The sequence below is a fragment of the Bufo bufo genome, chromosome 2 (assembly GCF_905171765.1).
Source record: "Bufo bufo chromosome 2, aBufBuf1.1, whole genome shotgun sequence".
In the NCBI taxonomy this organism is placed as follows: Eukaryota; Metazoa; Chordata; class Amphibia; order Anura; family Bufonidae; genus Bufo; species Bufo bufo.
In genome coordinates, this window is record NC_053390.1 from 428,200,943 (window position 1) to 428,489,300 (window position 288,358).

The window sequence follows — 288,358 nt, forward strand, 5'->3', positions numbered from 1 at the left end:
TAGTACAGAACTTATGCCAGCTTCTACAGCAGTCAGTGTTGGTCATAAACAATATTGCTTTAAGTGTCTTACTGAGCAGCCACAAATGCAACACCCTAAACAGATACAGGATATATAGACAGAATCAAGTGAGCCAATGAAAACTAAATGAAAATCACCATTATAAAAACTAGTGTCTGCAGTGTTTTTTGTCTGGCAATTCAGTTGGCAAACTAAGTGCAACACAACCAAAGGGCCACTGCAGTTAATGTCAGCTACTTAAAACAATCACCAAGATTCATTCTTAGCACTGGGGATATGTCACATACAGGAATGACAGCAGACATTTTTCTGAATATTTCTGACTACATATATGAGAACTTGTTAACCCACCTGATCGCTTGTGGTTACTGGATGTCCATGTCCCTCAATTCCTAACCAGATATGGATGGACAAGGGTGCAGTTAGTTGTGCACTTCCATCCTGCCTGGAAATAAATGACTTACTTAGGGGACAAATAGAAAAAGGAATAAAATAAAGAAGGGGATTTAGAAAGTTATTAACAGGAAGCATGCATAATCATTTTGCTCCCTTCTTTGGGAAGTGCGGCAGAAAATGAAATTACACCAGCAAGGATCTTCTGGCGCACATATTGCTGGTTGTGTTTGGCAACGAAGGTCTGCCTGTGGCCTGCCTCATTTTTTTTGTGGAGATGGAGACAAACATTGGTGCAAAAATTTGAGACTTTTCTACACATGGAAATTTAGGTAGAACTTTCCTAAATTCCTCCTGAAGTTTTTCCTCATTCTTTCCTGTTCTATTTTAATGTAGTTTGTTCAATGTTTGCCCTAAAAATTAATCATCTATGTACATTGTGTGACATATGATGTTGATATACTTTAGTTGTACTTGGATCTTGCTCCCTTAGCTTTAGGGTGTTTTCATATGACCGCATGTATTTTGAGGTTCACAAAACACAATGACGTCTGTATTACATCCATTCTTTTTTGCGGATCCATTGTAATACAGTATGCTGTCCATTTTTTTTTTTTAGGAGGGGAGCGGACCCATAAGAAATTGCACAAGCAATGCCTGAGACATCATCACTGGAGTCACAGGGTTTGCTAGAAATTGCCCAAATGTGGAACAATGGCTTCTACATTCATAAACACAGCACTCCATAAAAGAGCTGCGTTCACAGTTTTTTTGTGCCAGGGAACTGATTATTTCCGGACCGTGCAGAGGCATCAAACTCATCATGTAAAGTAAAGGGCTGTAGGCACAAGGACCATTAATCAGATTTTTGATTAATTCGCCAGTTTTTTAAACTGCATGATCAAATCTATTTGTACTGAGCACTGTGCAAGGCGTGTAGTATGTTCAGTCCCTGCTGTCAGTCCCTGCTGTCAGTCCCATTAATCTGGGTGCAGGCAGAGGGGAGTTAGGAGACCTCAAACAGGTTGCGCTGATAAAGTGCTCCAGGATCACAACAGGAACCCAGCCCTGACTGTAAGGCTGGATTGGAGACATCTCCGATCCCAGCCATTTAAGTCCTTAGATGTCATGGTCAATAGGGACAGGGAAGGATTCCCTGTCAACATTGACCCCTTGTAAATACAATTGCATGGTGTTGGTGCATTGCCATGGCAACTGAGGGCCTAACAAATGCCTGCCATGACTGTATAACTGTTAGACAAGGCCACAGACACAGCTCAGTAGACTGCCTGTCACAATATAATTCTAATCCTCCTGAACTATAAAAAGCAAACTGTCAGGGAAAGAAAAAACACTAAATTTTACAAAAGGCCAATTTCCCCAGGTTGAATGCAGCATTTCATGGCATAGACTGGGAGCAGATACTATCACATAATAATACGGAGAAAAAAAATGGAAGAGCTTTAAATCCAGATTGAGTAATTACACTACAAAATGATTCCTGTAGGTAACAAGTATAAAATGCTAAAATTAAACCCATGTCTTACAGCTACTGTGAAAAGTGCAATAAATGACAAACAAGGGCATTTAAAAAATACAGATCTGAGGGGTCAGCTGTAGCCTTTGAAGTTTACAAAAGGCTTAATAAAATCTGTAAAAAGGAGATAAAATTTGTAAAACTGCAAAATGAACAGCAGGTGGCAAAAGAGAGCAAAACAAATCCCCAAAAATTATTTAAATATATAAATGCTAAAAAAAAGTTCTGAGCAGGTAGGTCTACTAGATGATGGTAAAGGGGGAAGAAGTAACTGAAAATAATGAAAAGGCAGAGTTACTAAATGTTTTTTTTTTAGCTCTGTATATACAAAAGAAGAGAAAGGAGCTGACATCTGTGGTGCCGGGACTGTTAGTACATCCAGTGATATACTCAATTGGCTAACTGTAGATATGGTCCAAGAGAAGTTAAAGGGGTTCTGCACTTTGTTTGAACTGATTATCTATCCTCTGGATAGATCATCAGCATCTGATCGGCGGGGGTCCGACACCCGGGACCCCCGCCGATCAGCTGTTTGAGAAGGCAGAGGCGCTCCAGGAGCGCTGCGGCCTTCTCACTGTTTACTGGCCCAGTGACGTCACGACTAGTATCAACTTGCCTGGGCGCGGCTAAGTTCTGTTCACTTGAGGAGCGCCGCTGCCTTCTCAAAACGCTGATCGGCGGGGGTCCTGGGTGTTGGACCCCCGCCGATCAGATGCTGATGATCTATCCAGAGGATAGATCATGAGTTTAAACAAAGTGCAGAACCCCTTTAAAGAAGGTAAATGTGAACAAGGCTCCGGGTCCAGATGGAATTACACCCAAGAGTTCTTAAAGAGCTCAGTTCAGACATTGCTGTGCCCCTGTTTATAATTTTTAAAGATTTTCTAGGTACTGGTACAATGGCAAGCGATTGGTGCAAGGCAAATGTAGTGCCCATATTCAAAAAAGGATCTAGGTCCTCCACAGGTAATTATAGACCGCTTAGTTTAACTTCTGTTGTGGGAAAAATGTTTGAAGGACTCTTAAGGGACTATATACAGGAGTATGTGACTGTAAATAATATTATAAGTGATAACAACATGGGTTTACCAAGGACAGAAGTTGTCAGACTAACCTGATTTGTTTTTATGAGTAAGTGAGTAGTAGCCTGGACAGAGGGTGTGGATGTAGTGTTTCTGGATTTTGCAAAGGCTTTTGATACTGTCCCTCACAGATGTTTAATAGGTAAAATAAGGTCTATAGGCTTGGAAAGTATACCGTATTTTTCGCCCCCCAAAGTGGGGGGAAAATGCCCCTGTGTCTTATGGAGCAAATACTAATGAGCGCTTCCATTATAGAAGCGCTCATTAGTACCGGAAAACTAGGAAGCGGTTAAGCCTCTGTACTCACCGCTTCCTGGTACTCGGCTGTGAACAGAGTGAGGGCGCTCTGTGACCTCACGCTGTGCGTGCCAGTGATCTGAGGCTGAATTATGGCTGGGGGCTGCTCACATATGGCTGGGGGATTTGGTGATCTGAAGCTGAATTATGGCTGGGGGCTGAGTACATATGGCTGGGGGCTGATAATATATGGCCGGGGGCTGATATGAGGCATGGGGTTCTCATCTGAGGTCTGATTGGGGGTCTTCTTTATATTGGGCTCTGATCTGAGGTCTTATTGGGGGTCATTCACATTGGGGTCTGAGCTGAGATCTTATTAACATTGGGGATCTGATTGGGGCTGTGAGCTGAGGTCTGATTAACATTGGGGGTCTGATTTCTGATCTGAGTTCTAATGAAATTTTTTTCTTTCTTATTGTCCTCCTGTAAAACATAGGTGCGTCTTATGGGCCGGTGTGTCTTATATGGTAGTTTGTAATTGCATTGAAAACTGGCTGAAGGACCGTGTCCAGAGAGTTGTGGTCAATAATTCCTATTCAGAATGGTCCTGGGTTATAAGTGGTGTACCCCAAGGTTCAGTGCTGGGTCCTATATTATTTAATTTATTTATTAATTAATGATATTGAGGATGGGATTAATAGCACCATTTCTATTTTTGCAGATGACACCAAGCGATGTAGTACTGTGCAGTCTATGGAAGATGTCCATAAAATACAAGCTGACTTGGACACTCAGTGATTCGGCATCAACTTGGCAAAGGAGGTTGAATGTGGATAAATGTAAAGTTATGCATCTTGGTAGTAATCTCTGTGCTTCATATGTCCTAGGGGGATGTTACACTGGGGGAGTCACTTAGAGAAGGATGTGGGTGTCCTTGTAGATCACAAATTGAATAACCGCAAACAATGTCAATCAGCTGCTTCTAAGGCTACCAGGATAATGTCTTGCATTAAACGAGGCATGACAATACATTACATTAAATTAATACCTATGGAAATGTGTAGAAATCTGGGTCATACTCCCTTTTCTAAAATTCACCTCCTCACCTTGGTTGAACTTGGTGGACTTAGGTAGTTAGACATAACTAAGAATTAGAGTAATAATATAGTTTGAGAGCACAGTAAATGTGGCTATATTGACAAAAAAAGTTACTGTCAGAAAAAAATAAATCAAGAAAAATTGATAATCGTTCTTGAAAAGAATCCAGGTTTCTTCCCCCCCCCCAAAAAAATTGCCCAGCTGTATATGGACCGATTCATCAGCCCTTTAATTTACATGATGTGGTCATGGAGGATGTTAAAGAAAGGTTTCTTGATTTACAATCAATATGTTAGAATATAATCACTTGCGATTTCACTATTATATAGATTGTACTTTGGGGCAGATTAATTTTTTATTTATATATCTCAGATTGGGTCTATAAGGAGGGATTTTTACATTTGTTAATTGGTGGCATGAACAGTCATGTTTGTGGTTGCTCAGCAGTGAAACTGAGGTCACATAACTGTGCTGGAATGAGGTTAGATCCACCTAATGCTAAACATTTTGATACAGAAATATTTCAGGAAGATCACGATGTAAAAAGGTCACAGTCATTCCAGATATGAGAAATATTTAATTCTAGCTGCAGTCCCTGCAAGTAGCTGTGGAAAACTCTGTGTGAATTATAACAATATAAAGATTAAGAAAAATTAAACAGTTATTGGTCTTTAAAGCAATATCAGTCTACAACTGTTCTGATCTGCAATTTGGTATGGAAAGGCACAATGGAATAATGAGAGTAGTCAAAATATAGTGTAAAATTAATACATGTTTTGTTTTAATTTTTCAGGCTTTTTAAAATTTTAAATGATAATTCGGCAGCCGAGAATATTAACTGTGACCTTAGGCTATGCCAACATTAAAAGATAAAACAAATAAAAAGGATTTTCTATCACTATAGTATAGTTTTTTTCTATAGAGTTTATCATACAACACAAAATTTAAATCACACTCACAATATCCTATATTCTCAGCACAACGTCTCTACCGCTTGCTTGTTTTTGCCGTAAAGATAATTTTATCCTAATCAGATATTACAATGATCACTTCAAATATTCCTCAAAAATAAAATCTCTAGATTTTGCAGGTAAAAAAATTGTAACATGTAATATTTTGAAATTCGTTAACACTTTGGTGGCAAAAGGTGAATTGCGTTATGGATTCCGTTACCACGGACCATAACGCAACTCCATGACGGAATGCATAACGGAATGCCTGTAGAGGCCTTCCGTCGTAATATAAGTCTATGGGCTGCATAACGGATCCGTCCTGTTTCCGTTATGCAGGGGAGTCCTCTCCTGCGAAACAGGACGGATCCGTTTTGCAGCCCATAGACTTCTATTATGACGGAATGAATAACAGAATGCCTCTAAAGGCATTCCGTTATGCATTCTGTCATGAAATTGCATTATGGTCTGTGGTAACGGATTCCATAACGCGATTCACCTTTTACCACCAAACGAAGCGTGAACGAATTTCATAAGTGAAATAATGTAATTGTAACCAATAAAGGATAAACAATCTCCTGGGGTAATTAAAAATAAAAAAATAACAGTTTCAATCTAAAAAAATATATAACCTCCTAGAACTTAAAGGGGTTGTCCAGGATTGGGGACATTGCTACAAGTGAACACCAAGCACATAAATATTACATACATTCCTGTCCTACCTGTGCCAGACTTTTCTAATGCCCCGTTTTCATGTCATAAATCCTCTGCCAGAAGTGCTGCTTTTCAAAGATTCAGTGACGTACCGGGTCCCTTACTGCAGAGCGAAGCCTCTGCTTCCGCTTCGCAGGGAGCCTGGTGACGTCACCGTCAGCCTCAGTGTGCTCAGTGATTAGCAGAGCGCACTGAGGGGCGGAAACTAGGTGGCAACACATGACTCTAAACCCCGCCCCTCTGGTCCTGTGACATCACCGGGCAGTGCGCTTTCTTCTCAATGAAGGAGGCAGAGCACTATGCTACTTAGCATAGTAAACACCTCCTATGTAAAATATATGCAAATTCTGCAGCAGGCAGGAGAAAGAATGATTCAGGGGGGCGGATGCACAGAGGAGGTGACGCTGTGCGGCAGGAAGTTAGCGCTAACATAAACATCGATGTCAACAATGAGTGGGGGACTGTGGGAGCCCTGAAGAAGAGGAGAAAATACAAGAAAACATATGTGGGGACCTTGAATCGGCTATTAAGAGTGTGTAAACGTATTTAAAAAAAAATGTTTTGATCCCGGACAACCCCTTTAACATGTTTTACTTTTTAACAGCACTGAATATACAGGGGAAGAGTGTATGGTATAGCGAAATAAAAAGATTCCTGTACCCCATAGCCTCAGCACTTAGACTTTGCACACCGCATATTCTGCTGCAGAATTCTACAAGACTTGGCTTAATAAATTTCCTAAGGGCACCTGACAGCCTTAAGTCCATCCTTCCCACACTTGCCCCCATTAACGTCAATGAGCAAAACTGGCATGGCAGTGACTGACAGGCAGCTGTATATATGTGCATACACCAGCAGCCTGTCAAGCATTGCCCGGAGGGACAAGAGAGCCCTCGCCTCATGAATACGCTGGACACAAACTGGGTGTCTGGTGTATTATTTCAGTGCTCCTAGTAGTGAAAGTCCTGGTGGCATAATTGTATGTGGCAGTTGAACACCAGCACAATCAGCTACACGCGGAGGCAAGGTTGTGTGAACAGGCAGCTGCTGACTGGCACTTTTGCTGCCAACAGTTCAGGCCCCTAGAAAAGGTTTGTACTTTGTGAGGAAAAAAACCCACAAACTTTTGTTACATCACGTACCTCTATCTTGTATTGTAACACATCAGTTACTGGTTACTGTGTAAATGTATACCAGGCACTGGCATCTCAGTTACCATCGGGTTACCTGGTTATCTTTGGTGAGAAGTATGTTATTTGGCAAACATAACCATATTTTTACTTTGGGATAATCTACTGAAGACTGGGCAGACAGATGCCCTTAATGTTGTATTAAAAGTATTACATACGACAAGTATAATCGTATTATATTTAGTACAAACCTTGCATCAAAGGCATTTCAAATGACTGTTAATGTCAATTAAAGGTTCTTAAAATGTACAACAAAAAACCTCAGATTGGTTATTCCACAGTGTAAATGGGATAGATATTTTCTCTCTTAAAAAAAAACAAATATTTTCCTAGACTTAGCAATATTAAATACTTACATTTCCCATATTTACATTAGAATTTCTCTGGCCACTTTGTAATAAAATTAGTTAACACGAGAGTTAGAACGAGAATTTTACACACATTGGTGGACATTCATATACATATTATTGTGGCGTATATAAGTCACAGATTTTCTCGCATGGCATTTTGCAGCAAAATCTGCAACATTTCCCTGCTCGCGGTACTTTTCCAAAGTGGCGTAAAAATGGGGCGTGCTGTGGACCAGTTTTTGGATTAGAAAATGGCTTAAATCTACACCAGTAAGGGAGCTGGTATAGATTTAAGTCTGTCGCACGGCCTGCACCTCTACATAACTATGGTGCATCTTCCAGCTGTGCAGAGGGACTCAAGACCAGATAACTACAGAAGTCCTGCATTGGTATTATTCATCTTAGCCTCTTAATATTTAGATACATTTGCTAGAACATTAGACTTCAGATAGGGATGGCCTGTGCTGATCAGTGGGGTGTGACAGCCCACCCGCTATCAATCAGCTGTTCTGCAGTAGCTCCAGTCATTGAAGTGAATGGGAGCAGCATTGCAGTAACCGGTCCACTGCACAACGGACAGAGCTGTGCAGTTCTCCTGCCAACTTCCAGAGCTACTGCTAAAAAGCTGTTCGGTGGTAAAGGAGTGGAAACCCCCTTTAAGCCGAATTTTATAAGCCATCATTCTGATTTAGTAATATGTTTTAATAACCCATACTTGGGCTATTTACTAAAGGTACATGAAAAGGAATTTGAAACACTTTTTAATAAGGCAGCCAACTGTGGCCGAAAATGTGGCACGAACAGTTTATAAAGTTATAGAGAAGTAATATATTAATGAATCCCACATATGAGCATGCCACAATAAATTGTCAGTTTATGATGTTTTCTGTCAGTTATGTTTGATGAGAATATACACAAAAAGAGATTTGTCATTGTGTCCGCTGTTAAGCAATGCCTGTTGGGATGAGAACACACATAATATCACTACTGCACCGCTACAGGCTTCAAATACTGGATTCATTTCACTGTGTTACACAGTTACAATATAGGACTATCCTTCGTCTTACTTGCCAATACACAGAAAGAAAAGTCAATTAACAAATTTTTAAAATGCTTTTGCCGAAGCAATGTTTCCGATTGCACAGTGCCGACTCCCGGTTTACGTAGGAACTTTGGCCCGATTCCCCTCCTGGTGGTAAAGGGGTAAAACTAAATGATGTTGCTGCAGCATTTTCTGTACAAAGTACTGTAGCAGCAAATGTCTACACAAATTGAAAACATCTTTCCATGCATTTTTACACATATATACACATATAGAAAACCATCTAAAACATCCATACTCTTCACCTCTGCAAATGTAGTAAACGCACAATAGCTAGTAAAATAATCACTGCCAAATTACCACAAACGAATAGAGAACTCCCACTTATTGGAGATTTAGTATGACAGCACTTGGATGTTAGTACACATGTTGAACACACTATGCATTAAATTGTTACCAGCACAATTACATGACACACGGACGGTCACAACAAACAGACCAACTGGGCTTAAATTACAAGGAATAGAAAATAATCTGTTAAGTATAATTTACTTAACGGTCCATGGTTGCAGAATGCTATAGAGCTGAACAGTTATCTGGTGCTCGCATACTAGGTGTAAATCACAAGGAATATTAATACTTCTGTCAATCTCATGCCACATAAATATCACGGGAACGTAAACCTCCGCCGCTTTCCTTTAAAGTATAGTCCTTGGCAATATATACTGTCATGTTTCCCTTGCATAGCGTAATTTCACCTAAATGAACACCTTTTTATGGGAAGGAATAAAACTGAAATCTCTCGAAAAATCTGCTCATTATATTAATATTACTACTGAATAAAAATACATCTTCTAAAAATAGTGCCTTAAATACAGTACAGAACACGTATGGGATTTTCCTGTTTGTCCGCAAGCCTTTTACTAAGGTGAGTTACTAGTACAATGGTCTGTTTAGAGGTCTTCCTAGTTAGTTCTTGCTTTAAGTGTTTGGACACTGAAATCACAGAGAACCTACAATAATTTATCCTTGATACAATCAGGCATAACCACAGTGGTAAATAATCACCCGGTGCACAGTGTCTAAGCCACAAATAATCACCCTGACAGCCATGTTGTAGCATGCAGAAGCTACTTGTTAAGTCATTATAAAAGGTGGAATAATATCTACAATAGGTATACAAGCCTACAACCCTGATTTACTAAAATGGTCACTGGGAGCTGCAGCGGCTGTATTACATGGTGGAACGTATACTATGGAAGTAGAATTCTGTGTCACGATCCCACAGAAGGCATTTACGGGACTTCAGTCCTCTTCTGCCTCAAGTGTGCACTACAGTGTTTTACTGAGAAGTTCCAGTGTGGACTCTTATTCTTAGCTGCCGTTGTCGTTAGAGACTGTTACAGGGTCTCCTTTAGATTCTTTGGAACTTGGTGAGGTTTTCTTTTGCTTCTGCTTTGATTTCTTTAGCATATGAACCTAAAACACAATAGACATACAAAAAGGTCATAAGCCAAACTCTTAGGTACCTTAATTCATATGACGTATCTACAAAGAGGAGTGGTCCAATATGTAAAAAGCAGTACCTGCCCGATTTGGCTCGGCTGCCTTGAAGATTGCAGTGCTTTTTATTTTTATATTTTTGTTGCAGACCTCCCCCATACCAGAGATATGGTACTCAATAATTCCAGCATGCATTATGTAAATGTGCCTGTCGTTAGCCAAGGGGGTGGCCACCAAGTAGGAGTCTTCTTCACTACTCTGATGTTGTCCAATCAGTGCAGATAGCGTCAGAGGCAAGTTCAATATGGCCTCACAAAATGTACCTTATCTCGCGAGACCATACTGTGTGTTCACTTCAGCCTGGAGTCACTGGCAGTGATCAGAGGGATGCATACTAGACAGTCCTACTTATTCAGAATAGGGTTAAGTAATGTCAAATTTTTGTTCACTTTTGATACGTCATGGGGTAAAATTGAAGGCGTTGGTGTAAACAGAGGTTTCTGAGACGAGTCCCAGTTATATATTGGTCATGAGAGATTTTAACCCCTTAAGGACCGGGCTCATTTTCACCTTCAGGACCAGGCCATTTTTTGCAAATCTGACCAGTGTCACTTTATGTGGTGATAACTTTAAAACGCTTTGACTTATCCAGGCCATTCTGAGATTGTTTTTTCGTCACATATTGTACTTCATGACACTGGTAAAATGGAGTTAAAAAAATTCATTTTTATTTATAAAAAAAATAACAAATTTGCCAAAAAATTTGAAAATTTCAATTTCTCTACTTCTAGAATACATATTTATACCTACAAAAATAGTTATTACTTTACATTTCCCATATGTCTTCTTCATGTTAGGATCATTTTGGGAATTACATTTTATTTTTGGGGGACGTTACAAAGCTTAGAAGTAAATCTTGAAATTTCTCATAAATTTTCAAAAACCAACTTTTTAAGGACCAGTTCAGGTCTGAAATCACTTTGTGAAGCTTACATGATAGAAACCACCCAAAAATGACCCCATTCTAGAAACTACACCCCTCAAGTAGTGTTGAGCGAACTTCTGTTTTAAGTTCGGCGTCTAAAGTTCGGCTTCCGGTTAGCGAAGAATCCCGATATGGATTCTGAATTCCGTTGTGGTCCGTGGTAGCGGAATCAATAATGGCCAATTATTGATTCCGCTACCACGGACCACAACGGAATTCGGAATCCATATCGGGATTCTCCGCTAACCGGAAGCCGAACTTTAGACGCCGAACTTAAAACAGAAGTTCGCTCAACACTACCCTCAAGGTATTCAAAACTGATTTTACAAACGTTGTTAACCCTTTAGGTGTTCCACAAGAATTAATGGAAAATAGAGATACAATTTCAAAATTTCACTTTTTGGCAGATTTTCCATTTAAATATTTTTTTTTCCAGTTACAAAGCAAGGGTTAACAGCCAAACAAAACTCAATATTTATGGCCCTGATTTTGTAGTTTACAGGAACAACCCATGTGGTCGTAAACTGCTGTACAGGCACACGGCAGGGCGCAGAAGGAAAGGAAAGCCATACGGTTTTTGGAAAGCAGATTTTGCTAGACTGTTTTTTTTTTTTACACCATGTCCCATTTGAAGCCCCCCTGATGCACCCCTAGAGAAGTTTTGTTGGTAGTAGTTTAGGGTACATATGATTTTTGGTTGCTCTATATTACACTTTTTGTGAGGCAAGGTAACAAGAAATAGCTTTTTTGGCACAGTTTATTTTTTTGTTATTTACAACATTCATCTGACAGGTTAGATCATGTGGTATTTTTATAGAGCAGGTTGTCACGGATGCGATACCTAATATGTATACCATTTTTTTATTTATGTAAGTTTTACACAATAATATCATTTTTGAAACAAAAAAAAAAAATCATGTTATAGTGTCTCCATAGTTCCGGTATGGAAAGGGTTAAACGGCTGACATCACAGCACAGATGTCAGCCGTTTATACCAGAGTGTCAGCAATGTGCTGACACTCTGGTATACCCACTGGACGCTAGGGCTGCACGATATATGGGAATTTTGTGCGATTGTGATTAGGGCCCTAAAAATTGCGATAACGATATGCGATACGATATTTTAAGGGAATTGTGCTAAAGGGTCTATTTGCTTGGATTTTCAAGGCAAAAGCACACACAAATTACTGATAATGCTGAAATGTAGTTATGCTTAACTCCAGAACTGAAATGCACAGTGTTTTTCAAAATAAAACATCTTTTACTAAATGAAAAAACATATTTGCATTACTGCAAAAGTACAAAATACAAAACTTGCCAGATAAACAGAATAAATAGAAGAACATTTGTTCATTAAAATAACGACTTGCCTCCAGCACCTCCTCCCTCCCCGTACTGTAACTCATGTATCGCCGGCCGCGCTGTGCAGCATAGCGGCCGGCGATACATCCGTGTCAGCCACGTAAAAAGTCAACCATCGCTTTTTGGGGGAAAAAGTTTGTCTTATAAAGCGAAAAATATGGTAATACAATTGCAGCATTTTTGGGTCGGCCAATTGGCGATTGTGATATGGCGATGGCAATATATTGTGCAGGCCTACTGGACGCCGGCATAAAATCATTCAGGGGTGGGTGAAAAAAATCTTTATTTTGGGCATTTTAAAGTTTCTGATTCCCGCGCTGCAACTGACCTGCGGTTTGCTGCGATTGCCGATACGCCGCCCCCCCGGCGTTGTGACAGGATGCCCGCTGAATGATTTCAGCGGGCATCCTGTTCCGATTAACCCCCGCCTCGCCGCAATCGCGTTTTAAACCCATGACGTACCGGTACGTCATGTGTCCTTAAGGACTCGGGAAACATGCCGTACCGGTACGTCATGTGTCCGTAAGGGGTTAAAAGCAAGTCTCTTCTGTTCCATAACTGATGTTTGCAGGAAGTCCGAATCAATTACAACATAGATAAAGGTCTTCAGCAATGGTAATACTTCTTACATAATGCATATGAGTAGTGATGAGCAAAGCGAGCTTTGGATGTTACATCCGAAGTCGCTTTGTTCAAAACTTCAGATTAATACTACAGCACTACTACAGATTAATATTACAGCATTAAAATGTATAGGCCCGGTTTAGCCGCAATTAGTTATTCGTGAAGTCACACATGACTTTGTTAAATAACTTCGGTAGTTGATTTTTAAAGTGGAAAACCACTTTAAAACTTGAAACCAAATTTGGCTTCAATTCCGACTGGTACCTCGGAACCAAAACTAGTTAGATTTTAAGTTGTAGAGTGGTAAATACCACCATTTAATATTGCATACAATGTGGTGAGAAGCGGGAAAAAAATTCAAAATAGGTTAAATTTGTAAAAAAAAAAAAAAAAGAAAAAATAATACAAATATTCCGCCACAGTTTTATGGGCTTTCATTATGCGGTAAAACAGACTTGTGCACTTCATTCTCCAGGTCAGAACTATTACGGCGATACCACATATGTATAGTTTTTCTTGCGTTTTAATACTGAAAAAAAAAAAAACGTTTAAAAAAAAATTATGACCCCCATAACTTTTTTTTATAGTTAAGTCTATGGAGATGTATGAGGGCTCATTTTTTGCGGGACAATCTGTAATTTTTGATAATACCATTTTGGGGTGTGTATGACTTTGATAACGGTGATGAAAAAACTGTGAATTAGCCGTTTTTTGTTTTTTTTTTCCATTGCGTCATTTACTGTATGGTCTACGTTTCTTTTTATACCGCCAATTGTGGAAATTAACAGTGGGTGTCTGCTGTATGAAACAGCAGGCACCCGGCGGCTATGGTGCTCAGATCCATCTTTAAAGACCAGACATCTGCCGTACATGTACGGCGGATGTAAGGAAGGAGTTAAGGAAGCAGTCAAGGACGTCTGGCACTGCTGGACCACCATGACTGCAGCCTACAAGCTGGAGGCACTTTTTAGCTAAATTTTTCTTGCTAAAAAGTTCATCTAATAGTCAAAAAAAATAAGGTATAGGAATATGATATCACTGGGATGATAAAGACCCACAGAATAAAAGTTAACATGTATATTTATACCACATGGTAAACAGAGTAAACACATCCCCAAAAACTATGGCAGACTTGCTTTTTTTTTTTTTTTAAAGGCAAATTTTTTTTTTATTGAGATGTCAATCTGACCTGAGTAATCCACAAATATAGATCCTGCAATCCTCCATGAGGCTTTTTTCAGGAGCAGTGACAAATAAATCAGTACTTCAGAGTGTGACTTGAAAGTAACCAACCCATTTTGGGGATGAACATTACACTGTTTTCGTTATAAATATGTCCCAGTATTTTATTGAAGCCCCTTCAATGAATATAACTGGACAATGTGATCTTTGGACAAAATAACGTGCCTCCCAGTTATAAAACAATTGGTTGACTGGAAAAGTACCACAACTAGGTGACTGATTTATTTTTATTTGTCTTACCTTTGGTCCAGCAGCAGAAATAATTATTTGTCCTGGTGGCTGGATCCAGGGCTCACCATCTACTTGGACTGGAATAGGTCTTAAAAGTGTCACTCGGAAGTAGGAGCCCTGAGCAATTCGAATACCTGAACGAAGTCCTCCTTGAACTTGGCCCTGGCCCACAAAGAAAAAAATATATTGCTAATATTATGTAAGTCACTTCCCTTTATAATGTAAAATATACTACTTCACAATGGCTGACACTCTCTGACACCTCCTCCCCTGCTGAACTCTCTTATAGCGGATTTAATTTCACTCACACGCACCATCCCGGCTGCTAACATGGTGGAGGAGTTGGTCTTCTCCCATCAGACACCTGCTCCTACAGCCAAACTCCACTGCCACCCTCCATTACGCTCACTTAATTTGAAGTACACTCTGTCCGCATCTACTCTCCCTCCAACCCTCCAAGTAACTGTCATTTACTGCCCCCCAGGCCCAGCCACCATCTTTCTTGACCACTTTAACACCTGGCTCCTACACTTTCTTTCTGCCGACATCCCCACTATCATCATGGGCGACTTCAACATCCCTACTGACAACTGTCACTCAGCCGCCTCTAAACTCCTATCACTCTCTTCCTCCTTCAGCCTCTCGCAATGGTCTTCCGCTCCCACCCACAGAGATGGTTACGCTCGATCTTCGCTTTACCCACCTCTGCTCCCTATCTAACCTTTCTAATTCGCCTCTCCCCCTATCCGACCACAACCTACTCACCTTCTCTTCTGCTGCTCCCCAAGTCCAAACACTAACACACCCCCGCAGGAACCTTAAACATCTCGACTTTCACTTGCTTTCTGACTCTCTTCACCCACTCTCTACCATTTGTTCCCTCCAAGACCCAGATACTGCCACCATCCTGTATAACACCACAATAAGTACAGCTCTGGACTCAGTTGCCCGTCTCACACACAATAAAATCCGAAAAATCAACAGACAACCCTGGCACACCAACCTGACCAAAAAACTCAGACAAGCTTTCAGGGCTGCAGAACGGCAATGGAATAAAATCCCATTCTAAGGATCACTTCACCGCATACAAGCAATCCCTTTTAATTTTCAAATCCTCACTCGCTGATGCAAAACAGGCCTACTTCTCATCTCTCATATCTTCCCTGTCCCACAGCCCTAAACAACTTTTTAACACTTAACTCCCTTCTCCGTCCCCCAGCGCCCCTACCCTCTCATCTCAGCTGAGGACTTTGCCACATACTTCAAACAAAGATAGACAACATTAGAGAAAGCTTCAGTGCACAGTCCACACAGACCCTCTACACAACTGCTCAGTCCTCTTCTCACAAAACCAGCTTCTCCACCATTACAGAAGAAAAACTCTCCACTCTACTCTCCAGATCACATCTCACCACCTGTACACTTGACCCAATCCCATCCCACCTCATCCCTAATCTCACCACAGTGTTTATCCCAGCCCTAATTCATCTCTTCAACCTATCACTAACTTCTGGTGTCTTCCCCTCTGGTTTTAAACATGCTACCATTATAACCATCCTCCAAAAGCCTTCACTTGACCCATCTGCTTTGTCCAGTTTTCGCCCCATATCACTTCTTCCATTTGCCTCAAAGCTACTTGAGCAACATGTCCATTCTGAACTGTCCTCTCACCTCTCCTGCCTCTTTGACTTCCTACAATCTGGCTTTCGACCCACCACTGAACGGAGACTAATAATGTACTGCTAGTCTGTAGAACCTAGTCTAGAATCCATGTACACAATGCAGTTGAAGACTGAGAAGCAGCCAAAAAGCAGATCTGTGGAAGAAACTCGCTATACTTCAGATATGTCATCAATACCAGATCGTTAGGGTCCAAGTGAATTGAACTGGAGCCGAACTGCAGCACTTAAGTCAGGACACTACATAGTGCAGGGTTCTGCAACCTTCGGCACTCCAGCTGTTGTAAAACTACTACATATTCATTTCTACGAGAGTTCTGAGTATGCATTCTGGGAGTTGTAGCTTTACAACAGCTGGAGTGCCGGATGTTGACCACCCCTGACATAATGGATGGAACCTTTTGCTTTTAGCTCCGACCACTTATGTCTCTAGCAAGGACGGATGCTACAAATAGCTTATCGGTGGAGGTGATGTGTCGGACCTATCCTGAGGATCTATAAAAAAAAAAGGTGAAAAATCCCTTTAATGAATCTACAGCAAGCTCATTATTGCTGCAGATTCTGTACAGAGAAGCTACAAATTAGTTATACTTTGTTACAGGTATTCTTTCGAAACGTATAGCCTTTTATACTGTGTATTCTGCTCATGGCCTTTTTAATACACTGAAAGGAAACTGGAATGTTTTCACAGGACTCCTGTGTAGCAATAGACTTCTTCCATAATTTCATAGTTTACTGGACTCCAGGTCTATCTGTGTGCTCTTGGATTGTCCACATAATGGCTTTCACTGTTGTTCGCTGGAGTCCTACAGCCTTAAAGGGGTTGGGTCACTTCAACAAACAGCATTTATCATGTAGAAAAAAACTAATACAAGCAATTTACTAATGTATTGTTATTATCAATATTACTTCCTTTGCTGGGTGGATTCATTTTTCCATTGCATTATAAATTGCTCATTTCCATGGATACGACCACCTTGAAAATCACCAGCAGTGGTTGTACTTGCACAGTATAGTAAAAAGCACCGGCATCTCAGGTGGCCCGAACCGTGGGAGCTCACATAGGCTGGTGCAACAACTGATGGATTACAGGGTGGTCATAACCATGGAAACAAGCAGTGTATAATGTGAGGTAAAAATTAATCCAGCCAGCAAAGGAAGCAATATGGATGTAGAGGGAAGGAGTAGTATGCAAATATATGTCCTTTAATATATACATATGTTGGCCCTGTTTGGCCAGTATATGTGGGGATATATTTGTATTATATAATATGCCCCAGGTTTATATTGGGTATATATATATATATATATATATATATATATATATATATATATATATATATGCCCCAAGCATCTATATAGATATATATATATTTATAATATAGCCAAATCATGACCCCAGTCATGGGTGCCCCTTCCCCAGCCTCATCCCCCTGCAGGCGCATACCAGTGCGCCTGCAGAAGGGCGATGCCGCCAAGATAGCTAGACAATTGTGGTGCGACTACTTCAAAAGACAGGGGATCAATAATGATTCCCTGCCTTTTGATAACATCTCCAGAGGTATGTACACGTACCTCTGGAGATGCGGTCACAGAAGATGCGCACGGCAGGGACGCGCGGGCTTGTGCGGTGATGTCATATTGCCACGCCAGCCCACGTGTCCTTGCCTGCAGGCTGCCCAGAAGCGAGCGCTGGCGGATTTAAATAGTCCGGCGGCACTGCGTTCGGGAGTTACCCCCATACAGCCCCAGTAGGAGAGCGCAGCCAGCGCTCAGAGGAGGAGAGCGGCCCACAGCCCCCAGGACAGTGCAGGCAGCGCTCAGAACAAAAGAAGGACCCGACCTGCCCAAAAGACATCCCCCCAATAAGCGCAGGCAGCGCTGCGGGGAAAAGAGTGGGAAACCCCACCTGAAGGAGAACGCAGGCAGCGCTCAGGAGAGAGATGCAGCTCCATGGAAGGAGCTTGACCCTGGAGATGGCTGAGTAACCCTTTACCCCTCTACACCAACCAATCAGTTACCCCTTCCCTGAACCCTCTCATCTCTGTACCTCTAGCCCTGCAATTACCCCCGCTGGGTTTCATCCCTGGTGATGCTCTGCCAGGCCTCTACTGCAACTGTCTTAAGTTCCTGCTTGTTCTTGGGGCATTTTCCCTTCAGTTTTGTCTTCAGCAAGTGAAATGCATGCTCAATCGGATTCAGGTCAGGTGATTGACTTAGCCATTGCATAATATTCCACTTCTTTCCCTTAAAAAACTCCTTGGTTGCTTTTGCAATATGCTTTGGGTCATTGTCCATCTGCACTGTGAAGCGCCGTCCAATGAGTTCTGAAGCATTTGGCTGAATATGAGCAGATAATATTGCCCGAAACCCTTCAGAATTCATCCTGCTGCTTTTGTCAGCAGTTACATCATCAATAAATACAGGAGAACCGGTTCCATTGGCAGCCATACATGCCCACGCCATGACACTACCACCACCATGCTTCACTGATGAGGTGGTATGCTTAAGATCATGAGCAGTTCCTTTCCTTCTCCATACTCTTCTCATCACTCTGGTACAAGTTTATATTGGTCTCGTCTGTCCATAGGATGTTGTTCCAGAACTGTGAAGGCTTTTTTAGATGTCGTTTGGCAAACTCTAATCTGGCCTTCCTGTTTTTGAGGCTCGCCAATGGTTTACATTTTGTGGTGAACCCTCTGTATTCACTTTGGTGAAGTCTTCTCTTGATTGTTGACTTTGAAACACATACACCTACCTCCTGGAGAGTGTTCTTGATCTGGCCAACTGTTGTGAAGGGTGTTGTGAAGAAAGAATTCTTCGGTCATCCACCACAGTTGTTTTCCGTGGTCTTCCGAGTCTTTTGGTGTTGCTAAGCTCACCGCTGCGTTCCTTCTTTTTAAGTTGTTTTGGCCACACCTAATGTTTTTGCTATCTCTCTGATAATTGTTCCATTACTTTTGTCCCCTTAACAAGTGGGAGGCACATATGCAAACTGTCTGCAGTTAAAGCGATGTCCCAATATTTATGGACCTGACTGTATATGTATGCGAGTATAAGGCCGAATGCACACAGCCGTGGAACACGGACGTGAGCGGTCTGTGGTATCCCGGCCTGGCATCCTGCTCACAGCAGGAGCGCACGGCGTCAATGGTTGCTATGACGCCGTGCGAATCATGCCGCCGCTGCACTACAGTAATACACTCGTATGATCTATACGAGTGTATTACTGTAGTGCAGCGGCGGCATGAAGCGCACGGGTTCATAGCAACCAATGACGCCGTGCGCTCCTGCTGTCAGCAGGATGCCAGGCCGGGATACCAAGGACCGCTCACGTCCGTGTTCCACATTCATGTGCATTTGGCCTAATGCTTAAGTAGATTTTGGGGTGAAATTGTGTAAGATATTGTACTGTGTGTAGTGTAGTGCTATTACTGTACTGTGGTGTGTGCGTCTATATGTATATATATATATATATATATATATATATATATATATATATATATATATACACACAGTACAGACCAAAAGTTTGGACACACCTTCTCATTCAAAGAGTTTTCATGACTATGAAAATTGTAGATTCACACTGAAGGCATCAAAACTATGAATTAACACATGTGGAATTATATACATAACAAACAAGTGTGAAACAACTGAAAATATGTCATATTCTAGGTTCTTCAAAGTAGCCACCTTTCGCTTTGATTACTGCTTTGCACACTCTTGGCATTCTCTTGATGAGCTTCAAGAGGTAGTCCCCTGAAATGGTTTTCACTTCACAGGTGTGCCCTGTCAGGTTTAATAAGTGGGATTTCTTGCCTTATAAATGGGGTTGGGACCATCAGTTGCGTTGAGGAGAAGTCAGGTGGATACACAGCTGATAGTCCTATTGAATAGACTGTTAGAATTTGTATTATGGCAAGAAAAAAGCAGCTAAGTAATGAAAAACGAGTGGCCATCATTACTTTAAGAAGTGAAGGTCAGTCAGTCAGCCGAAAAATTGGGAAAACTTTGAAAGTAAGGGCTATTTGACCATGAAGGAGAGTGATGGGGTGCTGTGCCAGATGACCTGGCCTCCACAGTCACCGGACCTGAACCCAATCGAGATGGTTTGGGGTGAGCTGGACCGCAGAGTGAAGGCAAAAAGGGCCAACAAGTGCTAAGCATCTTTGGGAACTCCTTCAAGACTGTTGAAAGACCATTTCAGGGGACTACCTCTTGAAGCTCATCAAGAGAATGCCAAGAGTGTGCAAAGCAGTAATCAAAGCAAAATGTGGCTACTTTGAAGAACCTAGAATATGACATATTTTCAGTTGTTTCACACTTGTTTGTTATGTATATAATTCCACATGTGTTAATTCATAGTTTTGATGCGTTCATAGTCATGAAAATAAAGAAAACTCTTTGAATGAGAAGGTGTGTCCAAACTTTTGGTCTGTACTGTATATATTAGGGGATCAGCTCTGTTTCGGGAGTCATTCTCACTTATATCTTCAGGACACCAAGTTTAAGATCCAAAAACGGTGCTTTATTGCGGCACATCCGCATAAACAAACAATAATACAAAATAATAAACACTCGCCCGTCCAGGCTCTAACTAAACATACTGTAATATTCCTGACTCACCTAAGTCCCTGTTCACACTCTGAACACATGCGGCTTTCTGAGCCAATGTCCCACAGCCTCCTGGCTGTACAGAGCACAGTACGCCCACTGTCTCCAGTCCAGTGTCTCAGCACACATGGGGAATAGTGGTCTCTCAGCCCTCCTGGCTTGGACCACACAGAGCCTCCAGGCCTCTGTCCACAGGTAACACACTCCCCCCTTGCTGACACCCTGGGAGGTGCTTTGTGCCAGCCTGATTACCTCCAGCTGGTCTCGCCTGTGGTGGAATAGGGGTGTGGACCAAACTATCCACCCCTTCCTTGCCTCTACTCTGCGTGAGACCTGTCACTGTCTCACTAATATATATATATATATATATATATCGTATTATTAGACTTTATACTTGCTATTGTGTTAATAAATATACTTTATTGTTCATAGTAAAGTGTATAGTCTTTAATGGTCGCTGCCGTAGTAGCAGTAGCAAAACGCACGTGGTTCAGTGTAGTGTAAACTGCCTAAATAAAGTACGTTAAAAACACTTTATTTCATTTTATTAAAAAGTAATCTCCACAAATATAGGCTGATAGGGTAAACTGGAACTGATTCAGACCAATAATTATACTGGTTCCTAAATTGACCCTACCACAAGAACTCCTTATTGTGTATAGGAGTATGGAAAACAAAGGAACACTCCTGTTGCAGTCCTAAGAGTATATCTGCACTAGTCCCTCAGGGCTGCAGTCCCTATAGACAGTGCGTACCCTATTTCTGTATAGGACCAATATGCAGGAGGAATGTGGGGAGTAAGTATTATGGTGACGAATGCTAGGGTTCTAACTAAACGGGGACATGGGGCCCATGAGATATCTCCAGATTTGGATGAAACTGATGTCTATAAATTGGGGGGGGGGGCGTGGCTAGCCAAGCATGTGAGCGGCCGCAGGTCCGGTGAGCTCCCGCATACCCTCGGCATATTATCCTGATAACCGCATCATATGCCATAATCTGATCCCTACAACTTACCTGACGGTGCCGATAGAGGGACATCCAAGATGGCGCCGGACCAGACACGCTGAGGCGCCGAGAGCGCGCTGGAAAGGTACAGCGGGAAGCGGCAGCTAAGCTGGGCAAGTATGCCTGTAATACAGCATCAACCCCAGCAAAGAACAGCAGTGGCAACAGACACAATCCTCCTACTGATTCGGAGGAAGAAGATACCGCTGCAGGCGCTGCACCCAGGCATGTCTCTGGCATAAGTGACTCCCTGCTAACTTATAAAGACAGAGCTGAGATGGATGCAGATATGGAGCCAGAAGAACCCACTCTTGAAGACGTCCTGCGAGCCATCACTAAGTGCAGTAAGTCCTTAACTGCTCTTACAATGCAAGTAGGTACTATTAAAGAGGACGTGTCTATAGTGCGCCATGATTTAAAACGGTTGGCGGAGCGTACCACTGCTTTAGAAGGCCGCATGGGGGATCTGGAGGACGCCATACCACCTCTGAGAAGGGAAACAAGTGAGCTTGCCCGCAAGCTAGCTGTTATTGCGGACAAACAGGACGATTTGGAAAACAGTCTACGCAGAAATAATGTGCGTATAGTGGGAGTACCGGAAAAAGTGGAAGGGCAGAACCCTACTGACTTCTTTGAAAATTGGATTAAAGAGCAATTTGGGCCTAAATCCCTTACTCCGCTTTTTGCAGTAGAAAGAGCGCATCGGGTTCCGACCCGACCATTACCACCGGGAGCCCCACCCAGACCAGTGCTCATGAAAATACTTCACTATAAAGATCGCGGCAATTAAGGCGAGAGACAAAAAGAAGGGAGAGGCGCTCATAGGGTGGTGGGTAACGATAATGCGGTTTAGAGAAATGGAAGGAGTGTGCTAACCTTTTGGTGTTGTGCTGGTTAAAGCACAACGTCCGTGAGGGCAGATACACAGAGAGAAGGGGGGGGGGGGTCGGTGCTGCCATAACCCGTTCGGTCTCTTTGGATGGAGTTGCCAAAAACTCCTAGGGACTGTGGAGGAAGTGGTGGCTGGAAGTGGTGCAAACCATCCATCACTATAAAGATCGGGACATTATCCTCAGAAAAGCTCGTGAAATGCCTGCAATGTCTATCAACGGCCAGAAGGTGTCACTCTTTCCCGACTATTCTCTGGATATCCAGAAAAGAAGGGCGAAATTCCTGGATATAAAGCGTTGCCTGTGAGGTCTCAACGTGGCCTATTCTATGCTTTATCCGGCAATATTGAGAGTAGTTGCCTTTGGGACTACCAAATTTTTTGAAGACCCAAGAGAAGCGGTGCGATGGCTGGATCGTCATGAGCGACAACTCCGCGCGGCGGAACCACAGGCAGACAGGGACTGAATTATCTCTTCTTCTGATTGCCATTGAATACTTGAGTATACTGCACTGAATGCATGCATGAGAACGTGCGCCTGAATGTCTGTGCTGCTATGTACTAGAGTTTCCATTTTTAGTTGCACTGTTTTTCCCTTTCTAACAAAAGATAACAGGGATCCATAGAAATTATATAATATAGATAGGTTTGAGATTACATTGAAATTGCATAGTCCGAGGGGTTGATCGTGGTGAGTCCATGGACTTTATAGGCCCCAATGATTGCAAATTCTATTTTTATTGTTCTGTGTTACATGGTTCAGAGTTCATTTTTGTATCTTACCACCAAACCCGGTAGTGCTGACGGGTTTTGGTTATTGATCCCGCGGTCCTCTCATGGGAGTTGTTGCGGGGACCTGTTGGCACAGCCGATGTCCGTCCTTTGGTTCTAACTATTTACATGGGGTAGGGATGGGGGGTTCCAAAGGTCGCGGTTGGGGAAACTCGAGTTCTTAAGAAGTACGCTCTAATTAGTCACTTGCTGATGTTTGATGACTATGGCTAGTTCCGTAAATCTTCTGAGCTGGAATGTGAGAGGGATCAAGGACGCCAACAAAAGAAAAGCAGTTTTAGACAATGTACGACAGCACCAGCCTTTAATATGTTGTTTGCAGGAAACTCACTTGCTCATCTCTGACACTCATTTGCTCACTCCTTTCTGGGCTGGACATAGCTTCCATGCTACGTATTCGTCATACGCCAGGGGAGTGAGCATTTTGGTTCATAAAAATATTCCATTTACCTGCATCACTAAAAAAATTGATGAGGAAGGGAGGTATATATATTTGCACTGCACTTTATTTAATGTTGAATGCGTTCTTATAGGGATTTTATATCCCCCCCACCCTACTCTCCGCTGCTAATAAGGAAGGTGATCTCCTTTATTGCGGACTTGCCACAGGTTCCCACTCTACTTTTTGGTGACTTTAATACTGTTCCCTGTCCAAAACTAGACAAGCTCAGCCAGACCTCTAGTGTGATTAATGAGGGTGTTACTCCCTTCACGCGCCTAATACAGGAGGCGGCGCTTTTTGACTTCTGGAGAATGAGAAACCCGGATGCGAAACAGTATTCTTGTCACTCTAGCTCGTATGGCTTTGTCTAGAATTGACTTGGTGCTAGGAAATGAGGCTATGGGCCGTTTTGTACGAGACATTCTTTACCTCCCTAGGAGGTTGTCTGATCATTCTCCGTTACTGACAATCATTGCCTTGCAGCCGCGCTTGCATCAGGGAGACAGGTGTTGGAAATTTAACCCGAATTGGCTGCATATACTAGTGGATGTAGCGGATGTTAAGCAGCAGTTGACAGAATTTTTCACTTTTAATTTAAACTACTGCCTCACGGAGGATTGTTTGTGATGCGCTGAAAGCCTTTTTACGGGGTCTTCTGATAGCGAGGATTAATGGGAGGAAAAAGGAGACTAGAGAAAAGGTGAGGAGACTGACGCAAGATGTAGCGGAAAGAGAAGCTGAGTTTATTTTAAATCCATCTGTGGATTCTGAGAATAAGTGGAAAGAGGCCCAAAAGTCGCTGAATGCTAGATTATTGGTGAATGCGCAGAACAGGAGATTTTTTCAAAAACAGCGGTATTATGAGGAGGGAGAAAAGACAGGGAGATTGTTGGCTCTCTTAACTAAGACCCAACATCAGTCCAGCTTTATACCAGCTCTGCGTAATTCAGAAGGGTCGATATGTACCTCCCCGAAGCAGGTGGTAGAGATCATGTACTCCTTTTACTCCAATTTATATTCCTCAAAAATTACTGCCACTGAGGCTCAAATGGAGGACTTTCTGGTCCCACTTGATCTCCCTGCTTTTACACAAGACCAGCAATCCCAGTTAGATGCCCCCATTTCCCTTATGGAATTGGAAATGGCGCTGCAAGACATGTCTAATAATAAGGCTCCTGGTGGGGATGGACTACCAGCTGAAATTTACAAAACTTATTCCTCAGTACTCCTGCCCCAGTTATTAGAAGTATTTAAAGAGGCTCAAACTAGTAAGGCCCTGCCAGCTTCTATGAAAGAGGCCATTATTGTGGTTATCCCAAAACCGGGAAAAGATGTCCTAGAGGCAGAATCTTACTGATCCATTTCCTTATTGCAGGTGGACATCAAACTGTTGGCGAAGGTATTGGCTAACCGTTTGAACCTGGTGATTAAATCTGTAATCCACTCTGATCAAGCCGGTTTCATACCCAACATGTCAACGGCAGTGAATATTAGACGACTGTACCTGAATATTCAGGTGGGCCAGACGCATGCGTCGGTCGCGTCTCTTGACGCGGCCAAAGCATTCGACAGTGTGGAATGGCGATACCTCATTACCTTACTAAAGGCCATGGGATTCGGGTCAGGGTTTATTAATTGGGTCCAGTTACTATATGCATGCCCTACTGCTGGACTACAGGTGAATGGCAATCTTTCTGACTCCTTTGAACTCCACAGGGGGACTAGACAGGGGTGTCCTCTTTCGCCGCTATTATTAACAATCGCGGTGGAACCTTTGGCAGAGGCTCTCCGAAAGGCAGAGGCGGTGAAGGGTATCACTTGTGGGTCAGTAACGGAAAAGGTTGCTCTCTATGCGGACGACCTTCTGTTATTTCTTGATGACTGGACTTCCTCTCTGCCGGCAGCTATGCAAATCATTAATGATTTTGGGCGTCTCTCTGGCCTGACTATTAATTTGGCAAATTCAATGCCAATGCCTTTGGGAAATACTACGCAGACAGATCATAGTTTTACTGCGGGTTTGCAGGTTGTACCCTCCTTTAAGTATCTGGGTATACAGGTATCGGCGGATCCTCAGGATTTTATCCGTTTGAATTTATTACCGCTATTAGATAAATTCAGACGGAAGGTGGGAAGTGTGGATTAGGTTGCGCAATAGTGGTAGCACCATGACTTCTGATCTTCAGTAAATTCTCCCCTATGCGTCTCCTAAATTCGCGATTCGTTTTCCCTACATATTGTAATCCACAAATGCAGGTCGCGTGAGCATTATGAGCTGATAATAACTTTGCTCAATTTTATTTTGCACCACAATGTTATCATGTTCGACCATTCCCTCTACCGCCAGCTCAGGGGGGTGGCGATCGGCAGCCCTTGTGCCCCAACCTTCGCCAACCTCTAGTGGGAGAGAGAGACGGTGTTTAGTGACGAGATGGAGGAATGGACCTTATCCATTTTATTATGGATGAGGTTCATTGACGATATATTCTTATTGTGGAGAGGTACAAAGAAAAAATTCTCTGACTATATCTAGGCTGAATGTAAATACTTTGGGCCTATATTTCACATCTGTGATTGATGAAAAACATCTGACTTTCTTGGATCTCTCGAATGAGATTGACCCCTCTGGATATCTGAGAACAAAAGTGTTCCGCAAACCCACGGCCACTAATGCACTCTTGAGGTGGGAAAGTGGACATTCACACCCACTTAAAAGGCATTCCTAAGGGGCAATACCTTAGAATGAGACGAAATTGCTCTCAGTGGTCTGATTTTAAGGCATCAGCGGATGACCTCCGGAAACGGTTTGTGGAGAGGGGTTACCCCAAAACTGTCTTGAAGGAGGCCTATCAGTGTGCGGCCGCATGCGATAGGGAGAATCTCCTGCATCCCAAAAATAGCGTATCTGAGGATGCTCAACTACGTATCATAGGGACCTATGACACAGCAAACAAAGAGATATGTGCTTTGTTGACTGAACACTGGGAGATTTTGAGAACGGACCCAGATATTGGGCATCTAGTAGGAGGATATCTATGATTACATATCGTCTGGGGGGGAATATAAAGGATAAGGTGGTCCATAGTGCATTCAATTCCCCTACCAATGAAACCTGGCTAGCGGCGAATATACCAAATGACACATATAAATGTGGTAACTGCATAGCCTGCAAAGTGATCTTGAAGGGTGCATATTTTACTAGCTCGACCACAAGACATAGATTTAACATCAAATCCTTTATTAATTGCAAGACAGTAGGGGTGGTGTACCTCGCAACCTGCATTTGTGGATTACAATATGTAGGGAAAACTAAGCGCGAATTTAGGAGACGCATAGGGGAGCATTTACTGAAGATCAGAAGTCATGGTGATACCCCTATTGCGCAACATGTGGCAGCCAATCACCCCATGACAACAGACTGTTTAAAATTTCAGGGGATAGAACATGTGCGACCACCACCTAGGGGAGGAGAAGTAGACACACTCCTCCTCAGAAAAGAAGCGCAGTGGATTTTCACGCTGAATACAGTGAAACCAAAGGGTCTTAATGATGCTATTTCATTCTCATGTTTTATTGAATGAATAGCGTTGCCCTTCACTATTCAGTGTATATTATACATCCTCTGCCTTCCCGTCTATCCTGTCTGTTTGTCCCCCCTACCTGTGATCGTCTTCTACCTGCCAGACATAGAGACAGGAGCCAACTGGTTCCATTACGTTTCTAGTGGGAGAGGTAGTGATTGACATTTTTGTCTAATGTGGGTCACTGTCCATGGCAGGTATGGTTTGACCTGTTCCAATTTATAGACATCAGTTTCATCCAAATCTGGAGATATCTCATGGGCCCCATGTCCCCGTTTAGTTAGAACCCTAGTATTCGCCACCATAATACTTACTCCCCACTGCCAAAGCGAAGGATGGCGACAGGAGGCTGCGTGGCCGGCGATAGCGGCCGTGCACAGATTGGCTGCCTGTCAGAAGCAAGTGATGACGGCAGGAGGAGGCGTAGCCGGCGGGAGCGGTCGGACGCCTATTGGATGCCTGTCAGAGGCTTGGCAGTGAAAGGGGAGGAGCCATCTCTATTTAACCAGCGCATACCTCGCGCGCGCTACGGCCACTACAGTGCCGGGAGGCTCGTTGTTTGCTGCATGCACGCCATCAGAGGTGTGCAGAGTCTATAATCAAGTCATAGTCAGCAAATAGATCAAGTGTACTGGCGTGATTGCTGCGTACCCACCATCAGGGTCGCAATGTATAGTCTCGGCCGGACACTTAGATCAATGCTCCTGATTAATTACCGACAGAAGTCGGAAGGGAAAAACGTCGAGCATTAGCACTGCAGGATATATTTGATACATGCAGGCTGACTCTCTTCCCGTTACTTGAGCCTTAATAGGGAAAATTCCTCCTGCATATTGGTCCTATACAGAAATGGGGTACGCACTGTCTATAGGGACTGCAGCCCTGAGGGACTAGTGCAGATATACTCTTAGGACTGCAACAGGAGTGTTCCTTTGTTTTCCATACTCCTATACACAATAAGTGTTCTTGTGGTAGGGTCAATTTAGGAACCAGCATAATTATTGGTCTGAATCAGTTCCAGTTTACCCTATCAGCCTATATTTGTGGAGATTGCTTTTTAATAAAATGAAATAGTGTTTTTAACGTACTTTATTTAGGCAGTAAACAGTATTTACCTAGTACGTCCATTTACTATCATACAAAAGTTAATCAGTGTAGTGTAAAGGCAACAGAGGTAGCTAGTTAGTTCGACAATTAGCCAATTAGAGAGTAAGTTTCATTTAAAGTATAAATAGGTGGAGTCATCACTAGACTCATGCCTATTTATGAATATTATTGAGATTAACACAAAATATTCATAATTAATATCCCCTTTTACAATGGACAATAACAATACATTAGTAAGTGGCTTATATTAACTTTCTCTACATGATAAATGATATTTGCTGAAGTGACAACTCCTTTAAGGGCCCCTTTACACTGCTCAATGGAGCAGACGATTGGCCCCAAAGAAGCGTTCCTTCCTGACAAAGGCCTGCTCATCAGTGGACACAGTATGGGGAGGAGTGATCATTAATGCCATCACTAGTCTCCATACAGAATCATTGTTTGCCTGCAGCACAATGCTGTTTAGACGGCACGATCTGCTGCCGGCAAACAATGACTTAGGTGACCGCACCAACGATCCTATTACCCATTTCGCTTGTTCATCGGGTAACTAACAATACCTGTATACCTGCAGATAATAGCTATCGAGCACTGTAAAGGAGCCTTTAGTAATGGCTTTATAATCCTTTCCAGACTGGTAGATTTCAATGACTGTGTTTTATATCTATATTTGAATTTCTATAGAACATGTTATCTTGTGCTGCTTTTTCACACCTTCTATCTTCTTCACATCACCATGAATTTAAAGGCTTTGTACACCTTCAGACAATTTTTTTTTTTATCATTTTGGGCTAAAAATCATTTTTTCGATTGGTCTTTATTAAAAATATTCAGCTCTTCTGTCACAAAGGGTTAACTGTCTAGCTGTGTGAATCATACGTTCACTTTCACTGTGTGCTGGTCATCTAATAACCCTCACCTCTAAATTACTAAAAGGTCATAAACACTTATTTAAGCCACATTCTTATGACCAAGATAAGAATTAAACCATAACGAGTGTTTATAAGGTCAGAGATCAGGGACAGTCAGCTGGGCTTCCTGACGGAACGAAGTAAAAATACAGAGCATGCTACTAGAGAATCTCAAGGCTGTACAGGAAAAGGGGCTCATCATTTTTAATAAAGACCAGTTGAAATTTTTTTTTTGTAAATTAGTACAATGCAATAATAAAAAAAAAAAGATTCCCCAAAGGTGTACATAGCCTTTAAGTGATGTATCACATGCATTCTGTACTCGTGTATTAAAGTGATGTTTAGATACCACAGGACTGGCAGTCAGCATGTCTGGTTGGGACTAGTAAAAATTGAACATCAATGTCAATTGAATTTGGGTAACTGGTTGATCTAGTAACTGCGGAGGACAAGTAGGGCTGAAAAGCTGTTTTTTTTTTATAAATGAAATCATTTAAATCAGCATTCACATTTACTTTTTATTGTCTGATATTAAATGTAGTTGGATGAAAAATTCACACGTGACAAATGAAAAACAGACATTGGAAATGGGCAAATACTTTGTCACCACACTGTTTTATAGAAAAAGTATAAATGTTGACAGACTTACCATGTGAACCACTCCAGTTACCCCAACAACTTCAAGCAGTCCATCATCAATTCTTGGCTTTCCATATCGATTATCATTATCAGAGCCCCACAAATCAGCTCCGGAACCCCAACTGACAAAAAAACGCAAGAACAAATTAACAGAATACATTCATATTTGACATTGCTTCTGTAAAACTGGTATTTAAACTTTTATTATTTTATGGCAAATTATCTACTCTGTTGCAGTAATCAAATTGCTAGAAATTAGATAGCTGCATTGGCGTTTGATATGAATCACTGTGTGTTACTATCACCACTTGCTGCACACTTGACTTAGATGTGGCTGTAAGGTTGATCTGCTTATCACACTCCTTTTATATGCACCTTTTGTATTAGGCTAAACTAATCTACGTATCACACATAGTGCTGCCTACATCTGTTTATGGCTGAAAAGATGCGGTATGCTACGCCGGACACTGCTCTCAGTGTAAGGCCTCTTTCACACGGGCGTGTGTGCCCCGTGGTCGTGCTGCGGCCTGCAAAATGCGGGCCGCAATGCACGAGCACAGTCCGTGGGGCAGCCACAGCGGATCGTGGACCCATTCACTTGAATGTGTCCGCGATCCGGCCGTTCCGCAAAAAGATAAAGACACATTCTATCTTTTTGCGGAACGGAAGAACGGGATGAAACCCCACAGAAGCACTCCGTAGTGCTTCCGCACTATTCCGCATGTCCGGATTTGCGGACCCATTCAAGTGAATAGGTCTGCATCAGTGATGCGGAATGTCCACGGAACGGCGCGCGTGTCTGCAATACGGCAACGGGGCGCACACGCCAGTGTGAAAGAGGCCTAAGACGGGTTAACTTGCACACTGGTAATCAAAGGGTTAAAACAATAAGCAATGCATTTCCTCTACAAGGTGGTGGGTGGTTAGGTCAGTGGAGACTAACTAATTAATAAAGATTTAATATACAATGGTGAAGTGCTTAAAAAAAAAGTTACAAAAATGCTGAAATAACAATGACACAGACATAAGGCAACAGTTATAGAAATGTAAAGGGATAACATAAAAAATAACAGACCTCTTACTTCTTAGATTAGCAAAAGACCCAGCTGCAGAGACACAACATGAAGTTGGTCAGAACTACAATCCTGGTTGAGTGTGTGCCCGTGTAATACCATGTGTGTCTCTTGGTATGAGATTTTATAGTGTCCCCCCCCCCAAATATTCCATTTTGTGGGTTCCTAAGGTTAAATATCCTACCACTTGAAACAAAAACAAAAAAAGGTGGGCTAACTTAAAACCTAGATTATGAGTGGGCTTTTTTTTAGTATTGCATTTTCCTCTGACTCATGGAGGAATTCAGCTATTTACAGAACATAGGTAGAGATGGGTATGAGGCACAGCAGCGGCATGCCATTCTTGCAAACACAGCTGCTGATGCCAAAGACTGCTGCAGCAATCATGTGACCAAAATGGGACCTCATCACTTCTGGTCCATAGCCGTGCTGGAATGGAGAGAGTATCAAAAGGTGAGAGGTTTGTTTTTTGTTAAAACACATCCGCCTGCTGCCACTCAAGCACACTGAGGTCTTAAAAATTTGGCTGATCATATAATGAAATAAGAAAATGGGTAACGCCTTCCTTGAACAGATATTTCTACTTAAAGTGGATTTCCAGGCTCCAGATACTGATGACCACCACTCAAGATAGGTCATCAGTATCAGCTCGGTGGTGGTCCCAACCGATCAGCTCTTTCCTGCAGCCTCTGGCACCAGAACTAGCACTAGAATCTGAGCTGTAAGCATAGTTCTGTTCAAAGTGTACCGGCCACGAAAGGTTATTGCAGTGAATGGGAGCCGAGATCCAGTAATCTAGCTCAGCCACTACCCTTTGAATGGAGCTGTGCTTCCGGTCCAGCGTCAGAGGCTGCAGGAAACTGCTGATAAATAGGGGTGCCAAAAAGTCACCAACCTGGGACTTGGAAAACGCTTGAGTCCCTTTTATCTAGTTAAATGTATTGAGTTATAAGGCAGTCTTAAAGAGGACCTGTCACCACAAAATGCTATGCAAACGGAAAGCAGCATGTTATAAGAGCAGGAAGAGCTGAGCAGATTAATATATGCCTTTCCATTTTCCACTTCCTGTGAACAGCTATTGGTACATGGAGGAGATGTTATCAGTGATTGATAGCATTGTGTGTATGAGTATGCACACAGAGATAGCCGTCAGTCACTGATAACCCCTCCTCCTGTACCGATAGCTCTTCACAGGAAGTGGAAAAAGCTAATGTATAAATTACAAGTTTTACTGAATCTTTTCCCACAAAAAACGATATAAATCGATTTGCTCATCTGCTTTTGGTCTATGACATGCTGCCTGCAGATTGCATTGCATTTTCTGGTGACAGGACCCATCCTCACTCCTGACATGACAGCCATTCTTTGCTCCATAGCACGTTTCCATGCCTTAATGTTTGATAGCCTGATGCCAGAAAATGTTTCGTCTGCTACTCATATTGCAGAAATGGTGATATTCATGTGCCACAGCACTTCTGTTACCGGCAGCAAGGGAGAGGTAGATGACGACCGGAGAGAAACACCAGATAATGGATTACATCTTTTCCACAATTATTACATAAAAGAAGTGGACATGAGACTTTTGTAACTACATTCAACCAACATTTTTTGTGAAGCGTTTAAAGCATAATTACATACTGTGCTTTTGAATATTTGTCAAAACTATGGCAAAAGTAAAACTGGAAGACCTGAGGACGCTGCGTACATCTTCCCAAAAGACAGACTGACTGCTATGGAAAGTTGTCACACTTTTATTTTCAACTACTTTGGTTATAACTGTTCCCGAATGTGCAGTCAAATATAAATATAGCGGTGAAGTGAGAAAAATACACAAGACACTACTGTTCATAGATATCTGGAAATGTGCTTTCATTTTGGCTTATCACATTATCTACCTGGGGATATTTAGAAAGATAAGTCCTTCGATATTTGGAAGCTCCACTTCTTGCTGGTCAACCTTAAGTTTTATATCTCTATGCAGATTACGATTATGACTTAATTTCTGCAATCCAGCTTTAACATACACGCCTTTGTTGTGGAACCTTGAAGAGAGATGCCATGTACATGTTAAAAGCCAGGCACAGAATCTTTCCTGATATTCAGCTACAAATCCACAGTAAAGAAATTACCTGCTACTGAATTTACCAGGTTCAATTTCACGGGCATGATGGAAATCTAAGCTTAATTCTGCATCAATCCCAATCCCACAATAGTTGTTCATCTGCACAATCTGCCAAAACAAGAATATTGGTAGCAGAAAAAACAACTTAAAGGCAAACTGAAATTAAGACATGTCCTTTTTTAAAACAAATTCAAGGCCGAGGTACTCTTAATAAGCAATGATTATCAATTCTGAAAGCAAATATTAGCCTGGTAGGGTCAATTACTCCATCAACACCTAAATCTGCATGTTCTCTACATCTCCCCAAAAACTATGATAAAGGCAGGATAGAGTTGAATATCCTGAAAGAAGGGAGGCTAGCAGGAATGAAATAGTTGATCCCATCAACAAAGTTAGAAGAGACTAGCCAAATTCTGGCCTAATGCACGTCATCCCAGAGAGGACATTAAATGCATTATAACTCGGCTAGCGTGATGGCTAGCACAACACATCTCCATTAAAAGAGGATTACCGTGGGAGTAGAATATTTTATCGTCAGGACAGGTCACCAATATCTCCTGGCACCCCGCTGATCAGCTGCTTGAAGAGGTTGCTGCGCTCCTGTGAGACCTGGGCTGCAATACCAAGCTTTACAACGCTGTACTTGGTAAGCTGTGAAGAGGTCGCAGGACTAACCAGAGCTGATCAATGGTTGTGCTGGGTGTCGGTGACCCACCAAAAAGATATTGATGACCTATCCCCAGGACAGGCCCTCAATATTTTACTCTTGGAAAACCCCTTTAATAGAAAAAACAATAATCATACCTTTGGTGGTTCAGGGTCGGATATACCATTTTCCAATGAATCAACAACCTCCTGTGCATCTAGAAGTATGGTCCAACGGTCCATTAGGACATTTTCAGCTTCATCCACAGATATGAGGACTGAATATGGATCCTCTCCACTATAGCCAGCCCCCCATCGAAGTACTCTCCCCAGATCATTTCCTGGGATAATAAAATTGCACCTTTAAAATTTTTCGACAAATACATAAAAAGGAGCTGTTCATACTGTTTCAATCCAATGCTTTGTTCTCATTTCCTCTATAGTTTCTTTTTATAATGGAAACCACAATGCAGAGCCGGATTTATTGCACAAGCATGAAAATATAATCGAAGAATTCAAACATGACTTATTTTACAAGCAGATCTTATCAAATCAATATCTGCATTGGAACTGGTGTGAAACCATGGTAAAAAAAAATAAAAAATGCTACAATTTCCCAACATAAGTCATGCTGGGGATTAAGGTTTTCAAGAACCCTACTTTACCATAAATTTGCAGTGTCTGAATACGTACAGTTAAATAAAACACGTAAAGTAAAACCCCCTAACTCAGAATACAAATAAAAATGATTTAATTTAATAATGGAGAGGAGGTAAAATGAATTTACACACATACATGAAGTAGACATGAAGTTTGATCATACTATGGGACAATATTAACAGTTATAATAAAGGCCAATTTACACGATACATAAAGTCTGGAAAAAACCTACCTGTTCCAAGAGGCAGGACAGCTATAGATGGTTCTGTACAAACCAACTTGTGTCGAATTTCCTCGAGGGCGCCAAGTACCCAACCCACTGTACCATCACCACCACATACAAGCACTCGGAAATAGGGAACTTGAGAGAATGCATGAAATCTACAAAGGAAGGCACAGGTATAGCATTAGTACATACAAAAGAATGATACTGTGTATTGAGATTAATCTGGAATATTTTATAGTTACACAAATGTGCAATGCCTTGAATCATAGTAGTGCTGTCCTATGGCATCACTTCTTTTCTACAAAGAGTATTGCAATGTGTCTGCACAATTCCCAATTGATGTAGCGTCCATTACATTCACCAACTATAGTAACTTTAAAGCTATCACCAACTTAAAGGGTTAATCCCATTACAGAACGTCATGTCATATCACATTCTGACTCGTGGTGATCTGGTCGGTGGGAGCCTGACTGCCAGGACCCTTACTGATCTGGGATTAAAGGACTGAAAGTGATGGCTATCCTACTGTTATGGCATTACTTTGCTGCCTGGAAATGCCCCAAATGCCTCTTAATACATTTTGTGCATTCTCTACCAACAGAATTTGTACTAGGACTGACATTTGTAACTCCAGTGTTAGTATACATGCACATCTGTGCCAAAGAGAAGGCGCAATTTACAGCAGAATTCTGGTACAAGGATCTTAGTAAGTGTGGATCAATTCATGAAAATCTGATACTAAATCCAAGGAATTCAAATTGTGCAATCTTTAAAACGGAAACGCAAGTCATAAAAGCCTGGGTAGCATTTCATCTGAAGAACAATAGGTGGCACTGTTGCTTACAGTTAGTGATATTTTATGTGTACAGCAGTAAGTGAAATCTGCTGAGCCCATCAAGCATATTCATATTCTAGAGTGGCAGTAATTCACATGGGAAGGATGTACCAGTATACCTTTTACAATAACGTCATGGAATAAAATACATTGTTAAGATTTATCCAAGCATTGTTTTTAGGACCCCGAGTATATGCTGTGCAAATATATTTTCTACACTTCTCACGACCGGGTCCAAAGACAGTTTTATGTCTCTACTGCAATCACGTTTCTTTTATTTATATGCATACAGGTCAGACCTATAGTAACCTAATGGCTTGTATCCACTAAAACAGTGTTATGCATGATCTGCCTACAGAGAACTGTTATATCACAGATTCTATCCCTGCAGTTTAAGATTAATACATTACAAATAGTTAAAAAATCACAGGGCTCATTATTTACAAGAAGGTTGAAAATATTAGTGGCTCCCTGTGAACCCAGCCTTAATCTCTTGCTCTAATCATTATTCTGATGTATTCCCACAAGTGGAAGTGCAGTTATATCACCGGAATGGTGTGGGCAAAGGCACTGTTCCCATGCCATCTGCAATTGAAGCCATCTATTACACACAGCCAGGCTCCCGCTCCAACTGCCCAGAGTTAATGCCTACCATGGCCATTTAAGCCCTTAGATCCTGCTGTCAATAGCAACCGTGGCATTTAAGTGTTACAGGAGGACAAAGTGGCCAGATAATAGCAATTCTGTCAGTATTATTTTGATTTTATTTTTATGGGGTTCACCATGTGGCGTAAATAACATAACCTGATTCTGCTGATTTATATACACTGCCTGTTCAAAAAAAAAAAAAGTTGCCAGCAAAAAAAAAAAAAAAGCCTTTAGCTTTGATTACGGCACACATTCGCTGTGGCATTGTTTCGATAAGCTTCTGCAATGTCACAAGATTTATTTCCATCCAGTGTAGCATTCATTTTTCACTAAGATCTTGCATTGATGATGGTAGAGTCTGACTGCTGCACAAAGCCTTCTCCAGCACATCCCAAAGATTCTCAATGGGGTTAAGGTCTGGACTCTGTGGTGGCCAATCCATGTATGAAAATGATGTCTCATGCTCCCTGAACCAATCTTTCACAATTTGAGCCCGATGAATCCTGGCATTGTCATCTTGGAATATGCCTGTGCCATTAGGGAAGATAAAATTCATTGATGGAATAACCTGGTCATTCAGTATGTTCAGGTAGTCAGCTGACCTCATTCTTGGAGCACATACTGTTGCTGAACCTAGACCTGACCAACTGCAGCAACCCCAGATCATAGCACTGCCCCCACAGGCAGCATCACTTCATCTGCCTCTCTTCTTACCCTGATGCGCCCATACCTCTGGAACAGGGTAAATCTTGACTCATCAGACCACATGACCTTCTTCCATTGCTCCAGAGTTCAATCTTTATGCTCCCTAGCAAATTGAAGCCTTTTTTTCTGGTTTGCCTCACTGATTAGTGTTTTTCTTACGGCTACACAGCTGTTCAGTCCCAATCCCTTGAGTTCCCTTCGCATTGTACGTGTGGAAATGCTCTTACTTTCACTATTAAACATAGCCCTGACTTCTACTGTTGTTTTTCTTCGATTTGATTTTACCAAACGTTTAAGTGATCGCTGATCACGATCATTCAGGATTTTTTCCCCGCCTCATTTCTTCCTCGAATACGATGGGTCCTCACTATCCTTTCAGTTTTTAAGAATGCGTTGGACAGTTCTTAACCCAATTTTAGTAGTTTATGCAATCTCCTTAGATGTTGTCTCTGCTTGATGCACGCCAATGATTTAACCCTTCTCAAACAGATTAACATCTTTTCCACGACCACGAGATGTGTCTTTCGACATGGTTGTTTAAGAAATGAGAAGCAACTCATTGCACCAGTTGGGGTTAAATAACTCATTGCCAGCTGAAGGATAATCGCCCATGCAGTAATTATCCAATAGGAGGCTCATAGCTATTTGCTTAATTAAATCCAGGTGGCAACTTTTTTTTTTTGGACAGGCAGTGTATATTACGACAATACCAAAGTTATATCTTTAAGTTTTATTACTTTTACACCATAAAATCACTTAATAAAAAAATAATGTGTATTGTGTTGCCATATATTTTTTAGGTTTCTGCTGACACTGGTAAACACTTTTGTATGGTAATGTATTTTCCCTATCAGTATTACACAGACAGTCCACCTATTATACCCTGGCCCTGGTCTAATCGACTTCCATACATGGCAACCCTGGAGGCCGTTGTTAGGCCTCTGGATGCCATCATTGAGACCCTGTGATCACATATTGCATTCTGTCTGTATTGATGGCAGCATCTACAAGGTTAAATTACCAGGATCTGAGCTAGCTCTGATCTCTGCTGTTGCAGTAGAAGCCCAATTAAAAGGGCTCATCTCCTCAGCCTGTGCCATACTCATGTGGTATACTTGCAGCGCTGTGTGCCAAGTACCAGCACCCAGCGACATACATGTATGTGAAATTGCATTAAAGGGGTTCTCCGGAAATTAAGAAAATGAAATTATGTAAATATTACTTTATTAAAAAATATATTCCCAAATACCTTTCATCATTTATAATGGCTCGTTTTGTCTAGGGAGCAATGATTAGGAGAAAAAAAATGGCCGCTGTCCTTTTAGTGCACACAAAACCTGTTCTAATCACACAGCAGGACAAGTGACTTCACAACACTGAGATAAAGAGCTGCCTCATCCTCCTCTCTGCTCTGCTTGTCAGGGATTGTGATCATGAATAATGTTTAATATGGTCATCAGCTGAATCTCTGTAGGAATGGAGTTCATGAGTAGACATGAAGTACAGAGAGGAGGGACAGGACAGACTGTGGTAATGGAGACAAGATACTGCTGATCATTAGCCACATCTGCTCATGAACTCCATTCCTACAGAGATTCAGCTGATGACCATATTGAACCTTCATGATCATAATCCCTGACAAGCAGAGCAGAGATGAGGCAGCACTTTAGCTCAGCTTTGTGAAGTAACTTGTCCTGCTGTGTGATTAGGACAGGTTTTGTGTGTACTAATAGGACAGCGGCCATTTTGTTTTTCCTAATGATTGCTCCACAGACTAAAGAGCCATTATAACTAATGTAAGGTATTTGGTAATATATTTATAATGAAGTAATATTGAAAGGGCTTCTGCCATGAGAAAAATCGTTATGTAGCTGACTAACATTAGCGATGTGCTAATGTCAGCAGTACGATTTATAACTCCCTACCTGCCGTTGTTCCCTCAAAATAAATACTTTTATAATATGCTAATGAGCCTCTAGGTGCTAGTGGGGCGTTGCCGCAGCACCTAGAGGCTCTGTCTTCTCACCCTTTGGCACGCCCATGTACAGTTGATTGACATCTGAGTTCTCCTCAGTGTGCCGTCAATCCTGCGCCGTCCCGTTTAGTTTTTCGGCGCAGGCGCAGTGAGGAAGACGGCAGCAGGAGTGTGTCCTTCACTCACTGCGCCTGCGCCGAATACTAAACGGGACAGCGCAGGATTTACGTGACACTGAGGAGAACTCGGACGTCAATTAACTGCACAGGGGCGCGCCAAAGGGTGAGAAGACTGAGCCTCTAGGTGCTGCAGCAACGACCCCAGTAGCACCTAGAGGCTCATTAGCATATTATAAAAGTCTTTATTTTGAGGGAACAGCGGCAGGCAGGGAGTTATAAATCATACTGTTATGTACTGCTGACATTAGCGATGTGCGTCAGCTACATAACCCTTTAAGCATTTTAATTTTCTTAATTCCCGGAGAACCCCTTTAAAGAGGTCTCCTGAGAATAAGCTGTTCACAAACTGTTCTACTGTGGAGAGCCAAAAGATCAGCAATAACCTGCAGAACTTGACAGCAATTGTTTAATTTCCGTGCAGCGCCTCCACAGGGGAACTTTAGTATTACATGTTGCCATTTGACATTAAGAGCCATCTATAATGCAAAAAAGTGACAGGTCCTTCAGAAGGATGCCAAATGTCCTAAATGGGTATCTGAACATGTTTTAAATGTTTTGGTTTTTTTTAAACCTTTTTTTTTTAAACCAAGAGTCCCTTTCACCAAGCTTAAAGGGTATTCAGTTTATTATCGGCTTCAGACCATTTATATTTTCCATTCTAACTAAGCCTTTTTCTCTTTTATAGCTACTTGATTATGTTAAAAGCCTTGGGGATCCATGTATATACAATCTGTATAAAATAATAAATTAATGTCTGTGCACTTGTGTGTAGCTTTTCTTCACACCCTTCATCCCATCTGAGACAAGTGGAAAATTAGAATCCTGTCCTAGACTAACAACTTGCCCATTCCCATAGTTACAAGAACACAAACACACATTGCGGTGTCTGTCATGTACGCTACCTGCATCATGTTCTTTCCACTATTCAAGTGTGAAACTCTGACCTGCTTTTGAGAAAACAGAAACTACAAATTCTTGACACTTGGAACAAAAGATTTTCTTGTAAAAAGTGTCGGGACTTACCGAAATATCTTTTCTAAACAAAATTTCAGTAGTGTCCAGGTCTCTGGACACTACTGCATGAAGTAGTGCAAAAACAACTCTAATAGAGGACCTTTCATGGTTTTGTATTAATGGAGATAAATACCTTTACTTAAAGGGTGCCGCCACCCTGCCTGATTTTTTCAAATATCGCTCCTGCGCCTCCCCCCCGCACTTTTCACGCTCAGTATGCTAATACTGAGCATCGGAACAGGGAGGAGACGCCAGGGTTTCTCAACGGGTGTCTCCTTCTCCGTGGCTGTGACGCTCTCCGCTGTGATTGGACGTACTGAGCACGAAAACTGGGGAAGGCGGGGGGGGCACAGCGGGGCGCATGAGCGATATTTAAAATAAAAAAAAATAAAAAATCAAGCAGGGTGGCAGCATCAGTAAAGTAAAAGGTATTTATCTCCATTAATGCAAAACCATGAAAGGTCCTCTTTAAACGTCTAGAAATAAAAATTAGCAACTCCACCTACTGTAGGTTACCCCAATTTACAGATCATCAGAAGTCGTAACATGATAAAATGGAACAACAACTTTTATATTGGGCCTAAACATACATTCATATAATATTTTAATAAAACAGAACATTTATTAATTCACTAAGCGTAAAAATCAACTGACCCCAACCAAAACAATGAACAGTATGTTTAAAATATTGAAATATTTGAGCCAATGCTAATAGTATTATCATGCTTATATAGCTAATCTAATGGGCTAGTAACTGTAGTCCCATAGCCAGACTGCAGTATATGCCATTATTTGAATGTTTTACACTGTATTCTATTCAAATGTCTGCGATATTGGTCAACACAGGCTATAGTACTGTACTTTAAAATTTAACAAAGCAAAGCCCCCCCCCCCAACTACATGTTTTATCGCTACATGACATCCTTATGGACAGGGCCACCAGAGGATTCTCCGGTCAGCTTAGGCTCTGACACCACAGAGGGCACGAACGTTCCTTTTAGCTGCCTTTTAAAAGTTGGACGCTAGGATAGGATATACTCCCAACGTCTGATAGGTGTGGGTCCCATTCTGGAACCCACACCTATACTTAGAAGAGAACCCGCAAATTCCCAGAGGGCGCATCATGCATGCGTGGCCACCGCACTTGCAGTGGCTTGGCTATTTCCGTCATAGAAGTGAATGGAGCGGTGGCCATGCATGCTCAGTGCACTTCCCATTCATTTTAATGGGACTTCAAAAAACAGCTGAGCGTGCCACTTGGCTATTTTCGGCGCTCCCATTGGAATAAATGGAGGGCGGCTGTGCGCCTCCTGTGACTTTCCATACTCCGTTCTAAGTATAGGTGCAGGTCCCATCGGTGGGACCTGCCCCTATCAGACATTAGGGGCATATCTTAGCAATATGCCCCCAATGGGACAACCCCTTTAAGAATTATTTCCTCTGGTGGACCCAAATAATCCCAGTCCAACAATGCTTAGGGGTACATGGGGCCATGTTAAAGGGGCTTTCCAAGATTTTAATACTTATGATCTACCCTCTGGATAGGTCATCAGTATCTGATGGGTGGGGGTCCTACTCCCGGGACCCCCATCGATCTGCTGTTTGAGAAGGCAATGGCACTCCTGTGAGCGCCTTGGCCTTCTTGCACAGCTTTTCCTAGGCCAGTGATGACATGTTCATCTGTCACGTGGTGTAGGCGCAGCTCAGCACCATAGGAGTAAATGGGGCTGAGCGTGGTACAATGCACAGTTCTGTGCTTGGTAAGCTGCGGGAAGGCAGTGTCGCACAAAGGAGTACCAGCGCCTTCTCAAACAGCTGATCGGGGGGGGGGGGGTCCCCCAGGTGTTGATCCTGAGGATAGGTCGTCCGTATTAGAATCTCGGAAAACCCTTTTAAGCTTTATTACTACATTTGTAGCAGGTGTGAAAATTAGATATTTGTTGCCCTAGGGCTATTAGAGTGTATGCACACTGACATTAATCCCATCACCCGCTAGGCATCTGATTACTGTATGCTGAAACATACATGTCATGCAGTGAGCTACAGAATGAACTTGGCAACAAGACTAGCTGGACATAACTGTATAATACATTTTGTGAAAAGCCATTTATTTCTAAGGTGTCTACGGAAGAAGGGGGACCCTCTTCAAAAGGCATCACACAAGTTCCTTTACCCATAAATAATCATTTTTTAACTCTTAAAGAACAATGGCCCGGTCAATCCTGTATTTTCTTTTGCTTACATCACCGCACGTGGGGATCCCAGTGGGAACACCAGGACGGGGGCAGCGTTCCATTCTGCATCTTTCCAAGATGACCACTACATGACCTGGGGTACCAACTGATAAGCAGCTTCTCATCTTCATTATAAGATCTTACATTACAGTCTTACACTATGGAGCGCCTTGTGGTTCTCTTTTTATTTATTTATTTGTACTATGCATTTGTTGTCATTTATACCTTGAATATAAAATCTAAAACCTCAACGTACCCAGGCAGGGGACCTCCATTTGTTAGCTCAAAAACTTGGTGCGGATTCAAGAGTTTCCGAAAACTGTACAGAAGATCACGGCCCTTGAGACCTCCACTCTTAGGATTGACAAATACCAGAAGAGGGCAAGTACTCTGAGGTAATTTTTCATGCTGGAAAAAAATTATTTAGAAAAAAAAAAAAGAAAAATACAAAAAGATAAGTTATCAAGATACAAGCTATCCGGGAAGACATGGGTTTAGTGATGGATTACAACCAAATGATCTTACCTTGTGCACAGTCCTGCTGTACAAGGCAATAAACCATTGAATGTCAGAAAAGAAAGATATATAAAGTTCATATGTGACACATAACTAGTTTACTAGCGTTCTACTACATCTAAACTACAGGGAAACTACATAGCCAGGTAAAGGGGTTGTTCGGCCATATATATAGATGATCTATCCTCAGGATAGGTCAGATTGGGGGTCAACACCCGGGACCCCCACGGTCAGCTGTTTGAAGAAATGGCTCTCCATGCGAGCACTGCTTCCTATTCATTACACTGCATTTCATCTCGGAAGTGCAGTGTTAGGCTACTTTCACACTAGCGTTCGGGGCTCCGCTTGTGAGCTCCATTTGAAGGCTCTCACAAGCGGCCCCGAACTGATCCGTCCAGCCCTAATGCATTCTGAGTGGACGCGGATCCGCTCAGAATGCATCAGTCTGCCAGCGTTCAGCCTCCGCTCCGCTCAGCAGGCGGACACCCGAACGCAGCTTGCAGCGTTCGGGTGTCCGCCTGGCCGTGCGGAGCCAAACGGATCCGTCCAGACTTACAATGTAAGTCAATGGGGACGGATCCGTTTGAAGTTGACACAATATGGCTCAATTTTCAAACGGATCCGTCCCTCATTGACTTTCAATGTAAAGTCTGGACGGATCCGTCTTAACAACATTCACACTTAGAATTTTTTCTAAACTATAATGCAGACAGATCCGTTCTGAACGGATCCAAACGTCTGCATTATAGGAGCGGGTCCGTCTGTGCTGACACCAGACGGACCCGCTCTGAACAGTAGTGTGAAAGTAGCCTACTACAAGTACTCACTACATTCACTTGAATAGAGCGAGTACTTGTAATTAAACTACGCCACCGCTACAGAGGAGACAACACGTAGTGTAACTACCAGGAAGAAGTGCTCGCATGCAGTGCCACCTCCTCTTCAAACAGCTGATCGGTGGGGGTGCCAGACCCCTGCCGATCAGATATTGATGACCTATCCTGATAGGTCATCAATATATATGGCCATACCAGGTAAGCAGGATTTCCTAAATTGCGTGATAAGGTTTGACAATGACTGTTTAACAATACTACAATTAATTAGGAACAAAATGGGCTTCACCATACTACCATACATACTGGGTAGGTTATTGTAAAATGAATAAAAAAAATATTACTGTATAAAACCTAATGATGATGTGAGTATGCGTATGTTATGGATGATAACTGATAAAAGATCTTAAATATTTCCTACTATTTTATAGCACTGTAACCACAACTGAAAGGAAATGAGTAAAAAGAGGAACTCTACAATAGTTAGTAGTGCTCAGAGCCATTCGTTGTGTCAGAATCTTAATGGTCACTAATTCTGTGTCCACTACGAGAAAAAAAAAAAAAATCAGAAGGCCTTCCAAACAGCACCCTCCTTCCCCGAAATAAGCAGCTACTAGAGAATGAGATGAGTATGGCAGCACACATCAGCTGTATGGTTTGGGCACCATTCTACAAACTACTAAACACTACAACAATACTCATGGCAGGGATCAAGATGTATTGCCATACTCAGACTACCCAATATGTAATGGTACCTGTATGGTTCAATTGGCTTTGGATCTACTATCAAGAAATCTTGTACCTTAGATTGAATGTAATAATTTTGGTCACCAGGTGAAGCCAAATCATATTCGATTAGAAGGTCCCAAACACTGGCTATGTTGTGGCTCATTCTAGAGTATATCACTGTAACGTGCTTTATGAAATAATACGCTGATGTTAAGATAAACTCCTTACAAGGTGCAGCAAGAGTTTGGTTCCATGGCTTGAGTCAATATTAGATTTATATGCACAAAAAAGGCATTCAGTTTTTTCAAATTAAAGAAATGAAAAGAGAGATTGAAAAAATAAAATGATGCATCAGTCACGTTGCCATTATATTCATTCTGCTACTGATAAAAATACAGAATTCTACTAGAAATAAACTTGAACAACTTGCTCACATAAATATACCTAATATAGGTGGACATTATTAAATAGCAGTGACTACATAAAGAGAACAATTACTCTTCTAAAATGCTTGTAATATTCCTTTAAGGGGTTCTGCACTTTGTTTAAACTGATGATCTATCCTCTGGATAGATCATCAGCATCTGATCGGCGGGGGTCCGACACCCGGGACCCCCACTGTTTACCGCAGGCCCAGTGACGTCATGACTAGTATCACTGGCCTGGGCGCGGCTAAGCTCAGTTCCCTTGAACAGAGCTTAGCCCCGCCCAGGCCAGTTGATACAAGTCCTGACGTCACTCGGCCAGCGGTAAACAGTGAGAAGGCTGCGGCGATGCTGGAGCGCCGCGGCCTTCTAAAACAGCTGATCGGCGGGGGTCCCGGGTGTCGGACCCCCGCCGATAAGAGGATAGATCATCAGTTTAAACAAACTGCAGAACCCCTTTAAATCCACCATCAAATTATAGGTCCCTTTACATGGGACGATGTACAAGAAGATTGTCAGGAAGGAAGAGTTTCCTCCCAATAATCTGCTGATTGATAGCAGATGAGATAGGAGTATTTACATGCAGCGATCTCCTCCAGAGTATGGGGATTTGTGATCGCTAATGCCATCGCTCTTCCCCATACTGTCTCATTGTTTCCTGGCAGCAGATTATGTGTACACAGCACAATCTACCACCGGAAAACAAGGATTTGTGTGCTGCACTAATGATTCAATTACCCGATGAACGAGCGCTTTGCTCTTTCATCGGGTAATTGGTGGTACATTTACACCGCCAGATCATTGCCGATGAGCGTTACTATGAAAGCACGTTAGAGATGATCATTTCAATTCTCGACCCGTGTAAAGGGCCTTCATGGTAGAAATCTGCCACCAAAAACAATCAGTATTTTAAGCTAGTATCTGCTACAGATTTTTCTGCATTGGATTTTGCTGTGTGAACTTAGACTAAGGTATAATCTGCTGCCAGGGGGTCTGGAACTGGCTTATTCCCCTCCCCACACCAAATATTCATGCCGAGCCAAGTGTCTTTTTTGTCACAGCGTGGGGAGCAATTCAAGTGTATGGTTAGATTTACACAATCATGTAAAGCCTACCATACACTTGTGTCATTCAGGGTCCCAGGAAAGCTGGGTAACAAATTATAAGGACATGTAATAGGGCCTGCTAAATACCTAAACAGATCCTTCTCCTCACTCCCAAATAGTGCCATAGCTAGGCTAAAAGAGACTGCAGAATGCTAAATCTACTACAACAAATCCCCCTCCCCACTCTAAATAGTGCCATAGCTAGGCAGGCTTGCTTTTCAGGGTCCTGAGAAAAATGGGTTACCATCATGTAGAGCTATAACAGACTGCAGAATACTAAATCTACAAAGAGAAATCCCCCTCCTCATTCCTAAACAGTGTCATAGCTAGGCAGATTTGCCTTTCAGGGTCCTGGGAAAGATGGGTTACTTGTAACCCAAGACATGTTTCCCACTATAATGTATGTCAGATTTGAAGACAGTGAGAAATCTCCTCCCTATATAGCCAAATTTGAAACTGAAGCACCTGAAGAAGCTGGGTAACACTTTCTGTAGTGCCAGTGTCTTGCTACTGTATAGTATAGATCCAAACACAAAGGATGAGGTTTTGTAAGAAGCTAAGATTTGTAGTTTCCCCCACTTTCATAGTGCTCTGGGCATACACTGTAGTGAATGGGCATTAAGCCCAGCTCCTTTCCCTGAACCCCTGGTTTTGACTGTGAGGTCATGCTGGTGCACAGAACCAGTCCCCAGCTGAAGATGGAGGGGCTGAAGGGAAGAAGCATTTCTTTGACTGCAAGAAATCTGCTAAAACTGATTTTTGTAGGAGCTCGTAGATGTCCATGCAGAAAAAGCTATAGACAATTATTAGCAGATTATGCTTCTTTTCTTGTTGTTCAGGATTAAGTGGCCCTTTAAGTATTTTTTTTTTTTTTACTTTACTGCTTACCCTTTGTGATAGCTTAAAGTAAAGTAACTAAGATATCATAAAACATCTTTGAAGGTCAAATGTAAAACAGCAAGGGAGTGGATTAGAAAAACACATATGTACACAAAGGGAAAGTGGTCATGTGAGACCCAGTACAGAAGCCCTTTGTAAACAACAAGAAATCCAATCTGAAATACAGTATATACAGTACACCCATGTTAGTAATTTACATTGAATGAGAAAGGAATTAAAAAGCTCATTCACAAGCAGAAAAAAACAAAAAAAAACAAACACATGGTAATAGCTGTAATTTTTTCTTTGGATTTCTTTTTTTTATTAAAGAGAACCCGTCAGCTGTACTACGCTGCCCTCACTGAGTGCCCGCTGATTTCAATGGTCTGTCACTGCTGTGTTAGCAGTCAGCACTGATGCTGCTCGCCTTCCCCTTTGGACGCTAATTGACAGGTTTCTTTCAGAAGCACAACAGGAAAAAAAAAAAAAAAAAGTTGTGAATTATCGTCTGGAGGAGGTGGGTTAACAAAGGTTTAAAAAAGAAAAAAAAAATACTCACCCTCACCGATCCTGCCATTCCAGTATGATGTGTCAGTGAGTTCCATTACAGAAGGTGAACATGTTTTCCTTTGTATTTTTTTATACAATTGTATTTTTATACTTTTTATTGATTCCCCAGAAAAGCCCTTTAAATTGAACCTTTATACTGTACATAAAATACATTAAAAAAACGCAGTACAGGAGCGGGCACGTTGATTATGAAACACTGACAGGCACACTTCATTACAGCGGAGGTCAGACAGGAACCCACAGCATTATAATGCAGTGACGACATTTTACAAGAGCAGCGTTCAGGCCGGACAGAGCGCGTTTCCTGGAATGAACACGCTCGTCTAAAACTAGCCTATGAAGTCAATAGTAGCTCACTCATCACAGCATGACTCCTTATCAAAGTAACTATGGCACCGACAATCATTGCCTCAACAATTTTCCTTTCTACTGCACTTCTTATCACAACATCACTGCATTACTGTAATTATTCTGCTGCCATCACCAGGAAGCAACATTTAACAAAAACATTATATTTACCGATCTACTGCATAGCAATTTTATAGTGGAAGACATATTTAGGGCTAGATCCAGGTTTACACAGTTTCATCATAAAAGTGATTTACGGTATATGAAATCCTAAATTATAAAGCACACTTAATAAAAGGTAAGCACAAGCTAGGTCTTCAGTCTACAGTAAGGTTACATTCAAAAGACTATGTATTTTGCAGCCACATAAAGCGGATCCGGAAAATTCGGATATTGTCGTCTTCCGTAGAACATGTTCCATTCTTGGACCTAGGACCCATTGAAGTCAATGGATCCACATTTTGCGGACTGCAAAATACATACGGTCGTGTGAATGCCCCCTTATATTGTTCACATTTTTGGAAATAACGCAACTTACAATAAACAACCTTTGGCTTCTCTAAAGTGGAGAAACTTACCAGGATATGGGGAATTATAGTAGCTGTAAGCTGCTTATCGTTAACAGTAGTGTCTTTTACTAGCATAAATATTCGCTCTGCTTCAGAAAAACAGGAAATCTGCAATACAACAGCACCTGGAAAAAAATATACCATAGGAGTCAACACTTCTGCAAACGCTGTACAGACCTCCAGAGTCCGACTTTTCGTTTTAGCCAACACCCCACATTTGTTAGCCTAAAATAAGAACATGTCAAAGCGTATTACACATTCCACCAAAAATATCTGCACAGAAGGAAATATTTTATAATGTAGAACTTACAGCTGGGAATTACCACATTAAAAACTAGATATTACCTTGGGGAGCATAAACTGGAATGACAGTAACCACATTTTCTGTAAAGAAGAGAAATTGCACTGTAAAATTGTAGACTTTAAATATTATTAATCAGGTCTTAAATGGTCTTCAAAATTTGAATATAATAAAAAAGTCAAATAAAAAAAAAATTACACTAGATTTCCTCATAAAACAAGTGCTCCTAATTGTACAGTCCAAGCAATTGTCTTATGTCAGCACTGCACAATCTCAGGTTACTTTAATGGGCCTTAGAAAGTACCATGTTAAAATATCCGATGACTTCATTTCACAAACTAAGCTCTTTAGAGACATCTTCCTTCGAGGGAGATCAATAATCTCTAAACCCAAACTGAAGACTAAGGAAGTGTAACGTTTCATTCAATAAGCAATTCTGCTCACCCTTTATTTCCAGGCTTTCCTTTAAGATATTGGTATATTCATCAGTAGAAAGTAACACTGGCAAGCCACTGAGCAAGAGTTCCACTTTAATATCCGGCTTTCTGCTGTCTTCTAAGTAAAATCTGGTTTGTTTCATTTGCCGGATAGAGGTCTAACATACAAAACAAAAGAAGTCACACAAACTGTCCAGACTGTTAGCAGCATAAATGTGTTGCTTCTGAATGTGATACCGTATTTTTTGTCCTATAAGACGCAAAAAAAAAAAAAATTATATATATATATATATATATATATATATATATATATATATATATATATATATATATATATATATATATATATATATATATATATGAGGGAAAAATGTCAGTGCGTCTCATGGGGCGGGTACTAATCAACGCTTTAATTATGGAAGTGCTCATTAGTACAGGAGGAGCGGGGAGCAGTGAATGCAGCGCTCCCCGTGCGGGCTCTGTACTGACCATTTCCTCATCTTCTCCTGCAGGGCTCCGCATGCTGTGCTGTAACCTGTGCATACTGCGAGGCCGTGGGCGCGCTCCGTAACAACGTCGGTCACAGCACAGCAGGAAGAGAGGTGTATCTCAGGTGCAATGGTGGTTTCCGGAGCCGGAGAGGTAAGTTGACTTTTTTCTTTGTCTGCTCTGAGGTCTGATTAACATGGGAGTCTGATCTGAGGTCCTCTGAATGGGGGTCTAATCTGAGGTCCCATTGGGGGTCTGAGCTGAGGTCTGAATGGGGTCTTATAAACATTGGTGGTCTGATTGCGCATTGGTGGTCTGATTGCGGTCTTATTAACACTGGAGGTCTGATCTCAGTTCTAATGGAGGGTCTTATTAACAATGGGGGTTTGAGGTGAGGTCTGATTGTGAGTCTTATTAATACTGGGGATCTGATTAACATTGGGGGTTTGATTTGGGCTCTAAGCTTAGGTCTGATTAACATTAGAGGGTCTGATCAAAAATATTTTTTTCTTACGGTCCTCTTCTAAAACCTAGGTTTAGCTTATGAGCAGGTGCATCTTATAGGGAAAAAAATATGGTAATTTACTACTAATGCATTATGTATTCCATCTCGGTGTATTCTAGCCACTGTCAGCATTATCAGAAAATGACAAGACAACTAACCTTCCGTACATCGTTAAGTCGGTCAAGAATCAACTCTTCACCTGGCAGAACCATTCTTTGCACTAAGGAAACAAAGTGATAAAATACTGTAAGGCTCCATTCACACGTCCGCAACGTGTTTTGCGGATCCACAAAACACGGACAGCGGCAATGTGCGTTCCACATTTTGCTGACCGCACATTGCCGGCACTAATAGAATATGCCTGTTCTTGTCCGGAAGTGCAGGTCCGCAAGTGAATGGGTAGAAGTGAATTGGTCCGCAATTCCGTTCCGCAAAATGCGGAACGAAATTGCGGACGTGTCAATGGACCCTTACTCTGCTAAAAAACAAAAACAAAACACAACAGACGGCTTGGTTTATTGGATTTACAGCGTTGCCAGAAGAAAGGCAGTCAGATTGGCTCCAGAACAGTGTTAACCCTTTAAGGACCCGGACAATTTTCATTTTTGTTTTTCCTCCTAGCATTCCCAGACCCATAAGGTTTATTCTTTTCCATTCACATAACCTTATGTGGGCTTATTTTTGGGGGACAGGTAGTATCTTTTAAAAGCATCATTGAATTCAGTATGCGTTTCACAAAAAAAAAAAAATTCTAAGGTTGACATGACAAGCTGAGGGTTGGTTCACATAACGCTTTATGTCTCCATTTGACATATACATTAAAATTAAAAAAAAGGACACAAAAATGCCGCACACCACGTTCTCCAATCCTGCAGAGTCCAGTGAAAAAAAATAAACAAACTTTTTTTTTTTACAATGGTAAAAAAAAAATCTTTTTTTCAAAGTTTTTTTTTTTCTTTTTAACTAGTCAAACATAATAAAAACCAGATAAATTTGGCATCGCCTTAATTCTACTGAACAACAAAATTAGGCTGGGTTGACATCACGTTTTTCCCATGCATTTAACATACACAAAAAATGTATATGTTAAATGGATGCATCAGACTGATGCCATACACTGGCATCCGTTCACCATAAAAAAAAACACCTTTTCTTTATATCACCATATTTTCAGACCATGCTAAAACCCTTGCTCTCCTATGCCCGAGACACTTGGCGAGCACATGATTGCCGGGTCTAGTAGAGGAAGTGTCGTAGCCGTTTCATCTAATCACTATGCACCTACGAAAGGACAAGTCAGAAGTAGCAATTAACCACTTCAGTCTTCTCCTCAGGGTCCATGGCTGAAACGGACACAACCCACCTCACTGGCTGAACAGAGTTACAAACTCGGCCGGTGACTGGCTGAGAGCTAAATGAGCATTTCTGTGCACTGATATTCAGTGATAAGCAGAGTCCAGCAGGAAACTTAAGGGGTTGTCTGAGTTATTTTTTTGTTCTAACTAACTAGGCAAATGAAAGGACTTTACAATTCACTTACTTTATCTCCAGTTGCTCCTTTCTCAGATTTCACTGAGGGTCACATGACCTGTGATGTCAGCTTCTCTCCCTGCTCTGATGATGTTTCTTACACAAGCCTGAGAGAGCATATACAGTCATGTGAAAAAATTAGGACACCCTTTGAAAGCATGTGGTTTTTTGTAACATTTTTAATAAATGGTTATTTCATCTCCGTTTCAACAATACAGAGAGATTAAAGTAATCCAACTAAACAAAGAAAACTGAAGAAAAGTCTTTTCAAGATCTTCTGTAAATGTCATTCTACAAAAATGCCTATTCTAACTGAGGAAAAAGATAGGACACCCTTGCCCCTAATAGCGAGTGTTACCTCCTTTGGCTGAAATAACTGCAGTGAGACGGTTCTTGTAGCCATCTACCAGTCTTCGACATCGGTCTGAGGAAATTTTACCCCACTCCTCAATGCAGAACTTTTTCAGCTGTGAGATGTTTGAGGGGTTTCTTGCACGTACAGCCCTTTTCAAGTCACCCCACAGCATCTCAATGGGATTCAAATCTGGACTTTGACTTGGCCATTCCAGGACTCTCCATTTCTTCTTTTTCAGCCAATCTTTGGTTGATTTACTAGTATGTTTTGGGTCATTGTCATGTTGCATGGTCCAGTTCCGCTTCAGCTTTAATTTTCTAACTGATGGTCTCACATGTTCTTCAAGCACCTTCTGATACACAGTAGAATTCATTGTGGATTCTATGATGGTGAGCTGACCAGGTCCTGCTGCAGCAAAGCAGCCCCAAACCATGACACTTCCACCTCCATGCTTCACAGTTGGTATGAGGTTCTTTTCTTGGAATGCTGTGTTTGGTTTACGCCAAACATGTCCTCTGCTGTTGTGTCCAAATAATTCAATTTTGGACTCATCTGTCCAAAGAACATTATTCCAGAAGTCCTGGTCTTTGTCAACTTTATCTCTGGCAAATGTCAGTCTGGCCTCGATGTTTCTCTTGGAAAGCAAAGGTTTCCTCCTTGCACACCTCCCATGCAAGTTAAACTTGTACAGTCTCTTTCTGATTGTAGAGGCATGTACTTCTACATCAACAGTAGCCAGAGCCTGCTGTAGTTCTCGAGATGACACTTTAGGGTTTTTGGAGACCTCTTTTAGCATCTTGCGGTCTGCTCTTGGGGTGAACTTGCTGGGGCGACCAGTCCTGGGCATGTTGGCAGTTGTTTTGAAAGCCCTCCACTTGTAGACTATCTTCCGGACAGTGGAATGGCTGATTTCAAAATCTTTTGAGATCTTTTTAAATCCCTTCCCAGACTCATAGGCTGCTACAATCTTTTTTCTGAAGTCCTCTGACAGCTCTTTTGCTCTCACCATGGTGCTCACTCTCACTTCAACAGTCAGGAGCACACCAAACTAAATGTCTGAGGTTTAAATAGGGCAAGCCTCATTCAACATGCAGAGTAACGATCTACTAATTATGTGCACCTGGTGTGAGATCTGAGCCAATTTAAGAGGGAATACATGTGAGGGTGTCCTATCTTTTTCCTCAGTTAGAATAGGCATTTTTGTAGAATGACATTTACAGAAGATCTTGAAAAGACTTTTCTTCAGTTTTCTTTGTTTAGTTGGATTACTTTAATCTCTCTGTATTGTTGAAACGGAGATGAAATAACCATTTATTAAAAATGTTACAAAAAACCACATGCTTTCAAAGGGTGTCCTAATTTTTTCACATGACTGTATGTGCCCGTACACCAGATGTCACTGTGCTGGCCACGGCCCCCTGCACTGCCGGCTGCTGCTTATTGCTCTCTCCCTGGATTCTTGAGGAAAAACATTAACCCCTTCAGCTGCACAGACTCAGGGCTGAAGGCTTTACTGAGTAGCTGCAGGCAACGAGGAGACCAATGCTGGGCACAGGAGCTGACAGAGGAGTTCTGCAGAGCATTGCACAAGAACAGGTAGGGGGAAGATCCTGTGTGTATCAGCAGTGTCATTGTACAGCTGGGACTTGTAGTCCTACAAATACAACATACTGCTGAGTCTCCCAGCAGGCAGACAAGTCACTCAGGGCAGCACTTGTACTCATTCCCTTTGCAGAGCAGGGGGAGGGGCAGAGATTGTTGGTATTGCAGGTAAACAAAGGGCTAGAAGAGAACCAGGGAAATGAGGAAATATAGATTTTTTTTTGCCTAAAACTTGCTTAGCTTAGTTATGTATTGCTGCCCATCAGATTCACAGACAAGAGGCTATATTTTATTTTTTTCATAACTCGGACAACCCCTTTAAGTGTTGAAACAGTAGTGGTAAGAGAGCGACAAAGGTGATCAGGGTTTATTTTGTTTTTATATGCCACTCTGAGCCAAAAGAGGATCTGCCACACCACCCCTCTAGAGTTTAGATTTTTACCTTGTTTGCTGCCCATAAGTACTTCCACTAATCTGAAATTCTCTAGATTTTCCTTCTGGAAAATAAGAAATGGCATCCATTAAGACATTTCTCCACGTACAGATTAAGTAAATATCTCTATGAAGTGATCTCCATGCAATACAACTATTAAACACAAAATACCAGAATGCATAACTATTAGTTAATATAACACATTTAAATTACCATTGGAATAGCTAATTGGTTTTAGAATGGGGCTACAGGCAGACATATCCACAGGATAAAGGCATAAATATTGGTTCAGTGGGTGTCTGACATCAGGAACTCACTACGATCCTGGAAACAGGGAATAAATGCCTCTTGTCTGTGCAAATGGAAAACATGACAACACTCAAGTTCTCAGGATCAGAGAGGGGTCCAGCTGTTGGTTACCCCAACAAACAACAATTTACGGCATATACCATTCATGTGGTCCTTAAAGGGGTTGTACCACGAAAAATGTCCTACATTTTTCAAACCAGCATCTGGATCTGAACACTTTTGTATTTGCATGTAATTAAAAAAATTATAGCTACTGCGTTATTTAAATGGGTTTTCCAGGATTTTAATATTGATGACCTATCCTCAAGATAGGTCATCAATATCAGATCAGGGGGTCCAACACCCGGCACCCCCGCCGATCAGCTGGTTGAAGAGAGGGCCATGCTACATGCCAGCATGGCCTTCTCTTGTTTGTTGTTGCGCTGTCGATGGCGAGCAGGTGTAATAACAAGCCGTCACATTCATTTCTATGGGATGGCTCGTTCCTATACACTTGAATAGGAAGGAGCCGTCCCACTGAAATGAATGGTACGGCTTGTAATTACACCTGCTTACCGCTGCGATGTCGAGCAGGTGAACAATGTTAGAAAGAGGTTGTCATGTAATAGACTATGTATGATTTTCATTTTGTACATTATTTATGGTATAAGCCCTTTAAAAAATGTTCACTGAGGCCACATCTAACCAAATATCATTTTTTTGGACTATAAGACTCACATTTTATATCCTATCTATACAGATTAGAGAGTAATTTCTATGACTGTAGATTGCTTTGTAGAGATTCTGATTTATTCGTTCTGGTAAGTTGACAAGTCGTTTTGGGTTTTAAAGCATGACAAAGCTGAAGGGATAAGGGAGAAACACTGTGGATGGGCACTGATAGAAAGAAGTAGATTACCAGATGACCAAGCTGTAGCAGAACTTCTTGAATGATGCTTTGCACTGTGTTCTCCCGATTCACCGGAATGGATATAAAAGCCACACCCACTCTAGGAATAAAAAATGTCACACATAAGAGAAGGCAGGCAAGCAAGCAATATGGAAGCATTTCATGGAGAATGCCATAAATAGCTTACACAAAGCCCTAGAAATGCACCACTATTTGTAGCAGTCAATGGGAGAAAAACTGATCACCGAGCGTGCATGCTGCAGTCTAGAATGCTTCCAAAAAGTGTAAAAAGGCCTTAGAATGAATCAGTGAAGAGGTCACTTGTACTAATTATACTGAACTGCATCGAGGAGCAGTATGGTTTAACAAATCCAATTCCTCCATTCAGGATCATCTATTGGCCAGAGCAGCAGGCAATTACAAAGAGTGTCTCTGGTTCTGGAAGAACATCTAGACCTTGCATTACACAGACAGCTCATGGATGTTCATGTGTATACAGTAATGTTTTATTTCCACTATGGTGGTGCTGCAGGGAAATGGTGGTGGTCCCAGCAGTGTGACACCCAACAATGAGCTTAGTCAACAGACGTCTTTTCTGGAGGATAGGTGGTCAAATCTAAGTCTCGGAATAGCCCGTTCAAGGTCACTTTTCTCATTATATTCCTACCTTTGAAGGTCAGCTTAGGGCTTATTCACAGACATACTCATAAGGTAGAGAGCTGCAGCAATATTTCCCCTCCACCAAAACCACTCCACGTACCATGGTTGTGGTTTCATAAAGAGGTTCAAGGAAATGTTCCAACACACACAGTGATGGGAAACTAAAATGGCAGAGTCCAATATTCAAATTTCCAGATGGTCAAAGGGACATAGCAATTTCTAGAAATGTGCAGTTCATGTGTCTCTGAATGTTTCATAAATGCCATTCCATAACATACTGCATAACATCTGTGGTGTCTTAGGAGAACAAAAAAAAGTCAATGTGTGAACTGGGACCTAGGATAATTAATAAACTACCAATTAACACCCACAAATAAAATTCCAAGCTTATTCTTTGCTACCTGGATTTGCTTTGGTTAGACCCATGAATAGATATGGAGTGCAAAGAGACTATTTATCACGAGGCACTGTGAGGCGAACATATCACAATCTGGCTTTCTGAAGTCAGTTTTGCTTTGACTTGAGTCGGTGAAAGGTGCACCAAATAAATTCGTACAATGTTTGTTAAATATGTCATCCTCGTAAACTGGGTACTGGTGTACAAACGTGACACATTCCCCCGAGGGTTTACCTTGTGATTTCTGTGTACTTAACCCCTTATACGTGTTCCTACGGCAGTCATTACTGGGCATCATTCTACAGCACCATGTTTGTACGACGGCCTAGAATAAGCGCTGCAGGGTCTCCTGTGCAGCAGACTGCAGGAGTCTGGCTATCGCATGATAGCTGAGCTCCTGCTCTCATGGCCCGAACTGGCAGAAGAACTGATCCAGGCTGTTTTACCCCTTAGATGCCACAGGCAATAGCGACTGCAGCATTTAAGTGGTTTGGAGGAAGGCGGCTCCCTCTGTCAGGCATCAAGACCCCAAAAATGAGAATGTGGGGTGCCAATGCCTTAGCATGGCAGCCTAGGGCCTAATGAAGACCCCCCCAGGTGTGCCCTCACCTCATGCCCCATCAAGCTGTGGCTCTCTGTTGTGGCTTGATAGTGCCAGTCAGTATAGTACTGACAGTATAATAACTAATAATAAATACTAATCTAACCTATAAAAGTATCACACCTGAACACAGTGAACTTTGCATTTGTTCACTTGAAGATAAAAACTTATGGGGCCTCTTAATAAATTTGGCACAGCTCCTGGCTCGCTAATTATGCCATAAATATGGCCTGTGCTATAATCGGTTTCTTTTTTATGCCACTATTGTGAGATAAAATTTTTTTATAAACCTCCGCCTATGTGTTTACTTGAAAGATATATATGGGACGGACAATGGCAAGAAAAACAATGGCCCAAACCATAATTCAGTGCCATAAGCTAGGTAACTGCAAAATAGAGCAGAGATATGAAGTACATTCAGTAATAATGCAGAGGAATAACAAGAGCATAAGAATTGACAACATAGTGCAGAAAGCACAAAAATACAGCTTTCCACAGTCACCACATCCTCCTTGAGATGGTCAATTTATGTGATGACAAATGTCATACTGCTTCCTGTTTTGAAGGGAAAAAAAACACCACGTTCAACCATACCTAATATCCCTACACATTAACATTAGAACGGTGAATGGCACAGGAAGAAGAAGCAGAAGGTCTGAAATAATGAAGTAATAGTTACTGCCGCAGAGAACAAACAGTTATGTAGCAGATCAATGTACTGTAAAACAGCCTTCAGTCTTAAAAAATACAAAGTCAAGGGCATAGCTATAGAGAGGATAAAGAATACAAGTGGATGAGGGCCATGGCTCCTTATTTCATAAGAGGACACATGAACTAGAAATAATGTACATATACATTTTAAATTATGGCCAAGTAGCTAACGGCTGGGTTTCCAAGTTTTCAATCTTTCTGATGTCGTTTTTGGAGCCAAAACCAGGAGTGGATTAAAAAGGTAGTTAGTACCTGTCTTTTATACTCACTCGCCACTTACAATCCCCTGGTTTTGGCTTCAAAAACCTGCATCAGAAAACCTGAACAGGGAAGACCAGCCTTAAAGGGGTTATCCGAGAGTATAAATTGACCCCCCCCCCCATATATGCCGGGCCCCTCACACTAAATATACTTACCTGGCTCCACGCACCGCCGCTGCAGCTTCTCCCCGTGTGCGGATGGGGGTGCAGCCAATGGCCGGCGGGGACAGGGACGAGCATCCCTAGCATCGCGGGTGACGCTAGGGAGGCTTATCCCTGTCTGCCATTGGCTGCCCCCCACCGACACCGGATGTTTTCATCCGCGGACGGGGAGAAGTTGCAGCGGATAAGGGGTTGATCCATCTTACACATTGGTGGCATATAGCTAGGTTATGCCACCAACATCTCTAGAATGGAGGCCACAGATTGAAGAACAGCGGACCACACATGCGCAGCCACCCTCTGTTCATTTCTATGGGAATGACAATGACAAAAACAGCTAAGCTGCACCCACGGCTATTTTTGTAAGTCCCATAAAAATGAATGGGAAGCAACCTGCGCAAATGTGGTCACCGCTCTATTTGCTTCTAAGGGACTGACAGAAATAGCCGGGCCCAAAGAAATTAATGGAGGGCATCTGCACATGTGCAGTCCTCTCTCCTTCCCTTTGCAAGCTCCGTTCTAGAGATAGGTGCAGGTCCCACCTACTAGCGATATGCCACCAATGTATGTTATTGGCCAACCTCTTAAAGCTACGGTACTAAGAAAAAAATAAAAATAAATCACATTTGGTATCTCAGGCACCATCTTACTCAGTTAAACCAAAGCTTTTTGCTGCTACTTTAGCTAAAACTTAGTCACTGCCAACACAAGAGTCAGTAACACAACCTACTTCATCCAGCCAAGATAAACTTTAATGACTTCTCGCTCCTTTGGCTTTGCCCTGATTATCCAAGCTTCAGGTGTGGCCTCTTTGAACACAGAACTCCCTTTGCCATCATCCATAGCTCCATTCCTGTTAATGATGTCATCAGAGTCCAATGTCTGCTGAGTCAATGTCTGAAGTTCATAATCCTGTGGATCATCAGGAATGTAATACGCCCTTAAGGAGGCCTCCTGTAACATGAGGACAAAAACATAAGCTTTGGATTCCATTAAAATCTTACAAGCTGTTTAATGAAAGGACGTAAAGGGCATCGGTCACAGTTTCGTAGCTGAGTTATAATAATGAATGCTCTATTACAACATACTGAGTGAGCAACCAAACCAGAGGCCTGTTTCTCTTGTGTGGCTTGTACAGGACAACAGACAGGAGATGCTGGAGGTTGTGCCTGTATTATGTTCAGGACCTTCTTCCACACCACACGTTCCATATTCTGGACAGTGGGTGAATTAATTGTACACATGATGTGTGCCTGCTAGCATAACTTTTGGGCTTCACAAACCCTCTCCTGGATGTCTACAACAATGACAGGTGACTGAACGTGGTTGTCCAAAATTTTAAAAAAAAATTTGCCATCAGGCACAAATACTTCCGCACACAACCATGCATATTGCTTTTTGCTGGAAAGGGAAGGTCCGGAAATTTACTAGAAAACATGTGTTTTTAGGAATGAGCCACAATTATGTGTTGAACCATATACAAGATGTTGGACTACACTACTGCCCTCTACAGAGATTTCCACTAGACTGGGCCTCAATCAATTCTTTCTGAGCTCTGACTGCTATGGGCACCAAAGCCAGTTTTACTATGACAGTTTTGATGAATAAGGCCAGATAAGCATTAGCCTATACAAACTACACAAGGAAAACCTGGTTCTGTTTTTTGTGGCCCACGATGTAGAAGAGAATGAGTGTAAGGAGATATTCTTCTATCTTTGAATGACTAAAGCCTGTATTGTATGAACGCTTGTTAGCGATCATCTTGCAGTGTCACCAACTGCCCGAAGAACGAGCTCGTTGATTGGGCAATCCAAATCTTTTGACATGTTAAAAAATTATCGTTTGCAGGCGGCAGATCGTGGTGTCTAATAACAATCTACCGCCAGCAAACCACTATACAGCATGGGGACGAGCAATGGCAAAGCGATCACTCCTCCCCATGCTGCGAAAGGAGATCGCTACGTGTAATATCAGCAGTGTCCTCCACTAGCGAGCAGGCTATTGCCAGGAGGGAATGCTTCCCTCCCGACAATGGTCTGAGACATCGGGCTGTGTAATACAGGCTTAAAGCCCCATATTCATTAGTGAATTGTTGGCCGAACACAGAGAATGGCAGGTCTGGCCAACAATACACCAATGTCTATGGGGAAAATTGACTCCCCATATTCAATTCACCTACTCAGATGAACAATTTTTTTAGTTCAATCCTTTTGTTCTACTAAGATAAGCCGCCACCACCAGAGCGTTCAGCTGGGATTATCATGTTGATGACCATATCCTTAGGATTCCCAGGACCCATGCTGATCAGCTGTTTGAGGAGGCCTCCTCTGAGTTTACCAAGCACAGCGCCATCCATTTATTAGTGGCTGTGCTTGGTATCACAGCTCAGCCGATTCACTTCAATGGGATAGAGCTGCACCTAGGCTATGTGACCAATAAATGTGATGTCACAAAGTGCTCAGAGCGCCGCAGCCTATTCATAAAACCAATCAGTGGGGTGTTAGGTGTCAGACCCTTGCCGAACTCATATTGATGACCTATCCTGAGGATGGGTCATCAATACGATAATCCTAGAAAACCCCTTTAAAGACTGGAGCTTCAGCAATGGCTTTGAATCAGACGTCACACGACACATTGGATTGAAAAAAAAAGCTACTAAATTGACATATTCTAAAAGGCCGAGCTCCCTTCCCCCCCCCCCCCCATATATTGCTATACTGAATAATGTACATAGATGAAATTCAGGATTATCACAATTTGAGTTATAGAATATTGCAGATTATTTTATCAAGCCAACATGTGCAAAAACAAAGGCTTGGTGACAGATATTCTTTAGCAATTGCAGGAGAAACGGCTAATAATGAAAATGACGTTTACCACCGCTTCTTCACTTTTTGCAATTCTTGGAACCGAGATTGTCCTGGGCTGACTCCGCTTTACTGCATCATGACCATCATAAATCTTCAAACACTGTTTGCCTAAAAGAAGAAGACATCAAAAGCCATGTAGCCATTCTGATACATAAAGCAGCTCATATGAGACAGTGAAATATAGGCAAAGCTACACACAGATAGCATTTTCTCCTATACCTCTATTATCCAGTATTTTTAAGGATGCATAAACTATATGGTGGGTTTCACACAAGTGTATTCAGTCCCTGACACACACTCCATGTCCCGCCTGAACACTGCTCCCGTCACACCGACGATTTATAAGGCTGTGAAATCTAGTCTGACCACCGCTGTACTAAATTGTATTGATGACATTATGAAACTGGCCTATAATAGAGAGGAAATTCTGTGGCATGTCTACAACGATAAGGGCTGTATTGGACAATATCGCATATCCTACAGGACTGCATTACAAACACACAGGGACTCCATGGGCCACGATATGGGGTCTGTGTACCTAGCTTTACTTATAGGTGAGAACACCATGACTCATGGAGGCACCATACAGCAGTAACCTACGCACTGTCTATAGGTTGATCATACAAATCCATAGATGTCTTTGCCCCTCGCACCAGGTCTGTCCTTTGTGCGTTATAAAGTTAAAGGGGTATTCCGGTTGGTAGAAGTTATCCCCCAGGAGAACAGTACAGCGCTTGGCTATCTCCGGAACTCCCATAGAAATGAATTGCGTGGCCGCACACATGTGCGACCAGACGCTCCAGTCATTTTAGGGGAGCAGCAAGGGGCCTGCAGGGGGTACAGGGTCCCTGTTCTCATGATCAGTGGGGGTCCCAAAGGTGGGACCCCCACCGATCTGATAGTTACCCCCTATTCACAGGATAACTTATACTTACTATCCAGAAATACGCCAATATATTAGGTCATGCCAGGTCTAAAAAAAAGTGGGTGGGGAACGGCTGGCATGCTCATCTAATTCATCATTTTCCTCGCCTGTTTTAGGTGTAGAAAATGGTGTAAATGTAAGCCAGCAAAAAAGCAGTCTTACATTTAGATTGTCGCTGGATTTGCCGAAGTTATGTAGGGGCCAGCGCCTCTTCATAACTTCGGCGGATCCACTGCCAGTGCAGGGGTTAATAAATCACTGTATACTATGTATGTGTTCTGAATAGGAAGACCGGAACAACCTGCTGCCAGAAACCTCTGGAAGTAGCTTATCTTCCCTAGAATAAATGGACCAGGCATGTTGAAAACTGCAGGAACCTTCTCTCTCCTGACATCTGCCGTCAGAGGAGGGTTGGAAGGTCCCCCACAAAAAAAAGACGGCCAGACATTTCCACTAAAATGGGCAGGTTTAACCAACATCAATCTAATGTCCCCATATAGCAGAAGTTATGGCTGTATGTAAATTCAGCTTTCATTTATTATAACGAGCAGGCAATTATTGGGAACAAATGGTCCCTGATAAATGCCTGTTGTGTCAGCAAGTGTAAAGGCGCCAATGATTGGGACAATTATCAGGAAATAACGTTCCTGGAGTAGTAATCCCTCCATCATTCCCGTTAGTCTATTACTCATACAAAGTCCACACCACTTGCACAGATCTTTTTCTAGACCATATGAAAAACTGTGGAGGAGCTCGGTTCAAGGTTCTTGATCAGCTCTCTACAAAACAGATTATGGATAATGATGGGAGGAAACAATCTGAGACAGTGAGAAACAATTATTGTACATTGAAATTCTCCAACTGGCAGAAAAAGCGCTGTGAAAACTGTGTAAAAAAGTAACTACCTTTGGCAAACCTTGGGGAAAAGATTAGGACTTCAATTTCCCCTGATGGCAAATGTAAGGGACTGTTCTGCTAGTCACCACATACATGAAATTGAGGACACCCAACAAAAATATGGTGTGTGCCAAAGTTTATGACTTTTTTTATGCCACAATGGTGGCATAAACACTTTAGTAAAGGCCCCTCATAAGATGCAATATCTATGGCTAACCTTAGGGCCTATTCACACGAGCAATGTTCATGTCCATGTGCTGTCCAAGCACAGAACAGACAGCACTTGGACTGAAGACTGACCCCCAATGGGCCAATTCCCATGTGATACCTTCCACACAGAACATCAGTGCACGCAGAGAAAATCACAGCACTATTTCACTTTGATTTTCACGCTAGGGTCAACTGGTCCGTACACCCCCCCACCCCAAAAAAAAAAAACGGACAGCACACATACACAGTTTGTGTGTGATGTGTTTTTTTCACAAATTGAGACGCTGAAAGAAGAGAAAGCAGGGCATTTGGATAGACGAGAAAAACAGATGACATACAGACAGGAAAATGGAGAAACGGAACACGGTCAGGGACAATACCGGTTCCACGCAGATGGAATATCATCCATGTTTAGTGGACAAGTTTTACAATGCTCGCTTGACTAAGCCACAATTCAGTAGTCCTAGATGATATGAATAATACTGTTAAAGAAACGTCATTAACAGATTTGGTACGGAGCGGAAAAGCCTGGATGGAGAGATTTGTGCGGCAGTCTAATTAAATGGAAATCTGGCGGTTAACCTCCAAGATAGCATGTGGCCCGCATAAGGACAAATCTTCAGTGTTTAATATTTAGCACATAGACAGCAGACATTTGCCAGCTGAAGCTTCTGTGTTTCAAATCGGCACTTAGCATCCATTAATAATGGATGTAAGAGGCCGGGCATCTCCACCGCACAAATAAAATAAAAACTAACTAAACCTGGAAGGGGGGGAATGATCCAGAGCCAAAGTGCACTAAAACACTCCGGAGGAACAGAAAAGCACAGTAGATCAGGTAGAAACGGGAGAATACACCATTAGAATCTAATTTTCTACACAATTGTGGAGTCTCTCCAGGAACCCGCTTTTGCCACCATTAGCATTCTGAACTGAAACCATTTCAGAGCATGAAAGATGGAGCGGCAGCGATCTATAGATCGGCTGTATCTAAAGCACCGGCATCTTCTTTACAGCTATAAATGGAAACTGCTCTTTGCAAGAACATTTACTATGCTTAAAAGGATTTCCGGGCACACACAAAGAAGGTGGAGTGTTCTAGGAAACTAATCCAAGGTCTACTACACATCTTAGCGAGAGCCTTTCCTGTGCCTATTTCCAAATTAGAGTTTCCTTCCACTTCTTATGTACATTTATAGGCACGGGACGATTGTGATTGTAACTAGGTTTTGTTTTTTGAGGGTTAACATTTTGGTTTTATTGGAACTGTGGGAAATCCTGCCCTTCTTTTATTAGACAAGACCTGTCACGTACTTTGGGCAATAAAGCGAATCAGAATAATCAGTTAAAGGGATTATCCCATGACTAATGAAAACAAATCTGACATTGTATTGTACATGGCAACCTCTTGTACTGGACAGGGATCCAGAGATCTCCTCATTCAAACTTATTTCAGACTGGCAGCTCAAAAGGGAGTGTCCTTTCTGCACCAGCTCTCTTCCTGTAAGGGTGGGTCCTCACAATTTGTGTGCCAATTTTTCTGATACTTTCATGAGCAAAAGCCAAAAGTGGATCCAACAAGAAGGAGAAGTTGAAGTCTTTCCTTTATATGTTTCATTCCCTTCCAACTCACTTCTTGCTTTAGCTCTGCCTTGATGCATCTAACAGTTGGTGGCAGTTGAAGGATGCAACTGAGCATTGTCATCCAGCAATGTTACTGAGGTGGCCAGAGAAATAAATAAAAAAAAAAAAAAACAGCAGGTGGCGCTATACAGATCGCAAGGTGGTGGCTGGAGAACCACGGTCCCCATAGAAGTGAGTGGGAGCGTACCACGCGGCACCCGCTCCCATTCATTTCTATGGGGCCGACGGAAATAGCCGAGCCAGCACTCGGCTATTTTCGTTGGCCCCATAGAAAATGAATGGAGGGCGGCTGCACATGCGCAGTGCGCCCTCCTTCACTTGTAGAGACCCGCACCTATAAGGCAATAGGGGAAAATCCTAGCGATATGCCCCCCATTGTCCATGATAGGACAACCCCTTTAATTTTTCTTTCTTCTAATGTGTAGGGACAGTGATGGGAAAGATTTTCCTAATTATTTAGAGAACCTGTACATTTATATGAGAAAACTTGCCCTGAAATATCTGAAAGCTCTGTAGATGATGAGAACATAGTCCTACCACTTTACAAATCACTAGTCAGACCACACTGAGTACTGTGTACAGTTCTGGGCTCCTGTGAACAAGGCAGACATAGCAGAGCTGGAGAGGGTACAGAGGAGGGCAACTAAAGTAATAACTGGAATGGGGCAACTACAGTACCCTGAAAGATTATCAAAATTAGGGTTATTCACGTTAGAAAAAAAGACGACTGAGGCTAGATATAATTAATATGTATAAATATATCAGGGGTCAGTACAGAGATCACTCCCATCATCTATTTATCCCCAGGACTGTGACTGTGACGAGGGGACATCCTCTGCGTCTGGAGGAAAGAAGGTTTGTACACAAACATAGAAAAGGGTTCTTTACGGTAAGAGCAGTGAGACTATGGAACTCTCTGCCTGAGGAGGTGGTGATGGTGAGTACAATAAAGGAATTCAAGAGGGGCCTGGATGTATTTCTGGAGTGTAATAATATTACAGGCTATAGCTACTAGAGAGGGGTCGTTGATCCAGGGAGTTATTCTGATTGCCTGATTGGAGTCGGGAAGGAATTTTTTATTCCCTTAGAGTAAGCAAAATTGGCTTCTACCACAGTTTTTTATTTTGCCTTCCTCTGGACCAACTTGCAGGAGGACAGGCCAAACTGGATGGACAGATATGTCTTTTTTTGGCCTTATGTACTATGTTACTATGTTACATGGCTTAGCAATGCTCATTTAGACAGTACAGAGCACTACTGACTGTGAAGACTACTGGGGTTAATTCTTTTTCCCTCCCTGCTGGATCCTATATATTTCTAGAAATTACCATCAGTAATATGCATATACAAATGCTCTGTCCTCCTGCTTTATTGACACTGATTAGTGTGACCAATGGTCCTGTGCTGACTGCACAATCTGCCCTGCATCTTCCAGCAGCTGGTTAGTTAATCAGCACGCCGGTGTTGATAGAAGAGCTGTTTACATGCTTTATAAGGGTACTTTCACACTAGCGTTTAAGTTTTCCGGTATTGGAGTTCCGTCATGGGGGCTCAATACCGGAAAAAACGCTTCAGTTTTGTCCCCATTCAATGTCAATCGGGACAAAACTGAACTGAACAGAATGGAAAGCTCCAAAATGCCGTTTAGTTGTGTTCCCAGACCGGAGAGCAAACCACAACATGTTGTATTTTGCTCTCCGTCCTGGGATCCGTCCCCCATTGACTTTCAATAAAGCTAATGACTGATCCGTTTTTGCTATGTTAAAGATAATACAACCGGATCAGTTCATAACGGATGCAGACGGTTGTATTATCAGTAACGGAAGCGTTTTTGCTGAACCCTGCCGGATCCATCAAAAACGCTAGTGTGACAGTAGCCTAAGCCAGAACAGTACATTTAGAATTCTTTGAGGTGGAAAAGCTCTTTTTTACTATTAAGGCATATGTTAGGATGTGCCACACAGATGATCACTTGGGGTCCCGATCTCTGTGACCCCCACAGATATCAAGAAGGGGTAGAAGCCTCATTTTCCTTCCATAAAGCTGTAAAAGAACTCCGCTAAATATGAAAGAGTCACATAATTTAACTAGTGCTGCTTCCCTTTCTGAGGATTAGTAAGGATCCTAGAGGTTGGACACCCAATAAATTACAGTAGGTGACATATCCTAGTGATATGTCAACACTTCAACAATTTGGACAACTCCCTTAACCGGAGCCTGACCTGTCAGCATAGGCTTTTCCTAATTTGTTTAGCTCAATTAGGTTACTTTCACACTAGCGCTATTCTTTTCCAGTATTGAAATCTGGTTAAGGGTCTCAATACCGGAAAAAAACGCATCAGTTTTGTCCTAATGCATTCTGAATGGAAAGCAACCCATCCAGTACGCATCAGGATGTCTTCCGTTCCGTCCCTTGTACGGTATTTGACCGGACCACATGCTGCAGTATTTTTTCCAGACAAAATCCCGACACACTACCGCACTTACCGGATTCGGCATTAATTTCCATAGAGATGTATTAATGCCGGATCCGGTACCAAGTATTCTGGAAATTGCCGCGTTGCCGGTTCCAGTTTTCTGGTCTGCGCCTGCACACAGGAGGAGCTCTTTTTGCTTTTGATCTTTGAAAAAAATAAAAAACTGGATCCATTATTCCGGATAATACGGATCTGGAATATCACGGTATATCTGTCTAACAGATTTACGTTTGCATACGGTTTGCTGGTTCCGGCAGGCAGTTCTGTTGCCAAAACTGCCTGCCTGATCTGAACAACGCTAGTGTGAAAGTACCCTTAAAGAGAGACAATCCTGAGGCATTCAGGGAGATCAGCTGATCACACCGGACAGCACAAATCATCCACATAAAACTAAAAGTCACATGATTTAACAGAAGTGAAAGATACAAAAATTATGAATGAATAATAATAAAAAAATTATGAAATTATGCATGGGGAATGCATGTATCTATTAAAACAGACATGTTAGGAGAGGTCACAAGTCGTCTTTAAAAATAAAATCAATTTATAGTTAATACATACTTGAATCCGTGGATGCAGTACTTTCCTTTGTGGATCCTTGTGTTGTTCCATCTGTTTCATTGTCTTCATCTGTCAAAATAAGAATAAATATTTTAATGCTTCTTAGAAGATTTAACTTTTTCCAACTATGTCTTCTACATCAGTTTTTTCGTGGTCTATTGCTTAAAGTAAATGTAGTTCTGCAAGTATCGATATACAAGCACTCGCTAACCGTGTATAAAAGATAAAAAATAAAGAAAACCAGAGATAATTTGGCCATACACATTGGATGTTTGTCAGGGGCATAGGCAAAACATCTAATTTGTATGAGGGCCTTCCAACTCTCCTCTGACAGTACAATGTTCTCCCGAAAGGAAACCTAATGAACCCCATTATAGCCAATGGGATCTGTTAAGCTCTGTTCTTGTTAGTTATGTGCCGAAACCGGAACAGCAGAAGAACGGAAATAGATAGTGCTGATGTGAAAGCAGCCTTAAAAGGGTTTTCCAGGAATTTTAACTGATGACCTTTTCACCGGTGGGGGTCCGACACCCGTGGGCGCTGCAGCCTTCTCGCAGCTTACCAAGCACAGCGCCATACATTGTATAGCGTCTGTGCGCGGTATTTCACTTGAATGGTGCTGAGCTGCTCCTAAGCCACGTGAATCACTCGGCCTAGGAAAAGCAGAGGGAAGGCCGTGGCGCTACTGCAAGCACCACTGCCTTCTCAAACTGCTGATCGGCGGGGGTGTCGGACTCCATCATCATGACCTATCCTAAAGATCAGTATAAAAATCTCATGAAACCACTTTAAATGTATGTGCCAAAAATGTATATTTTACCTTTGAGTTGAAGAAAATAACTATAGCTCAAGTGCACATTCATTGTTGCTAGTATTTATTTAATCCTAGACAACATACATTGGAATTATTCAAGTCTCATCTATTTATAGGTAGAGCACAATGCAGGTAAATCGAATCTGAAGAGGGGGGCTTAAAAACAAGAATACATTAATATCTAAGGCTACTTTCACACTGGCGTTTCTGGGTCCGCCTGTGAGATCCGTTCAGGGCTCTCACAAGCACCCCAAAACGGATCAGTTTAGCCCCGCCTGACGATGCGGAGACAAATGGATCCGTCCTGACTTACAAGGTAAGTAAATGGAGACAGATCCGTTTTCACTGGCACAATATGGTGCAATTGAAAACGGATCCGCCTCCCATTGACTTTCAATGTAAGTCAAAACGGATCAGTTTGCATTATCAAGAACAAAAGTGTTTGCATTATAGGTGCGGATCAGTCTGTGCAGACAACAGACGGATCCGCACCTAACGCAGGTGTGAAAGTAGCCTAAGAGATTAGTGATACAATCACAAAGCTAGGTTTACACACTGCTGCACGCTGCCAAGACCCCACCCATGGTGGCCAATGTGCACACGGTATATTAACCACCTCAGCCCCCAGTGCTTAAACACCCTGAAAGACCAGGCCACTTTTTACACTTCTGACCTACACTACTTTCACCGTTTATTGCTCGGTCATGCAACTTACCACCCAAATGAATTTTACCTCCTTTTCTTCTCACTAATAGAGCTTTCATTTGGTGGTATTTCATTGCTGCTGACATTTTTACTTTTTTTGTTATTAATCGAAATTTAACGATTTTTTTGCAAAAAAATGACATTTTTCACTTTCAGTTGTAAAATTTTGCAAAAAAAAACGACATCCATATAGAAATTTTGCTCTAAATTTATAGTTCTACATGTCTTTGATAAAAAAAAAATGTTTGGGTAGAAAAAAAATGGTTTGGGTAAAAGTTATAGCGTTTACAAACTATGGTACAAAAATGTGAATTTCCGCTTTTTGAAGCAGCTCTGACTTTCTGAGCACCTGTCATGTTTCCTGAGGTTCTACAATGCCCAGACAGTACAAACACCCCACAAATGACCCCATTTCTGAAAGTACACACCCTAAGGTATTCGCTGATGGGCATAGTGAGTTCATAGAACTTTTTATTTTTTGTCACAAGTTAGCGGAAAATGATGATTTTTTTTTTTTTTTTTTTTTTTCTTACAAAGTCTCATATTCCACTAACTTGTGACAAAAAATAAAAAGTTCTATGAACTCACTATGCCCATCAGCGAATACCTTGGGGTCTCTTCTTTCCAAAATGGGGTCACTTGTGGGGTAGTTATACTGCCCTGGCATTCTAGGGGCCCAAATGTGTGGTAAGGAGTTTGAAATCAAATTCAGTGAAAAATGACCTGTGAAATCCGAAAGGTGCTCTTTGGAATATGGGCCCCTTTGCCCACCTAGGCTGCAAAAAAGTGTCACACATCTGGTATCCCCGTACTCAGGAGAAGTTGAGGAATGTGTTTTGGGGTGTCTTTTTACATATACCCATGCTGGGTGAGATAAATATCTTGGTCAAATGACAACTTTGTATAAAAAAATGGGAAAAGTTGTCTTTTGCCAAGATATTTCTCTCACCCAGCATGGGTATATATAAAATGACACCCCAAAACACATTCCCCACCTTCTCCTGAGTACGGAGATACCAGATGTGTGACACTTTTTTGCAGCCTAGGTGGGCAAAGGGGCCCATATTCCAAAGAGCACCTTTCGGATTTCACTCGTCATTTTTTACTGAATTTGATTTCAAACTCCTTACCACACATTTGGGCCCCTAGAATGCCAGGGCAGTATAACTACCCCACAAGTGACCCCATTTTGGAAAGAAGACACCCCAAGGTATTCCGTGAGGGGCATGGCGATTTCCTAGAATTTTTTATTTTTTGTCACAAGTTAGCGGAAAATGATGATTTTTTTTTTTTTTTTTTTTTTCATACAAAGTCTCATATTCCACTAACTTGTGACAAAAAATAAAAACTTCCATGAACTCACTATGCCCATCAGCGAATACCTTGGGGTCTCTTCTTTCCAAAATGGGGTCACTTGTGGGGTAGTTATACTGCCCTGGCATTCTAGGGGCCCAAATGTGTGGTAAGGAGTTTGAAATCAAATTCAGTGAAAAATGACCTGTGAAATCCGAAAGGTGCTCTTTGGAATATGGGCCCCTTTGCCCACCTAGGCTGCAAAAAAGTGTCACACATCTGGTATCCCCGTACTCAGGAGAAGTTGAGGAATGTGTTTTGGGGTGTCTTTTTACATATACCCATGCTGGGTGAGATAAATATCTTGGTCAAATGACAACTTTGTATAAAAAAATGGGAAAAGTTGTCTTTTGCCAAGATATTTCTCTCACCCAGCATGGGTATATATAAAATGACACCCCAAAACACATTCCTCAACTTCTCCTGAGTACGGAGATACCAGATGTGTGACACTTTTTTGCAGCCTAGGTGGGCAAAGGGGCCCATATTCCAAAGAGCACCTTTCGGATTTCACAGGTCATTTTTCACTGAATTTGATTTCAAACTCCTTACCACACATTTGGGCCCCTAGAATGCCAGGGCAGTATAACTACCCCACAAGTGACCCCATTTTGGAAAGAAGAGACCCCAAGGTATTCGCTGATGGGCATAGTGAGTTCATGGAAATTTTTTTTTTTTGTCACAAGTTAGTGGAATAGGAGACTTTGTATGAAAAAAAAAAAAAAAAAAAAAAAAAAAAAAATCATCATTTTCCACTAACTTGTGACAAAAAATAAAAAATTCTAGGAACTTGCCATGCCCCTCACGGAATACCTTGGGGTGTCTTCTTTCCAAAATGGGGTCACTTGTGGGGTAGTTATACTGCCCTGGCATTTTCCAGGGGCCCTAATGTCTGGTAAGTAGGTAAATGACCTGTGAAATCTGAAAGGTGCTCTTTGGAATATGGGCCCCTTTGCCCACCTAGGCTGCAAAAAAGTGTCACACATCTGGTATCTCCGTACTCAGGAGAAGGTGGGGAATGTGTTTTGGGGTGTCATTTTACATATACCCATGCTGGGTGAGAGAAATATCTTGGCAAAAGACAACTTTTCCCATTTTTTTTATACAAAGTTGGCATTTGACCAAGATATTTATCTCACCCAGCATGTGTATATGTAAAATGACACCCCAAAACATATTCCCCAACTTCTGCTGAATACGGAGATACCACATGTGTGACACTTTTTTGCAGCCTAGGTGGGCAAAGGGGCCCAAATTCCTTTTAGGAGGGCATTTTTAGACATTTGGATACCAGACTTCTTCTCACGCTTTGGGGCCCCTAAAATGCCAGGGCAGTATAAATACCCCACATGTGACCCCATTTTGGAAAGAAGACACCCCAAGGTATTCAATGAGGGGCATGGCGAGTTCATTGAAAAAAAAATTTTTTGGCACAAGTTAGCGGAAATTGATTTTTTGGATTTTGTTCTCACAAAGTCTCCCTTTCCGCTAACTTGGGACAAAAATTTCAATCTTTCATGGACTCAATATGCCCCTCAGCGAATACCTTGGGGTGTGTTCTTTCCAAAATGGTGTTATTTGTGGGGTGTTTGTACTGCCCTGGCATTTGAGGGTCTCCGCAATCATTACATGTATGCCCAGCATTAGGAGTTTCTGCTATTCTCCTTATATTGAGCATACGGGTAATGAGATTTTTTTTTTCCGTTCAGCCTCTGGGCTGAAAGAAAAAAATGAACGGCACAGATTTCTTCATTCGCATCGATCAATGTGGATGAAAAAATCTCTGCCAAAAAAAGAAAAAGGAGGGGAAAGGCGTCTGCCAGGACATAGGAGCTCCGCCCAACATCCATACCCACTTCAGCTCGTATGCCCTGGCAAACCAGATTTCTCCATTCACATCAATCGATGTGGATGAATAAATCATTGCCGGGATTTTTTTTTTTTATATATACAAAGTGTTTGCCAAAGTATATGAACACCGCCACCTCCTCAGCTCATATGCCTCGGCAAACATATCTTTTACTGCAGAGGAGAAATCTCGTCTTGCAGCGCCGCATACACCGACTTGCGTGTAATCTGACAGCAGCGCAATGCTTCTGTCCGAATGCACATCAGTGCTGCAGCTGGTTCATCGGTTGGTCCACCTGAAAGGTAAAAAAAACAAAACAAAAAAGAAAAAACCAGGCCGCAAAGCAATAACTTTATTAACTTTAGAACAGAACATATTAACTTTTTTAAACTTTTTTAACTTTTTTACTTACCGGTAATTTTTTTTTTGTTTAGTTTTTTTTACCTTTATAGAACAAACCTCTCCTTCCCCATGGGACAATGTGCAAAGCGCAAATCGCCCAAAGATGTGGCGAAGTACGTTATGCACTTTATCCCAGGTGAAAGGAGAGGTTTGCAGCAGCTGTGAGTGAATGGGCCCTAATAGCCCTGTGTGCCTGTCCTGGTGAGATGTGATCCCTATGCTAGGTGTACCTGTGTGTGGTACTTCCGGAAACACTCTCCATAGCATAGGGCAGGGTGGTCAGCACAGTCAGGACAGAAATAGCGGGTGTCACGCCTTATTCCACTCCTGCTACAGACACGACATCTTTTTCGGGGTGACGGTTGGGTTGAGGTACCAGGAACGACACTGGGGAAATGTCGCTCGTGTAGACGGCTAACTACACTGGTGGATGGGGCCACGGAACCTTCTGGATACAGGAGGTTCTCGATGATCTCTTCCTGGAATTTGAGGAAGGATCGTGTTCTCCCAGCCTTACTGTAGAGAACAAAACTATTGTACAGCGCCAATTGAATCAAATATACAGACACCTTCTTATACCAGCGTCTGGTTCTGCGGGAAACTAAATACGGAGACAACATCTGGTCATTGAAGTCCACCCCTCCCATGAGCGCATTATAGTCGTGGACACAGAGGGGCTTTTCAATGACACGGGTTGCTCGCTCAATTTGGATTGTCGTGTCTGCGTGAATGGAGGAGAGCATGTAAACGTCACGCTTGTCTCTCCATTTCACCGCGAGCAGTTCTTCGTTACACAAGGCAGCCCTCTGCCCCCTTGCAAGACGGGTGGTTACAAGCCGTTGGGGGAAGCCCACGCGACTAGTTCGCGCGGTGCCACAGGCGCAAATCCGTTCTAGAAACAAATGCCTAAAGAGGGCCACACTTGTGTAGAAATTGTCCACATAAAGATGGTACCCCTTGCCGAATAAGGGTGACACCAAGTCCCAGACTGTCTTCCCACTGCTCCCCAGGTAGTCAGGGCAACCGACCGGCTCCAGGGTCTGATCTTTTCCCTCATAGATCCGAAATTTGTGGGTATAGCCTGTGGCCCTTTCACAGAGCTTATACAATTTGACCCCATACCGGGCACGCTTGCTTGGGATGTATTGTTTGAAGCCAAGGCGCCCGGTAAAATGTATTAGGGACTCGTCTACGCAGATGTTTTGCTCAGGGGTATACAAATCTGCAAATTTCAGGTTGAAATGGTCTATGAGGGGCCGAATTTTGTGGAGCCGGTCAAAAGCAGGGTGGCCTCTGGGACGGGAGGTGGTGTTGTCGCTAAAATGCAGAAAACGGAGGATGGTCTCAAATCGTGTCCTGGACATAGCAGCAGAGAACATGGGCATGTGATGAATTGGGTGCGTTGACCAATATGACCGCAATTCATGCTTTTTTGTCAGGCCCATGTTGAGGAGAAGGCCCAGAAAAATTTTAATTTCGGAAACTTGGACTGGTTTCCACCGGAAAGGCTGGGCATAATAGCTTCCCGGGTTTGCGGTTATAAATTGTGTGGCATACCGGTTTGTCTCTGCCACAACTAAGTCCAAGAGCTCCGCAGTCAAGAACAGCTCAAAAAATCCCAGGGCCGAACCGATTTGAGCCGTCTCAACCCGAACTCCAGACTGGGCGGTGAAAGGGGGAACTACTGGTGCGGCTGAAGTTGGTGACTGCCAATCAGGATTTGCCAGCACCTCAGGGACTCTAGGGGCTCTACGGGCCTGTCTGTGCGGTGGCTGCGACGGGGTAACTATTGCACGTGCCACCGTACCAGCTTCAACTGCCCTTCTGGTGCTCGCTACTTCACCAGGTTGTACGGCAGTGCTGGTACTAGGTCCAGGAAGGGCTGCGCTGCTGGTGTATGCCTCACCACGTGATCCGGCAGCGACAGCCCCACTCTGCTGCTCTTGAAGCGGATCCTGCGTAACCTGTGGTCTAGCGACACGGGGCCTGGTACGCCTGGTGCTATCAGGGACCTCCACCTCCTCGTCCGAACTTTGGGTCAGAGAGCCACTGCTTTCTACAGGTTCATATTCTGACCCGCTAGATTCATCAGATGAGGGTTCCCACTCCTCATCCGACTGGGTCAGAATCCTGTAGGCCTCTTCAGAAGAATACCCCCTGTTTGACATTTTGGACTACTAAATTTAGGGGTATTCCCTGAGACTACCCAAGAAAAAAAGCAAACCTGTCTTACAAAGGGGAGGCTAGCGAAGTACCGGAGGCTGCTGCGGTTGATAAAAAATATCAAAACTGATTTTTTTATCGCCGCAGTGCGTGTAAAGTGAATGTGCAGTGATCAAAAAATATATATTTTTTGTCACTGCGGTGGGGCGGGCGTGGGTGAACGCACGTGTGGGCGACCGATCAGGCCTGATCGGGCAAACACTGCGTTTTGGGTGGAGGGCGAGCTAAGGTGACACTAATACTATTATAGATCTGACCGTGATCAGTTTTGATCACTTACAGATACTATAAAAGTACAAATGCTGATTAGCGATACGCTAAACAGCGAATAAAAGTGACTGCGGTGCGGTGGAGTGGGCGCTAACTGACGCTAACTACCTAACCAAGGGGCCTAAACTATCCCTAAAACCTAACAGCCAATACCAGTGAAAAAAAAAAAGTGACAGTTTACACTGATCACTTTTTTTCCTTTCACTAGTGATTGACAGGGGCGATCAAAGGGGTGATCAAAGGGTTAATTGGGGTGCAGGTGGGTGATCTGGGGCTAAGGTGTAGTGCTGGTGCTACTCACAGTTCAGTCTGCTCCTGTGCTGGATCCAACCGACGAAAAGGACCAGCACAGGAGCAGACAAGCCATATAACAGATCATATTTACTAATATGATCTGTTATATGACTTTGGATTGGATTTTTTGAAAATCGCCAGCCTGCCAGCCAATGATCGTTGCTGGCAGGCTGGTGACGAAATACTTCTTTGAATTTTGCCGGCCCGCGATGCGCATGCGCGGGCCGGCTTGGAGCGAAATCTCGCGTCTCGCGAGATGACGCGTATATGCGTGACTCTGCGCAGCGCTGCCACCTCCGGAACGCGATCCTGCGTTAGGCGGTCCGGAGGTGGTTAAGTAATATTTACGTTTTTCCCACTAAACGATGTGACCATTAACTGCAGCATGTAAACCCAGCCTAAGGAGGATATTTATGAAAAACTGTCTTTGTTGCCCATAGCAACCAAACACTGGATGGACGTCCCCTAAACCGAGAGCCCAGGCAAGGAGAGCACTAAACAGAGAAGCAGCCAAGAAGTGCTGGTAGTGGCAGAGGAGAAGAGTGGTAAGTGGTACTGCATAGTCAACTATGGGATACCACATAACAGATCCACGTAGGTCACAAGAACACTGTTTTTGTGTCCACCAGGTGAATGGGGGCTTATGAATATGTAACAAAGTGTCAGACACTTCTGACAGTGGCTCATCTACTCGGGAAATGAAGGATCAGGCAAAGAGATACAAAGCGACCAACTGAGATCTGCTGTTAGGGGACAGTTGTGCTCCTCAGCTGACTGGTGGGTTCGGATGACTTTAGGTCCTGTTCACTGGAACCTCTGTTGGCAGTTCCATCATATACGACCCATGAACAGCTAGACCCACAGAATTATTCTTTGTGTCAAAATTATCTAAACCATGATAGAATCCTTCTGGACTCCATATAAGCAGATGGGGTCCATCAAGTGCCGTTGGGTTTTGGCATAGCCGTGTGGCTTCTAATATAAACAGGAGCAATGACACAGATGTGAACACCTTATCCTATCAGCCTAAAGCCTCAGTGTTTCATGGACGTTTGCTGTACGTGTTCTCCACGAACGTGTGTATTCAGACATCAGTGTTTTAGCATGGTCCATGGGTCACCGTTTTTAGCACGGATGCATGCTCTATTTTGTCCATCCGTGTTTTACGGATCATTAGAAAGAGATGCTTTGAAAATTATTTTTCAGCTGTTCAGGGTCAGTGAAACACGGATGCAACACGGACAGCAAAAAATGGACAAACTGACCCAACACAAATCCTTCACGGATGCATCACGGACCACCTGGCTCAAGGATTTGAATGAGGCTTAAGTTACGCTGAAAACCCTCCAGCGGCCACCTCCTTTCTGCCTCCCATACATCTCAATGGGAGCGAGTGCTGACGGTCGCAGAGTGGCAGCTAAAAGCCACAGCCGCGCTGAGAAAGACATGTATATATAAGTTATTATATATATATTCTTCAAATTCCCTTTTCAGCTCTTGATCACTGAGAGCATATTCTCACCAGATGAAATGGTGAGCTGCTATATACATTCAGATGAATTATGGCTGAATTATGAATAAGTAAAATGAATATCAAATATATCATTGAAGTAGCTGTAAAGTCTAATGGGACAATACAAACCATGTTCAGCTTGGAGACTCTCCGATATCCTAAAGCAGTGCATCTTGCTGAAATTACGGGACTGTAAAACAACACAGTTTGGTGGAAGAACCATATTTCGGAGTCTTCCAAATGTACATTCTTGGTTCAGTATCACATAACAAGCAGCATGTGTCTGAAAACAAAGTGGAAAAAATTAGGAATACTAAAAAGAATACTTATATATATTTTAACATATATAAAACAAAAACACAGTAAATATATATCCACGTCATCAGTATATCAGCCTTGTGCTGTTATTTTCTGGCCTCCATAGGAGGCCTGTATTTTCTCGGTGCCATTTTGGGATGCATATGACTGATAGTTTTTTTAGTTTATTATTTTAGTCCAAAAAAAAAAAAACACGGAAATTCTGGCTTTGGAATTTTTTTTTTCTTTGCGGTGTTCACCTTGTGGGATAAATAACGTGATGTACTAGTAGCTCGCATGTTTACAGACGTGGTGACGCCAATTAGGTTTATTTCCTTTAATATGATGCATGAATTTTTACATTTAACCTCCTTAGCGGTAATCTCGAGTGTGGCTTGGGGTCACATTACACTGCAAGCATCGGTAACCCCGAGCCACACTCGGGACCGCCATGAGTTAATTTGAACGGCGCAGGGATGGATGCGGACAGCACACAGTGTGCTGACCGCATCCGCATTTCCAGAGCGCAGCGCGAACTTCCGGCCGCAGCTCCGGAAGTTTGTACCGCTCCGGGTACAAAATTTAAGAAAATATTGTGCCGCCAGGGAGGTTAAACCTGCCATTGTTTGATGGTACTGTACCCTGCAGTATTTCTTCTTTTAACACTTTTCTGTTGCAGCTGGTAGTAGGAATACGTACATAGCAGACCCAAGGCCTGCCTGGCAACAGCTTGGAGCCCAACAATTTTGTCGTGGAGAGTCTCTTCCCGCAGTTTAAAAGGGAATCTGTCATCAAAATATTTTTCTGCCAGTTAAAACCAGATAGTGACACACATCCTTTTTCCTAATCGGTTTTTATTTTCCTATAGTGGTTTTTTATTCTATTTTCTGAACATGATTATGAGGGTAGTCATGCTGCCTTGAGCTGTTCTTTGTGTTACAGCAGCCATAGACCTCACTGACTCCTATGGGAGAGTTTTCAAGAAATGCTCTGTGACCTGTGCAGGGAGTAGATAAGCTGTGATATCACCTATTGTAAACAGTGTATGACTGGGGTGACTAGGATCCACCAGTAAAATGAATAATGGGAACCCATTCGCTGCACCAACACACATGCATTTTCAGTAGTAGCCGGCTGCATAGCGTGTGCATCATTGTTCTATCCTGGAGACCTTGGGGTAGGTTTATGAAAATTGGTTTAGTCGCCCATAGCAACCAATCAGATTCTACCTTTCATTTTTGACAGCTCTTTTGGAAAATGAAAGGCGGAATCTGATTAATTGCTATGGGCAACTTAGCCACTTTTCCTTTACACCAGTTTGATAAATTTCCCCCCTTGTCTGTGTGCCCACAAGCCATCTTAGCCACCCGATGCATCTATAAGAATAAGCTTGGAAGTTTGTTAAATAATTTACCCAGCTTCTTAGATGATCACTCTGGTTGAGATGCTGTATACGGAATATCTGTAGGTAATGCAGTCAGTGTACTGTGCCATGTGCCACTTGTGCAGGAGTTCCCCCGTGGACCGTGAATGGTGGATCTAATAGTGTCATCTAAATATATAGGCAACATCTGTCATTCTAATCCTGCCTGTAATGATAAGTAGATAACTGCACTAACTGATCTATACATACCAAGAAGTGGTGCCTAGTGGTCAGTACAAAAACTGCAGGCATTTTGAGGGGTTTTTTTTAAACTAGATCTTGGCACAAATTTTTTTTATATAACATCACTAAAAATTCTTCGAATATACACATGTGGACCAATTGTTCCATTAAAGAAAGAAAAAAACCCACAATGGTCAATGAGATAGCTTGAAACTAACAAAAGTAATAATAAATAAAAATCAGCTAATGAAAATCAGACATTGCTTTTGAATGTGGTTCCAAAGAATAAAAAAATAATGAAACTGTCCTGGAAAAAAATGATGGCACCCCCTAGAAAAGTTTGAAAATAATTTGACCACAGGGACATGTCAAACTAAGGTGCGTCCTATAATTAGCATCACAGGGGTCTTCAAACACAGTCAGTCTGCCTATTTATACAGTAGGGTGAAATGTAGTCACTGTGCTGTTTGGTATCACGGTGGGCACCACACTGAACATGGACCAAAGAAAGCTAAGGAGAGAGTTGCCTCAAGAGATTAGAAAGAAAATTATAGACCAACATGTCAAATGGAAAGGCTATAAAGCTTGATGTTCCTTTTACTACAGTTGCACATATTATTCAGTAGTTTAAGGTCTAAGGGACTGTAGCCAACCTCTCTGGATGTGGCCGCAGGGGAAAATTGATGACAAATTGAAGAGACAGATAATACGAATGGAAACCAAAGAAACCAGAATAACTGCCACAGAAATTAAAGGGGTTATCCAATACTATAAAAATGTCCCCCATATGCCGGGCCCCTCACAGTGAATATACTTACCCCGCGCCGTTACTGGTCCCGACACTGCAGCTTCTCCCTGTGCGCAGATTAAAACATCCGGTGTGTCGGGGGAAGTAGCCAATGGTAGGCGAAGAAGGGGACGTTCCTCCCTAGTGTCACCCGCGATGCTAGGGAGGCTCGTCCCCGTCCGCCATTGGCTGCTCCCCCCGACACTGAATGTTTTCATCCGGGCACAGGGAGAAGCAGCGGCACCAGTGGGGGGACCAGGAGAAGCGCAGGGAGCGGGGTAAGTATATTCAGTGTGAGGGGCCCAGCATATGGGGGACATTTTTATAGTATTGGATAACCCCTTTAAAGAGGACCTTTCATCGGTCCAAACATTGTGAACTAAGTGTCATGATCTGTACAGCGGCGCCCAGGAATCTCACTGCACTTACTATTATCCCTGGGCGCCGCTCCGTTCTCCTGCTATGCCCTTCCGGTATGTTCGGTCACTTGGTTATAGTAGGCGGAGACTTAGGGGACTTGGTTATAGTAGGAGGAGACTGCCCTTGTTCTCCTGGGCGTCTCCTTCTCCCAGGCTGTAGCGTGGCCAATTGCAGCACAGAGCTCACAGCCTGGGAGGTTTTTTTCTCCGCAAATCGCGGATACTGCCTGTGTGAGTTCCAGATTTCACCAAGATCACCAAGTCCTGCCCTCTGTTAGAAATGCCCAAACCTGTCCACAACACGGACAAGAATAGGACATATTTTATTTTTTTATGTTTTGCGGCGCGGCGGAATGGAAGTACGGATATCATATGGTGTGCTGTCCGCATCTTTTGCGGCCCGATTGAAATGAAAGGGTACGCATCGAATCCGCAAAAAATGTAGATCACATGCCTCAAAACTATGGGCAGGTAGGCCTTACAGAAATCACTTGATTGCAGTGATTGCTTCAAAAGGTTGTGCAGGCCAGTTTCATTAGTTTGTTTTATAAATTATTCTGTTGACCTACAATTCAAAAGCAATGATTTTCATTAGCAGATTTACAGTAAATTTCTATTTATTATTGTTATCAGTAGAGATGAGCGAATTTCATGTTATGAAATTAGTTTACGCTTTGTTTGGTGGTAAAAGCAGAATTGTGTTATGGATTCAGTTATGCAGAGGACTCCCCTGCATAACGGAAATAGGATGGATCCGTTTTGCAGCCCATAGACTTCTATTATGACGGAATGAATAACGGAATGCCTCTAAAGGCATTCCGTTATGCATTCCGTCATAGAATTGCGTTATGGTCCGTGGTAATAGAATCCATAACACAATTCTGCTTTTAACACCAAACGAAGCGTGAACAAATTTCAAAATATGAAATTCGGTCATCTCTAGTTATCAGGTTCAAGTTATTTCAGCGACCACAGTGGGTTTCTCTTTCTTTAATGGAAACGTTTTTTTTTTTTTTTTATATATAGTTCCCCAAGGGAACTTGAACAAGCAATCAATGCATTAGCATTGGTGTCTATGAGGATTAAGCAATGTTCCTATGGAGTCCTGCTTCAGATAATTCTGGAGGACTAGGCTGCCGCACACAACATCTGGCTCCCGTTTTTTGAGCTCCCAGATGCCGTGGTCACATTTGACCACGGCATCTAAATGTGATAATGTCGATCGCATACATTAGCCTTGGGTGTCTGCTGTTTAAGTACATCTCTAAATACCCGACCACCAATGTATATTACAGTGGATATAAAAAGTCTACACACCCCTGTTAAAATGTCAGGTTTCTGTGATGTAAAAAAATGAGACAACGATAAATCATTTCAGAACTTTCTCCACCTTTAGGGTGGTTTCACACGAGCGGATGCCGTGCGTGACATCTGCTCCGTGAATGACAGCCAAGACCCGATGCAGACTGCAGAAGCACGGAGCATTAACATGATTGATAATGCTCCGTGCCTCTCTGTGATCTCTTTACTACGAAATCACAGTGAGATAAAGTTGTCACTGTGATTTCGTAGTAAAGAGATCACAGAGAGGCACGAGCATTATCAGTCATGTTAATGCTCCGTGCTTCTGCAGTCTGCATCGGGTCTTGGCTGTCATTCACGGAGCGGATGTCACGCACGGCATCCGCTTGTGTGAAACAGCCCTTAATGTGACCTATAAACTGTACCACTCAAATGAAAAACAAACTGAAATCTTTTAGGTAGAGGGAAGAAAAAATATAAAAATAAAATAATATGGTTGCATAAGTGTGCACACCCTTAAACTAATACTTTTTTATTACAGCACTCAGTCTTTTGGGTATGAGTCTATCAGCATGGAACATTTTGACTTGGCAAGATTTGCCCACTCTTCTTTGCAAAAACACTCCAAATCTGTCAGATTGCGAGGGCATCTCCTGTGCACAGCCCTCTTCAGATCACCCTACAGATTTTCAATCGGATTCAGGTCTGGGCTCTGGCTGGGCCATTCCAAAACTTTAATCTTCTTCTGGTGAAGCCATTCCTTTGTTGATTTGAATGTATGCTTTGGGTCGTTGTCCTGCTGAAAGATGAAGTTCCTCTTCATGTTCAGCTTTCTAGCAGAAGCCTCAAGGTTTTGTGCCAATATTGACTGGTATTTGGAACTGTCCAGAATTCCCTCTAGCTTAACTAAGGCCCCAGTTCCAGCTGAAGAAAAACAGCCCCAAAGCATGATGCTGCCACCACCATGCTTCACTGTGGGTATAGTGTTCTTTTGGTGATGTGCAGTGTTGTTTTTGCACCAAACATATCTTTTGGAATTATGGCCAAAAAGCTCAACCTTGGTTTCATCAGACCATAACACCTTTTCCTACATGCTTTTGGGAGACTTCAGATGTGTTTTTGCAAAATGTAGCCTGGCTTGGATGTTTTTCTTCGTAAGAAAAGGCTTTCGTCTTGCTACTCTACCCCATAGCCCAGACATATGAAGAATACGGGAGATTGCTGTCACATGTACCACACAGCCAGTACTTGCCAGATGTTCCTGCAGATCCTTTAATATTGCTGTAGGCCTCTTGGTAGCCTCCCAGACCAGTTTTCTTCTTGTCTTTTCATCAATTTTGGAGGGACGTCCAGTTCTGGGTAATGTCACTGTTGTGCCATATTTTCTCCACTGTGTTCCATGGTATATCTAATGCCTTGGAAATTCTTTTTTACCCTTCTCCTGACTGATACCTTTTAATAATGAGATCCCTCTGATGCTTTGGCAGCTCTCTGTGGACCATGGCTTTTGCTGTGGGATGTGACTAAGAAAATTTCAAACTTGAGCAGCTGAACTTTATTTGGGGTTAATCAGAGGCACTTTAAATGATGGCAAGTGTATTCTGACTCCTATTTAACATGATTTTGAATGTGATTGCTTAATTCTGAACACAGCTACATCCCCAGTTATAAGAGGGTGTGCACACTTATGCAACTACATTATTCTAGTTTTTTTAGTTTTCTTCCCTCCACCTAAAAGATTTCTGTTTATTTTTCAATTGAGTTGTACAGTTTAGGCCCCTTTCACGTGGGCGAGATTTCCGCGCGGGTGCAATGCATGAGGTGAAAACATTGCACCCGCACTGAATCCGGACCCATTAATTTCTATGGGGCTGTGCACATGAGGGGTGATTTTCACGCATCACTTGTGCGTTGCGTGAAAATCGCAGCATGCTCTATTTTGTGCGTTTTTCACGCAACGCAGGCCCCATGGAAGTGTATGGGGCTGCATGAAAATCACAAGCATCCGCAAACAAGTGCGGATGCGGTCCGATTTTCACGCACGGTTGCTAGGAGACGATCGGGATTGGGACCCGATCATTATTATTTTACCTTATAACATGGTTATAAGGGGAAACAATAGCATTCTTAATACAGAATGCATAGTACAATAGGGCTGGAGGGGTTAAAAATAAATAATAATTTAACTCACCTTAATCCACTTGTTTGCGCAGCCCGGCTTCTCTTCTGTCTTCATCTTTGCTGTACACAGGAAAAGGACCTGTGGTGACGTCACTGCGCTCATCACATGGTCCGTCACATGATCCATCACCATGGTGATTGATCATGTAATGGACCATGTGATGAGCGCAGTGACGTCATCAAAGGTCCTATTTCTACTGCACAGCAAAGATGAAGACAGAAGAGAAGCCGGGCTGCGCAAACAAGTGGATTAAAGTGAGTTAAATTATTATTTTTTAACCCCTCCAGCCCTATTGTACTATGCATTCTGTATTAAGAATGCTATTATTTTCCATTATAACCATGTTATAAGGGAAAATAATAAAATCTACACAACACCTAACCCAAACCCGAACTTCTGTGAAGAAGTCCGGGTTCGGGTCTGTGTACCAAACATGCCGATTTTTCTCACGCGTGTGCAAAAATCGCACATTTTCCCGCAAAGCACCCGCATCTTATCCGGCCCAAAAACATGACACCCGTGTGAAAGAGACCTTATAGGTCACATTAAAGGTGGAAAAAGTTCTGAACAATTTATCTTTGTCTCATTTTTTTACATCACAGAAACCTGACATTTTAACAGGGGTGTGTAGACGTTTTATATCCACTGTATGTTAGGCTGTCGAGAAGGGATTAAAATATAAACTGTAATTCCATTGACATCAGTCTGAAAAAAAGGGAGATATTGGTCAAAATCCTTTATTAAATACAGAAGATTCTGTCCTTCGTTAGTCCTCAACCAGGCTAATGTCTACTGTAAAAATCCTACCTGAATGCCACACCACTCACACCTCATGCCTGAAAGTACTTCAGAGGAACCACAGGTTTTCTTGCAGACTTCACAACGAGCATTTGAAGAAAAATTTCCCTCCTGCCAGTGATGATGATATGTGTCCTAGAGAAGGAAAGAAAACCAGGTTCACAAACCTCAATTCAAGAGAGGCCTGCAACCAAATATGGATGCAAATAATGTGTGTCATTTACATTGTATGCTATGCACTCTTCGGGCGAATTATGCAATGTTGTTGGGCGCTTCTAAGACATGTTGCCAGAGCTTTCTTCTCATTGTTTGCATACTGTCAGGGGGGAACCTTTTTTCTTTAGCTGCTGTGAACAGCAAGTCTACACATTTGCTTCACAGCATATCTTCTACTGGAGTCTTCTGGTCTTCTTAGGGGTAGTTTTCCTTGTGGAGACTGCCATTTGGCATAGGAAGTCTTAAAGGGGGTTTGCCATCACAGACAATGGGGACATATCGCTAGGATATGTCCCCATTGTCTGACAGGTGAGGGTCCCACCTCTGGGACCCACACCTACACCAAGAACAGAGCGGGAAAAGTAGTGGAGTGCGCAGTGCGCATGCATTTCTATGCGGCAGCCGAACGATGGCTCGGCTATTTCAGTCAGCCCCATAGAAATGAAAGGGAGCGATGGCCACACATGCACAGTGCACTCCCATTCAATTGTATGGGAGCAGCGCTTGGTGGTGGCCAGACCCCGGTAAACCGTGAATAGAACTGAACTGTGCACAGGCCATGTGACCAATGAACATGACATCACTAGGCCATATCACTCACTAGAGCTCCTCTTCAAACAGGTGATTGGTGGGGGTGCAGGGTGCTGGACCCCCACTGATCAGATATTGATGACCTATCCTAAGGATAGGCCATGAATATCAAGATCTTGGACAACCCCTTTAACCCCCTTAACAACTAAGCCTATTTTAGTATTGAGACTCACAGGTGTTTTTAGCATCATTGTATTCTTAGAGTCATAACTTTATTTTTCCATGAATATTTTTTGTGGGATGAAGTGCAGTTTTTTCATGACAACATTTTGGGATACACAGAACTTTTTGGAGGAGGTAATGGGAAAAATAAAGCAATTCCACCATTTTTTTTCCCTCTTTAAAATTGACAACATTCAAAGTGTGGAACAATTTTTTTAAAATATTTGATTCATTTTTCACAAGAAAATATAAACAGAATAAAAATAATTCACTTTCAATTATTTACCGTAACACAACCCTCCCCTCCCCTCCCGCCAATCGACCCATATCCCCATCTAAGACGACAAATAAAATAAAATGGAAGTGAAGCTAGAGACCTGTCAACTCAGATCCCAATCCAATTACCCATATCACATTCTAAGTCTCTTTCCAATCATGACTGGAATGATATATTTTGTTCATATTGCGACACAATTTTAATCAAGTCTTCCCAAGCGAAACTTGTAGGTATCTCTGGGGCCAACAATTTTCTTACCATCATCAAGATCTTACCACTGCTAGAGAGTTGCACACTCCACAATTTATTAAAGGGGTTATCCAAGACCTATAATGCACCCCACCCCAATTTGCCCGGGCCTCTCACACAGATTGTACTTACCTCGCTCCCCGGGACCCGCGTTGCATCAGATGCTGGCACAGCCGCTGCTGCATATCCCCGTCCGACTGATTATTTTTTTAAAATAATTTTGCACAAATATAGCACGTCTCATGCAAACAAAATTGTTCTCCATGTAGAAGCACTTTAACAGCCATAACATATCCATTTGTCCATCATTGTAGCCATATGCGAGTTCAAGGTTGTTGTTGTTTTTTTCAGCTTAGCTGTATGAGACTAATGAATTTTGCAGAAAGAGTTGTTGTTTTTTTTTAGGAATCATTTTGGGGTGCAATTTTAGGGATGAAGATGAAAAAACAGCAATTTCAACATTATCTTTTGGGATTTATTTTTTACATTTTAAATGTAACTAAAAATGAGCTGTTATGTAGAAGCAAATAACCAGAAAGCCATGAAAAATACCCTACACCTATGTCAGTGCCACCTCCTGTGGCCATGCAGCCCTTTGCAGGAGCCCAGCTTACCCCTGTTTCTGTTACCTTGTACACCAATGCATTATAGCCTGTCACTATAACAGTTACAGGCTGTCTTTTAGGGCTCATGCACACGACTGTATGTATTTTGCAATCCACAAAAAATACGGATGTTGTCCGTGTGCATTCCGTATTGTGCGATACGGAACAGCTGGCCCCTAATAGAACAGTCCTATCCTTGTCCGTAATGCAGACAATAATAGGAGATGTTCTATTTTTTTGCAAAATGGACATACGGAAACGGAATGCACACGGAGTAACTTCAGTTTTTTTTGCGGACCCATTGAAATGAATGGTTCTGCATACGGTTCGCAAAAAATAAAAAATAAAACGTAACGGACACGGAAATGAAATACTGCCTGGCTGCCTGTGAAGGTAAAATCTTGACTTTACAAGCATTAGGCAGCCGGAGAATATAAATCCAACTAAGAAAGAGTTCATATCTACATTTCATTTTCCATTCTTCTGATCTGTCAGAAGAAAAAAAAATAATAATATGCACAGGAACCCTTTTTTTAACGGAACCCATTGCATATTTGTCATCCGTTTGAGCAATTTCCCTCCGAGGTCCGTTTTTTTCAGAAAGAAAAGAAAGGCCTGCATGCGTTTCTTTTTCTTTTTTTTCTTTTACAGGATTCAGGTTTTTTTTTCTGTTCTTTTGATAGATCAGAACATAAAATTAAACAAGAACCTCCCCATTTTAATTTCAGATAAATTCCAAACTCCTTCTCTAATTACACGTGCTAGCACATTCAATAGCATGGCTGGTCACATGCACTTAATAGACTAATATATCCACATTCTCTATACTTCTTGCATCAGATGTCACCCCTCCAGGGATGCTACTATAGCCACACTCAGGCGTGTTAATTACAAGATGGTCATCTAAACTGGTTCTACTGGGACTTCTTATTATCAGTTTTAGTGACAATACTCAGTGCTCAAGTAGCCCGTTAGATGACTGTGCAAAAAAACTAATGGAAAAATCTGTTCTGGTTCTTAAAGGGTCTTTGTTTTTCTCTGGAGGTCTGACTGCTGGAACCCCCACCGAAAGTGACAACAGGGATCCCAAATGTGCCCTTTGTGAATGAGACGGAGGTGCTCATACACGTGACCACTTCTCCATCCACTTCTAGAGACACCTGGTCAGTATACTCAATCTGTCCCATAGTGAATAGAGCAGTACTATCACTCCATTCACACAGTAAGACTCCAGTTCTCATGATCAGTTGTGGTTCCTAAATGTCCTAAATGTCGAAAGAAAATACTGGAAAAGTTTACACAAAAGTAAAAGTTTTAAAAAATGCTCCTATATCTAAATATTGCTGTTACATATTTGTTATAGTGCCCCCCGGTGTTCTTTTGATTCCCTCTCAGAGCACCCACCTAGTGCCGGAGGTCATATATGCCCAGTAGCTCAGTCCCGGGTCTTCTTTTACAAGTCGTAGAGAGATTTCTGCTACTGTGGAGGCCAACAAGTAAGACTATGTAAACCAGAAGAGTCTTCTCACCAACACTGGATACATAAGGTGGGAGTTGTGAGAGAGGCGCCACTACAACTAAGTAACAGCCATATTTAGTCCTGCAAGCATTTTTCAATATTCCAGCAACAAAATATTGTGCAGTCGAAAACCTGTGGTTCTCCAGATGTTTTAACACTTCCATGTCCAACGATACCAAGAAAGCTGTAGACTGGATCTTTCAGTTTCCCAACTGATAAAGAGCCGCAGGACGCTCCATCTCACTAAAAGGACTTCTATTTGACAGCAGACGTTACTGGAGCTTTTGAAACAGCATGGCTATTAAGAGGCATTGCAGACTAAGACCTCATGCACACGACCGTATGTTGTTTGCGGTCCGCAATAAATACAGATGACGTCCATGTGCATTCTGTATTTTGCGGAACGGAACAGCCAGCCTCTAATAGAACAGACCTATCCTTGTCCGTAATGAATTTATTAACTGACTGGTACAAGGATAGAGTACACTGAGAACTTAACATCTACAGGAAATATCAGTGAAGACATGTGGCAGGGCTCAGAAGGAAACAACTTTTATTTTTGGGTGGGCTGTTTTTATTGGTACCATTTCATTTATTTATTTTTTTTGGGGGGGGGGGGGGGGCAGTTTCAAACACTGCAGTTCTTTTAATGTTTATTTTATTTTAGGGATTCACAAAGTGGTATAAATTACAATTTTATTCACGAGGTTGATACAATTAGGGCGATACAAAATGTATATATTTTTTTTTTTATACACTGCTCAAAAAAATAAAGGGAACACTTAAACAACACAATGTAACTCCAAGTCAATCACACTTCTGTGAAATCAAACTGTCCACTTAGGAAACAACACTGAGTGACAATCAATTTCACATGCTGTTGTGCAAATGGGATAGACAACAGGTGGAAATTATAGGCAATTAGCAAGACACCCCCAATAAAGGAGTGGTTCTGCAGGTGGTGACCACAGACACTTCTCAGTTCCTATGCTTCCTGGCTGATGTTTTGGTCACTTTTGAATGCTGGCGGTGCTTTCACTCTAGTGATAGCATGAGACGGAGTCTACAACCCACACAAGTGGCTCAGGTAGTGCAGCTTATCCAGGATGGCACATCAATGAGAGCTGTGGCAAGAAGGTTTGCTGTGTCTGTCAGCGTAGTGTCCAGAGCATGGAGGCGCTACCAGGAGAAAGGCCAGTACATCAGGAGACGTGGAGGAGGCCGTAGGAGGGCAACAACCCAGCAGCAGGACCGCTACCTCCGCCTTTGTGCAAGGAGGAACAGGAGGAGCACTGCCAGAGCCCTGCAAAATGACCTCCAGCAGGCCACAAATGTGCATTTGTCTGCTCAAACGGTCAGAAACAGACTCCATGAGGGTGATATGAGGGCCCGACGTCCACAGGTGGGGGTTGTGCTTACAGTCCAACACCGTGCAGGACGTTTGGCATTTGCCAGAGAACACCAATATTGGCAAATTCGCCACTGGCGCCCTGTGCTCTTCACAGATGAAAGCAGGTTCACACTGACCACATGTGACAGACGTGACAGAGTCTGGAGATGCCATGGAGAACGTTCTGCTGCCTGCAACATCCTCCTGCATGACCGGTTTGGCATTGGGTCATTAATGGTGTGGGGTGGCATTTCTTTGGAGTCAGGAGGTAGCCTGACTGCCATTAGGTACAGAGATGAGATCCTCAGACCCCTTGTGAGACCATATGCTGGTGCGGTTTGCCCTGGGTTCCTCCTAATGCAAGACAATGCTAGACCTCATGTGGCTGGAGTGTGTCAGCAGTTCCTGCAAGACGAAGGTATTGATGCTATGGACTGGCCCGCCCATTCCCCAAACCTGAATCCAATTGAGCACATCTGGGACATCATGTCTCGCTCTATCCACCAACGTCACGTTGCACCCCAGACTGTCCAGGAGTTGGCAGATGCTTTAGTCCAGGTCTGGGAGGAGATCCGTCAGGAGACCGTCCGCCACCTCATCAGGAGCATGCACAGGCATTGTAGGGAGGTCACACACACTACTGAGCCTCATTTTGACTTGTTTTAAGGACATTACATCAAAGTTGGATCAGCCTGTAGTGTGTTTTTCCACTTTAATTTTGAGGGTGACTCCAAATCCAGACCTCCCTGGGTTAAAAAATTTGATTTCCATTTTTTTTTTTTTGTGTTGTTTTTTTGTCAGCACATTCAACTATGTAAAGAACAAAGTATTTCAGAAGAATATTAAATTAATTCAGATCTAGGATGTGTTATTTTTGTGTTCCCTTTATTTTTTTGAGCAGTGTATTTTATTACTTTTCCATCGTAAAATGACTTTTAATAAAAAATCTGTTTTATTTTGCATCACTTATTTTCCCACTGAGGTAGCTGTATGGGAACTTGTTCTCTGCAGGCTACGTGGTTTGTAGTGGTGCAATTTTGGGTACATATGGCTTTTTGATCACTTTTTAGTCCATAGTCTGGGAAGCAAGTGGCCAAGTAATGGCAATTCTGTCAGTGTTTTTATTTTATTGGGTTCACGGTGAGTGGGAAAATTGCATTATAAATCTATTCTGATAATTGATATGATTACCAAAATATACAGTTTTTTTTGTTTTATTATTTTTTAACTGTAGATTGCAATTTTTTTGCAGTCATATTCTAGAAGGAATACGGTAACTATTTTCCTGTCGAAGGGCTCTATGAGTGCTTGTTTTTTTATGGGGTAAGTTTCCAAATTTATGATAGATATATATAGATTTTTTTTTTTTGTTTTTTGCATCACCATCTTCTAAACTTATTTTATTTTTACATAAAAGCTGTGTGAGAGCTTTACTTTACTTTTTTATTTATTTATTATTATTATTGGTACCATTTTGGGGTACATATGATTTTTATTTTTACTTTTGGGAGGTGGGCTGACCAAACAGCAATTGTCATTGTTTATAAAAAATCTTTTACGGTATTCACTGTGTGGAATAATTAAAGTCACCCTTGTGGTCAATTATATGTGGCTTATTTTATTCTTCCAGTTTTTGCCAATAATAAAAGGACAGAATAAGGCAAAAAAAAAATTGTGTTTTTACTTAAAATTTTGATATGTATATGTCACCATCCAGAGCCAAAGACAACTGCCTAAACAAGGAGCCGGACATGGGTTGACGGACCACCGGCCTACTTGCACCGGCTTTCTCAATGCCCCGGAGCGTGGCCTTGATGGCCTGCGATGTAAAGAAAGAGATCCGGGCCGGATTGTCCAATGTGAACTGATGTTGAACCCCCGCCAAATACAGGCGGATGGTATTGTGAGCGAGTCCAAAGTCGGCATGGCAATGCGCGATGAAAGCCATTATGAATGACACGTCATCCACGTTGCCCTGTGGATGATTCTTGGCAAATTCTCTATACAGATTCCAGCCCGTGCGATAGTTCCTGACTATATTCTCAGACAGGCTCTGGTGAAACAGGTCCTTTGCTGTGCTGATCAATGATGTTATTTCCCACACCAGGTCGCTGTCTGGATGAGCGGCCGCCTCGTTGGGGCACCATTCCGTGGCATGAAAAATGGACTGGCATGTGCCACAAGTGGGGGCTCTGAGACCTGCAAAATGCCTGCAGAATAGCTCCATATCTAGCACAGCCCAATTGGTCAGAAATTGGAACTGTGCCAGGGAAGCTGCGTCTTTAGCCGCAAAGGAACGGTCATAATCATAAAAAGCAGAGCCCCCATACTTGTGGCCCAAATCAGTGACCTGGTACAGATAGGCGTCCAGCTCCTCCCTCCTATTAGGCTGTGCCGAGCAGATGACGTCCCTAAACAAACTGAAGGCGAGCACAAATTCAGGTATGGACAGCTTGCGATTCAATCGGGCATCTTTGGACCTCATCACCACTGATATCTCCCCGCAATCAATTGTTTTGTGCGATGCTATGAGGATAGACGCAAGGTTGACTTCCTTGCCTGCCAGTATGTCTTTCCTAATATTCTCCGCCACAAAATGAGCTGGGAAAATGGCCGGAGGAGTGGTGGACATACCTGGGGAAACCGACAAAGGCCATGGCACCGCAGCCACGGGCGCCACCGACTGCGAAGCGGTGGAGGCCCTGGACTCCAGCTCCATGACCCTGTGCTGAATGTCCGCTACCGAAGCAGCCAGACTCCCCATTGTGGCGTTCAACTGAGCCAACGATGACTGAATAGTTGGTACTGCCAGTTGCTCGCTGGATACAATCATGGCAACAGCTACCCGTCGGGGAGGGCGCCACCTGAGACATGAGGTCATGTGGCCCTGCACACTTATATGGCGGCACATGTCAAATACTGAGGCAGCAAAAGCCGCGCGATGCACCCGGATGCGGTCACCGTGGTCAGGAACCTAATGGGTACCGAAAAATGGAGCCTGCACATGTGCCCGCCGTATAAATGCAGGGTATGAACCGCCAACTACATATATTGAATATGCAGCAACTGGTTCCACCTATAGCACATGACTGTGGTTAACTGCTGGCATTCTGTTCTCTAAAAATTTCCAAGCCTTAAAAGACATATTCATACGCACTGATGACGAAAGCGAATGAGCTACTACATGCAGGCACACAAAGAGACACTGACAACCAGCTCTACTGTGCTTTATAATACCCACAGGCAAAAAGAGACCACAGAAAAGAATGCACAAGATGTATACTTATGCAAGTGACGAGAGGGTGGGGGGGTAAAACTGGCCATGCACATGTTGGTCGATGTGTATGGGGATGTCCCAACCTTCCCTCAATGGCAATGTCAGGAGAAAGAAGAACCGGGCCGCTGTTCTTAGAGGTGTCCGACAGGGGTGTTCTCTCTCCCCGTTCCGTGGTTGGAGGGATAGCTGTTGGTGCAACGAGCAGACAGCTATCTAAGGCTACTTTCACACCAGCGTTTTTACTGGATCCGCCAGGGTTCAGCATAAAACGCTTCCGTTACTGATAATACAACCGTCTGCATCCGTTATGAACGGATCCGGTTGTATTATCTTTAACATTGCCAAGACGGATCTGTCATGAACGCCATTTAAAGTCAGTGGAGGACGGATCCGTTTTCTATTGTGGCAGAGAAAACGGATCCGTCCCCATTGACTTGCATTGGGGGACATGCCAGACCCGTCTTGCTCCGCATCCCAGGACAGAAAGCAAACTACAACATGCTGCGGTTTGCTCTTCGGTATGAGAACGCAACTAAACGGAACAGAATGCATTTTGGAGCATTCCGTTCTGTTCAGTTCAGTTTTGTCCCCATAGACAATGAATGGGAACAAAACTGAAGCGTTTTTTTTCCAGTATTGAGCCCCTATGACGGAACTCAATACCGAAAAACTTAAATGCTAGTGTGAAGGTACCCTAAGGCTACTTTCACACTTGCGTTTGGTGCGGATCCGTCTTGTATCTGCACAGACGGATCCGCACCGATAATGCAAACGCTTGTATCCGTTCATAACGGATCCGTTTGCATTATTCATTCAAAAATAAGTCAGTCAAAACAGATCAGTCTTGAATTACATTGAAAGTCAATGGGGGACGGATCCGTTTTCAATTGCACCATATTGTGTCAGTGAAAAACGGATCTGTCCCCATTGACTTACATTGTAAGTCAAGACGGATCCGTTTGGCTCCGCATAGTCAGACGGACACCAAAACGCTGCAAGCTGCATTTTAGTGACCGTCTAACAAACGCAACGGAGACCAAACGCAGCCAAACTGATGCATTCTGAACGGATCCTTATCCATTTAGAATGCATTGGGGCTGAACTGATACGTTTTGGGCCGCTTGTGAGAGCCCTGAACGGATCTCACAAGCGGACCAAGAAATGCTAGTGTGAAAGTAGCCTAAGCTGTACAGACATAGTCCCCTGGTGCATATGGTCGGCAACAGACTTGCCCAATTCAAATTGAGCATATGACCCAAACATAATGTGAAAAGATCATGTTACCTGTTTTTGTACAGGTGCATATTAAAACCCAGATAACAATACCAACACTAATATTATTAAAATAGAATCACCATCCCAAGTGACAGCAATACGGTTAGACTGAAGCCCATGTCTTTGCAAACTTACATGGTCATGTTGGCCATCATGGTGACACTGCCGGCAGTTACTGCAAGTAAATAATACGCAGTCTGTGTGCACGTGGAGTTCACAAACTAGAAAACAAGGAAAAATTATAACGGTTAGTTCAGATGAAAAGAAATAGATCAGAAACACCAATATAACAACTCTGAAAGCGACTTATTCACAGTTCTACATTTAGTTCTTCTATGGATTCAGTTACAGATATGTTTACCAGTCTAACAGTGTCTGTCCGTTAGGAGATCATAGTTGTAGGCATGACATTTAAGCATGCATGTTCAACTTAGGGTCCATTCACACGTCCGTAGTGTGCTTTAAGGAAACACGGACACCAGCAATGTGCGTTCCGCATTTTGCGGACCGCACATCGCCGGCACTAATAGAATATGCCTATTCTTGTCCGCAATTGCGGACAAGAATAGGTCATGTTCTATTTTTTTCGGGAACGGAATTGGGGACCAGTTAGTGCGGGTCCGCAATTCCGTATCCGGGCAGCACATCATAGAAATAAATGGGTCTGCAATTAATCCAAGAAAAGGGGAAAAGGTCTGCAACATTTTCTGCAAGCTGCTGAAACCAGGCCTTCACCCTCTACTTCAGCAGGGGACAAAATGAGGACAGGAACTCCACAAACACGTTTTTTTTTCTCTTGACTCAGATATGAGACAGAATAGAATTCAACATGAACAGTAAGGTAACAGGATCAGCAGTGCAAGTATTATTTTTTTTGTACATTCAGAGGCTCTTTAAACAAACCTCACTGATCATCCTGAACAATGCTCATTTAGGAGGAAAGGAGAATACTGTTTTGAGGTAGGGGACTTCTGAGGACTATTTCTTACACTGTAATTGAGACTGGTCTTTTAAGGGAGATAATGTAATCTTTTAAACGAGACCAACATTGTGGCACTAGCAGCCATTCATCGTGAGTTATAGCCCTTAGAAATAGGTCCCAGTGAGAGCTGAATATACCTATAGCTTTTACTCTCAACCTGATTTCTAAAGGCTGTATTTCACCAAGCACTGTGATCTTGGTCATGTTTTAAAGCTTAGATCACCGGCTTTCAAAAAAGACCAAGCAACCTAGCCCGAGATGTGAAGAATTAAAGTAGCCCTGCTCCCCTTCAGCTGGCTGTAATCTCAGCAAGCCTGAAGGAGCAGAGGGGGGGCAGTGAGTGACATGCTGATAGGCTACGAGGAGGAGAGAAGAAAGATGTAGTTTCTGAACACTTGGAATCTATTTTGTATCTGTTCATATTAAACTAAAAGGGGTTGTCGGGATTGGTGATATTTGCTTAAAGCGAACCTTTCACCTGGATTTCACTTAATAAACTATTACCAGTACCTTATAGATTATCCTCATTCTGTTTGAATGCATTCTTGTGCCGCTTTCCTGGGCTGTATATTCATGAAAAAAACGACTTATAAAGTCCTTGTCTCCAGCTCCTGCAGTCACGGTGGAAGTCAAGGGGGTAGCCCTTCCCTCACTCCGGGCTGTAACTTCCCTGCCCTAACCCCTCCTCTAAGTAGTGTAACTGACACCCGGCTCAGTCGCCGGGACCGCGCTTGTACAGGCGGCGCATGCGCCGTCGGACTCAAGCGCGATCCTGTAACTGAATCGCGCATGCGCCGTCCCCGATGCCTGCCTGTCTCCTCTTTCTCACGCGCGATTCAGTTACAGGATCGCGCTTGAGTCCAACGGCGCATGCGCCGCCTGTACAAGCGCGGTCCCGGCGACTGAGCCGGGTGTCAATTACACTGCTTAGAGGCGGGGTTAGGGCAGGGGAGTTACAGCCTGGAGTGAGGGAAGGGCTACCCCCTTGACTTCTAGCAAGACTTCAGGAGCTGGAGACGCGGACTTTATAAGTCGTTTTTTTCATGAATATACATCCCAGGAAAGCGGCACAAGAATGCATTGAAACAGAATGAGGATAATCTATAAAGGTACTGGTAATAGTTTATTAAGTGAAATCCAGGTGAAAGGTTCGCTTTAAGTGCACTGTAGTCCCCTTAATTGTTCATACATGCCTGCATTATCTTTATTTTCCTTTTCTGATGCCCCGTATTCTAATCTCCAAACTCTGAGCCGGAGGTGCCGTTTCTCTACAAGTTAGTGACGTACCGGGCCCCTTTGTGGGGAGCGAAGCCTCTTCTTCCGCTTCGCAAGGTTGTTTCAGGATTCGGACTCACTGTGCACCTGGGCACTGGCCGCTCCAAGGACCGGAGTGATAGCAGATGAACAATATGTACACTGACAATTGTAGAGAGCATGCACTTGCTACACTCTACTAGGAAATGGAGCTTTTTGTTTAAACAGTATAAAGCTGTACCCCTTCAGATAAGCGGCCAGAAGCTCATCCTATGGGGTGGACGCCTTGCATAGGGGACCTAATCAGTGTTTCCCCAATTGAGACTGACTGCTTTAGCTGAAAAGGGCTTCCCAGCTGATGTGTCACTGTCAGATGATGTAAGTACCTTCATTCTGGATGTAGTCAGGACTCCAGCTGAAGTGTTGATATCATTGTGTATTATGTTCTTTATCCTTCGTATATAGATAAGTGCAAAAGAAGGACATTATATCACTATATGTATATACTACTTATTATATTTAATAAAATCATATTATAAACTTTTCTTTGAAGTGTACCTATAGTTTTAGTAGAGTCTCTCTTTAACGAGCATCTAAGCCTAAAGTCTTGCTCTCATCAGCAAAACGGTAACATGGACTTGTTATCTATCCCCCTCTCCCCATCAATCAGAGAGAATCATCAGCATACCTCTTTTCTGACTGACACATATGGGGGGGGGTTCTTTTTTTTTTGCCAGAAAAGTAGTCTAAAGATGAGCAGTTGTTCATCTAATCATCCCTCTGTGCCGTTCATTGACACTATGGCCCAGATGTTAAACAGCATCACACCAATCATTTGTATCGCACACACACAAACTTTAGTAAAGTTCCCATTTTAAACAGTCCCTCTCCTTTCCATATCCTATCTAGTGTAAAAGGTGCTGAATGCTTCTCTAGCAATACCTGTTAAATGCTGCAGTAATAGTGACAATCACTAGAGAGGAATATATATATTATAATATATTTCAGACAAATGGAAAAGGATTAAGTCAGTAACTAAAGAAATGTTCTCTCATTAGCACATTAAATGATCGTTTTAAATTACTTTTAAAAACGAACCAGTACAACAAACTGGGCTAGAGCAGTACTGAAATAGGCGTAGGTTATTTTTAGTTTTTTACCTCCACAAAATTTTTTTGTTATGTATTACATTTTATGTACCACAAAATGGTTCACATAAAAACTACAACTTTTCCTGCAAAATTCAAGGTCACATACAGCTAAATTTAACTTGTAGTGTTTCATTTTTTATTTTACACTTTTTAGGCAATTCAAGACCTTTGGAAGACATTACATTTTTTTATTGCTGATTTCTGCTGTAACTGGGGCTGATGTAGTAACCTCAGTTATAGAGGGAATACAGCCACCAGAGAGGTTGTACATCACTGTAAAACCTTAGTGTTGAGCAGATCTGGGTCTGCTAAGACCCAGCAGCTTGCACAGACTCCGGGCTCCATGGCAATCTCACAACCGCTGGGACCGGAGCAGGAAGTGACATTGCTGTTTCCTGATCTCCATATAGAGTATAGATAGATGGGGAAGGCAGGGATAGTGAAAAAACGGTCCCTGCCTTCTCTATGGAGAGCCTTCCTGTCACTGACAGCAGGCTCCTTGCTCCCGCAGCAGCACAGTGTGCAGCTATGGTCTCTGCATGGAGGTTTTTAAAATGAAAGGCGGCACTTACTGCTGACATTTATTGTCATCTTACTAGTTTAAAAAAAGTTGCTATTTTGCTGTATACAGTACCTTATTACAATGTGTAATCAAAAGGTATTGGGCGTAAACCAACATTACGAGAAGACTACGTTGCTTACATGAATCTTCAGTATCATAAATAAGACTACACATTGCATTTCCCCAAAATGTATTTCCATAGCAAAATATTATAGCAAGCGTATAATACACATTTATATGGAAATTAATTGTAGGAGGATCCATGCATTAAATTCATACAGTATATTGCTATTTACATGGGTGACACTATTTTATGATCATTGCTGTTGTGAGGGGGAATGGCATAATATACATTTAGATCATTTCTTGATGCAGTAGCAAAGGGTCACATAAGCAGTATAGACATAAATATTAGTCAAGGCTGGGCGATCGTTACCATGTCGGGGTCTGGGATAAAATAGGACACAGAACGTCATTAGTAGAAAGAAATCAATAGAGGAAGATGCAGATGTTAATGCATATCAATCTGCCAAAGGTGAAAAACAGACCCAATAACATAGTATCGAATATATTACCATAGAATTGTAGAATTTTATTTTTATTTCTCGTAGGCTCGCTCTCTTTTTTTATTTTCATTGCATATTTATAATACTACAAACTGTCAATGAACAGCCAATTCATTTTTATTTGAAAACTATAGGAAAGAAACAAGCCTCATAAATTAGGGGAGCCTGTAAATGTTCACAACAATAATATTTTTGTTTTGTTTTTCATTTTCTATGTCCCTCTATTTTTTTTAAAATATTGCGGTTTTCACACTGGCCACTAGGCCTAAAATATGTCAAGACTTCCTATTCTTTGACAGTAGCCAAATGGGCCGTAAATAAAATGAACAGGAGCTGACTTGTTGACTATTATGGGAGAGTTTTCTAGCCATGCTTTGTGATCTGTGCAGAGGTCAGCAGGTAGAAGATAAGGCTACTTTCACACTGGCGTTTTGGCTTTCCGTTTGTGAGATCCGTTCAGGGCTCTCACAATCGCTCCAAAACGGATCAGTTTTGCCCTAATGCATTGTGAATGGAAAAGGATCCGCTCAGAATGCATCAGTTTGGTTCCGATCAGTCTCCATTCCGCTATGGAGGCCTACACCAAAACGCTGCCGTCTTGGCTATGTTACAGATAATACAAACGGATCCCTTCATGACAAATGCATGCAGTTGTATTATTGTAACGGATGCGTTTTTGCAGACCCATGATGGATCCGCCCAAAACACGAGTGTGAAAGTAGCCTAAGCTGTGCTATCCCCTATTGTGAATGGTGGATCCTGTATTAGCTATACAGAAGTCATATCTGTCACTGTAACCCTGCCTTTGATGATAATGAGAGGACTGCTGATATGTTAACTGTACAGAACAGGAAGTCTTGACATATTATTAGGCCTAGTAGCCAGTGTGAAAACTGCATGGTTTTAGGTATTTTTTAAATATAGATAGTAACATATGAAATTAAAACAAAAAATTATCACAAATTGTAAAACAATATGTTAAACATAAAAACTGACAACACATTCCCTTTAACTGATCTGTACATAAAACAAGTTCACTTTCAGTTACTTGAGTCATAGCCAAATGTTCTGGTTCCTTTGCTAAAAAAAAAACCTACATATAAAGTAAATGGGTAATCTTCAGACACCTATGTGTAAGTGGTCGCAGTAAAGCTATTTTTTTGAACTGCTATTCAGAGAGAAGAGGAACAGATCAGGCAAGACGTCTGTCCCGTAATTAGGTTAAAAAAATAATAAAATAAAACGACAAAGTCAAAAGTAGAAAATAAAAACGGATAAAAGATGTTTCAGTACTTGGTTTTAAAGGGTTTTCCCACCTGGACACACAGGTTATGCATAAATAATTGCAAGTTGGGGTCCAATTGGGGATGTAACAAAAAGATTTAGAAAAATATAAAAATTAAAATCTAAAATTTACAAAAGTAGAAAATAAAAACGGATAAAAGATGTGTCAGTACTTGGTTTTAAAGGGTTTTCCCACCTGGACATACAGGTTATGCATAAATAATTGCAAGTTGGGGTCCAATTGGGGATGTAACAAAAAGATTTAGAAAAATATAAAAATAAAAATCTAAAATTTACCATGGGCAAACACCCATACTATTCAAATATAAAAAAATATTTAATTATCCCATAAGGTGAATGGCGTAACTTCCCGCCTAAAAATGAACAAAGTCATACACAACCCTAAATGGTATTAGCAAAAAGTACAGATCGTTCCGCAAAATACGAGCCCTCGCACATCTCCAATAAAAATTAAAAAAAAGAATACGGTAATGACAAGAAAAAATTCTTTCAATTTTTTTTTCAGTAGTAAAACGCAAGTGAACACCGTAAAAAGAAAACCTGTAAAACTGTGGCGGAATTGCGTTTTTTTTTTTTTAAATTCCACCCCATTTGGATATTTTTTTTTCCTGCTTCCTACTAAATTGGATGCAATATTAAATGGTGGCATTAGAAAGTAAAACTCGTCCAGCAAAAAACAAACCCTCATACGACTATGGGAATAGAAAAAAAAATAATTATGGCTCTGGGAAGACAGGGAGCGAAAAACAAAAACAGAAAATCACTGTGTCAGCAAAGGGTTAAATTAACAAGAAAAAAATGCAGGCTATACATACTCTTTATGCAAAAAATATGCATGCAAAAAACTCCCAAATGCGGGAAAACCCCAGTAGACAATTAAAAAGTGACTTTAGCAGGGAACAACCAGTTTCCAGATATACAGTCGTGGCCAAAGGTTTTGAGACCGACACAAATTCTGGTTATCATAGTTTGCTGGTTGAGTGTTTTGAATCTTTTTGTCAGAAGTTTCTATGGCATACTGAAGCATTCAGTTAATACAAAGAACACGGACAGCTGTGATGAGGTGGTCAAATGATATTCTTCAACAGCAGCACTCTCACATCAGGGGTGTTGTCTTGGGTTGGTGCAGGTCCCTATGATGCCCACTAGTTCCAGTCCTCAACTTTATCTTAGTCTGATAAAGGACTTTAATGTCTGAAATACTTATGTTTGTTATTGTGGTGACTTTTGAGTTCTAAATTCTACATGGATTTTGCATTCTCCAATTTGTGTGTATTCCCTAAATAACAGAACTAAATCCACAATCCAAAAAACAAAACAAAAACCAGATCAACAAAACCTAAAATAATCTCCTTATGCATCTCTATTATTTGCTCTTGTTTCATCAGATATCACAATTGCAGACCGTGAAAAATAAACTAGAAAAGCAGTGCATTGTTCTGCCAGGCTGCAGCCATGTCTACTACCCCTCCTTCTCACCTCTCATACGTGCATGTATGTCTCATTCACACATCAGTGTTCGGTCAGTGATTTCCATCAGTGATTGTGAGCCAAAACCAGGTACGGCTCTAAACACAGAACGGGTGCAGACCTTTCCCTTATACCTTATGTCTGTGGAGGCTCCAATCCTTGTTTTTCCTCACAATCACTGACCAAACACTGACGTGTGAATGAGGCTTAAGCCAGGTGTTGGATGAGGGGGCTGGGTTTAGTGAGAATGACCATTTTTTTGAAGGGATCACCTAGTAGTTAGTAATAGTACAAAATAGATTTGATTACATTACATTGAGAAGGAAATAAGAGGAGAGAACTACAACTCACACTGTTCCCAGACGGGTATTATGGGGCATCAGTGACCATAACATGGAAAGTAATATAAGAGGACAGAACTGTCAGCATTTCTAGGATGTTATTATGGGCTATCAGAGTGAGCTTAAGAACTACAACTCCTAGTATTTTACAACTTATTGAGGGAAACACTAACCTCTCACAAACAGCACATGAGCTCTGCCCACACTGTGACATCCCATAGGTCGTTACAGGTCCTTCACCACTTCTCTGCACTGCTGAGCTCTGCCTTAAAGGTAATCTGTCCTCTTCAAAACACCCCCCAAACTGCTGCAAGTGGTGTATAATGTAAGTGACTCCGAGTCCGGTAATGTTCTTTTTATCTTCATAGTCACTTGCATTTCAATGCTGAGCTCTGACAAACCAGCAGGCAAAATGCATTGAGAGGACTCCTCGTGCACATAATGGAGAGGACTCAAGGAGGAGACCTCTCAATGCATTTTTCTGCCCGATTGGCAGAACCGGACTCGGTGCCACTTATACTATACACTGCTTACTCTAGTATGGGGGTGTTTCGGAGCTGACAGATTTCCTTTAATAAGTAAATGTGGTGAAATGAAATTGGCTGGAGTGGAATGAGCAAGTTGAAAATGCTGAGAGACAGATGATGGTCTCAGGGGACTGGAAGAGAAAGTGGATGTGGGGACCAAGGGAGGAGACACTTAGAGCAGTGCAGTTTTGTTTTTTGCTTGTAAAAACATAATAAGTTTTAGATTTTTGCCCGGTTTTATAGAGATCACGTTTCTTACTTTTAGGCAATAAATAAATGAGCCAGGACTTACCCTCGCATCTTAAAGCCAGACTGTCATCTAGAAGTTTTCGACAAACTGTGCAGAACTTCTTTTTGTAATGTCCTGGGGGTCGGAAACAATGTGAAACTGGAACCTGAAAAAAGAAAGTTTTTTTTTTTCTCTTGGTCAGCATCATAAAAGGTATCTTCAACATAGATTGCATTAATCCAGTTCTGGAATAAATAGCGCGGAATAAATGCCACCCGGTCCATAAGTTTGGACTTTTCTGCAATATGTGAATTACCCTTGGCAGTGTACTCCTGTAAGCTGTGGTTTGGACTACGTTCAGGTTGGTCATCTGCCTTGTGCTAAGATCCAGAACAAACATATGACATGTGCATCTCTAGCTAAAGAACGTGAGGTGCTAACCAGATTCAGTCTACCTGTTGTAAGAAGTTAACTATATAAGGTAGGCAAATGTACTTCTATGAGCGCCTGCCAACATTGTGCCATTCCAACAGAAACAGAAGCAAGCCGCAGAGATCATTTACACAAATGGAGGAGAATGACTGAAGCCTTGCAATTATAAGCCGCGGCTGATCATTTATTACAGAACTGTAATGCTGTGCCCATACACTGTTACAGCGCCATAATACAGCCATACAGGGGTATGCCCTGTTCAAACAAAGGCACAGGATTCATACAAAATCGGCTAGGCATATTCCACTGTGTGCTGAATCACAGAGGCATTGGATTGCTTCTATAGGAGAATAGATTTATTAAGGGGTTGGCCCATCGCAGACATTGATGACAAATTGCTAGGATATGCCATTAAAGGGGTTGTCCTGCCATTTATATTGATGACGTCAGGATAGGTCATCAATATCTGATCGGCGGGGATCTGACACTTGGCACCCCTGCCGATCAGCTCCATGCGAGCGCTGCTTTTCTGCTCATTGCACTATGCGTCGTCTCGTCTGTAGTGGTGGCGCAGTGTAATTACAACGGGGTGAGTACTTGTCATTACACTGCACTCCTGTAACGACGGGCAGCGTAATGAACAGGAAGCAGCACTCACAGGGAGCGCCGCCCCCACTTCAAACCCCTCCCCAAACAGATATTGATGACCTATACTGATAATAGGTCATGAAAAGAAATGGCAGGACAACCCCTTTAATGCCACACAGGAGTGGGTGGTGGGACCTGCTCCTATCCCCAGAATGGGGCCCCTGAAGTAAAGGAGAGCACACCGTGAATGTGCGGCAAGGTCTCCATTCTTTTCTTAAGGAGTTCTGTAAATTGCTGAGCGAGTACGTTTGGCTATTTTCGGAACTCCAATAGCAGTGAATTGAGGGTGGCCGCGCTTATGCAGTGCATTCTCCTTCACTTCAGGGGGGCCCCTTTTAGACATAGGAGCAGGTCACAGAGGTGGGACCTGCACCCATGTGACACTGATGGCTTATCCTAGCAATATGCCATGAATGTCTGAGATGGGAATAACCCTTTAAGGCAAGTTTTCAAAAAGCTAGTCTTAAAGGGAGTTTCAAAGATTTTAATATTGATGGCCATCAGTATCTGATCAACAGTGGTCTTACACCCCGCACCCCGGCTGGTCGGCTGCTGGAAAATGGTGTCCATTATGTAGTGGATAGAGTTAGTAACCGCACACTGTTCCCACTGATATTAATGGGCGCAGCGCTGCAATTACCAGTTCTTTCCACTACACAATGGACAGATGTGTAGCTCCGCACCGAAGCAACCATCAATATTCAAATCCCAGAAAACCTCTTTGTGTCACAATTATTAAAAGGGGTTGTCCGGACCAGGACCCTTTTTTAGCAGATCCGCTGACGTACCAGGTCTCACTATGGGAATGTTAAGTGAAGGCTTCCGCCTAGCCATGTTCTTGGTGACGTCACCAGCTCTAATGGACGGGCTTTAGTGCTGCTCTAGCCTGTAAAACATTAGTGCCGGTGACATCATCGGGCTCACTGCTAGGCAGAAGCCTCCGCCTATCTTTACCCAGGGAGAGCCCGGTACGTCACCAGATCTCCAGAAAAAGCCCTTGGCCTGCGTGATTCAGAGCAGTTGAAAGGAGAGCATCGGGGCATGAAATGCTCAGATGCTCCACTCAGGGGGGCTGCCTGGGTCTGTCACCTCATTTTTACCAATATAACTTGCAGACACATCCCTAACTTACCCGTGTGTACCCCATTAGGGATATGTCTACAATCTTCTGTGGGGCAATGCTGTAAGTTATATTGGTGTAAATGATGTGACAGACCCCCTTTAATAAATTTCTGCAGGTACATGTGCCAGAACTGAAATCTACACTAGTAAGGTACAATCTATGCCCGTTTTCTGCCGTAGATATTAATAAAAAAGCTGGGCCTGATATGTCCCAATATGTGAGACTTTTTGATAACAATTTTCTGGAGTTAATGAATGGATGAATGTCCCCCAATGTCTCACAGAGACACTGTACGGCAGCAGATAGATTGCCTAAGGTCATGGCTTATGCCTTAGCCCAGTGAATGTATCATGTGGAGAAAGTGCATACAAGGCACTTACTAATATATTGTGTTTGTCCATATTGCCTCCTCACATTATACACTGCTCGTACCCATGGTTATGACCACCCTGCAATCCATCAGTGGACACTATAAGAAAAAGCACCAGCCTACGGTGCCAGCCACCAGAGAGGCTCACACTTTTTCCTATAGTGTCCACTGATGGATTGCAGGGTGGTCATAACCATGGATACGAGCAGTGTATAATGTGATGGAAAAATGAATCCAGCCAGCAAATGAAGCAATATGGAGAATCATAATACATTAGTAAGTGCCTTGTATTAACTTTCTCTACATGATAAACGCCACTTGCTGAAGGGACACATCCCCTTTAAAGGGGTTATCTGGAAAAAGATATTGATGACTTATCCTCAGGATAGGTCATCAGTTGTAACACCCGGGACCACCGACAATCATCTGTTAGAAGAGGCCTTGAGTGCCGCAGCCTCTTCCTAGGCCAGTGACATCATTGTACAACGGTCACATGGCCCAGTGGTAGCTCTGTCCCATAGTGAAGGAGGCTTAGCTACAATACCAAGCACAGCCGTTATACAATGCACATTTCTGTGCTTGGAAAGCTGCCAAGAGCCGGTTGCGCTCAACAGAGTGAGGATAGGTCATCATTATCTTTTCCAGGATAACCCCTTTAAAAGGTAGTCTGTCAGCAGTTTTGTCTATGCAAAAATTCTCACAGATATGGGTAGGAGCAGGGAACTGGAGACAAGGCACAGCTTTTAATCCAAGGAGCGATGTTAAAATGAATTAAGATTTGTGCAGCCATCCGTCCCGCAGATGCACCAAAGCTGCACCGAGGACAGGCCCACAGGCTACAGTGCTTCGTCCTCAGCCCTCCCCTTCGTTGTGAGTGACCACTGTAGCATCCAACCAAAAGACATTTCCAATGCATTGCCCATGGCAATCACATTTAATCCCTGCCGCACAGGCACTCTGTCCTGTGCCTGAGCCAACATTAAAGACTGGGTCAAGACTAGGTTAAAATCCATTACATTTTGAAAAAGTTAGGAGTACACAATAAGCTACCACACAGGTAGTAGTTGGCAGCTAAAATACAGCAAAAAGTAACAGAATTAAATTAGGGTCCATTCACATGTCCGCAAAATGGGTCCGGATCCGTTCCGCAATGTTGCGGACCGGATCCAGACCCATTCATTTTCAATGGGGCAACAAAACCTACATTCCGCAAAAAATATAACACGTCCTATTCTTGTCCGCAGACAAGAAAAGGCATTTCTATTTAAAGTGTCGGCCATGTGCAGTCCGCAAAATGTGGAACGTTAAACACTTGCGGACGTGAGAATGGACCCTAATAGAAAGGAGCGCAGCCTGGGTGCAACAAGAGCAATGGTGACGCCCTCACTGTACCAAAGGATTAATTTACACATTAAGAAAATGCATCATAACTCTGGAACGGAGCCTCAGGGTTTTAGTCCAGGGAACCACAAGAAGTTGGATAGGGAGGTCACTGGTGATAGATTCCGCTTAATAGGATACTGCTTGTGGCTATTTTTGCTCCATACCACATTATAAAGCATTTAGCCCTAGCATATAGTACTCGGGGATTAACATTTAGACAATCTTCATGAAAAAAAGCATAAGTGTGTAACAAAAGGGAAGTGGTTGATGACGTTGGGCTGTCAGTTTTCTATTTTCCACAAATGATCCGGCACAACTAGCTCTTCTGAACTACACTGCGTATGGTAGTAAGATGCAAGAATACAAAGGAATCAATACCCATTATGAAAACAGTTATTGAATGGCATCCAATCTGTCATGGTCATGCGATAATCACACTGGTACCCTGAAGCACTGAAAATGGCACTGTAAAGAGCCTTCCACCTGTGTGACATCAAGCAGTGCCAATGTCAAAGCACTATAGTTCTCCCTAAACAGCATTAAAACCATAACCTTTTCTGTTTATCCAACTACAGAGGTGATGTCATATCGACAACATGTGATCGTCGCTGCAGCCGATCATTGGCCTCTTGGGTGCACAGCCGAGGACAGTGACTGACTACAGCAGTCACGTATTGACCATGTGATGTCATTGACGCAGCCAGGAACCAGATTGGCGGTACTGGATTTGCAAGGTAAGGACTGCTCTATTCGTTATTACAGGATATTTACAGTGCCTTGAAAAAGTATTCAAACCCCTTGAACTTTTGCAGATTTTTTTCATACTTTACAGCTAAAGATGAGCGAATCGACTTCGGATGCTTCATCCGAAGTCAATTCGCATAAAACTTCGTCTCGTGAGACTTTCGTGTAATAACTTTGTGAATTAATTATTACTGTAAAAAACCTTTATAACAAACTCGGGTTCAGTTCCAAGTGGTAACTTGGAAGACCAGGACATGTCCTGGATCTGCAGCGCCATCCACAGCAAGCAATTTCATTTTTTTAATGTCTGAATTAAGGTCTGATGGGGGCTGGGGGGTTCGATGGGGAGTCTGACCTGAGGCTGATGGAGCTTGGGGAGTCTGACCTGAGGCTGATGGAGCTTGGGGAGTCTGACCTGAGGCTGATGGAGCTTGGGGAGTCTGACCTGAGGCTGATGGAGCTTGGGGAGTCTGACCTGAGGCTGATGGAGCTTGGGGAGTCTGACCTGAGGCTGATGGAGCTTGGGGAGTCTGACCTGAGGCTGATGGAGCTTGGGGAGTCTGACCTGAGGCTGATGGAGCTTGGGGAGTCTGACCTGAGGCTGATGGAGCTTGGGGAGTCTGACCTGAGGCTGATGGAGCTTGGGGAGTCTGACCTGAGGCTGATGGAGCTTGGGGAGTCTGACCTGAGGCTGATGGAGCTTGGGGAGTCTGACCTGAGGCTGATGGAGCTTGGGGAGTCTGACCTGAGGCTGATGGAGCTTGGGGAGTCTGACCTGAGGCTGATGGAGCTTGGGGAGTCTGACCTGAGGCTGATGGAGCTTGGGGAGTCTGACCTGAGGCTGATGGAGCTTGGGGAGTCTGACCTGAGGCTGATGGAGCTTGGGGAGTCTGACCTGAGGCTGATGGAGCTTGGGGAGTCTGACCTGAGGCTGATGGAGCTTGGGGAGTCTGACCTGAGGCTGATGGAGCTTGGGGTCTGATTTGGGGGCAGGAAGAGGGTCTCATCTTGGATCTGATGAAGAATGGGGGTCTGCTTTGAGGTCTAATGGAAAAAAATTTTTTTCTTATTTTCCTCCTCCAAATCATAGGTATGTCTTATAGTCGTGTGTGTTATAGCTAGAAAAATACAGTAATTCTTTGGTATCCTCAGTATACCAAAGTATCACATAAAGTCATGGCTGTAAATGTTGGCACCCCTGAATTTTTCAAGAAAATGAAGTTTTTCTCACAGAAAAGTATTGCAGTAACACATCAAAACCAAAAAAAGCTAATTGGACATAATGTCACACCAAACTCCAAAAATGGGCTGGACAAAATTATTGGCACCCTTAACTTAATATTTGGTTGCACGCCCTTTGGAAAAAATACCTGAAATCAGTTGCTTCCTATAACCATCAATAAGCTTCTGACACCTCTCACCCGGAATTTTGGACCACTCTTCCTTAGCAAACTGCTCCAGGTTTCTCTTATTGGAAGGGTGCCTTTACCCAACAGCAATTTTAAGATCTCTCCACAGGTGTTCAATGGGATTTAAATCTGGACTCATTGCTGGCCACTTCAGAACTCTCCAGCTCTTTGTTGCCATCCATTTCTAGATGCTTTTTGACGTATGTTTGGGGTCATTGTCCTGCTGGAAGACCCAAGATCTCGGACGCAAACCCAGCTTTCTGACACTAGGCTCTACAGTGCGACCAAAAATCCGTTGGTAATCCTCAAATTTCATGATTCCTTGCACACATCGGCACCCAGTGCCAGAGGCAGCAAAACAACCCCAAAACATCAATAAACCTCCACCATATTTCACTGGAGGTACTGTGTTCTTTTCTTTGTAGGCCTCATTCCATTTTCGGTAAACAGTACAATGATGTAATTTACCAAAAAGCTCTATCTTGGTCTCATCTGTCCACAAGCTGTTTTCCCAGAAGGAGTTTGGCTTACTCAAGTTCATTTTTGCAAAATGTAGTCTTGCTTTTTTATGTCTCTGTGTCAGCAGTGGGCTCCTCCTGGGTCTCCTGCCATAGCGTTTCATTTCATTTAAATGTCGACGGATAGTTTGAGCTGACAATGATGCTCCCTGAGCCTGCAGGACAGCTTGAATATCTTTGGAACTTGTTTGGGGCTGCTTATCCACCATCCGGTCTATCCTGCGTTGACACCTTTCATACATTTTTCTCTTCCGTCCACGCCCAGGGAGATTAGCTACAGTGCCATGGGTTGCAAACTTCTTGATAATGTTGCGCACTGTGGACAAAGGCAAATCTAGATCTCTGGAGATGGACTTGTAACCTTGAGATTGTTGATATTTTTCCACAATTTTGGTTCTCAAGTCCTCAGACAGTTCTCTTCTCCTCTTTCTGTTGTCCATGCTTAGTGTGGTGCACACAGACACACAATGCAAAGACTAAGTGAACTTCTCTCCTTTTTATCTGCTTTCATGTGTGATTTTTATATTTCCCACACCTGTTACTTACCCCAGGTGAGTCTAAAGGAGCATCACATGCTTGAAACAATCTTATTTATCCACAACTTTGAAAGGGTGACAATAATTTTGTCCAGCCCATTTTTGTAGTTTGGTGTGACTATGTCCAATTTCCTTTTTTTTCTTTTTTGGTTTTGTTCCAATACACACAAAGGGAATAAACATGTGTATAGCAAAACATCTGTTACTGCAATACTTTTCTGTGAAAAATACTTCATTTTCTTGAAAAATTTCATGGGTGGCAACATTTACGGCCATGACTGTAGTTAATACCAGTAATACAGTGACAGGAAATCTATTATGCCATGTCGTTTACTGCAAGACAAGCACCAATTTTAGGCTGCCAGCACACGAGTGCGCGTGAACGCACATAAGATCTGTATGAATTTCTGTGATTTATGTGCATTTCTGCAACATATCCACACCAAAATCCACAATTTCTAATTTCGGTGTAGATTAGGGCTCATGCACACAACCATTGATTTTTTGCGGATCGGGTGAGGACCCATGCACTTCAACAGGGCCGCAAAAGATGAAGACAGCACTCCGTGTGCTGTCCGCATCCGTATGTCCGTCCTATTCTTGTCTGTATTACGGACAAGGATAGGACAATTCTATAGCGGGCCGGGCGTTCCATTCTGCAAAACGAGGAACGCACACGTCCGATGTCTGTTTTTTTGCCGACTGCAAAAATGGCTATGGCCGTGTGCATAAGCCTTTAGATGCGGTTTTGCCGCAGATCCCACCTTCCATTGAAAAGGGTGAAATCTGCAGCTAAAACCACAAGCATAATTAACATGTTGCGGATTTTGAAATCCACATGGCAGGTCAATTTCCAAACATAAAAAATTCTGTAAAGTGTACATGAGATTTGTGTCATCTCATACACTTTGCTGGTATTGTTCTAAGCTGCTGTTTTCCCCACGTCTGAATCTGCACGGAAAAACAGAGCGTATTCTGCAACGTATGCAGGCAGCCTTAATTAGGTTTTTTAACAAGCAATACAACCAAATAGGTCTTTTTTTTTTTTTTTTTTTTTTTTTTGAGGGTTCAAGCACACCTCTATAGGCAGGTTCATTTCAGGCACACCTGTGTGCATTATAGTCCCACTAAATAGTCAAGGAAATAACACATCTTGCATAAAAATATACAAACTGCAACACTCAGGGGGCATTTTTTTTATATAAAGGTAGGAGTGCACAAAACTAGGCCGATTACTCCATCAACCACACAAACAGGGGACCCGATATAACAGCAATCCAAAAACAAAAAGTAGAGAACTTACTGCACCTTCCATGACCAATATAACTTTGAACTGAAATGGTAGGACACTCCAAAAAAAAAGTGGGAGAAACGAAGGGACAGGAGCAACCATCAAAGAGGTCCGAACCGGTCTCCAGGCACTCCTGACACTGCTGATTTATCATCATCTTAGCTCAAGGTGACCCATTACTCTTTGGTGATGCGGTCCTGCAAATCTTTCATTTCCACATGAATTAGCAGATATAAAAAGGTTGTGGCCTGGGTCCACTGCAGCCCAGGACAGATATGTAGGACTCCCTGCAGCCTGCAGGGCTGCCTGATATGCCAGAATAGTTTAACATCACTTTAACCTTGTACAGCAATTGCTTGTAGCTACTGATTAAGCAGCCTTTGAAAATCAAACTAGCGTCTGATCAAGAAGGCAGCACTGGGGGCCTGAACTCATTCACACACTATCTATACCTGATGGAGCTTTTAATAAAACGTGGAGCGACGATGTAAGTACCTGCTCAAAATATACAAGGAGGAAGACCGTTTTCGGGAAGAAATATTTCATGCTGCATATTTTCTACGCAGCATTAAAGCCATCTTGAATTTTATTATCACTACTTACCCTTACTAGACTTGGAGCCAAGCAACTGCAGACAGTCTTCACGTGCTTTAGGCATTTTTCATGAGACATAAAATTGCAAACTGTAAAGAAAAAAAAAAAAAATTATAATGAAAGCATAATAAATAAAAGTGATATACCGTATATTAAAATCATTTACACTGACAATACATTTAGGCATACTCTAGTGATGTGCTAAGCCAGCCCTCAAATCTGTCACAACTGCCGGGTACAGGCTTAGCTACTGAAATTAGTCAGCCAATCCCCTTCAGGCATGTCAACAGTCAGGTGACCACAACAGGGGAGGGGTCGGGGTGGAGGTGCTGTCGTGTGCATGCTGCCATTCTTTTTAAACTCCCGTAGAATGTCCTATCCACGTCTGCAAAACAGACAAGAAAGGACATACGCCATCTTTTTTACTGGCAGGCGGAATGGACAAACGTATGCGGACAGCACACAGCGCGCTGTCCACTTCTTTTGATGCCCCATTGAAATGAATGGGTCCGCATCCAATCTGCAAAAAATGCAGACTGGATGTGGACCGAAAATACAGTAGTTTGCATGGGGTCTTAGTCACAGACACAGCACACATGCAACGTTTCAAACCACCCAGGGGTCTTTGTCAAGCAGACCAGAAGTGTGGTGGGAGCAGCTCTCAAAGCACGACATGTAGCACCTATGCTAAACAATGTATATTAGTAAGTGGACTCAATTTAAATTTTATGGGCATTAAAATGTTTTTTTTTTTTATATCATCATCATAATAAATAGTACATTGAACACTGTAGCCGGTCACGGTTATCCAACAGAAAGGAGAAATGTGGCAGTTTGTGGTATGTGGCATGTATGTCATGTCCTGTGTAATATGTTTAGAACAGATAGAAGAAGTAGAACTCATACCAGCTTGGCCAAAAAATAATAATAAAAAAAAAAAAAATCACATATTCACAGAGTCTCTGCTCTCCTCATTCAGAAAATCAGTTGCATTGCCCATTTCCTCTTGCTCATAAATGTCGCTCCACTTTAGGAAAGGTCAAGGGCGTAGCTAATAGGGGAAGCGGCTGCTTTGGGGCCTGAAATCAGAAGGGGCCTACCCATGATGAGGACTAAATGATTATCTGGGCCCCCTCAACAGTATTATACAATGACATACAGAGACACTGTAGGAAATTGACGGAGCGGCTGAGAGAATGATCTTGACTAGAGTGGGGGTTGCACATGAGGAGGGGGTTGAGTAAAAGTTTCTGGGGGGGGGGGGGGGAGAATCAGGAGCGGACTTGTTTCCTACCGGTACTCTGTAAATAACAGGAGAGGCTTGGGTCAGAGATAAAGATTACATATGCTAAGAATATGCTAAGGAGAATAGTCACTTGTTAGGAACAATGCAAATGATGAGCCAACAAGACCTACACAGAAAAAAGCATCCTGCTGAGGATCCTCCTCCAGAAAACTAACTAGAATAGGACATGTTCAGAAGGAAAGGTGTAGGGTGAAAAATATACATAAACCTCTTAATTGTATGTACAGTCGTGGCCAAAAGTTTTGAGAATGACACAAATATTAGTTTTCACAAAGTTTGCTGCTAAACTGATTTTAGATCTTTGTTTCAGTTGTTTCTGTGATGTAGTGAAATATAATTACACGCACTTCATACGTTTCAAAGGCTTTTATCGACAATTACATGACATTTATGCAAAGAGTTAGTATTTGCAGTGTTGGCCCTTCTTTTTCAGGACCTCTGCAATTCGACTGGGCATGCTCTCAATCAACTTCTGGGCCAACTTCCTGACTGATAGCAACCCATTCTTTCATAATCACTTCTTGGAGTTTGTCAGAATTAGTGGGTTTTTGTTTGTCCACCCGCCTCTTGAGGATTGACCACAAGTTCTCAATGGGATTAAGATCTGGGGAGTTTCCAGGCCATGGACCCAAAATGTCAACGTTTTGGTCCCCGAGCCACTTAGTTGTCACTTTTGCCTTATGGCACGGTGCTCCATCGTGCTTGAAAATGCATTGTTCTTCACCAAACTGTTGTTGGATTGTTGGAAGAAGTTGCTGTTGGAGGGTGTTTTGGTACCATTCTTTATTCATGGCTGTGTTTTTGGGCAAAATTGTGAGTGAGCCCACTCCCTTGGATGAGAAGCAGCCCCACACATGAATGGTCTCAGGATGCTTTACTGTTGGCATAACACAGGATTGATGGTAGCGCTCACCTTTTCTTCTCCGGACAAGCCTTTTTCCAGATGCCCCAAACAATCGGAAAGAGGCTTCATCGGAGAATATGACTTTGCCCCAGTCCTCAGCAGTCCATTCATCATACTTTCTGCAGAAGATCAATCTGTCCCTGATGTTTTTTTTTGGAGAGAAGTGGCTTCTTTGCTGGCCTTCTTGACACCAGGCCATCTTCCAAAAGTCTTCGCCTCACTGTGCGTGCAGATGCGCTCACACCTGCCTGCTGACATTCCTGAGCAAGCTCTGCACTGGTGGCACTCCGATCCTGCAGCTGAATCCTCTTTAGGAGACGATCCTGGCGCTTGCTGGACTTTCTTGGACGCCCTGAAGCCTTCTTAACAAGAATTGAACCTCTTTCCTTGAAGTTCTTGATGATCCTATAAATTGTTGATTGAGGTGCAATCTTAGTAGCCACAATATCCTTGCCTGTGAAGCCATTTTTATGCAACGCAATGATGGCTGCACGTGTTTCTTTGCAGGTCACCATGGTAAACAATGGAAGAACAATGATTTCAAGCATCACCCTCCTTTTAACATGTCAAGTCTGCCATTTTAACCCAATCAGCCTGACATAATGATCTCCAGCCTTGTGCTCGTCAACATTCTCACCTGAGTTAACAAGACGATTACTGAAATGATCTCAGCAGGTCCTTTAATGACAGCAATGAAATGCAGTGGAAAGGTTATTTTGGGATTAAGTTAATTTTCATGGCAAAGAAGGACTATGCAATTCATCTGATCACTCTTCATAACATTCTGGAGTATATGCAAATTGCTATTATAAAAACTTAAGCAGCAACTTTTCCAATTTCCAATATTTATCTAATTCTCAAAACTTTTGGCCACGACTGTACACTAATGCCAGAAGCCTGACTAATAAAACTGGGGAACTGGAATTAGTGATGTGTGAGTAGTATTATGACATAGTGGGAATAACAGACATGGCTGGATGATAGCTATGACTGGGCGGTTACTGTACAGGGTTAGTCGGTTTAGAAAGGATTGCCAAAACCAGAGAGGGGGAGGGGTCTAGGGTTGTTTCGGGTATCGAAATGTCGATACCCAATTGATACTTTTATGGCAGTATCGATTCGGGACTGGGATGTTAATTTTTTCGATACTAGGCTGTGCTACTGCGCAGTCTAGCATCTCCTCTTATGAGAGAACATGGCGCTCGGGGCGCGCGCTATGTTCTCTCCGGCCAGCTAGTGGAGAAGGAGGGAGGGAATCCCTCCTTCCTATGACGCGGCCGCTGCTGAGCCCAATGAAGTGAGCGGGCTCTGAAGCTGCCCGCACCACTGCCACCAATGAATGTGCGGCTAATTAAAGCAGGAGGCGGGACGGGGGATGTAATAAACTGCTGCGCCAACTAAGCTAGTGAGCCCGGCGAACAGCAGCAGCAGCCTCCTGAGTGTTTTGTGTCCTCACCAGCATCAGCCCGAGCCCCAGAATCAAGAAGCCAGCATAGCAGGTACCCGGCATGGCCACTGTGCCAGCAATGATAATTAACCTTTAATACAGATACAGGAGGCGGGTGCCGGCGGCAGAATCACATAGCCGGCACCTGAGGGGTTAACTGTCGCTGATCGCAGCGCCCTGTCATAGAGGCCAGCACCCGCCTCCTGTATCTGTATTAATGGTTAATTAACATTGGTGGCGCAGTGCCCCCCCATCCCCTGAGTATTAAAATCATTGGTGGCAGTGGCCACAGGGTCCCCTCCCCTCCTCCTCATTGGTGGTGCAGTGGCAGTTGTGATCGGAGCCCCAGCAGTGTAATCCTGGGGCTCCGATCAGTTACCATGGCAGCCGGGACATTACTGAAGCCCTGGCTGCCATAGTAATCTCCCTGTTGCTGTGTGTACTATGCACATGGCAGCAGGGACAGCGTAAGATCCTAATTACCCTAATAGAGCTCTATCAGGGTGAAGAGGACAAGGGATTAAAATATCCCAGGCTCTAGCCCCTAAGGGGGGAAATAGTTATTAAATAAAATGTTTTTTGCTTTTTTTAAAAACACCAAAATATTAAGTATAAATCGACCCCTTTCCCAATTTTACATATATAATATATAAACAATAAACATATTACATATCGCCACGTTCGAAAAGTCCAAGCTATTAAAATATTAAAAAAAAATCTCCTATGCCGTTAACGCCGTAACAGAAAAATAAATAAAAACCGCATAATTCGCAATTTTTTTAGTCACCTTGCACCCCCCTTCCCAAAAAAAAAAAAGGATAGGACTGTTCGATTATTGGCTGGACATGTTTTCTCCCAGTCCGAGCATTCTCATTTTATATACTAACCTTCTCTAGAAGTCCAGATACACGACATCCATTGATTCGCCGCTGTCAAGTCTAGAACTTACCTCCTCATAGAAACTGATTAATTAGTCTGGCATGACCGATCCCTCACAAAGCCATGCTGATATGGCGTTATTTGCTTATTTCCATTGAGATGGCATCTCCTAGAAAACCTTCAAACAGTTTACCCACAACAGATGTTAAAGGGCTTCTGTCAGCCCACTAAACCGTTTTTTGTTTTTTTTAATAATAATCCCTACACTGCGATCTCTGCATACATAAGTAAAATAATAATTTTCGTTCAGTAGAATTTGATAAAACGCTATTTTTATAATATGTAAATTACCTTGCTACCAGCAAGTAGGGCGGCTACTTGCTGGTAGCAGCCGCATCCTCCGCCCCTAATGACGCCCCCTCCGCATTGTGATTGACAGGGCCAGGGAACGGAATCGTTCTCTGCTGGCCCTGCCTGTTTCATTCAATATCTGGCGCCTGCGCCGTGGCCGTACCTATCTTCAATCTGCGCAGGCGCACTGAGAGGCGGCCACTCACTCGGCCGCTCGCTCCTCAATGCGCCTGCGCCGGGTGTAGATGTGACGTCATCGGCGCAGGCGCATTGGCGATGGAGCGGCCGAGTGAGTGGCCGCCTCTCAGTGCGCCTGCGCAGATTGAAGATAGGTACGGCCACGGCGCAGGCGCCAGATATTGAATGAAACAGGCAGGGCCAGCAGAGAACGATTCCGTTCCCTGGCCCTGTCAATCACAATGCGGAGGGGGCGTCATTAGGGGCGGAGGATGCGGCTGCTACCAGCAAGTAGCCGCCCTACTTGCTGGTAGCAAGGTAATTTACATATTATAAAAATAGCGTTTTATCAAATTCTACTGAACGAAAATTATTATTTTACTTATGTATGCAGAGCTCGCAGTATAAGGATTATTAGTAAACAAAAAAAAAAAAAACGGTTTAGTGGGGTGACAGAAGCCCTTTAACATCTGTTGTGGGTAAACTGTTTGAAGGTTTTCTAGGAGATGCCATCTCAATGGAAATAAGCAAATAACGCCATATCAGCATGGCTTTGTGAGGGATCAATCATGCCAGACTAATTAATCAGTTTCTATGAGGAGGTAAGTTCTAGACTTGACAGTGGCGAATCAATGGATGTCGTATATCTGGACTTCTCCAAAGCATTTGACACTGTACCACATAAAAGGTTAGTATATAAAATGAGAATGCTCGGACTGGGAGAAAACGTCTGTAAGTGGGTAAGTAACTGGCTCAATGATAGAAAACAGAGGGTGGTTATTAACGGTACACACTCAGATTGGGTCACTGTCACTAGTGGGGTACCTCAGGGGTCAGTATTGGGCCCTATTCTCTTCAATATATTTATTAATGATCTTGTAGAAGGCTTGCATAGTAAAATATAAATTTTCGCAGATGACACTAAACTGTGTAAAGTAATTAACACTGAAGAGGACAGTATACTACTACAGAGGGATCATGGAAGCGTCCTGGCTGCCATGGTAACCGATCGGAGCCCCGCAATTTCACAGCTGGAGCTCCGATCGAATGCTGCCAATGCCACCAATAATTATGACAATGAGGAGGGGGGGCCTGTGGCCACTGCCACCAACTATTATAATACTGGGGAAGGGGGGGAGACTTAGGGGCGAACTGCACCACCAATAAAAATAATTAACATGATTATAATACTGAGGGGCTGTGGCCACTGCGCCACCAATGCATAAGATTAACTCTTAAATACAAATATAGGCTGCGGGTGCCTGCCGTATCACATACCTGGCTCCCAGCCTCTATGTAAAAAAAATATTATTGGTAAAATTTCCAAAACCCACTTTTTAAAGGGACTAATTCAGATAGGAAGTCACTTACATAACTTTGTTAACCCACACACAAACTTTGTTAACCCATTATGTGTTCCACAAGAATTAGGCCTCTTTCACACGAACGTGTGCGCTCCATGGTTGTATTGCGGACCTGCAATACACAGGCGCCGTTCCGTGGGCATTCCACATCACGGATGCGGACCCATTTACTTGGGTCCGCAAATCCGGAGATGCGGAATGGAAGCACGGAACCATTACGTGGTTTCGTCCCGTACTTCCGTTCTGCAAAAAGAGAGGACATGTTCTATCTTTTTGCCTAACTGGCGGATCACGGACCCATTAAAGTAAATGGGTCAGTGATCCGCTGCGGCTGCCCCATGGTTGGTGTTTGTGCAAGGCCACGGGGCACACACGTTCGTGTGCAAGAGGCCTTACAGAAAAATGGAGGTGAAATTTCAAGATTTCCCTTGTTTTTTTTTTTGCAGATTTTCCATTTTTATCCCCTTTTCCTGTAATGCGCCAAAGAAACCTCACTATTTAAGGCCCCCGATTCTGCAGTTTCTAGAAACACTCTACATGTGGTCATCTTTTGCTGACAACTGTAGAGGCTCTGGGCTGAAATAAAAAAAAATGGAATCCCTGAGAAGTGACCCTATATCGGAAACTACACCCCTCAAGCTAATTATTAAGGGGTGAAGTGAGCATTTTGACACCACAAGTGTTTTCCAGAAATCAATGGGGCAGTGGACTGTGAAGAATGAAAGTTGCAAGTTTTCTACATATATTGCATCTCAGTGCCCAAGCTGTGCCCGGCTGATGCCATCTCAGACACCCAACGCTCTAACAACTTCCAGACAGGGTCTTTTACACCCTTCCTGACAGAGCCTAATTATGCAAATCTGACATGTCACTTTATGTGGTAATAACTATAATAACTTTTTACGCCCCTTACCCCTCCTCTCTACATTGTGACAGACATCTTGCCATGATGCCAGGACCGCGCTCTTCTCACGCATGCACCGTGCACTGCCTGTTACAGCACAATTCCGGCTCCCTCACTCACTGCCTTTATTTTGCAGACTTCGCATGCGCCCTTCAGTTTCATCGCGCTTGCGCCCAGCGCTTCTCGTCTTTAGCGTGAGTGTGATCACTGGCTTCAGGCGCTGGAGAACGCAAGCCAGTGATCACTCTCACGCTAAAGATGAGAAGCGACAGCCGGGTGAGCGTGCGATGGAACTGAAGGGCCCATGCGCAGTCTGCAAAGGAAAGGCGGTGAGGGAGCCGAAGCCTCGATCGCGCTGTAAAAGGCAGCGCGCGGCGCATGCGCGAGAGGGGCACGGTCCCGGCATCACGGCAAGATGTCCATCACAATGTAGAGAGGAGGGGTAAGGGGCGGGCTTATCGTGCCTTGAAGCAAGGAGGCTGCTGCCCCTTTGACTTTAAGCCTGACTTAGAGAAGGCGCCAACAGACATTAAAACTGCGATTTTAACAAATATGAGGAGACAGAATGAGGAAAGGAAATCATAATTAGCAACACACTGGGGGATACTTTCAGGTACTGTGGTTGGTTTAATATGCGCTTTCCAGGCGACAGGTTCCCTTTAACATTCCCCATATGTCTACTTTATGTTGGCATCATTTTGTAATGTAATTTAATTTTTTTAGGACGCTAGAAGGTTTAGAATTTTAGAAGCAATTTTCTAAATTTTTAAGAAAATTTCCAAAGTCAACCTTTTTAAGGACCAGTTCAGTTCTGAAGTCACTTTGTGGGGCTTACATAATAGAACCAACCCATAAATTACCCCATTTTAGAAACGAAACCCCTCAAACTATTCAAAATGGTTTTAGAAATGTTGTTAACTCTTTAGGTATGCCATAGAAATTAAAGCAAAATAGAGGTGAAATTTAAAAATGTTACTTTTTTTGCAGATTTTCCATTTTAATCAATTTTTTCCTGGAACACATGAATGTTTGACAACAAAACAAACCTCAATATTTATTACCTTGATTCTGCAGTTTGCAGAAACACCCCATATGTGGTCGTATACCACTGTATGGGCACACGACAGGGCACAGAAAGAGTGCCATATGGTTTTTAGATGGCAGATTTTGCTGGAATGGTCTTTGGGCACCATGTTGCATTTGAAGAAACCCTGAGGTATCCCCACAGTGAAAACCCCCAAAAAGTGACCACATTTTGTAAACTACACCACCCAAGGAATTTTTAAGGGGTGTAGCGAGCACTTAAATCAACAGCTGTTTCATATAATTTTTAATACTTTGGTGTGAAAATGAAAAATTAATTTATTTTTTTTTTATACAAGAAAATGGTGCTTTAGGCCCAAACTTTCTTTTTCACAAAAGATAACAGGAGAATATTTCCCCACAATTTGCTACCCACTTTCTCCTGAATACAGTAACACCCCAATAGTGGTCATAAACTGTTATTTGGGAATACGCCAGGGCTCAGAAGGAAAGGAGCGGCATATGTCTTTTCTAAGGGCTCTTTCACACCTGCGTTCTTGTCTTCCGGCATAGAGTTCCGTCGTCGGGGCTCTATGCCGGAAGAATCCTGATCAGGATTATCCTAATGCATTCTGAATGGAGAGAAATCCGTTCAGGATGCATCAGGATGTCTTCAGTTCCGGAACGGAACGTTTTTTGGCCGGAGAAAATACCGCAGCATGCTGCGCTTTTTGCTCCGGCCAAAAATCCGGAACACTTGCCGCAAGGCCGGATCCGGAAATAATGCCCATTGGAAGGCATTGATCCGGATCCGGCCTTAAGCTAAACGTCGTTTCGGCGCATTGCCGGAGCCGACATTTAGCTTTTTCTGAATGGTTACCATGGCTGCCAGGACGCTAAAGTCCTGGCAGCCATGGTAAAGTGTAGTGGGGAGCGGGGGAGCAGTATACTTACCGTCCGTGCGGCTCCCCGGGCGCTCCAGAGTGACGTCAGGGCGCCCCAAGCGCATGGATCATGTGATCGCATGGATCACGTCATCCATGCACATGGGGCGCTCTGACGTCATTCTGGAGCCGCACGGACTGTAAGTATACCGCTCCCCCGCTCCTACTATGGCAGCCAGGACTTTAATAGCGTCCTGGCTGCCATAGTAACACTGAACGCATTTGGAAGACGGTTCCGTCTTCAAATGCTTTCAGTACACTTGCGTTTTTCCGGATCCGGCGGGCACCTCCGGCAACGGAAGTGCACGCCGGATCCCAACAACGCAAGTGTGAAAGAGGCCTAACATGGAATTTTCTGTCATGGTTTTTAAGAGCGATAACTTTATTTTTTGTTGAATGAGCTGCGTGAGAACTTATTTTGTGCGGGAAAAGCTGTAGTTTTTATTGGCAGCATTTTAGGGTACATTTAGCTTTCTGGGTTGCTTTTTATCTAATTTTTTGGGAGGTGAAGTCACAAAAAAAAGCTGTTTGGTATAATTTTTCTATTTTTTTTAACCGTTTACTTGACGGGGTAGATCATGATATTTTTATAGATCCGTTCATTACGGACACGATACCATATACCGTATGTCTATTTTTTTATTTTATTTTTTTATGTTTTACACAATTTAAACATTTTTAGAAAAAAAAATCATGTTTTTGTGTTTGTATTTTCTTAGAGCCATATTTTTTTTCATTTTTCTGGCTATAGTCTTTTTGCGGGACGAGGTGACGTTTTTGTTGCTACCATTTTTGGGTACATACGACTTTTTGATTGATATGTTTTTTGTGAGGTGACAAAAAAGCTGTTTTGGCATCATTTAAAAAAAAATAAAATTTTTATACCGTTCACTTGATGGGGTAGATCATGTGATATTTTTGTAGAGCCAATTGTTACGGACGCGGAGATAACAAATATGTCTCTTTTTGTACGTTTTACACAATAAGAGCATTTTTTTTTTTTAAAAAATCATGTTTTTGTGTTGCAATTTTCTTAGAGCCATATTTCTTTTTTTTCTGGCTATGGTCTTGTGTGGGGGCTCATTTTTTGTGGAATGAAGTGAAGTTTTTATTGCTATGATTTTTGGGGTACATACGAATTTTTGATTAATTAACATTTTTTTTGGGAGTTGAGCGAACTAAAAAATCTGTTTTGGCACAATGTTTATTTATTTTTTATGGTGTTCACCTGATGGGGTAGATTATATGATATTATTATAGAGCCGGTCGTTGCGGACGTGGTGATACCAAATTAGTCCATTTTATTTTTTTTCTTCTATTTTTAACATTTTATAAATAACTGATTTGGGGGAATTATTATTTTTTTAATACACTATTATTGTTTTATTTTGTATTTTACACTTTGTGTCCCCCATAAGGTCCTACAAGACCTCTGGGGGAAATTTAACATTTTTAACTATAGATTTCTCCTGTAACTGGGGCTGACATAGTAGCCCCAGTTACAGGGAAAATACACCCCCCAGAGAGGCTGTACAGCCTCAGTGCAGGGCTAATCGAGGTTAGGGATCGACCGATATTGAATTTTTAGAGCCGATACCGATAATCTGTGAACTTTCAGGCCGATAATTTATACCGATATTCTGTGCGGTTTCATTTTTGAAAAAACTAAAAATTCCTACACAAATCTGTTGAAAATGAACATGTTTATTGTTAACGTTTAGCTTTTTTTGGTAAATCTTTTTTTCACTTACACTTAATATATATATATTTTTTTTACTAACTTTTAGCCCCCTTAGGGGCTTGAACCCTTGTCCTATTCACTCCCCTGTGCTGCTGAGGGAACACGGATCCTTGTTCCCGATTAGTTATCGGCAAAATAGATGCCGATACGATTGAAAATCCTGAATATCGGCCGATAATATCGGTAAAACAGATAATCGGTCAAACCCTAATTGAGGTCTGTGGAAGACCCGACAGCCCCTGCACTCTCCAGGCCCCGGCGGTCACATGACCACCGGACCGGGACAGGAAGCAGCAGATCGCTTCCTCAGCTGTATACACAGCGCTCGGTGAGCGCTGTGTATACAGCGATCTAGAAGGCAGGGACACACAGGAATGGTCCCTGCCTTCTCTCAGACAGTAGGCCCCTCGTACAGCAGCTGCAGGATTAGCGTGCAGCTGCCATCTCTGAAAGGACGTTCAGAAACGTCCGATCAGAGATAAACCCGACCGCCCAGGATGTTTATAGTCAATGGGCGGCCAGGAAGTGGTTAAAATGATTAGGTGGATTCTACTAGGTACTGAACTGCCATAAATGTGGATGCTAACTGCTGTTGGGTATGCTGCACGGTTCAACAGGGAAAGACCACCTTTTGGTTTTTGCTGCAGAGATTTTGAAAGACTGGTATACGGCACCATGTTGGTACTGAACAGCCTCTGGGGTACCAGTACAACCACTTTCTGAGAAACGTACCTTTTTCTCTCGACGGGGCTGTGTTAAGGCTCTTTTTTGGGAAGCAGGATAAAGCAGGATAAAGAAACAGCAGCAATTCTTTTACTGCATTTTGGGGTTTTGTCATTGCAGCGTACATCGAGAGGGAAAAACTACGTTATCTTTATTCTGCTGGTCGGTAAGATTACAGAGATTTTATACAGTTTTTTTTTTTTTTTTACCTCTTTTACATAATTTTTGAATAAGAAATTTGCTGAAAGTCAGATATTTTTAATTTTTCCGGCAAGTCCTTCCCTGCATAACTGAAACGGGACGGATCTGTTTTGCAGCCCATAGACTTCTATTATGACGGAACGAATAACAGAATGCCTCTAAAGGCATTCCGTCATAGGATTGCGTTATGGTCCGTGGTAACGGAATCCATAACGCAATTCACCTTCTACCACCAAACAAAGTGTGAACGAATTTCATAAGCGGAAATTCGCTCATCTCTATTGACAACCACTAATTACTGCATTACGCAGGAAAAGTATTCAGATCCGCCTTATCCCGTGTTGCAAGCCTTATCAGTAGAGTACAATTTCATCACCAGGCAGTAGAGCGTAATTTCCACTTCCACTGCTAGCATTACTGGCACACACGATTTTGACTAACGCAGAGCAGCCTGACACAGGCAATTTATTTCTCATGATTCATGGGGAGAGAATCCGTGCAAATAATCAGTTCAAGCAAAGATTTGTTAAGTTATTTTTACGTGGAGTGACTCATTACAAATAAGAACATGCGTGACTTTCAGGATGTTGAAATGCCCCATACTATTTATACATGGCAACGAGTGTGTCACGGTTTAGGAATATAATTATTTACTCACGTGTTTTTCATACAAGCTTAGCTTTAATTGGGTAGTATATCTACTCTATAGAAGAAGACCGTGCCAGTCAAAATGGATAGAGAAGTTTTCAGGAATTTCTATATTGATGGCCTATCCTCAGTATAGGTCAATAATATGAGATCGGCAGGGATCCGACTCCCGACACCTCCAGCGAAACAGCTGTTTGAGGAAGCAGTGACCCTCACCAGTGGGCGCCACGGCCTCCTCCCAACTTACCAAGCACCGCGCCCTGCACTGCATAGCAGCTGTGCTTGTCTCATTCAAGTGAGCTATGTGACGTAATATGGCCTAGGAAGAGGCCTAAGTGCTAAAGGTGCACCGTGGCCTCTGATTTCATATTGGTGACCTATCCTGAGAACAGGACTCCAATATAAAAATCCTGGAAAACCCCTTTAAAGGGAGTCTTTCCCCAAATATGACCATTACAGACCACTCAGATCAGGTTCTCCATTACTTTCCCCAGATTACTACGGTACCCTTCATATTGCAGTCCATCGCCGATTTGCTCCAAAAAACACTTTTAATTTATACCATATGGTAATTAGCTTCTGAAGGTGCCCAGGGGCGGCATTCATGCGGCCGGTGCCCAGGCCCCTCTGCGCTTTGCTTACCAAACCCCTCCTCTTTCACCCCTCTGGCCCGCCTTTGTTTAATCCGATTACCTCCTCCTCTCTGTCTGAAATTCAGCACCCTCGCCGCTCCAAACATTCCTGGCGCGTGCGCACTGCATTGCCCATTATGGGCAGAGGAAAAGTGACTTTCAATGCGCATGCGCCAGCCTGTGCAACCTGATCCAGCCAGCGGAGGCACGGGATTTCAGACGGAGAGGAGGAGGTAATCGGATTAAACAAGGGCGGTCCAGAGGGGTAAAAGAGGAGGGTTTTGTAAGCAAATCGCAGAGGGGCCTGGGCACCGGCCGCATGAACGCCGCCCCTGGGCAACTTCAGAAGCTAATTAGTAATTACCATATGGTATAAAAGTGTTTTTTGGAGCAAATCGGCGATGGACTGCAATATGATAAGTACCATAGTAATTTGGGGAATGTAATGGAGAACCTGATCTGAGTGGTCTGTAATAGTCATATTTGGTGAAAGACTCCCTTTAAATGTCTGAAATTAGTCTCTTAGGCTACTTTCACACTGGTGCTTTGGCTTTCCATTTGTGAGATCCGTTCAGGGCTCTCATAAGCGGTCCAAAACGGATCAGTTTAGCCCTAATGCATTCTGAGCGGATCCTTTTCCATTCAGAATGCATCAGTTTGCCTCTGTTCCGTCTCCATTCCACTTTGGAGGCGAACACCAAAACCTGCTTGCAGCGTTTTGGTGTCCGTCTGACGAAACTGACCCAAACGGATCTGTCCTGACACACAATGTAAGTCAATGGGGACGGATCCGTTTTCTCTGGGGACGGATCCGTTTTGCCCTAATGGACGGATCAGTTTTGCCCTAATGGATTCTGAATGGAAAAGGATCCGCTCAGAATGCATCAGTTTGGTTCCGTTCCGTCTCCATTCTGCTCTGGAGGCGGACACCAAAATGCTACTTGCAGCGTTTTGCTGTCCACTTGACGAAACTTAGCCAAAAGGATCTGTCCTGACACACAATGTAAGTCATTGGGGACGGATCAGTTTTCTCTGACAATAGAAAACGGATCTGTCACCCATTGACTTTCAACGGTGTTCAAGACGGATCAGTCATGGCTATGAAAGACATAATACAACCGGATCCATTCATGACGGATGCATGCGTTTGTATTATTGTAATGTAAGGGTTTTTGCAGATCCATGACAGATCCGCAAAAAATGCTAAAGTAGCATTAGGACTGTTTCACACAATGTGCCTCTGCATGGCCTTTTTTCCACAGAATCATAGTGACATAAAGCTGTCAGTATGATTCTGTAGAAATAAGGTCATGATAATGCAAGTCTAGAGCGGAGGATCACACACACACACACACACGGAGCGTGATTCCCGCAATGGACTCGCTCGTGTGAAACAGCCCTTAGGCATGTGAAGCACAACACTGAATCGAATGATTGTCAATGGTGTTGCAATGTGACATGCGAGATGCTGAAATATGGCAGCCGCAAAAAATCCAGACCTGATGGATTTTGTGTTGAAGGAAGCAAGTCACCAATGACTTTTACTCCACTGACTTTAATGTAAGTCATGTGTGACACACGACTTGTTTGCGAGTTGACAGAACCATTAGGCTAAATGCACACGATCAGGATTGAGTGCAGATTTTCCGCATGGATTTGCGTGCGGAACATCCACACCGTAGGTCATGTACACTGTATTCTATGAGAATTTGATATTCTCAATGCACACTATGCAGATTTTTTCCATGCGGATTTTGAAATCCGCAGCACATGTAAATTCATTTTATTTTTCCTGACCGGATTTTCTTCATTTTCTTGACCGCACAGATTTGCCTGCGAACACCTGTGGATTTCCGTTCGGATTCTCCGCACATGAATCCTGACCGTGTGCATGAACCCTTACAGTTCAATAGTCGCGAGACAGCAAGTTGCAGCCAAGTTGTGCGACACAAGTCGCTGTGTTGCCCCATCTAAAGGGTCTTTTAGCATAACCCGAGATTTAGGGTAATGAGGTTGTCATCATTACCCCTCTGTACGGGAATGAACGATCGCTACTACATTTGTTTGTCCCTATACAGTTTCATTGTTTGTGGGCAGCACGTCTATTTTTCCGCAGGCCGATGTGCTGCCGACAAGCAACCATTTTAGGTGCCGCATAAAAGATGTGATCACCTGATGAACGTTGGGTAATCAGTAGCGGTGAATTATTGAGAACAAGCGTTATTGCGAAGACACATCCCTGACAGGTGTCCCAACCCTCGCCCAAGGGCCCTAAGACAAATGTAGTGAAGCTACAAGAAGAGATTTGTGTTCGAGATCTCCATGAATGAGACAGCTGCAAGCCAACCAAACAGAAGAGACATGTGCAATCACATATACTCTATCAAGTCGTCCGAAATTCTGTGTTATATTTACCACCTATTTAATAACGCGCCTACATGTCTAATGATCAGACGACTCATATGTACATACTAGAATTAGAAAATTATGAAATCATGCACACTCACGTGTTAAAAATAAATTCCAAAACCTACACTTTTTAAGGAAGTGGCTTTCAAGAGTCTATACACTGCGTGCAGAATTATTAGGCAAATGAGTATTTTGACCACATCATCCTCTTTATGCATGTTGTCTTACTCCAAGCTGTATAGGCTCGAAAGCCTACTACCAATTAAGCATATTAGGTGATGTGCATCTCTGTAATGAGAAGGGGTGTGGTCTAATGACATCAACACCCTATATCAGGTGTGCATAATTATTAGGCAACTTCCTTTCCTTTGGCAAAATGGGTCAAAAGAAGGACTTGACAGGCTCAGAAAAGTCAAAAATAGTGAGATATCTTGCAGAGGGATGCAGCACTCTTAAAATTGCAAAGCTTCTGAAGCGTGATCATCGAACAATCAATCGTTTCATTCAAAATAGTCAACAGGGTCGCAAGAAGCGTGTGGAAAAACCAAGGCGCAAAATAACTGCCCATGAACTGAGAAAAGTCAAGCGTGCAGCTGCCAAGATGCCACTTGCCACCAGTTTGGCCATATTTCAGAGCTGCAACATCACTGGAGTGCCCAAAAGCACAAGGTGTGCAATACTCAGAGACATGGCCAAGGTAAGAAAGGCTGAAAGACGACCACCACTGAACAAGACACACAAGCTGAAACGTCAAGACTGGGCCAAGAAATATCTCAAGACTGATTTTTCTAAGGTTTTATGGACTGATGAAATGAGAGTGAGTCTTGATGGGCCAGATGGATGGGCCCGTGGCTGGATTGGTAAAGGGCAGAGAGCTCCAGTCCGACTCAGACGCCAGCAAGGTGGAGGTGGAGTACTGGTTTGGGCTGGTATCATCAAAGATGAGCTTGTGGGGCCTTTTCGGGTTGAGGATGGAGTCAAGCTCAACTCCCAGTCCTACTGCCAGTTTCTGGAAGACACCTTCTTCAAGCAGTGGTACAGGAAGAAGTCTGCATCCTTCAAGAAAAACATGATTTTCATGCAGGACAATGCTCCATCACACGCGTCCAAGTACTCCACAGCGTGGCTGGCAAGAAAGGGTATAAAAGAAGAAAATCTAATGACATGGCCTCCTTGTTCACCTGATCTGAACCCCATTGAGAACCTGTGGTCCATCATCAAATGTGAGATTTACAAGGAGGGAAAACAGTACACCTCTCTGAACAGTGTCTGGGAGGCTGTGGTTGCTGCTGCACGCAATGTTGATGGTGAACAGATCAAAACACTGACAGAATGCATGGATGGCAGGCTTTTAAGTGTCCTTGCAAAGAAAGGTGGATATATTGGTCACTGATTTGTTTTTGATTTGTTTTTGAATGTCAGAAATGTATATTTGTGAATGTTGAGATGTTATATTGGTTTCACTGGTAAAAATAAATAATTGAAATGGGTATATATTTGTTTTTTGTTAAGTTGCCTAATAATTATGCACAGTAATAGTCACCTGCACACACAGATATCCCCCTAAAATAGCTAAAACTAAAAACAGACTAAAAACTACTTCCAAAAATATTCAGCTTTGATATTAATGAGTTTTTTGGGTTCATTGAGAACATGGTTGTTCAATAATAAAATGAATCCTCAAAAATACAACTTGCCTAATAATTCTGCACTCCCTGTATATTAGAAACCTTCCATAACCCCCCCCCCCCCCATTTTAAAAACTGCACCCCTGAAAGTATTCAAAACGGCATTTAGGAAGTTTAGGTGAAATGTAAGAATTTAAAGAGGACCTTTCACCGATTCTTACCCTATGAACTAACTATACAGATATGTAGAGCGGCGCCCGGGGATCTCACTGCACTTACTATTATCCCCGGGCGTCGCTCCGTTCTCCCGTTCTGCCCTCCGGTATCTCCGCTCACTAAGTTATAGTAGGCGGAGATACCAGTCCGTAAGTTATGGTAGGCGGAGTCTGCCCTAGCGCTGGCCAATCGCAGCGCAGAGCTCACAGCCTGGGAGGTTATTTTCTCCCAGGCTGTGAGCTCTGCAATGCGATTGGCCAGCGCTAGGGCAGACTCCGCCTACCATAACTTAGGGAACGGAGATACCGGAGGGCATAGCAGGAGAACGGAGCGGCGCCCGGGGATAATAGTAAGTGCAGTGAGATCCCCGGGCGCCGCTCCACATGTCTGTATACTTAGTTCATAGGGTAAGAATCGGTGAAAGGTCCTCTTTAATTTGTTTGGCAGATTTTTTTGCAGATTAACCTGGCCCAGCAGTTTTTACAAATAACCCCTTTGTGGTCCCAGTGGGCTACTTAAATAGAGGTCACCGAATGTGCACCTTGCGGATTTTAGGACCTCCATTTTTACAGTGTTTTTATAGGCAACATTTCGGGTTTGTAAAAGCCTTGAGGTGTCCAAACAAAAGAACACTCAGAAGACCTCATTTTGGAAACTACACCCCTTAAGGAATTCATCTAGGTGTATCATGAGCATTCTGACCCAAAAGGAGTTTCATTGAATTTATTAGAATTGGGCTCTGATAAGAATATGTAGTCTTGGCTCAGATGTTTTATTTTAATAAGAGTTAGGCCGTTGCCATTTTTGCGATGCGCAAAACACGAATACTGACTGTGTGTGTTCCACATTTTACAGAACGGAACGTCCGGCCCTCTATAGAACTATCCTATCCTTGGCCGTAAAACGGACAAGAATAGGATATGTTCTATTATTATGGGGGGTAGTGGAATGGACATATGGATGCGCACAGCACACAGGTGTGCTGTCCACATCTTTTGCTGCCCCACTGAAATGCAAAAATAAAAATACGCTCATGTGCATGAGCCCTTAATGGGAGAATAACCACCACACAAATTGTTACGCAATTTCTCTCAAGTACGGTAATATCCCATGTGTGGTCATAAGCTGCTGTTTGGGGACACGGGAGGTTCAGAAGGGAAGGAGTGCTGTCAGGCTTTGGATCATGAATTTTTCTGTGTGAGGGATGAGCTGTACTATTATTGGTAACATTATGGCTTTTTGATCACTTTTGAATACCTTTTTTGGGGAGCTGAGCTGACCAAAACCTGCATGGACGATAACTAATATGATCAATTTATAGATCTGGATGTTACAGATGGGGTGATACCAGTAAGCAATGATTTCTCTGTGGCGCTGCTCCGGTACAAGAAACAGCAGCACTGACTTGCCTGGATACAGCACGTGACCACTGCAACCAAATCACTGTCCTCGTCAGTCTACAGCGGAGGACAGTGGTTGGCTGCAGTATTGACATGCTGAATCCAGGCACGTCACTGTGCATATCACCAGTTAGGCTCCATTCACACGTCCGCAAAATGGGTCCGCATCCTCTCCGCAATTTGCGGGTCCGCAACACACCACGGACGTGTGAATGTAGCCTTACTGTGATATGCACAGTGACGTGCCTAGATTTGGCATGCCACCACTGCAGCCAATGACTGTCCTCAGCTGTACTCTGCGGTGACATACCACACCGGGCACGGCCTCGATCCTGTTTGAAAACAAACAGCAGCAGGAGAACTGGACCAGAGCGGCAGAATGGCACTTGTGAGCATTTTTTTTTTTTTTCCAAGACACTGTAGAGATTGTTCAATGTTTTAAATTACCTTGGACAATCCCTTTAAGGCTACTTTCACACTAGCGGCAAGACGGATCCGACAGGCTGTTCACCCTATTGGATCCGTCCTGCCGCTATTTCGCCGTGCCGCCGCTCCGTCCCTATTAACTATAATGGGGACGGGGCGGAGCTCCGGCACAGCAAGGCAGTGCACGGCGAGAGGCCGCCGGACTAAAAGTACTGCATGTCCGACTTTTTAGTCTGGCGGCCTCTCACCACTGTGCTGCGCCCCGTCCCCATTATAGTCAATGGGGACGGAGCGGCAGTCCGGCGAAATAGCGGCAGGACGGATCTGACAGGGTGAACAGCCTGTAGGATCCGTCCTGCCTCTAGTGTGAAAGTAGCCTAACTAAAGTTCAGCTACATACAAGAAGTAACAATGTTACAGCAGAAAATAAAAGGTCTATATTTACAGAAGATTTTTTTTGATTCCGAGTGCAAATCAGGTCTCCAGTTTTATGTAAGTAAGGCTACTTTCACACTCGTGTTTGGTGCGGATCTGTCATGAATCTGCACAGACGGATCCGTTCAGATAATACAACCGTCTGCATCCATTCAGAACGGATCCGTTTGTATTATCTTTAACATAGCCCAGACGGATCCGTCTTGAACACCATTGAAAGTCAATAGAGGACGGATCCGTTTTCTATTGTGCCAGATTGTGTCAGAAAACGGATCCGTCCCCATTGACTTACATTGTGTGTCAGGACAATGGCTCCGTTTCGTCAGACGGACACCGAAACGCTGCTGGCAGGTTTTGGTGTAGGCCTCCAGAGCAGAATGGAGACTGATCGGAGGCAAACTGATGCATTCTGAGCGGATCCTTTTCCATTCAGAATGCATTAGGGCAAAACTGATCCGTTTTGGACCGCTTGTGAGAGCCCTGAACGGATCTCACAAACAGAAAGCCAAAACGCCAGTGTGAAAGTAACCCTAAGAACATTTCGAAAGGATCCCATTGACCTTCATAGGGTTCTGTTGGGGTTCCGGTATTTTGTCAGCAAAAACAACACTTCGGACTCTGCTAAGGTGTTGGCTGTGTTCCCCAATTTCCCACAAATTATTGCCGACATGTAGCAGGGGCTAAACGGAGATAATTACTAAAGGGAGGCATGGTCGCCTTGAAAAGGGTTTTCCAAGATTCTGATGGTCATCAACATCAGATTAGTGGGAATCAGACACTGGGACCCCAGTCGATCAGCTGTTTAGAGCCTCTTCAGCCCAGTCCTGAGCCACAATACCGAGCACGGTCGCTACCCAATAGACAGCACTGTGCCTGGTACGCTGTGAGGAGGCTAATCAGCTGGGGTCCTGGGTGTCGGACCCCTGCCGATCTGATATTGATGACCTATCCTAAGGAAATATCGAAATCTTTGCAAACCCCTTTAGAGGACTTCTAAAAGCAAGTACAATTTAAACTTTGAAGATTTTAATTAAAGAGAATGTGTCATCAGAAAAGTCCTACTGTTTAATTCAAGTTTATAGGTTACACTTATTATTTAAGATTTTTTAATGATTCATTTTAATGGTCTGTCTCTAGCTATATTAAAACAAAACTGCAGTCTAATAGGCTGACAGTCCCTGGTCTGTAAAAATTGCTCCTCAGCAGTCATTTCTTTATCATCACAGGCAGCATTACAACGAAAGATAAGTGAATAGATAAAACAGGATCCAATATTTACAATAGGCAATGCTCACAGCTTATCTACTCCCCTCCCTGCACAAGTCAGTGCATGTCTAGAAAACTCTCCCATAGAAGCCAATGAATATCTTTGTGTCCATTAAGGTTTTGAACGTGTTGTTCTGGTAACATGAAGATACATAAATGAATGAAGTGCTCATAATGAGAGAAGGTTTTTAAGCTGCTAGTAGCTAGAATGTCTCTGTTCTGACGGGGGAAGCAGAATCACTTCCATTTATAACCTTTAGGCCACAGTAAATAGATTTGGTGGAGTGGAATCAAGTAAAGAAAAGCATGAATGATCTTGTGGCTTTGGTTAAACCCTACTGTACCACTAAGTGGCTTAATGTGATCTATTGGCTTCTGGATATTGAGAAATCTCTCATTTACATCAGATAATGCTAAATGGTAGGTCTGCATCTAGCTCGGTCATTTTGGGAGTAGTTTTTTTAAAGCTTAGTGTTTGCCAATGTATGTATTTATTTTATTTATAGTTCCTTTAAAGGGAACCTGTCATCGACTTTCTGCTGACCGTACTGAGGGCAGTATAACGTAGTGACAGAAATGCTGATGTCAGCGGTGTGTCAGTCATGAGCTAAAAGTCAGTGGTTGCTGAGAACCAGCATCATAATCATTGCAGCCCAGGCCTTGAAAAGAGTCAAATCTACCTGAGAAGAGTCCTGGTTATTCCTAATCTCCTGCTCTCCCGCTCATCTGCTGATGATTGGCAATACGCTACCAGAGAAGAGTCCTGGTTATTCCTAATCTTCTGCTCTCCCCGCCCATCTGCTGATGATTGGCAGTTCTCTACCTGAGAAGAGTCCTGGTTATACATAATCTCCTGCTCTCCTCCCATCTGCTGATGATTGGCAGTTCTCTACCTGAGAAGAGTCCTGGTTATTCCTAATCTCCTGCTCTCCTCCCATCTGCTGCTGATTGGCAGTACTCTACCAGAGAAGAGTCCTGGTTATTCCTAATCTCCTGCTCTCCTCCCATCTGCTGATGATTGGCAGTACTCTACCAGAGAAGAGTCCTGGTTATTATAATCTCCTGCTCTCCCCCCATCTGCTGATGATTGGCAGTTCTCTACCTGAGAAGAGTCCTGGTTATTATAATCTCCTGCTCTCCCCCCATCTGCTGATGATTGGCAGTTCTCTACCTGAGAAGAGTCCTGGTTATTCCTAATCTCCTGCTCTCCCCCCATCTGCTGATGACTGGCAGTTCTCTACCTGAGAAGAGTCCCGGTTATACATAATCTCGTGCTCTCTCCCGCCCATCTGCTGATGACTGGCAGTTCTCTACCTGAGAAGAGTCCTGGTTATTCCTAATCTCCTGCTCTCCCCCCATCTGCTGATGATTGGCAGTTCTCTACCTGAGAAGAGTCCTGGTTATACATAATCTCCTGCTCTCCTCGTCCATCTGCTGATGATTGGCAGTTCTCTACCTGAGAAGAGTCCTGGTTATTCCTAATCTCCTGCCCATCTGCTGATGATTGGCAGTTCTCTACCCGAGAAGAGTCCTGGTTATCCATAATCTCCTGCTCTCCCGCCCATCTGCTGATGATTGGAAGTTCTCTACCTGAGAAGAGTCCTGGTTATTCCTAATCTTCTGCTCTCCCCGCCCATCTGCTGATGATTGGCAGTTCTCTACCTGAGAAGAGTCCTGGTTATTCCTAATCTCCTGCTCTCCCCCCATCTGCTGATGATTGGCAGTTCTCTACCCGAGAAGAGTCCTGGTTATCCATAATCTCCTGCTCTCCCGCCCATCTGCTGATGATTGGCAGTTCTCTCCTAGGGAGAAAACTAGGTAGAAGACTGTCAGTCATCAGCAGGTGGGCAGGAGAGCAGGAATTCATGAATAACCAGGACTCTTCTCAGGTGGCCGTGACTCTTTTCCAGGCCTAGTCTGCAATGATTGTGATGTTGGATTCTCGGCAACCACTTACTTTTAACTTATAAATGACAGACCGCTGAAATCAACTCACCTGTCTCTACTTTATGCTGCTGTTAGTATGGGCTGCATAAAGTTGATGACAGGTTCCCTATAAAGGGGTTGTCTCACTTCAGTAAGTGGCATTTAGGGTCCATTCACACGTCCGTTTTTTCTTTCCTGATCTGTTCCGTTTTTTGCTGAACAGATCTGGACCAGATCTGGACCCATTCATTTTCAATGGGTCCTGAAAAAAATCAGACATTGAGCTGTCCGTTTTTTTTCCAGGACCCATTGAAAATGAATGGGTCCAGATCTGGTCCAGATCTGTTCAGCAAAAAACGGAACAGATCAGGAAAGAAAAAACGGACGTGTGAATGGACCCTTATCATGTAGAGGAAGTTAATACAAGGCACTTACTAAAGTATTGTGATTGTCCATATTACTTCCTTTTCTGGCTGGATTCATTTTTCCATCACATTATACACTGCTCGTTTCCATGGTTATGACCACCCTGCAATCCATCAGTGGTGGTCGTGCTTGCTCCCAATAACTGACTGAAATAACTGACTAAATAACTGAAGTGGGAACTCAGCCTCAGGGCTCATGCACACGAACGTATTTTCTTTCCGTGTTCGTTCCGTTTTTTTTGCGGACCCCATGCGGAACCATTCACTTCAATTGATCCGCAAAAAAACAACAAAAAGACGGAAGTTACTCCGTGTGCATTCCGTTTCTGTATGTCAGTTCCGCAAATAAATAGAACATCTCCTATTATTGTCTGCATTACGGACAAGGATAGGACTGTTCTATTAGGGGCCAGCTGTTCCGTTCCGCAAAATACGGAATGCACACAGATGCCATCTGTATTTTTTGCTGATCCGTTTTTTGCAAACGCCAAAAATACATATGGCCGTGTGCATGAGCCCTTACACAGACTTGAAAAGTACTAAGCAACAATAAGTGAGATTTAAAGGGAACCTGTCACCTCAAAAATGCATCTACATCCCCCAAACGGCCACGATTCCCCAAGTCTCGCGCATGCGCGGGGCGCTCTGTAATAATGAGCTATTCAATCTCCTGCTGCCGCTGGTGGCGCAATGCACATGCGCGAGACTTGGAGAATCGCGGCCGCACTGCAGGCTGTCACTCAGGCAAGAGGGGACGGTTAGGGGGCGTGGTTACCTTGACTTCAAGCTGGCCGGCACTATAGCGCTGATGGAGAATAAAACTGTGTTTTTTGAACTTATGCAGCATCGGACAACAGGAAGAAACATATGAATATTAACAGGATGCGGGCTACTACAGGGTACTGCTGGCGGGTGTAGATGCATTTTTGAGGTGACAGATTCCCTTTAAAGAAAAAGCTGCGCAATGCTAAAAGCACCAAAAACCCGATATTATCTGTGGATGTAGTAAGTATAATAAAGTTAAATATTCTTTATTGTCTCATCATGGGCAATGGGGGCATATTGCTAGGATATGCCCCCATTGTCTTATAGGTGTGGGACCTATAGCTGGGACCTGCACCTATATAGAGAACGGAGCCCCGAAAGTGAAGGAGGGCGCACTGCGCATACGCAGCTGCCCTCCATTCATTTTCTATGGGGCCAGCAAAAATAGCCGAGCGCTGGCTCGGCTATTTCCGTTGGCCCCATAGAAATGAATGTGAGTGGTGGCCGGTCATGTGCGGTACGCTCCCATTCACTTCTATGGGGAGTCGGCTTGGTGGTGGCCGGACCGGAGTCCTCCAGCCACCACCTTGCGGGGCTCCGCACCTATAAGACAATGGGGGCATATCCTAGTAATATGCCCCTATTGTCTATGATAAGACAACCCCTTTAAGTTTCATCTTCATAGCATCCATATGGTGGAAACAAAAAAGCGGAAACTCTTGATAAGAGCAGAAGGAACGGTGAAGAGATATGTTACAGGAGGGCCAGGTTCACACTACACAGGTGCCACGCTGCTTACTGCTCAGGTAGGTGTCTCCACAAGCCGATGACCAGCCAGCAGTCAGCATTATGAAATCATTCAGCCTCACAAATGCTCAGCTTCTAATAAATGACACGTGTAGTGTATCGTCTGCAGAAAGCCAAACATCTTTTAGTGTTCTACTCATAATTAAAGGAACCATCTCCTTGCCACCATCACAACAAACATCTAGAACATTTTTGTCACCATGCCTGACAGGTCCGTTTTAGTAACTACTTGCATTCCCCACTATGTTACAATGCTGGGTGAGCGCTGTCTGACACTGGCAGCACTGACTCTGCAGGGACACATCCCCAACAGGTAACACCCAGGTGGACCTTTATTGCAGACTGCTGACAAGTCCTTCAGAACTTTAACTGGGCAATATAGAGTGCTAAGAATAGATGAAAGATCGAGAAATATCGGGAGTGGTGACAGCTCCTCTTTAATGGATAACTCTCATGTCACTATGAAAATCGCCGTATTACGTGGCGGTCTTAACCTCTATCCCGCTGGCATCAGATCGGCCACACCAGCAAGGGTTTTAGTAGCGGTTTCTTCATTTTCGATATAATACCAGCGGATCCGTTCTGAACGGATACGTCTTGCTGTGGTTTAGAAATCCCATGCCGGATCTGAACACTGGACAGCAAAAGCACAGAGGTGAATGTAGCCTAAAAGTATCATGCTGTTAGTTTGGGTCGTGAGACCTGTTAAAGCCAGATGTTACAGCCGTCTGCCTGAGGACTAGACTCACAACCATATAATGGATCCGGGTGGTACACAAGTAATACAGAGGGCCCCCAACAAGGCAGGAGATGGCTTTGTTCTCACAGACTGCCTGGTGGGTTGTTTTTCATTGAAGACTTTGGAAGTGATTCAGCTGTCCCTAGGATACAGCCATAGTAACTGAATACACTTGAGAGCTGTACGTTACCCCGGTGGACTACACTGACCAGCAGCTCTTTGTTCACACTACGATTGTATCAACAAATGAGAACAGATGGAAGTGGCAGTTCACCAGGGACAGGCCAGCAATCCTGCTCCTCATCTGTACATGGGGATGGCGGTATTACTGCTCTGTACAACTGTATGGGCCTAGGTAAGCCTCCAGCTCCCTGGGCCTGCTTCACTAGACAATGTGCGGAGCTGTGAAAAAGTATCTGTCCTTTCCTTATTTTATTTTGCATATTTGTCAAAGTTGAATATTTCAGATATTTAGACAACAATAACCCAAGTAAATGAGGATTTCACTAATTGAAGGAAATGCTGTTCAGCCCTACCTGGCCTCTGTATTCTCGATCAGGGGTAGGCAACCTCTGGCGCTCCAGCTGTTGTGAAACTACAACTCCCAGCTAGCACACTTCCTCTGCTCTTCTCAGAACTCCCATCCGCAATACACGGATCCGCAATACACGGGTGCCGTTCCGTGGGCATTCCGCATCACGGATGCGGACCCATTCGCTTAAATGGGTCCGCAAATCCGGAGATGCGGAATGGTGCGGAACGGAACCCTACGGAAGCACTACGGAGTGCTTCCATGGGGTTTCGTCCCGTACTTCCGTTCCGCAAAAAGATAGAACATGTCCTATCTTTTTATGATCCGCTGCGGCTGCCCCACGGACTGTGCTCGTGCATTGCGGGCCGCAGCACGACCACGGGGCGCACACGACCGTGTGAAAGAGGCCTTATTGTGAGCCAAAAAACAGCAGTGAAGCCTACTCGGCCTTAAGCCTCATTCACACAGTCAGTGTTTTGGTCAGTGATTTCCATCAGTGTTTGTGAGCCCAAACCAGGTGCGGCTCTAAGCACAGAACAGGTGCAGATCTTCCCCTTATACCTTATGTCTGTAGAGGCTCCAATCCTGGTTTTGGCTCAGAGTCACTGATGGAAATCACTGACAGAACACTGAGGTGTGAATGAGGCTTTAGGGTCCATTCACACGTCCGCAATTTCGTTCCGCAAAAATGCGGACCCATTCATTTCTATGGGGCAGCACGATGTGCTGCCCGAATCCGGAATTGCGGATCCGCATTTCCGGGTCCGCAATTCCAATCCCTAAAAATATAGAACATGTCCTATTCTTGTCCGCAAATAGGCATTTTCTATTAAGTGTCGGCGATGTGCGGTCCGCAAAATGCGAAACGCACATCGCCGATGTCCGTGTTTTGCGGATCCACAGATCCACAAAACACACACGGACGTGTGAATTGACCCTTAGGCTGCTTCCACATCAGCGTTTGCCTTTCTGTTCTTCTGTTCCGTTATAGGAGTAGAACGGAAAGGACAGATTTGGCTGAATGGAGCCTACAGACCCCACAGACTATATTTTGTGCACACCGGGTCCATAGGTTCCGTTCGGCTCCGTTATGTGCCGAATCCCATCCTTTCCGTTCTTCTTTCAGCTTTCTGTACTGAACAGTCAGAGGAACAGAAAAATAAAGAAAAAAACGTATCTATTATTTTGAACATCAGTTCTAATCAGTTTGTATCAGTTCCGTCAGAGATCAGTTGCATGCAGGACTTTTTCTCCCGTCAAAAATAACTGATCTCTGAAGGAAGTGACACCAACTGATCATAACTAATGTTCAGACAAAGGGATCCATTATTTTATTTTATTTTTTCTGTTCTTCTGACAGATCAGAAGAACAGAAACCTGAACGGTGATCTGAACTCAGCCTCAGGGCTCATGTCTTTGTGCATTCCATGTCCATATGTCCTATTATTGTCCGCATTATGGACCAGGAAAGGACTGTTCTATTTAGGGGCCAGCCATTCCATTATGCAAAATGCAGAACGCACACAAGCGGTATCCGTGTTTTGCTGATCCGCAATTTGCGGACCGCAAAACAACTACAATGGTCGTGTGCATGAGCCCTTACCCAAATGTAATTGACAATGGAGGTTGAATTTCACTAGTTACAGCCAGGCCTTTAGAATCACTTAAATAGAACCTGCCTGATAATGTGAAGAAGATAGAAGGTCTGAAAAAGCAGCACCAGATACCACGTTCAGGATCAGATACAGATGTAAAACCCAATCACTGAGAGCTACCAGTCTGGAAAGGGTTACCCATTGCTAAGGCTCTGGGACTCCAGCAAATCAGTGAGATCCAGCAATAGAGAAAACTGGGGACAGGAGCGGCCAGCCTACGAAAAGTGTCACCAACGATGAGTCAACGACAGAAGAACCTAGGTCCACAGACCTTACTTGTCTCATGGACGGCAATATACAGAATTCTACCAGAAAACAGACACTGGGAAATATGGCATCCATGGGAGAGTTGCAAGGCGCAAACCACGGCTGACCAAAAAGAAAACATGGGTTTGACCTGCAGTTGTCAAAAATATCTAGATAATCCCCAATATTTTAGGCATAATATTCTGTGTAACAATGAGTCAAAGGTGGAACTTTTTTGAGATATTGTTCCCTTTCCATATGGCAGAAAACTAGCACCCATTCCACCAATTACCAATACATTGAGCGAGTGCCTACAGGACTAGTTTATTCTTATTTTACAGAGATTCCACCTTATGTAAGAAAGTTTACCTCCATGTTGGATTTGAAGGGGTTAGCCTATGTCAAGCATTGGTGGCATATCGCTAGGATATGCCACCAATCTATGGAGACCGCAAAGTGAAGGAGAGCGGACCACGCTCCATTCGTTTTTATGGGTCTGCAGAAAATAGCCAAGCACTGGCTCAGCTATTTATGTTTCCCCCATAGAAGTGAATAGAGCGGTGGCCGTGCATGCACGGTGTGCTTCCCATTCATTACTATGGGACTTTGGAAAAGAGCTGAGCGCACCGCTTGGCTATTTTCGGCACTCCCATAGGAATGAATGGAGGCTGGTCCGCTCTCCTTCACTTTGCAGGCTCCATTCTAGAGATAGGTTTGCAGCAGAGGTGGGATCCGCACCTATCTGACCTTGGTGGCATATCCTAGCGATATGCCATCAATGCTGGAAATAGGCCATGCATGCCCTTTAAATCTTTTTAAAAAGTTATCCAGTGTAGAAGTGTGACATTAATCTACATAAAAAGGCAATGTATAGCAACGGTTAAGAAGCCGAGTGCTGATGGCCAGACAGACCTTTCAGTCGAGATCGTTTTCTGCCCTGCCTCAGCATGGCAATGTAACTAAAAAGACTCCTTCTGTAGTGGTAGTAAGAAAGGAATACCGTATATTGTCAGCTGCCAGAGGGGGAAGGAGACTAACTGACCAGAGCTTGTCCCTAGCAACACAGAATATGAACAAAAGCAAAGAAATGATGAAACATGTATTTGCTATGCTAGACAAACTTGGCTATTAACATCCTTCTAGGACCTTTGGTATGAGAATGACTCATGGGAGAACCTCTTTAAAAACGTCCATAGGTCTGACACATTTGATCTTTTCCTCCAGGGCACCACGTTCCATTAGGTTTCTTTCACACAAGCGAGTTAACTGTCCGGACGTGATGAGTGTTGTGAACGCATAACAATCGACTGAATCCTCATCCATTCATTTCAATGGGTCTGTGCCAATGAGCAGCGTTCTGTCACGCATCATCTCTGAGTTCAGGAAAAATCACAGCGTCTTCTATATTGTTTTTCACGCAGCTCTGGCTCTGTAGAAGTGAATGTGTGTGAAAAAACGGAAGCGATCCGACGCAATGTATTTTTTCACTGATGGTGGCTAGGAGATGTAGATGGTTATTTTTTTAGTTTTTCCGGATACAGTCCTGATGGAAAAAATGCAAACACTGAACGCAACTGTTGAAAACAAAAAACGGAATGAGCTTTTTCCTGAACAGATCCTGACACCGTCCCTATCGCTCGTGTGAAAGACGCTTCAGGGGAAGTTCTCAAGCATCCCTAGTCTCCGGTCATAAAACCTGGTCATTGATACCACAATACACCCCAAGGGCCTGGAACCAGACTACAGGTTGTCACAAATTCCCACGGTTCTGTATTTTGTTCCACCGACCCACAGCTAAATATGGCAATTGGGACAATAGTTTAAGCAAGGGATGCCCAACCTGCGGCCCTCCAGTAATTAGGGCATGCTGGGAGTGATAGTATTGCAATAGCTGGTTTAAGCAATTCTCTATTAGATTCTGGTAAGGGTACTACATGACTAACTTCCCATTTGGACATGCCAAGGCCCCAGTCTGTGGATTAGTCAATAAAAAGCATGACAAAAAACGAACAAAGTATAAAAACATTTAAAACCAGCACCACTTGGTTCTCCTAAAAAGCATGCCACTAGGCACCAGGATGACAAAAAGGAATGGCATTATTCCCTGTAGATTATCAGATGATTACAGGGCACACCGATATTATCTCTATGGCTATGCTGATGTATTCCTCTCCATGGCCGGTCTCACTAGCAGGGGCGGACTGGGAACTTAAAGTGTAGTACAAGTGGCCCCATGTTGTAGGTGAGTTTGACAGAAGACGGGACAACATAAGTAGGCGATGCCAGCAATACCACAGTGCAGCACAAAATACTGCCCCAGCAGAACTAGATACCACAGTGCAGCACAAAATACTGCCCCAGCAGAACTAGATACCACAGTGCAGCACAAAATACTGCCCCAGCAGAACTAGATACCACAGTGCAGCACAAAATACTGCCCCAGCAGAACTAGATACCACAGTGCAGCACAAAATACTGCCCCAGCAGAACTAGATACCACAGTGCAGCACAAAATACTGCCCCAGCAGAACTAGATACCACAGTGCAGCACAAAATACTGCCCCAGCAGCACCAAATACCACAGTGCAGCACAAAATACTGCCCCAGCAGACCTAGATACCACAGTGCAGCACAAAATACTGCCCCAGCAGAACTAGATACCACAGTGCAGCACAAAATACTGCCCCAGCAGAACTAGATACCACAGTGCAGCACAAAATACTGCCCCAGCAGAACTAGATACCACAGTGCAGCACAAAATACTGCCCCAGCAGCACCAAATACCACAGTGCAGCACAAAATACTGCCCCAGCAGACCTAGATACCACAGTGCAGCACAAAATACTGCCCCAGCAGAACTAGATACCACAGTGCAGCACAAAATACTGCCCCAGCAGAACTAGATACCACAGTGCAGCACAAAATACTGCCCCAGCAGAACTAGATACCACAGTGCAGCACAAAATACTGCCCCAGCAGCACCAAATACCACAGTGCAGCACAAAATACTGCCCCAGCAGCACCAAATACCACAGTGCAGCACAAAATACTGCCCCAGCAGAACCAGATACCACAGTGCAGCACAAAATACTGCCCCAGCAGAACTAGATACCACAGTGCAGCACAAAATACTGCCCCAGCAGCACCAAATACCACAGTGCAGCACAAAATACTGCCCCAGCAGCACCAAATACCACAGTGCAGCACAAAATACTGCCCCAGCAGAACTAGATACCACAGTGCAGCACAAAATACTGCCCCAGCAGAACTAGATACCACAGTGCAGCACAAAATACTGCCCCAGCAGCACCAAATACCACAGTGCAGCACAAAATACTGCCCCAGCAGCACCAAATACCACAGTGCAGCACAAAATACTGCCCCAGCAGAACCAGATACCACAATGCAGCACAAAATACTGCCCCAGCAGCACCAAATACCACAGTGCAGCACAAAATACTGCCCCAGCAGCACCAAATACCACAGTGCAGCACAAAATACTGCCCCAGCAGAACCAGATACCACAGTGCAGCACAAAATACTGCCCCAGCAGAACTAGATACCACAGTGCAGCACAAAATACTGCCCCAGCAGCACCAAATACCACAGTGCAGCACAAAATACTGCCCCAGCAGCACCAAATACCACAGTGCAGCACAAAATACTGCCCCAGCAGAACTAGATACCACAGTGCAGCACAAAATACTGCCCCAGCAGAACTAGATACCACAGTGCAGCACAAAATACTGCCCCAGCAGCACCAAATACCACAGTGCAGCACAAAATACTGCCCCAGCAGCACCAAATACCACAGTGCAGCACAAAATACTGCCCCAGCAGAACCAGATACCACAATGCAGCACAAAATACTGCCCCAGCAGCACCAAATACCACAGTGCAGCACAAAATACTGCCCCAGCAGCACCAAATACCACAGTGCAGCATAATATACTGGCTATCAGCATATTGAGGATGGCAACTGTTTCTTGTTGCACAAAAGTCGCGCAACAATTTTTATAATAGTAGTCAATGGTGTCGCACTGCGACATGCTGCAACTGCGACACAACCGTTGCAAACAATCCATCCAGAATGGATTCTTTTTGCGACTGTCGTGTCGCAACATGTCAGTGTGACACCATTCACTACCATTACAAAATATGTTCGTGCGACACATGCTGCAGTGTAGTTGTACCCTATATGCCGCGCGACACATGCTGCAGTGTAGTTGTACCCTATATGCCGCGCGACACATGCTGCAGTGTAGTTGTACCCTATATGCCGCGCGACACATGCTGCAGTGTAGTTGTACCCTATATGCCGCGCGATACATGTTGCAGTGTAGTTGTACCCTATATGCCGCATGACACATGTTGCAGTGTAGTTGTACCCTATATGCCGCGCAACACATGTTGCAGTGTAGTTGTACCCTATATGCCGCGCGACACATGTTGCAGTGTGGTTGTACCCTATATGCCGCACGACACGTTGCAGTGTAGTTGTACCCTATATGCCGCGCGACACATGTTGCAGTGTAGTTGTACCCTATATGCCGCGCGACACATGTTGCAGTGTAGTTGTACCCTATATGCCGCGCGACACATGTTGCAGTGTAGTTGTACCCTATATGCCGCGCGACACATGTTGCAGTGTAGTTGTACCCTATATGCCGCGCGACACATGTTGCAGTGTAGCCCTAGCCTAAGTACCTGATGCTCCTAGCATTAATTAATACTGAGAGCATCAGATCGTTATGTACCTGGCCGGCGGCCTCTGCTCACTAGTATAAAACACGGACTCCCATGTACAATTTCGCCAAACTGTGGCCATTACCAGTAGCTCATTACACACGGTCAGTGACAGGAGAACAGTCTGGCAGCATTACTGCAATAAAGCTTGATGGAAGTAGCTTTTACTACAAAGCCCCAATCCTCCATTGTAGGCCAAATGCAGCCTTGGCGAGCTTCCAAACCATGACCATTGTGCTCAAAGAGAGCATGTACACAGCCTGCCCATACAGGGTTATGTTTAAAGCACGCGGCCTATTAGAAAGTATTTATCCTGTGGAAGACAACAAGTGGAGCTGAATGAGGCTGCCAATTAGCTGAGCCGGTCCTCAGCAGACGGCAGGGAACAGCATCGCTGCTGCTCAGGTCCCGTAACTGAAGGGACATTGGGAAACTGAAAGCGTGCTTGTATACAGCACTTCTTACTACAATGTGCAACCGGGAAGAGGGCTACCCGGCAATCGCCGTTAAAGGGACCCAAATCTGCAATCTAAATGTATTATAAAATACTGTCCCTGTGCAGAGATAACTTACACTGGTGTCAGGGGGAGTGCCCCTCGGGCGAATTTCACATGAGCGAGGTTTCCATCCAGATGTGATGCCTGTAGTGAGCAGATCACATCTGGACTGAATCCTGACCCATTCATTTCATATTTGGATACCAAATATGTACAGCTTTATGTGTTTTTTACTACTTTTGCAGAATAATAGTACGTCTCCATGTGTCGCTGCATTCCAAGAGCCAGAACTCGTTTTTCCATAGTTGTAGCTGTATTAGGCTTGGTTTTTGCAGGGCAAGATGTAATTTTCATTGGTACCATTTATTTATTTATTTATTTTGGGGACGTACTATTATTCTTTTCAGTTCCTGCTGCTCGAGCCAAGATGATTGGCGCAGACGGAAGGGACAAAACAAGACACAGCGCTCCGGACTGAAGAAAGTCCTATGCATTGACATACACATAAGACTTATTCAGAGAGTGATATTGCCTGTAGCCAAAGTCACCGTGTAGTCCCATTTCTCTAAGATGGGAATGATCAGGACATCCACCACACTAATGAGCTCAGGCGGTTGCCTAGCAACAGGAAGAGGCAACCACCCTGCCTCTGCATATGCTCCTGTGTAACAGAATCGGGCACAGGTAGCACTTTGCATGTTATCGTGGCTAGATTTGTCACACTCCATTTATAAGGGGCACACAACCTGCTCAATCTAAGCCAATGCCAGGCACCCTCAGCCACAAATATCACCCGCATCAGTGCCCCATTTCTTGTGAACTTGTCGCAGATCGGACGGAAATGCTCTGAATTTTCAGAAAGAATATCCGCAGAAGGATCTTCTGCATGTTCACCTGCACACTCTGCGAAAACCACGGCGTAACACAGTACCAGCATGGTGGATGACATCTGCCAAACTATGTGCCTTATTTGGAAATTAATTCTGCCATTCCACACCTTATGTACGGTGGGTTTCCCCATAGACCTCAATGGCGGTGTTAAACAGAAAATCCACAGCAACGAAAAAAGCATAAAAACTGTACAAAAAGCGCATCAAAACTGCAATAAGTAGTGAGGATCTATATGCCAGTTTTATGTTTTCTCGTGATCGGTGTGGGTCCCAGCAGTAGGACCCCACTAATCTGATAGTTATAACTATCACCTAACGGAATACCCCTTCAAGGGCCTCATTGTCATGTCCATCAAGCAGATCCGCTGCGTGATCCAGCACAAATGCTCTTGGCCAGATAAAAAGCCGTTGCATGCAATGTTTTTTTTCTGGCCGAAACCCGGAAAGTGCCCGGATCACCGCCGGACCTCATTACAGTGGATCAGGCGGTGGACAAGAGCTGTTCTGCTTGAGAGAGATGTGACCGAGGCCTTACATGGGGCGGAGATTGCGCAAATGTTGGTTCCTGACCATTGCCCAGCGTACACACGTCCAGCCACTTGTCGTTCACCGCATTTTTTAGGATGACATAAAAATGATAGCTGTTCCTTCAGCAGCAGGGGATGTGCTACCAACAATAATGGAGGAGCAAACAACTGCATCACTGATCGGCGCTGTCACAGGCCATGTATCCGCAGGTAAGGGAGCGTTCACACACAGGTTATTAGTGGCGCTTTGGGCCGTTTAATGAGCTTCTTAGGCCTCTTTCACACTTGCGTTGTCCGGATCCGGCGTGTACTCCACTTGCCGGAATTACACTCCGGATCCGGAAAAACGCAAGTGTACTGAAAGCATTTGAAGACGGAACCGTCTTCAAAATGCTTTCAGTGTTACTATGGCAGCCAGGACGCTATTAAAGTCCTGGTTGCCATAGTAGGAGCGGGGAGCGGTATACTTACAGTCCGTGCGGCTCCCAGGGCGCTCCAGAATGACGTCAGAGCGCCCCATGCGCATGGATGACGTGTCCAATGCGATCACATGATCCATGCGCTTGGGGCGCCCTGACGTCACTCTGTCACTCTGGAGCGCCCCGGGAGCCGCACGGACGGTAAGTACACTGCTCCCCCGCTCCCCACCACACTTTACCATGGCTGCCAGGACTTTAGCGTCCCGGCAGCCATGGTAACCATTCAGAAAAAGCTAAATGTCGGCTCCGGCAATGCGCCGAAACGACGTTTAGCTTAAGGCCGGATCAATGCCTTCCAATGGGCATTAATTCCGGATCCGGCCTTGCGGCAAGTGTTCCGGATTTTTGGCCGGAGCAAAAAGCGCAGCATGCTGCGGTATTTTCTCCGGCCAAAAAACGTTCCGTTCCGGAACTGAAGACATCCTGATGCATCCTGAACGGATTTCACTCCATTCAGAATGCATTAGGATAATCCTGATCAGGATTCTTCCGGCATAGAGCCCCGACGCCGGAACTCTATGCCGGAAGACAAGAACGCAAGTGTGAAAGAGCCCTTATTATGGGCAGTTAGCTGAAAGTCTATGGGGAAATATGAAATGCAAGACACACAAGCTTTTTTTTGCTACTGGCATTTTTGTTTATTTGGTGGCGTTTTATTGTCTCTAGCCATTGATTAACCCCTTAGTGATCACCAATAAGCCTTTCTACAGGCCCCTTCACACTGCTAGATTTAGCAGATGATTGTCGGGAGGGAAGCGCTCCTTCCCAGGAATCACTGCTCCTCAGTGGAGGAGATTGTTGCTATTCAAGCAGTGATCTCCTCCACAGTATGGGCAGGAGTGATTACTAATGCCATCCCCATACAGAACTATTGTTTGCTTACGGCAAAGTGTGTTAATACGGCATGATCTGCTGCCGGCAAACAATGACTTAGAGTCTGCATGAAACCCTTGTTCATCAGGTAATCGGCAGCTTTACACTGGCAGATAATCGCTAATGAGAGTTCCTACTAAGGCTTGTTAACGATTATTTTACTGATGTTCGGCCAGTGTAATGGGGCCTTAGGCTAGGCCAGGGATCAGCAACCTTCGGCACTCCAGCTGTGGTGAAACTACGACTCCCAGCATGCACACTTGCTTAGCTATTTTGAGAACTCCCATAGAAGTGAATGGAGCATGCTGGGAGTTGTAGTTTCAACACATCTGGAGTGCCGAAGGTTGCTGACCGCTGGGCTAGGCCATCACCTTTTTACAGCAGCCCAGTCTAAGTGCAGCGGAAAATGGGGGCTCAGCACTCACGTGAAAGCTGGTCTCCTGCTGTAACTGCTGGCAGAAGCGCCAATCTGAGACATTTAGCTCCTTAGATGGAGCAATCAATAGTGACCGCGGCATATAAATGGCTACAGAGGAAACTGACTCTCTCTGTCTCCCACTGGCACCCCATGAATGAAAACTGCAGGGTGCTGACGTCTTGGCATAGCAGCCTATGGCCTACTGAAAGACAATACAATGCATGTATAAGCAATGCAATGGGAATAGTAAATAGTTAAAAAAAAAAAAAAAGTTTTATTGCATAAAAAAAATCCAAGTTAAAAAATAAAGCCTTTTCTATTGGAAAAAAAAAAAGCTTTTAAATTGGATTTTTTTTTTTTTTTTTAACTAGAATCCCCTCCAAGTATTTGGTATTGTTGCATCTGTAACAACCCACACTACATCATGTAATTTATCCCATACAGTGAATGGCGTAGAAAAAAAAATGCCTGTTTTTGGTTATTTGCCACCAAAAAAAGGCAATCAAAAAGTCTTTTATACCCCAAAATGATACCAATGAAATGTACAAATCGTCCTAGAAAAAAGTCTCACCCAGCTCACAGTAATTAATGCGCATGCGCCGGCTTCGCGCCGTTAGCTGGCGCATGCGCATTAATTACTGTGATGCCGTACAAGGAATGGGCATCGCAGTGCGCATGCGCTGGCCGACGGACTGAGTGCGCAGGCGCGGGATCTCGGCGAAACAAGAAGTAAGTAGATGGGCGGTCAGAGGGAAAGGATGGGCGGGCAGAAGGAAAGAATGGGCGGGGGGAAACGACAATAAGGCTGAGCTAGCTGGGCACCTACGAGGGTAACGCCGCCCCTGGGCACTTGCGAGCCCTCATTTGCATATGCTACTAAGTTGTTTTTTGTCGGTTTTATAAGTCCACGATTGCTCATAAAAGGTAACGTTTTTATTAACTGTAAGGCTGCTAGAAAGCTATGGGAAGGGTTAAAAAGGTGAAACTTTAATGACAGACTCCCTTTAAAGATAATACAACCGGATCCGTTCATAACGGATGCAGACGGTTGCATTATGAGTAACGGAAGCGTGGTTTTTTGTGCTGAACCCTGGCGGATCTAGTAAAAACGCTAGTGTGAAAGTAGCCTTATGTGTACCTCAAAAATGGTGCCATTAAAATGTACAACTTGTCCTGCAAAAAACAAGCCTTTAGGCCCCTTTCACAGGAGCGTGACAGATTAGGTCTGGATGCGTTCAGTGAAACTCGCACTATTTTGCAAGCAAGTTCAGTCAGTTTTGTCTGCGATTGCGCTCAGTTTTTTTCCGCGCGGGTGCAATGCGTTTTGATCAGTGAAAAACGCATCGCACCCGCACTTGCTTGCGGATGCAATGCGTTTTTTCACGCAGCCCTATTCACTTCTATGGGGTCGGGGCTGCATGAAAAACGCAGAATATAGAACATGCTGTGATTTTCACGCAACGCAGAAGTGATGCGTGAAAAACAGCGCTCATGTACACAGACCCATTGGAATGAATGGGGCCGGATTTAGTGCAGGTGCTATGCGTTCACGTCACACATTGCACCCACGCGGAAAACTCGCTCGTGTGAAAGGGGCCTTATACGGCTACATCGATGAAAAATAAAAAAAAGTTATAGCTATTGGAATGAGATGAAGAAAAAGAAAAAAAATAATAATAATAATAATGTACTTTGTCACTAAGGCCCAAAGCAGGCTGGTCACTAAGGGGTTAAAGAGGGTTGTGCAGTGGCGTATTACCGATGACCTGTCCTCTGGTCATCAATATGAGATCCGCCATCAGATATGAACTGACTGGGGGGCAGCGGTGGGCCCGGGAAATCAGAACCGATGCATGATTACACTTCGCCACCGCTGTAAAGGAGAGGGCGCGGTCACTATGAACAGGAAGCAGCACTGGAAGTGGCGCCGATACCTCTAAACAGCTGATTGGCGGGAGTCCAACCCCCCAGGATCCGATATCGATGACTTAGGCCTCATGCACACGGCCGTATTGCCCATTCACTTGAACGGGTCCGCAATCCGGGAGATGCGGTGCGGTAGCACGGATCGGAAGCCCATGGAAGCACTACGGCGCGCTTCTGTGGGGTTTCTGTCCGTGCCTCCGCACTGCAAAAAAAATAGAACATGTTCTATTTTCTTGCAATGCGGACGGATCACGGACCCATTCAAGTTGGCCCATCCGTCTTTGGAATCCGCACCGCAAATTGCGGTCCCCAATAAACGGAACGGCCGTGTGGACGAGGCCTTATCCTGAGGACACGTCATCCAGATTGCTGCATTTCACAACCCCTGGTGGCAGTTTCACGTGCAGGCACGACCCGGCAGGTATAGTGGTGACCCGCGGGCTGACCTCGCTGCCAGGCCTCATTCCTAAAACCTGGGATATGCGAGCCGGTATCTCCTCCCATCTTACTACGTAAACTCATTAAGGGTTGAATTAGTAGACAGAGCTGTGATGCCACCACACGCTTCACTACATCGCTCTACTGCCACCGACAGCCTCAAACACAACGGGCAGCAAGAATGGGGGGCACAGGAACCCTTCCCTGTGACATCAGGAATAGATCCTCATCATCCGGCCACATGTGATTAGACAGAGAAAGCATCTGGAGCGGCACCGGGCACAGGACAGACACCGGTGCCCTGCCAGCCAATGCCATTGATAAAAGGCAGGACACTGTAATAAGATGGGTCACTCGTAGCCTAATTCCACAGAGATTGTCACCACACAAAGGTATCATTATTTCCTCCGACAACCAGTGTGGCTGGGAAATATCCTAACATCACATTATGTCACATTTTCTGGCAGAAATCAGCCATGACAAAAAACAAAACAGAGGTGTCCCTTTAAGCTATGTCCCCCCACGCAACTACTTTCATGTGGCTCCAAGGGACCCGTGAGCTCATCTAACATGCCTGTCTCAGCAAACACCTGGATTTCCCCTAAGTATAATAATTCTGGAGGCTATTTCCTACTGTGTTGTTCCTCTGTTATTCCTCCTAGAACCATATGAAGAAGTTAACAATTGGGTCCTTGTCAAAGTGCTGTGTGTGACATTGCCAGGCCGGAAGGACAACACCCGGCGGCGGAGGCAAACTCCTTTGACAGCGGGAATGGTGACATCCAGCTGTCAACTTGTTTGGACATTTCTAGGAGGAATGACAGAGGGACACACCAGGCGCCAGAACAGGAACAGAATACCGGATAATGAGGTCCATTGAGTTCTGGAGCCAGTACCAGCATTTGGCGCAATATTTTGCGCAGGCGACAATAAAAGGGACCGTTTTAAACACTGCTTCATCCCAGCCACGACACTGACAGATGTAGCAGTGCTGAGTCTGTTACACTGACTTATCTAGTCGGGCACTCTGTGCCAACCATTTACTGGTTTTCCGCCAGAGCAGTGATTGGATCTGGCACAGGGCTGAATCCTCCAGGCCTCCCCAATGCAGTGCTAGTCACAGAAGATGCCATGTGTGTGCCAGCATGCCCTTCTCTCACCTGGCAGCCCTGACTGAACCACCATGCCATGGCCTTACCTTCACACTGATAGCCGCCCAGCCCCCAGATGAAGTCCGTGCAGTGGTGGCAGAAGGTGGGCTTGGTGAGAGTGACTTTCTTGAAGCTGTGCCCAGGAGAAGCGGCTGGAGCTTGCCTCAGGGGCTGGTGCTTGCTGCCAGGTGACGAGGGGCTCTGCTTCTGCTGCTGAGGGGGCGTCCTGCTCTTGCCACCCCCGAGCTTGGGGCTAGAAGACGGGCTGCTGCTGTTGCTTCCTCTTCCACTGTGGCCCAGATTCCCGAACCTGGATCGCGCTCCGTCCGCAGCCATCTCTCCCAGACAGAGAGGAGGGCCCGAGGCAGGCGAGGAAGCGAGAACGGAAGGCTCAATGTCTGGCCAGTGAATCCGCGGGGCGAGCAGACAACATGTCTTCTGGTCAGCAGCTCCACGGTGTGTGTCAGACGTGTGCTCGGCGCTCACCTCCCTGCCTGGGCTGGGACTGCAGGCCCCGCCCACCCCGGGTGTCGCACGCCCCGCCCACCCCGGGTGTCGCACGCTCCCCGGGAACTTCTCCGAGCAGTGTGCACAGGGCTTCCGACACCAAGGAGCTGTGAATGGCGCCAGCACTTGCCACTGGTGCTGAGCATGGACTTCATTCCGAATTTCAGGGGAAATTTGATTCGCCATGTTAATCAATTTTCATAAATGGGGGTAAAAAAAAAAAATCATACTTACATCATCCATTTGATCTGATCGCAACGGGCCTTCTTGATTGAAGATCTCACCCGCAAAATCCCGTCACCACGGGTCAAGAGATTTTCAATCAAGATGGCAGCAGACGGCTTTTTCGCGAGCAAATGGATGAGGTAAGTGACAGGGTACTTTCACACTTGCGACAGAGGGTTCCGGCAGGCAGTTCCAGCAATCCGGATGCATTTGTGAGGCGGATCCGTCTGACAAATCCATTGCAATACCTGATCCATCTTTCCGATTGTCATTCGGAAAAACGGATCCAGTATTATTATTTTTTCTCATTTTTAAAGGGAACCTGTCACCGGGATTTTGTGCATAGAGCTGAGGACATGGGTTGCTAGATGGCCGCTAGCACATCCGCAATACCCAGTCCCCATAGCTCTGTGTGCTTTTAGTGTGTAAAAAAGCGATTTGATACATATGCAAATGAACCTGAGATAAGTCCTGTCCCTGACTCATCTCACATACAGGACTCATCTCAGGTTAATTTGCATATGTATCAAATCGCTTTTTTACACAATAAAAGCACACAGAGCTATGGGGACTGGATATTGCGGATGGGCTAGCGGCCATCTAGCAACCCATGTCCTCAGCTCTATACACAAAATCCCGGAGACAGGTTCCCTTTAAAGCTATGTGCAGATCGAGATTTTCCGGATCCGGCATTAATACATTTCAAGTTTTCAGGATTTTAGGCCAGAGAGAAAACTGCAGAGGGACTGAACTGATGCAACTGCAGAGGGGTGCCAAATTTGGGGATATTGGAGCAGAGGGCGGAGGGGTTTAGGCCCTCACATGCAACCATACAAACCGTGGATCCTCAAAATACAGATACAATCCGTGTGATGTCCATCCGTGGTCTGCATTAGGCGTAACGGACATATGGATGCGGAAAGCACCCGCACCCTCGCCAATCAGCGGTTTGCTACTACAGACCCCCGCCAATCCTGAGGGTTCTCTCTCCTTCTGTACCAGTTTGTGACTCGTCTTGTTCATGTTCAGTTGTTTTGTAACCTGTATGTATACCCCTTGGGGCTCATTCACACAACGTGTGCTGCCCGTGCTGGGCATTGGGGACCGTATATTGCAGCCCACCATCTGTGTGGCCAGCGCTGACAGATGCAGATCCATTCAACCTTAACGGGTCCGCGATCCATCCGCACCGTAAAAAAATAGAGCATGTTCTGGTGTGGAGGCACGGACCGATATGCAGGGAAGCACTCCAAAGTTCTTCCATGGCCTTCCGCTCCATGCCTCCGCACTGTATCTTCCAGACTGTGGGCCGCAATACGGCCACAGGCGGCACACGTGTGCATGAGTCCTTATCATATGTACAGCGCTTTAATAATAAATAATAATCATCACCTAAAAAAGGATGGACAACCCCTTTAAGCTTCATTGACATCAGAATATCCCATAAATGTTCTGTATATAAGATATCATACTTATTCCTAGTCATTAGTATGAAACATGGTAGAAGCAGGTAGATGGCGGTGCCGCGTGACTGGTGTGTGCTGATGTAAGCGTGTTACAGAAGAGATAAGATCTGAAGCACTTCTTTTCTCTGGCCTTTCATTTTCTCATGCCTATTAGGTTCTGTTTGTCGGTATAGAGCACTGCATACAGTACATGTGATTTATTACTGCGCTTCTCATGGTAAAGTTACAGAAGTGAAACATAAGTGAAACTTCTAAGAGACTATATACAGTTAGTATTTTAGCATATAAGACGACCCCCAACTTTTTCAGTTAAAATATAGGCTTTGGGGTATACTCGCCGCATAAGGCTACTTTCACACTTGAGTTTGGGGTTCCGCTTGTGAGATCCGTTTGAGGGCTCTCACAAGCGGCCCCGAACGGATCCGTTCATCCCCAATGCATTCTGAATGGATAAGGATCCGTTCAGAATGCATCAGTTTGGCTCCGTTCCGCCTCCATTCCGCTCTGGAGGCGGACACCAAAACGCTACTTGCAGCGTTTTGGTGTCCGTCTGGCCATGCAGAGCCAAACGGATCCGTCCTGGCACACAATGTATGTCAATGGGGACGGATCCGTTTGACGTTGACACAATATGGTGCAATTGCAAACGGATCCGTCCCCCATTGACTTTCAATGTAAAGTCAGGAGTCCCTATTAATATACCATCGGATCGGAGTTTTCTCCAATCCGATGGTATTTTTTAACTTGAAGCGTCCCCATCACCATGGGAATGCCTCTATGTTAGAATATACCACCGGATTTGAGTTAGATCGTGAAAACTCAGATCCGACAGTATATTCTAACACAGAGGCGTTCCCATAGTGATGGGGACGCTTCAAGTTAGAATATACTAAGAACTGTGTACATAACTGCTGCCTGGCAGCACCCGATCTCTTACAGGGGCTGTGATCCGCACAATTAACCCCTCAGGTGCCGCACCTGAGGGGTTAATTGTGCGGATCTCAGCCCCCTGATCGGGTGCTGCCAGGCAGCAGGGGCCAGACCCCCCTCCCTCCCCAGTATTAAAAGCATTGGTGGCCAGTGCGGTCCCCCCCCCTCCCTCCCCAGTATTAAAAGCATTGGTTGCCAGTGCGGCGCCTCCCTCCCTCCCCAGTATTAAAAGCATTGGTGGCCAGTGCGGCCCCCCCCCTCCCTCCCTCCTCAGTATTAAAAGCATTGGTGGCAGTGGCCACAGGCTAACAACCCCCCTTCCCCTGCCATCATTGGTGGCAGAGGAGCGGCGCATCGCACAGACCTGTCACTTACCAGTAGAAGGAGTGCCCGGCTGGCCACAGACAGCGCAGGTAAGTATAAGCTAAGTAACCATGGCAGCCAGGACTGCAGTAGCGTCCTGGCTGCCATGGTAACCAATCGGAGCTCCAGCGATTAAACTGGGACTCCGATCAGAAATGCCGCTCCGCTGCCACCAATGATGGGGGGGAGGGGGGTTGTTAGCCTGTGGCCACTGCCACCAATGCTTTTAATACTGGGGAGGGAGGGGGGTCTGGCCCCTGCTGCCTGGCAGCACCCGATCAGGGGGCTGAGATCTGCACAATTAACCCCTCAGGTGCGGCACCTGAGGGGTTAATTGTGCGGATCACAGCCCCCTGTAAGAGATCGGGTGCTGCCAGGCAGCAGGGGGCAGTTATGTACACAGTTCTTAGTATATTCTAACTTGAAGCGTCCCCATCACCATGGGAACGCCTCTGTGTTAGAATATACTGTCGGATCTGAGTTTTCACAATCGTGAAAACTCAGATCTGAAAAAGCTGTTATGCAGACGGATCCGCACTGAACGGATACCATTGTTTGCATTTATAGGTGCGGATCCGTCTGTGCAGATACCAGACGGATCCGCACCTAACGCAAGTGTGAAAGTAGCCTAAGACTACCCCTCCAACGCAACCTACTTTGGCATCAAGATCTGCAGGTAATTGTTGTGCAATTTTCGTCTTTTGCCTCAGTACCATATTATGCCTTTCCAAGAATCTAGTACACCAGGATACAGTGGCCTTAAATCTGTTGCTGTGATCTGGGTTAGATTTGGCCCACTGAAGTGCAAACAAACGTATTTTATTTTGTGTCACTACATAACCGTTTTGGCAATGCTCATTCACCATGTCCGCTACATGTTTTTCGAGTTCTGGCCAATGTCGGGTGCCTCTTCTTAATGCACACTGACCCCCTGTCATACTCTTTAAAGCTTTTTCATTTGCTTTCCAGTCCCGAACCATCTTTTGTTACTCCATATTGTCTTGCAGCAGTGCAGTTATTATGTTCCATGGCAAAGTTTACAACTTTAAAGGGTTTCTACCACCAGAAATACTGTTATGTAGCTGACTGACATTGGCGATGCGCTAATGTCAGTACTACATAACAGTATGTTTTTGACATTTCTCCCTGCAGCCGTTTTGGTAAAATAAGCACTTTTATAATATGCTAATGAGCCTCTAGGTGCTATGTGGGTGTAAAATCAGTACCTAGAGGCTCCGTCTCCTCCCCCTTTATCCCGCCCAGGTCCCCTGTTCTGCCTGCCCCGCTCCTCTTGATTGATATGACGGTTCGCAGCAGCGTTGACGAAATCCCGCGCCTGCACCGTTCACTTCTGTCTTCGGCGCACGCGCAGTGAGTGAAGGCCGCTTTCCTGGTGCAGGCTTCCTCACTGTGACGTAGTCGGCGCAGGCGCAGTGGGGAATCCGGCACCAGGAGCGCATCATTCACTCACTGAGCCTGCGGCGAGCACAGAAGTGAACGGCGCAGGCGCGGGATTTCGTCAACGATGCTGCGAACCGTCACATTAATCAAGAGCAGCGGGGCGGGCAGAACAGGGGACCTGGGCGGGATAAAGGGTTAGTAGATGGAGCCTCTAGGTGCTGATTTTACACCCACATAGCACCTAGAGGTTTATTAGAATATAATAAAAGTACATATTTTACCAAAACGGCTGCAGGGAGAAATGTCAAAAACATACTGTTATGTAGTGCTGACTGCACATCGCTAATGTCAGTCAGCTACATAACAGTATTTCTGGTGGTAGAAACCCTTTAAGTTTGAAACTGTCTTCATATTTCTTTCTTCTTGCTGGTAGAGCCATGATGGGGTCTTCACTGTTAGCCATTTGTATACTGTACTGTATGTAATGGTGCTGTACTGTATGAAACGGTACAGATACTGGTGCTGTACTGTATGTACAGATACTGGTGCTGTACTGTATGAACCGGTACAGATATTGGTGCTGTACTGTATGAACCGGTACAGATACTGGGGCTGCACTGTATGTACAGATACTGGTGCTGTACTGTATGAACCGGTACAGATACTGGTGCTGTACTGTATGTACAGATACTGGTGCTGTACTGTATGAACCGGTACAGATACTATTGCTGTACTGTATGAACCGGTACAGATATTGGTGCTGTACTGTATGAACCAGTACAGATACTGGTGCTGTACTGTATGTACAGATACTGGTGCTGTACTATATGAACCGGTACAGATACTGGTGCTGTACTGTATGAACCGGTACAGATATTTGTGCTGTACTGTATGAACCGGTACAGATACTGGGGCTGTACTGTATGTACAGATACTGGTGCTGTACTGTATGAACCAGTACAGATACTGGTACTGTACTGTATGAACAAGTGCAGATACTGGTGCTGTACTGTATGAACCGGTACAGATATTGGTGCTGTACTGTATGAACCGGTACAGATATTGGTGCTGTACTGTATGAACCGGTACAGATACTGGGGCTGTACTGTATGTACAGATACTGGTGCTGTACTGTATGAACCGGTACACATACTGGTACTGTACTGTATGAACAAGTGCAGATACTGGTGCTGTACTGTATGAACAGGTACAGATATTGGTGCTGTACTGTATGAACCGGTACAGATACTGGTGCTGTACTGTATGAAACGGTACAGATACTGGTGCTGTACTGTATGTACAGATACTGGTGCTGTACTGTATGAACCGGTACAGATACTGGTGCTGTACTGTATGAACCGGTACAGATACTGGTGCTGTACTGTATGTACAGATACTGGTGCTGTACTGTATGAACCGGTACAGATACTGGTGCTGTACTGTATGAACCGGTACAGATATTGGTGCTGTACTGTATGAACCGGTACAGATATTGGTGCTGTACTGTATGAATCGGTACAGATACTGGTGCTGTACTGTATGTACAGATACTGGTGCTGTACTGTATGTACAGATACTGGTGCTGTACTGTATGAACCGGTACAGATACTGGTGCTGTACTGTATGAACCGGTACAGATACTGGTGCTGTACTGTATGAACCGGTACAGATACTGGTGCTGTACTGTATGAAACGGTACAGATACTGGTGCTGTACTGTATGTACAGATACTGGTGCTGTACTGTATGTACAGATACTGGTGCTGTACTGTATGAACCGGTACAGATACTGGTGCTGTACTGTATGTACAGATACTGGTGCTGTACTGTATGAACCGGTACAGATACTGGTGCTGTACTGTATGAACCGGTACAGATATTGGTGCTGTACTGTATGAACCAGTACAGATACTGGTGCTGTACTGTATGTACAGATACTGGTGCTGTACTATATGAACCGGTACAGATACTGGTGCTGTACTGTATGAACCGGTACAGATATTTGTGCTGTACTGTATGAACCGGTACAGATACTGGTGCTGTACTGTATGAACCGGTACAGATACTGGTGCTGTACTGTATGAAACGGTACAGATACTGGTGCTGTACTGTATGTACAGATACTGGTGCTGTACTGTATGTACAGATACTGGTGCTGTACTGTATGAACCGGTACAGATACTGGTGCTGTACTGTATGTACAGATACTGGTGCTGTACTGTATGAACCGGTACAGATACTGGTGCTGTACTGTATGAACCGGTACAGATATTGGTGCTGTACTGTATGAACCGGTACAGATACTGGTGCTGTACTGTATGAACCGGTACAGATATTGGTGCTGTACTGTATGAACCGGTACAGATATTGGTGCTGTACTGTATGAATCGGTACAGATACTGGTGCTGTACTGTATGTACAGATACTGGTGCTGTACTGTATGTACAGATACTGGTGCTGTACTGTATGAACCGGTACAGATACTGGTGCTGTACTGTATGTACAGATACTGGTGCTGTACTGTATGAACCGGTACAGATACTGGTGCTGTACTGTATGAACCGGTACAGATATTGGTGCTGTACTGTATGAACCAGTACAGATACTGGTGCTGTACTGTATGTACAGATACTGGTGCTGTACTATATGAACCGGTACAGATACTGGTGCTGTACTGTATGAACCGGTACAGATACTGGTGCTGTACTGTATGAAACGGTACAGATACTGGTGCTGTACTGTATGTACAGATACTGGTGCTGTACTGTATGTACAGATACTGGTGCTGTACTGTATGAACCGGTACAGATACTGGTGCTGTACTGTATGTACAGATACTGGTGCTGTACTGTATGAACCGGTACAGATACTGGTGCTGTACTGTATGAACCTGTACAGATATTGGTGCTGTACTGTATGAACCAGTACAGATACTGGTGCTGTACTGTATGTACAGATACTGGTGCTGTACTATATGAACCGGTACAGATACTGGTGCTGTACTGTATGAACCGGTACAGATATTTGTGCTGTACTGTATGAACCGGTACAGATACTGGGGCTGTACTGTATGTACAGATACTGGTGTTGTACTGTATGAACCAGTACAGATACTGGTACTGTACTGTATGAACAAGTGCAGATACTGGTGCTGTACTGTATGAACCGGTACAGATATTGGTGCTGTACTGTATGAACCGGTACAGATACTGGGGCTGCACTGTATGTACAGATATTGGTGCTGTACTGTATGAACCGGTACAGATACTGGTACTGTACTGTATGAACAAGTGCAGATACTGGTGCTGTACTGTATGAACCGGTGCAGATACTGGTGCTGTACTGTATGAACCGGTACAGATATTGGTGCTGTACTGTATGAACCGGTACAGATACTGGGGCTGTACTGTATGTACAGATACTGGTGCTGTACTTTATGAACCGGTACAGATACTGGTGCTGTACTGTATGAACCGGTACAGATATTGGTGCTGTACTGTATGAACCGGTACAGATACTGGGGCTGTACTGTATGTACAGATACTGGTGCTGTACTTTATGAACCGGTACAGATACTGGTGCTGTACTGTATGAACCGGTACAGATACTGGTGCTGTACTGTATGAACCGGTACAGATATTGGTGCTGTACTGTATGAACCGGTACAGATACTGGGGCTGTACTGTATGTACAGATACTGGTGCTGTACTTTATGAACCGGTACAGATACTGGTGCTGTACTGTATGAACCGGTACAGATACTGGGGCTGTACTGTATGAACCGGTACAGATATTGGTGCTGTACTGTATGAACCGGTACAGATACTGGGGCTGTACTGTATGTACAGATACTGGTGCTGTACTGTATGAACAAGTGCAGATACTGGTGCTGTACTGTATGAACCGGTACAGATACTGGTGCTGTACTGTATTCACCACCACATGTATCTGCTCCCCAGATAGACTCTGTTTTTTCACCACACCAAACTTCATTAGAGATCCGCCGTTCCAACATTAGTATTGGCTGCAGTGCAGATGCTCCTGCTTCCCCCTGCCTTCCCTCAGAATCGCCAATCCAACCCAGTATACAACAACCAGCCAATCACTGCAAGCGATGTACCGGTATTTTCTGTGCACACTGCATACAAAGCCTGTTTGGTTTGGGTGGGTCAGCTCTCCATGCCTGCCCAACCCTCCCTGTCTTCAAGACTATCTGAGCGTAGTACGCAGTGTGATACTGCCGGCATGAGAAAACCACTGAGAGCAGGGAGAGGGGGCTGCTTCAGGAGCGGCTGGCCGGGATGCAGCGCACGGTGGCACAGCTAGAGGGCGCCTGTCCCTGAAGCTGGAGAAGGAAAGCTTCTCCAGTCCGGCCAGGAAGTAAGTTTTAGCACGCCGTATACCGGCATATAAGATGACACCCGGCGTATAAGACGACCTCCGACTTTTGAGAAGATTTTCATGTGTCAAAAAGTTGTCTTATACACAGGAAAATACAGTACATACGGAAGCTAGTATGACTGAAAATAGACGTACTCTATGTCAAAAACAATATTGCAGTACTCAAATATTGCCTGACGACAACTCAGCCTAAGGGTCCATTCACACGTCCGCAAACGTGACTGCGGACAAGAATAGGAGATGTTCTATTTTTTTGCGGGGCTGCAGAACGGAAGTGTGTGCTGTCCGCATCTTTTGCGGCCCCATTGAAAATGAATGGCGGACGAAAAATTGCGAAACAGATGCGGACCCATTTTGCAGACATGTGAATGGACTCTAAGAAATAAATTTGTAGTTTGTATTTAGAATTTTTGGAGGTGTAGAAACTCCTAGTCTGAATGTGCCTTTATTTCCATCTACAGGCAGCAGTCTGGTGCACATGTGAGGCCCGGGCTATATCAGCCAGTCTTGGGTGGGGCTCAGAGCTCTCTGCCTCCTCCCATTGTATGCATGGTCACATGCTGGAGGTTACTGGGAAATTGCTTTGAGTCGGACCTTGCGCACCTGTAATTCGCCCACTGGCTCCTGGTATTGCCCATACGGCCCAGGTAGGTTTAGCGTTAGGTTCCCGAGCTACTTGAGAAACCTTGGCGTGGTGCTCGGGCTCAGACATGTCCTCCAAGCAGGATATGTTGGCTAATTCTCAATTTTACACCAGTACGAGGGTTAGTAAGACCGCAGAGTGCACCTGTATTTGTTTTTGTCATGTTATTTTGACTGTTTATCACATCCACACAATTGCTATCCTGTGTTGGATGTCCATTGTGGTACTTGTGGTCCGCTGCAGGCATCCTCCATTGTATGCCTTTAGCAACGGGCCACAAGTGCAGGATCTGCCCCCCGGTATAGATGCACCACTGCATACGGGGTTGAGCACTTCCTGCTTTTTAATACCACGCCAATTTGTAGTTTGAAATAAATAGTCTGCTGAGAAACAGTGGACAGATACAACCTCTCTTTATAAGAATTCAACTTTTCTAAGACTTTGCTCACATTTCCATGTCCGTTTGACGTCTGTGAAGAAATCAGCCTGTGGTTCATCCTTGAAGATGTCTGTGATGGATGCCTGTTTGGTCCACTGTTCAGCTGAAAATTAATTTCAAAAACATCTCCTATCAGAGGTCAGTGAAAAACGGACCTAACACGGATAGTCTATAATGGGAGTGTTTGGTCCGCATCACAGACCAAAGTAGTGTATGCCTCTGTGACTTTTTCACTGACCCACGGTCAGTAAAAAAAATACAGATGTGTGACCAAACCTATTAAAATTAATGCTGTCTGTGGCAAATGCGGACAGCACACGTCAGCGAAAAATGGAAATGTGAACGTGGCCCAACTCTTTGCAGTACAAATACAACCTCTATTTATAAGAAAATTTTACTTTTCTAACTCCCAGAAATGCAAATACAACCTCTAACTGGAGTAACTATAGGGGTCGCAGTTGCGACCGGGCCCCTAAGCTAGGGGGGCCCAGAGGGCCCCGCTTGCCAGTGGCACTGTATTTCTCCCTTTATAAGATGCAGTGCATCTTATAAAGGGAATACTAGTAACCGCTTCCATAATGGGAGCGCTCACTAGTATGCAGGAGGGGGTGTGAAGCACTGTGAGCGTTGTACTTACCCCTCCTCCTGCTTGCTCTTCTCAGGTCACGCGCTGCTGTGTCATGGCTGCCTGCAGCATCAGGACTTACAGAGCGCACTATGACCTGATGCTGCAGGAGGTCAGGTGACTGCAGCGCAGGCCCTGAGAAGAGAGCCAGGACAAGGAGAGTGGCAGCAGGAGAGGTAAGTTACTTTATTATTTTACCGTCTGATTTTAGGTCTAATGGGGGGTCTGGAGTGGTCTAATGGGGGGTCTGGAGAGGTCTAATGGGGGTCTGGAGTGGTATGATTGGGAGTCTGGAGAGGTCTAATGGGGGTATAGAGGTCTGACTGGGGGCCTGGAAGTCTAATAGGGGTCTGATTGGGAGTCTGGAGGTGTAATGGGGTTCTGATTGGGGGTCTGGATGTCTAGTGGGAGTCTTATATGGGGGTCTTAGGTGTAATGGGGCTCTGGAGGTCTGATATGGGGGTCTGGTCTAAGGTCTAATATTAAGGTCTGGAGGTCTAATGGGGGTCTCAGTGCTCCAGACTAAAAAAAAGTACCTAGTAGCCATTGGCTCCTGAACTGAAAAATTTAGGAGCCAAATAAAATTTTTAGTTGCCAAATCGAAACCGAATCCAAATTTTGGTATCGTGACAACGCTACGCCGATCAGATCGGCGTAGGGTTGTTTCGATGCCAAAATTTAGAGTCGCTTTCGACACCATAAAAAAGTATTGCGATACTCAATACCACGCAGAAAAACACCAAAAAAAGCCGTGTGCATTCCGCATTTTATGAAACGTTCGGCCCATAATAGAACAGTCCTATCCTATTATGGAAACTAAGAAGACAGGTTGGCATTAGCAGGAGATGCTTCAAACCCACATGCAGTTGTGCATATATATAGGGGAGCAAATCCTGCACTTGTGGCCCGTTGCTATTGGCAATCCCCAGCAAAATGCATACAATGGAGGATGCCCGCGGCGAACCACAAGTACCACAATAGACATCCTACACAAGGTAACAAGTGCGGATGTAATAATTAATATAACAATATAACAAAACAATAACAAACACAGGTGCACTCTGCAGTAATACTAAATCCTCAAACTGATTTTAAAATTGAGAGATTAGTCAACATGTCCTACAGTGTAGAACATGTCTAAGCCCGGACACCGCGACAAGGTTTCTCAAGTAGCCCGGGACCCTACACTCTCCAACCTGAGCCGTTGGGCGATACCAGGAGCCAGTGGGCAAATTACAGGAGCATAAGGCCGACTCACAAACAACTCACCAGTTACCTCCAGCATGTGGCCATGCTTGCAATGGGAGGAGGGAGGAGTCTGTGAGTCCCACTCAAGACTTGCTGATATGTCCCAGGCCTCACAGGTGCACCTTAATGTGACCTGTAGATGGAAAACAGGCACATTTAAATAGGAGTTTATACACCTCCAGAAATCTATATATACAAACTAAGAAGACAGGTTGGCATTAGCAGGAGATGCTTCAAACCCACATGCAGTTGTGCATATATATAGGGGAGCAAATCCTGCACTTGTGGCCCGTTGCTATTGGCAATCCCCAGCAAAATGCATACAATGGAGGATGCCCGCGGCGAACCACAAGTACCACAATAGACATCCTACACAAGGTAACAAGTGCGGATGTAATAATTAATATAACAATATAACAAAACAATAACAAACACAGGTGCACTCTGCGGTAATACTAAATCCTCAAACTGATTTTAAAATTGAGAGATTAGTCAACATGTCCTACGGTGTAGAACATGTCTAAGCCCGGACACCGCGACAAGGTTTCTCAAGTAGCCCGGGACCCTTGTCGCGGTGTCCGGGCTTAGACATGTTCTACACCGTAGGACATGTTGACTAATCTCTCAATTTTAAAATCAGTTTGAGGATTTAGTATTACCGCAGAGTGCACCTGTGTTTGTTATTGTTTTGCTATCCTATTATGGGTTTAATTTATTTATTTCTGTTACGGCGCTCACCGCATAGGAGATATTTTTTCATAATTTAATAGTTTGGACTTTTCGGACGCAGCGCTATGTAATATGTTTATTTATTGTTTATATATTTTATATGTAAAATTGGGAAAGGGGGGATTTAAACTTAATATTTTAGTGTTTGTGTTTTTACTTACTATTAGCCCCCTTAGGGGCTGGAACACCTGTCCTATTCACCCTTATAGAGCTCTAATAGGGTGAATAGGACCTCACACTCTCCCTGCTGCCCTGGGCTTTGTGCACACGGCAGTAGGGAGCTTACTATATCAGCCAGGGCTTCAGGAGCGTCCTGGCTACCATGGTAACCGATCGGAGCCCCGCAATTACACTGCTGGGGCTCCGATCGGAACTGCCACCGAACCACCAATGACTTTAATACTGAGTGGTTGGGGGGCGCACTGCGCCACTAATGTTTATTATACTGGGGGGGGGGGCGCACTGCCCCACCAATGTTTATTATACTGGGGTGTTGGGGGCGGCCACCAATGAAGATAACTGACCTGTTAATACAAATACAGGAGGCGGGTGCCGGAATCAAATAGCCGGCACCCGACCTCTATAACAGGGAGCTGCGATCCGCTGCAGTTAACCACTCAGGTGCCACACCTGAGGGGTTAACTGCAGCAGATCGCAGCTCCCTGTCATAGAGGTCGGGTGCCGGCTATTTGATTCCGGCACCCGCCTCCTGTATTTGTATTAACAGGTCAGTTATCTTCATTGGTGGCGCAGTGGCAACAGCCCCTCCCCTCCTCCTCCTGTCTCTCTTCTTATTGGCGGCAGCAGCACAGGGGGGAGGGAGAGACTCCTTCTCCACTGCGCTGCTGAGAACATCGGGGGCGGGGCAGAGAACTATCATCTCCTGTGCCCCGCCGCTGTATTCAACTGCAGAGCTGCGGTGGCGGGTCTAGTCGCAAATGGTGACAAGACTAAAAAGTCTTGTCGCCATTTGTAAATTCTAAGTCGCACTGGTGCCTTGCAATGCTGAGGTGCTTGGTTCAAATCTGACTAAGGCCTCCTGCACACAAACGTGTGCGCCCCGCGGCCGTGCTGCGGCCCGCAAAATGCAGGCCACAATGCACGAATACCGACCGTGGGGCAGCGGATCGCGGACCCATTCACTTTAATGGGTCCGCAAAAAGATGTTCTATCTTTTTGCGGAACGGAAGTACGGGACGAAACCCCACGGAAGCACTCCATAGTGCTTCCGTAGGGTTACGTTTCATGCTTCCATTCCGCATCTCCGGATTTGCGGACCCATTATAGTGAATGGGTCCGCATTCGTGATGCGGAACGGTGCCCGTGTATTGTGGATCCGCAAATGCGGTCCGCAATACGGCCATGGGACACCTATGGTCGTGTGCAGGAGGCCTAAGGCTAATATCTACATGGAGGTTGTATGTTCTACCTGTGTTTGTATGGGTTTCTTCTCACACTCCAAAGACATACTGATAGGGAACTTAGATTGGGAGCTCCACTGGACACAGCGATGTTAAAGCGCTGTGGAATATGTCAGTGCTATATAAGCAAGCAGAATAAATCAATAATATATGTGAGACCAAGCAGAATATTTAGAGCTACATGAGGAAGATTTATCAATGTGTTTCTTGAGAAATATGGTGTTCAAAAAGAGCATCATATTTGTAAAGCTCCTGTTCTACTTTTTACATAAAAGTCGGGTAAAGTGGACTTTAAAAAAAAAAACATCTGAAATTCCACCCCGGGGCTTTACTAAGTTTAGCTATGAGCCCCATCTGTACACACCCCTGCACATTACCCCTGCAGCAGCAACAAATGAATGGCTGACCTTTTTATAATGCGTGGAATGCTAGGGTCTGCCAAAGCAGGACCCACTCTTACAAAGCAGCATTATGTGTTGGCTCAGAGGTGTAGTTTGATGTTGCTGAACCTTAAAGGGGTTGTCTCACTTCAGCAAATGGCATTTATCATGTGTAATGACCCGGAGTGCCATTACCACTTATTTTGACACCTTGCTACCATATTCTATGTGCTAACATATAATATCTAATGTAACTCATGTCATCACCTAATAACGTGCATATTTTTTCCTGAAACTGTTATGTTCAAGTCTAATAACCTGGTCCACCAGCAGATGGCGACAGCAACATTGGCAGTATTAGCTTCCCTGGAGACGAACCTTCTGTTTCCTTCCAGCCCTCTGTAGCTAGAGGGAGGAGTTAAGTTACTGGGCAGTTTAGCCTTCCCCTCCTTTGGGACAGGTTGTGTGCTGGCTAGCTAAACCCTGCCTGCTCTGCTAGGCCCAGAGGCCCTGCCTCTGAAGTCTACATGGTTGCTTGTCCCCTCCTGGGCTTGCATTGCCTCCTTCCAAGCTGAGCCAAAGTTTGAGGTACTCTAAAACCAGGACACGAAGTTCCTAGGATTATAAGTAAGAGACAGACTACAGCTAACATACAGTTGTGTTCAAAATTATTCAACCCCCACTGAAATTGAGTGTTTTGGCCAGTTTGACATTGATTTTGGTAATTTCAGTCATCTTGTTTACAATTAAATCAAAGAGGCACTTGTAAGTCAGACAAATATAACATAACATTTACACTGCGTGCAGAATTATTAGGCAAATGAGTATTTTGACCACATCATCCTCTTTATGCATGTTGTCTTACTCCAAGCTGTATAGGCTCGAAAGCCTACTACCAATTAAGCATATTAGGTGATGTGCATCTCTGTAATGAGAAGGGGTGTGGTCTAATGACATCAACACCCTATATTAGGTGTGCATAATTATTAGGCAACTTCCTTTCCTTTGGCAAAATGGGTCAAAAGAAGGACTTGACAGGCTCAGAAAAGTCAAAAATAGTGAGATATCTTGCAGAGGGATGCAGCACTCTTAAAATTGCAAAGCTTCTGAAGCGTGATCATCGAACAATCAAGCGTTTCATTCAAAATAGTCAACAGGGTCACAAGAAGCGTGTGGAAAAACCAAGGCGCAAAATAACTGCCCATGAACTGAGAAAAGTCAAGCGTGCAGCTGCCAAGATGCCACTTGCCACCAGTTTGGCCATATTTCAGAGCTGCAACATCACTGGAGTGCCCAAAAGCACAAGGTGTGCAATACTCAGAGACATGGCCAAGGTAAGAAAGGCTGAAAGACGACCACCACTGAACAAGACACACAAGCTGAAACGTCAAGACTGGGCCAAGAAATATCTCAAGACTGATTTTTCAAAGGTTTTATGGACTGATGAAATGAGAGTGAGTCTTGATGGGCCAGATGGATGGGCCCGTGGCTGGATTGGTAAAGGGCAGAGAGCTCCAGTCCGACTCAGACGCCAGCAAGGTGGAGGTGGAGTACTGGTTTGGGCTGGTATCATCAAAGATGAGCTTGTGGGGCCTTTTCGGGTTGAGGATGGAGTCAAGCTCAACTCCCAGTCCTACTGCCAGTTTCTGGAAGACACCTTCTTCAAGCAGTGGTACAGGAAGAAGTCTGCATCCTTCAAGAAAAACATGATTTTCATGCAGGACAATGCTCCATCACACGCGTCCAAGTACTCCACAGCGTGGCTGGCAAGAAAGGGTATAAAGAAGAAAATCTAATGACATGGCCTCCTTGTTCACCTGATCTGAACCCCATTGAGAACCTGTGGTCCATCATCAAATGTGAGATTTACAAGGAGGGAAAACAGTACACCTCTCTGAACAGTGTCTGGGAGGCTGTGGTTGCTGCTGCACGCAATGTTGATGGTGAACAGATCAAAACACTGACAGAATCCATGGATGGCAGGCTTTTGAGTGTCCTTGCAAAGAAAGGTGGCTATATTGGTCACTGATTTGTTTTTGTTTTGTTTTTGAATGTCAGAAATGTATATTTGTGAATGTTGAGATGTTATATTGGTTTCACTGGTAAAAATAAATAATTGAAATGGGTATATATTTGTTTTTTGTTAAGTTGCCTAATAATTATGCACAGTAATAGTCACCTGCACACACAGATATCCCCCTAAAATAGCTAAAACTAAAAACAAACTAAAAACTACTTCCAAAAATATTCAGCTTTGATATTAATGAGTTTTTTGGGTTCATTGAGAACATGGTTGTTGTTCAATAATAAAATTAATCCTCAAAAATACAACTTGCCTAATAATTCTGCACTCCCTGTATAATGAAATAACCACAAATGTCTTTTCTGTGCTCACATCATTATCAGTTTTATTCAACCCCCAAGTGACATTCAATCTTTTTTCAGTTATAACAGCTTTTAAACATGAAGCATAGCTTGACACAAGTGTCTTGCAGCGATCTACGGGTATCTTCGCCCATTCTTCATAGGCTTGCGCGCTGCAACTGCTTTCTTTAAGTCCCACCAGAGGTTCTCAATCGGATTTAAGTCTGGTGACTGCGATGGCCACTTCAAAATGTTCCAGCCTTTAATCTGCAACCATGCTCTAGTGGACTTGGAGGTATGCTTGGGATCATTGTCCTGTTGAAAGGTCCAACGTCTCCCAAGCCTCAGGTTTGTGACGGACTGCATCACATTTTCATCCAATATCTCCTGGTACTGAAGAGAATTCATGGTACCTTGCACACACTGAAGCTTCCCTGTACCTGTAGAAGCAAAACAGCCCCAAAGCATGATTGACCCCCCGCCATGCTTCACAGTAGGCAAGGTGTTCTTTTCTTCATAGGCCTTGTTCTTCCTCCTCCAAACATAGCGTTGATCCATGGGCCCAAACAGCTCTAATTTTGTTTCATCAGTCCACAGAACACTATCCCAAAACTTTTGTGGTTTGTCCACATGACTTTTGGCATACTGCAGTCGACTCTTCTTATTCTTTGGAGACAGCAAGGGGGTGCGCCTGGGAGTTCTGGCATGGAGGCCTTCATTACGCAGTGTGCGCCTTATTGTCTGAGCTGAAACTTCAGTACCCACATCTGACAAATCTTTTTTCAGTTCCTCAGCAGTCACACAGGGACTTTTCTCCACTTTGCGCTTCAGGTAGCGCACAGCAGTCGAAGTCAGCATCTTCTTTCTGCCACGACCAGGTAGCGTTTCAACAGTGCCCTTTGCCTTGAATTTGCGAATGATGCTTCCTATGGTGTCTCTTGCTATGTTTAACATCTTTGCAATCTTCTTATAGCCATTGCCCTTCCTGTGAAGAGAAATCACCTCTTCTCTTGTCTTCCTGGACCATTCTCTTGACTTCATCATGTTTGTAAACACACCAGTAAATGTCTAGAAGGAGCTGAGTATCACAGTCCTTTTACATCTGCCTAATTGGTGCTTATTATGCTTGATTGCTGCTCCTTGACATCCACAGGTGTTTTCAATACCTGATCGAAAACACTTGAATGAACCTCTGTTCTTAAGAGTGGTAGTCTTTAAGGGGTTGAATAATTGTGTCAATGAAGAAATCACAAAAAAAAACATTTAATACTGTATTACAAAAACAATTGATGTCATTTTAGTTGCATTTGGTTATTTAAAAAGTCCTTGTAAGATTTCATTCTGAACACAATTACAAATGTACACTAAATTCCCTAAAACCCTTTACAGCATTGGAGGTTGAATAATTTTGAACACAACTGTAAGTTCCAGCAGAAGAGGAAGAGTTTCCTATTTATCCAGCCAAGCAGAGCTGAGAGGTACCGTATAGCAGAGCTAAGATTGTTGCAGAGAAGTATTTGCCTGCCAAAGTTAAGCCAATACCTGATGATGACCAAGATATTGTTTGGATTACAAATTCATGCGAAGTAAAAGCAACTGTTCAACATTACTGCAAGTCCGGTCTCCATTTATTCTACTCATCCACCATCCAAGTTCACCTACCCCTTTTGCACTGCTTCGTACCACATCACTTCTGGGATCCACAGATATCCAGGTAGGAACAACGTGACGTGTATATAATATCTACAGAGACTGTAGGCCACCCTGCACCATTCTGGCAATCCTACCTCTGGGTACCAACATTACATCTACAAATAGAGCCTTTTGCTTCCGCTGCTGGCGTCACGTTTACTTGATCTATAAGAGGGACATATTTCATAGAATCCTCCTAAGGGGCAAGGGATACCCCAGACGCACGCATCATTTGGCGTCACGAACAGGATTAAGAACAGTAACATAACTGTGTACCATAAAGAACAGGATTCTGACAAAACCATACTGTGTGTCGCATACTGTTATACGAAAGAACAGGAATCAAACCACAAAATTGTGTGCCTACCAACTTCATTTACCTGTTGGATTTACAAATTTGCCGTTGAAAGTGACTTTAATGACTTTGTTGCGGAGCGACCAGTGCAAAATGCTGCGCGCCGACACCCAAAGAGTTAAATCACCATTTTTACAGTCTATGGCGCAGCATCATCTTCATGCGCAGAGGCGTGAAACTGAAGGAACGCCCCTCGCTGAAGCGCGAAAACTTAGCCCTGCTTACAGGGAGCTACTTTGCATCATGGAGGGAGGAAGTGAAAACTCCGCCCCCAAAGCTCCTCCTTCACTTCCAGTCTGCTCCCGCGCTATGGAAGACAAGATGGCGTGCCCTCGTCAGCCCGACTTGGGTGGTATGTGTTGGGGAGATGAGCTCCCTGAGGCCGAAGAACTGTCTCAGGAGATTGCGGTATCGCAGCGGACCTCAAGACCTGAGACCGGACCCGGAGGACCCCCCACGCTGGCTGGTGCAGCGGAGGCTGCAGGAACTTCCACTCTGCCACCCAAGAAGAGTCGGGCAGGCATATCCTTGAACCCTATGTTCTCAAGTTCCAGCAGCAAGGATGATTTCCAGTCCGTCATCTAAGGAGCTGGACCACCTCCATAACTATCTCTGCAAAGAATGGAAACTGACTTTGGGAGCCACGGTGTGGACTGAGTCTGAGAGGTGAGGGCCAGTTGGCCTTGTTTTAAGTGTTTTTATATTTCAGGTTACCCTGTTTCACCTCTTCCTCTGACCACATGCAGTAAGGACTCCCCCCAACTACAAATAACTCCAAGATGCGCTCAACAGCGCCACCTACCTTTATTTCCTTTTTTCCCCCCTTTTCAGGTTATTTGAGAGCCTGTTGCTAATGGTTCTCATGACCTGTGCTGCTACATTATTACCCATGTGGATTACAAATGACTAGGTATCTTGTGGATTACAACTAATGACATTTTCCCTTGTATTACAAAGAACTTTTATTGCACTTAAAGTGACAGTGTAATGCACTTTATCTTTAAGAACAGAAGAAAGAGAATCTATAGTGATTTATTTGCACTACTCCTTTATTGCACTATTTGCGTTATTAACCCATTCATGACCAAGGGTCATTGATGCCCCCGTGACCACGTCTAATTTTGCAAATCTGACGTGTAATTTTATGTGGTAATAACTTTGGAACGCTTTTACTTATCAAAGCCATTCTGAGATTGTTTTCTCGTGACACATTGTACTTCATGGTTGTCATAAATTTGAGTCAATATATTTCCCCTTTATTTATGAAAAGATCCCAAATTTACCAAAAATTATGAAAAATGTGGTATTTTCAAAATTTCTATTTCTCTGCTTTTAAAACAGAAAGTGATACCTCATGATACATTTCCCATATGTCGACTTTATGTTGGCATCATTTTGTAAATGTCATTTCATTTTTTTGGGACGTTAGAAGGCTTAGAATTTTAGAAGCAAGAAGAAGAAAATTTCCAAAACCCAGTTTTTAACGACCAGTTCAGGTCTGAAGTCACTTTGTGGGCTTACATAGTGGAAACCCCCCATAAATGACCCCATTTCAAAAACTACACCCCTCAAGTTACTCAAAGCTGATTTTACAAACTTTGTTAACCCTTTAGGTGTTCCACAAGAATTAAAGGAAAATAGAGATGAAATTTCTAAATTTTACTTTTTTGGCAGATTTTCCATTTTAATCCATTTTTTTATTTAACACATCGAGGGTTAACAGCCAAGCAAAACTCAACATTTATTACCCTCATTCTGCAGTTTACAGAAACACCCCACATGTGGTCGTAAACTGATGTGAGGACACACGACAGGGCGCAGAAGAAAAGGAGCGCCATATGGTTTTTGGAAGGCAGATTTTGCTGGACTGGTTTTTAGATGCCATGTCCCATTTTAAGCCCCCCTGATGCACCCTTACAGTAGAAACTCCCAAAAAGTGACCCCATTTTGGAAACTAGGGGATAAGGTGCCTGTTTTATTGATACTATTTTGGGGTACATATGACTTTGAATTGCTCTATATTAAGTTTTTTGTGAGGCAAGGAAACCAAAAAATGGATGTTTTGGCACCGTTTTTATTTTTTACAACAATTATCTGACAGCGTATATCATGTGCTATTTTTATAGAACAGGATGTTCCGAACGTAATTATATCAAATATATCTACTTTGTTTGTTTCAGTTTTACATAATAAAGCATTTATCATGTAAAATTATGTTTTTGTGTCTCCATTTTCAGAACGCCTTATTTTTTTATTTTTATGCCGATCGTCTTGTGCAAGGGCTCGTTTTTTGCAGGAAGAGTTGACTTTTTTTTTATTGGTACGATTTTTGGGTACATACGATTTTTTGACCATTCATTATTACAGTTTATGAGGCAGGGTGACCAAAAAATTGGTTGTTTTGGAACAATTTTTATTTATTTTTACAGCGTTCACCTGAGGGGTTAGGTCATGTGACATTTTTATAGAGCAGATTGTTACGAACGTGGCAATACCTAATATGTATACTTTTTCTTATTTATTTAAGGTTTTACACAATAATAGCATTTTTTAACAAAAAAAAAGTTTGTGTCTCCATAGTCTGAGAGCTATGGCTTTTTTATTTTTTGACCGATTGTCTTAGGTAGGGTATCATTTTTTGTGGGATAAGGTGACGGTTAGATTGGTACTATTTTGGGGGGCATACACCTTTTTTTGATCTAAGGTGACAAAAAAAAAATCGCTTTTTTTGGCACTGTTTTTATTTTTTTATTTTTACGGTGTTCAACTGAGGGGTTAGGTCATGTGATATTGTTGTAGAGCAGGTTGTTATGGATGCGGTGATACCTAATATGTATACTTTTTTAATTGATTTCACGTTAACACAATAATAGCATATTTAAAACAAAAGAATGATGTTTTAGTGTCTCCATGTTGCGGGATGAGGTGATGGTTTTATTGGTACCATTTTGTGGGACATATGCCTTTTTGATCGCTTGGTGTTGCACTTTTTGTGACGTAAGGTGACAAAAATGGCTTTTTTTTTAAACCATTTTTATTTTTTATGGTGTTTATCGGACTGGGTGGATCATGTGATATATTTATAGATCCGGTCGTTACGGACGTGGTGATACACAATATGTGTAGTTTATTTATTTTTATTTATTTTTTTTTATCTCTTATAAATGAGCAGATATAGGAAAAGGCAATTTATTTTATTTTTAATTTACCGTACATTTTTATTTATTTATTTTTTACATTTCTTTTTTCCACACTTTTTTTTTATCAAGTCCCTCTTAGATCTTGACGATCCAGTGGGGCTGATGGCAGTACTATACTTTGCAATGCTCTTGCATTGCAAAGTATAGTAACATCAGGTTTCCTGATAGATGGCAACACCGGCCGCCTTTGCAAAGCATCTGGTTGTCATGGCAACCATCGGGCCACAACGCGGCAGCCCGATGGTTGAGAGAGGGAGCCCCCTCCTTCTATTAACCCCATGGATGCCGCTGCCACAGCATCTAAGGAGTTATAGCAGAGTGTCAGCATACAGCTGACACTCTCTGTTGATGGCTGCGGCTTTCCTGAGCCGCCGCCATCACATTCAGCAGGACCGCAACGGGGGGGGGGCGGGCTCAGATGGGGGGAGTGTTAATTCCAGGGGCTGGCAAAGTTAAAAGCAGGGGGCACAGATGGGCAGCTGGCGCTGATTGGGCAGAGGGCACAGAAGGGGCTGGCAGGACACTACAGGAGACAGATGGGGGCTCAGATCGGGGTAGGAGGCACAGATTGGCAGCAAAGATCAGCTAATGCCTGATTTCAGGCTCTGATCTGCAGAGTGCAGATCACAGCCTGAAACCGGCATTTTTACACTGCTGCGCTCCAATTGGTTAGTCTGCATAGACTAATCGGAGCGATCGCCGACAAGGGACCACTCTGATTGGTCCCTTGCCGGCATGACTGGACTCTGCACTGTCCCTGACATCGGCAGTGCAGGGGAAAAAGCTTTAATCCAGCGCTTGGATTAAAGAGCTGCCATGACGTCTATACACGTGCTAGCTGCACGGGGCATGTGTAATTAGCACGTATATAGCAGTCGGGAAGGGGTTAAAAATGTGCCTTTTAAATTTGCACTAACCTCCGCTGAGTCAAAGCTTGAGGTACTCTAAAACCAGGACAAGAAGTTCCTAGGATTATAAGTAAGAGAAAGATCACAGCTAACTTAAGTTCTAGCAGAAGAGGAAGAGTTTACTATTTATCCAGCCATGCATAGCAGAGCTGAGAGAGCTACCGCAGAGCTAAGATTGTTGCAGAGAAGTATTTGTCTGCCAAAGTTAAGCCAATACCTGCTGATGACCAAGATATCGTTTGGAAGCTGTTTGGATTACCAATTCATGCCAAGTAAAAGAAACTGTTCAATGTTACTACAAGTCTGGACTCCATTTATTCTACTCATCCACCATCCAAGTTCACAAGGGGTAGGTGCACTGCTTCGTACCACATCACGTCTGGGATCCACAGATATCCAGGTAGGAACACTGTGACATGTGTATATAATATCTACAGAGACTGTAGGCCACCCTGCACCATTCTGGCAATCCTACCTCTGGGTACCAACATTACCATCTACAAAGGGAGCGTTGTGCTTCTGCTGCTTAATCGCAGCTGGCGTCACATTTATTTGCTCTATAAGAGGGACATATTTAGTAGAAACCTCCTAAGGGGCAAGGGATACCCCAGACACGGCCCTCTGGGTGCATTGCACTTGTACAGAAAGTTAATACAAGGCACTTACTAATGTATTGTTGTTGTCCATATTATCTCCTTTAATGGCTGGATTCATTTTTCTACCATATTATACACTGCTCATTTCTATGGTTACGACCACTCTGCATCCAGATTTGAGGTGGCCGGAACGGGAGTTACTGCATATGCGTGCCTATACTCATTCCCAAGGTCTGGGTCACCAGAGAGGCTGAAATTTTTTCTTATAGTGTGCGAGCACGACCACCACTGCTGGATTACAGGGTGGTCATAACGATGGATACGAGCAGTGTATAGTGTGATGGAAAAATGAATCCAGCCAGCAAAGGAGGCAATATGGAAAATCACAATACATTAGTAACTGCCCTGTATTAACTTTCTTAACATGATAAAAGCCATTTGCTGTGAGACAACCCAGAGGACCTTTCACTAGAATAAAACATCTAAACTAACTATACAGACATGGAGAGCGGCGCCCAGGGATCTGCATTACTGTTATACCTGGGCGCCGCTCCGTTCTCCCGGTATAGCCTCCGGTATCTTCATAGTTAGGCTCCACCCAGGGGAACCTGCCGGCGTCTCATTCTCCCATGCTGTAGCGCTGGCCAATCGCAGCGCTCAGCTCATAGCCTGAGAGGCTTTTTTTTCTCTCAGGCTATGAGCTGAGCGATGCGATTGGCCAGTGCTACAGCATGGGAGAAGGAGACCCCGGCAGGTTCCCCTGGGTGGAGCCTAACTATGAAGATACCGGAGGCTATACCGGGCGAACGGAACGGCGCCCAGGTATAACAGTAAGTGCAGGGAGATCCCTGGGCGCCGCTCTCCATGTCTGTATAGTTTGTTTAGATGTTTTATTCTAGTGAAAGGTCCTCTTTAAGAATATCTCTGTACTTTGCTCCATTCTGTTTGACCAGTCCTCATGTACCAGCCCCTGAAAAACACTTCCACAGTACGATGCCGCCATCTCCATGCTTCAGTGTAGGGGTGGTATTGGGCAGGTGATGAGTAGAGTTGAGCGAACCCGAACTGCAAAGTTTGGGTTCGTACTGAACTTTGCGAGTTCGGGTACTCGAACCCAGACTTTTTCACTGAAGTTCGGGTTCGGTGTTTGGGTGATTTTATTATTTTCCGTTATAACATGGTTATAACGGAAATTAATAGCATTGTTAAAACAGAATGCTAAATAAAATGTCTACTGAGGGGTTAAAAAAATAAATAATCACCTCATCCACTTGATCGCGCAGCCGGTATCTTCTTTTCTTCAGGACCTGCAAACGGACATACGGTGACGCGTGATATCACCTCAAGTCCTTCTGTCTTCATTCAGGAGGACCTGCGGGGACGTCCTTTTGCAGGTCCTGAAGAAAAGAAGATACCGGCTGCGCGATCAAGTGGATAAGGTGAGTTCTTTTTTATTTTTTACCCCTCAGTAGACATTTTTATTTAGCATTCTGTTTTAAGAATGCTATTATTTTCCGTTATAACCATGTTATAACGGAAAATAATAAAGTGAAGTTCGGGTCCCCATTGACCTGAAGTTCGTCCGAACCCGAACTTCCATGGGTTCGATCAAACCTAGTGTTGAGCTTCCGAGCTGTCTTTAGACCATTTTCTATGCCTAAAACAGGCGTAGAAAATGGTAAATGAGATGGGCCTGCCAACGCCACGCCAGCATTGTTAGACCTGGCGTGAACAGGGAGAAGTCACAGATAATTTAGGCATATTGCAGTATAATAAATGCCCCCCTTTGACTTTATTAACTACTGTTCAAAAGGGAGTTATTTATGAGGGATGTAAGGGGCATTACAAATAAGAAAGACATCCTGCTTGGTAGACATATTTGAGCTTAAAGGGGTTGTGTCACAAAACATATTCTACATTTTTTAAACCAGCACCATCTAAATTTTTTTGTAATTGCATGTATTTAAAAATTTAGTATAGCAACTGAGCTATTCAATAAAATGTATGTGTATAGCGCCACCTGCTGTTTGTTCTTTTCCTGAGCTGGTCAAATGTGCTCATTTTAAATCAACTGCCACCAGCCATATGTTCTGTTCTGATACTGCGGCAGTTACAGGGAGAAGGCTGCCGCAGAAAGGATACGTCCCCTGAGCTGCCAGGCTGAAGATAATCTAGCAGAGCAATTGGAGCCATGGATGTGGAGAACTCTGGATCTATGTGCCTTACACAACTGGTTCTAGCTTTGTTCACACTAGCGTTCGGAGCGGATCCGTCTGATGTTTCATCAGACGGATCCGCTCCTATAATGCAAGCGCTTGCATCCGTTCAGAACGGATCCGTTTGCATAACAGTTTATTTCAGATCTGATTTTTCACTTCGGAAAACTCAGATCCGACAGTATATTCTAAACACAGAAGCGTTCCCATGGTGATGGGGACGCTTCAAGTTAGAATATACTGAGAACTGTGTACATGACTGCCCCCTGCTGCCTGGCAGGTGCTGCCAGGCAGCAGGGAGCAGACCCCCCCCCCTCCTGTATTTAACTTATTGGTGGCCAGTGCGGCCCCCCCTCCCTCCCCAGTATTAATTGTAACCAGTGCGGCCCCCCTCCCTCTATATTCATCGGTGGCCAGTGCGGATATTAAATATGACCAGTGCGGTCTCCCCCTCCCTCCCTCCCCAGTATTAAATATGAGCAGTGCGGTCTCCCCCTCCCTCCCTCCCCAGTATTAAATATGAGCAGTGCGGCCTCCCCCTCCCTCCCTCCCCAGTATTAAATATGAGCAGTGCGGTCTCCCCCTCCCTCCCTCCCCAGTATTAAATATGAGCAGTGCGGCCTCCCCCTCCCTCTATTCATTGGTGGCCAGTGCGGATTCAAAGTATTGTGATCAGTGCGGCCTCTCCTCTCTCCCCCCCCCCCCCCATCATTGGTGGCAGCGGAGAGTACCGATCGGAGTCCCAGTTTAAATCGCTGGGGCTCCGATCGGTTACCATGGCAACGCAGGCCCCATAGAAGTGAATGGGGTTGCGTGAAAATCGCAAGCATCCGCAAGCAAGTGCGGATGCGGTGCGATTTTCACGCACGGTTGCTAGGAGACGATCGGGATGGAGACCCGATCATTATTATTTTCCCTTATAACATGGTTATAAGGGAAAATAATAGCATTCTAAATACAGAATGCAAAGTAAAACAGCGCTGGAGGGGTTAAAAAAAAATAAAAAAAAATTTAACTCACCTTAATCCACTTGCTCGCGTAGTCCGGCATCTCCTTGTGTCTCCTTTGTTGAAGGACCTATGGTGAGCATTAAATACAGTTACAGGACCTTTGATGACGTCACTCCGGTCATCACATGGTACGTCACATGATCTTTTACCATGGTGATTCACCATGGTAAAAGATCATGTGATGTACCATGTGATGACCGGAGTGACGTCATCAAAGGTCCTTTACCCAGGTCCTAAAGAAAGAATACAGAAGCAGATGCCGGCTGCGCTATCAAGTGGACTAAGGTGAGTTAAACATTTTTTTTAATTTTTTTTTAACCCCTCCAGCGCTATTTTACTTTGCATTCTGTATTCAGAATGCTATTATTTTCCCTTATAACCATGTTATAAGGGAAAATAATACAATCTACAGAACACCGATCCCAAGCCCGAACTTCTGTGAAGAAGTTCGGGTTTGGGTACCAAACATGCGCGATTTTTCTCACGCGCGTGCAAAACGCATTACAATGTTTTGCACTCGAGTGGAAAAATCGCGGGTGTTCCCGCAACGCACCCGCACATTTTCCCGCAACGCCCGTGTGAAAGGGGCCTTAGTGGTGTTTCTGTCCGTGCCTCCGCACCACAAAAAAATTGAAATTGTTCTAATTTTTTTTGCTGTGCAGACGGATCACTGACCCATTCAAGTTGAATGGGTCTCGATCCGTCCCAGCCGCCGGACGGACGTTGCCCGTGCATTGGGGACCGCAAATTGTGGTCCCCAATGCACGGAACGGATGCACAACGTTCATGTGCAAGAGGCCTTATAGACATGGAAATTGTCAAGTCCTCACAAGGGTGTGGTAATCAGGACAGAAATGTTCTGCAGCATGAGGCTAGATGTTTAAACTGAGGATCATGTTCCTGGATGGTCTGAATGAGCAGTTTTGCCTGCTTTATTTGATGGTCCTCTGTGCTCGTCACCCCCAATTTTTATTCATTGTTGAGGTGGTTCTGGATATAGGGATATTATTCACAGGGATGATGTCGTTGGTCCATTTACTTCAGTCCTTCCTTTTTTTTTTTATATATATATATATATACTGACCCCTGTCATTATATACTTACATTACATCCCTGTCTCCTTGTACCTCTTTTTTTTTACCTTTGGCCTCTTCCTATAGTTGGAGTTGTGCTTTAATCACAATAGGATATTCAAAATACTTGCTCATAGGAAGGGTATTGGCAGGATGCTTCTTATATATCATGTAACAACTAGTTTGCCCAGTCAATCTTGTTTGTATTCATGTGGGGATCATAATAGCAGCCTGGACATCTGGCCTACTTCCTTAACCCCTTAAGGACTCAGGCCTATTTCACCTTAAGGACCAGGCCATTTTTTGCAAATCTGACCAGTGTCACTTTAAGTGCTGATATCTTTAAAACGCTTTGACTTATCCAGGCCATTCTGAGAGTTTTTCGTCACATATTGTACTTCATGACACTGGTAAAATGAAGTAAAAAAAATTCATTTTTATTTATAAAAAAATACAAAATTTACCAAAAATCTTTTAAAAATTGCAAATTTCCAAGTTTCAATTTCTCTACTTCTATAATACATAGTAATACCTCCAAAAATTGTTATTACTTTACATTGCCCATATGTCTACTTCATGTTTGGATCATTTTGGGAATGATATTTTATTTTTTGGGGATGTTACAAGGCTTAGAAGTTTAGTAGCAAATCTTGGAATTTTTCTGAAATTTTCAAAAACCCAATTTTTAGGGATCAGTTCAGGTCTGAAGTCACTTTGCGAGGCTTACATAATAGAAACCTCCCAAAAATGACCCTATTCTATAAACTACACCCCTCAAGGTATTCAAAACTGATTTTACAAACTTTGTTAACCCTTTAGGTGTTCCACAAGAATTAATGGAAAATAGAGATCCAATTTCAAAATTTCACTTTTTTGGCAAATTTTCCATTTTAATATTTTTTTTCCAGTTACAAAGCAAGGGTTAACAGCCAAACCAAACTCAATATTTATGGCCCTAATTCTGTAGTTTACAGAAACACCCCATATGTGGTCGTAAACCGCTGTACGGGCACACGGCAGGGCACAGAAGGAAAGGAATGCCATACGGTTTTTGGAAGGCAGGTTTTGCTGGACTGTTTTTTTTTTTTTTACACCATGTCCCATTTGAAGCCCCCCTGATGCACCCCTAGAGTAGAAACTCCATAAAAGTGACCCCATCTAAGAAACTACACCCCTCAAGGTATTCAAAACTGATTTTACAAACGTCGTTAACCCTTTAGGTGTTTCACAAGAGTTATTGGCAAATGGAGATGAAATTTCAGAATTTCAATTTTTTGGCAAATTTTCCATTTTAATCCATTTTTCCCAGTAACAAAGCAAGGGTTAACAGCCAAACCAAACTCAATATTTATGGCCCTGATTCTGTAGTTTACAGAAACACCCCATATGTGGTCGTAAACAGCTGTACGGGCACACGACAGGGCGCAGAAGGAAAGGAATGCCATACGGTTTTTGGAAGGCAGATTTTGCTGGACTGTTTTTTTTGACACCATGTCCCATTTGAAGCCCCCCTGATGCACCCCTAGAGTAGAAACTCCAAAAAAAGTGGCCCCATTTTAGAAACTACGGGATAGGGTGGCAGTATTGTTTGTACTAGTTTAGGGTACATATGATTTTTGGTTGCTCTATATTACACTTTTTGTGAGGCAAGATAACAAGAAATAACTCTTTTGGCACCGTTTTTATTTTTTGTTATTTACAACATTCATCTGACAGGTTAGATCATGTGATATTTTTATAGACCAGGTTGTCACGGATGCGGCGATACCTAATATGTATGCTTTTTATTTATTTATGTAAGTTTTGCACAATGATTTCATTTTTGAAGCAAACAAAATCATGTTTTAGTGTTTCCATAGTCTGAGAGCCATAATTTTTTCAGTTTTTGGGCGATTACCTTGGGAAGGTTATGATTTTTGTGGGATGAGATGACTGTTTTATTGGCACTATTTTGGGGTGCGTGTTACTTTTTGATCGCTTGCTATTACACTTTTTGTGATGTAAGGTGACAAAAAATAGTTTATATAGCACAGTTTTTATTTTTTATGGTGTTCATCTGAGAGGTTAGGTCATGTGATATATTTCTAGAGCCGGTCGATACGAATGCGGTGATACCAAATATGTATACTTTTTATTTATTTATGTAAGTTTTACACAATAACAGCTTTTTTCAAACAAAAAAAAAGATGTTTTAGTGTCTCCATATTCTGAGCCATAGTTTTTTTTATTTTTTTGGGCGATTGTCTCAGGTAGGGGCTTATTTTTTGCGGGATGAGGTAACTGTTAGATTAGTACTATTTTGGTGGGCAAACACCTTTTTGATCACTTGCTGTTGTACTTTTTGTGATGTAAGGTGACAAAAAGAGTTTATTTAGCACAGTTTTTATTTTTTATTTTTTATGGTGTTCATCTGAGGGGTTAGGTCATGTAATATTTTTATAGAGCTGGTCGATACGGACGCGGCGATACCTAATATGTATAATTTTTTTCCCCCTATCTTTTACCAATTTTTTTTTTACTTTTATTTGGGGAAAATTACTTTTTTGTTTATTTTTACTTGAAACTTTTAATTTTTGGGGGGAAAACTTTTTTTTTCAACTTTTTTTTCACTTTATTTTTTGTCCCACTTTGAGACTTGAACTTTTGGGAGTATATTCCTTTACAATGCATTCCAATACTTCTGTATTGGAATGCATTGGCTGTATGAGTAATACAGTGTGTATTACTCATACAGCTTCCAGGGCCTGTGAGATCCAGGGGGCTGGATCTCACAGGCTCTTCACCGGAAGGCAGCGCAGATGCCTCAGGAAGGCATCGCAATGCCTTCCATGCCATCGGGTCTCCCCCACAGCCCCATGGGGACCCGATGGCACCGCCGTCGCAAACCGCAGGTCTGAATTGACCTGCGGTTTGCACCGATCGCCGACAGGTGATTTCAGCAGGCACCTTGTTCCGATCACAGCCCGCCGGGCGGCGGTGATCGGAACAACACATGACGTACCGGTACGTCATGTGTCCTTAAGGGGTTAAAGGGGTTGTCCCATGCTAAAAAATCGACAGTTTTCAAACCAGCACCTGGATCTGAATCCTTTTATGATTGCATGTAATTAAAAAAATTCTATAGGCCCTGAGTTATTCAATAAAATGCATCTGTATAGCGCCATCTGCTGTTTGTTTTTCTTTTCTTATTTCTATGTCTGGATCACTGCCTCACATGCTCAGTTTCATCCTTCCACTGTCTCCTGAGCTGTGATTGGGAAAGAGTTGTAGCAGAAAGGACATGTCCCCTGAGCTGCAGCAGAATGGATACTCCCCTTGAGCTGTCAGCATGATATAAATCTAAAAGAGCAACTGGAGCAATAAATGTGGAGATCTCTGGATCCATGTGTAGTACAGGTTCTAGCTTTGTTAGAAAGAGATTGTCCTGTACTATATGATGTCTGATTTTCGTTTTTTACATTAATCATGGGATAGCCACTTTAAAGGGGATTTCTAGGCTCCTGATAATGATGACCTATCCGCAGCTTTTCCCTGCAGCCACTGATGCTCGAAGTAGCATTTTGAATGGAGCGAGAAGCACAGCTCCAATCAAAGTGTAGTGGCCGTGCTGGGTTACTGCAGCTCATTTCCTATTCACTTTAATGGGAGATGAGCTGCAGTAACTCAGCACAGCCACCACTTTGAATGGAGCTGTGCTTCCTGCTCTATTCAGGCCCTCACAGATTGAATATTAAAGGGGTTCTCCAGGAATTAAGAAAATGAAAATACTTAAATATTACTTTATTATAAATATATTCCCAAATACCTTTCATTAGTTAAAATTGACTAGTTTTGTCCAGGGAGTAATCATTAGGAGTAATAAAATGTCCGCCATCCTATTAGTACACACCAAACCTGTCCTAATCACACAGGAGGACAGGTTACTGGACAACACTGAGCAATAGAGCTGCCTCATCCCCCTCTATTTTCTCAGGGATTATGATCCTGAATACAGCTGATCTTTAGCTGAATCTCTGTGGGAATGAAATTCATGAGGAGACATGAAATACAGAAAGGACGGACAGGACAGGCTGTGGTAATGTGGGGCTATGGTAATGGAGACGGCATACAAGTGCTGCTGCTCATCAGCTACACCCCCACCCCCTCTCTGTACTTCATGTCTCCTCATGAACTCCATTCCCACAGAGATTCAGCTGAAGATCTTCTCAGCTGTATTCAGGATCATAATCCCTGACAATCAGAGGAGAGAGGAGGATGAGGCAGCTCTTTAGCTCAGTGTTGTGAAGTAACTTGTCCTCCTGTGAGATTAGGACAGGTTTTGTGTGTACTAATGACCGCAGGGATCAGAAACCTCAAAGTGCCCATATTTTTGAAATTTAACATATTTTTGAAATTGTGGGGGGCGGGTGAACGATCTTCCGCCCGCCCCCCCCCCCCCCCCCGTTTATTTTCAGGATGGCCGAGCGGTTGAATCAGAGTGTCAGCTCATTGCTGACACTCTGATTCAAACGGCTGATATCTGTGCAGATGTCCGCCGTTTTAACCCCTTCCATGCCGCGGTCCGTAGGGACCGCTGTATGGAAGAGGTGAAGAGGGAGGGAGCTGCGCCTTTGCAGCCCCCCCGGACAGGATGGGGTCACAGAGGGAGGGAGCCCTCCTCCCTCCCCTTCCCTGTCTGCTCAGTTGTGGCAGACGGGGAAGGTCCCCATGGCAACAGGACGCCTTCTCAGGCATCCTGCTGTCCATGGTGCTGAACAGATCTGTGCTAAAGGCAGAGATCTGTTCAGACAAAGTGTGAGTGAAATACAGTGCAGTACAGTATATAGTGTACTGTACTGTATTATACAGACATCAGACCCACTGGATCTTCAAGAACCAAGTGGGTCTGGGTAAAAAAAATGTTAAAAAAGTGAAAAAAATAAAAATAAAAAAACACATTTATCCCTGATTAGTCCGTAACGACCCGATCTATAAAACGGTCATGTTACATTCCCCGCATGGTGAACGCCATAAAAAATAAAAACTATGATGAAATTGAAATTTTGCTCACCTTACTTCCAAAAAAAGGTAATAAAAGTGATCAAAAAAGTCATATGTACGCTAAAATAGTACCATTCAAACCGTCGTCTCATCCCGCAAAAAATTAGCCCCTACATGAGACAATGGCCCAAAAAATAAAAAAAACTATGGCTCTCAGACTATGGAGACACTAAAAACAAGTTTTTTTGGTTTAAAAAATATTATTGTGTAAAACCTTAATAAATAAAAAAGGTACACATATTAGGTATTGCCGTGTCCGTAAGAACCTGCTCTATAAAAATATCACATGATCTAACTCCTCAGGTGAACAACCTAAAAATGGTGTAAAAAAAGCCATAATTTTGTCACCTTACTTCCAAAAAAAGGTAATAAAAGTGATCAAAAGTCGTACAGTACAGACCAAAAGTTTGGACACACCTTCTCATTCAAAGAGTTTTCTTTATTTTCATGACTATGAAAGTTGTAGATTTACACTGAAGGCATCAAAACTATGAATTAACACATGTGGAATTATATACATAACAAACAAGTGTGAAACAACTGAAAATATGTCATATTCTAGGTTCTTCAAAGTAGCCACCTTTTGCTTTGATTACTGCTTTGCACACTCTTGGCATTCTCTTAATGAGCTTCAAGAGGTAGTCCCCTGAAATGGTTTTCACTTCACAGGTGTGCCCTGTCAGGTTTAATAAGTGGGATTTCTTGCCTTATAAATGGGGTTGGGACCATCAGTTGCATTGAGGAGAAGTCAGGTGGATACACAGCTGATAGTCCTACTGAATAGACTGTTAGAATTTGTATTATGGCAAGAAAAAAGCAGCTAAGAAAAACGAGTGGCCATCATTACTTCAAGAAATGAAGGTCAGTCAGTCAGGGGAAAAATTGGGAAAACTTTGAAAGTAAGGGCTATTTGATCATGAAGGAGAGTGATGGGGTGCTGCGCCAGATGACCTGCCCTCCACAGCCACCGGACCTGAACCCAATCGAGATGGTTTGGGGTGAGCTGGACCGCAGAGTGAAGGCAAAAGGGCCAACAAGTGCTAAGCATCTCTGGGAACTCCTTCAAGACTGTTGGAAGACCATTTCAGGGGACTACCTCTTGAAGCTCATCAAGAGTGTGCAAAGCAGTAATCAAAGCAAAAGGTGGCTACTTTGAAGAACCTAGAATATGACATATTTTCAGTTGTTTCACACTTGTTTGTTATGTATATAATTCCACATGTGTTAATTCATAGTTCTGATGCCTTCATAGTCATGAAAATAAAGAAAACTCTTTGAATGAGAAGGTGTGTCCAAACTTTTGGTCTGTACTGTATGTACCTCATCCTGCAAAAAATGAGACCCTAACTAAGACAATCGCCCAAAAAATAAAAAAAAAACTATGGCTCTCAGACTATGGAGACACAAATGATTTTTTTTGTTTCAAAAATATTATTGTGTAAAACTTAAATAAATTAAAAAAAGTAAACATATTCGGTATCCCTGAGTTTTTGCTGGACTGGTTTTTTGACACCATGTCCCATTTGAAGCCCCCCTGATGCACCCCTACAGTAGAAAATCCAAAAAGTGACCCCATTTAAGAAACTGCACCCCTCAAGGTATTCAAAACAGATTTTACAAACTTTGTTAACGTTTTAAGTGTTCCACAAGCAAATGGAGATGAAATTTCAGAATTTCTATTTTTTGTTACTTTGCTTCACAAAAAGTGTAATATAAAGCAACCAAAAATCATATGTACCCTAAAATAGTACCAAAAAAACTGCCACCTTATCCCATAGTTTCCAAAATGGGGTCACGTTTTTGGAGTTTCTACTTTAGGGGTGCATCAGGGGGCTTCAAATGGGACATGGTGTAAATAAACCAGTCCAGTGAAATCTGCCTTCCAAAAACCACACAGCGTTCCTTTCCCTCTACGCCCTGACATGGGGCCGTAGAGTGGTGTACGACCACATATCGGGTGTTTCTGTAAACCGCAGAGTCAGGGCAATAAATATAGTGTTTGGCTGTTAACCCTTGCTCTGTTAGTGGAAAAAATGGATTAAAATGAAAAATTTGGCAAAAAATTGAAATTCTGAAATTTCATCTCCATTTGCCATCAACTCTTGGGGAACACCTAAAGGGTTAATAATGTTTGTAAAATCAGTTTTGAATAACTTGAGGGGTGCAGTTTCTAGAATGGGGTCACTTTTGGGTGGTTTCTAATATGTAAGCCTCACAAAGTGACTTCAGACCTGAACTGGTCCCTAAAAAGTGGGTTTTTGAAAATTTTCAAGATTTGCATCTAAACTTCTAAGCCTTGTAACGTCCCCAAAAAATAAAATGGCATTCCCAAAATGATCCAAACATGACATATGGGGAATGTAAACTAATAGCTATTATTGGAGGTATTACTATGTATTCTAGAAGTAGAGAAATTGAAACTTGGAAATTTGCAAATTTTTTCAAAATTTTGGTAAATTTGGTATTTTTTTAATAAATAAAAATGAATTTTTTTTACTACATTTTACCAGTGTTATGAAGTACAATATGTGACAAAAAAAACAATCTCAGAATGGCCTGGATAAGTAAAAGCGTTTTAAAGTTATCACCACATAAAGTGACACTGGTCAGATTTGCAAAAAATGGCCAAGTCCTTAAGGTGAAATAGGGCTGAGTCCTTAAGGGGTTAATGACTTAGGGCTCATGCACACGAACGTGTGCCGGCCGTGCCCGTTTTGCGGCACGCAAGCAGTGGGTCCGCAATATACGGGCCCCGGCCGTTTTTGCACCCCATCATGGATGTGGACCCATTCACTTGAAAGGAGGCATGAAACCCCACAGAAGCACTACGGAGTGCTTCCACTGGGTTTCTCTCGGTGCCTCCCCACTGCAAAAAAACAGAACATGTTCTATTTTTTTGCGGTGCAGACGGATCACGGACCAATTCAAGTTGTCCCATTCGTCTGTGGAATCCGCACGGATATTGCCCGTGCATTGAGGACCGCAAATTGCGGTCCCCAATACACAGCACGTCGGAACAACAGCTGTGTGCATGAGCCCTTATTGATAGGTCATAAATATCAAGAGCCTGGAAAACCCCTTTACCATCTTAAGGACCTAGGATGAGAATGCTTGTCCTAAACTGCGATGCCAGTGTATTAACCCCTCATATGCCGCGGTCAGCGTTGACCGTTGCGTACAGGAGGTTTGCTCTCCCTCTCCTGATCCATTGGGTCCCCGGTAGCTATGGATACCTATGAGACCCATCCCCCAGGTTGGGTCTCATAGGCAAACTATCAGTGTATTAGGGCTCATGCACATAACTGTATGTATTTTGCAGTCCGCAAAACACGGATCCTAAAAAAAAAAAACAGGTGACATCCGTGTTCCATCCGTTTTTTTTTTTGCGGATCCATTGTAACAATGCCTGTCCTTGTCCACAAAATGGACAAGAATAAGACATGTTCGGATTAAAACATTAGAATCCTTACTCATGACCATTCATGAATAAGGATTCTAATGTTTTAATCCGAAATGCGTAGATAAGTGTTTTTTCTATGGGAGTTTTTATCGCTTGTTTAATAAAGACCATAGTTTTTATTGGGAAGCTGGAATTTGTTCCTCTTTTTTAGATGTATTGTACTGCATTGAAACAGGCATCAGACTCTGAAATGTTGTCCCATAGTGTGAAAAAAATAAATAAGACATATAAAATTGTAAAAAAAATAAATAAAAAAAACCCACATATTAGGTATTGCCATGTCCGTAACAACCTGCTCTATAAAAATATCACATGATCCACCCCATCAGGTGAACACCGGAAAGAAAAATGTAAAACTATGCTAAAAAAAAAAAATTGTCACCTTACATCACAAAGTGCAATACCAAGCAATAAAAAAGTCCTATGTACCCCAAAATAGTACATAATTTTCATTTTCAGTATAGTACATAAGATAATCGCTCGGAAAAAAAAAATGTATGGCTTTCAGAAAATGGAGACACAAAAACATGATTGTTTTTCTTTATAAAAAATGATTTTATTGTGTAAAACCAAAATAAATATAAAAAAACTGACAAATTAGGTATAAAAATGAAATACGGTAAAAACTGTTCCAAAACAACCATCTTCAGTCACCTTGCCTGAAAAAGTGTAATATTGACTGATCAAAAATCACACGTACCCAAAAATGGTACCAATAAAAACATTAACTCTTCCCACCCCTACACAGGATGCTTGGCAGAAAAAAAATATATAAATGTAAACTCTCTTAAATAGTTAATGGGTATGAAATAGTTGCCCCACTTTGTTTGTTTCATTATCATATGTACCGGCATCCTTGGCTTGAAGATCTGCTGATGAATCCATAACAGGACAGAAAGATGGCTTGCTGGGCAGCTCTAGGGGCAACGTTAGGGCAAGGATCCAGATGGGGTCTCCGTGGTTAAGCTGTCATACGTATTCATCCATTTTGGCTGAAACTTATGACCAACAACGATAGGGTACCGGACCAGCTTAAAATATTTTTTGAAGTGCACGATGGGATCCCCAATGAATCCTTAATCTGGCTTAATTTCCGGTCGATCGACATCCAACAATATCAGAAGGGCGCAAGTAGTATCGCAAATCGGAGTGGCTAAGAATGAAAAATGGGCCCTTGCTTCATTAGACACGGCCAAAGCATTCAACTCCGTTGAGTGGCCATACCTATTTAAAGTACTACACTGCTTTGGTTTTGGACCGGTGTTCATAAAATGGATTCATATGATCTATAAGAAGCCCTGGGCAAACATTCTCGTGAATGGCTCTTACTCAGAACAATTTGCACTGAATAGAGGAACACGACAGGGCTGCCCCCTCTCGCCTCTTTTATTTGCAGTAGCTATAGAACACTTAGCACGTAGGATACGCCAAGACACGATATTCAGAGGAGTTGCCATGGGTGGGAGAGAGGACAGAGTGGAATTATACGCTGATGATCTAATTTTATTTATGAGTGATGTAGAGACCACTCTCCCAAGGGCAATAGAACTAATAGAGCATTTTGGGCACTTTTCGGGTTTACATATAAATTGGACCAAATCAGCGTTAATGCCCCTTTGGACACATGACTGGCCACATACTGTCACCGCCAGCTCTCTGAGAAGGTCTGGCAGACGTTCTTCTGTACCTCTTGCATGATGTTCTTTGTTTTGGTTTGACTTTGTCATCTCCTTTCCTTCTCCCAGCTGTCACCTATTTACACTAATTGCCTCCCTTTATATTCCCTCCCATACTGCCTCACTTTGCGGTTTATACTACTTCCTGGATGGAAGTTTTCACTGCTGGAAACTTCTGCTGCTGCTTTTTCAGATAAGTCCTTTCATGTATTGTGTTTTCTTTCTGGCTTGATTCTAGGTGACCCTGACTCCCTCCGTATTTAGTGCAGGGAGCCGGTGGTCGTGTCCCCTCACTATTATAGGGTTTTCAGGTGTCACACAGTCTAGGTGCGAGGGCATGCAATCGTCTACCTTTGAGACCCTTGTATGTGCTTAGCAGTCAGGGTGAGCTCTTAGGGTTTTATAGGGGTCACCTTTATGCTCCTTAGTTTGGGATCAAGCCAGTCGGATGTTTATCCATAACTTCCAGCTATCTGCAACATCATCCATGACACATACATATTGTAATCTCCCAGTAGTAGACCAGTTTAAATATTTAGGTATTGTCATCTCAAGAGATTCCTCCAAATCATTTACAACTAATATAGCTCCTCTAGAGGTGTTATTTGCAGAAAAATTTAGTGCATGGAAAAACCTTACCTTTTCAATTATGGGACGAGTAAATCTCATTAAAATGGTTCTATTACCTAAGGGCCTGTACTTACTGGAACATGCTAGCACACCTGTACCTAGGAGCTTCTTTGATCGTTTACACTTTATGATGGCAACCTTCATTTGGGGGAAGGCCAGGCGGAAATTAGCAATTCATACCTTGCAGAGAACAAAAATACAGGGAGGAGCGGCTTTACCTGATTTCTTCCTATATTTTTTAGCAGGCCAACTTAGGTACCTAATGCACTGGGTGTCGCAATCCCCATTGCCTGGTGCGTAACTCTATCTGCAGGAGTACTTACAATTACACTCTTTATGGCCAGTACTGGAAAACATACAAATATTTATCAGGAAGGCTTTACCCCTGCATAGACTGGCATATCAGGTATGGAAGGCGGCAAAGCTACAATCCTATAATGATTTTCCTGATGCACTGTCCTTGTTGGACAATCCCATGTTCCCGCACTTAATGAACCATGATGGAGCATTATCTTGGAGGGCATACGGCTATTAACTCTAAGAGATTTATATGAAAATGGGGTTTTGTACTCCTTTACTCAAATACAAGAAAAATTTGGAGTCCCTCGAACTCTATTTTTCAGATTCCTACAGATTAGACATGCCCTATCGGCACAATTTGGGAGCATTAATAAAACTATTTCACTATACCCACTAATAGGAATATTGAAGACACAGGGTCCTAGAGGCATTGTGTCCTCTCTATACACACATCTCATAAACATTAAAATGTCCATGATTCCATTGAATATTGAAAGTAAATGGAAAAACAACATTCCGTAACTCACCGTAGAAGAATGGAATGAGGCCCTTGAAGCCCATACTAAAGTCTCACCCTCAATAAATAATAGGCTGATACAGCTGTTCATATTACACAGAAGCTACCTTACTCCCACTAGGTTGCATAAAATGGGTAAACTCACCCACAGTAGATGCCACAGATGTGCAGAGTCTAATGCAGATTTTTGGCATATGACCTGGGATTGTAGTTATATTCAAGGCTTCTGGAGGGAAATTGTGTTGTTACTCTCGACCATGGTGTCTATTCCTGTTCCCGTGTGTCCTAAGTTATGTCTCTTGGGGATTGTAGATGAGGAATCATGGACACATCACAACAGAGACTTTATTTCTTGCCAGAAATGCAATAGCAATCAGGTTGATGGCGGATAGACCGCCCACTGTAAATCAATGGAAGCTTTTGGTGAACCAAATAATTCCTATGGAAGACATAGTTTTTAAAACTTGAGGTTGTCCACAAAAATTACAAAAGGTGTGGGGGGAATGGTGCTCCTCTTCGCTCACAATGTCTGCTGGATGCTGGTTCAATAGGGAGGGATTGACATCTCAATAGGATATACGAGTGTTGCGGGTTATGGGGCAATTTATAATGTACGAGTTCATGAGACCTAGATTGTGTTGGCAGGTGACGAATTTGATCAGTACAATTGATATGCTGTATTATTGTATGTTACAGCGCCTCTGTCTCTTTTGTGACAATTACTGGTGAATTGTATGCCATATCTGACTTGTTAAACTTCAATAAAACGAGTTTAAAAAATAAAAAAATTCAACTCTTCCTGCAAAAAAAGGGGCCCCTACACAAGATCATTGGCAGAAAAATAAAAAAATATATGGCTTTCGGAAATGGAAACATGATTTTTTTTTAAAAATGGTTTATGATGTAAAAAGAAAATAAAGATAGACATATTGTCACAGTGTAGTTCACTGTGACACAGGTTACCATGTTGCTCACTTTAGTAGCTCTTGGGCGTAATGGCTGCAGTGGATGCCGTGTAGGCTGATTACCTGATGAACAAATGAAATGCTCATTCATCATGTACCGTAATTCGATCGTTTGTGCGCACTTAAAAATTATAATTTATTGGAAGTAGATTGTGCTGTGTAATCACGATCTGCTGCTGGCAAACAACTAGTCAGTGTGGGAAAGAACATTGACAGTAGTGATCACTGCTCCCCATACAATGGAGATCGCTGCATGTAAATACAGCATTCTCCTCCGTTAAAGAGCAGGCAATTGTTGGGGAGGAATGCTTCCTTCCCAAGAATCTCCTGCTCTGTCGCCCTCTGTAAAGGGACCTTAACAGATTAGGTTATCAACTACAATGAGCTGATTAATGAGAAACAATTTGATATAGAGCAGTGCACAATACCGTTCTGTTTTGCACACTGTATTGTAGGGCTGCAACAAGTACGGTACTTGACTAAATCGAGTAATTCGACACACAAAAATCCTTGATGCAAATTTTTTGCATCGAGGATTTGTTTGTGTCATGTGACCACGAAGCAGGAGTAAAGTGCTTGCTATTACTCCCACTCCGTGGTCTCCCGCTGCGCTTGGAATACTCACCTTTCCAGCACGGGGCCTCCGGACACTCCACAGCACGTCCATGGTTCCGCTCTGCACTGACCTCCTGACGTACGCACGCCGTGACCTGACGCACTGTGTGACGTCAGGCGCAGAGCAGCGCGGAATGATGGAGTGTCGGCGGCGCCCCTGCTGGAAAGGTAAGTTGGTGCGACTAAGGCCGGGCACCCGGAGTGCACAGCATCATAGCAACCAATGATGCTGTGCACTCCGGGTGTCAGGAGGAGCGGGGGGGGGGGGAGAGCTGCTGGCACAAGGGGGAGCGCTGCGCACAGGGGGGGGTAGATGATGACACAAGGGGGGTAGATGATGGCACAAGGGGGGAGAGCTGCTGGCACAAAGGGGGAAAGCTGATGGCACAAGGGGGGGTGAGGGCACAAGGGGGGAGAGCTGCTGGCACAAGGGGGGAAAGCTGCTGGCACAAGGGGGGAAAGCTGCTGGCACAAGGGGGGTAGATGATGGCACAAGTGGGGAGAGCTGATGGCACTGGGTGGGGAGAGCTGAAGGCACTGGGGGAGTGGAGCTGATGGCACTGGGGTGGGGAAGAGCTGTTGGCACTGGGGTGGGGGAGAGCTGATGGCACTGGGGTGGGAGAGAGCTAATGGCTCTGCGGGAACGGAGCTGATGGCACGGGGGGGGCTGATGGCACTGCAGGATAGTGGAGCTGATGGCATCGGGGGGAACTGATGCACTTGGGCTGATCGCAATTGCGGACGTGTGAATGGACCCTGACACTGCAGTGTTGGCGCCTAAAGACTTAGACCAGGTCTGTAGTTAGATAGTTAGAGTCTCTGCTTTGTGTCAGGTCTAAACAGTTGCTACTGGTACTACAAGTACTCCATTACTAAAAGGGACATTGCACATTTGGAAGCTGATAAACATCCCCGCGAACTCTATCCAGTTCAGCGTTTTGCTCAGGAGTAATAATTTGGCACGTGCTACTGAACTAGTTATGGGAGGGGGAATAATATAGAGCACGGTAAGATTGTGAACTGCTGTGTTGTACCGCAGGCCAGCCCGTACTAAGCAGCCAACCAATTGTTTGTGTTTGTTTTAGGGTAATAGGTACAGCGAGGCAGTTTTAGGGTACTTTCACACACTTTTTCTATTCCGGCATAGAGTTCCGTCCTAGGGGCTCTATACTGGAAAAGAACTGATCAGTTTTATCCTAATGCATTCTGATCCGTTAAGGATGCATCAGGATGTCTTCAGTTCAGTCTTTTTGACTTTTCAGGACGGGGATAATACCGTAGCATGCTGCGGTTTTATCTCCGGCCAAAAAAACTGAACACTTTCCTGAATGTTGGATCTGGCATTTTTTTCCCATAGGAATGTATTAGTGCCGGATCCGGCATTCAAATTGCCGCATTGACGGATCCGGTATTCTGGTCTGCACATGCGGACAACTTTGAAAATGTGAAAAAAATAAATACCGGATCCGTTTTGCCTGATGACATCGGAAAAACGGATCCGGTATTTACAATGCATTTTTCAGACTGATCAGGCATTTTTCAGACTGATCCGGATCCTAATCAGTCTGAAAAATGCCTGATCAGTCAGAAAAAATGACATGCGTTTGCATACAGTTTGCCTGATCAGGCAGGCAGTTCAGGCAACGGAACTGCCTGCCAAAATCAAACAACGCAAGTGTGAAAGTACCCTTAGTTGTGCCCGCCAGTAGGTAAATTATAGAGAAATGTCCGCTGGCATCCATCACAGGGTGCAGTGCAGTGCAATATAAGGGTCTCAGCCTTTGGGCTGGGTGTATGTAAATTTATTTTATGTTCTCAGCATTTGTGGTTGTGTTTATTATCATGTGTTAGTAAAATACTGTTTTCGCAAAAGCTGGTGTTGGAGTTGCTTTCCTCGTTCGTGACTTCGCTGTATTCTGGGGAGGCCACCCCGGTACATGGTTTACACATATCACTATATACAAGAAGATGTATAACTTGTACTAGCTGTACATATATACACTCACCTAAAGAATTATTAGGAACACCATACTAATACGGTGTTGGACCCCCTTTTGCCTTCAGAACTGCCTTAATTCTACGTGGCATTGATTCAACAAGGTACTGATAGCATTCTTTAGAAATGTTGGCCCATATTGATAGGATAGCATCTTGCAGTTGATGGAGATTTGAGGGATGCACATCCAGGGCACGAAGCTCCCGTTCCACCACATCCCAAAGATGCTCTATTGGGTTGAGATCTGGTGACTGTGGGGGCCATTTTAGTACAGTGAACTCATTGTCATGTTCAAGAAACCAATTTGAAATGATTCGAGCTTTGTGACATGGTGCATTATCCTGCTGGAAGTAGCCATCAGAGGATGGATACATGTTCTCATTCTGTTTACGCCAAATTCAGACTCTCAACAGAAATTGAGACTCATCAGACCAGGCAACATTTTTCCTGTCTTCAACAGTCCAATTTTGGTGAGCTTGTGCAAATTGTAGCCTCTTTTTCCTATTTGTAGTGGAGATGAGTGGTACCCGGTGGGGTCTTCTGCTGTTGTAGCCCATCCGCCTCAAGGTTGTGCGTGTTGTGGCTTCACAAATGTTTTGCTGCATACCTCGGTTGTAACGAGTGGTTATTTCAGTCAACGTTGCTCTTCTATCAGCTTGAATCAGTCGCCCCATTCTCCTCTGACCTCTAGCATCCACAAGGCATTTTTGCCCACAGGACTGCCGCATACTGGAAGTTTTTCCCTTTTCACACCATTCTTTGTAAACCCTAGAAATGGTTGTGCGTGAAAATCCCAGTAACTGAGCAGATTGTGAAATACTCAGACCGGCCCGTCTGGCACCAACAACCATGCCACGCTCAGAATTGCTTAAATCACCTTTCTTTCCCATTCTGACATTCAGTTGGGAGTTCAGGAGATTGTCTTGACCAGGACCACCCCCCTAAATGCATTGAAGCAACTGCCATGTGATTGGTTGACTAGATAATTGCATTAATGAGAAATAGAACAGGTGTTCCTAATAATTCTTTAGGTGAGTGTAATTATATACAGTACATGCCCAGGTTACACTAGTATGCTCCATGTCACTGTAACTTATGCATCTTCTTGTATATAGTGATACGGACCATGCTGTTATAACCTGGGTATCTCCTGTATATAATTATATACCGTATTTTCTGGCGTATAAGACGACCCCCAACTTTTCCAGTTAAAATATAGGGTTTGGGGTATACTCGCCGCATAAGACTACCCCTCCAACGCCATTTACTTTGGCATCAAGATCTGCAGGTAATTGTTGTGCAATTTTAATCTTTTGCCTCAGTACCATATTATGCCTTTCCAAGAATCTAGTGCACCAGGATACAGTGGCCTTAAATCTGTTGCTGTGATCTGGGTTAGATTTGGCCCACTGAAGTGCAAACAAACGTATTGTATTTTATTTCATGTCACTACAAAACCGTTTTGGCAATGCTCATTCACCATGTCTGCTACATGTTTTTCGAGTTCTGGCCAATGTGGGGTGCCTCTTCTTAATGCACACTTACCCCCTGTCAAACTCTTTAAAGCTTTTTCATTTGCCTTCCAGTCCCGAACCATCTTTTCTGTTACTCCATATTGTCTTGCAGCAGCGCAGTTATTATGTTCCATGGCAAAGTTTACAACTTTAACTTTGAAACTGGCTTCATATTTCTTTCTTCTTGCTGGTAGAGCCATGATGGGGTCTTGACTGTTAGCCATTTGTATACTGTACTGTATGTACTGGTGCTGTACTGTGTGTACAGGTACAGATATTGGTGCTGTACTGTATGAACCGGTACAGATACTGGTGCTGTACTGTATGTACAGATACTGGTGCTGTACTGTATTCACCACCACATGTATTTGCTCCCCAGATAGACTCTGTTTTTTCACCACAGATAAGATGCACACCAAACTTCATTAGAGATCCGCCGTTCCAACATTAGTATTGGCTGAAGTGCAGATGCTCCTGCTTCCCCCTGCCTTCCCTCAGAATCGCCAATCCAACCCAGTATACAACAACCAGCCAATCACGGCAAGCGATGTACCGGTATTTTCTGTGCACAATGCATACAGAGCCTGCTTGGTTTGGGTGGGTCAGCTCTCCCTGCCTGCCCAGCCCTCCCTGTCTCCAAGACGATCTGAGCGTAGTACGCAGTGTGATACTGCCGGCATGAGAAAACCACTGAGAGCAGGGAGAGGGGGCTGCTTCAGGAGCGGCTGGCCGGGATGCAGCGCACGGTGGCTCAGCTAGGGGGTGCCTGTCCCTGAAGCTGGAGAAGGACAGCTTCTCCAGTCCGGCTAGGAAGTAAGTTTCAGCACGCCGTATACCGGCATATAAGATGACACCCGACGTATAAGACGACCTCCGACTTTTGAGAAGATTTTCATGTGTTTAAAAAGTAGTCTTATACACAGGAAAATACAGTATGTACAGCTGGTATAAGTTATACATCTTCTTGTATATAGTGATACGGACCATGCTGTTATAACCTGGGTATCTCCTGTATATAATTATATATGTACAGCTGGTATAAGTTTTATACATCTTCTTGTATATATTGATACTAGCAGAAGGACTCGGCTTCGCACGGGTATATTTCATCTATTTCATTTAATGTTTGTGTGTGTCGTTAAAAAATATCGACAGTATCCACTATAACAGTGACATCTACAGTACCCCACTCCTTTAACAGTAACCTCCACAGCGGCGTGCCCCCTTAACAGTAACATCCACAGTATTCCACCCCCTTAACAGTGACCTCCATAGTGGCCGCCCCTTTATTAGTGACCTCAACAGTACCCCATCTCCTTAACAGTGATTTTCACAACACCCCATCCCCTTAAAAATGGCCTCTACAGCAATCTGCCCCTTAACACTGACCCCCATAGTGGACCGTCCCCTTAACCCCTTCCCGACCTATGACGTACTACTACGTCATGGGAACCACTGCGTTCCCGCAATTTGACGTAATTGTACGTCATAGTGATCGCGTGGGCACCGGAGCGGTGCGCGCGCGATTCCTGCAGGTGCCCGGCAGTCCATGGTAGCTGTATCCGCCGGCATCGCTGTAAAAGTCGATGTCGGCGGATTAACCCCTTCTATGCCGCAGTCCGCGCTGACAGCGACATAGAAGGTGTTTGTGTCGGGTGAGTAATCGCATCGAGTCCCCGTGCTGCTGTGGCGGGGACCCGATGCGTCACAAGGCAGCCCGATGCCGTGCAGAGGCTGCCCAATGCCTTGCACGGCATCAGGAACTGCCTTCTACGGGTGCCTTTCCCCTTATTTTATAATAAAAAACTGAAAAAAACAAACATAACCCACACATATTAGGTATCGCCGCGTCCGTAATGACCGGCTCTATAAATATATCACATGATCCACCCTGTCCGATAAACACCATAAAAAAATAAAAATAAAAACGGTGTAAAAAAAGCATTTTTTACGGTGAGCACCGTAAAAAAAAAAAAAACTGTGTAAAAAAAAAAAGCTATTTTTGACACATTACATCACAATAATTGCAACAGCGAGTGATCAAAAGGCGCATGCCCCCCAAAATAGTACCAATCAAACCGCAACCTCATCCCGCAAAAATGAGACCCTACCTAAGAGAATCGGTCAAACAATAAAAAAGCTATGGCTCTCAGACTATGGATACACTAAAATATCATTATTTTGGTTTCAAAAATCCTATTATTGTGTAAAACTTAAATAAATAAGAAAAAGTAGACATATTAGGTATTGCCACATCTGCTCTATAAAAAGTCACATGATCTTATCCCTCAGGTAAATGCTGTAAAAATAAAAATGGTGCCAAAACATCCATTTTTTGGTTACCTTGCCTCACAAAAAATGTAATATAGAGCAATTAAAAATCATTTGTACCCCAAAATAGTACCAATAAAACTGGCACCTTATCCCGTAGTTTCCAAAATGTGGTCACTTTTTTGAGTTTCTACTGTAGGGGTGCATCAGGGGGGCTTCAAATGGGACATGGCATCTAAAAACCAGTGCAGCTAAATCTGCCTTCCAAAAACCATTTGGCGTTCCTTTCCTACTGCGCCCTGCCATGTGCCCATACAACAGTTTACAACCACACATGGGGTGTTTCTGTAAACCACAGAATCAGGGTAATAAATATTGAGTTTTATTTGGCTGTTAACCCTTCCTTTGCTACTGGAAAAAATGGAATAAAATGTTAAATCTGCCAAAAATGTGAAATTATGAAATTTCATCTTCATTTTCCATTAATTCTTGTGGAACACCTAAAGGGTTAACAAAGTTTGTAAAATCAGTTTGAGGGCTGTAGTTTCTAAAATGGGGTCATTTTTGGGTGGTTTCTATTATATAAGCCTCACAAATTTCAAGATTAGCTTCCAAACTTCTAAGCCAGGGCTGGCCACCCTGCGGCTCTCCGGCTGTTGTAAAACTACAACTCCCACCCTGCCCTGCTGTGGGCTGAGAGCTGTAGGCAGACTGAGCAGGCTGGGAGTTGTAGTTTTACAACAGCTGGAGAGCCGCAGGCTGGCCATCCCTGTTCTAAGCCTTCTAACGTCCCCAAAAAAATGTAATGGCATTCACAAAATGATCCAAACATGTAGTAGACATATGGGGAATGTAAAGTAACAACTATTTTTTGAGGTATTAATATCTATTATAAAAGTAGAGAAATAGAAATTTGGAAATTTGCAAATTTTTCAAAATCTTTGGTAAATTTGGTATTTTTTTATGAATAAAAATGATTTTTTTTTTTTACTAATTTTTACCACTGTCATGAAGTAAGATATGTGACGAGAAAACAATCTCAGAATGGCCTGTATAAGTAAAAGCGTTTTAAAGTTATTACCACACATAGGCATTAGGGTGTGCACCCTAAAGTACAAACACAAACGCCCCACACACGTGTGTGTATGTATGTGTGTGTGTGTGTGTGTGTGTATGTATATATATATATATATAATATATATATATATATATATATATATATATATATATATATATATATACATACACACACATATAATTATATACATACATACACACACACACACACACACACAGGCCGGGCCTCACCCCAGCGTTGCCGTGACTCCGCCTCTGCGCAGTGGCAACTCTAGGAACAACAACCATGTTCTCAATGAACCCAAAAAACTCATTAATATCAAAGCTGAATATTTTTGGAAGTAGTTTTTAGTTTGTTTTTAGTTTTAGCTATTTTAGGGGGATATTTGTGTGTGCAGGTGACTATTACTGTGCATAATTATTAGGCAACTTCCAACCCTTAACAAAAAACAAATACACTGCTCAAAAAAATAAAGGGAACACTTAAACAACACAATGTAACTCCAAGTCAATCACACTTCTGTGAAATCAAACTGTCCACTTAGGAAGCAACACTGAGTGACAATCAATTTCACATGCTGTTATGAAAATGGGATAGACAACAGGTGGAAATTATAGGCAATTTGCAAGACACCCCCAATAAAGAAGTGGTTCTGCAGGTGGTGATCACAGACCACTTCTCAGTTCCTATGCTTCCTGGCTGATGTTTTGGTCACTTTTGAATGCTGGCGGTGCTTTCACTCTAGTGGTAGCATGAGACGGAGTCTACAACCCACACAAGTGGCTCAGGTAGTGCAGCTTATCCAGGATGGCACATCAATGCGAGCTGTGGCAAGAAGGTTTGCTGTGTCTGTCAGCGTAGTGTCCAGAGCATGGAGGCGCTACCAGGAGACAGGCCAGTACATCAGGAGACGTGGAGGAGGCTGTAGGAGGGCAACAACCCAGCAGCAGAACCGCTACCTCCGCCTTTGTGCAAGGAGGAACAGGAGGAGCACTGCCAGAGCCCTGCAAAATGACCTCCAGCAGACCACAAATGTGCATGTGTCTGCTCAAACGGTCAGAAACAGACTCCATGAGGGTGATATGAGGGCCCGACGTCCACAGGTGGGGGTTGTGCTTACAGCCCAACACCGTGCAGGACGTTTGGCATTTGCCAGAGAACACCAAGATTGGCAAATTCGCCACTGGCGCCCTGTGCTCTTCACAGATGAAAGCAGGTTCACACTGAGCACATGTGACAGACGTGACAGAGTCTGGAGACGCCGTGGAGAACGTTCTGCTGCCTGCAACATCCTCCAGCATGACCGGTTTGGCATTGGGTCAGTAATCATGTGGGGTGGCATTTCTTTGGAGGGCCGCACAGCCCTCCATGTGCTCGCCAGAGGTAGCCTGACTGCCATTAGGTACCGATATGAGATCCTCAGACCCCTTGTGAGACCATATGCTGGTGCGGTTGGCCCTGGGTTCCTCCTAATGCAAGACAATGCTAGACCTCATGTGGCTGAAGTGTGTCAGCAGTTCCTGCAAGACGAAGGCATTGATGCTATGGACTGGCCCGCCTGTTCCCCAGACCTGAATCCAATTGAGCACATCTGGGACATCATGTCTCGCTCTATCCACCAACGTCACATTGCACCACAGACTGTACAGGAGTTGGCAGATGCTTTAGTCCAGGTCTGGGAGGAGATCCCTCTGGAGACCGTCCGCCACCTCATCAGGAGCATGCACAGGCATTGTAGGGAGGTCATACAGGCAATTGGAGGCGACACACACTACTGAGCCTCATTTTGACTTGTTTTAAGGACATTACATCAAAGTTGGATCAGCCTGTAGTGTGTTTTTCCACTTTAATTTTGAGTGTGACTCCAAATCCAGACCTCCATGGGTTGAAAAATTTGATTTCCATTTTTAATTTTTGTGTGATTTTGTTGTCAGCACATTCAACTATGTAAAGAACAAAGTATTTCAGAAGAATATTTAATTAATTCAGATCTAGGATGTGTTATTTTTGTGTTCCCTTTATTTTTTTGAGCAGTGTATATACCCATTTCAATTATTTATTTTTACCAGTGAAACCAATATAACATCTCAACATTCACAAATATACATTTCTGACATTCAAAAACAAAACAAAAACAAATCAGTGACCAATATAGCCACCTTTCTTTGCAAGGACACTCAAAAGCCTGCCATCCATGGATTCTGTCAGTGTTTTGATCTGTTCACCATCAACATTGCGTGCAGCAGCAACCACAGCCTCCCAGACACTGTTCAGAGAGGTGTACTGTTTTCCCTCCTTGTAAATCTCACATTTGATGATGGACCACAGGTTCTCAATGGGGTTCAGATCAGGTGAACAAGGAGGCCATGTCATTAGATTTTCTTCTTTTATACCCTTTCTTGCCAGCCACGCTGTGGAGTACTTGGACGCGTGTGATGGAGCATTGTCCTGCATGAAAATCATGTTTTTCTTGAAGGATGCAGACTTTTTCCTGTACCACTGCTTGAAGAAGGTGTCTTCCAGAAACTGGCAGTAGGACTGGGAGTTGAGCTTGACTCCATCCTCAACCCGAAAAGGCCCCACAAGCTCATCTTTGATGATACCAGCCCAAACCAGTACTCCACCTCCACCTTGCTGGCGTCTGAGTCGGACTGGAGCTCTCTGCCCTTTACCAATCCAGCCACGGGCCCATCCATCTGGCCCATCAAGACTCACTCTCATTTCATCAGTCCATAAAACCTTAGAAAAATCAGTCTTGAGATATTTCTTGGCCCAGTCTTGACGTTTCAGCTTGTGTGTCTTGTTCAGTGGTGGTCATCTTTCAGCCTTTCTTACCTTGGCCATGTCTCTGAGTATTGCACACCTTGTGCTTTTGGGCACTCCAGTGATGTTGCAGCTCTGAAATATGGCCAAACTGGTGGCAAGTGGCATCTTGGCAGCTGCACGCTTGACTTTTCTCAGTTCATGGGCAGTTATTTTGCGCCTTGGTTTTTCTTGTGACCCTGTTGACTATTTTGAATGAAACGCTTGATTGTTCGATGATCACGCTTTAGAAGCTTTGCAATTTTAAGAGTGCTGCATCCCTCGGCAAAATATCTATTTTTGACTTTTCTGAGCCTGTCAAGTCCTTCTTTTGACCCATTTTGCGAAAGGAAAGGAAGTTGCCTAATAATTATGCACACCTGATATAGGGTGTTGATGTCATTAGACCACACCCCTTCTCATTACAGAGATGCACATCACCTAATATGCTTAATTGGTAGTAGGCTTTCGAGCCTAAACAGCTTGGAGTAAGACAACATGCATAAAGAGGATGATGTGGTCAAAATACTCATTTGCCTAATAATTCTGCACTCCCTGTATAATAAAATAATTTACTTACAAAAGAAGCTATTCAGTCATCTGCTGTGCTGTCCTCTGCTTCCTTCCCTGGATCTTCCCCTCCTTTAAGTCTCTCCTCAGTGCGCAGGTGCACTGTTAAGGGGGATCTGTGGATGACACAGTGTTATGGGGGATCTGTGGATGACACAGTGTTATGGGGGATCTGTGGATGACACAGTGTTATGGGGGATCTGTGGATGACACAGTGTTATGGGGGATCTGTGGATGACACAGTGTTATGGGGGATCTGTGGATGACACAGTGTTATGGGGGATCTGTGGATGACACAGTGTTATGGGGGATCTGTGGATGACACAGTGTTATGGGGGATCTGTGGATGACACAGTGTTATGGGGGATCTGTGGATGACACAGTGTTATGGGGGATCTGTGGATGACACAGTGTTATGGGGGATCTGTGGATGACACAGTGTTATGGGGGATCTGTGGATGACACACGGTTATGGGGGCATCTGTGGGTGACACTGTTATGGGGGCATCTGCGGATGACACTGTTATGGGGGCATCTGCGGATGACACTGTTATGGGGGCATCTGCGGATGACACTGTTATGGGGGCATCTGTGGATGGCACTGTTATGGGGGCATTTGTGGATGACGCACTGGTATTAATAGTGCGTCATCCACAAATCCCCCCATAACAGTATCATCCACAGATCCCCCCCCATAAGTGTCATCCACAGATCCCCCCCCATAAGTGTCACCCACAGATCCCCCATAACAGTGTCATATTCCACACAGATGCCCCCATAACAGTGTCATCCACAGATATCCCCTTAACAGTCTATTAAGGGGATATCTGTGGATGGCACTGTTATGGGGGGACGGGGGGATCTGTGGATGACACATATATAGCAGCATCTTGTGCTATATATGTGTCATCATCCACAGATCCCATACCCCCCATGACAGTGTCCCTGACAGTGACCCTCAGCAGGGGGTGGAGGCCTCAGGCCGGCAACTATTGTTAGACCCCGCCGCGTTCCTTATGTAAAGTGTTGTAAACTTGTAGTTGTACTACTATTACTAACTTACTGGGACAGTGGGACTCCCTCCAGCTAGTATTCCCACAAGCACTGGGCGGGCTCTCAAACATTCAAACTAGGCCGGCGGCAGCGTAACGTGACGTCACTCACTCCGTCACGCTGCACGCGCCGGCTCCTCCCACTTTATTAATGAAGCAGGCGGAGCAGGCGTGTGACGTCGGAGTGAGTGACGTTACGCAGCCGGCCGCCGGGACACGGAGCACAGGACTCCCCAGGAGCAGTCGAGCAGATGTCATTGAAGCTGTGCGAGTGTGCAGGGCAGCCGGGGTTCAAGAGGCAGCTGCGGCAGGCGGCAGTGCAGGAGCACAGAGGTGTGATTAGGGTGTGCCCAGGCACACCCTGTGCGCACGCCTATGTCACCACATAAAGTGACACATGTCAGATCTGCAAAAAATGGCCTGGGCAGGAAGGTAAAAACAGGCCCGGGGTTGAAGGGGTTAAAGAGGTTGTCCGGTCCCAAAATCTAATTTTTTTTATGTGCTCCTAACACTCCTCACCATGCATACATATGCCCCCAAACCTGTTTTTCATGTCTGAGCTCCCCCCGGAAGACATCACATTATCCTGACAGATCTGTTTACTTTCGTCCCTTCTTGTTTTGTTGAATACATAACTTTATTAATACACAAGCCTGGCTGCACTGCACAGTGATGAGTCACAGGCTGGCCACGCCCCCTCACTGCTCTGTTTGCAGCAGCCACACCCACTACAACTTCTGCATCTATCTTTCTACACCCAGACAGGAATCTACTTGTCATCCAGTGTCCTAATCCCATTACTGACCGTCCACAGCCTCTGCCCTCACATGTGTATCTAATCCTATCCTGTGTGATACAGCCTGCTGAGCTGTGTATCTAATCCCATCTCTGACCGTCTGCAGGCTCTTCCCTCACTATCTCCAGTGTGAAAAACAGCTCGAATCAGCAAGCGTATCCAATCACATCTGTATCTAATCCTATCCTGTATCATACAGCCTGCTGAGCTGTGTATCTAATCCCATCACTGACCCTCTGCAGGCTCTTCCCTCACTAACTCCAGCATGTGATAAACAGCTGGAATCAGCAAGAGTATCCAATCACATCTGTATCTAATCCTATCCTGTATGTGTGCCTGATACACATCCTGTTGTGTGCGATACTGCCTGCTGAAGTGTATATCTAATCCCATCTTCAATGATACAGCCTGCTAAACTGTGTATCTAATCCCATCTTCTATCATACAGCCTGCTAAACTGTGTATCTAATCCCATCTTCTATGATATAGCCTGCTAAACTGTGTATCTAATCCCATCTTGTATCATGTTTCGTACTGAGTGGTGTATCTAATCCCATTTTGTATGACACAGCCTGCTGAGTGGTGTATCTAAGCCTATCTTGTATGATCCTGCCTGCTGAGCTATGTATCTAAACCCTTATGCACACGACCGTATCCATTTTGCGATCTGCATTTTTTGCACTCCCATTGAGTTCTATGGATTTGAGGTCCTCATTTTGAAGACCAGAATGCGGTAGGACATGTTCTGTCTTTACTGGAACTGACATACGGATGCAAAAAACACACTGATGACGTCCATGTGCTTTCCACTTCCATATGCCAGTTCTGTGAAAGATAGAACATGTCCTATTCTGGTCCTCATAATGCAGATCTAAAACCCATAGAACTCAATAGGACTGCAAAAAAATGTGAATCACACACGGACAGTAACCTTATTTAGTGGATCCACGATTTGCAGACCGCAAAACAGGTACAGTTCTGTGTACGAGCCCTATCGCTTATACTGAACATCCATAACAGTGACATCCACAGCGCCCCCATAACAGTGACCTCCACAGAGACCCCATAAAAGTGACATCCACACAGCCCCCATAACAGTGACATCCACAGTGCCCCCATAACAGTGACATCCACAGCGACCCCATAACAGTGACTTCCACAGCGACCCCATAACAGTGACTTCCACAGCGACCCCATAACAGTGACTTCCACAGCGCCCCCATAACAGTGACATCCACAGCGCCCCCATAACAGTGACATCCACAGCGCCCCCATAAGTGACATCCACAGCGCCCCCATAACAGTGACGTCCACAGAGGCCCCATAAGTGACATCCACAGTGCCCCCATAACAGTGACATCCTCAGTGCCCCCATAACAGTGACATCCACAGTGCCCCCATAACAGTGACTTACACAGCACCCCCATGACAGTGACATCCACAGCGCCCCCATAACAGTGACATCCACGGAGACCCCATAACAGTGACATCCACAGAGGCCCTATAAGTGACGTCTACAGCGCCCCATAAGTGACATCCACAGTGCCCCCATAACAGTGACATCCACAGTGCCCCCATAACAGTGACATCCATTGCCCCCTTGTGACATCCATTGCCCCCTTGTGCCATCCATTGCCCCCATGTGCCATCCAGTGCCCCTTGTTTGCCATCCAGTACCCCCTTGGGCCATCCAGTGCCTCTGTGTGCCATCCAGTGCCTCTGTGTGCCATCCAGTGCCCCCATTGTGCCATCAATTGACCCCCTTGTGCCATCCAATTCCCCTATTGTGCCAAACATTGCCCACTTGTGCCATCCAGTGCCCCACTTATGCCATCAATTGACCCCCTTGTGCCATCCAGTTCGCCTATTGTGCCATCCATTACCCCATGGGTCCATCCAGTACCCCTTGTTTGTCATCCAGTACCCCCTTATGCCATCCAGTGCCACACTTGTGCCATCAGTTGATAAATAAAAGCAGATAGTCAGGTCCATAAATATTGGGACATCAACACAATTCTAACATTTTTGGCTCTATACACCACCACAATGGATTTGAAATGAAACGAACAAGATGTGCTTTAACTGCAGACTGTCAGCTTTAATTTGAGGGTATTTACATCCAAATCAGGTGAACGGTGTAGGAATTACAACAGTTTGCATATGTGCCTCCCACTTGTTAAGGAACTAAAAGTAATGGGACAATTGGCTTCTCAGCTGTTCCATGGCCAGGTGTGTGTTATTCCCTCACTATCCCGATTACAATGAGCAGATAAAAGGTCCAGAGTTCATTTCAAGTGTGCTATTTGCATTTGGAATCTGTTGCTGTCAACTCTCAAGATGAGATCCAAAGAGCTGTCACTATCAGTGAAGCAAGCCATCATTAGGCTGAAAAAACACAACAAACCCATCAGAGAGATAGCAAAAACATTAGGCGTGGCCAAAACAACTGTTTGGAACATTCTTAAAAAGAAGGAACGCACCGATGAGCTCAGCAACACCAAAAAACCCAGAAGACCAAGAAAACAACTGTGGTGGATGACCGAAGAATTCTTTCCCTGGTGAAGAAAACACCCTTCACAACAGTTGGCCAGATCAAGAACACTCTCCAGGAGGTAGGTGTATGTGTGTCAAAGTCAACAATCAAGAGAAGACTTCACCAGAGTGAATACAGAGGGTTCACCACAAGATGTAAACCATTGGTGAGCCTCAAAAACAGGAAGGCCAGATTAGAGTTTGCCAAACGGCATCTAAAAAAGCCTTCACAATTCTGGAACAACATCCTATGGACAGATAAGATCAAGATTAACTTGTACCAGAGTGATGGGAAGAGAAGATTATGGAGAAGGAAAGGAACTGCTCATGATACTAAGCATACCACCTCATCAGTGAAGCATGGTGGTGGTAGTGTCATGGCGTGGGCATGTATGGCTGCCAATGGAACTGGTTCTCTTGTATTTATTGATGATGTGACTGCTGACAAAAGCAGCAGGATGAATTCTGAAGTGTTTCGGGCAATATTATCTGCTCATATTCGGCCAAATGCTTCAGAACTCATTGGATGATGCTTCACATTGCAGATGGACAATGACCCAAAGCATACTGCAAAAGCAACCAAAGAGTTTTTTAAGGGAAATAAGTGGAATGTTATGCAATGGCCAAGTCAATCACCTGACCTGAATCTGATTGAGCATGCATTTCACTTGCTGAACACAAAACTGAAGGTAAAATGCCCCGAGAACAAGCAGGAACTGAAGACAGTTGCAGTAGAGGCCTGACAGAGCATCACCAGGGATGAAACCCAGCGTCTGGTGATGCTGCCCTGGCATTTTAGGGGCCCTAAAGCGTGAGAAGTAGTTTGGAATCCAAATGCGTAAAAAATGCCCTGTGAAATCCTAAAAATACTCATTGGAATTTGGGCCCCTTTGCGCTCCTAGGCTGCAAAAAAGTGTCACACATGTGGTATCACCGTACTCAGGAGAAGTAGGGCAATGTGTTGCGGGGTGTATTTTTACATATACCCATGCTGGGTGAGATAAATATCTGTAAAAGACAACTTTTCCCATTTTTTTTTTTATACAAAGTTGTCATTTTACAGAGATATTTCTCTCTCCCAGCATGGGTATATGTAAAAATACACCCTTAAAACACATTGCCCTACTTCTCCTGAGTACGGCAATACCACATGTGTGACACATTTTTGCAGACTAGGTGCACAAAGGGGCCCAAATTCCAATGAGTATCTTTAGGATTTCACAGGGCATTTTTTACGCATTTGGATTCCAAACTACTTCTCACGCTTTAGGGCCCCTAAAATGCCAGGGCAGTATAAATACCCCACAAGTGACCCCATTTTGGAAAGAAGACACCCCAAGGTATTCTGTAAGGGGCATGGCGAGTTACTAGAATATTATTTTTTTTTGGCACAAGTTAGCGGAAAATGATTTTATTTTTTTTCTTACAAAGTCTCATATTCCACTAACTTGTGACAAAAAATTAAATTTTACATGAACTCGCCATGCCCCTCATGAAATACCTTGGGGTGTCTTCTTTCTAAAATGGGGTCACTTGTGGGGTATTTATACTGCCCTGGCATTTTAGGGGACCTAAAGCGTGAGAAGTAGTTTGGAATCCAAATGCGTAAAAAATGCCCTGTGAAATCGTAAAGGAATTTGGGCCCCTTTGCGCACCTAGGCTGCAAAAAAGTGTCACACATGTGGTATCGCCGTACTCAGGAGAAGTAGGCCCCTTTCACACGGGCGTTGCGGGAAAATGTGCGGGTGCGTTGCGGGAACACCCGCGATTTTTCCGCGCGAGTGCAAAACATTGTAATGCGTTTTGCACTCGCGTGAGAAAAATCGCGCGTGTTTGGTACCCAAACCCGAACTTCTTCACAGAAGTTCGGGCTTGGGATCGGTGTTCTGTAAATAGTATTATTTTCCCTTATAACATGGTTATAAGGGAAAATAATAGCATTCTGAATACAGAATGCATAGTAAAACAGGGCTGGAGGGGTTAAAAAAAAATAAAAAATCATTTAACTCACCTTAATCCACTTGCTCGCGATGCCCGGCATCTCCGTCTGACTCTTTTACTGTATAGGACCTGTGGAGAGCATTAACTATAGTTTAAGGACCTGGGATGACGTCACTCTGGTCATCACATGGTACGTCACATGATCTTTTACCATGGTGAATCACCATGGTAAAAGATCATGTGACGTACCATGTGATGACCGGAGTGACGTCATCCCAGGTCCTTAAACTATAGTTAATGCTCTCCACAGGTCCTATACAGTAAAAGAGTCAGACGGAGATGCCGGCTACGCGAGCAAGTGGATAAAGGTGAGTTAAATGACTTTTTTTATTTTTTTTTAACCCCTCCAGCCCTGTTTTACTAAGCATTCTGTATTCAGAATGCTATTATTTTCCCTTATAACCATGTTATAAGGGAAAATAATAAGGTTCGGGTCTCCATCCCGATCGTCTCCTAGCAACCGTGCGTGAAAATCGCACCGCATCCGCACTTGCTTGCGGATGCTTGAGATTTTCACGCAACCCCATTCATTTCTATGGGGCCTGCGTTACGTGAAAAACGCACAAAGAGGAGCATGCTGCGATTTTCACGCAACGCAAAAGTGATGCGTGAAAATCACCGCTCGTGTGCACAGCCCCATAGAAATGAATGGGTCAGTATTCAGTGCGGGTGCAATGCGTTCACCTCCCGCATCGCATCCGCGCGGAATACTCGCTCGTGTGAAAGGGGCCGTAGGGCAATGTGTTTTGGGGTGTATTTTTACATATACCCATGCTGGGTGAGAGAAATATCTATGTAAAAGACAACATTTTGCGGAACGGAATTGCAGACCCATTCATTTCTATGGGGACAGACTTTGTCCCGCTCGGATCCAGAATTACAGATCTGCACTTCCGGGTCCGCACTTCCGTTCCGCAAAAATATAGAACATGTCCTATTCTTGGCCGTAATTCCGTCGATCCAAGCAAAAGGGACCACCAGAGGACCAGGTAGCAGGTATATCAGACGCTGTTAACACAACAGCATCTGATATACCTTTTCTGGGGTTAAAAAAATCGGATCTACAGCCTGCCAGCGAATGATCGCCGCTGGCAGGTTGTAGATCAGCTCGTTTACCTTCCAATCCTGTGAACGCGCGCTCCTGTGTGCGCGCTTTCACAGGAAATCCCGCTTCTCGCGAGATGACGTACCGATGCGTCTACGAGGAACAAACCGACCGCCCGCAGGACGCATCCCTGCGTTAGGCGGTCGGGAGGCGGTTAAGGACCAGTTCAGGTCTGAAGTCACTTTGTGAGGCTTACATAATAGAAACCACCCAAAAATGACCCCAATTTAGAAACTACACCCCTCAAGGTATACAAAACTGATTTTACAAACGTTGTTAACCCTTTAGGTGTTCCACAAGAATTAATGGAAAATGGAGATAAAATTTCAGAATTTCACTTTTTTGGCTGATTTTACATTTTAATAAATTTTTTCCAGTAGCAAAGCAAGGGTTAAGAGCCAAATAAAACTCAATATTTATTACCCTGATTCTGCGGTTTACAGAAACACCCCACATGTGATCGGAAACTGCTGTACGAGTACACGGCAGGGCGCAGTAGGAAAGGAACGCCATATGGTTTTTGGAAGGCAAATTTAGCTGAACTGGTTTTTAGATGCCATGTCCCATTTGAAGCCTCCCTGATGCACCCCTACAGTAGAAACTCAAAAAAGTGACCACATTTTGGAAACTACGGGATAAGATGCCAGTTTTATTGGTACTATTTTGGGGTACATATGATTTTTAATTGTTCTATATTAAGTTTTTTGTGAGGCAAGGTAACCAAAAAATTGATGTTTTGGCACCGTTTTTATTTTTTATTTTTACAGCGTTTACCTGAGGGATTATGTCATGTGACTTTTTTATAGAACAGATCGTTACGCACATGGCAATACCTAATATGTCTACTTTTTCTTATTTATTTAAGTTTTACACAATAATAGCATTTTTGAAACCAAAATAATGATATTTTAGTCTCTCCATAGTCTGGGAGCCATAGCTTTTTTATTTTTTGACCGATTCTCTTAGGTAGGGTCTCATTTTCTGCGGGATGAGGTGACGGTCTGATTGGGGGGGCATACGCTTTTTTGATCACTTGCTGTTGCAATTTTTGTGATATAATGTGACAAAAATGTTTTGGTTTTTTTTACACTTTTTTTTTTTTACAGTGTTCATCTGAGTGGTTAGGTCATGTGATATTTTTATAGAGCTGGATGTTACGGACGTGGCGATACCTAATATGTGTATATATATATATTTTATGTATTTCACTTTAGCACAAAAATAGCAGTTTTGAAGCAAAAAAAAAAATGTTTTAGTGTCTCCATGTTCTGAGAGCTATAGTTTTTTTTATTTTTTGGGCGATTGTCTTAGGTAGGGGCTCATTTTTTGCGGGATGAGGTGATGGTCTGATTAGTTCTATTTTTTGGGGCATACACCTTTTTTATCACTTGCTGTTGCAATTTTTGTGATGTAATGTGACAAAAATAGCGGACCGCGGCATAGAAGGGGTTAATCTGCAGGCATCGGCTTTTACAGCGATGCTGGCGGATACAGCAGGGGCCCAGCTACCACAGACTGCCGGGCCCTTCAGTGGTCGCGCATGCACCGTTCCGATGCCTGCCCGATCACTATGACGTACTATTATGTCAAATTGCGGGAACACAGTGGTTCCCATGACGTAGTAGTACGTCATAGGTCGGGAAGGGGTTAAACTAATACTTTGTTGAAGCACATTTTGATTTTATTACAGCACTCAGTCTTTTTGGGTATGAGTCTATCAGCATGGCACATTTTGACTTGGCAAGATTTGCCCACTCTTCTTTGCAAAAACACTCCAAATCTGTCAGATTGTGAGGGCATCTCCTGTGGACAGCCCTCTTCAGATCACCCCACAGATTTTCAATCTGATTCAGGTCTGGGCTCTGGCTGGGCCATTCCAAAACTTTAATCTTCTTCTGGTGAAGCCATTCCTTTGTTGATTTGGATGTATGCTTTGGGTCGTTGTCATGGTGAAATATGAAGTTCCTCTTCATGTTCAGCTTTCTGGCAGGAGCCTGAAGGTTTTGTGCCAATATTGACTGGTATTTGGAACTGTTCATAATTCCCTCTAGCTTAACTAAGGCCCCAGTTCCAGCTGAAGAAAAACAGCCCCAAAGCATGATGCTGCCACCACCATGCTTCACTGTGGGTATGGTGTTCTTTTGGTGATGTGCACTGTTGTTTTTGTGCCAAACATATCTTTTGGAATTATGGCCAAAAAGTTCAACCTTGGTTTCATCAGACCATAACACCTTTTCCCACATGCTTTTGGGAGACTTCAGATGTGTTTTTGCTAAATGTAGCCTGGCTTGGATGTTTTTCTTCGTAAGAAAAAGCTTTCATCTTGCCACTCTACCCCATAGCCCAGACATAAGAATAATATGGGAGATTTTTGTCACATGTACCACACAGCCAGTACTTGCCAGATATTCCTGCAGCTCCTTTAATGTTGCAGTAGGCCTCTTGGTAGCCTCCCAGACCAGTTTTCTTCTCGTCTTTTCAGCAATTTTGGAGGGACGTCCAGTTCTTGGTAATGTCACTGTTGTGCCATATTTTCTCCACTTGATGATGACTGTCTTCACTGTGTTCCATGGTATATCTAATGCCTTGGAAATTCTTTTGTACCCTTCTCCTGACTGATACCTTTTAACAATGAGATCCCTCTGATGCTTTGGAAGCTCTCTGTGGACCATGGCTTTTGCTGTGGGATGCGACTAAGAAAATTTCAGGAAAGACCAACTAGAGCAGCTGAACTTTATTTGGGGTTAATCAGAGGCACTTTAAATGATGGCAGGTGTATGCTGACTCCTATTTAACATGATTTTGAATGTGATTGCTTAATTCTGAACACAGCTACATCCCCAGTTATAAGAGGGTGTGCACACTTATGCAACCACATTATTCAAGTTTTTTTATTTTTTTTTTTCCCTCCACTTAAAAGGTTTGTTTGTTTTTTAATTGAGTTGTACAGTTTATAGGTCACATTAAAGGTGGAAAAAGTTCTGAAATGATTTATCTTTGTCTAATTTTTTAACAGCACAGAAACCTGACATTTTAACAGGGGTGTGTAGACTTTTTATATCCACTGTATGTGCTTTTATTCATATATGTCTATATATATATATATATATACAGAAATAGTATATGTATGTATCTATACCCTAAAAAGAAATTATACAAAAAAAAAATATATATATATATATACAGTACAGACCAAAAGTTTGGACACACCTTCTCATTCAAAGAGTTTTCTTTATTTTCATGACTATGAAGGCATCAAAACTATGAATTAACACATGTGGAATTATATACATAACAAACAAGTGTGGAACAACTGAAAATATGTCATATTCTAGGTTCTTCAAAGTAGCCACCTTTTGCTTTGATTACTGCTTTACACACTCTTGGCATTCTCTTGATGAGCTTCAAGAGGTAGTCCCCTGAAATGGTCTTCCAACAGTCTTGAAGGAGTTCCCAGAGATGCTTAGCACTTGTTGGCCCTTTTGCCTTCACTCTGCGGTCCAGCTCACCCCAAACCATCTCGATTGGGTTCAGGTCCGGTGACTGTGGAGGCCAGGTCATCTGGCGCAGCACCCCATCACTCTTCTTCATGGTCAAATAGCCCTTACTTTCAAAGTTTTCTCGATTTTTCGGCTGACTGACTGACCTTCATTTCTTAAAGTAATGATGGGCACTCGTTTTTCTTTACTTAGCTGTTTTTTTCTTGCCATAATACCAATTCTAACAGTCTATTCAGTAGGACTATCAGCTATGTATCCACCTGACTTCTCCTCAACGCAACTGATGGTCCCAACCCCATTTATAAGGCAAGAAATCCCACTTATTAAACCTGACAGGGCACACCTGTGAAGTGAAAACCATTTCAGGGGACTACCTCTTGAAGCTCATCAAGAGAATGCCAAGAGTGTGCAAAGCAGTAATCAAAGCAAAAGGTGGCTACTTTGAAGAACCTAGAACATTACATATTTTCAGTTCTTTCACACTTGTTTGTTATGTATATAATTCCACATGTGTTAATTCATAGTTTTGATGCCTTCAGTGTGAATCTACAATTTTCAGTCATGAAAATAAAGAAAACTCTTTGAATGAGAAGGTGTGTCCAAACTTTTGGTCTGTACTGTATATATATATATATATACACACACACACACACACACACACAGGTCCATAAATATTGGGACATCAACACAATTCTAAAAATTTGGGCTCTATACACCACCACAATGGATTTGAAATGAAACAAACAAGATGTGCTTTAACTGCAGACTGTCAGCTTTAATTTGAGGGTATTTACATCCAAATCAGGTGAACGGTGTAGGAATTACAATAGTTTGCATATGTGCCTCCCACTTGTTAAGGGACCAAATGTAATGGGACAATTGGCTTCTCAGCTGTTCCATGGCCAGGTGTGTGTTATTCCCTCACTATCCCGATTACAATGAGCAGATAAAAGGTCCAGAGTTCATTTCAAGTGTGCTATTTGCATTTGGAATCTGTTGCTGTCAACTCTCAAGATGAGATCCAAAGAGCTGTCGCTATCAGTGAAGCAAGCCATCATTAGGCTGAAAAAACACAACAAACCCATCAGAGAGATAGCAAAAACATTAGGCGTGGCCAAAACAACTGTTTGGAACATTCTTAAAAAGACGGAACGCACCGATGAGCTCAGCAACACCAAAAGACCCGGAAGACCACGGAAAACAACTTTGGTGGATGACTGAAGAAATTTTTTCCCTGGTGAAGAAAACACCCTTCACAACAGTTGGCCAGATCAAGAACACTCTCCAGGAGGTAGGTGTATGTGTGTCAAAGTCAACAATCAAGAGAAGACTTCATCAGAGTGAATACAGAGGGTTCACCACAAGATGTAAACCATTGGTGAGCCTCAAAAACAGGAAGGCCAGATTAGAGTTTGCCAAACGACATCTAAAAAAGCCTTCACAGTTCCGGAACAACATCTTATAGACAGATGAGACCAAGGTTAACTTGTACCAGAGTGATGGGAAGAGAAGGGTATGAAGAAGAAAAGGAACTGCTCATGATCCTAAGCATCAGTGAAGCATGGTGGTGGTAGTGTCATGGCGTGGGCATGTATGGCTGCCAATGGAACTGGTTCTATTATATTTATTGATGATGTGACTGCTGACAAAAGCAGCAGGATGAATTCTGAAGTGTTTCGGGCAATATTATCGGCTCATATTCAGCCAAATGCTTCAGAACTCGTTGGACGGTGCTTCACATTGCAGATGGACAATGACCCAAAGCATACTGCAAAAGCAACCGAAGAGTTTTTTAAGGGAAAGAAGTGGAATGTTATGCAATGGCCAAGTCAATCACCTGACCTGAATCCGATTGAGCATGCATTTCACTTGCTGAACACAAAACTGAAGGGAAAATGCCCCGAGAACAAGCAGGAACTGAAGACAGTTGCAGTAGAGGCCTGGCAGAGCATCACCAGGGATGAAACCCAGCATCTGGTGATGTCGATGCATTCCAGAATGTAGGCCGTAATTGACTGCAAAGGATTTGCAACCAAGTATTAAAAAGTGAAAGTTTGATTTATGATTATTATTCTGTCCCATTACTTTTGGTCCCTTAACAAGTTGGAGGCACATATGCAAACTGTTGTAATTCCTACACCGTTCACCTGATTTGGATGTAAATACCCTCAAATTAAAGCTGACAGTCTGCAGTTAAAGCACATCTTGTTTGTTTTTTGGTGTTGCTGAGCTCATCGGTGCGTTCCGTCTTTTTAAGAATGTTCCAAACAGTTGTTTTGACCACGCCTAATGTTTTTGCTATCTCTCTGATGGGTTTGTTGTGTTTTTTCAGCCTAATGATGGCTTGCTTCATTGATAGTGACAGCTCTTTGGATCTCATCTTGAGAGTTGACAGCAACAGATTCCAAATGCAAATAGCACACTTGAAATTAACTCTGGACCTTTTATCTGCTCATTGTAATCGGGATAGTGAGGGAATAACACACACCTGGCCATGGAACAGCTGAGAAGCCAATTATCCCATTACATTTGGTCCCTTAACAAGTGGGAGGCACATATGCAAACTATTGTAATTCCTACACCGTTCACCTGATTTGGATGTAAATACCCTCAAATTAAAGCTGACAGTCTGCAGTTAAAGCACATCTTGTTTGTTTCATTTCAAATCCATTGTGGTGGTGTATAGAGCCAAAAATGTTAGAATTGTGTTGATGTCCCAATATTTATGGACTTGACTGTATATACACAAAGTAATTTACATATATACATACATATAAAAATATATATATATATACACAGTGCCGTTCAAAAATATTCACCCCCTTGACTTTTTTCGTATTTTGGTGCCTCACAAACTGGAATTAAAATGAATTGTTTGAGGATTTGCATTATTTGATTTACAGAACATGCCCACAACTTTGAAGATTTTTATTTATTTATTTTATTGTGAAGAAAACAACAAATAGGACAAAATAACAGAAAAAGTCAATGTGCATAACTATTTACCCCCCTAAAGTCAATACTTTGTAGAGCCACCTTTTGCAGCAATCGCAGCTCCAAGTCACTTTGGATAAGTCTCTATGAGCTTGCCACATCTTACCACTGGGATTTTTGCCCATTCTTCCTTGCAAAACTGCTCCAGCTCCTTCAAGTTGGATGGTTTTTGCTTGTGAACAGCAATCTTTAAGTCTGACCACAGATTTTCTATTGGATTGAGATTTGGGCTTTGACTAGGCCATTCCAGCACATTTACATGTTTCCCCTTAAACCACTTAAGTGTTGCTTTAGCCGTGTGGGGTCATTGTCCTGCTGGAGGTTGAACCTCCGTCCTAGCCTCAAATCACACACAGAGTGGTACAGGTTTTGCTCAAGAATATCCCTGTATTTAGCACCATCCATCTTTCCCTCAACTCTGACCAGTTTCCCAGTCCCGTCTGCTGAAAAACATCCCCACAGCATGATGCTGCCACCACCATGTTTCACTGTGGGGATGGTGTTCTTTGGGTGATGTGATGTGTTGGGTTTGCACCAGACATAGCATTTTCTTTGATGGCCGAAAAGTTACATTTTAGTCTCATCAGACCAGAGCACCTTCCTCCATACATTTTGGGAGTCTCCCACATGCTTTTTCGCAAACTCAGAACGTGCCTTTTTGTTTTTAGCTGAAAGTAATGGCTTTCTTCTGGCCACTCTGCCATAAAGCCCAACCTTATGGAGCGTATGGCTTATTGTCGTCCTATGTACATATACTCCAGTCTCTGCTGTGGAACTCTGCAGCTCCTCCAGGGTTACCTTAGGTCTCTGTGCTGCCTCTTAGACTAATGCCCTCCTTGCCCGGTCCGTGAGTTTTGGTGGGCGACCGTCTCTTGGCAAGTTTGCTGTTGTGCCATGTTCTTTCCATTTGGTTATGGAAGATTTGATGGTGCTCCTGGGGATCATCAAAGATTTGGAAATAATTTTTTTTATAACCTAACCTAACTTGTACTTCTCAACAACATTGTCCCTTACTTGTTTGGAGAGTTCCTTCGTCTTCATGGCAGTGTTTGGTTAGTAATGCCTAATGCTTAGGTGTTGCAGCCTCTGGGGCCTTTCAAGAAAGGTGTGTATAAGTAATGACAGATCATGTGACACTTAGATTGCACACAGGCGGACATCAGTTCACTAATTATGTGACTACTGAAGGTAATTGGTTGCACCAGAGCTTTTTATGGGCTTCCTAACAAAGGGGGTGAATACATACTCACATGCCAATTCTGTTTTCTATTTCTAAACAATAGTTTTATTAATATATTTTTTCTCATTTCACTTCAACTCAGACTATTGCGTTCTGATCCATCACATAAAATTCAGATTAACAAAACATTGAACTTAAGGCTGTAATGTAATGTAACAAAATATGAAAAAAGTCAAGGGGGTGAGAGTTTTTGCAAGGCACTGTATATTGGTGCATATATTTATATATACTAGCAGAAGGACCCGGCTTCGCTTGGGCGTATTTCATCTATTTCATTTAATGTTTGTGTGTGTCGTTAAAAGATATCAACACTATCCACTATAACAGTGACATCTACAGCACCCTGCTCCCAAAACAGTGATCTCAACAGCCCCTACCCCTTAACACTGACCCCCCCACAGTGCCCCGTCCCTTAAAATTGGACCTCCACAGCAGCCTACCCCCTTAACTTTGACCTTTACAGCAGCCTTCCCCTTTAACAGTGACTTTCACAGCATACCACCCCCTTGACAGTGACCTCCACAGGTGCCCGCCCCCTTAACAGTGGCCTTTACTGGATCGGGGGCGTGTCCTTTTGAACAGCTCACTCTAAGACAGCAGCACTCCCACCCCTGCAGCTGACAGAAGTTGATTTTTACCTTCATTTTTTAAATCCCTGTCGGCTAAGGAGTGGAGGGGGCATGGCCTAACCAGATATGGGCATGGCTTAGCGGGACTTAGAAGTTGATTTTTAACTTCATCTCAGCCGGCTGAGCAGTGGTAGGGGCGTGGCCTAACCAGATCGGGGGCGTGTCCTTTTGAACAGCTCACTCTAAGGGTCCATTCACACGTCAGTAGAATGGGTCCGCATCATTCCGCTATTATGCGGAACAGGTCCGGACCCATTCATTCTCTATGGGGCCGGAAGAGATGCGGACAGCACACAAATTGTACAGATATTTTTAGACATTTTTATATTTGATTTGATTAACTATGCAAATTTGCAGTCTTTCTCAAGCCATACAAACATGTGTTGCAATGTGATATATATAGGTGTATTCAATTACATTAGTAATAATACAATTAATACAATAAATAGTCAAAAAAATAGATAAAAAGCTTATATAAAAATGTATACATAATCCAGTGATAAGTGAATAAGTGACATAATCCAAACATGTACTGTTCATATAATATAAAAAAGTGTATTTCATATATTACCATAAAAAACATTAAAGACCCATGATTAATAGATGAATAATTCAGGTGAACATGATATAGAGAATTAAAAATCAATGAAAAATCTCACATGGTACAATGGACGACAGGACCACTGCGGCGTACACACTGGGCAAATGCGCATGCGCGTGACTTCGATCCAAACGCAATTTCCTGGCGCTTCATGGTAACATCAATTTTTCCTAAAATGGCGGTAAAAAAGCCAATTGCGCTCATCTTAATTGCAGAAAACGCGCCAATTCTCACATGCACTGAAGTGTGACGTCATCACGTCAGCACAAGCCCCAATTGACGCGTTTTCTTCAATTAAGATGGCCGCGACGGCCTCTCCACAGTCAAGTAGATGAGGCGAGTGTATATATTATTTTTTTTTAACCCCCTGATAGGCTGAATGTGACTCTCAGATGTCGCAATCAGAGTTGAACACAGCATCTGAGGGGTTAAATGACGGGTGCCGAGATCGGCGATCCCCTTCATTGTGCCCTCCCCATATAATGGAATGCGATTCGTTATGAAGTATTTCGTAGTGAATCCAATTTCTTGATGAAATTCAGAGAAGCAGCCAAATTGAATTTTCGAAAACTTCGCTCATCTCGAGTCTTTTTTCACAAGGCAATTTCAGTTTGTGAAAGAGCATCTTTCTTTCCCGATCATCGGCCTGTGTAACAAGATCTTTAGAAACACTTCAATGTCCATTCAGGGAGGAAAAACAGGTCCAGCCTTCATCTAAACGGAAATATCATGTGTTCAGTTTTCAATAATCTGTTTCTGAATTGTTTATGATGCTCCCAGAAGCATCATTTTCTTTCTACGATGCTTATAAAACTGAAAGGACAGAGCATGCGCTCATGGCCACCTCGCCATTCATTTTCTACCTGTATATGTCAGCCAGCAGCTACCTCACCAGGAAGAATGGGGGGTGTGGAGAAAGGGAGGTTTCTGCTTACTTTTACTAATTCGTGCCATGTTGGGATGTTAAACGTCTATGTGTATTGTAAAGGGTGGGACATTGTATACGTTGAGTAAGTGAGGTCTGTTCCATTGTCTCTGTGTGTATTCGCCTGCCTGTGTTGATTATGTTAACCATGGTGTACCATGATTATATCACAGGCAGAGGGGAGGATTCTATGTGGGTTGTAACCTTGTGTTATGGGTTAATGCATATTTGTTGTGGGTGTCATTATATGGGTTCCTTTACACTGGTGGCAGCAGCGGGATTTCTCCTGAATGGATTTACTTCATTTAACCGAAAAGAAAGTGAATGGCGCATGAATACGAACGGCTGAAACGAACAACACTTAAAGACCTGCTGGAAGCTCGAGGCATAGTGGCAAGCAACAAGCCGAAAGCCACGATAATAGCCTAATTACTGGAGAGCGACCGAAACAGCGAGGTGCAAATGGCGAACACAGAGGAAACTGAGTTTCAGAAAGATGTGAGATGGAGACTCAGTTTGATAGGACCGAATCCTACACCAGAAATTGTGGTACAGATTATGGCACAAGCTTCGGAAGCAGAAAGCCGCCGGGAAGCACGGGAGGCCAGAGAAAGATCACCGCAAATGGATATATTGTCACTACCAGGATCATCTATGGGGCGGTCACGTAAGATAAATTATGCTGCTTTTAAAAGTTTCATAGAAAGTGAAATGGATATTGACAATTATCTGCAGGACTTTGAAAGACAGTGTGTATTAGAAGATGTGGATAACACCAATTGGGCTGCGATATTGAGCAGCAAGCTTTCAGGAAGAGCAGCAGAAGCCTTTAGAGCGGTACCTGATGCAGACATGCAAAATTATGAGAAAGTGAAGGAGATATTGTTGGCCCGTTACGCAGTTACCCCAGAGGCACACCAGAGAAAATTTCGGTCTCTCCGGAAACAGGGCAAAGACTCTTACAGGGAGTGGGCATTCCGCATGCACCGCGCTGCCAGTAATTGGATGCAGGGATGCCAGGCGACTACACTGGAGGATGCATTACAATTAATATTGTTGGAGCAGTTTTTTGACCACACTCCTACAGATACCAGGGATTGGGTCAAGGACAGAAAACCACCGTCGGTAGAAGAAGCCGCACGTTTAGAAGACAAATTGTACGAAAGCAGACAAGCAGATAACAACCGGGGAGCCTCAGGATTTCGACCACAGTATCACACTCCTGCCCCAACACAGCAACCGAAACCAGTACCACCGGTGAGTCAACCTACCGCCACTGGGGTTCAGAAAACTGCACCGATGTGTTTTGGGTGTAAGCAAGTGGGACACATCAGACCTAATTGTCCCCACCGTAATAATGATCGCTGGGGGCGAGCACCAACCCCTCCAACGAGAGCAGATGCTCATTGTGTACAAGAGGATTACAACTATTCTACACAAGGTGGGGACCGCAATCCGTCTGAGAATTGGTCCATGCTACATGAGGTCAATCCAGTGCAAGCAGCAGATGACAACCGGGCACACCATCGACAGACCGTGACCCTTAATGGGCAGGAAGCCAGAGGACTGAGAGACACTGGAGCTACGATCACCCTAGTCCAACCTCACCGTGTTAAGCCGTCCCAACATACCGGGCGATCTGTGGCGGTAAGGGTGGCGGGAGGGGCTATTCACAAGTTACCCACCGCCATGGTACACATTGACTGGGGTACTGGGGCTAAGGCTGTGGAGGTGGGCATCATGCCAGAGCTACCAGCAGAGGTTTTGCTGGGAAATGACTTGGGGTGCTTGACGTCTCAATTTGTACAGCCGACTACAGCAGGAGCACTCCCAGTCTCAACCAGACAACAGGCACGCACTATGGGTACCTCACACTCATCGGATGACCAGGTAGGCACTGATAATGCTGCTGTAAATTCTAGTCCTAACATGTATTGGGGCACTCCCACAGACTTTGGGCAAGCACAGAGGGAGGATAGCAAGTTAAGTGGGTACAGGAGGGTGGCGGATAATCCCCAGGGAGACATAGGCCAGGAGAAGTTCCAGTGGGAGAAAGGTTTACTATATCGGTTAACAGAGGGGGCAGGGGGAGGAGCCCGACAGGTAATAAAGAAGCAGTTAGTGGTACCCTGCAAATATAGGGCAGAGCTATTACGGATTAGCCATGACATACCTTTAGCAGGACATTTAATGATCATTTTTCATGACTTTTTTTGGCCAGGTGTTACCCGAGATTTACAAAATTATTGTAGAACCTGCGACGTATGTCAGAAAGTAGGAAAGAGGGGTGACCACCCCAGAGCGAAACTACGCCCACTACCCATAATAGAGGAACCTTTCTTCAGAGTAGTAGTAGATTTGGTAGGACCCCTCAGTAAGCCTAGTCCATCAGGTAAGAAGTATATTCTTACAGTGGTGGACTATGCTACTGAAACCGTAGCTGAAGCTCTCATCCAGGTATTCACTAGAGCGGGGTTCCCTAGGGAAATAGTATCTGACCAAGGGACCCAATTCACGGCGGTAGTTACTCAGCAGCTCTGGCAGAGCTGCGGAGTAAAACCCATACTAAGTTCTCCATATCATCCCCAAACGAACGGGCTCTGCGAACACTTTAATGGCACTCTGAAACAGATGCTAATCACGTTCGCAGAGACCTGTCGGAACTTGGAAAAATTCCTTCCCCACCTACTGTTCGCCTACCGGGAAGTACCCCAGGCATCCACCGGATTCTCTCCTTTCGAACTATTATATGGAAGGAGAGTCCGAGGACCTTTGGACCTGGTCCGCGAACACTGGGAAGGGGATATGGGGGAATCAGGCACGCCTATAGTACCATTTGTTTTGGAGTTGAGAGACCGACAGGCCCTTACTCAATCAGTAAGAGAAAACCTGCAGGCAGCTCAACAGCGACAAAAACACTGGTACGATAGGGGAGCTAGAGATTGTATCCTAGAGATAGATCAAAAGGTGCTAGTCCTCAAACCGACAAAAAACGATAAGTTGCAGGCCTCTTGGCAAGGGCCCTACAAAGTATTAGCCAGGGTCAGCGATACCACGTACATAGTAACAGATTGTAACAATGAAAGGATTCGCAGGTCATTTCATGTCAATATGTTTAAACTCTACTTAGAGAGACCAGAGGAGGTCTCTGCAGTATGCGCTCCGGCGTTTCAGGATAGTGAGGCTATACCCTTACCCAATTTGCTCCACAAAGAACACACGGGGTGGAGCAGGTTGGATTAGGGCCAGAGCTAAAGCCAGAGGAAAGGGCACAGGCTACCCAGCTATTGCAGGAATTTCGAGATATGTTCTCTGCTCTTCCAGGCTACACCACCCTGGCTGTACACCGGGTAGAGACCCCAGGTCAGGTACCTTTGAGACATCAACCGTACAGAATTCCTGAGGCAGTTAGAGATGGCATGTTAAAGGAAATTCAGGAGATGCTAGACCTAAGGGTTATAGAACCCTCTCAGAGCCCCTGGGCCTCCCCAGTGGTGTTAGTACCAAAGAAAGACGGTACCACGCGGTTTTGCGTGGATTACCGCAGGCTTAATGACCGAACAGTTACGGATGCCTACCACATGTCCAGGGTAGATGAACTATTAGACCGTATGGCAGGAGGGAATTACTTGACCACTATTGACTTGTGCAAGGGTTATTGGCAAATTCCCTTGGAGCCTGATGCTATTCCTAAGTCGGCATTCGTCACCCGATTTGGCTTGTACCAATTTAAGGTCATGCAATTTGGGATGAAGAATGCCCCCGCCACTTTTCAAAGGATGGCAGACGGCTCCTAGAGGGATTTCAGGGCTTCGCCTGTGCTTATTTAGATGACATAGCCATCTACAGCAGCACTTGGGAGGCCCACCTGGAGCACATTTCGGTAGTACTCAAGAGAATTCAAGAGGCCGGATTAAACTTGAAACCAGAAAAGTGTCATGTGGGCATGGCGGAGGTCCAATACCTAGGCCATAGGGTAGGGTCAGGCAAGCAGAGGCCTGAACCCGCTAAAATTGAGGCTATCACTCAGTGGCCTCAACCCCGCACCAAGACTCAGGTTATGGCTTTCTTAGGGACCGCTGGCTATTATAGGAAATTTGTGTCAGATTATAGCACCATAGCCAAACCCCTGACCGACCTTACCAAAAAGTCTTTACCTAGGCAGGTCGTATGGTCTCCAGAGTGTGAGGAAGCTTTCCAGAAACTCAAGCTTGCATTAAGTAAAACCCCTGTATTGGCGGCACCGGATCACGCTAAAAGATTTCTCGTTCACACAGATGCCTCAATGTTTGGACTGGGAGCCGTGATAAGCCAAGTGGGGGATGATGGACTGGAGCATCCGGTGGCATATCTTAGCAGAAAACTTATACCCACAGAGGTCAGTTATGCCACCGTTGAGAAGGAATGTTTAGCATTGGTCTGGGCCCTCAAGAAATTACAGCCTTATTTATACGGACGATCTTTCACTGTTATGATGGATCATAACCCCCTCATCTGGCTCAACAGGGTGGCCGGAGATAACCCCAGACTGCTTAGGTGGAGCTTGGCACTGCAACCCTATAATTTTACAATGCAGTACCGGCCAGGGAAGCAGAATGCCAATGCAGATGGGCTATCTCGGCAAACAGAACTGGAAAAACTATGTTTAACACCGGACATCCCCAAGCCAACCCGTTAGGGTCTAGGCGGGTATGCCGTCCCATGGAACTAAGAGGGAGCTATGTGGAGAAAGGGAGGTTTCTGCTTACTTTTACTAATTCGTGCCATGTTGGTATGTTAAACGTCTATGTGTATTGTAAAGGGTGGGACATTGTATACGTTGAGTAAGTGAGGTCTGTTCCATTGTTTCTGTGTGTATTCGCCTGCCTGTGTTGATTATGTTAACCATGGTGTACCATGATTATATCACGGGCAGAGGGGAGGATTCTATGTGGGTTGTAACCTTGTGTTATGGGTTAATGCATATTTGTTGTGGGTGTCTCCCTTGCATGGGAGGAGGGCATAAAAGGGATGACTCAACTGCTAATAAAACACACAGATTTTACACCTTCATGGAGTCTCGGCGCATGTTTGGGGGATTGGGATCTTCTATTCGCCTTATTTCGGATTTTCGGCTGTGGGTTCGGGAGTAAGCGGCATAAGGGCTCATCTGTATTATATGGGTTCCTTTACAGGGGGCGTGAGACCACTGATCTGGACATAAGCAGTGTCGAACTGGGGTATATAGGGACCACCAGAGGAATTGACCCTGAGGGCCCACCCATCATCATATCAAGTTTTTGATGCTCCTTGTGAGAGAAGTGATTATGAATCTTATCTTCTCTACCTCTTGTGAAGGAAATCATATAGACACCATCTTGTCTCTGTCTTCTCACAGTGGACTCTTCCTATTCTCATGCTGATGCTTGCATTTTTACATAATCTCAAACAACTCAACAGAATATTCTAAACTCAAAGCTGAATGTTTTCTCCACTTTTTTGAGAGTTTCACAGCTTTTTGGCCTAGAACCATTTTGATATGTATACACGCTTGCTGAAATACATTTTGAAGTCATTTATGGTGAACACACTTCCTGTGTCTCTGTGAGATGGTTTTCCCGAACCGCTAGAATTAACCCTTGATTTGGCCCCATCATCACATCATCAAAGCTGATTACGCTCACATCCCTGAAGCACCATTTTCTTTCTACCATGCTCATATTTCATATAACTAAATTAGCACAGATTGAGAATATATACACTAGTTACTACATTTATACTGGAATTCATTGATTACCAGTATATGAACACAGGATGTATACACTGGTTACTGCATTTATACTGGAATTGTCCGATTTCCAGTATATGAGCACAGAATGTATACATTGGTTACTGCATTATACTGGAATTGTCTGATTACCAGTATATGAGCACATAATGTATACACTGGTTACTGCATTTATACTGGAATTGTCTGATTACCAGTGTATGGGCACAGCATGTATACACTGGTTACTGTATTTATACTGGATTGTCCGATTTCCAGTATATGAGCAAAGAATGTATACACTGGTTACTGCATTCTACTGGAATTGTCCGATTACCAGTATATAAGCACAGAATATATACACTGGTTACTGCATTTATAGTGGAATTGTCTGATTACCAGTATATGGGCACAGCATGTATACACTGGTCACTGTATTTATACTGGATTGTCCGATTTCCAGTATATGAGCACAGAATGTATACATGTCACCGCCAGCTCTCTGAGAAGCTGTGACAGACGTTCTTCTGTACCTCTTGCATGATGTTCTTTGTTTTGGTTTCACTTTGTCATCTCTTTTCCTTCTCCCAGCTGTCATCTATTTACACTGATTGCCTCCCTTTATATTCCCTCCCATACTGCCTCACTTTGCGGTTTATACTACTTCCTGGATTGTGTTCACTGCAAGAGGCTACAACTGCTGGTTCTTCAGATAAGTCTTTTCCTTTATTTGTGTTTCTGTGCTGGCTTGATTCTAGGTGACCCTGACTCGCTCCGTATTAAGTGCAGGGAGCCGGTAGTCATGTCCCCTCACTATTATAGGGTTTTCAGGTGTCACTCAGTCTAGGTACGAGGGCATGCAATTTTCTATCATAAAGATCTTTGCATGGGCAAAGCAGTCAGGGTGAGCTCTAGGGGTTTTATAGGGCTCACCCATATGTTCCTTAGTTTGGGATAAAGTCAGTCGGATGTTTATTTATAACTTCCAGTTTTCTGCAACACCATCCGTGACAATACACTGGTTACTGCATTATACTGGAATTGTCCGATTACCAGTATATGAGCACAGAATGTATACACTGGTTACTGCATTTATAGTGGAATTGTCTGATTACCAGCATAGAACAGCCTGCCAGAGTTCTCTGGATCCTGCTACTTCAGCTGCTGCAGAACTTCATAATACACACCTTAGCTGCTGCAGAAAATGATAATCTGATGCTACAGAACACATAAGCCTCTGTTAGGGGCCTCAGTTGCGTTAGGGACCTGTGTTAGGGGCCTCCGTCGCAGATCAGGTCAAAAATGCTGGACAAAATTTTGCAGCCTGCTAGGCTCTATGATGGAAATCCATGAGATCTCATCATAGTCATTGGGATCGTGATCTGGCACTGTTGGGAATTTCGTACTTGTGTTCCTATGACAAAGCAGAATGGTGACAGTCACTAACAATAGGAACAAAGTCTAATACACACCTCAGATGCTACAGAATGTCATAATAGTGACAAGAGAACTACAAGTCTCATCATGACGAGGTTATTGTTGAAAATTTGAGAGCAATACATAGAAGGGTATACGATGAGAGAACTACATCTCCCAGCATTACCAAACTGTTGGTCAGTGGTCTACTGAAGCTTTCAATAGCTTTTATTTTGATCCACCTACATGCTCTTAGGGCTCATGTGCATGATCGTGTCCATTTTGCGGTACGCAAAACACGGATACCGGCCATGTGCTTTCCACATTTTGCGGAACGGATGATCGTCCATCCCTCAATAGAGCAGTCCTAGCCTTCTCTATGATATAGACAAGAATAGGACATGTTCTATTTTTTTTTTGTGGGGGTCTGCATCCGACCCACAAAAAGTGTGGTAATATGCATGAGGCCTTAAGGTGATACACATTTTAAAAAATTGTCATTTGACATCAAAGAACAATGTAAAGCAATATCATTGTATGTTCAGAACATCTTCCTAGAGAGTGAAAGGAGAAACTATTTATTACCTGTTTCCTGTATTAAGATCTCCTATTAGAGAGGCCAACATCACACGCACACTGTTCTTCTCCAAGCTCCTACATCATCCTGGACTCATTGAGGAAAACATGGTGAAGGATTTAATCAACACAATGATTGGCAAGACCAGAAGCTCAGATTTGGTTGAATGCAGTGTAGCAGTGGAGGCCATCGGGAATGTCCCAATAGGTGCCCCAACAGAAGTAGCCGCAGTGAGAAATAGCATTTGTGAAGCTCTTCTGACAAAATTTGCAGACCACTGTGAGTTAACGGTCATCATAGAAATCTTAAAAACATTGTGCAAAATCGTAATACTATTGAGGCAACACAAACTAGGTAAGAACTTTGACATGATCACAGAACTTTGTATACGTGTTCTCAACCACAACAAACCAATGAAACAAATGTACGCTGCTTAACTCCTTGCTGACCTAGCACAAAGCTACGATACAAAGATGTGTGGAAGCTTTGACATCAATGTGGAAAGCAGCCTGTCTGCATTATTTATCAAATTGCACTCTAACCTATTGCAGAGGCTGGTGTGGTGGGCTCATTCCACTCACTCCCATACATTAGTTGCAAAGACTTGAAGACTGTTTTAGGAAGCCATTCTATTAAAGAAGCCAAGAGAGCAAATCTATTTAGCCTTAATGAAGCATTAGGATGGAAGCAACCAAGACTAATCAAAATGATGATTCTTGAGTCTACGTGGTTTTCAAAATCTGGAGATGCTCAGAGAAACGGATCCTCATAAAAACCTGTCTCCGGAGGAGATAAAAGTACTCTTTAGGGATCCCTGCAAAATTCTTAGCCACCAAAAACCCTCAATTGTAGAGGCTGCCCATAGCCAAATGAAAATCTCTTGCGACCGCCCAGGGCCTCGTCAAGAGCTTACCATCTAAAAAATGTTGAATGGTAAGAAAGACCAACACTTTGATCAGGACTCAAGGCAGACGTAAAGCAAATGACTCCTAGAGCTCCAGGCCAAACCACCTTGACCATCATGGAGACCTTTGATCAACCCTCTACTGTATTTTGGTGAGTCAATGTATTAGTCTATTCAACTATAGCTATGGTTAAAAATGGTAAAAAATTTTTATAAATTATTAAAGTTGTTGTCCAGGTTTAGAAAAAATATGGTGTCACACTTCTCCTCAGGTGGTGTGGTATTGCAACTCAGCTACATTTACTTCAATGGAGCAGAGCTATAATAAAATTCATTGACAGGAGTGGCACTATTTCTGGATGAATGCACTATTTTTTTCTTATGCTGAATGACCCATTTCATAAATAATCATTTACTGGGACAATTTAGGGCTTTAAAATGTTGGTGATGACTGAGCCACACCATGTGACACATTTCTACTGTTTCAGCCATACAGTACAAAGAATACATATTCTTAAAATTATTGGACATTGAAATTCCTGATATTTAATGCTGTTATCTTTACTTGATAGATGCCTTGTAACATACTGTCTGTGAAGGTTCTCATTTATCCAGGTCATGGTATATCTGTAAGGAATAAATCAAGGCAACTGGACTTACTGTAGATTTCTTGAAAACGTTTCACTCGTTCTTCCAACGAGGTTTCTCAATTCTGAGTGACTGTACAGGAATTCTTGTACAGTCACTCAGAATTGAGAAAGCTTGTTGGAAGAACGAGTGAAACATTTTCAAGAAATCTACAGTAAGTCCAGTTGCCTTGATTTATTCCTTACAGATATACTTGTAACATACTGTATTGAAAGCTAGGAAGAGAAATCGAAATAGACACTTGTGTAACTACAAGATTGTCATTGATTTTGTGGTGGACCTGATGTGGGTGCCACTACCTGAAGACAACAGGCCAGGCATTTTGTCATCAATGGATTCCATTCGCCCGGCCGGCCACAGACAACGCATGTAAGTATAATGCTGCTAAAAGGGCCAAGTAACCATGGCAGCCAGGACTGCAGTAGCGTCCTGGCTGCCATGGTAACCGATCGGAGCCCCAGCGATTAAACTGGGACTCCGATCGGAACTGCCGCTCCGCTGCCACCAATGATGAGGGGGGTTGTTAACCAATAATTTTAATTAGTGGGGGGAGAGGGGAGGCCACACTGGACACCAATGATTTTAATAGGGGAAGGCCGCACTAACCACCAATGATTTTAATAGGGGGGGTGGGGGTGGTGGGGCCGCACTGGCCACCAATGATTTTAATACTGAGGAGGGAGGGGGGTCTGGCCCCCTGCTGCCTGGCAGCACCTGATCTCTTACAGGGGGCTGTGATCCGCACAATTAACCCCTCAGGTGCAGCACCTGAGGGGTTAATTGTGCGGATCACAGCCCCCTGTAAGAGATCAGGTGCTGCCAGGCAGCAGGGGGCCGTTATGTCCACAGTTCTCAGTATATTCTAACTTGAAGAGTCCCCATCACCATGGGAACGCCCTGTATGTTAGAATATACCATCGGATTTGAGTTAGATCGTGAAAACTCAGATCCGACAGTATATTCTAACACAGAGGCATTCCCATAGTGATGGGGACGCTTCAAGTTAGAATATACTGAGAACTGTGGACATAACGGCCCCCTGCTGCCTGGCAGCACCTGATCTATTACAGGGGGCTGTGATCCGCACAATTAACCCCTCAGGTGCCGCACCTGAGGGGTTAATTGTGCGGATCACAGCCCCCTGCAAGAGATCAGGTGCTGCCAGGCAGCAGGGGGCCAGACCCCCCTCCCTCCCCAGTATTAAAATCATTGGTGGCCATTGCGGCCCCCCTCCCTCCCCCCCAGTATTAAAATCATTGGTGGCCAGTGCGACCCCCCCCTCCCTATTAAAATCATTGGTGGCTATTGGTGGCTAGTGTGGCCCACCCACCCCCTATTAAAATCATTGGTGTCCAGTGCGGCCTCCCCTCTCCCCCCCTATTTAAAATCATTGGTTAACAACCACCCCCCCATCATTGGTGGCAGCAGAGCGGCAGTTCCGATCAGAGTCCCAGTTTAATCACTGGGGCTCCGATCGGTTACCATGGCAGCCAGGACGCTACTGCAGTCCTGGCTGCCATGGTTACTTAGCACTTTTAGCAGGCGCCGGCGCTCCTCCTTCTGGTAAGTGAAAGGTCTGTGCGGCGCATTGCTTATAGCACAGACCTGTCACTTACCAGTAGGAGGAGTGCCCGGCCGGCCACAGACAGCGCACGTAAGTATAATGCTGCTAAAAGTGCTAAGTAACCATGGCAGCCAGGACTGCAGTAGCGTCCTGGCTGCCATGGTAACCGATCGGTGCCACAGCAATTAAACTGGGAATCCGATCGGAACTACCGCTCCGCTGCCACCAATGATGGGGGGAGAGGGGGGTTGTTAAACTGTGGCCACAACCACCAATTATTTTAATAGGGGGGGGGTGGGGGGTGGGGATTCCGCACTGGCCACCAATGATTTTAATACTGGGGAGGTAGGGGGGTCACCTGAGGGGTTAATTGTGCGGATCACAGCCCCCTGTAAGAGATCAGGTGCTGCCAGGCAGCAGGGGGCAGTTATGTACACAGTTCTTAGTATATTCTAACTTGAAGCGTCCCTATCACCATGGGAACTCCTCTGTGTTAGAATATACTGTCGGATCAGAGTTTTCATGATCGTGAAAACTCAGATCTGAAAAAGCTAATACTATTATTTTCCGTTATAACCATGTTATAACGGAAAATAATAAAGTAAAGTTCGGGTCCCCATTGACTTCAATGGGGTTCGGGTTCGGGTCCAAGTTCGGATCAAGTTCGGGTCCCGAACCCGAACTTTTTTTTAAAGTTCGGCCGAACTCCCCGAACCCGAACATCTAGGTGTTCGCTCAACTCTATTTTCAATGTATTCTATTAAATGTAGCTTTAGCATGGCTCACCTGGATACTGCTTGTGATTTATAGGTTTCTCCCTATCAGCTCTTACAAACTGTTTTACAACTTTGCAGCAAAAGGCCCCTTTACAAGGAAGAAGCTTTCCTAGCAATGCGCGCTTGCAATTTTCACCTTGTGTAATGGTGCACCTGACGAATAAGCAAACGCTCGTTCATCGGGTGAAAACATCGCTAATGGGGTAACCTAATCATCATTTCTGGGCAGCAGATTGTGATGTGCGAAAAGCTATCTGCTGCCCAAAAACAATGAATGTGTATTAGGACGAGCGATCATTCTAGCGCTTGTCTCCATATAATAGAAGTGGTAGCTGCATGTAAATGCAGCTACCACTTCTATTATATGGAGACAAGCGCTAGAATGATCGCTCGTCCTAATACACATTCATTGTTTTTGGGCAGCAGATAGCTTTTCGCACATCACAATCTGCTGCCCAGAAATGATGATTAGGTTACCCCATTAGCGATGTTTTCACCCGATGAACGAGCGTTTGCTTATTGAGAGCTGCATGTAAATGCAGCTCTCACCTCCTGTAAAGAGCAGGCAATTATCATGAACGGTTCATTCCCAATAATGCCTGCTGTGTTGGCTGTTGTAAAGGGCTTTAATGTTTGGATGCACTCACCTTCTATATCACTGCATTCCTGATCCCTTAGATGGGGCGGCACTCATACATGGGGAGACAATGAGGGTTGAGTTTTGTGAGAAGGGGAGGTATCTGAGAGATGCTAGGAGGGATCTGAAATATGCTGATGTAGATGTAATCTGTAATTGACAAGAAGTCAGCCTGCACTTCCTGTGTGCACAGTAGAGCCTGCACTGGGAATCATGAGACATATAATTAAAGGGTTCAAGATGCACTGATATAATTGAGTTTGGATCAAACAAATTATACTGCTAGAATATTAATGAGTTAGGGCTCATGGACACGACTGTATATTTGACACGGATCCACCACAAAAAACAAAAAAACAGATGACATACATGTGACATCCATGTTACATAGTTTTTTATGCAGATCCATTGTAACAATGCTTGTCCTTGTCCGAAAAACTGACAAGAATAGGACATGTTCTATTTTTTTGTGGAAAGGACTTGCAGACATACGGATACAGGATGCACACGGCATTATTTCCCATTGAAATGAATGGTTCCGCATACGGGCCGCAAAAAAAACAGGACAGTCACAGACAAAAAATACGTTTGTGTGCATGAGCCCTTAAAGAGGACCTTTATATCAGTTTTGACATAGCCTAATTATGGTATTACCTTGTAGGGCGGTCCCCACTGATGCCATGGGTGTATTTTTTTTCATCCCCCCCCCCCCCGTTCGACCACTGTGGCCCCTCGATGATTTGGCGCGCTGTATCATAATGAGCATTAAACTCGCAACAGGGAGGAGACACAGTCTTCTGCTGTGGGCGTCTCCTTCTCCCTGGCTGTGAGCGCTATCCAATCAGAGTGGACCGCTCACAGCCAGGGAGAAGGAGCGAGATTACTTCTCCCTGGCTGTGAGCGGTCCGCTGTGATTGGATTGCGTTCACAGCCAGGGAGAAGGAGACGCCCACAGCAGAAGACTGTGTCTCCTCCCCGTTGCGGGTTGCGTCTTCTCCCCGTTGTAATTTTAATGCTCATTATAATACAGCGCGCCAAATCATCAGCGGGCCACAGCGGACAAACGGGGCGGGGGGGGGGGGGGGGGTATTTAAAAAATATATAATACAAGGTAATACCATAATTAGCCTATGTCAAAACTGATGAAAGGTCCTCTTTAAGGTGGGCGAGGAGAAGCCGATTGTCGGCTGCTCGTTAAGTGGAGGTGAAGCTCTGCATTTACATGCATCAATCACCTCCACAGTATGAGGACAAGGGATTGCTATTGCGATCACTCTTACTCATACAGCTGCAGTGTTTCTGGGCAGCAGATCTCTGTTTAGACCACACGCTTTGCTGCACAGAAACCATAATTTACTTGCAAGCACTAACTATAGTTTCACCCAATGAATGAGGGTTTTGCCCGTTCATCAGGTGATTGGCTGCACCTTTAGACGGGCAGATTTTCGGGAGCGTTCCAAGGAATGTTGGCTCCTGATAAGTATCTGGCCGTATAAATCGACCCAGTTCTACTTTACACCAATTTGATAAATCTACCCCATAGATTGTAAGGCTTAAAAAAGACATATGTCCATCCAGTTCAGCCTGTTATCCTGCAGGTTGATCCAGACTTGATCCAGTTGATCCAGTTATTAATACAGTATGCAATATAATACAAATATTGTCATAAAATGTCTAAAAATATGTCAAATTTGTGATGGGACTCCCATGTAAGTCCATAAAACTGTATAAGAACTCTACTTTTATTTAGATTTACCTAGTACACATTTTTCTTCTTTTATGTAACGTAGTATTTTCCGTATTATTAGTGTAATGCTTTTCTATTCATTCTCATGCTGGTGTATTTTTATTACATGCTATTGTCTTTCTCCTATTTTCAGATTAGCTATAACAATGTATGAATTACTTTTTCTGGTTTCCTGTGACATTACAGCAACCAGATATAAGAGCGAGCGCTGCAGGGACTTTAACTATATTTGTACAGCAAGTAGTAGTGACACCATTCATGGCATGTTTTCCTATTTCCTACCCAACATTGCTTCCCTTGGGACATAGATTATTCTTTCAACACAGTCCATTGTGTAGATGACAATATGTTATGACAAATAAATAAGACTAATATACTATACGTCTGGTTGGAAATATAAAATTCTAATGTTCCTAGCGCATGAATAGCCTCAAACAAAACTAATGCCAAACTAATAACTAATAAAGCTATTATTATTTATTTTAAGTGTCCCTTTATTTAAAAGAAACTTTTGATATGTCATAGCCACATATCAAAGTTTTTGAAAGGTAGGCCTCTGATCACTAGATGAGGAGAAAGAATCACTCACACAGAGCGCTTTCTCTTCTTGCTGCTGAAGATGGGCTCAATAGAAAGTCTATGAGCCCATCTCGAGTCTGTCTCCTGCAGAGAGGAGAGAGAGTGCCCTGTCTGGGAGTTTCTATCTACTTGTTTTAGCACTTGCCAGGGGTTTCAGTATATGGACCCCCACAGATCAAAAGCTTTGATATGTTGCTTTGACTTATCAAAAGTTTAGTTTTCCTTAAGTACAGGTACACAATCAATAGTTAATTCAAAGGTAAAAGTTAAATTAAATTACACATATTTGAACAAAAACTCATTTCAGGTTGGATAAGATGGGTGAGGTGGTATTTTTTTTTCTAGTTAAGGGTAAAGGAATGAACTTGCGCTAAATGTGGCGTTAAATTAGCATAAATGTAAAACATTCTGCATACCTTTAGTGTTATAGAGTTATGGAGTTTTTAAAAAACTTTTAATGTTATAGAAACATATGAAAAGATTTGATCAGTGTCACAGTGCACATACAAGAAGTAGGCATAGTTCTCAGATATCTCACAGGGTAGGCTTTTCTTAAAGGCTGTTTATAGGTGATGACTACTATTATGGACCTCCCTGAGTCTCTTTCTATAGAAATAAGCAATCTTTCTTATTGACCAAAGGTGTGCATTTTCTCTCAATATCTTTGTGCAATGCCAAACAGCAGGGTGCCGAGCAAAGATTGAAGGAGCCGTTTGGTTGCTATGGCAGCCTCGGACACAGCAATGTTCATATGAAGGCCTTCCACAGCAATGTTCATATGGAGCTCTGTGGCAGGGCTCAATAGGAACATAGCGAATCTCCCATTGACTGAGATGGTAAGTCATTGCAGTCTATGTGAGATGTGATCAAATGATCTCATGTTCAAGTCTCCTAGAGGGACTTAAAGAGTGAAAAAAAATATGAAATACATAAATAGAAAAATATATAAAATATAATATACATAATATAATATAAAAATATATAAAATAAAAATATATAAAAATATTAAAAAAATCTCAAAATTCCAATCACCCCCTTTATCCATATTATAATAAAAAAAGTTAATTGCCCTCGCCATGTGCCAAAAGGCCTGAACTATTAAAATATGAATATATTCATATTATATATTATAAAGTATTTATCCTGTACGGTGAATGCCGTAACAGAAACAAAATTTTCTCCCTCTTTTCATCACTTCACCTCTCAAAAAATTAAAAAAAGTGATCAAAAAGTAATACATACCCCAAAATAATATCAATAAATCCTACATATTGCCCTGCATAAAAAGGGGCCCTCATGCAACTCTGTAGATATAAATATGAAAAGGTTATGATGGTCACAATATTGTGATGCCAAGAAAAAATTTGTTTAATTAAAACACAAGAAAAAACTATAAAAATGTGCTATTGCTGTAATTGTGCTAAGCTAAAGAATAAAGGTAACATTCTCGCTGTAAAATCCATAAAACTGTGGCATAATTGCATTTTTTTTCCTAATTCCACCAAATTTTGATTTTTTTCCCCAGCTTTCTACATTGTATACAATATTGTATGGTGCAATTAGAAAGTACAACGTGTCCTGCAAAAAATACCGTAAGCCCTCACACATCTGGCCCCGCTTGATTGACAGGGCTGTACTTCTCGCCTAGCCCTGTCATTCCAACCCTTGCTCTGTTGCTCCGAGTAGCGGCACAAGTGCAGAGGTCCTGCTGCTGCTACTGAAGCAGCGAAAATGCTGACTGTGCACGTACTGCTACAGTTTTGGGTACCTGGAAGCTATTCGCTCATCTCCAGTAATAGCCAAAATGTAAAAAAAAAATGGGTAAGCTCTATTTTAAAATCTGGGAAATCTGGATTTCCTGCAATCAAAATGTAATTCTTGTATTCTGTTTTGATCAGACAAATCAAGTACCTATTGTTACGGTTCAACATTACTTTATTGCAACCTGATGGTATAAATGTAAGCTCTATGCTGAGCAATGTTTAAACTAGATCCTCAAGTGGATGCAACAGTGACAATCAAACATGTATGAACACAGTCCAAAGCCTTTCCTTCATTGTTTACCTGCTCGCCGTCGACATCGTAGCATTGAGCAGATGTAATTACAATGTGACCCATTCACTCCTATAGGACTGCTCGTTCCTATACACTCATTAAATTGAATGGGACAGCTTGCAATTACACTTGCTCACCACTGCGATGTCAGTGGCTATCAGATAAACAATAAAGGGAAGGCTGCGTTCGTACTTCTCTTTAACCAGCTGATAGTTGGGGGTGCCGGGTGTCGGACCGCCGCCAATCTGAGGATAGGTCAATATTAAAATCCTGGAAAACCCATTTAACCCCTTAGTGACTAATGACGTACTGTGTACGTCATGATGTGGTGTTAGTTACCGCATCATGACGTGCACAGTACGTCATGAGATCAAAGTGTCACCGCAAGTATACTTGCGATGACACCGGCATCTATACGGGTGCTACAGACAGGTGAGCTGTCCAGGCACCCGGCAGGGGACCAATCACAGCGGTCCCTGCCTTTGGATCACTGCGATTGGTCAGTCCGATTTGACTGACCAATCGCAGCTTTCAGCAGCGCAGCTCCAATCTTCTCATTGAGTGTTGAGGAGATCGAGGTTGCGCTGCCGTGTTTACTGTGCCACGATCACCCCCCCCCACCTTCAGGATGGCCGAGCGGGACCATTTAATAATGAGGGGGCCGACCCCCCCCACCCCTCCTTGCCCCCACAATTATTCCGGATGGCTGAGCGGTAGTAGATTGTCAGCTGTAATATACAGCTGACAATCTGCTGTAACGGCCGACATCGGTGCTGGCACTGATGTTGGCCGTTTAACCCTTTCCCTACCGCGGTCTGTAGGGTTTGGCTGTATGGATGAAGTTAACAGGGAGGAAGCTCCCTCCCTCCCCCATCGGGCGCTTCGCTGCTGTGGCAGCATCCCGATTGATCATAACAGAGGGAGGGAACTCCCTCCTTCCCCCCTCCCATGGGGATGCCGCTCTACTGTGGCAGCGTCCCAATGGTTACCATGGCAACTGGAAAAAGAAAAAAAATATGGCTTTTAGAAAATAGAGACACAAAAACATAATAAAAAAAATAAATTCTTTATTATGTAAAACTGAAACAAACAAACAAAGTAGACATATTTGATATCATCGCATCCGTAACAACCTGCTCTATAAAAATAGTACATGATCTAACCTGTCAGATGAACATTATATAAAATAAAAAATAAAAAACGGTGCCAAAACATTCTTTGGTTACCTTGCCTCACAAAAAACATAATATAGAGCGATTCAAAATCATATGTACCCCAAAATAGTACCAATAAAACTGTCACATTATCCCGTAGTTTCCAAAATGGGGTCAATTTTTGATTGTTTGTACTGTAGGGGGCTTCAAATGGTACATGGTGTCTAAAAACCAGTCCAGCAAAATCTGCCTTCCAAAAACCATACGGTGCTCCTTTTCTTCTTCATGCGGCCGTACAACAGTTTACCACCACATATGGGGTGTTTCTGTAAACCGCAGAATCAGGGTAATAAATATTGAGTTTGGTTTGGCTGTTAATCCTTGATGTGTTAAAGAAAAAAATCGATTAAAATGGAAAATCTGCCAAAAAATAGAAATTTGATCTCCATTTTCCTTTAATTCTTGTGGAATACCTAAAGGGTTAACAAAGTTTGTAAAATCAGGAGTAACTTGGGGCATGTAGCTTCCAAAATGGGATCATTTATGGGGGGTTTCTACTATGTAAGCCCCACAAAGTGACCTCAGACCTGAACTGGTCCTTTAAAAAGTGGGTTTTGGAAATTTTCTTAAAAAATCGCTTTTAAAATTCTATGCCTTTTAATGTCCCAAAAAATAAAATGACATTCACAAAATGATGCCAACATAAAGTAGACATATGGGGAATGTTAAGTAATAAATATTTTATGAGATATCACTTTCTGTTTTAGAAGCAGAGAAATAGAAATTTTGAAAATTGCAAATTTTATAATATTTTTTGTAAATTTGGGATTTTTTCATAAATAAAGGTGAAATATATTGACTCAAATTTATGACTGTCATGAGGTACAATGTGTCACGAGAAAACATTCTCAGAATGGCCTGGATAAGTAAAAGTGTTCCAAAGTTATTACCACATAAAGTGATACATGTCAGATTTTCAAAAATAAGCCTGGTCATGAAGGTGCAAAATGGCCCGGTCATTAAGGGGTTAAGCAGCGAGATAGATGACAACTTTTGAAGTGCACTGAGATACCGAATGTGCATACGTTAGATGATGGACAGATGATTGAAGCTTACACATTGGTGAGTATGGAGCCTTCTGATAATACACATACTACTGATAATCTTTATAATATTTTAGTCTTTGAGTAGACTTTTCGGTAATGTTTCTTGAAAGAAGAAGCCTCCTCCAAGGAGCATATCTCATGTAGATTGCATATAGAGCTGCTATCTGAAAGTAGGGGTGTCAGCAAAAGATAGCTTCTTGTTCTTGCTAACACATAGTTAGTGTTGACAGAGATCACCCTTCCTACACACTTTACAAATAAGGCTACTTTCACACTAGCGTTAGAGCGGGTCCGTCTGATGTCTGCTCAGACGGATCCGCTCCTATAATGCAGACGTTTGTATCTGTTCAGAACGGATCCGTCTGCATTATAGTTTGAAAAAAATTCTAAGTGTGAAAGTAGCCTGAACGGATCCGTCCAGACTTTACATTGAAAGTCAATGGGGGACGGATCCGCTTGAAGATTGAGCCATATGGTGTCATCTTCAAACGGATCCGTCCCCATTGACTTACATTGTAAGTCTGGACGGATCCGCTTGCCTCCGCACGGCCAGGCGGACACCAGAACGCTGCAAGCAGCGTTCAGGTGTCCGCTTGCTGAGTGGAGCAGAGGCTGAACGCTGCCAGACTGAGGCATTCAGAGCGGATCCGCATCCACTCAGAATGCATTACAGCTGGATGGATGCGTTCGGGGCCGCTTGTGAGCCCCTTCAAATGGAGCTCACGAGCGGACACCTGAACGCAGGTGTGAAAGTAGCCTAAGACTTAGCACAGGTAAGAACGAGGATACTAGATCAACATCCATGCAGCCTTTTTCTCCTCCAAGAAGAAAGGAAGGACATGGAAGAACAAGTACTACCTTTGGATGCCAGTATGTGATGGTTTTCATGTACACTAGAGGGAAGGCCAATTTGGGTTCTTAGAATAGGGCCTATTCACGTCTTTGTATGCCTTCACTTAATTAAGAGACCAAGGCTTTTATATACACTCTTTGGCAAGAAAATTAATTCACCCAGATAGAAATGTTGGAATGCTGCAAAACTGGGCGTGCAGTTATGTCTCATGCAGATATGTAAATGATTACAGGTGTGCTCTGATTAGACATTGGGTCTTGCCACAAGAGGGCATAAAAGTGCTTTCCCTGCTAACCTATAATAAAAAAAGCTCTCAGAGGCTACCTTTGGGTAGTGTACCTCTTGATGAAAGATCATTGACTGCTAGACATGCATTCAAAGACATTTTGCCCAGTTGACAGACTTTGAGAGGGAGAGCATCATTGGACTGAGAGAAACAGAATGGTCTTTTCGACAAATTGCCTGCCATCTAGGCCATTCTGACCTGAGTGTTATGAGGTGTTGGGAGCAGTGGTTAAATGAGGAAAATCACACATGGCGAACAGGCTCCAGACAGACCACCAGAGAAGATTGTTTGATCCGCTGACAAGCATGAACAGCTACCAAAGTTTCATTGTCTACCATCAAGACACAGAGAGCAATATTATTACACACCCCTGTCTCTGCCTAGACCATTTTCAGGTGCTTAACAGAGGGAAATTTGGTGCCATGATGCCCATTACCTCTCCTGCCAGTGACAGCCAACCATCATTCCCTTTGTTTGCAGTGGTGTTGTAAACAAGAAACCTGGACTGCTAAGGTTTTAGAACAGAATCATCTTTAGCAACAAATCCTTGTTCAATTTGGGATCTGACAATGGTCGGGCTTGAGTATGGAGGCCTGGTGGTGAGTGCTTCAATCTTGCCCTTGATGTGGAGCTTCACACTGCCCCAGTAGCTGGAGTGATGATCCGACAGTTGGTCACCTCTAGTAGTGATACAAGGGACACTAACAGCTCAGCAACGTGTGTAGGGCATCATGTGTTGCTTCTCATGGCAGGGTTTCCAACTGGCATTTTTCAGCAGGATAATGCTTGCTTACACACAGCAAAAGTTTCTTAGAAATGTCTCTGCCAGATTGCAACATTTCGTAGGCTGCCTCCCAGTTGTCATATTTAATCGCCAATCAAACATTTATGGGACCAGCTGGGATGCCAGGTTTGGCAGCCTACAAATATGCAGGATCTACAGCCTCCATACCCGTATATCATCTTGTATCCTGGCTAGAGGTGGCCCAACTGGGTACTAGAGCCTCCTATCAATTGTACAGTTTTTCCCAATAAACGTATCCTTTCCCTCTAATATTGTAATCATTTATATATATTATTATTACATATACGCAGAGTATAAACATGTTCATTTGCATCTGAAGATGGGTAGTTATATGTTTGGAACTAATAAAGCAAGAATTATCGACTTCTGCATGAGCACTTGAGTCTGTGCAGATTACAGACTTCTCCAGACCCTGCTTCATACTGCTTTACACATCTGGATCCTTCACTGTGATGGACACTGGACTCCTGCTGCTGTTCTTCCATCCAGACAAAGCCCATTGTCTGATGCTCATATAGTTGTTGTGCTTGTGCACATAGAAGGTGAGAGCATTACCTTATGCACTAACTTTACAGCAAAAATCGTTTTTATGGTAAACATATATTTCTAGAATTTTGTGGGGGGTTTTGTTTACATTTTCCATGTCACTATATTAACCACTTAAGGACCACAGGTTTATACCCCCCTAAAGACCAGGCCCTTTTTTACAAATCGGCACTCCACAACTTTAGCGGTTTATTGCTCGGTCATGCAACTTACCACCCAAATGAATTTTACCTCCTTTTCTTCTCACTAATAGAGCTTTCATTTGGTGGTATTTCATTGCTGCTGACATTTTTACTTTTTTTGTTATTAATCGAAATTTAACGATTTTTTTGCAAAAAAATGACATTTTTCACTTTCAGTTGTAAAATTTTGCAAAAATAACGAGATCCATATATAAATTTTGCTCTAAATTTATTGTTCTACATGTCTTTGATAAAAAAAAAATGTTTGGGTAAAAAAAAAATGGTTTGGGTAAAAGTTATAGCGTTTACAAACTATGGTACAAAAATGTGAATTTCCGCTTTTTGAAGCAGCTCTGACTTTCTGAGCACCTGTCATGTTTCCTGAGGTTCTACAATGCCCAGACAGTACAAACACCCCACAAATGACCCCATTTCGGAAAGTAGACACCCTAAGGTATTCGCTGATGGGCATAGTGAGTTCATAGAACTTTTTTTTTTGTCACAAGTTAGCGGAAAATGATGTTTTTTTTTTTTTTTTCTTACAAAGTCTCATATTCCACTAACTTCTGACAAAAAATAAAAGCTTCCATGAACTCACTATGCCCATCAGCGAATACCTTGGGATGTCTTCTTTCCAAAATGGGGTCACTTGTGGGGTAGTTATACTGCCCTGGCATTCTAGGGGCCCAAATGTGTGGTAAGGAGTTTGAAATCAAATTCTGTAAAAAATGGCTGGTGAAATCCGAAAGGTGCTCTTTGGAATGTGGGCCCCTTTGCCCACCTAGGCTGCAAAAAAGTGTCACACATGTGGTATCTCCGTATTCAGGAGAAGTTGGGGAATGTGTTTTGGGGTGTCATTTTACATATACCCATGCTGGGTGAGAGAAATATCTTGGCAAAAGACAACTTTGTATAAAAAAATGGGAAAAGTTGTCTTTTGCCAAGATATTTCTCTCACCCAGCATGGGAATATGTAAAATGACACCCCAAAACACATTCCCCAACTTCTCCTGAATACGGAGATACCAGATGTGTGACACTTTTTTGCAGCCTAGGTGGGCAAAGGGGCCCATATTCCAAAGAGCACCTTTCGGATTTCACTGGTCATTTTTTACAGAATTTGATTTCAAACTCCTTACCACACATTTGGGCCCCTAGAATGCCAGGGCAGTATAACTACCCCACAAGTGACCCCATTTTGGAAAGAAGACACCCCAAGGTATTCGCTGATGGGCATAGTGAGTTCATGGAAGTTTTTATTTTTTGTCACAAGTTAGTGGAATATGAGACTTTGTAAGAAAAAAAATAAAAAATAAATCATCATTTTCCACTAACTTGTGACAAAAAATAAAAACTTCCATGAATTCACTATGCCCATCAGCGAATACCTTGGGATGTCTTCTTTCCAAAATGGGGTCACTTGTGGGGTAGTTATACTGCCCTGGCATTCTAGGGGCCCAAATGTGTGGTAAGGAGTTTGAAATCAAATTCTGTAAAAAATGGCCAGTGAAATCCGAAAGGTGCTCATTGGAATATGGGCCCCTTTGCCCACCTAGGCTGCAAAAAAGTGTCACACATCTGGTATCTCCATATTCAGGAGAAGTTGGGGAATGTGTTTTGGGGTGTCATTTCACATATACCCATGCTGGGTGAGAGAAATATCTTGCCAAAAGACAACTTTGTATAAAAAAAATGGTAAAAGTTGTCTTTTGCCAAGATATTTCTCTCACACAGCATGGGTATATGTAAAATGACACCCCAAAACACATTCCCCAACTTCTCCTGAATACGGAGATACCAGATGTGTGACACTTTTTTGCAGCCTAGGTGGGCAAAGGGGCCCATATTCCAAAGAGCACCTTTCGGATTTCACTGGTCATTTTTTACAGAATTTGATTTCAAACTCCTTACCACACATTTGGGCCCCTAGAATGCCAGGGCAGTATAACTACCCCACAAGTGACCCCATTTTGGAAAGAAGACACCCCAAGGTATTCGCTGATGGGCATAGTGAGTTCGTGGAAGTTTTTATTTTTTGTCACAAGTTAGTGGAATATGAGACTTTGTAAGAAAAAAAAAAAAAATCATCATTTTCCACTAACTTGTGACAAAAAATAAAAAATTCTAGGAACTCGCCATGCCCCTCACGGAATACCTTGGGGTGTCTTCTTTCCAAAATGGGGTCACTTGTGGGGTAGTTATACTGCCCTGGCATTTTCCAGGGGCCCTAATGTGTGGTAAGTAGGTAAATGACCTGTGAAATCCTAAAGGTGCTCTTTGGAATATGGGCCCCTTTGCCCACCTAGGCTGCAAAAAAGTGTCACACATGTGGTATCGCCGTATTCAGGAGAAGTTGGGGAATGTGTTTTGGGGTGTCATTTTACATATACCCATGCTGGGTGAGAGAAATATCTTGGCAAAAGACAACTTTTCCCATTTTTTTATACAAAGTTGGCATTTGACCAAGATATTTCTCTCACCCAGCATGGGTATATGTAAAATGACACCCCAAAACACATTCCCCAACTTCTCCTGAGTACGGCGATACCAGATGTGTGACACTTTTTTTGCAGCCTAGATGCGCAAAGGTGCCCAAATTCCTTTTAGGAGGGCATTTTTAGACATTTGGATACCAGACTTCTTCTCACGCTTTGGGGCCCCTAGAATGCCAGGGCAGTATAAATACCCCACATGTGACCCCATTTTGGAAAGAAGACACCCCAAGGTATTCAATGAGGGGCATGGCGAGTTCATAGAAATTTATTTTTTTTGGCACAAGTTAGCGGAAATTGATATTTTTTATTTTTTTCTCACAAAGTCTCCCTTTCCGCTAACTTGGGACAAAAATTTCAATCTTCAATGGACTCAATATGCCCCTCACGGAATACCTGGGGGTGTCTTCTTTCCGAAATGGGGTCACATGTGGGGTATTTATACTGCCCTGGCATTCTAGGGGCCCTAAAGCGTGAGAAGAAGTCTGGAATATAAATGTCTAAAAAATTTTACGCATTTGGATTCCGTGAGGGGTAGGGTGAGTTCATGTGAGATTTAATTTTTTGACACAAGTTAGTGGAATATGAGACTTTGTAAGAAAAAAATAATAATTTCCGCTAACTTGGGCCAAAAAAATGTCTGAATGGAGCCTGACAGGGGGGTGATCAATGACAGGGGGGTGATCAATGACAGGGGGGTGATCAATGACAGGCGGGGTGATCAATGACAGGGGGGGTGATCAGGGAGTCTATATGGGGTGATCACCCCCCTGTCATTGATCACCCCCCTATAAGGCTCCATTCAGATGTCCGTATGTGTTTTGCGGATCCGATCCATGTATCCGTGGATCCGTAAAAATCATACGGACATCTGAATGCAGCCTGACAGGGGGGGGGTGATCAATGACAGGGGGGTAATCAATGACAGGCGGGTGATCAGGGAGTCTATATGGGGTGATCACCACAGTCATTGATCACGCCCCTGTAAGGCTCCATTCAGACGTCCGTATGCGTTTTACGGATCCGATCCATCTATCAGTGGATCCGTAAAAATCATGCGGACGTCTGAATGGAGCTTTGCAGGGGTGTGATCAATGACAGAGGGGTAATCAATGACAGGGGGGTGATCAATGACAAGGGGGGTGATCAATGACAGGGGGGTGATCAGGGAGTCTATATGGGGTGATCACCCCCCTGTCATTGATCACCCCCCTATAAGGCTCCATTCAGATGTCCGTATGTGTTTTGCGGATCCGATCCATCTATCAGTGGATCCGTAAAAATCATGCGGACGTCTGAATGGAGCTTTACAGGGGTGTGATCAATGACAGGGGGTGATGAGGGAGTCTATATGGGGTGATCACCACAATCATTGATCACGCCCCTGTAAGGCTCCATTCAGACGTCCGTATGCGTTTTGTGGATCCGTAAAAATCATGCGGACGTCTGAATGGAGCTTTACAGGGGTGTGATCAATGACAGGGGGGTAATCAATGACAGGGGGTGATCAGGGAGTCTATATGGGGTGATCACCACAGTCATTGATCACGCCCCTGTAAGGCTCCATTCAGACGTCCGTGTGCATTTTGCGGATCCGATCCATCTATCAGTGGATCCGTAAAAATCATGCGGACGTCTGAATGGAGCTTTGCAGGGGTGTGATCAATGACAGGGGGGTAATCAATGACAGGGGGGGTGATCAATGACAAGGGGGGTGATCAATGACAGGGGGGTGATCAGGGAGTCTATATGGGGTGATCACCACAGTCATTGATCACGCCCCTGTAAGGCTCCATTCAGACGTCCGTGTGCATTTTGCGGATCCGATCCATCTATCAGTGGATCCGTAAAAATCATGCGGACGTCTGAATGGAGCTTTACAGGGGTGTGATCAATGACAGGGGGGTAATCAATGACAGGGGGGTGATCAGGGAGTCTATATGGGGTGATCACCACAGTCATTGATCACGCCCCTGTAAGGCTCCATTCAGACGTCCGTATGCATTTTGCGGATCCGATCCATCTATCAGTGGATCCGTAAAAATCATGCGGACGTCTGAATGGAGCTTTGCAGGGGTGTGATCAATGACAGGGGGGTAATCAATGACAGGGGGTGTGATCAATGACAGGGGGTGATGAGGGAGTCTATATGGGGTGATCACCACAATCATTGATCACGCCCCTGTAAGGCTCCATTCAGACGTCCGTATGCTTTTTGTGGATCCGTAAAAATCATGCGGACGTCTGAATGGAGCTTTACAGGGGTGTGATCAATGACAGGGGGGTAATCAATGACAGGGGGTGATCAGGGAGTCTATATGGGGTGATCACCACAGTCATTGATCACGCCCCTGTAAGGCTCCATTCAGACGTCCGTGTGCATTTTGCGGATCCGATCCATCTATCAGTGGATCCGTAAAAATCATGCGGACGTCTGAATGGAGCTTTACAGGGGTGTGATCAATGACAGGGGGGTGATCAGGGAGTCTATATGGGTTGATCACCACAGTCATTGATCACGCCCCTGTAAGGTTCCATTCAGACGTCCATGTGCGTTTTGCGGATCCGATCCATCTATCAGTGGATCCGTAAAAATCATGCGGACGTCTGAATGGAACTTTACAGGGGTGTGATCAATGACAGGGGGGTGATGAGGGAGTCTATATGGGGTGATCACCACAGTCATTGATCACGCCCCTGTAAGGCTCCATTCAGACGTCCGTGTGGGTTTTGCGGATCCGATCCATCTATCAGTGGAACCGTAAAAATCATGCGGACGTCTGAATGGAGCTTTACAGCGGTGTGATCAATGACAGGGGGGTAATCAATGACAGGGGGGTGATCAGGGAGTCTATATGGGGTGATCAGGGGTGATCAGGGGCTAATAAGGGGTTAATAAGTGACGGGGGGGGGGTGTAGTGTAGTGGTGCTTGGTGCTACTTTACTGAGCTACCTGTGTCCTCTGGTCCAAACAAAGGGGACCACCAGAGGACCATTTAGCAGGTATATTAGACGCTGTTATCAAAACAGCGTCTAATATACCTGTTAGGGGTTAAAAAAAACACATCTCCAGCCTGCCAGCGAACGATCGCCGCTGGCAGGCTGGAGATCAACTCTCTTACCTTCCGTTCCTGTGAGCGCGCGCGCCTGTGTGCGCGCGTTCACAGGAAATCTCGGCTCACGCGAGATGACACCAATTGGCGTTAGCGTAGCCTGGGGGAGCCGCCGCGATGACGCCTTTCGGCGTTAGCGTGGCGGCAAGCGGTTAAAAAAAATCCTTTAATATCTATAATCCTAAAATCATGCAGTTTTTGCACTGGGCACTAGGCCTAATAATATGTCAAGACTTCTTGTTCTTTGGCAGCGGCCACATGGTCCACCAACACAATAGACTGGAGCTGACCTCATGAACTTCTATGAGTGATTTTTCTAGATATGCTTTGAGACCTGTGCAGAGGTCAGAAGGGAGTAGATAAGCTGCGATATCACATATTGTGAATGCTCTATACCTGTCATTGCAATTCTGCCTTTGATGATAATGAGATGGCTACTGGAAAGTTATCTGGACAGAACAGGAAGTCTTGACATATTTTAGGTCCAGTGGCCAGTGTAAAAACTGTAAATTTCTAGGATTATTATTTTTTCAAATATAGATAGTGTAATGGAAAATGTAATATAAACAATAGGGGAAATTTATCCAGACTGGCGCTTTTTGAGCCTGTCTTGATATCCCCTGCGCTGCCGGATAATGTGCCTAATTTATGATGAGGTGCACGCCTTGTCATAAATTAAGCGCATGCCCCTGCAGTCTGTGCACCTAACCACAAATCTACGACAGAGTAGATTTCTGTTAAGATACAAATAAGAAGAAAGAGGCACCACATGTGCGGTATCAGTTGTTTAACAATAGATTTTAAAAACGCATGATTGTGCTTACCAGATAGTGTTGTGAAAAGTCACAACGGCTGTAAATCGCTTGACCGGTTATTTAAAATCCCTACCAGTGGGCGATTGTCCTAGGCTGCAGCCGTGGTTCCTGTGCTGCTCTCAAGGCAAACAACAGGTTTAGTAGATAACTGGAAAAGAATCAGGACCACTGAAGGTTCTGCCAGGATTCAGATGAATGAAACATCGGAAGTGATGTAGTTGATGCAAAATAATCTTTATTCGCAGGTAGTCTACGCGTTTCTGGGGCTGCGTCCAGCCCTAGAAACGCGTAGACTACCTGCGAATAAAGATTATTTTGCATCAACTACATCACTTCCGATGTATCATTCATCTGAATCCTGGCAGAACCTTCAGTGGTCCTGATTCTTTTCCAGTTATCTACAGAGTACATTTCTGCCTTCATTTGCGCCCCTTCCCCGCTCTTTTAGAAAAGTGGCGAGGAGTGGACGGCGAAAAACAGGGGATGTGACAATCTTTAAAAAAGTAGCCATTAAAAAGTCGCCCCTGTGACTTTTTAACGCTGCTTCTTTGGCGTAAAGGGACTAATAAATCTCCCCCTAGGTCTTTTCTTAATTAACATCAATTTAGAATCAATAAAACATCACACTGCTTGTCTGTAAGCTAATTGAGGACTCTCCAAGCTCATTCTGTTATGTTGTTTTTAAATGTCTATTTATCTAATATATATATATATATATATATATATATACACTGCTCAAAAAAATAAAGGGAACACTTAAACAACACAATGTAACTCCAAGTCAATCACACTTCTGTGAAATCAAACTGTCCACTTAGGAAGCAACACTGAGTGACAATCAATTTCACATGCTGTTGTGCAAATGGGATAGACAACAGGTGGAAATTATAGGCAATTAGCAAGACACCCCCAATAAAGGAGTGGTTCTGCAGGTGGTGACCACAGACCACTTCTCGGTTCCTATGCTTCCTGGCTGATGTTTTGGTCACTTTTGAATGCTGGCGGTGCTTTCACTCTAGTGGTAGCATGAGACGGAGTCTACAACCCACACAAGTGGCTCAGGTAGTTCAGCTTATCCAGGATGGCACATCAATGCGAGCTGTGGCAAGAAGGTTTGCTGTGTCTGTCAGCGTAGTGTCCAGAGCATGGAGGCGCTACCAGGAGACAGGCCAGTACATCAGGAGACGTAAAGGAGGCCGTAGGAGGGCAACAACCCAGCAGCAGGACCGCTACCTCCGCCTTTGTGCAAGGAGGAACAGGAGGAGCACTGCCAGAGCCCTGCAAAATGACCTCCAGGAGGCCACAAATGTGCATGTGTCTGCTCAAACGGTCAGAAACAGACTCCATGAGGGTGATATGAGGGCCCGACATCCACAGGTGGGGGTTGTGCTTACAGCCCTACACCATGCAGGACATTTGGCATTTGCCAGAGAACACCAAGATTGGCAAATTCGCCACTGGCGCCCTGTGCTCTTCACAGATGAAAGCAGGTTCACACTGAGCACATGTGACAGACGTGACAGAGTCTGGAGACGCCGTGGAGAACGTTCTGCTGCCTGCAACATCCTCCAGCATGAATGGTTTGGCATTGGGTCAGTAATGGTGTGGGGTGGCATTTCTTTCAATGTGCTCGCCAGAGGTAGCCTGACTGCCATTAGGTACCGAGATGAGATCCTCAGACCCCTTGTGAGACCATATGCTAGTGCGGTTGGCCCTGGGTTCCTCCTAATGCAAGACAATGCTAGACCTCATGTGGCTGGTGTGTGTCAGCAGTTCCTGCAAGACGAAGGCATTGATGCTATGGACTGGCCCGCCCGTTCCCCAGACCTGAATCCAATTGAGCACATATGGGACATCATGTCTCGCTCTATCCACCAACGTCACGTTGCACCACAGACTGTCCAGGAGTTGGCAGATTCTTTAGTCCAGGTCTGGGAGGAGATCCCTCAGGAGACCGTCTGCCACCTCATCAGGAGCATGCACAGGCGTTGTAGGGAGGTCATACAGGCACGTGGAGGCCACACACACTACTGAGCCTCATTTTGACTTGTTTTAAGGACATTACATCAAAGTTGGATCAGCCTGTAGTGTGTTTTTCCACTTTAATTTTGAGTGTGACTCCAAATCCAGACCTCCATGGGTTGAAAAATTTGATTTCCATTTTTTAATTTTTGTGTGATTTTGTTGTCAGCACATTCAACTATGTAAAGAACAAAGTATTTCAGAAGAATATTTAATTAATTCAGATCTAGGATGTTATTTTTGTGTTCCCTTTATTTTTTGGAGCAGTGTATATATATATACATATACATACATATATATATATATATATATATATATATATATATATATATATATATATACAGTACAGACCAAAAGTTTGGACACATCTTCTCATCCAAAGAGTTTTCTTTATTTTCATGACTATGAAAATTGTAGATTCACACTGAAGGCATCAAAACTATGAATTAACACATGTGGAATTATATACATAACAAACAAGTGTGAAACAACAGAAAATATGTCATATTCTAGGTTCTTCAAAGTAGCCACCTTTTGCTTTGATAACTGCTTTGCACACTCTTGGCATTCTCTTGATGAGCTTCAAGAGGTAGTCCCCTGAAATGTTTTTCACTTAACAGGTGTGCCCTGTCAGGTTTAATAAGTGGGATTTCTTGCCTTATAAATGGGGTTGGGACCATCAGTTGCGTTGAGGAGAAGTCAGGTGGATACACAGCTGATAGTCCTACTGAATAGACTGTTAGAATTTGTATTATGGCAAGAAAAAAGCAGCTAAGTAAAGAAAAACGAGTGGCCATCATTACTTTAAGAAATGAAGGTTAGTCAACCAGCCGAAAAATTGGGAAAACTTTGAAAGTAAGGGCTATTTGACCATGAAGGAGAGTGATGGGGTGCTGCGCCAGATGACCTGGCCTCCACAGTCACCGGACCTGAACCCAATCGAGATGGTTTGGGGTGAGCTGGACCGCAGAGTGAAGGCAAAAGGGCCAACAAGTGCTAAGCATCTCTGGGAACTCCTTCAAGACTGTTGGAAGACCATTTCAGGGGACTACCTCTTGAAGCTCATCAAGAGAATGCCAAGAATATGCAAAGCAGTAATCAAAGCAAAAGGTGGCTACTTTGAAGAACCTAGAATATGACATATCTTCCGTTTTTTCACACTTGTTTGTTATGTATATAATTCCACATGTGTTAATTCATAGTTTTGATGCCTTCATAGTCATGAAAATAAAGAAAACTCTTTGAATGAGAAGGTGTGTCCAAACTTTTGGTCTGTACTGTGTATATATATATATATATATATATATATATAGACAACAAAATCACACAAAAATAAAAAAATGGAAATCAAATTTTTCAACCCATGGAGGTCTGGATTTGGAGTCCCCCTCAAAATTAAAGTGGAAAAACACACTACAGGCTGATCCAACTTTGATGTAATGTCCTTAAAACAAGTCAAAATGAGGCTCAGTAGTGAGTGTGGCCTCCACCTGCCTGTATGACCTCCCTACGCCTGTGCATGCTCCTGATGAGGTGGCGGACGGTCTCCTGAGGGATCTCCTCCCAGACCTGGACTAAAGCATCTGCCAACTCCTGGACAGACTGTGGTGCAATGTGACGTTGGTGGATAGAGCGAGACATGATGTCCCAGATGTGCTCAATTGGGTTCAGGTCTGGGGAAGGGGCGGACCAGTCCATAGCATCAATGCCTTCGTCTTGCAGGAACTGCTGACACACTCCAGCCACATAAGTCTAGCATTGTCTAGCATTAGAAGGAACCCAGGGCCAACCGCACCAGCATATGGTCTCACAAGGGGTCTGAGGATCTCATCTCGGTACCTAATGGCAGTCAGGCTACCTCTGGCGAGCACATGGAGGGCTGTGCGGCCCTCCAAAGAAATGCCACCCCACACGATTACTGACCCAATGCCAAACCGGTCATGCTGGAGGATGTTGCAGGCAGCAGAACGTTCTCCACGGCGTCTCCAGACTCTGTCACGTCTGTCACATGTGCTCAGTGTGAACCTGCTTTCATCTGTGAAGAGCACAGGGCACCAGTGGCGAATTTGCCAATCTTGGTGTTCTCTGGCAAATGCCAAACGTCCTGCACGGTATTGGGCTGTAAGCACAAGCCCCACCTGTGGACGTCGGGCCCTCATATCACTCTCATGGAGTCTGTTTCTGACCGTTTGAGCAGACACATGCACATTTGTGGCCTGCTGGAGGTCATTTTGCAGGGCTCTGGCAGTGCTCCTCCTGTTCCTCCTTGCACAAAGGCGGAGGTAGCGGTCCTGCTGCTGGGTTGTTGCCCTCCTACGGCCTCCTCCACGTCTCCTGATGTACTGGTCTGTCTCCTGGTAGCGCCTCCATGCTCTGGACACTACGCTGACAGACACAGCAAACCTTCTTGCCACAGCTCGCATTGATGTGCCATCCTGGATAAGCTGCACTACCTGAGCCACTTGTGTGGGTTGTAGACTCCGTCTCATGCTACCACTAGAGTGAAAGCACCGCCAGCATTCAAAAGTGACCAAAACATCAGCCAGGAAGCATAGGAACTGAGAGTTGGTCTGTGGTCACCACCTGCAGAACCACTCCTTTATTGGGGGTGTCTTGCTAATTGCCTATAATTTCCACCTGTTGTCTATCCCATTTGCACAACAGCATGTGAAATTGATTGTCACTCAGTGTTGCTTCCTAAGTGGACAGTTTGATTTCACAGAAGTGTGATTGACTTGGAGTTACATTGTGTTGTTTAAGTGTTCCCTTAATTTTTTTGAGCAGTGTATATATTTATTTAAGAAGCAGCAAAGAGGCAGCCCTCCGGAATTGTGAAGAAATTAATCCTTTTATTTCACCAACTGCAACATTTCAACTGCTCCATGTAGTCTTTGTCAATCATGAAGCAGTTGAAACGGTGCATTTGGTGAAATAAACTGATCCATTTCTTCACAATTCCGGAGTGCAGCCTCTTCGATTCCTCTTCTACATACTGTGGATCTTTTTGTCAGAGATTTTGAGGATTTAGCACCTGGCTTTTCAATTGGAATGCTGCTATCTACAATTTTTATTTTCTTATATATATCTTCAAATACTTTGTTACAATATGCTTGATGAAGAGTCATCTCAAAAGCTTGCTCTCCAACATTATTTTGAAGGGTATCATATCTGCAAGATTTACTTTTTCTTTTATTGAGTTCAGTGAGTTGTTTAGCATTTTTCCTACCTAAGCTTGCCCTCTAGTGTACAACCAGCATATTGCCTGTCATATATACTTCTGTCCTGTACTCCTGGTTCACATTTGTATTTTATTGCTTTGTAACTCATCCAATGGATTAATAAACTAATAACAATTTGACTTGAGTTTGAATCAGTTCGTGTAATGGTTTGTCAATTTGCCACCCACTCAACTTGTTAATAGCAAACGGAAAAAGCAAGCATGGAGAAGGCCGTGGCACTCACAGAAGTGCTGGTGCCTTCTCAAACAGCAGATTGGCGGGGTTCCCGAGTGTCAGATACCTATGGTGACCTATGCAGAGGACAGGTCATCAATATTAAGTTCTTAGAAAGCCCCTTTAAGGCCTGCTGGCCAGTGCAAAAATACATTGTTATTAGGGCTGCACGATATGGGAATTTTGTGCGATTAGGGCCCTAAAAATTGCGATAACGATATGCGATGCGATATTTTAAGGGAATTGTGCTAGAGGTCTATTTGCTTGGATTTTCAAGGCAAAAGCACACAGAAATTACTGATAATGCTGAAATGTAGTTATGCTTAACTCAAGAACTGAAATGCACAGTGTTTTTCAAAATAAAACATCTTTTACTAAATTAAATAACATATTTGCATTACTGCAAAAGTACAAAATACAAAACTTGCCATTTTCTTAATAGCACTGCACAGAACACATAAATAAAATAGAATAAGAACATGTGTTCATTAAAATGAGATATTCCGAACAGTGAACAAACAGGAACTTTTTAAAGAACACCATAGTCAGCAGCAGCAATACATTATCTTAAAATGGTTTTCTAAAAGTTATGTGCCCAGGCTGGTAATAAAAGCCTATGTATACCTCCATCACTCCCTGCTAGGCTTTGATATTAGGGAATCCTGTCTGCGGCTGCTAGCACTTTGGCTTCTCTTGATTGCAGATCGTAGCGTCAGCAGCTGACACAGGTCACAGTGCCAGTCTGCCAATCTCTGGCCACAGCGGTGTCACATCCGACCACAATCAGTGATTGGCAGAGTGGCATTGTGACCTAGGTCAGCTGCAGATGCTACAATCTGCAACCCAGAGAAGCCAAGCAAGTGCTAATGGACTGGCAACAGATGGGACACCCTAATATCAGAGCCTGAGGGAGGTATGCATAAGCTTTGTTTTAGTACAAGCCTGGGGACATAATTTTTATTTATTTTTTATCTCTTTATTTTTCACTTTTTTTTTTAAATAGAAAGTTGCATCAAGTAGAGGATTACAAAAGCATTAATGATTGATTGTTCTCAAATTCTCTGATATCACTGTCCCACCAAAAAGCATATGTTGTATATATGCTTTTTGGTGGGACAGTTATATCAGAGATTGAGAACAGTCAATCATTAATGATTTGTAATCCTCTACTTGTTGCAACTTTGTATTTTTTTTTAAAGTGAAAAATAAAGAAACATTTTTTTTGTTATATCTGTATAATATACCCAGGCGGGCCATGGGCGAGACGAGTGACGCCCGGCGGGAGTACCAGCAGCGTCCCTCGTCCCACACAGCACACGTCTAAAGCAAAAAAAAGGACACCAACCTAAAATACAGTATAGAGAGTATTACAAAAACATATAAAAGTGGCATTTATAAAAAGAAAACTAATCATAACAAGAAGTGCACTGATACATACGCATAGGTGTGCGGTGGATGTGGGGAGATCGCAAAGGCCACACGCCCCCAAGAGGGGGACATGTGATCAGACAATCCTCCCGCAGACAGCGCACACCCTGCGGGACATCTGTCCAGCATCCTAAAAAAGATGTGATAAATAAATCAGAGAACTATCCCTCCCTGGGGACATAATTTAAAGACAACCCCTTAATGAAGCAGTTTTTGGTCCTGCACCCTGAAACAATTGTACTCTGGGCCTGCAGACTTACTAAATCCACACAAACTTTTTTATAAGTACTTCCCAAATCCTAATCCGAAAAACTTGCAGTCACTACTAAGAGGTTCTTTGACAAAAACACCAGCATATCCACCTTGTCTGGTTTCAGACAGGAACGATGATTAGATACAATATTACCACTGCTGCTAAAAGCCCTCTCTGATGCAGAGCTCGTTGCTTGGATACACGGATATTTTTGTGCTAATTTGCATAGCCTAGGGAAGTTGATTTTGTGAAACTTCCACCATTTCAAAGGATCTTCTCCATGATCTATAAGTGGCATATAAATGTAAATGTTGAGTTCTGCAGCCACTGCTTCTCTAAACTGTTCTATGGGATCAAATATGGTGTTGCCTGACAGTGGTGCTGCTGCACGCGTAGATTCCTTGAAAAAAGTTGCAAGACTTTTCTTCTTGGTTTTCGCAGCAGGTGGGTTTCCCACCATGACTATCCCCCTCCATCACTGCAGTGCTTTGGGGTTCAGGTTGCTGCTGCTGAAGTTCCTGAAACAAATTAAATAAAAATGCATGTTTTAGAAATATGTTACATGAAATGTAACTCAGCGATGACTCGATCTTTAATGCTCTGGGTCTCATCGGCTGACAGGTACTGCGTTCTGAACCGTGGGTCCATAAAAGATGCCATGTTTAACAGGTCTTGGGTGACTTCATATTTCTCATTAAGGTACTGTAGAATTCTTGATTTTAGTGACTTGGTTAGGTCAGTGTCCTCTTCCTCTTCAGCCAACACAGAGGTGTTCAGGAGATTGAGAGCAGGCTTGACACAGGAAATGCTTACATAACTTTCACCTGATAGGGCATCTGTGAAATCTTGGAGTGGACTGAGGGCCTTGTTAACAGATTCCAAAACCTCCAGGTCCTGCCATGAGGGCAGTAGGTGTCTCACTTTACGGTCTGTGGAGAGAATCTTGGACAGAGCATTTTGCTGCTCTATGACTCGTGCTATCATTTTCTGAGTGGAACCCCATCTTGTTGAGCAGTCGGTCACCATAGCATGTTCTGAAAGGTTGAGTTCTCTTTGTGTCTCCCTCAAGGCCACTCTCTTCTTCCAGCTATGGGAGAAGTGGCCCACCAACTTCCTGCATATCCCAGTAGCCCTGCTAATACATTGGGCATGCACACTATTTTTCATGGCATTTCCTGTGAATGATAAGAGCACAACATTAAGAAGTTATTCTCAATTTTATTTAGGAACACAGGACAGCAGTTAACCATAGAGTTTGGATGTAGTTGTACCATACATTTAAGAATGTTAAATAGACTTTACAGCTACCCCAAACCCAATGAATAAATTGCTGCCCTGAGTCCTCCAAACAGGGCAGTACAGTAACAGTTACAGTAGTATTAGGAAACACAAACAAGGCAAAAAATGTACTTACCAATAGCCAGATGAAGTCTATGCCCAAAGCACTGAAATCTTGTCCACTGATTAAGCTCCACAACTTTGACCATATTTGTTACGTTGTCTGTTGTGATAGCGACCTGATGATCTTCACAGAGGTTCCATGCAGCCAATGCCTCCTTCAAGACCAAGGCTATGTTCTCTCCTGTGTGGTCATCAGGAAAATAGGATGTTTGCAGGCAATGGCTTTTCAGTTGAAACTCCTCATTGACAAAGTGCACAGTTAGACTAATATATGGTTCAGTTGTTCTGCTTGACCACAAGTCCGTAGTGGTGGAAAATAATTTCACCCAAGCCATTTCCTGTTGAACCGCATCACTGCATTTGCTGTAAAGCTCGGGGATAGCTGTTTGAGAGAAGTAGTTTCTTGAGGGCAGCTGATACCTCTTGTCCAGAGTGTGGATCAGTTTCTGAAATCCCACTTTGCTAACTGTGTAATTGGGCATCATGTCTCTTGACAAGCATTGGGTTATGGCATCAGTGATTTCTTTATGTCGCTGTGAAGACTTGGCATATGGCGTGGTACTCGCAAACGCATCTGTAATTGTGCTCTGGCTTGTTCGGCTTGCTTGTTCTTTGTTTTGTAGAGCAGCAACCGCTGCGTCTTTACTCTGGGCTTTCAGTGTCATGCATTCTTCATACTTTTCTCTGTGCTGTTTTAGGTGCTGGTATAAATTTGTTGTGTTGCCACGTGACGTAGCAACTCTGACTTTGCAAGTTTTGCAGAGTACCTCTTTTTGCTCTGGTGTCGGTTATCGTAAAGCCAAAATAGCGCCATATAACAGAGGTAGCATTTTTTTTAGCCGATAAATCAATTTTAGTGTATGTCTGGCTGGCAACTGCATCCATCTTCACCTGGTCTTCACTTTGCAGCACACTGGAAAGGTAAACATGACATGATCTATTCCCAGCCAATGCCATTCTAAAGTCATATTAAACAATAATAAGACATTACATCCATGATAGACCTGTTGAGAGGGCAAGAGCATAGAGCAATATAAGAATTGGCACAAATACCTGTTTCCTTGCCAAATGTAGGTGAATAAATCTGTGGTTGTACTTTGTGCGTCTTCTCCAGTTTTCTTCCTCTTGTTTCGCCACCTAGAAAAAATTAAAAACTGTCAAGATCTAAGCCAAGCAAGTGTGTAAAGAACATTAGCCAATAATTATGGCATTGGTACCTTTTTGGTTTCCAAATGTAGGGGAACCACAATGACAAATCTGCTGTTGTACTGCAGTCTTTTGGCTTGTCCAGTTTGATAACTTGTTTTACTAGTGACACCTGTCACCTAGAAAGAGTAAACACTGTTGCCAAATGTAAGGAAGGGAACCACGTTGACAAATCTGAGGTTGTAGCGTCTCTTGGCTCTTCCGGTTTTCTTACTCTTGTTTTGCCAGTGACGCTTGTAGAAAGTAAAAGACTGTTGAGAGCTAAACAACACAGGGGTAAGAAGAACCTAGCCCTTAATTAGTATTGGAACCAGTACCTTTTTCTTTGCCAAATGTAAGGAAGGGAACCACGTTGACAAATCTGAGGTTGGAGCGTCTCTTGGCTCTTCCGGTTTTCTTACTCTTGTTTTGCCAGTGACGCCTGTAGGAAGTAAAAAACTGTTGAGAGCTAAGCAACACAGGGGTAAGAAGAACCTAGCCCTTAATTAGTATTGGAACCAGTACCTTTTGCCAAATGTAAGGAAGGGAACCACGTTGACAAATCTGAGGTTGGAGCGTCTCTTGGCTCTTCCGGTTTTCTTACTCTTGTTTTGCCAGTGCCACTGAAAAAATGTAAAAAATGTCAAGATCTCAGGCAGCCAAGTAACAGGATGAGAAGAATCTAGCAGTCTCACCCCCGCACCCCTTTAAGACAGCCAGAGTCGTCATCTCCCCCCCCCCCCCACACACACACAATATGCCCAGCACTGGCCAGCCAGTCCCCCCCCACAGTGGCGTTGCTAGGGCTGGTGTCACCCGGTGCGGTAGAAAATGGTGTCACCCCTTCCCCCCCCTCCCCGAAGCAATTTTTTTGCCATATATGGGGGCTATGGCAGTGCTACTGCCATAGGGGGCATCCATTAGCTCAGCAGACCCCCCCTAGCAGTCAGAGCCTGGTCTCGGGAGGGGCACTTCCAGATTATTTTCTGTCCGCCACCACAAAACAATGGTGCTTATAGAACAGACTCCACAGTGTAGCGGTATACTGTATATTGTGGGGCACAGTGTAGCGGTATACTGTATATTGTGGGGCACAGTGTAGAGGTATACTGTATATTGTGGGGCACAGTGTAGTATGCTATATGTGTATAACAAACATATTTCACATAAAAACTTAGTTACTTGGCTTGGCCCTTGGGGATCTCGGACACCACTTCAACACTTTGGCCGGGGGCTCGGTGGAGCTGATGTTGTGTTTTATCCTAATGAGAAAGATTTCATAATAAGGATTTGGAGAAGGGGCAGAGGAACAGCAGAGCAGGGAGAGGCTGGTGCTGCTACTAGGGGGTCATACCATGGGGGAGTAATAAAGCCCACCATAATGCCCCCTCCCCCCCCTAGTAGAGATAATTCTCCTTTTAATGTGACAGTGCAAAGAATACCCCCCTTGTAATCAGGGGCGTAGCTAAAGGCTCATGGGCCTTGGTGCAAGGGTTCAGCTTGGGCCCCCGTTCCCTCAGTGCTTTGGGGCCAGGGGCCGGGAAGCACATAGCCCCCCTGCAGCCTGAGGCAAAAACTGAAACGCACCCCCCCATGCCAAATTCTTGACCAAACCCCTTCCCTCCAGCCAGAGGTGTAAGGCCTAGTTCACACGAACGTATGGCTTTTATAGTTTTTTGCGGTCCGTTTTTCACGGATCCGTTGTTCCATTTTGAGTTCCGTTGTGTTTCCGTTTTTCCGTTCCGTTTTTCCGTATGGCATATACAGTATACAGTAATTACATAGAAAAAATTGGGCTAGGTATAAAATTTTCAATAGATGGTTCAGCAAAAACGGAACGGATACGGATGCATTTCCGTATGTGTTCCGTTTTTTTTTGCGGACCCATTGACTTGAATAGAGCCACGGAACGTGATTTGCGGGCAATAATAGGACATGTTCTATCTTTCAACGGAACGGAAAAACGGAAATATGGAAACAGAATGCATAAGGAGTACATTCCGTTTTTTTTGCGAAACCATTGAAATAAATGGTTCCGTATACGGACCGTATACGGAACACAAAAAAACGGCCCGTACACTCGCAAAAAAAACGTTCATGTGAACTAGGCCTAACTTGAATATTCTGGGCCCCAGTGCAAAATCTATAACAGAGCCCTCCCATCTTCTATAATACCAGTGTCTTCTTATGTGGCACAAGGGTCTTTGGGCCCCCTCAGGCCCCTGGGCCCGGTAGCGACTGCTACCTCTGCACCCCCTATAGCTACGCCCCTGCTTGTAATGCCCCCAGTTGAGCTAATGGCCCCATAGTGCCCCCATAATGTCCCAGTATAAAATACCCCTTTATAGTGCCCACAGTGAATTCCCCCATAGTGCTCCTCTCCCCCCTTCCTGCTAGTGCCCCCCATAATGTACCAGTATAAAATGCCCCATATATAGTGCCCCAGTAGATGCCCTCAGTGTCCGGCCTCTGATAGGCTGCCGGCCTAGTGTCCCCCATAATGCCCCCCAATAATGTGCCAGTAAGTGTCCCCATAGATGCCCCCCCATCATGTGCCAGTATCAAATGCCTCTCTCCTCCCCCCCATGTCCCAGTATCATAGTGCCATCTACCCCTCCAATGTGCCAGTATGAAGTGCCTCTCTCCTCCCCCCCACATGTACCAGTATCATAGTGCCATGCCATCTCCCCCCCACAAAAGTGCCAGTATCAAGTGCCTCTCCCCCCCATGTCCAAGTATCATAGTGCCATTCCATCTCCCCCCCTCAAAAGTGCCAGTATCAAGTGCCTCTCCCCCCTCAAAAGTGCCAGTATCAAGTGCCTCTCTCCCCCCCCATGTCCCAGTATCAAAGTGCCATGCCATCTCCCCCCCCCATGTGCCAGTATCAGGTGCCAACCCCCCTCCCCCCATGTGCCAGTATGAAGTGCCTCCCGCTCCCCCCATGGCAGTAGCAGTCGGGTATTAAAAAAAAACAAAAACAAAAAACACTTATAATTACCTCCATGTCAGCGATGCAATGCAGCCTCTTCCTGTGTCCCACCCTGTATGTCCATATATGGAGTCAGTGCTTGTGTATTTCAGAAAAGTTTCTGCTGGGATTCAAACCCACGACCTTCTGTATCAGAGGTAAAGCACTTAACCACACGGCCATAAGAGCAACCTTGCTACTGACTGAAAAAATATGAGACTTCTACTGTTATAGCTGGCTAAGTGTACATCTATACACATGACAGCTGCCCTAACACACCCAGCACTGCTATATCTCTATATGACAGCTGTCCCAGCACACTCAGCTCTTCTATATCTCTATATATGATAGCTGCCCCAGCACACCCAGCTCTGCTACATCTAATACACATGACAGCTGCACCAGCACACTCAGCTCTACTATATCTCTATATATGACAGTTGCCCCAGCAAACCCAGCTGGGTTTGCTGGGGCAGCTGTCATATATAGAGATATAGTAGACTGAGTATGCTGGTGCAGCTGTCATGTGTATAGATGTAGCAGAGCTGGGTGTGTTAGGGCAGCTGTCATGTGTATAGATGTAGCAGAGCTGGGTTTGCTGGAGCAGCTGTCATATATAGAGATATAGTAGAGCTGAGTGTGCTGGTGCAGCTGTCATGTGTATTAGATGTAGCAGAGCTGGGTATGCTGGGGCAGCTATCATTTATAGAGATATAGCAGAGCTGAGTGTGCTGGGACAGCTGTCATATAGAGATAGAGCAGTGCTGGGTGTATTAGGGCAGCTGTCATGTGTATAGATCTACAGCTATAACAGTAGAAGTCTCATATTGTTTCAATCATTGTGGTTAAATGCTTTGCCTCTGATACAGAAGGTCGTGGGTTCGAATCCCAGCAGAAACTTTTCTGAAATACAGCCTGACTCCATATATAGACATACAGGGCGGGACACAGGAAGAGGCTGCATCGCAGTGCTTTGCCTCTGATACAGAAGGTCGTGGGTTCGAATCCCAGAAACATCTTTCCCTCTCCTGAGGACGGCAATACAAATGATTCGTAAATGCCGGCCCTGCTGGTGTCACCCCCTTCAATGGTGTCACCCAGTGCGGTCCGCACCCCCCCTGCCCCCCCAATGTGCCAGGCCAGACAAATCCCCACCCCCTTCGTAATGCCATGCCAGTTCCCCCCCCCTCATATGCCAGCAAGGTTCCCCCCCCTCATAATGCCACTAATGCCAGCAAGGTCCCCCCTCATATGCCAGCCAGGTTTCCCCCCCCCTCATATGCCAGACAGGTCAACCCCCCCTCATATGCCAGCCAGGTGGGTCCAACTTCACCCCCTCATATGCCAGCCAGGTCAACCCCCCTCATATGCCACTGTGCCAGCCAACTCCACCCCCTCATATGCCAGCTACGTCAACACCCTCATATGCCAGCCAGGTGGATCCAACTCTACCCCCTCATATGCCAGCCAGCCAGGTCAACCCCCCCCTCATATGCCAGTCAGGTCAACCCCCCTCATATGCCAGCCAGGTGGGTCCAACTTCACCCCCTCATATGCCAGCCAGGTCCCCCCCCATCATATGCCAGCCAGGTCAACCCCCCCTCATATGCCACTGTGCCAACCAACTCCACCCCCTCATTTGCCAGCCAGCCAGGTCAACCTACCCCCCCCCGCATATGCCAGTCAGGTGGGTCCAACTCCACCCCCTCATATGCCAGCCAGCCAGGTCAAATCCCCCTCATATGCCAGCCAGGTCCCCCCCTCATTAAGTGTTCTTGCATAGCAAGACCACTTAATGTTATCTCACATATATATTATTAAGTGTTCTTGCATAGCAAGACCACTTACTGTTATCTCACATATATATTATTATTAAGTGTTCTTGCATAGCAAGACCACTTAATGTTATCTCACATATATATTATTATTAAGTGTTCTTGCATAGCAAGACCACTTAATGTTATCTCACATATATATTATTCTTATTCTTATTCTTATTATAGCCAATTTTGCCACCCTAACTCCTCCCACAGTTTTTACACTACATAGACAAAAATTTACCAAAACGTGCAGATTGTTCCCGATCGGATTGCTATTACTTTGTGGAGCGATCCCACCCCCGGGGCCCCCGTGGCGGGCCCCGGAAGCCCCCTTTTTTCCCATAGACTTTGACAGGGTAAATTTTCAAATCGCTCCCACTCGCCAGGCTTTGAGGCTAAAGTCACCAAACTTGGGTCACTTAGTCATGGGGTCAACCCGAAAATTTTTGGCACATTTCGGGGACCCCGAAAAGTGGGCGGGGCCACACAGAACCAATCAAAATCTCCCCATTGACTGTAATGAGATGTTCAAATTGCTACTCCTCCCACATTTTTAGGAGTACAAATTCCAAACTTTGCAGTCTTGGTCGGCACCCACCCGAGTACCTTGCTTGTGCTTTGTTAACCGATCCCACCCTCCGGGCCCCTGGGACGGGCCCCCAAAATCCAAGTTTTTTACCATTGACTTTGACAGGGAAAATTTTCAAATCGCTCCCAGTCGCACAGATTTGAAACTAAAGTCACCAAACTTGGGTCACTTAGTCATGGGGTCAACCTCAAAATTTCTGTCACATTTTGGGGACATTAAAAAGTGGGCGGAGCTACAAACAACCAATCAGATTTTCCCTATTGACTTCAATGAGAAAATTTTTAATTACTGCCATTTCAACAATGTTAATGGCAGGGTTGTTAAACTTAATATATTCGGTTAATAGGTGACTAGAATTCAAATGTTTAAAAGTGGGCGGAGTCTACAACGGCCAATCAAATTTCAGCCATATGTTTTAATGGGAAAATGTAAAACTGCCGCTGCTCTTAGAGGGTCAATGGCAAAGTCACTAAACTTGGAACAGTTGGTCAATGGGTGACTGGGATTCAAATTTTAAAAAGTGGGCGGAGCCTAAAATGGCCAATCAAATTTCAGCCATTTACCTTAGACCACCAGGTGACCCCCCCCAGACTACCAGGTGACTCATGGGTGCCCCCGCCCTAGCCCTTAGGTGCACCCGCCCTAGCCCTTAGGTGCACCCACTCCGATCCTTAGGTGCAACCACCCTAACTATTAGGTGCACCCACCCCGACCCTTAGGTGCACCCACCCCGACTTTTAGGTGCAACCACCCCGACCCTTAGGTGCACCCACTCCGACCCTTAGGTGCAACCACCCCAACGATTAAGTGCACCCACCCCGACTTTTAGGTGCACCCACCCCGACCCTTAGGTGCACCCACCCCGACCCTTAGGTGCAACCACCCCGACCCTTAGGTTCACCCGCTCCGACCCTTAGGTGCAACCACCCCATTGATTAGGTTACCCAGTTAGTCCGCCCACTCCAGTTGTAAGCTACTGGTGGAGGCAAGAACACTTCACACAATTTCCCCAGAAATTGTAGCTTTTCTTGTTCTTATTCTTATTCTTATTATAGCCAAATTTGCCACCCTAACTCCTCCCACAGTTTTTACACTACATAGACAAAAATTAACCAAAACGTGCAGATTGTTCCCGATCGGATTGCTATTACTTTGTGGAGCGATCCCACCCCCGGGGCCCCCGTGGCGGGCCCCGGAAGCCCCCTTTTTTCCCATAGACTTTGACAGGGTAAATTTTCAAATCGCTCCCACTCGCCAGGCTTTGACGCTAAAGTCATCAAACTTGGGTCACTTAGTCATGGGGTCAACCCGAAAATTTTTGACACATTTCGGGGACCCCAAAAAGTGGGCGGGGCCACACAGAACCAATCAAAATCTCCCCATTGACTGTAATGAGACGTTCAAATTGCTACTCCTCCCACATTTTTAGGAGTACAAATTCCAAACTTTGCAGTCTTGGTCGGCACCAACCCTAGTACCTTGCTTGTGCTTTGTTAACCGATCCCACCCTCCGGGCCCCTGGGACAGGCCCCCAAAATCCACGTTTTTCCCATTGACTTAGACAGGGAAAATTTTCAAATCGCTCCCAGTCGCACAGATTTGAAACTAAAGTCACTAAACTTGGGTCACATAGTCATGGGGTCAACGCGCAATTTGTTAGAACATTTCGGAGACCCTAAAATGTGGGCGGGGCCACACAGAACCAATCAAATTCTCCCCATTGACTATAATGAGATGTTCAAATTGCTACTCCTCACACAGATTTAGGAGTATAAATACCGAACTTTGCACTCTTGGTCGGCACATACCCGAGTATCTTGCTTGTGCTTTGTTAACCGATCCCACCCTCCGGGCCACTGGGGCGGGCCCCCGAAAACCTCTTTTTTTCTCCCATAGAGTTTTATTGGAAAAATGCAAACGTTTGTCACTCATACAGCTTCGGAGTTAAACTGACCAAACTTGGGTCACTTAGTCATGGGGTCAACCTCAAAATTTCTGTCACATTTTGGGGACATTAAAAAGTGGGCGGAGCTACAAACAACCAATCAGATTTTCACTATTGACTTCAATGAGAAAATTTTTAATTGCTGCCATTTCAACAATGTTAATGGCAGGGTTGTTAAACTTAATATATTCGGTTAATAGGTGACTAGAATTCAAATGTTTAAAAGTGGGCGGAGTCTACAACGGCCAATCAAATTTCAGCCATATGTTTTAATGGGAAAATTTAAAACTGCCGCTGCTCTTAGAGGGTCAATGGCAAAGTCACTAAACTTGGAACAGTTGGTCAATGGGTGACTGGGATTCAAATTTGGAAAAGTGGGCGGAGCCTAAAATAGCCAATCAAATTTCAGACATTTAACTTAGACCACCAGGTGACCCCCCCCGGACTACCAGGTGACTCATGGCTGCCCCCGCCCTAGCCCTTAGGTGCACCCACTCCGACCCTTAGGTGCAACCACCCCAACGATTAGGTGCACCCATCCCGACCCTTAGGTGCAACCACCCCGACTTTTAGGTGCAACCACCCCGACCCTTAGGTGCACCCACTCTGACCCTTAGGTTCAACCACCCCAATGATTAGGTGCACCCACCCCGACCCTTAGGTGCACCCACTCCGACCCTTAGGTGCAACCACCCCAACGATTAGGTGCACCCACCCCGACTTTTAGGTGCAACCACCCCGACCCTTAGGTGCACCCACTCCGACCCTTAGGTGCAACCACCCCAACGATTAGGTGCACCCACCCCGACCCTTAGGTGCACCCACCCCGACCCTTAGGTGCAACCACCCCGACTTTTATGTGCAACCACCCCGACCCTTAGGTGCACCCACTCCGACCCTTAGGTGCAACCACCCCAACGATTAGGTGCACCCACCCCGACCCTTAGGTGCAACCACCCCGACTTTTAGGTGCAACCACCCCGACCCTTAGGTGCACCCACTCCGACCCTTAGGTGCAACCACCCCAATGATTAGGTGCACCCACCCCGACCCTTAGGTGCAACCACCCCGACTTTTAGGTGCAACCACCCCGACCCTTAGGTGCAACCACCCCAACGATTAGGTTACCCAGTTACTCCGCCCACTCCAGTTGTAAGCTACTGGTGGAGGCAAGAACACTTCACACAATTTCACCAGAAATTGTACCTTTTCTAGTTATTATTATTCTTATTATAGCCAAATTTGCCACCCTAACTCCTCCCACAGTTTTTACACTACATACACAAAAATTTACCAAAACGTGCAGATTGTTCCCGATCGGATTGCTATTACTTTGTGGAGCGATCCCACCCCCGGGGCCCCCGTGGCGGGCCCCGGAAGCCCCCTTTTTTCCCATAGACTTTGACAGGGTAAATTTTCAAATCGCTCCCACTCGCCAGGCTTTGACGCTAAAGTCACCAAACTTGGGTCACTTATTCATGGGATCAACCCGAAAATTTTTGGCACATTTCGGGGACCCCGAAAAGTGGGCGGGGCCACACAGAACCAATCAAAATCTCCCCATTGACTGTAATGAGACGTTCAAATTGCTACTCCTCCCACATTTTTAGGAGTACAAATTTCAAACTTTGCAGTCTTGGTCGGCACCCACCCTAGTTCCTTACTTGTGCTTTGTTAAACGATCCCACCTTCCGGGCCCCTGGGACGGGCCCCCAAAATCCACGTTTTTCCCCATTGACTTTGACAGGGAAACTTTTCAAATCGCTCCCAGTCGCACAGATTTGAAACTAAAGTCACCAAACTTGGGTCACATAGTCATGGGGTCAACGCGCAATTTGTTAGAACATTTCGGAGACCCTTAAATGTGGGCGGGGCCACACAGAACCAATCAAATTCTCCCCATTGACTATAATGAGAGGTTCAAATTGCTACTTCTCTCACAGATTTAGGAGTAAAAATACCGAACTTTGCACTCTTGGTCGGCACATACCCGAGTATCTTGCTTGTGCTTTGTTAACCGATCCCACCCTCCGGGCCCCTGGGGCGGGCCCCCGAAAACCTCTTTTTTTTCTCCCATAGAGTTTTATTGGAAAAATGCAAACGTTTGTCACTCATACAGCTTCGGAGTTAAACTGACCAAACTTGGGTCACTTAGTCATGGGGTCAACCTCAAAATGTCTGTAACATTTTGGGGACATTAAAAAGTGGGCGGAGCTACAAACAACCAATCAGATTTTCCCTATTGACTTCAATGAGAAAATTTTTAATTGCTGCCATTTCAACAATGTTAATGGCAGGGTTGTTAAACTTAATATATTCGGTTAATAGGTGACTAGAATTCAAATGTTTAAAAGTGGGCGGAGTCTACAACGGCCAATCAAATTTCAGCCATATGTTTTAATGGGAAAATTTAAAACTGCCGCTGCTCTTAGAGGGTCAATGGCAAAGTCACGAAACTTGGAACAGTTGGTCAATGGGTGACTGGGATTCAAATTTGAAAAAGTGGGCGGAGCCTAAAATAGCCAATCAAATTTCAGCCATTTAACTTAGACCACCAGGTGACCCCCCCCGGACTACCAGGTGACTCATGGGTGCCCCCGCCCTAGCCCTTAGGTGCACCCGCCCTAGCCCTTAGGTGCACCCGCCCTAGCCCTTAGGTGCACCCACCCCGACCCTTAGGTGCACCCACCCCGACTTTTAGGTGCACCCACCCCGACTTTTAGGTGCACCCACCCCGACCCTTAGGTGCAACCACCCCAACGATTAGGTGCACCCACCCCGACTTTTAGGTGCAACCACCCCGACTTTTAGGTGCAACCACCCCGACTTTTAGGTGCAACCACCCCGACTTTTAGGTGCAACCACCCCGACTTTTAGGTGCAACCACCCCGACTTTTAGGTGCAACCACCCCGACGATTAGGTGCAACCACCCCGACTTTTAGGTGCAACCACCCCGACCCTTAGGTGCACCCACTCCGACCCTTAGGTGCAACCACCCCAACGATTAGGTGCACCCACCCCGACCCTTAGGTGCACCCACTCTGACCCTTAGGTTCAACCACCCCAATGATTAGGTGCACCCACCCCGACCCTTAGGTGCACCCACTCCGACCCTTAGGTGCACCCACTCCGACCCTTAGGTGCAACCACTCCAACGATTAGGTGCACCCACCCCGACCCTTAGGTGCACCCACCCCGACCTTTAGGTGCACCCACCCCGACCCTTAGGTGCACCCACCCCGACCCTTAGGTGCACCCACCCCGACCCTTAGGTGCACCCACCCCGACCCTTAGGTGCACCCACCCCGACCCTTAGGTGCACCCACCCCGACCCTTAGGTGCACCCACCCCGACCCTTAGGTGCACCCACCCCGACCCTTAGGTGCACCCACCCCGACCCTTAGGTGCACCCACCCCAACCCTTAGGTGCAACCGCCCCAACGATTAGGTTACCCAGTTACTCCGCCCACTCCAGTTGTAAGCTACTGGTGGAGGCAAGAACACTTCACACAATTTCCCCAGAAATTGTACCTTTTCTAGTTAAGTGTTCTTGCATAGCAAGACCACTTAATGTTATCTCACATATATATTATTCTTATTCTTATTCTTATTCTTATTATAGCCAATTTTGCCACCCTAACTCCTCCCACAGTTTTTACACTACATAGACAAAAATTTACCAAAACGTGCAGATTGTTCCCGATCGGATTGCTATTACTTTGTGGAGCGATCCCACCCCCGGGGCCCCCGTGGCGGGCCCCGGAAGCCCCCTTTTTTCCCATAGACTTTGACAGGGTAAATTTTCAAATCGCTCCCACTCGCCAGGCTTTGAGGCTAAAGTCACCAAACTTGGGTCACTTAGTCATGGGGTCAACCCGAAAATTTTTGGCACATTTCGGGGACCCCGAAAAGTGGGCGGGGCCACACAGAACCAATCAAAATCTCCCCATTGACTGTAATGAGACGTTCAAATTGCTACTCCTCCCACATTTTTAGGAGTACAAATTCCAAACTTTGCAGTCTTGGTCGGCACCCACCCGAGTACCTTGCTTGTGCTTTGTTAACCGATCCCACCCTCCGGGCCCCTGGGACGGGCCCCCAAAATCCAAGTTTTTTACCATTGACTTTGACAGGGAAAATTTTCAAATCGCTCCCAGTCGCACAGATTTGAAACTAAAGTCACCAAACTTGGGTCACTTAGTCATGGGGTCAACCTCAAAATTTCTGTCACATTTTGGGGACATTAAAAAGTGGGCGGAGCTACAAACAACCAATCAGATTTTCCCTATTGACTTCAATGAGAAAATTTTTAATTACTGCCATTTCAACAATGTTAATGGCAGGGTTGTTAAACTTAATATATTCGGTTAATAGGTGACTAGAATTCAAATGTTTAAAAGTGGGCGGAGTCTACAACGGCCAATCAAATTTCAGCCATATGTTTTAATGGGAAAATGTAAAACTGCCGCTGCTCTTAGAGGGTCAATGGCAAAGTCACTAAACTTGGAACAGTTGGTCAATGGGTGACTGGGATTCAAATTTTAAAAAGTGGGCGGAGCCTAAAATGGCCAATCAAATTTCAGCCATTTACCTTAGACCACCAGGTGACCCCCCCCAGACTACCAGGTGACTCATGGGTGCCCCCGCCCTAGCCCTTAGGTGCACCCGCCCTAGCCCTTAGGTGCACCCACTCCGATCCTTAGGTGCAACCACCCTAACTATTAGGTGCACCCACCCCGACCCTTAGGTGCACCCACCCCGACTTTTAGGTGCAACCACCCCGACCCTTAGGTGCACCCACTCCGACCCTTAGGTGCAACCACCCCAACGATTAAGTGCACCCACCCCGACTTTTAGGTGCAACCACCCCGACCCTTAGGTGCACCCACCCCGACCCTTAGGTGCAACCACCCCGACCCTTAGGTTCACCCGCTCCGACCCTTAGGTGCAACCACCCCATTGATTAGGTTACCCAGTTAGTCCGCCCACTCCAGTTGTAAGCTACTGGTGGAGGCAAGAACACTTCACACAATTTCCCCAGAAATTGTAGCTTTTCTAGTTCTTATTCTTATTCTTATTCTTATTATAGCCAAATTTGCCACCCTAACTCCTCCCACAGTTTTTACACTACATAGACAAAAATTTACCAAAACGTGCAGATTGTTCCCGATCGGATTGCTATTACTTTGTGGAGCGATCCCACCCCCGGGGCCCCCATGGCGGGCCCCGGAAGCCCCCTTTTTTCCCATAGACTTTGACAGGGTAAATTTTCACATCGCTCCCACTCGCCAGGCTTTGACGCTAAAGTCACCAAACTTGGGTCACTTAGTCATGGGGTCAACCCGAAAATTTTTGGCACATTTCGGGGACCCCAAAATGTGGGCGGGGCCACACAGAACCAATTAAAATCTCCCCATTGACTGTAATGAGATGTTCAAATTGCTACTCCTCCCACATTTTTAGGAGTACAAATTCCAAACTTTGCAGTCTTGGTCGGCACCCACCCGAGTACCTTGCTTGTGCTTTGTTAACCGATCCCACCTTCCGGGCCCCTAAGACGGGCCCCCAAAATCCACGTTTTTTCCCATTGACTTTGACAGGGAAAATTTTCAAATCGCTCCCAGTCGCACAGATTTGAAACTAAAGTCACCAAACTTGGGTCACATAGTCATGGGGTCAACGCGCAATTTGTTAGAACATTTCGGAGACCCTAGAATGTGGGCGGGGCCACACAGAACCAATCAAATTCTCCCCATTGACTATAATGAGAGTTTCAAATTGCTACTTCTCCCACAGATTTAGGAGTATAAATACCGAACTTTGCAGTCTTGGTCGGCACATACCCGAGTATCTTGCTTGTGCTTTGTTAACCGATCCCACCCTCCGGGCCCCTGGGGCGGGCCCCCGAAAACCTCTTTTTTTCTCCCATAGAGTTTTATTGGAAAAATGCAAACGTTTGTCACTCATACAGCTTCGGAGTGAAACTGACCAAACTTTGGTCACTTAGTCATGGGGTCAACCTCAAAATTTCTGTCACATTTTGGGGACATTAAAAAGTGGGCGGAGCTACAAACAACCAATCAGATTTTCCCTATTGACTTCAATGAGAACATTTTTAATTGCTGCCATTTCAACAATGTTAATGGCAGGGTTGTTAAACTTAATATATTCGGTTAATAGGTGACTAGAAATCAAATGTTTAAAAGTGGGCGGAGTCTACAACGGCCAATCAAATTTCAGCCATATGTTTTAATGGGAAAATTTAAAACTGCCGCTGCTCTTAGAGGGTCAATGGCAAAGGCACTAAACTTGGAACAGTTGGTCAATGGGTGACTGGGATTCAAATTTTAAAAAGTGGGCGGAGCCTAAAATAGCCAATCAAATTTCAGCCATTTAACTTAGACCACCAGGTGACCCCCCCCCACCGGACTTACCGAACTTTGCACTCTTGGTCGGCACATACCCGAGTATCTTGCTTGTGCTTTGTTAACCGACCCCACCCTCCGGGCCCCTGGGGCGGGCCCCCGAAAACCTCTTTTTTCCCATAGAGTTTAATTGGAAAAATGCAAACGTTTGTCACTCATACAGCTTCGCAGTGAAACTCACCAAACTTGGGTCACTTAGTCATGGGGTCAACCTCAAAATTTATGTCACATTTTAAGGACATTAAAAAGTGGGCGGAGTCTACAACAACCAATCAGATTTTCCCTATTGACTTCAATGAGAAACCTTTAAAAAGCTGTCATTTCAACAATGTTAATGGCAGGGTTGTTAAACTTAATATATTCGGTTAATAGGTGACTAGAATTCAAATGTTTAAAAGTGGGCGGAGTCTAAAACGGCCAATCAAATTTCAGCCATATGTTTTAATGGGAAAATTTAAAACTGCCGCTGCTCTTAGAGGGTCAATGGCAAAGTCGCTAAACTTGGAACAGTTGGTCAATGGGTGACTGGGATTCAAATTTTAAAAAGTGGGTGGAGCCTAAAATAGCCAATCAAATTTGAGCCATTTAACTTAGACAACCAGGTGACTCCCCCCCACCGGACTGCCCCAACGATAAGGTGCACCCACCCCAACTTTTAGGTGCAACCACCCCAACCCTTAGGTGCACCCACTCCGACCCTTAGGTGCAACCACCCCAACCCCCACTCCAGTTGTAAGCTACTGGTGGAGGCAAGAACACTTCACACAATTTCCCCAGAAATTGTAGCTTTTCTAGTTCTTATTAAGTGTTCTTGCATAGCAAGACCACTTAATGTTATCTCACATATATATTATTCTTATTCTTATTCTTATTATAGCCAATTTTGCCACCCTAACTCCTCCCACAGTTTTTACACTACATAGACAAAAATTTACCAAAACGTGCAGATTGTTCCCGATCGGATTGCTATTACTTTGTGGAGCGATCCCACCCCCGGGGCCCCCGTGGCGGGCCCCGGAAGCCCCCTTTTTTCCCATAGACTTTGACAGGGTAAATTTTCAAATCGCTCCCACTCGCCAGGCTTTGAGGCTAAAGTCACCAAACTTGGGTCACTTAGTCATGGGGTCAACCCGAAAATTTTTGGCACATTTCGGGGACCCCGAAAAGTGGGCGGGGCCACACAGAACCAATCAAAATCTCCCCATTGACTGTAATGAGACGTTCAAATTGCTACTCCTCCCACATTTTTAGGAGTACAAATTCCAAACTTTGCAGTCTTGGTCGGCACCCACCCGAGTACCTTGCTTGTGCTTTGTTAACCGATCCCACCCTCCGGGCCCCTGGGACGGGCCCCCAAAATCCAAGTTTTTTACCATTGACTTTGACAGGGAAAATTTTTTAAATCGCTCCCAGTCGCACAGATTTGAAACTAAAGTCACCAAACTTGGGTCACTTAGTCATGGGGTCAACCTCAAAATTTCTGTCACATTTTGGGGACATTAAAAAGTGGGCGGAGCTACAAACAACCAATCAGATTTTCCCTATTGACTTCAATGAGAAATTTTTTAATTACTGCCATTTCAACAATGTTAATGGCAGGGTTGTTAAACTTAATATATTCGGTTAATAGGTGACTAGAATTCAAATGTTTAAAAGTGGGCGGAGTCTACAACGGCCAATCAAATTTCAGCCATATGTTTTAATGGGAAAATGTAAAACTGCCGCTGCTCTTAGAGGGTCAATGGCAAAGTCACTAAACTTGGAACAGTTGGTCAATGGGTGACTGGGATTCAAATTTTAAAAAGTGGGCGGAGCCTAAAATGGCCAATCAAATTTCAGCCATTTACCTTAGACCACCAGGTGACCCCCCCCAGACTACCAGGTGACTCATGGGTGCCCCCGCCCTAGCCCTTAGGTGCACCCGCCCTAGCCCTTAGGTGCACCCACTCCGATCCTTAGGTGCAACCACCCTAACTATTAGGTGCACCCACCCCGACCCTTAGGTGCACCCACCCCGACTTTTAGGTGCAACCACCCCGACCCTTAGGTGCACCCACTCCGACCCTTAGGTGCAACCACCCCAACGATTAAGTGCACCCACCCCGACTTTTAGGTGCACCCACCCCGACTTTTAGGTGCACCCACCCCGACCCTTAGGTGCACCCACCCCGACCCTTAGGTGCACCCACCCCGACCCTTAGGTGCAACCACCCCGACCCTTAGGTTCACCCGCTCCGACCCTTAGGTGCAACCACCCCATTGATTAGGTTACCCAGTTAGTCCGCCCACTCCAGTTGTAAGCTACTGGTGGAGGCAAGAACACTTCACACAATTTCCCCAGAAATTGTAGCTTTTCTAGTTCTTATTCTTATTCTTATTATAGCCAAATTTGCCACCCTAACTCCTCCCACAGTTTTTACACTACATAGACAAAAATTTACCAAAACGTGCAGATTGTTCCCGATCGGATTGCTATTACTTTGTGGAGCGATCCCACCCCCGGGGCCCCCGTGGCGGGCCCCGGAAGCCCCCTTTTTTCCCATAGACTTTGACAGGGTACATTTTCAAATCGCTCCCACTCGCCAGGCTTTGACGCTAAAGTCACCAAACTTGGGTCACTTAGTCATTGGGTCAACCCGAAAAATTTTTGGCACATTTCAGGGACCCCGAAAAGTGGGCGGGGCCACACAGAACCAATCAAAATCTCCCCATTGACTGTAATGAGACGTTCAAATTGCTACTCCTCCCACATTTTAAGGAGAACAAATTCCAAACTTTGCAGTCTTGGTCGGCACCCACCCTAGTACCTTACTTGTGCTTTGTTAACCGATCCCACCTTCCGGGCCCCTGGGGCGGGCCCCCGAAAACCTCTTTTTTTCTCCCATAGAGTTTTATTGGAAAAATGCAAACGTTTGTCACTCATACAGCTTCGGAGTTAAACTGACCAAACTTGGGTCACTTAGTCATGGGGTCAACCTCAAAATTTCTGTCACATTTTGAGGACATTAAAAAGTGGGTGGGGCTACAAACAACCAATCAGATTTTCCCTTTTGACTTCAATGAGAAAATTTTTAATTGCTGCCATTTCAACTTTGTTAATGGCAGGGTTGTTAAACTTAATATATTCGGTTAATAGGTGACTAGAATTCAAATGTTTAAAAGTGGGCGGAGTCTACAACGGCCAATCAAATTTCAGCCATATGTTTAAATGGGAAAATTTAAAACTGCCGCTGCTCTTAGAGGGTCAATGGCAAAGTCACTAAACTTGGAACAGTTGGTCAATGGGTGACTGGGATTCAAATTTTAAAAAGTGGGCGGAGCCTAAAATAGCCAATCAAATTTTAGCCATTTAACTTAGACCACCAGGTGCCCCCCCCCCCCCCCGGACTACCAGGTGACCCCCCCCCCCCCCCGAACCACCAGGTGACCACCCCTGGACCACTAGGTCACCCCCCCCCGAACCACCAGGTCACCCCCCCCCCGAACCACCAGGTCACCCCCCCTGGACCACCAGGTCACCCCCCAGAAATGCAAGAACACTTCACACAATTTCCCCAGAAATTGTACCTTTTCTAGTTATTATTATTCTTATTATAGCCAATTTTGCCACCCTAACTCCTCCCACAGTTTTTACACTACATAGACAAAAATTTACCAAAACGTGCAGATTGTTCCCGATCGGATTGCTATTACTTTGTGGAACGATCCCACCCCCGGGGCCCCCGTGGCGGGCCCCGGAAGCCCCCTTTTTTCCCATAGACTTTGACAGGGTAAATTTTCAAATCGCTCCCACTCGCCAGGCTTTCACGCTAAAGTCACCAAACTTGGGTCACTTAGTCATGGGATCAACCCGAAAATTTTTGGCACATTTCGGGGACCCCGAAAAGTGGGCGGGGCCACACAGAACCAATCAAAATCTCCCCATTGACTGTAATGAGACGTTCAAATTGCTACTCCTCCCACATTTTTAGGAGTACAAATTCCAAACTTTGCAGACTTGGTCGGCACCCACCCTAGTACCTTGTTTGTGCTTTGTTAACCGATCCCACCCTTAGGGCCCCTGGGACGGGCCCCCAAAATCCACGTTTTTCCCATTGACTTCAATGAGAAAATTTTCAAATCGCTCCCAGTCGCACAGATTTGAAACTAAAGTCACCAAACTTGGGTCACTTAGTCATGGGGTCAACGCGCAATTTGTTAGAACATTTCGGAGACCCTAAAATGTGGGCAGGGCCACACAGAACCAATCAAATTCTCCCCATTGACTATAATGAGATGTTCAAATTGCTACTCCTCCCACAGATTTAGGAGTATAAATACCAAACTTTGCACTCTTGGTCGGCACATACCCGAGTATCTTGCTTGTGCTTTGTTAACCGATCCCACCCTCCGGGCCCCTGGGGCGGGCCCCCGAAAACCTCTTTTTTTCTCCCATAGAGTTTTATTGGAAAAATGCAAACGTTTGTCACTCATACAGCTTCGGAGTTAAACTCACCAAACTTGGGTCACTTAGTCATGGGGTCAACCTCAAAATTTCTGTCACATTTTGGGGACATTAAAAAGTGGGCGGAGCTACAAACAACCAATCAGATTTTCCCTATTGACTTCAATGAGAAAATTTTTAATTGCTGCCATTTCAACAATGTTAATGGCAGGGTTGTTAAACTTAATATATTCGGTTAATAGGTGACTAGAATTCAAATGTTTAAAAGTGGGCGGAGTCTACAACAGCCAATCAAATTTCAGCCATATGTTTTAATGGGAAAATTTAAAACTGCCGCTGCTCTTAGAGGGTCAATGGCGAAGTCACTAAACTTGGAAACACCCACTCCGACCCTAAGGTGCAACCACCCCAACGATTAGGTGCACCCACCCCGACTTTTAGGTGCAACCACCCCGACCCTTAGGTGCACCCACTCCGACCCTTAGGTGCAACAACCCCAACGATTAGGTGCACCCACCCCGACTTTTAGGTGCAACCACCCCGACCCTTAGGTGCACCCACTCCGACCCGTAGGTGCAACCACCCCAACGATTAGGTGCACCCACCCCGACCCTTAGGTGCAACCACCCTGAATTTAGGTGCAACCACCCCGACCCTTAGTTACACCCACTCCGACCCTTAGGTGCAACCACCCCAACGATTAGGTGCACCAACCCCGACTTTTAGGTGCAACCACCCCGACCCTTAGGTGCACCCACCCCGACCCTTAGGTGCAAGTCCAAACACTCCACACAGTTACTCTGCCCACTCCATAAAGTTACTCTGCCCAGTCCAAACTTTCCACAGTTACTCCAGCCAATCCAACCACACAACAGTTACTCAAGCCACTCCACCCAGTTACTCCGCCCACTCCAGTTGTAAGCTACTGGTGGAGGCAAGAACACTTCACACAATTTCCCCAGAAATTGTACCTTTTCTAGTTCTTATTATTCTTATTATAGCCAGATTTGCCACCCTAACTCCTCCCACAGTTTTTACACTACATAGACAAAAATTTACCAAAACGTGCATATTGTTCCCGATCGTGTTGCTATTACTTTGTGGAGCGATCACACCCCCGGGGCCCCCGTGGCGGGCCCCGGAAGCCCCCTTTTTTCCCATAGACTTTGACAGGGTAAATTTTCAAATCGCTCCCACTCGCCAGGCTTTGACGCTAAAGTCACCAAACTTGGGTCACTTAGTCATGGGGTCAACCCGAAATTTTTTGGCACATTTCGGGGACCCCGAAAAGTGGGCGGGGCCACACAGAACCAATCAAAATCTCCCCATTGACTGTAATGAGACGTTCAAATTGCTACTCCTCCCACATTTTTAGGAGTACAAATTCCAAACTTTGCAGACTTGGTCGGCACCCACCCGAGTACCTTGCTTGTGCTTTGTTATCCGATCCCACCCTCCGGGCCCCTGGGACGGGCCCCCAAAATCCACGTTTTTCCCATAGACTTTGACAGGGAAAATTTTCAAATCGCTCCCAGTCGCACAGATTTGAAACTAAAGTCACCAAACTTGGGTCACTTAGTCATGGGGTCAACGCGCAATTTGTTAGAACATTTCGGAGACCCTAAAATGTGGGCGGGGCCACACAGAACCAATCAAATTCTCCCCATTGACTATAATGAGAGGTTCAAATTGCTACTTCTCCCACAGATTTAGGAGTATAAATACCGAACTTTGCAGTCTTGGTCGGCACATACCCGAGTATCTTGCTTGTGCTTTGTTAACCGATCCCACCCTCCGGGCCCCTGGGGCGGGCCCCCGAAAACCTCTTTTTTTCTCCCATAGAGTTTTATTGGAAAAATGCAAACGTTTGTCACTCATACAGCTTCGGAGTGAAACTGACCAAACTTTGGTCACTTAGTCATGGGGTCAACCTCAAAATTTCTGTCACATTTTGGGGACATTAAAAAGTGGGCGGAGCTACAAACAACCAATCAGATTTTCCCTATTGACTTCAATGAGAACATTTTTAATTGCTGCCATTTCAACAATGTTAATGGCAGGGATGTTAAACGTAATATATTCGGTTAATAGGTGACTAGAAATCAAATGTTTAAAAGTGGGCGGAGTCTACAACGGCCAATCAAATTTCAGCCATATGTTTTAATGGGAAAATTTAAAACTGCCGCTGCTCTTAGAGGGTCAATGGCAAAGGCACTAAACTTGGAACAGTTGGTCAATGGGTGACTGGGATTCAAATTTTAAAAAGTGGGCGGAGCCTAAAATAGCCAATCAAATTTCAGCCATTTAACTTAGACCACCAGGTGACCCCCCCCCCCACGGACTTACCGAACTTTGCACTCTTGGTCGGCACATACCCGAGTATCTTGCTTGTGCTTTGTTAACCGATCCCACCCTCCGGGCCCCTGGGGCGGGCCCCGAAAACCTCTTTTTTCCCATAGAGTTTAATTGGAAAAATGCAAACGTTTGTCACTCATACAGCTTCGCAGTGAAACTCACCAAACTTGGGTCACTTAGTCATGGGGTCAACCTCAAAATTTATGTCACATTTTAAGGACATTAAAAAGTGGGCGGAGTCTACAACAACCAATCAGATTTTCCCTATTGACTTTAATGAGAAACCTTTAAAAAGCTGTCATTTCAACAATGTTAATGGCAGGGTTGTTAAACTTAATATATTCGGTTAATAGGTGACTAGAATTCAAATGTTTAAAAGTGGGCGGAGTCTACAACTGCCAATCAAATTTCAGCCATATGTTTTAATGGGAAAATTTAAAACTGCCGCTGCTCTTAGAGGGTCAATGGCAAAGTCACTAAACTTGGAACAGTTGGTCAATGGGTGACTGGGATTCAAATTTTAAAAAGTGGGTGGAGCCTAAAATAGCCAATCAAATTTCAGCCATTTAACTTAGACAACCAGGTGACTCCCCCCCACCGGACTTCCCCAACGATAAGGTGCACCCACCCCAACTTTTAAGTGCAACCACCCCAACCCTTAGGTGCACCCACTCCGACCCTTAGGTGCAACCACCCCAACCCCCACTCCAGTTGTAAGCTACTGGTGGAGGCAAGAACACTTCACACAATTTCCCCAGAAATTGTACCTTTTCTAGTTTCATGTACCGTGCTGCTGCTGCTGCGTGCTGCAATGGGATTTCTCCTCCCTGCTCTGCGCTGCTCTGTTAGCTTGAGCAGGGAGGGGCTTTTTATATCATTTCCTCCCAGCGCTAAGCACTGCTGGGAGGAATGACGTCAGGAGCATACGTACGCTGCCGCCGCCAATCACGTTGGGGGAGCACAGTCAGGGGGACTGCTGCGCCAATCATCACCGCCACCACAGAAACGCTTTTTGGCACCACCGGAGCCCACGACGCTGCCATAGGACACCATGCCACCGCCATAGGACACCATGCCGCCGCCGTATGAGCCACCTAGGCCGCCACCGGAGCACCTGCCGTGACCCATCACCCAGGTATTATAATCGCAGCATTTTTGGCTCGGCCAAATCGCCATATCGCAATCGCCGATTATCGCGATACGATTGCTTTGGCGATATATCGTGCAGGCCTAAATTTGTTATATACATTTTTTTTAAAATATGGAATGAGAAATTAAGGAAAAAAACTCAACAAACATTCTAAAAACTATGTTGAACATAAAAATGTGATTTAAGCCATTTTCTGATGAGAAATTAACTTCAAAATCAGAGGGATGTCTTGACAAAAGACTGCTTTTCACAGGTTGTATATATAGTACAGTAGATATTGTTAGAATTTCTTACAAAGTGGAATTTTGTCCAAATGCTCATTGAGTTTGATACGGCTCATCATGATGTCAGAAGAGAGAGTACTAATGGAGGTATGAGATAATAATAAAAATATGTAAGTTTTATTGCTGCCATGTGCCAACTTACAAGTGTTTATTGATATGGAAAATAAAATTAAAGATGGTATTAAACAACTTGAGATGTGAATTATAGAAATAAAAATATATAAATTTGGTAGCGACTTGGAAGAGTATTATACAGGCACAGTGTATGGTTGATCTAGAAAAAACATAAAACCTCATTGCTGAAATGTATATTAAAGAAACATAATAGATCCCAATCAAAATCAGGTACAAGAGTTAACTTTAGTTCCATATTGGGTAAAACGTTGAATTTGCAAGTTATCACTCGGAAGGTAGTTATAGCAGTCCCTGAGATCGATCCAATGAGATTTTTCCATTGACACATAAAGGGGAGAATTATAACAACGTGGTATCAAAGTCTACAAAAACCGAACAAAGAGATCGTGGAGTAGATATCCCCAGAGACAGTGAAGGAATGGTTTTTAAGTGGTGAATTTGCATTTGCTGATTTAACAGATCAATTAACTGTACCATTTCAATTAATGGAGTGTTACCTCACTGAATTGTAAAAAAAACAGCTTAACCCCTTAAGGACCAGGCCATTTTTTGCAAATCTGACCAGGGTCACTTTATGTGTGAATAACTTTAAAACGCTTTTAGGAAAAAAGACAAAAATACTGCCACCTAGCCACCAGCCAGGTTATACACACAAGGATCCCCTAGAGCCCTCATCCAACTACCCTGAGACCAGCATCCACATTGGCCCAACCACCCTTATGACACCTGACAATACTGACAACTCCCCCCCCCCCCCCAGACGAATTCCTAATGAAATTCAGAGCTCTCAGAACCAAATACCTTGAACACAGATCCAAGCACAGTTTACCACCTAGGATCCACCCTGACCATACTAACACACCCCTCACCTCAATACATCTGCCTGAAGAAAAAAGTGACACCAACACCAGCTACTGCAATACAAAACTACTTAACGTCGCCTCTACCTTAGAAGTAACCAACCTCCTACTAGACACCTCAATCACAAATATAACTGTCCATGAGACATCACTATACAACATCACAAATCCAGTCGGCCACACCATCATTGACAACACTATCCCAGGAGCTACCGCATTGGTTCCTTTTTTAGGCTCTGCCAGAATCCCACCTCCTACACACATAGTCTTTCTTTCTGTCCACACAACCCGGTGGACTCGAACTATATCTAGATATACAAAAATTCCGAAAAAATCTCACAATCAAAAGGCATTTCGAATCAATAAGTATAAAAAATAAAGAAACCCCAGCGCAAAACTCTGCAACCGCCCAGGAACCCTCACCGTATATACATCAGGAGGTACACCCAAAGTAAAAAAATTTCCCTCTACAAAGCCAGGGACATTTTATACCAACCTTTTTTGATTTAATATCAACAGATATAAAAAAGATGACAGCAAAAACAAAAAAAAGATCTATAGACACAGAAAATTTAAACAGACAAGAAAAAACTGCACTGAAAAAACTGAAAGATAATAAGGAAATCATAATTCGTCCTGCTGATAAGGGAGGAGGCATCGTCCTACAAAATTATAGGGACTATGAGGACGAGGCACAAAACATCCTAAAAGACCCAACCTATTACCAAACAGTCCAAGATAACCCCTTTCCAGCCCTTAACAAAGAGCTGATCAACCGAATTAAAAAGGTACACGAACAACACCTTATAAACAAAAAAGAAAAAAACTTTTTAACACCAAAATCACCATGCATTCCATATTTCTACCATCTCCCAAAAATCCACAAAAATTCTGACAAACCTCCGGGGAGACCAATCGTATCCAACACCAAATCAGCCACCAGTAACCTGTCTCATTACCTAGACCTATTTTTGCAACCATATGTCCGCTCACTTCCCAGCTATTTACACGATTCCTGCCAACTGATCCGAGAATTGAGCGAAATTCCATATAAAGACACTTACTCCTTGTTCACCATGGATGTCACTGCACTGTATTCCAATATACAACACAATTTAGGAATAAAATGCATAAACACAGTACTATCCAATGATGCAAAACTAAAACCACCACAGGTAACCTTCCTCCTAGAAAGTATAAGATTTATCTTAGAAAATAACTTCTTCATTTATAACAACACCACGTATCATCAATGCAGGGGGACCGCGATGGGGACGAAAGTGGCACCATCTTTCGCTAATCTATTTATGGGCGAATTCGAAAAGAAATACATCACAAACACAGAAAAACCCAACAAAAACATTATATACTATAAAAGATATATAGACGACCTGTTCATCATCTGGGATGGGAATGAAGAGCAGGCCAAAAACTTCTGCTCTCAGCTAAACGCCACAGACTGGGGAATCTCCTTTACCCCAAATTTTAATAAAAAACAGATAGACTTTCTAGACATCACAATCACCAACATAGACAACCAGCTCATAACCAAGACATATTTCAAAACAGTGGACACAAACAGTTAGGGCTCTTTCACACCTGCGTTATTTTCTTCCGGCATAGAGTTCCGTCGTCGGGGCTCTATGCCGGAAGAATCCTGATCAGTTTTATCCTAATGCATTCTGAATGGAGAGAAATCCGTTCAGGATGCATCAGGATGTCTTCAGTTCCGGAACGGAACGTTTTTTGGCCGGATAAAATACTGCAGCATGCTGCGCTTTTTGCTCTGGCCAAAAATCCTGAAGACTTGCCGCAAGGCCGGATCCGGAATTAATGCCCATTGAAAGGCATTGATCCGGATCTGGCCTTAAGCTAAACGTCGTTTCGGCGCATTGCCGGACCCGACATTTAGCTTTTTCAGAGTGGTTACCATGGCTGCCGGGACGCTAAAGTCCTGGCAGCCATGGTAAAGTGTAGCGGGGAGCGGGGGAGCAGCATACTTACCGTCCGTGCGGCTCCCCGGGCGCTCCAGAGTGACGTCAGGGCGCCCCAAGCGCATGGATCATGTGATCACATGGCACGTCATCCATGCGCATGGGGCGCTCTGACGTCATTCTGGGGCGCCCCGGGAGCCGCACGGACTGTAAGTATACTGCTCCCCCGCTCCCCGCTCCTACTATGGCAACCAGGACTTTAATAGCGTCCTGGGTGCCATAGTAACACTGAAAGCATTTTGAAGACGGCTCCGTCTTAAAATGCTTTCAGTACACTTGCGTTTTTCCAGATCCGGCGTGTAATTCCGGCAAGTGGAGTACACGCCGGATCCGGACAACGCAAGTGTGAAAGAGGCCTTACACACACTTCACAAGCTTCCACCACAAAAAATGGCTACAGAATATCCCGTACAGCCAATACAAACGAATCAGACGAAACTGCACACAGAGGGATGATTTTATTCTACAGGCCAAAATAATACAAAAAAGATTCAGTGATAAAGGATACCCAAAGAAATTAATAAAAGATGCATATGAAAAAACCACACAAATATCACAAAAGACTTGCCTGAAAATAGCAAATAAGAATGAACAAAAATCTGAAATGCATCTAAGCCTAATCACCCAATACAACACATCCAACAAAACCATCCGTTCAATATTAGCCAAACATTGGCATATCTTACAACAAGACCCCTACCTTGACAAATTTTTACCAAAACAACCAAGAATAATCTACAGAAGAGCCCCCACTATAAAAACCATGCTAGCCCCCAGCAAACCAAAACAACATGAAAAAATCCCAGAAAGTGACAAACTAGCCCGGAAAGGCAGTTTCAAATGTGGAACAAAAACCTGTCTATGTTGTAAGGTCATTACACATAGCAGCACACATTTTTCTTCAAATAGAAATGGGTCCACCTTCACGATTAAGCATCACATGACCTGCAAAACGTGCTATGTGATATATCTCATTGAGTGTAAATGTGGCCTCCAGTACGTGGGACATACGACCCAGCCCCTACACAACCGCGTAAATCAACATAGATATAATATATGGAGACAATACCTCAAACACAGCCTCTCTAGACACTGTGCATCCACAATAGAAAAAGAAAAACATCCCCTAACCATAACCCCAATTGAATTTATACCAGAAAATCCTTTCAATAGATTCAATACCCTACAGAAAAGAGAGGTATACTGGATATATCAGCTGGACACCTTTGCACCATATGGGCTCAATGAAATTTCAGAAACAATACTATAAACAAAACCTATCAAAAAGCACTCACTATTATCAATTACCCAATTGCTTTCAAAAAAATTATACCTAATTGCCTTCAATAAAATTATACACACCACCCCTGTCCATCACAACAAATGTGTATAAAAAAAAATATATATATACAGTACAGACCAAAAGTTTGGACACACCTTCTCATTCAAAGAGTTTTCTTTATTTTCATGACTATGAAGGCATCAAAACTATGAATTAACACATGTGGAATTATATACATAACAAACAAGTGTGAAACAACTGAAAATATGTCATATTCTAGGTTCTTCAAAGTAGCCACCTTTTGCTTTGATTACTGCTTTGCACACTCTTGGCATTCTCTTGATGAGCTTCAAGAGGTAGTCCCCTGAAATGGTCTTCCAACAGTCTTGAAGGAGTTCCCAGAGATGCTTAGCACTTGTTGGCCCTTTTGCCTTCACTCTGCGGTCCAGCTCACCCCAAACCATCTCGATTGGGTTCAGGTCCGGTGACTGTGGAGGCCAGGTCATCTGGCGCAGCACCCCATCACTCTCCTTCATGGTCAAATAGCCCTTACTTTCAAAGTTTTCCCAATTTTTCGGCTGACTGACTGACCTTCATTTCTTAAAGTAATGATGGCCACTCGTTTTTCTTTACTTAGCTGCTTTTTTCTTGCCATAATACAAATTCTAACAGTCTATTCAGTAGGACTATCAGCTGTGTATCCACCTGACTTCTCCTCAACGCAACTGATGGTCCCATTTATAAGGCAAGAAATCCCACTTATTAAACCTGACAGGGCACACCTGTGAAGTGAAAACCATTTCAGGGGACTACCTCTTGAAGCTCATCAAGAGAATGCCAAGAGTGTGCAAAGCAGTAATCAAAGCAAAAGGTGGCTACTTTGAAGAACCTAGAATATGACATATTTTCAGTTGTTTCACACTTGTTTGTTATGTATATAATTCCATATGTGTTAATTCATAGTTTTGATGCCTTCAGTGTGAATCTACAATTTTCATAGTCATGAAAATAAAGAAAACTCTTTGAATGAGAAGGTGTTTCCAAACTTTTGGTCTGTACTGTATATATATATGGATCCGCCTGTGCCCCCCCGTCCCTGTTTTCTATATGTATATATGCATATGTATATAGCTCTGACCATCTTCCAATATACATATAATCTTCCAGATGAGTATTTTTAAACACTCACTAATATCCACACTTCTCTCCAAATATAAGAATAAACATGAACAAAGGGATATATAAATAATAATAATTAAAAAAACTTTTATTCTACCACTATTTACCATTAGTATCCATTGTCATTTTTAAACAAGTTCATTTTACACATATATTTTATCTATATACATTTTTATCCCCATGTATTTCTTATATTATTTTTATTGATTTTTATTCCAATTTTACTATTTCCCCACTAATAATCATCATTTTCTATTAATAATAATAATAATATATATACATTTTTACTATCATCATTCTTCTTCGATCCCTTCACCTTTTAATTCTCACGATCAAGACAGGTCCAACATGGTATCTCTTTCAACATAAATATACAAACATGCTGTAACAAACTTGTTGCCATCCTCCTAATATCAAAACATATAATCATGCTGTTACAAAAGCTGTTGCCACATCGGTATACACTGACAGTGTAAAACCCTCCTGCCCAGCAGCAACAAAATAAGGCAAAACCAAAATAAAACAACACCGCCTTCAGACCACAGGCCAATTACCTGCTGGTCCCAAGCCGAAATGGTGGTGATAGAGTCGTCCCCCCGTGGATCCCTCCGATATTATGTCCTTTAGTGCCACTGCGACATCGTCACGTCTATGCCCAGCGCTGCGCTTCCCCTGGCTGCCAGTCATCACCGGACCTTTACAAATGAGGGGAATAGTAGAGGGGTTCATTGCCAGACAAATGGTGTGGGACCCCCAGCGCCAGGACCTATCAAAAGAAAAAGTATACGGGCCGACACTGTACTACAGAGCAGAATAATAAAATCCCTACCCAAATTTAACCACCGCAACCATTGCTCTAATCAAACAGTAGCTTCTACAAACCATCACAAAGGTTTGCGGCACTGTGACCTGTGATGCCCCCCGCCCCCCCTTCCCCTGCCAGTAACTGACCTGTAAAGAAATAACAAGAAGATCGATATCTAGAACGCGGCCAGCAGATCACAGCGTACTATCTGCAGCATCCTTCAGTGATACCAAAGCCTGACCCAACCCCACTGCTTTACCGTGCTGGCAGCAGTAAAATACACAAAAACGAGATAATAATACAAAAATAGGACAGCCACAAAAATTCTCTCTGATACCCAGTACATATAAATAAAGCCCTGCTAATAGATAAATTAGATATATAACAATTAGTCATCACACAACAAGCAGCGCTGTATTCCCGGTGACAGACAAATAGATAGGGGGTGTGTCGACCTGACATCACGGGTAGCGTCATAGCTACTAGATCCCCACCCCCCCAAAAACCACTGGCCTGCGCGCCAAAATACTGTTTAAAAGACGATGTTCTGTTATCTCTCAGCATATACTTTTTATTGTCCTGATGAAGAGGGCTGTACGCCCTTGAAACGCGTTGACAAAAAAAAAACTTTCTTTATAAAAAAGAAGCATCTATGCCTCCTGTGTTCAGCGCCAGAAAAAGGTTCAGAAAAATTTCCATTTTATCTTTAAAACGCTTTTACTTATCCAGGCCATTCTGAGATGGTTTTTTCGTCACATATTGTACTTAGTGACACTGGTAAAATGGAGCAAAAAAAAATAAATCATTTTTATTTATAAAAAAATACAAAATTTACAAAAAAAATTTAAAAATTAGCAAATTTACAAATTTCAATTTCTCTACTTCTATAATACATAGTAATACCTCCAAAAATAGTTATTATTTTACATTCCCCATATGTCTACTTCATGTTTGGATCATTTTGGGAATGCAATTTTATTTTTTGGGGATGTTACAAGGTGTCCTGTTCTCACAACATGTACCCCCATAGTCTATATGCAGTTCAACAGGCAGATATCACCATTCTACTAGTTAATAAGTTGAGACTTGTTTCTGTAATCTGTGGTTTTATTAACCGGCAGTAGATAAGGTAAACTATAAGAAAAATTTAACATACAAGATCTGAATGTACAGCACAATGTACACAAAGCTTATAAGAAAACATTATTAATCCCTTACCGACGATGCTTTAGTAAGAGACACACAATGTGCAGCTGCTCCTTCCATGAGGTGAAGGAAAATGGCAAAAGGTGCCTGTCTCTTTCCCACAAAGCCCTGCGAGCAGGAAGTCAGGTGACCTAATGAATATGCATAGCTTATAACAAGGCAGACAATGCGCTTACAGCTAAAAGTCACTAGATGGTGCTGAAGGCACACATATGAACACACATTAACAAAAAACTATGCAATGGCTACTGAAGAGAAGACACTACACTCCCCGCTTGACATCAGCCGATGTCACTATTAGAGTCCTCAACAGATAACAGTAGGACTAGCTCAGAAGTGGGTCTGATAAACAGTTTGGCCGCATTTTGTTTGAAAATCTTGACCTGAACTTTACAGACACATCCGTCTTCACTTGGGAATACTTTAGTAATGAGGCCCAAAGGCCAATGATTTCTTTGAGCCTGAGAGTCTTTAACAAGAACAATGTCATCAGGTTTAAACTGTGTGCGATTTGGTTCTTGCCTGTAAAGTAGGAAGATATTGCTTCTTCCACCTATT

At 43.8% G+C, this 288,358-nt stretch overlaps 1 protein-coding gene and 1 long non-coding RNA gene across 2 annotated transcripts; one reads left to right on the forward strand and one right to left on the reverse strand.

Moving 5' to 3' along the window:
• Positions 1–7,822: 7,822 nt before the first annotated feature.
• On the reverse strand, positions 7,823–152,060 carry DGKQ (diacylglycerol kinase theta). The gene is made up of 23 exons (XM_040417386.1): positions 151,664–152,060; positions 111,562–111,641; positions 102,568–102,670; positions 94,253–94,338; positions 84,566–84,691; positions 77,295–77,448; positions 67,743–67,811; positions 61,036–61,136; positions 58,889–59,112; positions 55,377–55,467; positions 54,179–54,233; positions 50,408–50,469; positions 49,263–49,413; positions 48,863–48,901; positions 48,527–48,642; positions 42,799–42,950; positions 34,959–35,107; positions 34,226–34,407; positions 33,429–33,529; positions 33,195–33,341; positions 30,237–30,348; positions 14,571–14,723; positions 7,823–10,093 (listed from the first exon to the last, which is right to left on the reverse strand). The coding sequence occupies exons 1-23, from the start codon at positions 151,950–151,952 to the stop codon at positions 9,989–9,991; spliced, it is 2,847 nt and encodes a 948-aa protein (XP_040273320.1). The 5' UTR covers positions 151,953–152,060; the 3' UTR covers positions 7,823–9,988.
• LOC120989340 lies at positions 124,880–146,095 on the forward strand. The gene is made up of 3 exons (XR_005776253.1): positions 124,880–125,051; positions 138,239–138,243; positions 146,085–146,095. It is a non-coding gene; the product is annotated as an uncharacterized LOC120989340 (long non-coding RNA).
• Positions 152,061–288,358: the final 136,298 nt, after the last annotated feature.

Excerpts from the sequence above, each read along its gene's own strand:
- DGKQ (XM_040417386.1), bottom strand. The coding sequence starts at position 151,952 with ATGGCTGCGGACGGAGCGCGATCCAGGTTCGGGAATCTGGGCCACAGT. Across the intron at positions 102,671-111,561 it reads TGGCTCCAAGTCTAGTAAGG|GTTCCAGTTTCACATTGTTT; the intron begins GTAAGTAGTGAT and ends TTCTTTTTTCAG. Across the intron at positions 14,724-30,236 it reads TAACTGGAGTGGTTCACATG|GGCCAAGTTCAAGGAGGACT; the intron begins GTAAGTCTGTCA and ends TTTGTGGGCCAG.